This window comes from Haemorhous mexicanus, chromosome 5, assembly GCF_027477595.1.
Source record: "Haemorhous mexicanus isolate bHaeMex1 chromosome 5, bHaeMex1.pri, whole genome shotgun sequence".
Taxonomy (NCBI): domain Eukaryota; kingdom Metazoa; phylum Chordata; class Aves; order Passeriformes; family Fringillidae; genus Haemorhous; species Haemorhous mexicanus.
The window spans coordinates 61,200,596-61,450,387 of NC_082345.1; the positions used below are offsets into that span (position 1 = coordinate 61,200,596).

Below are 249,792 nucleotides of genomic sequence, written 5' to 3' on the forward strand. Positions count from 1 at the left end.
GTAAGTGAGAAACTTTCATTACCTCTTCTTTTTAGAAGGTGCCCCAGGGTAACTTTATGATGCTTGTATTATCCCCAGTCATCTGTTCTGTCTATGCTGGATAAGTTCTGCACCTTTCAGGCTGGTTCCGAGGGCGAGGCGGGGAACCAGAAGCGCGGTTTGTGCTCAGGAGCTGCTCTCGCTGCTCCACATTCCCTCTGCAGCACGGACAGACAGCAGGACAGGGCTCTCCTTTGCTTCCAGTTAGGTTTTGGCTAGCTGAGGCAGAGCAGTTCCCTGGAGAGTGGCTTTTCTGTCCTTGGAGCTGTTCAGCCCTGCTCTGAACTGACCAGCCAGCAGAGCTGTGGAGCTCTCACCTGGGGCTCACCTGGGCCGGGGCTGCGGCATTTCCAGCTCAGGAGGGACTGGGGAGAGACTGAGCCAGCTGAGCCACAGCCACAGCCAGGACTTGCTGAGCTTGCCATCTCTTCAGAACAGCGAGGGGTTTTACTGTTTAATATTATTCATTTCTTATGCTTGTGAATGCTTTGCTTGTTACATAAACAGGTTTTTTCCACTTTTCTCCAAGGAAATATTTTTCCCAAATCATTTGAGGGAGGGGGTGCTTGAATTTGCTTTCTAGAGGGACCCCATTCAGAGGCTTCTCCCCAAATTTGCCCTAAACCAAGACAGAAGGGTTTTGCATCCTGATAAAAATAGTATTTGTTTTCCTAAAATGGCTTCATACACATTATTTATTCGACTGTGAAATAAACATTCATCTTCAAAAATAAAGAACTAATTAGTTTGGGGCAGTTGCCAGATATCAGCAGCATACTTTCCAGAGCCACAGTCGCAAGAATTCTATGAAAATTATTCCACTATTTAGGTAACCATAGCACAGTTGTCTTCAAATTATTCTGCAAAAAAGATATTGGCTTGCTGCCAACACAGACAGCATTTGTCCCAGCTGAGAAAGTAACTTCATAAACACTTCAATATTTTTTTTCTGGTGGTAAAAATAAAGGAAACAAACCACCAAAGAATTCTAAAACGAATTTAAAGAAAAATTAAATGGCCAATTTTAAAACTATCACATGGATTTAAATTCTGAATGTGCTTCAGAGATAAACACAAAACTCCTTGAAATAAGAAAAATATTTTTATTTGAATAGTGATTCCCTGTTTCATATTTATATGTTTAATTTAAAATTTAACTATAGACACACAAAAATTAAACTAGCTAGTTCAGTAGCTTTTAGAATGGTAAATTACCTTTACTTTGCATGATTAAGAGAAGGATTAGAATGATTCTTAAACATATTGTATTTTAACCAACTTAGGCCAAATTCATCCTTAAAGAAACTCAGCAGAACTGAAATGATCAATGAACTAATTAACCCTCAGTACAAATTAATATTACACTTTAAATATTAACTTCAGGTCCTTAATTATTTACAGTTTTGGTGTATCTTTTCCATAGTCATATAAGTAGCATATCTATGTGGGGATATATAGTAATTTTTTAAGAAGTTTGATTGCAAGATATATTTTGAGTCTAGTTTTTGTGTCTCTCAAGACGTATTATAAACTTCTGAAAGGGAAAGGCACTAAAAAATCTTTTACTGTTAAAAGTGTCTACTTTTTGAAAGCTTTTTGGGAAAATATTATGCAGTTTTTGGCATTTATCTATATAAAGAACAAACTTGGGCTCCTAACCCAGGGATGAACTCCCTACACATAATTGCTAAATCTACATAATACTACACTACATTATTGCTACATGTAGCACTAATCCTAACACTCAGTTCAGTTTTAGTCTTACAGCATACCTAAATCCAAGAACCAGTCCTAATTCAATACAGAATAAAATCCTCTGCTACTGGTACCTGGTAGAAGCAGACTCCTAAGCATTCTCCTAAGTGCCACTTAGATCCCAAGAGCTGCATCATGCACTGTAGGTCAGAAAAGGATCACGCTCAGCTATAGTGAGAACTCAGCTGCTTTTTGCATCTCCATCAGTAATCTTGAGTTTTCCCTCTGCAAGACTAACCTTTGTTTTGGCTTGGCATTGGCTGAGAAGGCACTCACTGCAGAAGCTTGGTATGGCAAGGAAAGCTTAGGATCATGCTTCAAAACCTACTTTATCACCCATTTTCAAACTGAAAGCATGTTTTACCTAGTATTCTATGATTCTAACATCTCTAGACTTAACAGTCCTTCCAGGTAGAAAATCCTAATTATGAAAATTAGTTAATTCTTCATTATTATCTAAAGATTCATTTTTATCCAGCTTTTAAAAATCACTAGCTTTCATTTTACTTATTGCTGTAGATATTTGTCAAACTATAAATCTTACATGTGCCTTACAATACATCATGAGGCCACCTTGGCACGGCAGCTAACTTAGCAGGGAAAGCACTGTTTCACATTATCCAAAGCAAGGAAACCTGCTGGTTTTTATCAAAGAATGGTGGGATCATTGGAGTTCAAAGTGACCTCCAAGTTTCACCTAATCCTCCTGCTCTGAGCACGGCCATTGCCAAAGCTCTGAGCATGGCTCTTATCAAAGGAAGGACAAGTTGCTTAGGGTCTTGTTCAGCTGAGGTTTAAAACTCCCTAAGGCTGGGGTTTTGCAGCTTCTCCAGGCGGCCCTTCCCAACATCTAAACACTTACAAAAAATCGCCCTCTATCCAGTTAGGTTTTTCTTTGCTGCAGCTTGTGACTGTTGCCTTTTGTCCTTTCTGTTGTGCACCTCCAAGGCAGAGCACTCCCAGGTGTCATCAGAGCTCCACTCAGGTTACAGACAGCAGCAGTTACTCTCCTCATCCTTCTCACCTCCAGGCTACACAAGGAGAGTTCTCTCTGCTCCTCTTGCTCATTATGATCTAATCATCAGCTCCCTAATCATTCTAATGATCTTGCACTTATGTGTCTCTGCAGTTGAAGGTCTTTATACCAGTGGTCCCAGTGCAGTTCAAAGATGTGACCTGGGGGGAAAACATCCCTGGTAGCTGGCTCTGCTACCACAGCCCTGAGTGTTGTGGTGCCTGGGGTGATCTCTGCTCATTCATGTTCAGTTTGTTGTCTGCCCAGGGCTTTGCTGCAGAGCTGCTGTCCAGCCCCTCAGACCCCCTCCTCTAACCCTGTCTGGGGGCACCCACACCAAGTGCAGGCCTGGGCACCTGGAACCCACAGTGAATCCTGCATTGAACCCCACAATGCTCCTGGCATTGTTGGCCTGACACAGGAGCCTTTCTCAGCACAGCAAATTAATGAGATAAAATCTTTATTGCTTATTGTCTCAAACCTGATCAGGGTTTTTTTTTTGTGTCTGATGATGGCTTTTCACAGCATAACATAATGTGGTAAAGCAATAAACATCAGTTTACAAAAGTTGGCTCAATTTGTTTTTTTAAAATAAACCATTGATTTTTGTTTCTTTCAGAAATCATAGGCAGAATGTAGTGCAGGTCTTAATATCATCCTTGGCACAGCTTCCCAAACAGTCTGTGAACTTGACATAGTAAAAGGCTCTCAGGATGCAGAAGCCAAGCCATAACCATCTTCTGCACCATTGACTCATGTCCTCCCCACAGCCTTTGGTGTTCCTAAAAAGCAGATACAGCACGAGAATCTATTTTTGCATTACTATTCGAAACTTATATATTTCACTACACAGTGAATCTTTGCACTTTACATTTACCTCACTCTTTATATTGTCTGAAACTGAATTTCTAATATTACCATTATAGTTTATGTTTGTAAAGCTCTCTTTAAATATGCTGTTCCTTTTATAGCTGCTTTCCAAAATAAGCTTCTTACAGACATTTGCTATCTAAATCTAATTAATAAAAGTAAATATTGTTTGTAGTAAAGAAGAAAAATAGGGTGAGAAATGCAAATACTAACACATATCACTTCTCCATCAAAGGCTTTTTCCCACAGTATTCTTTCTGAGAAATTGCATCTGTAATGCAAATGACAAATAGTTGATATACAAAAAAATAGATGATATACAGCTTTATTTAACTCTCTTTTTTTTTAATGTTTAAAACATTTGTAAATGCCCCTTCCTCTTTGCAGAGAAAGGCCTTTGAAACATAAGTATCTCATTTTAGAGCTGCAGAATTGTTCAGATTTTAACTACTCATGTCCCCTTTCATTTTTGATGTCAGTGAAATGCATATACTTTATTTACAGTCCCGTAGAGAGAAATACTTTCATAATCTGTTTGCCATATTGAGGAATAAATCAGATATGTAAAAAAGGTCTTACAATGAAAAGGGACAGCTTCAATTGCATAAGCAACATTATTGTTGCAGACTTTAAAATTGTAGAAGTTATCTAAAAATATGGAACTATGACTACAGAAAAAAATACTATCTTTTCAAAACTACTTGCTTAGAATAAAGTTAAAAATTAATAGGAGTAAATTATGATGTAATGATTTTTTATGTTGCCACTGCTCCATACCAGTGTTATTACATAAAAGTGAATTCTGAGAACAATGTTGCATTCAAAATCACGTTATGGACAGGAAAGAGAACACCTTTTATGGAAGCCAAGAATTTATTATCAGTCCAATGAAAATCTCAATTCCAATTACAATACAATAGACAGTTGTTAAGATTTGTCTAGTCACAGTAATACTTCCTGCTGCAGTACAAATTATCTGATCAATTCAGAATGACATTAGTAATGGAGTCAAAACTGTTGTACAAAACCTTCCTAGTATCTAGCTCTGCTCTTGGGCTCTGCTCTTGGGTGCTCCCGTGGACTTTCCTGTTTGGTCCTGTGTTTGATGGCATCAGCACTGCTTGAGAAAAAGAGGGCTGCTGCAAGCCATCAGCACCTCATGCCCTTTGCCAGGGCAGCTGTGCTGCTCATGCTGGAGTTCTTCTTTGCTGAAAGGAGGTGTATGATGTTGATGGTTTCTTCCTCCCTGCTATGAGAACCTTCACTTGGGGCAGCTTTTCAAGACTGGTCCTGCAAGCCCCTGCCTCATTTCCCTGCAAGTCCATTTTACATCCGAATTTACTTTGTATGGTGAACTTTGCTCTTCCAGCCCTTTTGGCTTCATCCAGCTCTCAAACTGCAGTTCCTTACCAACCACAGGTGACTTCTTTTCAGCGCTGGGGTGCCCAGCAGAGGGACATCCCAAGCACTCTCTTTTCACCCTCTGCTCTCACACTTGGCATCCTGTACTCCCTTTTGCAGTGTCTCTGCTATCACACTGTGACAATGCCCCTCTGCACTGCACCGTTCTGTGAGGGTCACAAATACATAATTTACACATAATAACTACCTGCTACTACTGTCTGGAGAAAAATTCTAATTATGTCTCTTTTTCAGGTGTTGGTGAGTATGTATGCCCTATTTAAGAATTGCGAACTTCTAACATCAGCTTTGAAATTCTTCTTAAAGGATTCTTAAAATCTGATAATTTGGACAGTTCAAGATGTAACTTGTAGGGACTTTGGTACTTCTGGACTCAGGACTTCAAATTCTGTTCTGACCAAAGTAATGCAATAAATGTGAAACAACTAAATCACAGCAGAGAGTTGAAGAATAGCTGGCACACAGTTGTTATTAATAGTTCTCTGAATTCCCTTTGTGCTCTGCACTGTCTTGACACTGGAATTGTTCCTGCCTCAAAGAGATTAAATTAGGCTAAGGTTCAACATGTGGATTTTAAAGATAACTTCAGAGGATGGGTAACAGAGAGCACACAGAAAACAAATAATGCTGGATAATTACTTCTATTGATAAAATCTGTGAATGGAGACAATGCAATGCAATGATTTTACTAAAGGATTTGATTTAATTTCTTGCCAAATGATGTGTTGATTAAAAATTAGCACTATACAAAATGAATGCTGCACATGCTAAAAAGAATATGATTCAGAAAGTAATTCTAGAGAGCATCTATAATGGATGGATCAGGATCAGTTCTATTCAGCGTATTTATCCTCTTCTGGGAAACTTCACAGATGAAATATAATGGAGACCATTATAAGGAAAAGAAGTAGATTGATCAAGTGATTGGAATTTCATGGTAAACTGGGTTCCCTGGAATAATGATGCAGTGTAGTTCAATGCAAACACATTCCTATAAGATGCAAAGATATGGATCATTCACTTAATATACAAAGTCCTGTTTGAGAGAGCAGCATGTTGAATGCAAAATTGGCGACAAGATGGATAGCAGCTTTAAACAGTTTATAGTGCTGTAGAACAGGAGATGAGGTGTGGCCTTAGGAAATACAGAACAGGAGTCTGAATGTCACAGGAGAATTAAATAATTGCACATAAACCAGGAAAAAATTTTCCCCATTAGCAAACAATATTTTGTACACATGAGTTTAAACAATAAAAACTTTTAAGAGATTGGCTGCAAGACAATTTAGAGCAAGAAAAACTACCCTTCCTCAGAACATACTGGCCACCGTCCGCTCCTCTTTTAATCATCTCCCTTTTCATCATACAATCCGCCGAGTCAGGAATCGAACTGCTGTCCCAAAAGACAGAGTGGGTGGTGCTGCATCAGGTTACCGTGTCACCTCTCTGTGTTGGTTAGGAGAAGCCAGAAAGGCCCCTGTGCTCTGAGCTGAAGTTTGGAACTGTGCTTGCACCCGCTGGCCGCTGGGCTGGCTCGCAGCTGCCCCTGCCAGCTGTGCTCCCTGCCAGCTGTGCTCCCTGCCAGCTGTCTCCTCTGCCAGCTGTTTGCTGCCTGCGGGCTGCTGGGCACTCTCCGCTGCAGGCTGCTCGCGTGCTTTGCTGGATGATTTCACTTGGGGTGTTCCAGCTCTTAGGGCAGGTCAGTGATGCGCAGGAATGTGCTAAAGTCATTGCCACAGAAAATGAGTCCCCAGATACTATCTCTTAAAGATAAATTCAGTCACTCCTGGGGATTATTTTTGTCAACTCTTCCTACTTCAGCAATTTGCTGTAGATTTGTAGGATTGTCCAGGATTTCCCCATCCCTATACCTTAGCAGATTTTAAGACAAATGTTGTCAATATTACAAAATACCTATGAAATGTAAATGTGTTAAAGCCTGACATGTTGTCAGTTGAAGTCAGTAGTTCCCACTGCTCCACAGGTACCCAGAGTGGGTGTGCCCTACACCACAGCCTGCAACTCCCAAGGAAGGCCCACTGGCCCCTGAGCAGCTTACCTGAGCAGAAATAAAGCCTAGAAGTTGATGCATCCCAGTACTTGCATGTAACAGAACAAACAGCAACAACATGTCTGTAAAAGTAATGCTTCAGATTGTGGTGGGGTTTTGAGGCTTGGGGTTTTTTTGGTGGACTCTCACTCTGTAAGGAATTGTTTTCTTTCCTTGTTTTTCTTACAGCTTCAGCTACACAGTTTGAAGATCCAACTTTTCCTGTCTGTAGCATTTGCTGCAGTACTGAAACAACAGGAAAAGAGCAAACTTGTTAGGCAGCATCAGTAAGACTGATCACTTGCCTATTTTTGGCTGGTTGTCAGAGCAAGATTAAGGAACCAGTTATCCCACAAGCTAAACTTTAATGGCACCCTGCAGTGCTACTATAGATCACTTAGCTGAGCCACCAGTTAGATGGTCATTGCTGTCATACATACTGGATGTAAATATTTCCCAAATTTAATGCTTAAACTATTAGCTTTGCTCTTCACTTATTCTTCAGAAAAAATTTAAAAACTCCATTTCAAAGAAAATTAAAAAAACAGAGACAACTCTAAAACTAGTCTCAGGGATTGTGTGGTAGGTTCCCTCAGGCTAAAAGAACCACAGTTTGAATGGGAAGGAGGAAAAGCTCTAAAACTTCTGTGACCAGCTATGCTATTCTGAGCAGTGCTAATAGGAAAACCATAGCTCATTTTCATGTTTCCTAAGTCCACATGCACAATTATTGTGTCCCTTCCTATCTGTTGACAAAACCTTTACAAGTTATAGTGTGAGTAGCATAAACTGCTTCATCCTTGTGACTGGTCTTGCAGTGTTTCAGTTAACATTAGATGTCTGCAGCACAATATATGTTTCATGCTCAAGGACAGTTTATGGAAAATGTGGGTTTCTCACCTGCTGTACAGACTGGCTTGCCTGGGGCCTTCTGGGCATCAATTCCTTGGAAACAAAGGACCATCTCAAGAAAGAGCCCTCCCTCCTATACTTTTTTGCAGACTCGTCTAGGGCAAGAAATTCACAGTGAGATTTGCTATTCAGTTCCAATATGCTGCCTGATGACCTGAATAGCTGCAATTTAGAATCAGTTGAAACTCCTTGGATGGAAATCTTCTTTTCTGGTATTAAAGTCTACAGAGTAGGTGTGCATGTGGGGATAGGTGCTCAGGCTCCTGCTGGGATCAGTGAGAGCTAGCAAATGCTAGCAGTGGAATCCAGGCTGGGCTAGACCCAGCCAGGTGTAGGAGCTCCACCTGCTTCAGTGGGGGTGATGCCCTCTGGGGGTGCCTTTGTCTGCACTGGTGGCAAGGGGCACCCCCACTCATGTCCAAGTCTGGGCTGCAGATACTACATTCAAACAGGAAGAATCTCACTCCATCTCTTTTATTTCCTGTGCTCAGTAAGTCCAAAGAAAGCAGAGCACATAGCAATAATCCCGTAGCAATTTATAGTCATAAATGCTATGTACGTATATATGGCTATAAAACAAACAGTATTAACAAAAGGAACTGTAATAGGCTTGACTTGTTAAACATATGCAAGGATGGGTTGCATAGGAACTAACACATAAAACTCATTGTAATTGTGTCAGTTATAATAGCAACTACAGGGAATATAAATTTCATACTCTCTAAATTAGAGTCTTCTGTTTTCTAGAGGTGGAAAAGAAGAAACCATGAAGAAAACATTTGCAGTTTAGGGGTGGATTGTGAGATCTACATATAATAAGATAATTATTGCTTTTTAAGGTTCAGCAGAAGATATGCTTATTAAGCTTAATAATGGCTCTATTAAAAACACAAAGCCAAATAATCAACAGTTGTCCTGCCTCAAAAGAGTAACAATTAAAGGGTGTGATGATCTGGAGCAGTAAAAGGAATAACAGCAAAGTAGACAAAAGTGAGGGAGAAACCACTCTGCTTGGAAACTGAGTATTGCAGAACAAAAGGCTATTAAAGAATATTTGAAGTAACCATAATGCTTACAGTAGAGACTATTTGCCTAGTCAGTGAGTATCATTAAACAAAAACTGGAGTCACATTTAAAAGCATACTGTTTTTTTCATAAAGCAACATTTCAGCAGCTGCTGATCTGACCTCTGCACCTCAAAACAAAATATCACAACAGTATTATAGATGTAACATTAGGAGTTAGAGAGTTGATTCATTGTCCCATAAAAATTAGCAGTAGCAGGCTAAACTGATAATGCAGAAAGAGGAGCACTAGGAGTATTTTAACATTCTGCTGGTTGTGCTGGGTTCATATTGTCCTTCCAGATTTTAGACTGAAAGTTTTTCAAATTTCTGTTAGGAATGGGGTTTTGCAGGGGAAAAAAACACAGCATGTATCCTCCCTGCTGTGTAAGGATTAGCTCAAACAAAAAAAAAAAAGCCCAAATTTATCTAATTGTTCTTTTTTCATTTCTTTCTGTTCTTTCAAAAGTTTTATTAATCTTTAGTGAATGCTTCAAACAGTTTTCAGACAATTTAGCCAAGCTGCTGGGCTTGATTTGACCTAACTTAGAAAGAATAGGACCAAACTAGTGGCAAAGACCAGGTGCTGAAGTACCAACAGCAACCCCCTGCCCTTTATGGGTGATTTACTTCCATACAGCATGAATGCTCCTTGATGGCTGGGGTGCATTCCATGCTGTCTTAGAGAGCCTGTTCTAGTTTAGCTCATGTGCAAAAAGACACTTCATGTGCCCCTAGACCCAAGTGCAGTAAGGGCAGACAGCTGGGAGCTTCACTTCAAAGGCTTGCTCTTTGAACTTAAATGCTGTCACAGGAGCACCTTTGTCATATCCACTACTTGCAGAAAAGTCAGTAGGAATTCTATGCACCACCCAAAATATGAAATTGAGTCTTCATATAAATCAAAACCAAGAATGTATACAAATATTTTATCTAACAGTAGTTTCATAATCTCCTATAAAATCTTTAATAAAACATCCTGTTATTCCATATTTATTGCCAGCTTGACATGAACATTTAATGTGCAAGTCTATTTTATTAATATATAAATAGCTACTTCTTCAAAACAGAATTTAAATGGGTATCTGCAAGTGATCCAGAGAGAAAGAAAGAAAGAAAGAAAGAAAGAAAGAAAGAAAGAAAGAAAGAAAGAAAGAAAGAAAGAAAGAAAGAAAGGACTTGTAACACATACAAAAATACTATTGTCTGGTAAATATACACAGAAGAAGAACATCATCCATGTACAAAAGAACTCTTGAAGACATAACAGTCATCTGCAAATTGTTGCTTCATGGTTTGGAACTTCCCTTAGGTGCTGAAAGGCAGGAAGTGTCTGTGTCAGACAGGCAAACAGACTCTTGGCATCACACTGGAAGCACTGCTTTAACTCCCATTGCTTTCCAGCTGCCTGTAGATTCCAGACATTTTAAGTTAGAGTTTCTCAAACATGTTCTCCTTTTCTAGTCTCAAAGCCTCTATGATCACATGAAACAAATTAAGAAATAATGAAATGCTGCATAGTTTGTGCACTATATTATTTTCTTTTATGTGTTACTAAGAGAATTGTTTCTTTTCTGCCATTAAGTACAGTACTTCCAGCTGCTTGATCTAAAAACACATCAATGTTATGAAACTGTTCTTTTGTCTTTTCCAGCTTGGCTCAGAACAGCTTTCTCATCAGACTTTGCCCGTGGAAGGAAAAAGAGAGGAACATTGCTTGTATCTTCAAAATTATTGTGTGAAGTTTTATATATATATTTATTTATAAATATATATATATGTACATATGCATATATATAGATCGTGTAATTGCCGTGCTTTTTATCTCAGCTTTCTCAGATTTATTCTACAGAAAGCATAATCAGGTGGTGAAAAAAACTGATCAACACCCTTTCAAAAAGCAGAGAAAAGTGTTTCTTTCCATTTTGCTTCCTCTGAATTCATATTAAAATTTCTATATTTATATGGGCCTAATTTTTTTTTTTTTTTTTTTTTTTTTAATACTAGGAGCTTAGAGACCTTTTATGAATGATTGAAAAGCAATTGTGGCATCATGGTCTACCAAAGAAGTACTACAAATCTATGATCTCAACTCTTGATACAGAGGGAAAATGCTCCAAAATGGCATTATTACTGCTTGGAGAAAATATTGGGACAAAGATTTAAAGAAAAAGGATCAGACAGACCTAAATTGGGCAGCCATGGTAGAACTGAGAAGAACTTCATCATCTACCATCATCTATTTACAAAGAGAAGATCTGGAGAAGGCAACTAGCAACTGAGAGAGTATTTCTCACAACAGTTTTAGTAATGGTTATTCAACCCCAGATGTCCTGTTAAGTAAACATCTCACTTGGCAGACACAATGTAGCCTAATCATTCCTGACCATGAAATATCAACTTAGAGTGATCTCTCTGGGGACAGCATGAAGAAACATCAGGGCCCAACAACAGAAAGGGTAAAATTTTGAGCAGCTTGCCTGATGTGAGCAACCTTCCAGATGTGAGTTCCAGCAGTATCCCAAAGCACCAAGCTCTGCTCTGCTTTGCAATCTTGTTTGATAAGTGAGAAATAGATTGTATTTCACAGCACTTTTCCAGCTAAGAGGCCGGTCCTTTGTTCTCCAGATAATCCCTGTGTCTGCAGGAGTTTGAGATCAGCAGCACATTTAATTTCTACACACCCTCATTATCTCCCCTCCAAACGTGTGTTTATGTGGGAGAGAGGGAGGGAAAAGGCAGAAGGGAGCAGCGTAGTCCTGAGCTATTGGCAAGAGACTGGAGTGATTTTTCTGTGTCCCACAAGCTCTGGGCTTTGGTCTCACCAAAACAGAAGGTGGGGCTGCTATCGAGTGCTTGCGAAATTGCATGAACCAAGAAGGAGTGGATAGAGCAGAAAACTTAGCAGGAAACTTTGCTTTGCAAATAGCACCCCAAAATGGTTTTAGTACATCCCTGAAGCTCCATTATATTTGAGCACAAGCTACAACTGCAACAACCTTGCAGGCAAAGTTCAGTGAACAGAAAGGACACACAACTCTCATTACTTTTGGATTTTTTTCCTTCTGAGTGGTGAAACTGCAAAAACCTACAGAATCCCTTCTGGGTCACCCAGAAAAGCCTCACCCCCTGTCTCAGGCCTGGAACTTCTCAGAATAGCTCCAGGGCTCCACTCCTGCTACCCATGCACCTCCCTCTGCCTCTGTACTCTCTGGGCTTCTCCAGCTGACTGCACTGCTCCCAGGAAAGGGCATTTTCCTGCCCTTCCTCCTTCATGGCTTTCACTGTGCCCTGAGCAGCCAGGACACTGCACAGGAGTGTTTGGGGACCTCCAGCCTTGCTATGTGGAACTGTGCTGTCTCCCTAAAATTCACAGGGCTTGCTCATTTCACTGAGTGACCAACAGGAGAAGACACTGCACTTTTTCTTTTTCTTTGAGATACTTGTAGGATGACTTCTTGGTTGCCATGGGGCAGTGGCTGCCATCTGGGGCATGACCTGGGAGCATTGCTAAAGCTTATATAAGCAACACTGCATCTGGGCTAGTTTTAATCCCTATAGTTTGTTAGTCCCTAGAGAGAGATCCCATGTTTGTTGGCACATCCTCTGGCAGCTCTATTTCCCTCTTGGGAAGGGAATGTGCCCCACAAGAGAAAGCCCTGGCAGTCTCCTTCCCTCTGAGCCCAGCTGGTTCATCTCACCTTCATTTCATAATCCTCCACCACAGGATTTGCATTTTATGCATTTGCAGTGAGCACAGTGGCAAGTCTCCAGCCAAGGTCTCTGTGTCACTGCTGAGGCTCCAGACACCTGCCCCGTGGATCCAGGAGCAGGGGAGCCAAGGTGCCACTTCCCAGCCCAGGCTGTGGATCCTGGTGGGTCCCTGCCCTGGGGGGCATCCCAGGAGAGGCTACATTCTGGCTTGCATGATGGGGCTGATGTCTGACTGTTCCTGTATCCACCCCTGGTCACCAGACCACAGGGGAAACTGGCATTCATTGATGTCACACTCACCTTGCTGTGTCACACCAGCAGATGTGTGGGTTTTGTCCCCAGGCAAGGGGTGAGGGTCAGGAGCAGGGTCACTGCTCCTCAGAGCCAGGCACCAGCTCTGCTGTGGGAGATCTGTTGTCTACTTCATGCACACTCTAGACCCAGTGATATTTTTCATCTTTGTTGCAGACCTGTGGCCAATATGAGTGGCAAATAGTCCCTACATGAGAATGGCAATGAATTGCTTTAATTTTCAGGCAGATTCAAGTTCCACCTGCTGACAGGAAAAATTAATTACCAAACCTTCATAACAAGTTATTCAAATGTATTCAAAATATATTACATACCAGTATTTACCAAAAAATCTGATAATATCAATGATATTTTATAATCTTTGCAGCTATGTGGAGACCTCCAAAAGCATTGACTTGTCACAGAAATCTCCATATGTTTTGCAAAAAACCTACAAAATGTCCTTTCATTATTCATAATCATGAACCCAAGAGAGACTGCTGTGATCACTTGGCATGACACTGGCTGGGGATACAGTTCCAAAAAACTCCTGAATTACTGAGCAAGAACATATCTTTTAGAAAAGCATCCACTTCTCTTTTAAAAATTTCTACTGCAGGAGAATTCACCACAGTTCTTGAAAAGCTATTCCAACAATTAAAATATCAGTGTTTGAATTTGTCTAATTTTTTTTTAGCAGACACCAAATCTTACCTTTGCCAATCTCAAGAGCTTCTGCCATGGCATTTCTGCCCCCATAGGTACACTGAGACTCTCATGGGACTGAGCCTTCTCCTGGCCATTGGAGACAGGCTGAGCTCCACAGTGCATTCACAAGAAAATGCTTTTGTTTTGCAGCCTTTCGGACATTGTTGTGGCTTTACTTTGTGGCAAGCTTATTTATTTCAGTATATTCCACATATCTCTGACACCAGAATGGGACAGAGTGTTCCAACATGATGGTACCAGTATGACAAACAGATGAGTTATAGCATCTCTGCCTTTCCTTGTCTCTGTTTGTCAGTTTGCTCTATCTCCTTTTTGATTAAATCTTTTATTGGGAGCTCATGCTCAGGTCCAACAAGCTCCCACTTCTCCTCCTGTGTCTCCTTTGCTGTAGCAGAGTCACATCTTCTTTTGTCTCTTCTTCATTCCAAGACATGCAGTATTTCATCAGGCCATATCAGAACAGATTTTTTATGTCTGGCTTACTGAGCACAGCAGAGCCCTCTGTGCATGTCCTCTTCATTTAATTTGTTCTACTTCAGCCAGTGTAGCTGATTCAGGCTACCACCATCTTTTCATGTTACACAAAAAAAACGTTAAATCAACATAAGCCTTTTGCAAGAGTGGACAGTGGGGATCCTTTGAGATTAAATCTCAAATCATCCATTTTAGATTAAAAAAAATAAAGTGTACATGGAGTAGTATGGAGGATGTTTATTTTTCCTTTCTCTGCAGAAGAAAAGCCTAATGACATATTCTTAGGGGTCAGTGTACCTTGGCTGGAGAATTTCTGTGTTCTCTCTAAGGCTTTGTAAGGCAGAAGCATAGAATCACCAGGGTTTTGAAATGCAAAGTAAGATTTTTCCCTTTACATTTCAACTCCTTCAGATTCTGAGGAACTCAGCTGGTGGGTTTTATGGGTAACAAAGGCAGGATGGAGAAAGCAGCTGACTACGAATGCTTTTAAATCCAAGCCTGAGAAGTTCTCACTCCACTGAAAAGCTGTAATAAATATAATCCACCCCAACACTCGGGGAAGTTCATTCTTTCATCCAATCTAACCTTAAAAAACAGAAAAATATTTGTCTGTAGATTCTTGGGTTCACCTCATACCACTTCTAACAGGTGATCACTACTTTTTGTTGAAGTTGTTATCCTTTTTACAAGAAGAAAACAGAAATTTTTGGAATGGGAAGGAACAAGCAGTGTAACCAGAACTTCAAAAAAGTATAAATGATCCAAAATTACACCTGCACCTCAATGCTCAGAGAGGATAAATAGCCAGATACACACACATGGCCACACAAACTCCAGTTTTCTTTGATGTCCCTATTACAAATGCTGACCAAGGGCTGTCTTGCTTACATTTATGAAATAAATATTTGAAATCAGAGCCCAAGGCAGATGTATTACTGACTAGTGATTTCCTGTTGCATTCACTGCAGCTACAAGGCACCAAATAACAAGAAAGGAATAAAATCCAGGTTGTAATACAAGCATGAACAGCACATTGATGCTGGTAGGAGTGAAAATACACTTTCTGCACTTATTTTATTAAGATATATCTGCAAGTGCCAGCTTAGTTACTGATTTCATAGCGAACTTGTGAGCACTGGCTGATTCCACATGTTTATCCAGCAAAGCACTCTTTACAGAAGTGACATCTCCAACATCTCCATTGCTCTACAGCCACATCTCCAGTTTCCACACCAGTCTCCTTTTTCACCATTTGTCAGCAAATTCACCCCCTCCCCTCTCCCAGTCCTGCTTTTTCCCACACTGTAAGGCAGATTAGAGAGAAACCCACTGAACCAAAAAGAGCCCTGCTCACAAACCAACCAATTTCTGTTCCCCAGTCCAGGCCAGGGTGTTTACAAATTTGCTTTCTCTAATACAGTGGTGTCTTGCTCACTCTCTTTGCTGTTTTGCCATGGTGAGGAAGTAACATCCTCATATTTGAAGGAAAACTGAGAGCAGGTACCTCTTTGATGCCATTGCTGCAAAGACACACAAAGAAGGGGCTGGATTCTGCACAGACTGGTCTGCTTTATGGGTCCCCATCCATCCCACATTGTCAAGCCATGAAGCAGTTTTCTCTCTGTGTGTTGGCAATGTGCTCAGGATGAGCAGGCACGGGGCTCTCACAGGCAGCACGAGAGGATGACTGGCAGTGTGGCCAAGGCCAAGACAATGTCTGTGGCCAGCAGCCTCCGGACCAGCACCTCCTGTGCCTCTGGAGCCCCTGCTGGTTGCCCTGCTCTGGGATCACTAGTGCAGAGCCATGGCACACAGTGCAAGACACATCCTCTGGGCCTCTGCTGTTCCTCAGGTTTGTGCAGCAAGCACTGCCCTGTCTGGCTGCCTGCTGGTGTCTGCTCCAACAGAGGTCCTCCTCCTTTCCTCTGTCCCAAGGACACAGCTCTCACAAACCCTGCTAGCATCATTCCTATGCACAAGGACCTTCATTAGCAGAGTCCACGGACTCAAGAGTGGCACATTTTTCAAGTGTTTATTTCATCAAGGACTGTAGTCACGTGCTGTATTCTACAGCAGTGAAGATGGTCAGTTCATCTGTCACCTTGAATCCTCCTTCATCCCACTGCCCATATTCTGCACTTCCTCAGCCCTCTCACCATCTTCAGCTACACCTTTTCGTAGTATCTTATTTTCTCCAGCTTCTTCCCACAAAAAACCTGATGTGCAAGTTGCTTTCTCTGCACTGTGCAAAGCAAACATCTCTCACATCAGACCTTACTGCAAACAGCAAAGACTCTGCAGAGACACAAGACCCAGCCCATTTTGAGAAAGACATGCCCAGGCTGCAATTGCATTTCAGGATGGACAGAAAAAGTGAGTGATCACTATAGTTACATATCTTGTAGTCTGAGACAATGGGCTTTTTTTTAGATATGATTATATAATAATTAATATAATATTATACAAATATTTATTAGATTATATATAATATTGCACATTATATTAATGGCAGGTTATGTATTGGGCTATGGAAATTAATTAGTTGTTCCTTTTTTTTCCCTACCATAGCTTTGAAAAAAACCCAAACAGTGTATGCTGTGTAGAATATGGTCCCATTGAGAACATTTCCAAATATTATCTCCATTTGTGGTGAGACAGAATTTTCAGGATGATTTCTCCTATGCTATTTTGAACACACATCAGTTTATGGTAATACTCACTAACTACTATCAAAAATTTTATTTGAAGAATACTAAGTTACAAGTACAACATAAAAAAAAGATCAGTCATCAGTCACCAGGTTCATATGCAATGTTTTAATGACTAATTGTTTTTTTACATTAAAATCAAAGTGAGATAAATATCTGAGGGTGAAGGATGCTAAATTAAGTCAATGTGTTCTCGCCATTCTGGTATAACTTAATGTTGAGGTCCTTAGTAAGTGGAGCAGAAATCTGCAAAACCAGTTTCTGTGGAAAAAAGAGACACAAAATAATGAATTATATTAATGTAAAAAAAACCCCAAAACAATTCAAAACAGAGATTAAGAAGTGAAACTTGAGTTTAGACCTTCATGATTTCCTTAATGTATCTGGTAGGTGAGACTAACTTGATGGCAGTATGCATCTTCCTACTGCTGTATCAAATTCAACATCCCTTTTAGAAATTCAGGAATGGTTTAAAATTAATTAATGACATGAATTAAATATTAAATTGTAAATACCATATCTGTCCTGCTCTCTCCTGTTCAGTGTTAAATTTAATGTATTTTGGGCTACTCACATAATTTCCATTTTTAGTACTTCACCAGTTTTAACTTTAGGTTTCTGAATTAATCATGTCTTAAAGTGCACAATATCCATTCACACCTCTTTGCCAGCCCACAAATTTGTGTTAACATTAACAGTCTGTGCTTACTTAAATCACTTCTTCAAAGTATCTAATATTTTCATCTTTCATCACAAACAGTTCTCTACCACTTCTTAGTGAGTTGGAAATCCATTTCTTGAATAATTTGCCTTTTCTTCAAATGCAGGGAAAAATCCAGACAAAAGTACAGCAAACCCATCCAAACACCAATCTGAAAATTCCCAGGCAGCCAGAGAGGCTACTCCAGACTGCAAAACTGCATGGACACTGGGAGCTATGGATATTGGGAGCCTCTGCACTTCCCAGCAGAGCATGCAAGTGTGATAAAAAGAACCTTCCCTACGCCCACTGTCAGCACAAGCCTGGCCAACAGATGAACCCTTCTAACATCCCTGCTGCAGTCACTGTACAATTCCTTAAGGCATTAGACTCAAGAGGAAAAAACAGATAACAGACTCCTAATAATAGGAAGATTCTGTGATATTGCAAATGTCACATCGGGTAGCGCTGCATGAATCAGAGAGAAAGAAGTGGCTTATTACTAAGCAACCTGTTTCTATTTATATACAAATAAATATGGCTCAATAAGCACTTTAACACTGCTATTAGGTAAATTTGCTTTCTGTAAACCAAAACCAATATGGCAGAAGTTACTTTCTACTGCAGCCCTTTAAACAGTGGGGTCTCTGCTTGTAAAACTATTATACAAAATGTAATCTCGCTAAGCCTGTAAGAAAGTGGCAAATTTGCCCTTTGCATTTTATTTTTTAAATTACATGAATAAGTATTTAAGATCTAAACCCAAGCTGCTGCTAGTGCTCTTTTTTTAATCTATTTTTTAAAATTTATTTATTAGAGGGTCAAATGTGAGAGGAATATAGGTAGTGACATTGTAATTTCTGGACAGGGATGGTGGAAGAGGTTTGATTAAATCTCTCAGAATTCCTCTCAGAGAGGAATATATTTAGCTGGTGTAGAAAATTTAACTTTTTTGTAGTTTTGGATCCCTACAACATCAGCTTGGTGGGTTTTTTTCCTGCAGCATTAGAAGTAGATCTTAAGTCACCAAGATGATATTTTGCTCTTAAATTTTAAATTATATTTTTGAGACAAGCTTATTAGTCTTTTAAAATCATCTTTGTATGTGAGGCTGTTAGTCTGTAGTTATCTTCTGGATATCTGTAATTGGTACCTTCAAGCAGTCTCAGTGGAATGTTTTCTTTACCCTGCCACATTTATGTTGTTCTCAGCTTGTTTAGGGGCTGTTAAACAATTTCTTCCCTTGAGGCAATACTGATTATGTTTATTTATGACATTGTCTCTAAAAGTGAGATTTTTACAATTCTCCAAGGCAGAAATTTATTCTCAGCAATTTTGTTCCTTTACAGATTCCTTCAATAAAATAAATGGTAGTACCAGGTATGTAAAATGGGGATCACTCTTTGGTTACAAATGAAACTTAAGCCCTAAGCCAAGTGGGTAGGGTAACATAAAGTGTGACATCCACTACTTGTTGCCTCAGTTATCTTTCACTGCAGGATGATTTAGCGGCGTTTTGCAGTGCTAACACCAGGAGTTCTCTAGATGCAACCAGTGCTGAGATGTGAGTACACATCTCATACAGACTGTGAATGAGCACTTCAGCTTGGTGGCTGGTGACAGATATGGGACAAGTGGCCAGAGGAAAGGAAGCAAAAGGTTTTGGTCCTTTTGTCTATACTGCTGTGCAAAAGAAAACTGGGACCACAGAGGCTGCTGCTGCTTAGGGTTTATTAGGGGTGTTCAGTCCATCCCCTCTGGAATGTCCCCACGTTAGTGCCAGAGGAGCACTGCACAAGCAAATCATGCATTTTGTTCTGAAACACTGAGACTTGGCACTTTAAGATGCTGAAATTATACCTCTTTGGAAGACAGGGAGATGCTCCTTAGAGCCAATGACACTGGAATAATTTTTGGACACCAAGTAATCGTGAGAAAAAATCCAGAACACTTCTTTTCAGCAGCAGATAAAAAACTTGGACAAGTTTTCTCATTTTGTCAGAATTATAAGAATGCCCATAAAACTGCTAACTGTGTTCTCAGCTCATGGACCTGTATCTTCTTTCCAGTATTTCAGCAGTTTAAAAATTTGTGTAAGTGGCAGACATTAGGTAAAAGAGAGTGCAGATGCATAAGCAAAAATTAAAGTTTCCTAAAAGAGCTCTTGCTTTTGCTTTTTTTTCCCCTCTCCTGAATGTCAGACTGTTGTATCAAGAATGGGCGTCTGGTTATATTTCAAAATGTAAGGGGGTGTGGATGAGAAACAGTTCCTATCCTTCACTGACTTCATCTCTCTTCACTGTTCTCCCTAAGTTTTTCCTTAACCTCTCAGTTCAGGTCTTACCCCACTCATGTCATAAGACAGAGCATCTCCACGGATGGATCTTCCATTCAGAGACACAGCCTGAGGTCTCAGTTTCAGGCCAAGAATGGTAATTTTGTTGTACTTCAGAGTGTCAGCTCCACGGTAGCCGTCTTTAACTATTTCTGTCTTCAGGCTTCCCTGGAAAAATCCACAGAGAAAACTTTAGGACCACGATGGCTTTTTAGAAGGTTTCACCCTTGTCTCTAACATACACAATATCTTCCAATGTAGACATTGAAGTCACAAAGGAAAAAACAACAGTCACATTAATTTGTACATAAGAAAGGCTTCATGTATGATTATAAACTAAGAAAGTAAATCACATTTACAGCATTAATTGGATTATGAATAGGAAAACATGTCTGAGAATACATGCTTTTCTACTTTTAATCAATGTGCATTTTGTTCTTGTACCCATTACAGAGTACAGTGGCATATGCAAAGCCAAAATCCAGATAGAGAGATTCAGTTAGGGACCTTAAGACAGATTTAACTAACATCCAAAACTAGCTGCTTTAACACATTAGTATCTTCCACAAACATCTAGCAGCTGCTAGATGTTTTGCCCCTATTTTATGTACCACATCTGCTAGAAATCCCTGTTATATATGTTCCAGCTTTAAGGAGACTAAAGGAACATTTTATGTCCACAGAGCTTTGTTTGATGTACTTTTTGTTTACTATATATCCCATATTTGGTGGTGTACCAAGAGGACATACAAAGTCATTAAGCTAATTCATTTGGGTCACTAGTGACAGTAATTTCCCATACATGCAATGAAGAGGAATCATTGCATTTGTTATGTGATCAAAGTTGTTGAGGAAATAAAGATGAATTACACTGCTCAGGAAATGATGGATGCCTGTGCAATCATGACTTCTTAAAAATATGCCAAGGAGAAACCCATGATGGAACCTTTTGCATAAATTAGCTTATGTTATTTCCGTAGTGCATTGTAGGAGGGGAGCAGGAGCTAGATGACAGTACTTGTAACTTAGGGCTGTGCTTAGACTGCTTATTTCAGGCATCCACACTAAAATAAGTGCTAAGCCCCAGCACACTGATTTAAACTGCCTAAATAAGAAATGTTGGCTATTATTTAGCAAATGGGGAGAGGCCTGCAAAAGCCTCCAGAGAATTTTTTAGGGTTCCTATTACATGTGGTGTCTTACTCCCTGTGGCATTGCTCCAGCACAGAGGGAGGCTCAGTTTAGAGAGAGCACCTCCCTGTGGTGTTTTACTGCTGTCTCAGGTGTGGCTAAGCAGGACAGCCAACTCAGGTGGCCACACAGACCCAGGAAGCACAATGTAATGCTGAACTCAGCTCTCAAGCTCAGAGGCCCAAGACAGGACTCTTCAGCAGACACCATTCTCCCTGACCAAGGTCTAGAACTGGAGGTTTTGGGGAAACAGAATCACAGAATATACTGACTTGGAAAGGACTCATCAGGATCATGGAGTCCAACTCCCTGCCCTGCACAGGGCAATAAGATGGTCTGGATGGATGTGACCCGCTCCTCCCCAGGCATCTGACAGTTAAAGCAATTGCCCAGGAAGGTCCCTACTTCCTATTTGAGGCAGTCATGGATATCACTCAAAACCCCATAAATGCAGAGCAACATGAAGCCCTTGATCTGATGCCAGGAGCTAGGGTTTCATGACCCAAAAGGGTCATGAGTTTTCTTCTTACCATGTAGCTCTGATCCTATCAACTTTTTTTCCCCCCCTACATTTTCATCCTGAATAGTGGACCAGTTTTAGGAGAAACTTCCTTTCAGGCTGTCCAGTCTCACTGAGTGAGATAAATATCTGAGGGCTTAATGCTTAATGCATCCTTTCAAAAGCTTCCTTTTTATTGGACAACCCTTCCATCACCATCCCTTTAGTACAGTGTGGACCCACCTGGAACAGGCTGAGCATACCTGCCCTGTCTGCCCCCCTTGGGGATCAGGACCTCCCTGGTCATCCCTGAAGCAGAGTGGATCTTATACAGGTGGATCAAGTATTTTTCTAGCCTGGTGGGCTTCATGTAAGGGGACACTTTGACTTAGGTCACTTAGTCACTATGCATATTGGAGGGGATATGTCAAGGGAACTAAAATGCCAACTGCAGTGAGACAGCACCACAGAGCAGGAGCTTGAATCATTCTCTGAGAATTAAGTGTCTGCCCTAGTCTTGAATTCCTTTTTACAGTTTTGAGTTGTTTAAATGAAAATATAAATTAAAGGGTCCAATCCTGTAGCTGTTACTTTTGCAACACCCCATGCTGGGTTCAGAGTAAGTGCTGTGATGTCAGACATTACCAGCAAATCTCTCAGGGAACAAAACTTGAGTGTTCTCCTAAAAAGAGGTGTGATTAAATTATTCTTCCACATTTTTAAAGAATATAGAAATGTGCAACAAATACTAAGACCTTCATACATTTCTCATACTTCAAATTGCTATTTGAGATTGACTGTTTTCTTTATAAACACATAATAAGAACTTGACATTAAAGATTACTGGAATGTAGATAGGGAATTCAGTCATGGATTTACAGGCAGAAGTCAAATATGAGAAAGGAGAAATGGAAGTGCCAGAGAAGCAACAATCTAATTTGCACAGTTCAAAATTTAATATAAAACTGGATATTGTTTTTCTGTAGCCTTACTGCAATAAATTGCTATACACAGACTACACAAAACCAAAGTGATTTTTGTTCCTTTTTGCTATTTAAATACCCTTCTTTTCTGAAAAAAAAAAAGATTTTTTTTTTCTTAGTAAATCAAGAACAAAACAAGTTAAAATTAAATTTGAAGTCTACCCATGTGGTGTTAGTGCCAAGAAAACATCTCATGAACATACTAGGCTACATAATAAAGCTCATTGGCTTACCCTGGATTGCTCTTGCTCCTGGAAGACAGATCTTCTAAGGGCAATATCACAATAGGGATTAACACGATTTTATTGTTTTGACTATTTTCTCTATATTATTTTGGGACTTTTAGGATTACATGGCATGAAAATCACCTAATCATTTAGGTTGAAAAATACCTTTAAAGCTATCAAGTTCAACTATTAAGCCAGCACTGCCAAGTCCACCAGTAAACCATGTCCCTAAGGGCCACATTTACACATCTTTTAATTACCTCTAGGGATGGTGATTTCACCACTTCTCTGAGCAGGCTGTTCCCGGGCTTGATAATTCTTTCTGTGAAGAAACTTTTCCTAATATCGAATCTAATCCTCCCCTGGTGTAACCTGAGGCCTCTGGTCCTATCACTTATTCCTTGGAAGAAGAGACTGACCCCCATCTGGCTCACCCTTCTTTCTCACAGTTGTGGATAGCAACAAGGTCTCCCCTGAGCCTCCTTTACTCCAGGCCAAACACCCCCAGCTCCCTCAGCTGCTCCTCATATGACTTGCACTCCAGACCCTCCACCAGCTTCAGTGCCCTTCTCTGAACACAGGATCTGAAGTGTGGCCTCACCAGTGACAAGTACAGAGTTACAGTCATTGCCCCAGCACTGTATATTTCTGATACAAGCCAGGATGCCCTTGGCCTTCTTGGCCTCTTGGGCACATGCTGGCTCATGTTCAGAAGGCTGGGGACCAAACCATGCCATAGTCTACATACAATATTCTATTTATTACCAAATGCTAGAATTGCAGATGAAATAAGAACTGTAGAGACAGGTAATTGAAGTAGCTTTTTTTACAATAACTCCCACAACTTACTACCACACACTTAATGAGCTTATGGTAGACATATTTGACAGTATTTTACTCGATTGAAGCCGTGACTGTTGGGCTTTTCTGTAGGTCTTTCTCAGGACATGTCTGCACAGAATTGAGCGCTGTGTGAAAGGCATCAGTGCACTGATCCTGAGCTAATCTGTTCCTGTGCTGCACAGAGCATCTGATCAGCACAGTGGGTTGCCAGAAGCATGCTGGATCTCTCCATAGGACACCCACCGTGGGAGCAGTATTTGTGATGTCAGACAAGGAAATGTAAGCTAAAGAATTGAGACTACATAATTCTCTGCACCACAAAACAAAAACAACAAGTGATCTGACGTTAAAAGGTTGCTGGAATATCCTGAAGAGAGGAATCTAGCTTTCTCCCACCTGCCAGACTGAAAGTCTCTAGGTGGAACACAAGAGAAAGGTCCCCTGTCCCCAGAAGCTGCAACTAAGGGAAAAAAAAAAGTTGAAAATGTGGGGGTTTTCAGATTTGTATTGCAGCAGGGACATTAATGACATGTGATATGATACTCAACGAAGCAGACATAAAACTTCAGGATCATAGTTGGTCTGTTTTGTAGCTAGCTGGAAATGAAAGCATTAGGTAGCTTACCTGGCTTATAGACTGAGCTAGAAGATAAAGATCAGCACCTTACAATGGCTACACTAAAATACAGCTACGTATATGTAAGTAGGTATCTTGCATGTTGCCACTTACTTCGCTGAATGTGTATTTAGCCAAGAAGTAGTTCTCATTTTCAATAGTGTCTGTCAAAATACAAAGCAAGGAGGATTGATATCAAAACAGGCAGCAAAATCCATAAGCAGTTCACATTACTGCAGCAAGTGGCAAAGGTCAGGCTAAGATGATTTGTGTGCTATTTAATCTCTTCCTCTAGTCTTAGGCTGATCTCAGGAGAACACAATGTGAGAGACTGCCCTCTCTAGCAGATCAGCTGCTCCCAGTGTCACACATTTCTCATATCAAAGCACTGACTTCAACAGTAATCAGCTTTTCACCTTCACAAAATCACAGAGTAAGATGACTTAGAAAGGACCCTCAAGGACGATCAAGTCCAACTCCTGGCCCTGCACAGCACCATCTGCAAGAGTCACACCAAGTACCTGAAAGCATAGCCCAAACACTTCTAGAACTGCGTCAGGTTGGTCCTGTGACTGCTTTCCTGGGGAACCTGTTCCAGTGCCCAACCACCCTCTGGGGGAAGAAATCTTTTCTGATACCCAAAATCAACCTCCCCTGACACAACTTCAGGCCACTCCCTCAGGTCATGTCACTGGTCGCTACAGAGAAGAGATCAGTGCTTGCCCCTCCTCTGACCCTCATGAGGAAGTTGTAACTGGACTGAGGTGTACCCTCAGCCTCCTCCAGACTGGACAGACCAAATGACCTCAGCCACTCCTCATACGGCTTCTCCTCAAGGTCCTTCACCATCATTGTTGCCCTCCCTTAGATGCTCTCTAATAGTCCTTTTCTAAAATGAGGTGCCCAAAACAGCCCCCAGCACTTGAGATGAGGCCGCCCCATTGCAGAGCAGAGCTCTCTCAATCCCCTCTCTTGCCCAGCTGGTGATGGTGTTCCTGATGCCCCCAGGACACAGGGGGCCCTCCTGGCTGCCAGGGCACTGCTGACAAAGGTTCAACTTTCATTGACCTTTCTACTGCTCATTCTGGGGTCAGTTCTCTGGCTACTTCTAGCAGGAGCCAGTGCCATTATGCTGCTGAATGGTGGCCTGAGGAGAGCCCTGTATGCAGGTACTGCTTCACAGTAGGGGACCAGGCTTACCAATGGAATCACCATCATCCCAGAAGAGAGATCCAGAAGCTTGTCCTTGTTCATCCAGGGCAATAATGAGTCCAAATGGGTTCAGGCGGCTGTTGACAAACATGTTGAGAAGTGTCAGTAGAAACCTGTGGGCACTGTCCCTTCCAAGCAACTTAACAAAAACTTCTCAACACAACTCCAATTTTAAGGTTACAAAAAAGGTCATGACAGAAGAATGACAACAGTGTTCACCAAAAGGACTCTAGAAGCGATGGAAAAATCTTTGCCTTGCCTTGTCCTTCTGACATATAGATTTCCCATGTTTTGAGTGCTCATGTGGACAAGCTCCCCCTCCTTTTGTGGCCTCAATGTACAATAACTCAATGGTCTGGGAGTCAACTGGTAACCAGTACTGCCTTACTATGGATGCTGCACAGTGCTGTCCCCTCTCTTTCCTACTCAGATTAGCTTCTGAGCATGGTTCAGATTTGAGACAAGTATATTATCCATTGGCACGGGGAAATATTTTTCCTGAAGAAAGATTTGAGCTTTTCCACCTTGGTTACAGCATTTGATAAATTCACCCAAGAAGAATTTTGTTTTTCCCCTTGCATACATTTACTCTGAACGATTGACAGCAGGTCAGTGTGGCAGTAAGAGGTGCAAAAGCTTTTCTGAGCATAATCACAGAGCCAGAAGTAGGCGTCAGCTGTGCTAACAGTGACGTGGGTCATCTCTGAGGTGATTTCTCCTAATGAAATGGAGCGAATACTGGTATAAAAATACTGTACTTATCACTTGGGATGGCAGCTGGGAGCTGCAGATAGTCTCTCTTCTGTACTTTCTTTTGATTGCTTTTTTGACTGTCTGTGGGTCTGACCCACACCGTGGCTGTTGGTGACAAACACAGGTGACGTTACCTCTCAGTAGTGGTTGTGGCTGGTGCTTGCTGTGGCAGAATGTACCCTCCACGGATGTACAGAGGGATCTTGTTCAGTGGGGCAGACACAGTAACATAGCTCTTCTTCCAGGCACTTGGCACTTTAAGACCCTACCACAAAAATTAATGCAGTTAGAAAAATGCCAATCCAGACAGTATACATACTGAAAAAGAGAGCAAGGGGTAAATTTTCATTTCAGTTACGTCAGTGGCAAAAGCAAACTAAAATAGAGATTTCAGGAGTGTTATTCTAGTTTCCTTTTTAACATGAAAGAGGATCTAGCCTCTGCAGTTATCCATATGCCTGAGATAGAAGCATCATGACTGCAAGACAGCAAATGGTCTTTAAAAATGGTATCATTATTCCATATGCTGTTACACTCATCAAGACACTGAGCAAAAAGAAAAAAAAACTTTTGCTTCCTCTTTTTATACATACGGAGAGTGTCACAATTCAGTTTAAGGTAAATGATTCATAGTCATTTGGGAATGTAAACTGTAGATTTTCTTCTCTTCTAAGAACAATTCTTCCCTTTTCAAAAAGTAATTGCAGCATTCAGAGAGTGAAATTTGTGTGTGTGTAGACAACCAGCATTAAGTTCTCTGCATCATCCTTTTCTGGTTTAATGCTTCAAAACCTCAAAAAAAGACTTATGTACAGAGAAAATAACAGGAAGGCTTTGCTCTTGCCCTCTGTAAATGATAATTATGACTTATGGAAAGTACCCAACTTTGGTTTGGATAAGCACCATGTGCATGACAGGTAAGTGCCAAATACTGGGAGGTGGGCAAGGTCAGGGGCAGGCACAGAGGCAGGGCAGGGGACAAAGGCCACTGTCCCTGTGCCCAGACCAGCAAGGGCACTCAGAGAGCACCATGAGGAGAGCTGAATTAAATGCTGGACTTTGTAGTATCACAGTCTCATGAAAAGAGTAAAAGGAAAGGATTGGATGGACATCCATCTGAGGACACCAGCCGAATGTTGAAAACGACCAAACTGTTTTTAAAAAAAAGTCTGCATTTCCTCTGAGAGCAGTTCTGCCCTGCCTGCTCCTCTGCCAGGGACACTCAGGAGACTTAACAACAGCCTGATGAACCTGGGCTCACATTTCTGAAAGCTCTTAGCATCAGCTTAACTGCTCCCATTGAAGCCAAGCTGGGCTTAGCCTGCAAATTGCAGCAGAGCACTTCTGGAGATGTGGTCCTGGGGATGGTGTTGGACTGGCATGTCCCACAGAGCAGATTGTTCTGCAGCTCTTGGTAGCATCTTCCAGAGGGGTGCCTCACCTTGAGCTCCAAATATGCCTTCTGTCAAAAGTGATGCATGTGCGAAAGTACATGCACAGGAGGGCATGTGTCATGCTCTCAGGAGTGTGGCTTAGGTTTCTGCCTCTGCCTCTGTGCATGGAAGTGTATCAGAATGAGAATTAAAAGTGGGGGGCAAAGAAAAAAATCCTGGCATTTTCATGCCTTCTCTTGAAAATTCTGTTTGCCGTGTCTTAGAGCTTTACATGGCAAAAAAAGAAAACAAAATGTTACTGAAATCTGTGTCATTTACTCTCCCAGCTAACCTGATGCAGACTTTTTTTTCTCTAGTATTTTTATCTACAGATGCTGAGGTAAAAATACCATTGAAGATTGCTAAAAGTAATTTTGCTGGAATTGTACTGTTTTAAATTACTAGAAAAAAAAAAGTAAGAAAATTAATCTTAAAAATACATACGGTATAGTAGTCGAACCACTGTGCTTCAGGGAAGTATACAGTCACAGATCTTGCTCCCTGTAATTGTTATAAAGAGATTAGTCTTTTTTCTTTTTTTATTTCTAATATTACATTAGCTTTATTATATTTGTGCATGGAGAGATGTATGCTGAATATTCTAATAACATCAAATTTTGAATATTATGGCTGATTTATTGTCATAGCAGTGGACTAGTGCTGGCTAATCTATAATACTAAACAGACGAGCCCATCCTATTTGGGGGGTTTTACTGCCATAGCCTGGGATGAGTCAATGTTACATGATTATTTTATTCTAGTACATAGCTCTACGTCTTGCAAATATAATTGGCCTAGGTGCGCTCCTCCAACATCTGAGCAGCCCTAGTGATGGCTGTGGCAGCCTTTCCAAGACAGGGCTTCACATCTGAAGTGGGAGGGCACCACTGCTCAGTGCTCCTTGCACCATTTCTGCCCCAGAAACAGGCAGAGAATGAGCTCTAGCACACAGAGGATGCAGATCCTTCTCTTCTTGTAAACAATTAAAAGTTGCAGATAAGTAATAATAAATAATAAATGTTTTGCTAATTGCACAATTACTGTACTTCATTTTGCAGCATGTGTTGTGTCAGATCGCTGCAGGAATGTAATCATGCTAAAGGCACTTTGTATTAATAACTCCAGGAACAGTTGGGATCAAAACATACTTCCATTTTTGTTACAAGTTGCTTATTCTCACAAACAGATTAATTTTTACTATCAGTGTAGATGTCTGTCCCTTTGCAGAATTATGGATTAGCCCCAAGGACTACTCCAGGAATCTTGTGGAGCAAGAAAAATAAAGGTGGAAGACGAGAGTTAAGGCAAAGTTACCATTTCATATTTTAGGGATTTTAGGTGTATGAAAAACCCTACAAAGGCAAGATGCTCCCCTCTCCATCTCATCTCTGCAATATTATGACAACCCTGGATATTCTGGTCCACAGAAAAGTGTGTAACCATCCTCTGAGTCATGATGATTTCAGAGCCAGGTAGGATTGGGCTTTGAGCAACTTGGCCTAGTGGGAGGTGTCCCTGCCCATGGCAGGGGGGGTTGGAACCAGATGATCTTTAAGGTCCCTTTCAACCCAAACTATTCTATGACTCCATGATTCCGTGAGCCTCACCTTCATGACTCCCTAAAAAACAAACCAGTGTGCAAGGCAGTTCTCCATTCTAATTTTTTTTTTCATGTCTCACTTGCTCTCATCCTAGGACTCAAGGAGTGAAGGTAAGTCATCCCTGACTCATCTTCTCTACACAAGCAGATGCCAAGCTGCAGTTTGACACAGTCACTGCTGGCCTGCACAGCCACAGTGAGGGGCTTACAGCTCACCTCTGCCCTTGCCCTGCCAACTGGCACAGCCCTGGCTGCCAGCTATCACACTGCAAGTCCCTGCAATGTGCTGCCTTCAAAGTTCTGCTTCCCTCATCACAGCACAGGCAGCCTTCCTTTTGGGTTGCAGTTCTTCAAAAAACATCAGGAACTCCTTATCTAGACCTCCTATCATTTCATATATCCTTATAATGTCCCCTTTTATTCAATTCTTTGCAGGAAGCCTCCCCTGGCTTGTCCCTTCCTCCTCATAGGAAACTTTTTTTCCCCATCCTTTATCATCCTGCTGGTCTGAGACCCTGTGAAATCTTCTTTCTATTCTTCAGCTATTAGAAACCTGTGGGAGTTTGAAGATAAAGGACTGATGAATGAAGTGCCTCAGTGGGGTCAGAATGGTTTTAGAATGTAATTTATATTAAACTCACAGAGACAAAAGGTTGGTTAAAAAACAAGGTAACAGCGTCCTGTTTAAACGTTTGATCATCAGCAACATCTAGAAATACGTCAGCAATTCTGGCAGCATGTGGATTGCAAACAGCACTAGGATACATCCCATGCAGATACTTAGACCTGCTCAGACATACCTCTCTTGCGCTGCCAGCAGTCAGTGGTGGGCAAGGAGAGAAACACACCCGTGCTCCAGCCAAGCAGGGAGAGCCATGTGCCCAGCACAGCAGAGGAAAATGCTGCTTTTTAAAACCTGTCCTGTTAGCAGCTTACATTATCATTATCGTTTCCATAATGACTGCCTTTGCCTGTGGTGCTGGGAAACTCCTACCACAGCCCCTGAGAGCTGCAGTTCCAAAACACTGTGGGTGAGCGGTAATATGGAAACCAGTTTGCTTTCATATCTGTGTGTTTCCTCCTAGCTCGACAATTACTGCTCTGTGTGTGTCCTTGGAGACTGCTGCCAGCACAATAACAGGAGCACGTGAGGGGCAGCATCCAGCCTCTTTACATCCTTTCCTCACTTGGAGTAAAAGGGAAAGGCTGTGCCCTCACTTTCATCCTCCCACTTCAAGTACTGAGAAGCTCTGTACTGCCTGTGCTGCTCAGAAATGTGTTCTGAAGCTTTGACAGAGGAGAGTAGAAAGGGATGGATATGAGCAAACATGCTCTGAATGTCATCCAATGCCCTAAGCACCACTCGGTTCTTTTATTCCAGTATGATGGCATTTTTAATTACAGTACTTGCCTCTTCAAGAACAGGAGCAATCATAAAGGCAGATCCCCAAAGGAAGGCAGTATCTATTCCATGAGTCTCCTGATCAGAGGTAAATCTGTTTTGAAAGTTAAATACACAATGTTAATTCATATTTGTTAGATTTTGCCAAATATTTTGATATTACTCACTGTGACAAGAAATCTGCTTCCTCAAAGCATCCTTCAACACAGCCAAATATTTTTCCTGATTGAGGGAATGCCAAAATCTGGACAGAGATTCAGATTTTCAGTAGTACCTACCATCCCAGAGCAGACCAGAATCCTCACAAAATGATGAAGCTGATTTTTTTCAGAACAGCAACAGTGGGAAAACAACTCACTTCTGTTCAGTGGGCTGAGACTTCATTGTGGGAGCCAATGAGCAGGACAGGGGCCAGGCCCAGGAGAGGGTACACACAGGACTCTAGGGTCTGAAGCATTTGTGAAAATCCTTGGATTTGGCCTCACAGATTTACATTTGAAATTGTTTGCATGACAAACACAGAGCAATACTCATACATATTGTATATTTTAGCTGCCTCTCCTGAATGAATGGAAAACCTATGGAATTCAGTCCACTTTATTCAATGCTCTAAAATTGTTTAGGATTCTGATCATGTTCTCCAGAATGCTCACAGTCCTGTTTGCCTGGTGTCACTTGCCTTCTCTTGGGAAGAGATCTCTATTCCACCGTGCATCAGCTAATGAAAATATTAAATAGCACCTGGCAAAGAAGAGAGATCCCTCCCAACTCAGGAACCTCCTTTCCTCCAGCATAAAATCCTTGAGAATTTAAACAGGTTTTCAATCATCTCTAATACTCTTCCTGAGGAAATAATAAATGGATCCTAGTTCTTATAAGAACATCACATACACAAAAAATCCATATCTCAAATACTCCAAAAATCAAAGTACCTTGTACCTCCTGACTTCTGTATTCCTCTGCCCCTCCAACAGCCTTGCTGCCTTGTCAGAGATGGTAATGGCTCTGGTTTTTGTGCATTTTTGACAAATTCACACTGGCTATTGCACATTTACACATTATTTTCTAAGGATATATAAACTCCTTGTTTAGAAATTCCTTTACTGTGTCTGTTTCATGGGCTTTGCAGCTGCCCCTGTCTAAAGCCAGGTCTCTGTTGAACACTGGATGGAGCAGAGTGGCTCAGTGTCAGTGCCCTGCTCCACACCCTGCCTGCTCGGGGCAAAGGCACACACTGCACCCAGCCCAGGCTTACAGAAATCTCCCCAAATAAGCAGAGATAACTTGGCAATAAAAATACACCTATTGAGTGCTCAGTTTCTAAAATATTGAAAATTTAGGGGAGTACATGGAACTTAAGAAAAAATGTTCTTGAAGGTGTACCTTTGGCTCAGCTTGAAAGAAACCTCAATTTGTTCAGAGTTTCTTTTTCTGTCCAGAACAGTAGCTCTTTTAGACACCTTAATCTTGGTCATTATTGCATTGTGACATAATACTTTTAAATGTTTAAATCAGATTATGGTTTTTGATAAATTACCTTGCCCTAAAGTTTTTGAAATATAAAACATGAGTTTTTCTTGTCACTCTCAATAGGTCCTCTGTATTTTCAATTTGACTGTAATAAAATTGTAATAGTAATAAAATACATTTTGTTGTGGGAGATTGCAGGACAAAAAGCTGATCAAGAAATTATGAATAAAGAAGAATCAATCGTATTTGTACATGGAAAAAAGATTTTCACCCTTTAACTCAGCACAATTTTCTCTTGCAATTACAGCAACCACTAGCACAAATTCAGCAAACAAATGAACTTTCCTATTTTGAAACTAAAAGCCATTAAAGCACGCATCTATGAAAGGTCTTTAATTCCATCTACTGCTTCCTCTGGTTAGATGCTGGCCTCTTTTCTGTCATATTTCCCCCTGGTTAGCCATTAAACATATCTTTCCCTTCCACTAATGGATTACCACCTCACAGTCTTTTTTGGACACCTGAGGTATCAATGCCTCTGCTTTATGGAGTGAAAGCCTCTGAGGCACCAAATACACTTAAAAGAATCTACTGGGATTTTGTTTGTGTTTATTACTTGAAACGAGCCCCTAAATGTTCCAAATGGAATGAAATGTCCATATGAAACAGCTATTGCTTGGAGACTCCCTGCCTGGGTACAGCTGTTTTCATGGTGAGGACTCTGAACTCATAAGAACTTCACTAATGCAGTAGTTTTTTAGTTTTTCTTTGTATTTTTCACAAGTAAGAAGCAAGGTTGATGTAAACCTCCATCATCCATATACTGAAAATTCTGTTTCAGTTCTCTTCCTCAAAACCCCACATTTCTCCTGTTAGCATCTGGGTCACTTTTTCTGCTTGGGCAGACCTCTAGTACTAAACCACTTAATATTACTTAGAAATAGTAAGAAACACACATTAAGTAATAGCAGTGAATAACAGTAACCAGAATTAACTAGTAGTAGTAAGAAATACTTTTAACCCATTTTAGGATCTAGCTATGGCAACATTAACAAGTGGTAGGGCTAGGATGCCAGCAGGGGCACTGGGGAGGGAAACATCTGATGCCTACCCTACTTACATGCATTTGAGAGGTTCTATTTCCTAGTAATCCAGTAAAGTCTGGTCCTGCTGACTAAGCTCCCATCAGTGTCTGTAGTGAACCTCTCAGCCCAGTTTCATCTGAAAAAAGCCTCTGCTGGTACATCTGAGACTGCTCTACAATTCTAATCAAAGCAAATTTGGAAATTTGCCAATGTGGACATGGCCCACATAGACTACAGGTATGCTGGTAATGATCAGAAAAGCAGCTTTAATGACACTACAGCAATTCTGTATTAGAAGAGATTAGCTAATATTAATGCCAGAATTAACTTGGGCATTTCCAATATTAACACAAACATTATATTAAACCATGTATTAAAAAAGACCAAAAGTAAACACTTTAAATAGCATATCGTTGATTGTAAGTTATGAGTACCTATAAAATTCTCCCTTATTTTATCCAGTAAAGTGACATTGCCAAGTAGAAAGAGGAAGGATACTGCTTTTAAAATTTATCAGTTAAACATTATGCTGAGTAAGCAAAACAGATTTTGTGCATATCCTTTCCATACTTGAATGGTCTGCACTTTAATGTAACCTCAGTTTAATTTGCAAAAAATGCCTTACCCTTTAACCAGACTGTTTTTAAGCTAAAAGGGAAAAAAAAAAAAAGAACATTATACAGTCTAAGACATAGCCTGCCAATGAAATGAAATTGTGATAGAGCTTCAGGCTTTCATATGTATTGTTTGCACTCCTTTTGCTCTAGTCTTTGCATAAAGCATTCTGCAGTAGAAAATTAACCAGAAGCAAGTATAAAACTGATTAGAAGATCAGGACAGAATCCTCAGTGGGATTCCTGCTTCTTCCAAAAAAAAAAAAAATTAGTTGTTCCAAAAATGTGAGTTTAATTTTCAAAGGGGCTTTTCAGTCTGCATTTATTAATCTCAGTTTTGCACCTGCTTCTACACTCAAACATCTCTATCTCTGTTTTCTCTGTGCAGTTTGTGGACACAGATGTGGGTTTCATAGATAGCATGCAGATCCAAGTGCTAAATTGGGAAAGAATCCCAAATGCTATGGATCATTGGACTCTCTGTAAGAGGCCTTTCAGCATTCTGGATCAGAATACAGCTTTCATTGATTTCATTCAAAAACAGAAAATTCAGGTATGTGACTCTCATTTTTGAGATAAAAAAGAACTATATATTTGCCTAAGACTAAAAATTTTTAGAATTCTTCTTTCTTAAGTTTGTCTTTTTCACCCCACTGGAAACAAATACAGGTTACATATTAATGGAAATTAGGTGCATATACTAAGAGTTATCTATGTGCATATAATTGGATTGATTTAACTGTTCAACTGATCTTTTAAAAGAAAGGATGCAATAATAATACTGTGGCTATTCTCCTAAGGATATCAACCATTACATACACAAAAGCTCAACTACTTTGTGAGCAAATGAGAATGAAAAAGAGACTCCAAACTCACTCGTGCATCAGTGACCGCGCCACCGTGCCTCCGTGAACGTGAGACTCGTAGAACAGGGTGTATAAGTATGGCAGCAGAGAGTATCTGATCCGAAGAGTGGCACGAGATATTTTAGCAAAATCATCTCCAAACACGGCTGGGTCTTGTTCCTGTTCAGGAAAAGCTTAGATTTTTACTGAGCATTGAAACCAACTCAGCAGAGAAGCTGTGTGCAGCATAAGGAGAGCTATGGCTGGCCTGATGCTATGGAAGCAAGTGTTTAAATAAGAGAGAGCACTTATTTGCAAACTGCAAGATATATTAAGAACAACATCCATTATTCCCAAACTAACATTTGTACAAAATTCTTAACTTGAAAAATTCTAGTGAGTTCTCAAAGATCAGGCCCCACCACAATGTATGTGAGCCCTCTGCAACCACCCCTAACCTTGTGAGGAAACGGAAGCTGGGCTCCATGCCTGTGCTCAGCAACAGACACCTGGCATCTAGAAATTAATTTATCCTGGCGATACAAGCCCTCTCAGACAAAGGAGATGAAACACATGAAAAAGGGAAGACTGATAATCTGCAGATCAAAGTCAAAAGCATAATTACATTGGCCACAAATTTAAAGGCAAGTCTAGGTAAAAGAGTAAACTCATAACCCTGCTGAAGCCAACAGGTGACCAAAGTCACTGTGCATGGTACAGAAAACATTTCATCCATTCAAGAAGCTGTATTTCTCCTCTCGTGTGCCCCATTTTAGGATGCCTTGAGTGGCAGTACACCCACACATCAGCAGTGACCCTGTCAAGCCATCAATGCTCTCCTGTGAGACAGGGCATGCACTGGGTGCCACCATCAAGGGGGCAGGTTGGAGCAGCCTGTCTGTATTCATTGGCTGGTTTTGGTCCTACTCCAACACAACCTTGACTCTCTTCTGGGATGGCAGGCAGAGCACACAGCCAAGGGCAGTGCTGATATGGGAAAGAGCTACATCTCCTTTAATTCCTCCTGTCAACCTCTCCAGTGCCAAACAGCCAGCTTTCAAATCAATGGCTCCCTTTCTCCTTCATGAAATCTTTCCAGAGTACTCAATTTTCTCATTAAAGCTGAAGACTATATGATGAATTCCAAGGATAATGAAATGCAAAAGTAACAAAGCTTTTTATATTATCTAGTGCTTTTCAGACAAGAAAAATATTAATTAAACTGTTTGAAATACCCAATGAATTAGGCAAAGTGGGTATTTAAGATTTTATTTTAACACTAACCTAATGTTAATTAAATTCAATATTTAAGTAAAATTTCACCATTATTATGTTTATATCAGAATTACTCACTGAGAATACTCCCTGCTGACTCTGAGCTCCAGAGCATCCATCTATTATTTCAAAAATTGCACTATATTTTTACCAGTGTTCTGACACTGTACAAACACTGATTAATTTCAAAAAAAAACAGTCAGACTTCTTAGGTGATGCTGAGTCACCCAAAATGCCTGTTCATTTCTTTCTGTAAACACAATATTTTAAATGGATTTAAGTAATCCAATAAAACCAAATATATCTCTCAGTTGCAGCACCCATCATAGAGACCCATTGCTCTATTCTTGTTTATTAAATTGTACATATGAGATTGATATCTACTCACCCAGGTCAGACTCTCAGACTCTGTTTGCATGCTCAAAGGGCCAAGCAACCATATAAATATATATATACATATATATATATATATATATATATATATATATATATACACACTTCTAACTTTAGTGGAGAGGCAAATGGAAAATATTTCTCAACATCCACAGCTAATGCCTCACAGACATTTCTTCTCCTAAAAAGAAATACCTCAGGGATCTACAGGCTAATTCCTGACCCTCTTAATGATAGTACTATGGTTTATTATTCCTGCATTTGCCCAATTGTTGAACATCCATAATACTTTCATGCAGAGACAAAGGTCTCCCTGGGAGTGTAAATGTTGCAGTATTTTGATGATGCAACTTTCAAGAAATTGAAGGTTAGCAAATAACCTGAGCTCCAGCATTGCACAGATAAGTTTACAGAAGGAAAAAACCCCAAACATTTCTTGAACAAGCAGAACCATTTCATCATGACCACAGAGAAACACAGAATAATTACAAAGGCTGCAAGACCTTCAAAATTCATAGCTAGAAATGACCTGATACTTCCTTCTGTTTGCAACAAGTCTTTAAAGGACTTTTATGGTGTTGAAACCAGGGCGTGGATCTGGACTAAGGCTGCACTTTTTCATTCATCTCATGGGCTCATTAGCCTTTTCTGGTCTTGGTTGCCACTTGGCTGATAATGATGTCACTACTGGTGCCTTTCCTTGGAATTCTCACATGTTTGTAAATTGCTTTTAAACAGCAAGCATGGTGTATAATGATCTCTCTCCCCTCCCTGCAATACCTACTGTAATCACAGAAGTATTGACACAAAAATTGCAGCAATCAAGGGAGTAGGAAGATATCCCAAAACTCACTGGCTCTTAAATAAAACCTGGGCTTCAGTAGGTAAAAATGAAACAGATTAATTTTATCAACAGCATGAGAAGACCAGTGTTTCTATGTTATCTTTACATTATGGATGGGAAAAATTTACATTTCACTGTTTAATTCCTGCTCTCAGCACAGCACTCCTTTTCACCTACTGCTCCAGTTTACCCAAGAATGGCAGGTTAATTTTGGAGAAAGCAACACAAATCACTGTCCACAAAACCATAGGCTACACCTTTATGTAACTTTGTTTACTTACCATGTTTCCCTCTGAATTGTGATTTCTGGAAAATGGATAGAAAGAGCCAAGCTGCATCCAGCGCAGGCAGAGTTCGTAGGTAGTGTTGTAGTTAAACCCACAGATATCAGCACCAATCTACGGAAAAATTAAATTGTGTTTGCGATTGTGACTGAGGCCCACAAATGAGAGACTACAGAAATGCGCTAATAAAAATAATTTTTGGAAAGAAATCCCATTTTCTAATTACTTTATAAGAATGCTCTATAATGATACAAATTTTTCTGTGACTGAGGTTATACCGTCTCCTAGAGCGCTAAGCTCACTGTGGAAAATCTGACTTGTATTTCGATAATTCTACAAATTCTCCATCCCAGCTTGCAAACCCAGAAATACATAAAGGAGCCCTAATCATAATACGAAGTCATAGAGTACATAATACAAAGAGATTGGTTTTGGATGGCATACATTAAGTAAGTCCAAATCTTGCAGTGCTCTTTTTGTTTCCCTTCAGCAGCCAAGACTGACATTTAGCCTTTTAATCTGCAGTTCCTTAGGCTGTGGGGGCTGTTACTGCTGGCCATCTCAAGTGGCTAGTTTCAGAAAACATTTGAGTTAATTTGAAGTGATACTGTGTATAAGCCCTCTAGCACCTGCCTAGAGGATGCCAGACTTACATAGGGAATGCCAAAGAGGTTGAATTCCAGGATTCCAATGATCGAGCGGCGCAGGTCCTTCCACAGAGAGAAATTGTCACCGAGCCAGTGAGCGCCGTACTTGCCACTGCCAACGAACGTGGACCGACTCAAGACAAACGCCCGCTTTCCAGTAGCCTGCTGGACCACACTGCAAAGAAATGCAACAAGATCATCAAAAACAGGAATGGAAACCAAAACATCTTCAAATCAACCTGAGCATTCAGGCACAATTTCATCTGAAAGGGTATTGTTCATGAAACAATTATTATTGTGATCCTTACTCACTTGAAAATGTGGCTGCAAAACTGCAAATAAAAGGAAGATTTACACAGTGGCCAAAACAAAACAAACAAACAAAAAACCTATCTGATTCAGAAAACAATTTGTCTCAGGTACTTTTAATCTTCCTAAATAATAATTTGTATTTAATTTATTCTCAAGCAGTGTCTCAAAATGAAAATTCCAATAATAATTTCCTTTCTATAATAGTATATTTAATTAAGTGTCCAATGAGTTCCTAAAAAATAATATATTTTTGTACTTTTTTCAACACAGGATTTATTTAGAGATTTGTGTTGGTAAATAAAGTTCCAATTCCCAGGAATTAAATCATAAAAAACCCCAACAAAACACAAAACCAAAAAGCCTAAACCACACAAAAATATCAAAAGTATATCTAAACATCTTATAAAAAATAAATAATCAATATAGAAAACAAACCTGTAATCATTCAAAATGCTACCTCATCCTTGTAGTATTTTTTCTGGTTTCCTGTCTTTTTTGATATATGAGGTTTCATTACAGAGTTAGTGGTACAATGAATTTATCTTTGCATTTAGAAAATAATTTTGCTGTATCACCAAAAAATCAAGGGAATGTGCCTTACAAACAAATCTATTACAAAATTCCTCAGAATAGGATATTCTTTGTACATAATTGTAAATTGCAGCATTTTATATTGCAGGAACTCAAATTCACCTCCTCTTTAATATGATTTGGGCAACACAATTTAGATTCTCTGGGAAATTCTAGCATGAAATATTAATCATGTCATTCACCATCTACTTCTTTCTCCCTTCTCTTAATGAGATTTCATCAAGAGTTCTTTCACCTGTATTCATCATGGCCCAGTGTTTGCTCTTGGGTCTGTAATGGGACAGAGACTTTAAAGTGCTTCAACACTTGCTTCTGAAGCAAAAAAAAACCCAGCAGCTTTCATGGAAGAAAGCTGAATGCATTAACCTTAGGGGCCATATGCAGCAAGAGGTGCAGCTCTTGAACCGTGGGGGACCTGCTGGTTCTGGTTTGCAGGTGCACTGGTGGGCCAATAACCGCACAAGACTCTGTGTGCTTCGTGTAAATGTTATTTTGGAGCTTTTCATGGATGTCTTGAGCAGGAGTGCTCTCCTCCGGCTGTCTTGGGCTCCATTTGCAAATACAGGTGCTAATGAGGGCAATATCAGATCAACTCAACTATGAGCCAGAGCTGCAAAAACAATTTGTAACAGTAATTTATTGAATAATTTCAGTCTTTCACAAACCATTGCAGAGCAGGTCCTAATGCTGTCAAATGCATTTGTTGATTTAAATTATTTACAGAATATCATGTGCAAATAACACTTGGCATTAAGCTAGGCACAAACTGATGGCTGCTAGTTTATGTATTCAAATTTAAACCATTTGACATAGGCCAGATGACACATATCCTATTCCCTGTCTGCCTTACAATAATTCTTAGAATTGTTTTTTTTATACGATTATGGAATTGCCATTCATTTTCATCCAATATCTTGCAATTGATGCTGGGTGCTAAATATTTCTGTCAGTAATTTCATTTAATATATTCTTTGTGAAGAGTGAATGCAGAAAGGATATGCAACCAGCCTTAAAAGGAAATGTATTTGAGAAACCCAAATGAGTATGTACAAAAAATACTTCAGCAAAATCTCCAAGCTTTGCAGCAAAATCAACCTCTACATATACTTTTTGTGGTCTTTTCCACATTTGGCCGAGCAAAATAAGTTTGTTGGGAAGATTTCTTTGAAGACTGGGGAATAGGGGCCCAAAAACCATGGTAAGAAGTCCAGGGTTCAAGGGCTTCCTGTTCTTTCTCTCAAAAGCAGAACTGTGCTTCAGCCAGGCCCAGAAAGAGCTGGCAAACTACTTCTGTTTTTTCTCAGGGCTTCCCTTGCCCTAGACTTGGCATATAAAATACAAATACATCAACACCAGAATTAAGCTCACTTAACCATGTCCTCTGTATGCTATCAGAATCCAGCTTCTGAAGATGAGTGCTAAATGCTGAAACAGGCCACACGTGGACCCCTGCTTTGGCTCTTCTATTGTGGTATGAAATTTCCCAGTGTTTTAGCTCAATCCCTGCCAGAAAAGGCATGACCAGCCCATTTCATTTCACCCTAGCTTTCCACGGCAACAGTCTGCCTGTGTAAGCTGGCTTTGAGTGCTTCCCAGCTGCAAAATGAGTTTTACAGTAGCTGACAGCAACTGTGCTGCAATGCAGCTCTAACCTCCTGAACCAAATGAGCCCCAAGCCAATCTGCAAAACACTGCCTGCCAGGAACCACAGGCAGCTCCAGAAGCAGCCAGGGGACCTGTAGAGTTTGGATTCTCCACTGACAGAGACAGAAGCTCATCTACCACAAATAGTGAAGGGACAGATAAATACCCCTGACACCACACAAGGCTGCTTCTGCTGCCAATGCTCCTGAGAAGCTCTAACAGAGCACAGGAGCATCTTCCTCTAGATATACAAAAGCAGTAAAGTTAGGCCTTACACATACATCCCAATTTAGCTGAGGAACATAAAATTAGAAAGGATTCTGTTCCTTTTTCCAAGGTTCTTTTTTCTTGAAACTTCTTACTAAAAGGCAAACAATGAAACAAGACATGGATCTGTTTCTTATTAAATACTATTACAGATTTTCCAGGTAACGTCAGCGACTTTTAAAATGCATTTTAATCACCTGGAATCTGATTAGAAATATTTAGAAAACTTACTTGAAAGTTGGTTCTGTCTGGGACCAGCCAAAGAGAGAGTGTGTGTTGTAGTGGTCTCCAAGGTAAGTCTTAGAGTCAGGACACAGTGTCTTTTCCGCCAGGGAACGATCAGAGATGGCTGAGAATGATACAAACCACTGTAAAATCATATACATCACAATTCTAGTCTCTTCCCACTTCTACACATTTAGGGGTGAAAACACCAAAATATTTGGGAAGAGGAAAAGCTGAAGGGCTGGGCCTGCACTGATTTGAGGTTAGCACATAGCCACAAATGCTTGTTTGCAGACAGGCACATGTCCTTGGAGAGGGGAGGGGACTGAATAAACACTGATAATTAATTTCAAGTTCTATGTACAATAATTCAAAGTATCTGTACAGGTGTCATGTATTCAGTAAGTAATAGAAAGAAAATTTCTGTTTTGCTGAATTAAGAATACATTATTTTACACAATGACAATTGTTAGTTAACAGTAAAAATATTGCACAGATGCTGCCTGGTCTTTGATCCCATATCAAAGAGATGTTGGCAAAGCCCATTTGGGAAAAAAAAATTTCCATACTCTTCAGGTAACCACTGTGAAAATGCCTCATGAAGTTCAGCAGGACTTGGGCAGGTCAGATGTTTATGTTCACATTTGCTGGGAATTAGGTTTATTTCCTTTTGTTCCTTTTCACTTAGGGAATTTTTTTCCCATAAGCTGCTAGGAAACACTAATGACTGGGTACCTAAGAAAAACCTAAAAAAAAGAAGTGGCCAAGCTCAGGGGTGGAGGGCATCTGGTTGCACTTCTCTTATCTGGGAGTTTCTCTCTGAGGAGGGAGATACTGCAGGAATTGGTCAGGTAAAGGACGGACCTGGGGCAGCTGCTGGCGCTCTTTCAGCTTCGGAGGAGAACGGCTGGAGCTGCTGCTTGGGGAAGGGAATTGGCTGCTGCTGCCAGAGCCCAGCACAGAGCTGCTGCTTCTGTGAAGGTGTGAGTGTCTGCTCTTGAGAGCAGCCACTGAACTGGGACCTTATTAACACCCACCTCACCAAGAGAGGGACCTATCTCCATCTGTCCAGGATCCTGAGCTCACCTCTCCTTGCCCTGCTGGGAGCTGGGCAGCTGCTGCTCTACCCCCACTGCTTCTTCAGCACTGCTCTGAGTTTTTGCTGCACTCATTCCCTGCTTGCTGAGACATCTTGCCAGTCCAGCTTGCTGCTTCCGAGAGTCCTGCTGGGGCACTGGGACCGGCTGCCCCAGGGTTTGTGGAGCGAAGCCTCTCCTCCATCCCTCCCTGTCTGGGCCCAGCCGCCATTACCGTGTGCTCCCGAGCCCGCTCCACAGCGCCCCCTGCAGCCGCGGGGGAATCACCGCACCTGCCCTGCCGGCTGGGAGCCAGCAGCGCCCCTGCTGGCCGTGCCCGGAACTGCACCAGAGGGAAAGGGCCGTGGCCGAAAGGCGGGGACTGGGTTCCTGGCTCGGTTTATTATTAATGCTGCAGCTGCTGTTGTCTTGTTGGCCTTGTTATATATATTAGTAAAAAAACTGTTATTCCTATTCCCACATCTTTGCCTGAGAGCCCCTTAATTTCAAAATTATAATAATTTGAAAGGAAGGAGTTTACATTTTCCTTAAGGGAGGCTCCTGCCTTAAATAGCAGACACCTGTCTTTCAAACCAAGACAACGTTATATTTATTTTTAGAGATGGAGTTGCAAATATTGTAAAATTCTCTGAAAATAAAAAAGAAAGGGAATTCTCAAAAATTCTTTTTTTTCCTGCTTAATTAGGTGCATGCACTATTGTAAATATTTCTCCATGAACAAACAATCTCCCTGCCTAATCACACTTCCTGTATGCTTGCAGTTCATTATCACGATTTCTCTGCACCTGAAACCCCATTAGCCTCTCAGCCCTGCTGTGCCACCACAGCTACAATCCTTGTGTTTGGATCTTTAGACACAAAGACTCCACTGTTGGTGATCTACATTAGAAAAAACTTAATTTATAGGCAATTTCCAAGTAACTTTGACCGATACGTCTTTGAAGAAGACACTGTTTCTGAGGAAAGTCACACCTAATGTCCCAGTGGTTCTTGATTATTAGCCCTATAAATTTAAGGTGGGATAGGAGAGAAAATGCTACCACACGAATCATAGGTTTGTGCTTCATTCTTATTCTGAATATTTTGTATTCTGCCTCAGTAATACTGATTATTTTACAATTGCATATTAATCTTCAGTATAAAGTGTTTTATAGAAAATTGATTTGGAGGACATCTGGCTTAAACCAGAAGTTCAAACCATGTAATCATGATTATAAAATTTAGATAAGGAGGTTGAAGGTTACACTGACAGAAAGCCTGAGGCTCTGAGACTGGGACTTGCACAGATGAAATCACCTAAGACAATAGTGAGCTCCCAAAACTCTGCTAACCCCAGGAAGGTGCTAATGTCTTACTGGACTAAACAGCTTAGGGCACCTCTCATAGCTACATAAGTCAAGGGCTTGGACAGCTAAGAACAGGCACCTATTCTATAAAGTGAAATAGAAAAGAAAGCCCTTAAACACTGGTTTAAAATAGGTTCCCTACATGTTGGGATGTAATTCCTAGGTCTCCTGGCTGCAGAAGAAGACCAATAGCAGGGAAGTCTGTGGGAAGAGAGAGCAGCCTTCTGGTACCTGAACACAACCCACAAGAAACCTGGAAGGGACTTTTTAAAAGGGCATGGAGTGATAGGACAGAGGGTAATGGTTTCAAGAGAATAGGTTTATGTTAGACACAAGGAAGAAATTATTTCCTGTGAGAGTAGTGAAACACTGAAACGGGCTGCCCAGAGAAGCTGTGGATGCCCCATACTTGGGAGTGTTCAAGGCCAGGATGGATAGGGTTTTGAGAAACCTGGCCTGGTGTCCCTGCCCATGCTAGGGGGGCTGGAACAAGATGGGTTTGAGGGTCCCTTCTAACACAAACCCATCTACAATTCCATGATATCATTCTAACACTGCTAGTCACAAGCAGAAGCAGGGGCATATGTGCATGAGTCAGGTCAGAGAAACTGGGCTCAAAACACTCCTGTCTTCAGTATCTCTGTGTCCTTACGTGGCATGGAGGCCTCTAGGCCTGAGTCCCTCCTAGTGGCTCAGACGTCAATGCTAATCTTCACAAAGCTCAGCTGCACGACTCACAAGCCACTGTATGGGCTCATCTCTGTCCTCTATTTGTGATGTAAAGGAGCTCTGCTCTTTTGGCCAGTTTACCCAGTGTCTCACATCTCTTATGCAGCTCTGAAGGCTGACATAAAATGAAGGTAATTGAAGGCAAAGGGGGAAATTCTCATCAGTTCCTGGGCTTTGGTCAAGACCCACGGGGTAAATATGCAGTGGTTACCCCACAAAGAGAGCAAACACCAAAATCATCATTAAACGCGCTCCTGCTTTTAAAAGTTTTCAATCTCTTTCTAATTTTTTGTCATCTTTTTGTTATGTTTATGTTTCTCTTATATTCAAAGTTAAAAAACAAAAAAAAAATTGCCATTTAATAAAGAAAATTTAGAATTCTCATGAGAGTACAAAAGCCTGAAGGGGAAAAGGGGACATTTCCAGTACTCCACTGCCAATACTCCAACCCTCATGTATCAGCTTCCTACTGCATATTAACATTGCTCAGGCAGCTGGGCTTTCCTGGGGAAATGTTGGCTGGATTAACTGCCACACCACTGGCAATAATCATAGGTACTCATGGCCTCCTGGGGAAGAATGAGCATATCATTAACTCAGCTACTGGAAGAGACTTTCCCATTCCTGTAAGTTTCCCATAGGCTTAGACATTTTAAAACTTATTTTTAGCCCATTACTAGTAACACAGTGAAAATTTCTTTCCAAAGAGAAAGGAAATATATTGAACTAAGGCACCATCTCCCTTGTCATAGTTTGTGAGAAGGCAGAGACTGCCCACCTCTGGGACTAGCAGTGGCAAGGGTTACTTCATAAGTCTGTAGCTGAGTTACAGTATATAGGGATCTTGCCCTTTTTCTGATATGGACCAGTTACTCAGAGAATGGCAGGAAAGGTCATTTTTCTAGTCCTGTTATGAGGCAGAACCCTGGACTGAGGAAAGTGATTGTTTTTGATACTCCATGAAAGCTGAGCCACTGGAGTCTTGAACAAATATGTAATTGAACATTAAGAACAGGCAGGAAAATATGGAAAATCATAGAATGGAATTTTTTTCTCCCCTAAAATATAGCCTATCCAGGTTTAAAACAAAACAAACAAGAAAACAAAAAAGAAAAACCAAACAAAACCCCCCACAATGAAATGACAATATTAATATTATAATATAATATTATTAATATAATCAATATAATTAATATAATATAGAAATAAAAATATAATATTAATAAATAATTCATGGCAATGAAGTTATACTATTATACTTACTAGGAATGAAAGGAGGGTTATTGATTTCAGTGTCAGCACATCCAGGTATCTGGCCTCTCATGAAATTGGATGGTTCGTTCATATCCTTTAAAGAGAGCAAGACACATGAAAAATCTTCATTTTCTTTTTTTTAAAGAAGGAAGGGCAGATATAATGAGACATACAATCCAGATGCCATCGTAGTCAAGGACATCCTTGAACTCCAGACACAACTGGGTCCACCATTCCACTGTCCTGGGGTTGGTGTAGTCAGGAAACACAGAATCTCCAGGAGGCCAGGCCTAGGGGTTAGAAACGTAAATCCTGGTTATTTCCCCATTTCTATTACGCTGCTGCTTTATTGTTTTGAAGCAGAACTAGACAAAATGCATCACAAAATTTAAAAACCCACCTGCCCAACAGCAGGAGTCACACCATCAGAGTTGTTCACCCACACTCCCATTTCCTGGCCGAGTTCATAAGGTCTGTAAGTGCCTGGCTCCTCATCCTTGGTTATGAAAGGGTCCTAAAAAGAACAATCACTTCCTTTATTGAAATCCCAGAGGTAACAATTAATCTCTTCCATTTTATATTTTAGAAAAATTTAGATTATGTTTTCTTAATGCTGATCGCAAAAATATTGGAAGAAAACAGCATTAAAATTTAATAAGAGTTGAGCGCACATAATTTAGAAAAAGTCATTAGAGAATATGTCACGAGTATTTCTTGTGTAAGGCAAAAGCAATGTGAAATTACTAAATACCCTCATGGATTTTTTTTTTATGAGACTTTCTATGTTCAAATTATTTTAAGACAGGCACTAGATTTTTACTCTCCCCCCCCACCAAGGTCTCTGCTGTGACTGTGTGCTATGCTGGACATTCCCACACTTGAGCACCTCTGGGTTTCCCCCAAGGCAATAAGTATTCCAGCTGCCTCAGCACCAACAGCTCACTGATGGAATAACTAAAACTTTTCAAGGGGCTTGAAGCTGGGCACATCCAACCTCAAAAGGGCCCCATTAGCCCTCCATTCCAAACCAATGTTGGACAAGGATGTTTTATGCCAGTCTGATGCAGAGACCCCAATTCTTACCTGCCTGTGGGGCCTTACACCCCTGCTCTCCCCAGGCATCAAGAGCACAGCATTTTACACCCCACAGCTTGTCCTTCCCGCCTCTTCCCACTGCTTGGGGTGGTCACCACCTCCCACTGCTGCCCCTGATATTGACACCAACAACTTCTCTGCCTCAGGATGACCACCAGTAGCCACCAAGCTGATACAAAGAGAGCCTGATCAGCTCCTGGGGAGGATAGAGGCCCACACACCATGCTGGAAATAATAAAATTAGGAATACTTTGAGATGCAAGTTAATGAAGAGGTATTTTGCAACTCTGCCCAGCATTCAGCTGCAAGCAAAAGGAGGTAAGTGCACTTTGCAATACATCCCTAATTGGAAGCAACTATCTGCTTTGTGTTTTTTAGAACACATAAAGACTGCAGCTATTTTAGAAGGGAATTCTTTACTTTCTCCTTAGAAAATCTTACTTCCTCAGATTCTGCTTTAGGCAAAACCTTTCAGTTATGAAACACAATGGAGAAAAACACCATTGAAACAATTCTTCCATTCATTTGTAGCTTGTGCAATAATTTCAGTGAACTTTAATCAAAATGTGATAGAAGTATAACTAATAAATGTCTTAAAAAGAAAAAAATATCAGAACCCAAATGGTAAATTGCTTTAAAGGCTTGTTTTAAATCTCATTTAAATACCTGAATTAACTGCCTGATTTACTTGTGAGCCCTCTGATAAGCACAGCCGTGGTGAGGAAAGTATATTCTTCCATGCCTCAACAACAAAAGCTACAGCTAAATCCCTACATTATGTCTGAAATTTTGTTTAACTTTACTTAGCTCTAGTGTCACCTCCATATGGACTATAAGTGCCCATTACATTTTTAACTTGTTCAATAGTCCAACTTTGCAAAAGAAAAAACCGTCCATCTGCAATAATTATCTTATAATTGTGGTAAAGATGTCTCTCAAGGGACATGAAGGCTAGAAGAAGTCATCTTAATTAGCTACTCCTAATGCAAACTTATGGTTTCCTTCAGCTGAAAGGTTGTTCCAGAGCATAAATCTAATACATTATGCAGGTTTAGTATTGCCCTAAAGAAAACAAAAGCTCTCCGTGCCTGCAAGGGTTGTTTTTGGGAAAGAGTTTCATGCCTGTTAAATCTTCACTCATCATTTTAGCATTTTTGGGAAGAAGTGCTGAGCATCCTTAACTCCAGCTGACTGCCTGAAGACCTGTGAGCCCCCAGCACATACCCAGACTGATGCACGTCCACCTGCGGCCCCACCCCAAATATATATTTTGATGCACATCCATAAAAACTCATCTCTGGAAATTTTTGGCTCTATAGCTCACACAACTGGACTTAAAAATGTTAAAGATATCGAGCATTATTCTGAATCATGAGCATGTTGCTCTTGGCTTTCAAGTATTTAGTCACTTATGTCATTCCTAGCTGTTTCTATTTTTAGTGTGACTTAATAGACAGTATACAAGGTCTTTCATCGAAGATCCTCTTTAGTAAAAATGTTTATAATTTTTCAATGTACTCATTGTTACTTAGAACTTCTTTGTTTCTAAAGAATATATTTGTTCTGAAACAGCTGAAACATGCACAATTATTTAGTGCAATGATAATGACCAGGTGCTGGCATGCAAAGTCACAATTTCCCCTAAACAGAGGCAGCCTCTAAAAGAGATTAGGAGAGAGAAGTGCTGAAGGGCTGCACTTAGAGGCTCCAGCAATGGAGCCATGCTACTCTCAAGGTGACCATAGTCACAGAGGGCTCTCAGCACTGGGTGCAAGCATGGGGAGCAGACCTCCTGCTGGTAAGGCACCAGCAAGCACAGTGATGGTGGCACAACTGAGTTCAGGGTGTCATCCTCAGGCAGGTTGCCAGTGTCAGTACTGCTGGCTGTACTGACAGGATCTGTGCTTTGCTTGAGATCAAAGTGGTCTTGAGATGAGATGGATGGAATCCATTCCCTAAATCCATTTACTACAGGTTTTCCATGACACTAATTGGCTGCAGTCAGAGCCCATTTCCTGAAATCATCATTGAGGGAGGCAACAATCTGCTGTATTTGGGGAACATACCCATTACTGTCACTACCCAAGGGGAACCTAAAAAGAAAATTGTTTTTTCAGTATCGAACTGGATTACACTTGCCTTGATTGCACCCACCGTCACTTGGGAATGAAACCCTTCACAGTGGTCCAGCTCCCAACTCAACTTAGGGGAATACTTTACATCACTAAAGAATGCTAACAGACAGATTTTGACAGAGATATCAGCAGCTCTAATAAAGTGAAAATAGAAAACTTCAGTACCAGTGCAACCTATACTTCTCATTAACTTTTAAACAATGAAGGACAGACTGGCTCAGCTTTTGTTCTTTTTTCACAAGCTTGGCTAAAGAACTAGAGCAGAAGCCAGGCCTTGGTTACAGGTTATTGGAAGGATGAAAGAAAGGCTTCCTATCTTGATTCCCATTAGCTCATTGCATGAATTAAGTGTTGCTATGTTCTTTGCATCTGTCTAACAGCTCAATTTATACAGCAACACCTCCCTGCACTGCTGCAGAATGTGCCATCTGAGAAACTGAAAGGGCTTTAAAAATGTTGAAGTTAAACTCATAAGGAAGAAGATACTGTAGCTCAGCCACTAAACCATGACTGCTTGCCTGTAGCTTCATACCCAGTAGCAAGTGCAAAACGACTGGAGACATCCCAACAGTGATGAAAAAGACTACCATGTATTTACTGAAAGGCAAGAGTAAATAGGAATACCTACCCCAAACTCCTGGTATTTTGCTCCTATATTACTGTTTTGCAAATTATTTTGAGATAAACCAATAAATAGACATGTGGTATTTAATGTTACAGCTCTAAGAAATTAGATCATTTTTAGAGCAGTATTGAGGTTACAGAGAGCCTAAAGTGCCTAACAGTTAGAAAGAGCAATCAGTCCTGACAGCACATGTGCTCACTACTGCTTAGTTATTTACAATGATGTATCCATTTAATTTGGGTCTATTTTTGTCTTAAAGTTTCTCTCCATCAAAGTGACTTAGTAGTCTGTTACTATTTAAACTGTGCCTTGAACCTTCACTGATGAAAACTGATTTCACTGCTGCACCCCCGAGCTTCTTAGAATGAAACCTTCAGGGGAAGGCGTCTTTAGGGACAAATGGCTAGCAAGCAGCATTCACTGTATATATACTGCTGTATGCAAGCAGCAATCACTGTATGTATGCTGCTGTTTCCATTATCAATATGAAACTGATCGCCTGGGCTGCATGGTTTTAAGAGTCCTAGTAGTAAATGAAATTAAAGTATACCAAAGAAAGATTAGGCAAATAATAAAAGGTATGTTTAAAGAAACTATCAAAAAACTCACAGTTAAAAAGAAAACACTGATATAGCTATCTGTGGTGCTGACTAGTCCATCATCCTCAGTCTTGTTTTAAACTTCACAACAAACTGTGAGGAAAAAATAAGGACAGGAAGAAGGCACTTCTGCCTTAATCTATCTATTTAAAAAGATAATATGATTTTTAGACAAGGAAAATGCAGTAGCTCTTGCTTCACTCCAGATATACCAGCACAAGTGAAAGAGCAACTGTATCAAAATTCAGGACTCTGATGTTCAGTCTCTCTCCACAAGCCTTTGACAGGCCCCCCCAGAGCAAGAAGAGGATCAAGGCCCTTATTTAAAAAGGACTGGTTTCACTTAAGAGTCCAAACATTAGTGACCTGTCCATCATGATTCAGTTGGATTAACTGAATCCTAGTCTCTTTAAAAGCATGAGCCATCAATATAATTGCAGGTAAATGTATTTGATTAACCTAGCAGAGAAAGGCTGAGGGAGAATACACTTATTTGAATCAGTGTATCAAGAAAGAAAATAGAAGGGTGAGAGACTGGCAGTTGGAGGTAAAGACAAATAAGTAGTATCCAGATGAAAGATATAAACTTACCACTTAGGTAGAAAACAGATTACAATCTACAGTTATAGCAAAAAGTGCTGAGAGGAACCCTGTGGGATTGTCTCCTCCTCCTCACCCTGTGGCCGCAGGTCAGCTCAGCCATGCCTGAGCCATGCCTGATCCATCTGCTGGGTCTGTTCACAGCACCCACCTGGGGAGGGACCCTGGCCCCAGCAGCTGTCTGTTGCTCAGCTCACCTTGCAGACAGGCAGCTTTACCCTAACGTTTGCCTTGAATCTGTCCTGCTGCAATTTAAAATGCTTTTCCTCTTATCCTGCACCTAGTGGTTATAGAGAACAAATTGCAGGCTGCTCTGGGGAGTGCAGCCCTCCTACTGCTAAGCTGCTGGGGGACACTGGAGAGCAAGATCTTGTGAAATTGTCAAAGGATTTGATTTAATTTCCTAACTTATTTTCATCTTCACATAAATTTCTATTAAATTGGTCTCCAGTTTCCTTGCCACCATTGGTGCTCACTTAACTATTGTAACAGAGTCATTTTGGCACAAGGACACGCACAGGGAAGTGCTGGAGAGAAACAGCAAATTTTGTTGGAAAAATTTACTGGGGAAGATAGAAAACTCCAATTTTCACTTGTATCCAAACAAATTCATTTGTCCATATGCCAATTTTGGTTAGAGGTTCAACATATATTTTCCACAAGTTTGCATACAAGTGATTATCTCTGACATTCACTTATGTTTAGATAAAAAGTAAGTACAAAAAAACATGAATTGCAGTTAGTATATTCTAGAGTGATTAGGAATAGAAATTTTTTCCACTATTCAGCTATTTTGGTATGTGCATTAAATTAATTTGTTCGTTTCAGGGAAAAAATTGCATGAAAGCAATGTCAACTCAGAGGCAAAATTTCTCATAACTGAGTGGGGAAAAAGTTAGAGAGAATTAATGTTTTGGTATAGAGATGATACTGGAAGAGAGACACCGAATAAAGACAACACTTCTGAAAATTAAATCTGTGAGAACTTTTTCTTCAGCTCTTCTCAACATATGAGAAAATGGAAAATCTAACATGTGTTAGCACCTAGGTACTGCTATGAAGACTATTCTGGGAATAGTTCTTATAAAAGAAGAAATAATTAGCAACATCATCAATTTACCAGAATCACAATATTGCGCTTTCCGTTCTTCTTCATCTCCTTCATGAACTCTGGCAGACCAGCAAAATTCACTTTATCATAGGTAAAGTCCAGGCGACGCTCCATGTAGTCAATATCATAATGTTGGACATCCTAAACATTTTTCAAGTAAAAAATTACATTATTACTTCATCCAGCTCTGGAATTCTCAGACAGGGAAGACATGGATCTGTTGGAGCAAGTCTAGAAGAGGGCCACAAAAATGATCAGAGGGGCTGGAGCACCTCTGCTATGAGGACAGGCTGTTCAGCCTGGAGAAGGGAAGGCCCCAGGGAGTACTTACTGAAGCCTTTAAATACCTAGAAGGGGCTTATGGGAAAGCTGGAGTCAGACTTTTTTGTAGGGTCTGTAGCAATAGGACAAGGAGTGATGGCCGTAAACTAAAGGAGGGTACATTCAGACTAGATATAAGGAAGGAATTTTTTACTACCAATGAGGTGGTTGCACAGGTAGATGGTGAATGCCCCATCCCTAGAAACATTCAATATTAAGTTGGATGGGACTCTGAGCAACCTGATTTAGCTGAGGATGCTCCTGTTCATTGCAGAGAGATTGGATTAGATGGCCTTTAATGGTCTCTTCCAACTCCAACTATTCTATGATTCTATGACTGAAGTATTTGATACAGAAATCAGAATGCATGCAATGGTATTTCTAAAAGGCAACTAATGTATGTAATGAAATCTAAGAGACTGTAATTGTAATCCTAGCAGTAGACTACAAGAAAACATAGAAGCCCTAGTTTAGCAACTATTTTGCAGTGATCTGCATCAGAAGTTTGGTTTTCATTATTTGTTTTTAAAATGCTAGCACCTCATACTGCCTAACAGCAAATCCACACCAAAATCACCTGCTGTGCAGCCAAGAGCAGCACTTAAACATCATGTTCACAGCCCACTTTAAATGTTCTTTTAAGCATTATGAAGATATTACACGCAAACCCACTACATAAGATTATGAATGTCCTTTTATTCTACAATTCTCTTTGTAAGATAATTACTTTTCCTCCATTATAATTTTATTCACTTCAGAGTGTTAGCACACACAGTGAAAGATTCATACTTACATATGGGATGTCATAGTGCTTCATGCGATCCACAGTTTCCTTGAGAACATCAAGGCTGTTATAGCCCCAGCGGGAGAGCTGGAATCCCAGAGACCAGTAGGCTGGCATGTGTGGGCGTCCAATGGCCTGCAGCAGGAGTGAGGAACACAGAAACACAAGGGTGAGAGGAAAAGAAGTTACTCTGAAACACCAGGAGAGGCTTACAGATCACTTAAAGCACAAAGGGCAGGGCACAGGCATCACACCCCCATTAAATACCCTTTCCTTTCTCCGAGTGGCTCTTGGCACAGCATGCTTGGCACTTCTCCTGGTGGATCCTTGTCCTTCAGAGAGACTCCAACAACACCAGCACTGAGCATCATTTCTAAGGACACCCCGGTGGAAAACACAGTGTATAAAAGCCAGGCTAATGTTAAACGTGGTCTCAGCCTCTGCACAGCAGCATCTGCCCTCACTTACAGGGCACATGCCAGCAGAAATCCAGTGTGGAGCCTCATGCCACCCGATCCACAAAAAGTCCACAAACCCCTTGGTCAACAGAAGGCAAATCTCCAACCACACACAGCAACATAGGCTTTGCAAACTTCTCTTGCCACATCCAGCTGAACTAACTTATCAAGAGTCTGATCTTTATTTGAGCTCTCTGAAGTTTTATCATATTTACACACCAATCTGATGAAACTTAGTTACTTATGGCTGACTACTGTTATTGCTGCCCCACATCCTTGTGTTGCCAGGCACTGACAACCCTCTTCAAGGCCAGATTTACTGTTTGGTCCCAAAATTCTCAACTGAAACACAAGGTAATGAGTTAAATATGATTTTATAAATATTTGATTTCCACTGTCTGAATGTAATCCATCTGTAAATGGCATGAGGAAACTCAATTGAGAGCACAGGGAAGCAAGGCATCCTGCTCTGCTTCCCCTGGTGAGAGCTGCTGTGGTAACCTGTGATGAGCAGTGGGCAATTACAATGTGTCTGTTCTACAAATAAGCTGAAATCTGGCTTTGTCTCATTAGTACACACCAACGTTTTCTGGGGCACATCTCCTGAAATCTTTACTTCAGTTAAATCCAATGAAATTAACCCTTGTTTTGTATTTCAAACACCTTTGCAGGCAATACATGAAAATCTAGTAGCTCGTAGGCACCCATGAGTCATTAATCAGCTGCAGCTATTGTCCCCCTTTGGCTAAATAATGGTTCCTCCCTTATTTCCTTGTGGATCTCCACAGTTAGGTAATTATGCTGAAAAGTGACAAACAACAAAACTTGCATATTGGCAGCTAAACCCCATCTACTTCAAATAAATAAAACAAGGCACTTCTGGCAGTCTGGATCTATTGCATTGCTAAGCTCTCTGGAGATGCATTGCATGAAGGCACACCTTCCTATGGGATTTTCTCTAGGAGGAGTCTGACCCGGGAAAGCAAGGCTGAGCTGGAAATTGCTCTAAAATACATCACATCTTAGAGCATCAGTACACGGATGTACAAAGTGCATCAGACAGAAAACCACATGTGGGAGAGAAGCAGAGAAAAGATGAGGATGCTTTTAATGCCCCTGAGCTGGGAAACACACAGGGTAAATTGCTTCCAAACAAGAAATGCTCAGAACACACAGACAAACATTACAAATTTGGTTACAGTGTGCTTTCACTTGTTGGGATGCTGCTGTTTCACACAAGCAGAAACATAAGTAGGCCATAACCACTGGTGAGGTTAATGCTTTGGGTGTCACCAGGAGGGATGCTCCAGCTGATCAGCACAGTTGCTCCATACACCTGCTGCTTGTCCTGTCCCACCAGACTTAACTTTCCTGATCCTCCTCAACACCTACTTCTCCTCCAATTCAGCTGGAGGCTGGGGTATTCAGAAGTGAGAGCAGCTCTCAGCAGCATGTTCCTGCCACAGAGGCACTCAGCTTCCACTGCACGGTGCTGTGCCCTCGCCAGGGCAGGCCCTGAACAAAGGTTGTGCCTACCATGTAGGGGGAGGGCAGAGATGCCATAACTACCCTGGTGCTACCCCATCACCTGGCACATGTCATCAGTTTTTTTCCCAGGATGTCTTGACACATCTGATCACCCAGACCTTCTTTCAAGCTCTGCTGGGGTTTTCCGTGGAGAGCTGAATGGGGTGTGATGGCTCAGGACAATCTCCCAGACACCCTGTGAGCCAGCACCAAGGTGTCCAATACAGCATGGCAACCTCAGGGCAAGAAGTCTTCTCTTCTGGCACATCCACACTCACCATGTTAAGGATAAATTCATCTGAGGAAGCAGCAGAGCTTGTTTTAGACTAGAAAAGGCTGCAGGATGAGCTTTGTGAACCCACCATTTTGTGCTCCTAAAGCAGATGCATATTTTGCCCTTGCTTTCTCTACTGGAAACAGAGAATGACCTCTACAAACAGGGTTAAAAAAACAGACCAAAACAAAAGAACTCCCTAATGAAATAAAATGCTTTGTGCACAGGCTTCTCATCTTGGACAAGAGAAATAGGGAAAACTGGCTGATAAATATTAATCCTGCAGCTCAATGCAGAGCCCTGTGCCCTGGCAGGATGTCTGCATGGCATCTGCTGCCTCTTCCCAAGCAGGCTGGGAAACGGGAAAGGGGGAACCAGCCTGGGCAGAGCCAGTGGGAATTGCTGAGCAGCTCTGCTGTGGGTCCTGTGATACCCCGGGTCACTCCTGCCTGAGGAGAACAGTCGGGGACATTGCCAACACAATGCATTTCAAGAGTTGGATGAGGACTGGCTTCTTCCCCCATGTCCTATCAAGCATGCAGGTGGAGAGCAGTAGGGCTGGAGATGGAGCTGTGGCCACTGGTGTGTCAGTCAGAGCCCTTAAAAAGGGCACTGGGGTTTGCTGGGGTTCACCTGCTCACCTTATGGGATGGTGCTGTGTCGTTCTGGACCCCAGAGTGAGACAGTCTTTTGTGACAGCATCCCTTGAGGAGTTTGGGATTACAGCTGAACCAACAGAAAAACATCTACCTTGCAAGGAAGATATTAAGCTTTTAAAGCAATCAGTTCTCTAGGTTCACCAGGCTGGTGCATCTATGGTGAGCTTAATTGAAACCAGCAGAACATTTGAAGAGGAAGGATGAAAACAGGGCAGCTGGGAAAACAAATGTTCTTTTTTCTAATTATGCTGTGGACTCTCTCTAATGGATCCCCCTGAAGCTTCCTGATAAAGTAACTGACATATGGTACCCACTCACAGATGGATCAGCAGAGGCAGGAATGTAATTTTGCAAACCTGAAGACTCAAGTTGGATTTGATATATATTTAGGATCTAGTTAATTCATACAGATTGCATTCTGCATACAAATGATCAGAAAGTGCAGCAGCCAGAGAAAGCCTGCTTGGCAAAACTGACTCCCATAGAATCAGAAAAGGTAGATGGGGTATGGCAGGGGAACTGAGGGAGGTAAACATACAAACAGCAAACATATGGAGTATCCAAAATGAAGGGGAAAAAAAAGCGCAAAGATATGGTAGTGCAGAACCAGTAAAAACAAAAGATCCTATTTTCTCTTCCAGAATTCTTCCTGCACTTGCTTCTTAAATAACTCCTGGTGTTTAATAAATTCACTGTTAGTTTTTGCATGTTTACATAACTTAGCATTATGTGTATTTTTTTTCCACTTCTTTCAGAGCCACTTGAGAGCTGATGTATTGAGGTGGTACCCTGGAAGCATTTTCTGGTAAGAAAGTTCAGTGGAAACAAGTATATCTAAAAGATAAAATCTGTGTCTGGGGAGCGAGTGATCTGTATTCATTCTCCCTGTGTTGGATTATTGGACAAATAATGTTATTAATATGAGCATCAATGATATGTATTAGGTTATAAATTCTATAGAGTAAATCAGGATCCCGTTCTGTTAACACTATGACCAAAGACACTGATGAGAGAGACAGCTGCAGAGTTATGCCTATATATCACAGAGGCTGGAGAGAGGTACACTTTCCTGTGCTCACAAAGGAGCTGAGAGTTCCTGCAATGCAGATTGCTAATCTTACACCCTAATTAGCCACACAAAATGATTTCTGAAGCTTGATATTTGCTTCAACTCCCTTTCTTCAAAGAGGAGTTATAGGAGGAAACTGTAAAACCCAAGTGGGCTAATGCTCTGGGTTTAGTGTTTCTGTACAGCTAAATACACAATGGCTAAATTCCACAGGTGCTCCTATGGCCCACATATCTGTATCCAGCTCATCTGCTATGACTAAGGCAAGCAGCTGAGTGCTGTGGGCACCCAGGCAGTTAGAGGGTAACCTTCACTCAAACCCTGTTAACAGAAGCGAAGCTTTGATTTAGGAGAGCAAAAAGAAAGGCCCTGCAGCTGCTGAACCATAAAGAAGATGCTCACAACCTCAGAATATAAAAAATTTAAGGATTTTCAATACCAATGTCTTCAAATCTTGGTTTTTGCTGCACAAAACAATTACCAGCTGTTTATTCCTTCTTGGGGAATTCAGCTCCAAGACTCTCACTGAACCATCTGTGATAAGATCTAGGTACTAGCAGGTTCCCCATGTTACCCCTCCAATAGGAGAGTGGACTAGAGACCTCTGAGGTCCCTTACACCTGTAACTAGCCCACAGTTCTGGAAGGAGGAAGCAAATCAGCAATTTTCTCTCCAAACAGAATCAGGAGACTTACAGTATGCTCACTTACAGCTTGTTATTGGATAATTTGTGATAAAATAACAAATTCATGGCCTTTACCCAAGAGCTATTAAATATCTGTTTTTTAAACCCTAACATTCCTGAGAATCTTGTTATGCAACTCACACACTGCTGTGCACTGTTGGTCTGTTCTGGAAGGCCATCAGTGGTCTTGGCAATGTTGGCCTGGTATTAGGTGTGACTGCAGAGCCTCAGCCAGGCTCAGGTCAGTGCCTGAACTCTTTAGCTTGTTACTGCTTTTTCTCACCCTCCTGCAAATGGAGGTGTTTGCTGTTAAAAGTGAGATTTGTGTTACATAACTGTTCTGCACACTAGACCTCTTCTGCAGTAGGAGGAAAATGTGATCACTGTCACATAGAGAGAGCTGTACAGGACAATCTTAGATGTCTTAGATGTCACACAGCTGGGCTCAGGGACAGGAGGGAGCAGAAGAATCGGGCTGGAGGCTGCTCCTTCCCATGGGACCATGTCCAGCACATACCCTATAGCTGCTGCCACTGCTGTAGCATTCAGGTGCCACTGGCAGTATGCATCCTACAGCTCACCTCTGCTCCATGCAGCACACAGCAGAGGAACAGAGGTACCAGCATTCACCCTCTGCTCCCTTCTCACACCTTGCCTCACTCTTGGAGCCCATTTAAAGCAGATTATCCTTAGCCAGGCTGGCATCCAGGGCCACCACAGCTTTTGCTGTTACCTGTCCTCACTCCAAGGATGCAGAGAGACTGGTGATTCTGCCAGGGCATCTGCAATAAACCCTGATCACCACACAGAGAGCCAAGAGCCCTGCTCTTGGCATAGCCTGGACCCAGCAGCTCTGGCCAAAAGCCTGTGGTCCACCCTGGGTGCTGGTGACAGCCTGGAGAGGTGTGTGGGGAAATCTTGCATACACCAGAGGCAAAATATAGAGCTTTGTTACAAAGCTGTCCTAACTCACTGGTTTGGAAGGAGCCACATAAAAGCACAGAGCAGAGCTAAGCTCCAAAACCTCTCACAGAAACAAGCCTAGCAGGGGCAGAGAGGAGGATCAGATACTGAAGTGGCACTGTAGGCAACGGCACAAAACATTTGAGAAAGGTGTAAAGCACTTTGCTCTGGAAACAGCTCCCTTGTTCTCTCCAGCTGTGCACCCGCTGGCACCTGGCCATCCGGCCACACCAGTGGGGCCATCCCAGAGAGATAAAATGAGTGGTCCCTGCAAAAAGCAGTGACTGGGGCAGACTTGCTCAGGAGGGAGGCAGGTGCTATTTCACTGAGAAGCTCTGCAGCAGTGCAACCTGGTCCCACCAGGGGCCCCTGCAGCCAGGAGCTCCCAAAACACCAATTCACAGAGGAGACCCATGCAAACAGCTCAGAGCTGAGCCATGCTGCTCAGCACTGCCTTGCAGACATCAGTCACAATCCTCCTTTCTACCCCTTTTCTTTCCCTACAGCATGGCAATGACTGCACAGGGAAAATCCTCTCAGTGTGACAGAAAAGACAATTGAAAAATAAAGTCTTTTCTGTCTCCTTCACCTTCCCACATATCTTGTACATAAAAGCCAAATTATTACCCTAGAGACTAATAATATGGTAATTGTAACATTTTTGACCTTGGAATTTCAGGATGTTTACTGAAGAAGTTATTATTTCACATTGAAATTACTAACATGCATTCTTTAAGATTCCCTAGAGAGTTGAGCACAAGCTCAGAGAATACAGAACAGGATTTTTTTGTCCTGGCATGTGACATGTCTCATTAGGAGACGCCCACTGCTCTCCTTTACCTTGTTTTCTTTGCTCCAGCTCCATTTCCAGAGACAGGGGTGGAAAGTGAGCTGCCACTACCCATCAGCTGGAGAGTGAGAACTCTCTCATTTTATTTTCAGACGCTGACCACCTGCTAAGCCACAGAAATGCTGCCTTCAAACACCAGCAAAAGACTTTGAAAAGGAACAGGCGTGGCTCTAATTTCCATAGCACTGCTGCACTAACTCCCTTGAAATGGGGATCAAAGCTCCAGCCTGGGGGGGAGTTGTTTTACTTTTTTCCCCTTCTTTCCCCCTTTCTTCCCTGCCCCCCCCCCCCCCAGTTTTATTACCCACGTGTAAAATCCCAGCTTGCTTGCTGCTCTGTGGCACTGGCATCAGAGATAGTGCGTGCTGGTTTGGGCTGGGATACAGTTAATTTTCTTTAGAGTAACTGGAATGGGCTGTGTTTTGGACTTGTGCTGAAAATAGTGATGATAATTCAGGGATATATTTGCTTTTGCTGAGCAGTGCTTATACAGAGTCAAGGCCTTCTTTGCCCCATAGTCCACACCACCAGTGAGGAGGCTGGGGGTAGACAAGGAGCTGGGAGGAGGCACAGGTAGGACAGCAGAGCCCAGCTGGCCCAAGGGATATTCCATATCAAATGGCTTCATGCTCAGCACATAAATATGGGGGGAGAGGAAGGGGGAGCTGGATATTCAGAGTGATGGCATTTGTCTTTCCCAGTAACAGTCACATGTTCAGCCATTCCCCCGATTCCTGGGGGTGTCTAAACACCCTCCAGCTCCTGGGAACTGGTGAATGAAAGCCTTGTTTTGCTTTGCTCATGTGCACAGTTTTGCTTTACCCATTAAACTGTCTTTATCTCAACCCACAAATTTTCTCACTTTTACCCTTTGGATTTTCTCCCCCAACCCACTGGGGGGGCGTGAGCGAGTGGCTGTGTGGGGCTGAGCTGCCAGCTGGGGTTAAACCATGGCAGACAACGGGTGGGGATGATGTGCAGAGGGAGCTGGAAATCCCCAAGCAACAGAGCTCCTTCTCCAGGACATGGAGGAGTACCATCAGCCTCCCACCTCTCTGGGAGGCAGCACCTGAACCTCTCCTTGGAAAAGGAAGGTCAAGCAGAGCCCACCCCAGAGAAGCTCCAGCCTTCCCAAAACAGCAGCATGAGCAAGTCTTATCCCTTCCTTCAAACCAGAACCCAGAAACACTTTCCTTCTGGGTTAAATCCTCCTTTTTCCCTTGCCCTAAACCACAGTACTGCTGTTCCCATACAGGCACTTTAAAAGAAGGCAAGCATAGGATATGGAGGCTTTAAAAAGCCAAGAAAGACAAAATGTTTGCTGAAGATCAGAGCTCAGGCCCCTCTGAGGGGTGGCATGGGGAAAGGCAGAGCACATGCACATCTTGCTGTGAGTTCTGAGTGCCTGGCTCTGGGATATCCCACCCTGCTCAGTCTTCCTCAGGGAAGGATAATTGCAGCCTAATACTCAGGGTCTGCACAGTGACCCCCCTCCTCCTCACAGTAAAATCCTTACTCCAGCTTTGCTCCACACTCTTCAGGCTCGGCACTGATTTCCTTACACATACAGCTTGCATCTGAGATTGCAATTTTCTGTGGAAATGCATCATTGCCTTTCAGTTCAAGCATCCATTCAGTTGAAGCATCATTTGGTGACCAGGAAAAACACTATTTGCTACTTTTTTCTGCACAGTCCTCACTAAACAAGAATTGCATGTACACTTCCAAATCAGCCATTGGCATGTGTACTCTCAGTTCTCTGGAAAACACTGGGCAATTGGATAGCAAGTAGTTACACTCTGTGAGACAGCAGTAAATGCAGTGTTATACATCCATGCTCTCCAATGCAATTATATGGCTTTTCATTAGTAAAAACCAGCCTGATGGCTCCAAAATCAGCAAGCAATTCCACTGGCAAATAAAGGCTTGAAGACTTCAAAGTCCATTCAATATCTCTGAAATCCAGCATACGTAAAGTTCCCAAACACTCCCATCTGTGCTCTGCCTAGTTTGTTTACTTGGCCTGCAGTGTCAAAATGCAGTCATGTCATAGAACAAAGAGTATAAAACTGTGATGGCTCAGAGAGGAGTAAGCTTAGACAGATACCTTTCTAATCATTGCATCCCTTTAGTGCACTCCTGCATCCCATCCTGACATATTGCAGGAGAGGCTGGAGATGTGCACTGATCAGCCAGCCTGCCTGTGACACTCAGACAGACTGTTGACAGATGCTCGAGCATACGCCAGCTTTCCCATGGATCTGAAGCTGCAGCTTTGTACAAATGGATCAGGACAAAGCTCTGTCTGCACTACCCACTGATACTACCAGATAATGACAGGACTGTGTTACAAGGCACTGCTCCATGTGCCAGATGCACTTTTCTACTGACCTCAGTGTACTGCTGAACCACGTTCTCAGGAGTTGGTCCCATGAAGAGATAGAAGTCGAGGATCCCTCCAATAGTGCGGAAAGTTAAAGATGGGTTTGGAGACAGAGTAACATCTAAAAGGGAAAAAAAAGGCCCTCAGCACAAACCAACTCTGCACTGTACATAGGAACAAGTCAAGAATGCATCAGGGGAGGTTGAGACTCAACATCAGAAGGCATTTCTTTACTGAGGGTGGGTAAATGCTAGAACAGGCTTCCTAGAGATGTTGTTGATGCCCCGAGCCTGTCAGTGTATAAGAGGCATTTGGACAATGCCTTAACAACATGTTTAGCTTTTCATCAGCCTTGAAGTGCTCAGGCAGTTGTACTAGAAGTATGTTTTATGTTCCTTCCAACTGAAATATTCTATTCTATCCTACCCATCCTAGGTGTGTACACCCTGGGCTCTTCTGTGGATGAGCAAACAGGACCTGAAGGTAGGCAGGCCCAGTGTTTCTGTAATCTCTGCTTTCAGATTGGCATAGTGCAGCAATAAATCACAGAAACCCATACAGAGTAGATTGCATAGATCCATTTGTGTCAGTTTCATATTTATACTAAGGATCAACAAGTTGTGTTTAGGGTTCCTCTATGCTATTTTAATCTTGTTGAAAGCCATTGTCTGCCAGGGGAAACTGATTTTATAGACTAAGTGAAGATTCCCCTTTTCTGAAATTATACCACTAGATTAATGCAGTAAGGTGACCATGGCAACATACAAAACTATTCTCCAAAGACAGAATATAGAATTAACCTAAACTGATTTGATTTTGTTATGCCAATCTCAGAGGAAATTTCTTCCACCTTATTCTTTCCCTCTATTTGCATCTATTTTCATAAAAAAGTTAAGAATGTATTTTCCCTGAAAATGCCCAAATTCCTTGTTAAAAATTAATTCTACTGAAATACCTTTGAAAAATCTTTGAAAAATCTATTAGTCCTGGAAGCTTAGTTAGCTGCACAGTCACTCATATTTGTATGACATTGAAAAAGAAGTCAGTAAAACAGTATTTTATACTTGATAATCTATCATATTTCTACATGCAGCCCATATAGGGAATCCATATATCTTTTTACCTTGTGCATTGGAGTTCAGAAGGAGAACACCGTGGGCATTGGAGTCTGGTTCTACACACATGTAGAAAGGGTGAACTCCATAGAGGTTGGCAAATGACTGAAACATAATACATGAAGTATGACTTGACTTTGCTATTTTTCATAGCTTTTGTCAGGTAAATACATATGCACAGACAAGGAAATAAATTCATTCATAGTTAGAGACTTATTTTGAAATGTGGAGGACTTTTTCATCTAAATTGGTGAAGTCAAATTGACTTAAAAGAGGGGGTTTTTTTCTGCCTTATCACAATGGAATTTTTTAGTCTTTCCCAGTTAAACCTTTGATATTCTGCTAAACCCTTCAAAATGGCATGAGTAAGAATCACTTTTCTAGTTAAAACAGACTCATCAACCACTGACTCCAGTTCAGCCAAACATCTAATGAGTCCTGCTGGAGTCCAGCTTGTTTGGATGAACAGAGATCGATCCAAGCACTAAATGCAAAGCTCTCTTGAACCAGGATCTTGGCACATTTTTTCTTGAAAACAGCACTGTGAGAAAGGTTCTGATAAAAGGTTTCAAAGTTCCCTCAAAACATCCATGGCTTAGTCTTTAATTAAAACTGATGATACCTGCGAAGCTTGTGACATGCCATGCTTGTGACCTCCTTTTGGTGACACGAGCTAGGACAAAGTGTTTCAGAGTGAATTACCGTTGGTGCCTGGTCCCTGGAGTACATGCCATAGGTGACGAAGTTCATGTTGTGCTTGAAGGTCGGGTGCTCATGTTCACCAAACCCATACACGGAAGTGGATGGCACAGTGGTGGTGATCTGAAGGAACTGGTTGGAGAAAAACAGATCAACCAGGGGACTGTCCCACCTGTGACAAACAGAGGGAGACATGATTAGTTTGTTTCTCTTTGGAAGGTATTATTTTAAGTTCATGTCTGGCTATTTATACTTTTTATGTCTTTTGGAGAATAACTGTATTAAAAATTCATTAAATTCTATGCATGCGTCTAAAGTGCTTAACCTAACACATTAAATTCATCTTGCAATGGCTGAAGATATCTCATCTACTTATGCAAAAAAAATGCATCAATATAATTTTTGAAAAGAGCAACTAAAAGAGAAGACAGACTATAAATCTATTATCAAAATAAGTGGTTGCTTATGCTATTTCTATGACAACCAACGTGAAAGGCTAAAAATTGTTATTACACAGTGGAGTTCAGAATACTTAATGAGAACAACAGACATTTTATCAGCTTTTTTTAATGTTTTGCTGTATCAGGACCCAAATACCCCCAACTTCATGCAGGTGCCTAAAATAGAGGTATCGTTTTCTCCAGACTCTGCTTGAACAAGATTTTTTTTATTGTGATGACTCTCTCCTGCTTCTCTCACCAGCTTAATGCATTTATTTCTATTGAATCATCTGTGGACACAGGCTCACATTTTAATTAGGTGCTATATTCTGTTTCCTATCTCTAGAGCTATAATGAGCTGCAAGTTAGATGGGGGAGAACATAGTCAAGCTGTGGAGAAGTGTTTTGTTAATGGTCATGTGTATGCCATGAGTAGCTCATTTAGATAGCACCCTCTCGAGCCTTGTTTAACCATGAATTTGTTACAGCTAATTAAAATAAATGAGCCCAAGCCATAGAGCACAGAAGTGGCATAACTCTCCTTTCAATGTTCTTCCGTCAATGATTTTGACAAAATTAAATGGCTGATCAAATTGACTGGTAAATCACAGAAATGGGAGATGGATTGTGTTAGTGGCGAGCAGCTCTACCCTCATGAGAAGAGCACTCTGGCGAGTGGCCTGCCCCCTGTGCCACCAGCACCCCTTCCTGGGGACAAGTCCCTGCTCCTGGGAGGACTGGGAGGACTGGGAGGGCACCACTGCTCCCACCACACTGGTGGCTGCAAGGGTGGCTGCTCTTGGGGATGCTTAAGGCACTACCTTGTCTCTCCATGCAAAACTCAGGCACAAAATATCCCTAAATTTTCCTAGACAAATCCAAAGACACACACAGGTACTAAAGGGTCTGTGTGTTTTTTTTAAAGTCTATTTGTCCTTTCCTACAAGCAGAAGAAGTAAGAATTTGTATATAACTCTTGATTTGGTTTTTTTACCAGCAGGAACCCCTCCCTCCCTCCCTCCCTCCTTTCCATCATCTCCACCTACATGCAGTACTGAATAAAACTATTTTCTTTTAGGAGGGGTATGCATGCAAAACATCCCTGAGAATTAGATCCAGTCCTTGACAAATAAAGGCCTTTCTGCAAGAAGCAGTAGCTGTACAGGAACAGAGATGGGCTCCTGCCCAGAGGAAAACTGTCACACAGCTCTGCTCAGTGCCAAGACAGGAAGGGTCACTGCTCTGAGCAGACCAGAGGGATAAGAAAACCTCAAACTATGCCAGAGGGGAAATGCTTTCAAAAAGTTTGAATATCTGTCCTAAGTCATTGAGCTCTCCCCATGATGTCTGTTCAGAGGACATGAGGCTTTGTATATTTGTGGTACCCACATTATAGCATGGACATTTCCTATCATGAGAACTCTTAGTGTTACCATGGCATTAAAGTATTACTTCATTAAAGTATTACTTCAGCTCAGCGAGTTCCCTTCCTGACCAGGAGGGTCACTGGGGTGGTGCAAATGACAACCCTAGGAACAAGCCTTCTGCCCCACCATATCTTTTCATGTTGTGGAGAAACTGGTTTATGACTCATGCATTCCTTCAGGCAACTCTACCTCTGCAAGACATTGCCATAACAGTGCCCTGCTCTGCACCCCTCCATGGCTCAGCTCCCTGGAGGCTGCCACCCCCACCAGCACAGCTCCCCATCCGCCTTGTCTTTCCCTAGACCTCCACATGCCAGCATAGCTATGCACTAAATATAGCACTAACCATGACATTAAAAGGCTGGTAATGACTTTCTTTTTTTCTGGGCATCCTTATGTCATCTCCATCTGAAGGAAAGCATGAACAGGTTTTCCCCTGGCACTATTCTCTGCCTTCATTCCAAGCAGCTTCCTGAGTCCTTGTGCTCTCCAGCACACCATGGTAGCTGTTGTGCTACTTTATGAGTTTGCTCATGTAGTGTTGGCAAGGAGCAATCACTTAAAGGAAAAAAAATATGCCATTCCTTAAAACCTTGGATATAATAAAAGAAAATGTCATATTTCTCCCACCTTCCCTTCTGCTGGTTTAAAGTAGATAGGAGGAACAAAACAGGAGGGAGCATAAAATGAGATCATATTTGCAGGAATTTGTGTAGTTCTCCTCCAAGAGTCCTATGAACCATAAAACCACTGTGATGGACAACAGAAGGGGTCTTAAAAATGTAAAATCACAGCTGAACAGTTGCTCACTGTCAAAAATGCAACCCCTGCTAGAAGTTAGACAAGGCAAAGTCTGTGAGGACAAGAACCCTTCTTTTTGCACAAGAGGTAATAGCTGCAGTCACATTTACTGCTGAATGTCTTAAGCTGTTAGTGTGTCTGTGGTAGGAGCACTCCTGCCTATGGAAATTCAAACCAGCTTCCCCACACATCTGCCTGTCCCATTGTCTTTGAACAGTCAGCTGTTGCCTGTCCAAGGAGTCTGATTGATAAAAGCTGCTCTTTTCTTCCATACACAGAGCACTACACTAAAAAGTAAACCTCTCTAATTTTTAACTTCTCATCAGAAAAAAAAAATTACTCAGATTGAAAAGGTCTCTGTAAAAATTAACATTTTTGGCCAGCAAGGGAACTAGTCTCACACCAGCAGTGAAGCCACTGGCTATCAGGATGAAACATAACCGGAGTGGACCAAGGAAGCAGTATTAAAGGAAGGTGAGTAGGCAGATATATAAAACATCCTGCTCATGTTGAAGGTGTAGTTCATGACTAACATTGTCACAATGTTTGAGGGGGATGACTAAAAGGCTCTACAAGATGGTTTTCAGGAGTGCAGTCATCAGTCCTTTGTAATACGAACTGGACAAGATGATTTACCTCTCTGAACAACTACCTTGTTGAGGTTTTTTGGAGGCCAATGGCTGCAGTGTGTGCAGTGGCTCAAAGCACTGATTCACCTGCCGAGAGCAACCAGCTGGTGGCACTTCTAAAGGTGGTCTTACAAAACCTCCTGAATGAGGAGACTTGGGGCACAGATATGATACATCATCAGGACAGGCATTGTGCATTGTCTGGACATTCAAAAATAATTTTAAGTTGGGAGAGGCTTGGTCTTTTGTTACCCCTTCCTGTTGCAATGAATCCTGGAGAATTGAGCTCATTATTTGAAGTTGTAAACAACTGATCCACTCAGTCACTTGGAGAAAACGTCCTCTATAACATCTGCTTTTCTTGGCCTCCACACCACCCCATATATTACCTGTGTGCAAATTTAGTTGTAACTTCCCACAGCTATCCAAAACGGGAGTCTAAGCCTCCTGGCAAAGCTTGGGCACACCCTTCCAGAGAGCCTGGGCTACCATAGTATGCACAGGCTGCCCATAAAGTGCTTTAGCTTAGGGAGTGAGGAGTACACACCCTATTTTCAAATGAACCTCAAATATACTGATTGACTCAACACACTGGAGCTGCTGAGGAGCATCACCTAAGGAGCCCAGATCTCAGATTGCTAAAAATACTTCCACTGACTGCTGGTTTTGGCTGGAGTTAACCTTCTTCATAGTAGCTGGTAGGGGCGATGTTTTGGAATTGCACTGGAAGCTACTGATAATTCAGGGATGTTTTAATTACTGCTGAGTAAGAGAGCACAACACGGTTCAGCTGTTCCTTACATGGCCCCACCCACAAGGAGGCTGCGAGTGCAAAAGTAACAGGGAGGGGACACAGCTGGGATAGTTGGCCTTGAGGGATATCCCACACTATATGTTTCATGCCGAGCATTAAACCTAGCAGGAAGGTTGGTTGGGAGACTGCTAATCAGGGACTCTAAGGTGTCAGTCAGATGGTGGTGAGTAATTGTTGTCATTTGCATCACTTTTCTTTCTTGGGTTTTATTTTTCTCTTGGTTATTTTCCTTTTAATTACATTATTATTATTATTATTGTTGTTGTTGTTGTTGTTGCTGCTACTACTCCTATTTTTTTTTTTCTGTTATTAAACTGTTCTTGTCTCAACCCGTGAGTTTTCTCACTTTTACCTTTCTGATTCTCTCTGTCTTTCAGTCAGGAGTGTGGAAGCATCTGTGTGGTGCTTGGCAGCTGGCTGGGGTTAAACCATAACACTGTTTCACAACAGCTGTATTCCTCATTAGCTGTAAGTCTTGGGATACCACTGGAGTGCAGAAGGTCCAAGACTGAATTTTTATATGTTTATCTTACTTTAAAGGTGATTTGTCAAGTAGGTGGAGAAAATCAGCAACAGTAATCAACAGATTTTCCACAAACATTACATTCATTAAAAAAAGAAGTGTAGATTATATTTACAGTTATTGACACATTTCTGCTTTACTTTTACTGTATTGTTGTGATATCACGAAATGTCCTATAATTCACTGGATATACAATGCCTAATTTTTTGCTCTGAAAAACACTTGGTATGTGATATACCTACAATATTTCTTGCCTAGGTAACATAAATCTTAATGATTAGAAGACTAAAATAATGGCTCTTACAAATTAGGAACAAACCCATTCTATCCATGATGCATACAATTTCCTCCCCTTGCTTTCAGCAAAACTGCAGTTATGACAATAGCATTATAAATCATTCTAATAGCCTTGCCTATGTAAAACACCTTCGTGGTAAGTGGTGTCTGTGCTAAAAATAAAAGAAGGCAGCTGAACTCTACAGCAGCCTTTTGGAAAATAGGGAAAATCTTGATTAGGTTTTGGGTTTTTGTGCAGTATATTCCCAAGTGCAATAGCAAACAAGGTATTCCAAATGCTTAATAGAAAGTAGTCCCTATCTGGCTTGCAAAAAAAATGTTCTGCCTTCCATTATTTGTGTGACATCATGAAGGAAAAGTCAGGTATTAAAGTGGAGAATCAAATCACTAGTCCATCCCTCTGCAGCCTGTCTCCAGCAATGGCCTAGGCCAGATATCACAAAGGAAGGCATAAGATGTCACTCAGAGCCAGTCTTGCAATAATCTGCTTATGGGGGAAGTTTCTGGCTGTTTTCATAGAATTAACTGATGTTGTGAAGCATGGAGACAGAAGTATTTGGGGGTTTTATTTTCCTACAGATGATTTTTTTATTATGCCTGAATGTGCATCCTGCTAGGCCTCCTGTGCCAGTGCTGCCCTGGGGCAATGAGTCCCACAGAGTAATCACACACTGCAAAACAAGCATGTGTTTGTTATTTATCACTGTCTTAAAGCACACAGTTCCCAGCCTTTTACTCTCTGTTCTTGAGAAAATCTACACTTTCTTGGAGCCTTCATGCTCTCAGTTGATACTACCTCCTCCAGTGCTTGCTGCTGTTAGTGGGGCAGGAGCAGCAAGGAGAAGAGCCCTTACCTGAGTGTATGTGCCACACAACTACTCACAGGCTGTTTAGCTTGCTCACCTGCCTTATTACAACACAGTATTTTTTCTCCTGCTTTTACTAATGTAGGGTCCTGGCACACGATAGGACAGTTTCCCATAAGAGCTGCAAGATCAACCAGGATATCCTAAGCAAAGATTTACTACACTAAAGCCAATCTCTTGATAACATTTTTCCACGGACCACACCAATTTTGCCAAAACAAGTGTTTTCCAATCATGATGGGAGTAAAAAGAAGTCTCCACTGCAGTCTCCACTGTTCAACAATGACGGTAGCTTGGGAGCTTCTCCTCTGGGACAGGAGATTCATGCACTAGCCCCTGTCCCTCGTGGTTCAAAACTGTGACTTCCAGCCTTAAATCTGATGCAGGTTTTTCTTGTGGAAAACAGAAAGCACCTGACTTCTGGATAGGAGCAGAAGCTTTGCTGTGTCTCATCTGATCCTCTTGGCATCTCCCTAGGGAATGTGTGGACATGGCATCTCTTTACCCCCATGGCTTTGGATAGCTACTGGCACAGAAAAGGACCTTCCCTGGCTAGTGGCAAAACAGCAGGAGCATTGGAGAGGGAGAAAAGCAGAGCAGAAGGAGGCAGGATGGGATGGGACAGAGAACAGGACAGCAGTGGATGAGAAGGAGAAAAGTAAGAGGGAGTAAGCCAAGAGGCATTGCTGCGAGGACAAAGGGAGGCAGCCCAAGAGCTCCTGGTCCCAGCAGCCCCCAGCAGTGTCTGGATCATCTCCCTACATGACTCTGTCTAATTTTCACCCCATGCAGGCAACGCAGCAGCTGTCAACTGATTAGCTTGGAGCAAGCTGAAAATGTAGCAGGACTTGGCCTTTTATTCTTGCTCCTGGCTCTGCTTGAGGTTTGCAATCAGCTGTTAATGTCTCTCCCCTCACACAGTTTATTCCTTTCCCCTGTTATTGTGATTACATGGAGCCCTGAGTTTGTCCTGCCCTCCTTGGGTAGCTCAGCTACGTCTCCCTGCATGCAGCGAGTGTGAGAAATGCCCTTAAAGCACACTCAAAGCCTCCTCTGCCTCTCCCCTGCAGCATTTCTAATGTGGAATGAAATCATTCCTCACAAGGAGGGGGCTTTGTGCACAGGAGTGCCAGAGTGGGGATGGGGTTTTCTATCAAGCAGACGGACAGGAGCCTGACATCCCACTGCTTCCCAGCGCAACGACACGGATGGCAGGACAGACTGCAGCCTGGAAAGGAGGGTAGGGAAATACAGGTGTGGGCTTTGAAACAGCAACCCAAACCTACACTATGTTTCTGCTTGGGACAGGCTGCTTCCTTCCCAGGTGGACTGTCAGCTGTGCCGGAGCATGCTGGGCATCATGAGGGAATTTAGGCTTTCTTGTGGGGTAGGTCATCCAGAAGCGTGGCTCTGCTAGCAAGGGATAAGAAGCATAAGGAAAAGCAGATTTCTGAGGATCTGGAATTGCTTTACTATGGGAAAGTTTTCCTCAGAGATATTTAAAAGGTCCAGGAGAGAACACTGACATGGTTTGTTGCAGACACAAGTAATTATCCACACCCACCTGGGGAGTGCAACTGCAGCACCTGTTGAAGAGGTTTTACTTGCCCACATCGGCTGTTCTGAGCAGTGTTTGTGTACATATGGAAATCAACAATTGACTCAGCAGTTCATTGAGGCAGTAAGGCCATGGCTGTTCACATCTTAACATAGGAGGGTAAAGTCCCTCCAGGTGTCAGGCACTTGCCTGTTTCTCAGGGACACTCTCCCACACAGCCTGCCCTAACCTGGCCCAAACACCACCACCTGTGCAGCTTGGTGCCTGGGTGCCATGGAGCAGCTGCTCCCACTTCTGGAGGGAACCCAAAGGAAAAGATTTGGTTTTTAGTATTCAAACCTGCCTTTGGGCAGGTTGAACTAACATGAAAATCTACTTAACCTGCCAGATGCCACCAGTGCACCCCTGGACCCAGACAGTCAAGTGCAGCCACTGATGGGAATGCTCCTATAATGTTGATTGCTGAGAGCTCATCCTTCCCAGTAAAGTAAATGCAGCCAACCATAGATTTTAGGCCAGGATATATAAACTGCTTTCCTGTTTTGAAAGATTCCATCTGCACAGCTCTTTTGGTAGCTAAGGAGATTGCAAATCCCTCTTAGACAGGCTGTGGAGCTATCTCTGAGCACCTGCATTTCCTCACTCTGACAGGATGGACAGGCAAACAAATGAAGGGGAAGCATTTTTGCTCCTCTCACAAGGAATACAACTAAACTAAACATCATTCAGCTGTGAGAGAAATGGCTCCCTGACAGGATCCTTTAGACTACAGTACTGGCTCTGCCATTTCTCATGAAACAAAAATTCCCAGGAATATACAATTTCCCTTTTTTGTACATAAAATCCTGTGTCTCTGCTGGTGACAATATTTTGGGAGCAGCCTTGCCACTGCTTGCAGAATAGAAGTCCATTATTTGTGCATTATATTCACCCACAATTTCCTCTTTTTGTGCTTAGCTGGGTTTCAGGAGCATTCCTTTACCTGCCTGGAGGCAGTGCACAATTTCCCACAGGGATGCTGGAGAGCAGAGCATCACTGCTGCTGCTGTGCCAGTGCTGCAAACCAAGGCTGCCCTCTGCCTCCCTGGGCTCTGCAGCACAGCACGGCTGCACCCACACCTCTGCCGCTGCTGGGCAATGCAGGAGGCTTCCCCAGGCCCACTGAATGTGCCCTCCTGGCAGCCTGCTCAGTGGGGACCGATTTGTGTTCCTCTGCCTGTCACCAGAGCTGTGCCTTTGGCAGACCCTGCTCCATGGCAGGCCCCTCCCCTTTGCTGGGACATCTCCAGCTTGATCAACCCAGGCTAAAGCCTTGGGGTCTGGGTGAAGGTGAGAAGGGCTGAATGAGAATGTGCCATGAGCTAAGCACTTGTTATGCATTCACCCCTTCCATCAGCATTCTAATTAAAAAGCCTTTACAGGAAGAAGAAGAAAACTGGACCTTTAACAAAAGCCCACTGTTTACACAGAGCTGTTAAGTCTAATGAGAAATTAAATTATTTTTGTTATCAGAGTAATACATAATACATTCATTTAAAATGGCCTGCATAAATAAAACTTTACAGAATTGACTGTCACATGTATAAAGAGATGCCAGGAGACTGTAGTTCAAAAGGATGGTCAGCTCATTAAAAACCCAGCATCATGGTTCCATCTGCAGACCATTCTAGAGGCTGTATTGTCTTATTTGCATCACTCAAGTTAAGCCATCCTTAAATTGCTCACTTCTGCATTCCCAAAAGCAGCTGGCAGTAATGCACCTTGATTGGGACTCTCTTTCTAAGTAGCATTATGCACTAGAGATGTGTTGATGGAAGCCAAGGAAAAGTGAATTTATGATACCTGGTGACATTTGTTAGTCAGAGAAGCTTTTGCTGAAGTTAAACTTACAGTACGAGCTTGAGAAAACAAATGGTATTTTTGCAGAGGGACAAACTAGAATCAGTGCCATTCACTGACAACAGTGGAAATTAGAGGCTTACAGCCTCCATTGCTTTGAGCTTCCTAGACCTGCCTGCTGGAGAGTGTCAGGAGATCAGGCACTTAGTTCCTGACACCTCCAGTTTCAGAAATCCTAGCTCAGTGCTTTGATGAGTTGAGTTTACCAGCATCCCAAGCCATGAAATTGTAGCCTCAGAAGTTTTTGACTTACTGAATAAACTTTTATACATGCACATAGATAATTGTCTGTTATACAGGCACATACCCCTATTAATAATGAAAGTCCTTCAGGGACAAGGCATAAATCTGCATTTACACCACATCTTCTGACCCCTTGTCCCACAGACCCAAGTAAGAGGGTGCAAGGAAAGAGTGCTCACCCCATCACACCTAACTTATTAAGCAATATGAATCATGTGTAGTACTCACAGCACGGTGCCAGTGCTTTTCCTCTTGATCGTGAAGTGTGTGGAATCATCAGAGAACTCCACCTCATAGTTGGCTTCTTCAGCAGTAACCCCGGGGCCACTGATCTTGAGCGGGACTTCAAACCGCTGTGCGTTGGGGTCGTAGAGCTAAAGCGAGGTGAGCAGGGGGCAGGTCAGCTCACTCCTTAGCATGCAGTGCTTTGGTTAAATGATTCCAACCCCCCAAATACTCACCCTGAACCGAAGCCTGTCCTTGGTCTGGAACTCCACTTCCAAGACGATCGGGGAAATGTCACTTCCAAAGAGGGACAAGGCCTGGCGCTTGGTCAGCGTGACTCTGCAGTGGAAACACATGCTGGTGCCCACCACGAGAGATCACTGGCTGAGATCACCCTCGGGCAGGCCAGGGGAACCACCCGGCTACTCTGTGTCAGCTCTTTAAAAATAAATCATTGACTTAGTGAGAGAAATAATCCCTGAGGTCAGTTTAGGCCCTCCTTGATGTTAATGGATAAAACAGAGGCCACCAAAGAAAGGAGACCTCGTGGTTTCCTGGGGCACAGCTCCCAGGGTGGGAGGGACCACTCTGTGTCTGCACCTGCACATGGTTTCCTCACTTGAGATGTGGTGAGAGCACAAGGCCCAATTCTATGGCACATGCACAGGGAAAGGTGTCCCTTTCCCTCCTTGTCACATGGGTATTGGAGCAGCTGGGGGAATGTTTTCGGCGAGCGTGCCCGGGGCGGCAGCGGTGGCCGTGGGGCAGTGCCGGCCTGCAGCGCCCGAGGAGCGACACGCACTCACCTCCAGCCCGTGCCGGTCTGCTCGGCGTTCCCCCTGCGGGAGTAGCCGTAGGGACTGTTCTCAGGGAAGAAGCACCAGGGAGCGTTGGGCACATCGCTGGAGCACCAGGTGCAGCCCCGCGCCTCGCAGGCCTCCCGGGAAGCGCCGGGCTGCGGGTGGCAGTCAATGCGCTTTTGCACCGCGATGGCGCCGGAGCACTGCGCGTCCTGCTCCGAGCCCAGGCACCCGCCTAGGGCTGCGAGGGAAAAGCCGTCAGAGCCGCAGAGAACCGCGTTAAAAACCCCACAGCACCGCAAACTTCAGTCATTCTTTGTTTTGGATGTGCTTTCTCCCCATATTAGGGCTAGTACCCATTATCCCTTGGACTGACAGCCGAGCAGCTGTCTGCTCATAACGGAGCAAGAGCAGCAACCACTTTCTTTTACAAGGCGAGGCAGTGGCTCTGCATTATTCTGCACTCAGAGCTGCCTGTGCTCAGCTGAAGCACGACTTGCTTGAAATACTCATAGAAAGTTAAATAGCAGGGTAATGAAGCTGCTGGTGAGGCGTGAGAGCAACACTACGGGCTGGCAGTACAGGAGGGAGTCTTCAATTAGGACTGCTACCAATATTGAAATGTTACGTTTTCTTTATAATTATGTTATCCACAGATGTTTTCTATCTATAGAGATGCAAATATGTGACAAGCAGCATGCACTTATATTATATAAATAGAAAAATAGTGAGTATATGTTCACATTTGGTTTCTTTTCTGTATCATATGAATACATGTATCTACATAGTATTAGTAGTTCATGTTAATACAGGTATGGTTATGAGTAAAGGGAAGATGCCAGCAGTAAAAGAAAAGGCATATATTAGTCATTCACAGAATCATCATGAAAAAAAAACTGTTAGTAAGGTGTTAAATTTTCAAATTTTCCCTTTTTTACAGCTGCAAGTGAATCCCTCTGGTTCAGAGCCTCCGAAGAGCAGGGGGACCACAAGACCAGCTCCCTGCTGTGCTGACAAACTGGTGTTGGTAAATATTCTCAGAGAGAGCAGGCATATCACAGGCAGCATACTTATTCTGAAGTTAATTTATGTCATTTTAGTCATTACAGCAATATTCCAAGATTAAATCTACTTGAACGGTAATTGCCCTTTTCTACAAAATGACTAATACCTCTGCTTTTGGGTGGTTTTTTTTTTTCCATGTGGACTGTTGTGTACTTGAAAGCCTAAAACATGATTGCTGATGCAGTTGGGGTTTCTCCACAGAAAGAATTCTGCAAGCAGATGTGCACAAGCAGTAATTATGTACACTAGGAAAATTCACAGAATGAAATAGTAGATTTTTGCTAGAGAATGCCATCATGCTGCAATGCCAGAGTTGATTTTCAAGTGGGGGATATGAACACAGAAAAGCAGGAGTGCCACCTACATTTTTTTTGAGAAAACTCTTGTGCCCCTTTTAGACAGGAACATCTGACACTCAGGTCTGATGCTCCCAGGCTGCTCAACAGAGCTCGTTGCTTGCTGCCACAGTGCCTCATTATCATCTTCTAGAGACTGGAATTAACAGGAATTATCTGGCTGTTAACCTTCACCAGCTGCTGGCCAGGCAGGATTGGTTTCCACCTCTGTTTTCTAGGGCAGAGAGTCAGGTCCCACAGGCTGACTGCTCTCTGTCCAACATTTACCTCTCATGATGCATCACACAGAAAAGCTATAAATTCTTACCCTCTTTTTCATCCAAAGCATAATAGGAATATGAGCATCCTTCTGCAATCCTGCAATTATTTCTTATTGGAGCACAAAATAAACAAAAGCCATCACATTTCATTTTGATCTGGGGTGTCTTTTCTAGTGAGAGTCAAATGCAACATTGGTGTTTTCATTGCTTAAATCAAGAAGAGTACGACTGAACAGACTACAGCAGATTATTAATGTGGTGTCATTTTACACAGGATAGGTTTGTGGGAGACTTTTGTGAACTGATTTGTATTGTAAAATACTTTCAAAATACTTCTTATGAATGAGATTGCGAATGAATAAGCTAGTTCAAAGGGAAAAAACATTCCCGCAGCAGGAGCCAAGAATTTTCTTCCATTTTTTCTCCCATTAATGCAAAGCTTACATTTTCCAGCAAATTTTAAAAGCAAAGACTTGCAGGTGTGAGCAGCTGAATTAAGCTGCAACCTTGTTCATCCCTTGCTCCTGGATTTACTTCTATTGTAGTACAAATGTGATAGCAGCAAGTGGGAAGATACAATTTTTCTTCCCTACTTTTAAAAATAATTTAAAACCCATAATTTTCACTGTATTTACAGCCCATGTCTGTAAACATACAAAGAAGACGAAATCCAAACAAGCAGTTGAATATATAGCAATAGCTATGGCTACTGGCTGCTTTTCCATGATAATTTCCATGGGAACAGAAGCTAAAGCAAGGCAGTTGGAAGCATATAGGTGAAAAATAATCCTCATTGATTTTTAAAAACCTTCACTGTAATTTTGAAAAATTAGATTAAAATTAACGCATAAGGAAGGAATTGAAGTATTACCACACGGTTTTTCATTTGGTAGCAGTAGTATTTACATTTTAGGTTCATCTGTACATTTCAAAGGCATTTTCTGCAGAGGTTCCATCCTCCAGCAACAAAATAATATGTATTCTCCCTTTACTATGTTCTGGACCAAATTAACCTCTGGTATGCTGGAGTAAAAATCACAGAAAAAAAAACTAACAAAGCAATATGTAACTTTCAGGAGCTGAATGATCCCACTTTTGACTATGCTGGTGCCCAAGTGCTGAGTACACTGTAGGACTGGGGCATATTTCTAAACAAGTCAGCTCTGCTGTCCTCCCACAGTCAGCTCAGGTGCAGTCAGTGCCATGCCTGTTCTCTCCTTTTCCATGGAAAACAGTAATTTCTCTTAACAGCTCTTCTATCGTTGGGACATTTATATTTTGCTTATGAAGCCTAGGACAAAATACAAATGTGGTGTATTTACCTGCAAGCACAACAGCCAAGAAACACAAGCTCCTCATCCTTGCCATGGTTGAAGGAGGACTTCTGCAGGCAGTCTGAAGCCTTTTATACAAGGCAGGGGCACGATAAGCACTTGTTCTGATACACAATCAGAAACATTGCAAATATGTTCTTAGAATTCATATCTTTAATGAGATTATTTGTTACACATGACCTTGACTGTATCTAAGCAGATAAGGTGAGATACAGTCTAATTTTTCCGCACACTTTGTTCCAAACTTCTGAATTCCATCTTTGAGAGGAAAATGTGATTTTTCTATGACTTCTTAGAAAATTAATTTTTCAGAGACCACCTTTGGTTTTTTTTTGACACAAACATGTTCAGACAGTGGGAGTCCACTGCTTACCTTTTTCTTATTTCATATTATCTTTTGTCACATATATGGCTTTACAGCACAGATGAAGTTTGGAGAAAAAACAAATGGTCAAAGAATTCTCCATTAAAACAAGACAGTGATACTGTGACCTTTACAAAATGACACTTTTCTTCCAATTACTTGATGGCAAGAACTTTCAGAGCAAAAGTGTGAAAGCTTTTTTCTATGGTAAGACCTGGTTTAGGTCTTTCTGGAATAAAAAAAAAACCTAAATATTTTTTATGAATACATTAAGTAACATTAGTGCCTATCAGGAGATAAGCCAGACAAAATACGTGCACTGCCAGGCATCAGTGGAGAGGAACATCTGCAGCTGCATCTGCAGGTCAGGGCCACACAGCCCCATGTGTGCGTCAGAGTCGAGCAGCTGGACAGAGGCAGGCTTTTCCCAGGGCTGCAAGGGCTTTTGTCCTGCAGTTGCAAAACACAATATTCACATGAACTTGCACACACAGCCATGAGTGTCCAGCCCCAAAACCAGGGGTCACCAAGCTGTTTGTATCATTTGTGTAGCTTGGCACAACACCTACTGGGCCAAGAGGAATGGGGACCCTCCACCAGGCACAAAAAGCCTCTCATGTGAGTCTCATGTATGTAAATCCACTCTCCACTGGAATTTGCTCAAGGTTGTCACATAGTCCCAAACCATTTGTGTACCATAGTGTTTGTCTATCATGCTTTTTAGCTACCCTTTGAGTAGCTAAAAAGCATAATAGACAAACACTAAGTGGTAGTGCTGCTGCTTATTTTAACTGATATATACATTGCTTTTTAACAATATATATCATTCATCACCCATCTCTATCAAAACTTGGAATACATTGGTAACCTCAAATTTCCAGCAGTATTTTCATCTCCTTTCAAGCTGAGCAGTGAAGCAAGTCATTCCTCCAAGATGAGTAAGAGGCATCAGCATTTTTCCTTGTTTGACAGGCCATATGCAATAAGGTAAGGAAGGTGTCATCTTGTAGGAGCAAGAGTCACCTGCTTCATTTTATGTCTGCACTGTACTAAGTGTGAGGGAATCCCCCTAGGGTTCCTAACTACTATAAAAACACAAATAATGGCCAAGGAGAACACAGATATGGGATACGATGGTGTGATATATGTTATGGAATAATTCGTGCCTGTGTAAAATATACAAGAAATAAGTTGTGCTTGTACAAAAAATTCTTAAAGATTTAAAACCATGAGCTGCAGCCGGAGAAAGAGATTGCTTCACAAATTGTGAAATCACAGACAGCAGTGAAGAGAAAAAAACCTAATCAGCAAAGAAAAGACGTGGCTCCATGTGGAGATGGGCCCTTTCCTGGGACAGTCCAGAGACACTCAAGTGATGAATACCCGATAAGTATCTATGATCAAGATTGTCAGAGTTGTCAAGGGTGTGCATCCCAATGCCAGGTTCCCGTAACTCGTAACTCGACAATCAGCATTCATCACTTCCCAGAAACGGTTTTGTCCAGCCCAGCACAGAGAAAAGGAAACTACATGAATATGTGAAGTGACAAGAAGAATAGGAGAAACTCTGCCCCAGGGGGAAAAATCATATAAAACCAGTCCGGCAGAGAGAGCATTGGTGAAGAGAGGGGATCCGAAGCGGTAGAGTTCGGATCAGGGTTCATGCAGTGCCGATCCCAGGCTCGACGCTGTCCCTTTGTGGCTATCGGAGACCGAATCTTGGTCGCAAAATAAAAACCTTTTTTATTGATTATTGATTTGGCTTTATTATTTATTAATTATAACAATCTTGGTGACCCCGACGTGATCCGATTTAGTGGTCCAAGGACCCCCTTCTCCTTTTAGGAGGCGCCCCGCTGATTTCAACGGCCTGACGGGGTTGGGAAGCCCCATGGAACCAATCGGATCTCAAACTAAATTTAAGCCAGAGCCACAATCAAAGAGGGGGTAAAAACTGGCCCAGAGCTCTCAGGGAACTCAGACAGACCAAGGGGAAGGGTCTTCGGAGCCGCGGTGCCGCTTTTTTTCATCATAAAATTCTACGTGCACAAAGAGCCCATGTGGGAAAAGGAACCGTGAGTATCACATGGTTGAGTGGAGAGTGGTCAAGTGCGTGTGTGAGATGTGATCTTATCACGAGGCGAGTGTGGACCCCAAGATTGCAGTTCCACTCTCCCGTGAGGGAAGTGGTTGGTCAAGGGGGAAGCGGACATAATGCGGTAAAACTCATTTCACGCGTAAAGCCCGAAACTCGGGAAGTTCGGAGGTCGACCACAAGGAAGATCAAAAGAGAAGGTCCATTCTCTGGTGTTTGGGAACAGGTAAACCTTTTTGATCCAGGATTTGGTAAATCCAGGAAGGGAAGAATAGGAGAAGTTATAGAGAGCTGATTACCAGCCAAAAAACCCACAGATTGGTTCGCTGTGAGGCTGCTAGTCTGGTAATACTGAACAAAGATTAGGCATAAATATGTTTCCGGTTAAAATTTAGGATTCCTTTTTGGAACTCAGTGCAGAGTTACAGTAAGGAGACACTAGCAAAATAGTTTGTTGTATTTCTAAAAAAGATGGGACAGAGAAAAAGTAAAGCTCAGGGAAAAACCCAGAAGAAACCTATGAAGGAACGAGAAAACGGTTTACCCGAGATTCCGAGAGACAGCCTGTTGGGGTGGATGTTAGAACATTGGGAGGATTGTCCCGGAAGGAGAAGGAGATCTAAGGAGAAAATAATTCGTTATTGTGTAGAAATATGGGGAGATAAGGAAATTAAAAAACATCTAATCTGGCCTGTGTTTGGCACCTCTGAAAGATGGACTTGCCAAGCTTTAAATAATTATGTGGACGGCAAGAATTCGCAGGATAAAGAGGAAAGAGACTATGCCAGAGTATGGGAATATGCTAGGACAGGGTTATTCCCAGTGAAAACTCACAAAGGTGCCATGACCCAGAGCAAAGCATGGGAACTTTTAGATAACCTCCCGCCCCCATATCTCACTTCAGTCCATGCAAGCTCAGGCCCCTTTGCCCGTACCCACAGGAACAGGTACCAACCCACACAAGCCCAGGTACCCCTGTTTTTCTTACAGCCCCCAGAAGTCCCACCCTTACAAGGGCAGGCTTCTGTGTTGCAGTATCCACAGGATTATTCCCAGGCCCCACCCCCACGTCCGCCGCCAGAAAAAAAAAAGCAAACCCTTTCCACCAGGGAAACCAGTTCTCCCCCAGCCAGTAGGAGACGGCCTAAAATAAAGAAGGTAAATACTGATGATAGTGAGAATGAGGAAGATAAGCACAATCTCCTCTCTTTAAGAGAGGTGCCAACCGCTCCGGGAATTATTGGATATGTAAACATACCGATTAATACTGGGGACGTAAGAGCCTTTAAGAAAGAAATGGGAAGGCTGATGGATGATCCGTTGGGGGTAGCAGATAGACTGGATGAATTTCTAGGAACAAGGAATGAGAAATGATAAGGCAAGCCAGGATACGGACTGGGAATGTAGAAACCCCCAGGGAGTGCGAGGAGAACAGAAATGGCCCAGCCAGAGACCGGGGTGGGGTGCTCAGACAGAGGAAGGTAGATGGAAAATGATAGAACTAAGGAATATGGTAATACAGAGTGTATGGGAGGTGGTACCAAGGGGGCAGAACATTAGCAAAGTATTCAGGGAATTCCAGGGGAGGGATGAAATGCCCACCGAATGGTTAGAAAGGCTGAGAAGAAGTCTCCAGATATATTCAGGGACAGACCCTAATTCCCCAGTCAGGGAGACCCTGTTTTGTTGTGAAGTTGTAGGAAGATATACAGAGGAAACTTGAGAAAATAGAAAACTGGCAGGAGAAAGGATTGCAGGAATTACTTAGAGAGGCACAGAAGATTTATATGAGGAGGGATGAAGAAAAGCAGAAGGCACAAACAGAAGTGTTAGTAGCAGCGGTTAGGGAAGCACAGAAATAGGACCGTGCCCAAGACCCTGTAAAACCAACACAGAACCACCAATCTTAGAGGAGACAGAACCTCTCCCAGAAGAAGAACTCAGTCAGAAAGATATCCTGGAGTGCTTTTATTGCAAGAAGAAAGGGCATTTTAAGAGAGAGTGCAAAAAGAGGATGAAAGATGAAAAAAATCTTCCAGGAAGATTAGAGGTGTCAGGGGCTTTTTAATTTAGGGTTCAGGACATCCAGAGAGCCCTTGATAAAGCTGAAGATAGGACCCCAAAAACAGGAACTGATATTCTCAGTAGATTGGGGAGCTGAGCTGAGTACTGTTCAGCCATTGCCACCAGGGTGCACTGAAAGCAAAGATACCATGGTGGTAATCGGGGCAAAAGGGGAACCCTTCAAAGCTCCTGTTGTTAAAGATGTAGAAATAGAATCAGAAGCTAGGTTTTGCTTAGGGAATATACTACTGGTCGAAGAAGCAGATTATAATCTGCTAGGGAGAGACTTGATGGTAGCTCTGGAAATAAGTCTGATTGTTCAAGAATCCCAATATGTGGTAAATTTATATAGATTAACCACAGAGGATGAGGATAAAATAGATCCTAAAGTCTGGCATAACCCAAGGGGAAGCTGGAAGGCTAGAAATTGAGCCAATCCGTATTGAAATTGAAAGACCAGAAAATCCAATTAGAATCAAGCAATACCCCATTCCTATGGAAGGAAGGAGAGGATTGAAACCGGTGATAGATGAGCTGGTAAAAAGGGGGACTTTGGAACCTTGCATGTCTAGGCATAACACTCCTATCTTGGCAGTACAAAAGACTGATGGTAGTTATAGGTTAGTACAAGATCTTAGGGCTGTGAATAAGAGGACTAAAACTCTATTTCCTACAGTCAAATCCTTACACCTTATTGAATATTATCTCTCCTGAAGATACCTGGTATAGTGCAATAGACTTGAAAGATGCTTTTTGGACTTGTCCCTTAGCTGAAAATAGCCGGGACTATTTTGCTTTTCAGTGGGAAGACCCAGAGATAAACAGAAAGCAGCAATTCAGGTGGACATCTTTGCCTCAGGGGTTTGTAGATTCACCAAATCTGTTTAGTCAGGCTCTTGAACAATTATTAAGTCAATTTGTGCCAATAGAAAGGACTAAATTATTACAATATGTGGATGACCTATTGGTAGCTGGTCCAAAAGAGGAAGATGTAAGAGCAAGTACCATAGCATTACTAAATTTCTTAGGAGATAAAGGATTAAAGGTTTCAGAGTCAAAACTACAGTTTACTGAGCCCGAAGTTAAATATCTGGGACATTGGTTGTCAAAAGGAAAAAAGAAGTTAGACCCTGAAAGAGTAGCAGGAATTGTTGCTTTACCCTCCCCACGGACAAAAAGAGAAATTAGACAGCTATTGGGACTTCTAGGGTATTGCAGACAATGGATTGAGGGCTACAGTGAAAAGGTAAAATTCCTGTATGAGAAACTCACTACTGATGGGTTAAAATGGACAGAACAAGATGAGGAGGGATTCAAAGCATTAAAGAAACACTTATGGCAGCTCCAGTATTGAGCCTTCCCAATGTAAAAAGGCCATTTCAGCTCTTTGTGGATGTTAGTAGTCATACTGCCCATGGAATATTAACATAGGATTGGGAAGGAACCAAGAAACCAGTGGGGTGTGTGTCAAAACTTTTGGACCCTGTGAGCAGGGGGGGGCCCATTTGTTTACAAGCAATTGTGGCAGTAGCACTGTTAGTAGAAGAAGCTAAGAAAGTAACTTTTGGGGCTCCGTTGGTAGTTCATACTCCTCATAGCATAAGAAGTACATCACAACAGCAAGCAGACAAATGGCTCACAGATGCTAGACTCTTGAAGTAGGAGGCTATATTGATCCACTCACATGATTTGGAATTATGGACAACTACTGCACAAAATCCAGCTCAATTTCTGTTTGGGGAAGCCTTAGGGAAGCCTACTTATGATTGTGCCGAGGTGCTGGAACTGCAGACAAAAATAAGGCCGGATTTGGAGGAGGAAGAATTAGAAGAAGGAGAAAAATGGTTTGTGGATGGGGTCAGTGAGAGTTATAGAGGGGAAAAGAAAGTCAGGTTATGCGATTGTGAACGGCAAGATGGGAGAAGTAGTAGAGTCAGGACCTCTGAGTGCTAGTTGGTCACCTCGGGCGTGTGAATTGTATGCAGTATTAAGAGCCTTAAGAGAATTAAAGGAAAGAAAGGAACAATTTTTACAGATTCAAAATATACATTTGGGGTAGTCCATACTTTCGGAAAAATTTGGGAGGAAAGAGGACTAATTAATACCTGAGGACGAGGTTTGGTTCATGGGGAAATAATAAAACAAATCTTAGAAACTATCAGGGAGCCAGAGGCGATTTTGATCATACCCATGAAAGGACACCAAGCAGGAATACAGTTTCAAACTCGAGGAAATAATTTGGCAGACAAGGAAGCTAAAAGTGCAGCTTTATTGAAGGTAAGTATTCCGAAGTCAAGGAGAGTGAGACCTGGGAATATCCCCCGTATCCTTCCCAAAAGGAAATTGAAGGATATGAGAAAACAGGGGGAAGGTTAGAGGAAGGTAAGTGGAGATTGCCAGACGGGAGAGAACTACTATCTAAGGACCGTACCAGAAAAATTTTGAGGAGATTACATCAGCAGACTCACTGTGGGGCCCAGGCCCTTGCAGAAGGATTTCTGAGATTCTTCAGGTGTAAGGGGATTTATGAATCGGCCAAGCAGGAGGTGCAAGGATGCATGATCTGCCGGAAGATCAGTTGGGCCAGGGCACGACAGGCTGTATTGGGAAGCCGTCCAGTAGCATACCATCCTTTTGAAAGGATCCAGGTAGATTTTACTGAATTGCCCAAAGTAGGGAGGTATAAATTTATATTGGTAATAGTCGATAAATTAACTCATTTGGGTAGAGGACTTTCCAAGCTCTAGGGCTACAGCTCAGACAGTGTCAAAAGTACTACTAGAAGAAATTGTGCCCCAAAATGGAATAATAAATTACATAGATTCGGATCAAGGGACACATTTCACCTCAAAAATCATTAAACAACTAGAAGAGGCTTTGGGAGTCCAGTGGGAATACCATACCCCGTGGCATCCTCAAAGCTCAGGACAGGTTGAAAGAATGAATCAGACATTAAAGGCCCAATTATCAAAACTAATACTAGAAACTAAGATGTCCTGGTTAAAATGTCTCTCCTTAGCTTTACTAAACATCAGGACCATGCCTCACTCTAAGACAGGGGTATCACCTTTTGAGATGTTTTACAGAATGCCTTATGAACATGGGATGCCAGTAGGACACCCTAGGATAGAAGATGAACAAATACAACCCTATCTAATAGCAATAGATAAAAATCTACAGGAATTGCAAAAGCACGGGATAGTAACACAGAGCACTTCCTTGGGGTTTGCCATACATAAAATACAACCAGGAGATAAAGTACTTATAAAAGCCTGGAGGGAAGTCCCCCTCACCCCTCACTGGGAAGGTCCTTTTCTTGTCCTTTTAACCACAGACACAGCAACTCGAACAGCGGAGAAAGGCTGGACACATGCACCTCGGGTGAAAAAGGTCAAACACTGGGAAGAGACACCTGAGTGGAAAGTTACCTCTTCCCCTGGAGACTTAAAGATAAATTGGACTGGCCCAGTAAATGACCAAGAGGGATCGGGTAAGTTGTATAGTGACTGGTTGTGAATGCTATCCATTCCTCTATTTTAAGTGCGAATATTGTAATGAGATTTGGGTCACAGACTGTAAGAGAGGATATAGGCCTAAGGGCTTGTGACCAAGGTGTATAGAGGATGAACAGTATCTGACTAGCCATATCTTAGAACCCGCTACTGATTTGGGCACAACAGAGTTGGATTCCCCAGAGTGGTATCAGTTGTTTAAAAACGGGATAGGGGAAAAATTGGATTCAAAAGCGCAAGTCCCAACAGTCGAGTGCCGGAGGTTGAATAAAGTGCCCTGCAGAGCAAATGCGGTCAAGCTATCAAGGTGGGGCACCTTTAAAAGGCGGTGTGCGGCTCGGTCCAGGTATGGAACCCTGGAAGAATATTCTTGCTGCTGAGAAGATGGTTTACCTCGCCACTGGTAGCAACCCAGGGGGCATAGGCAAGGGCAGAGGAGTACACCTAAGGGGAATCCTGATGGGCCTGAGCCTAGACTAGTTGTTCTAGTTTGCAGAACAACTCGTCTGCAGAAATTGAGTCAAATTCCCAAAGCGTCTAAAATAATGAAATTAGGAGGAGAAGTAAACAGTGAGGTGGCAGAAGCCATGGCTAAATTTGAGGAACAGGTAAAAGAAGATGGGATTGTTTATAGAATATACCAGGAAATACCACAAGGAGAATGGGATAAAAATGGGGAGTCCGAAGAGGACAAAGGGGGTCCCTTTCTCCTCCTAAAAACACTGAACAAATAGGTTATAGAAACTGGAGTAGTTATACAGATTTAGCAAATCTTGCAATTAGTTGAAAAGTATAAAAATTGTAGAAAAGAGCACGAATTAATGTGTCTATGCAGAAGGGGAGGGATTGTGATATATGTTATGGAATAATTCGTGCCTGTGTAAAATATACATGAAATAAGTTGTGCTTGTACGAAACATTCTTAAACATTTAAAACCACAAGCCGCAGCCAGGAAAGAGATTGCTTCACAAATTGTGAAATCATAGACGGCAGCAAAGAGAAAAAAAAACCTAATCAGCAAAGAAAAGACGTGGCTCCATGTGGAGATGGGCCCTTTCCTGGGACAGTCCAGAGACACTCAAGTGATGAATACCCGATAAGTATCTATGATCAAGATTGTCGGAGTTGTCAAGGGTGTGCATCCCAATGCCAGGTTCCCGTAACTCGACAATCAGTATTCATCACTTCCCAGAAACGGTTTTGTCCAGCCCAGCACAGAGAAAAGGAAACTACATGAATATGTGAAGTGACAAGAAGAATAGGAGAAACTCTGCCCCAGGGGGAAAAATCATATAAAACCAGTCCAGCAGAGACAGCATTGGTGAAGAGAGGGGATCCGAAGCGGTAGAGTTCGGATCAGGGTTCATGCAGTGCCGATCCCAGGCTCGACGCTGTCCCTTTGTGGCTATTGGAGACCAAATCTTGGTTGCAAAATAAAAACCTTTTTTACTGATTATTGATTTGGCTTTATTATTTATTACTTATAACAATGGGATATATGGGCTAAGGTGCTCACCAAGCTACTCTACTGAACTGTATAAAACTGTGGGTTTAAACTCAACACCTTTGCAAAGGAAGTGAATTTTTTATAAGGAAGTATGATGGACAAGGCAAAAAAGCAGTTCACATTCACATCTTTATTTGTTACTACACAAGCTATAATTTACAGACTGATATTTTCTGAAAAATAAAAACAAAACAACCAAAAAAACCTCAATATCCAAACACTTTGTCTGAGTCTACATAAAATTTTTTAATTTGCAGAATTTACAAATTAATATTCAGAGCAGTTGGGTAAATTATACATCCTCCCTCAATATCCAGGTTCCAAGAGCTTTAAAAGTCATACAGGCACAAGTTAAGATATTTTCTTTATACAACCATCTATTTACATAGCTTTTCCCAATAAACGTGGTTCAGTTCTCAAAGTAACTGCCAAGGTTTGCAAAACAGTGTATTTAAAATACATTTAGCAGCATATAAAATTAGATAAAAAGGAAAGACAATTTGCTTAAAAAAAAAAGAAAATGTGAGATGATAGAAACAAATCCGTAAGAAAAATAGATTAAGATATATTTATCATGACATTATGAACATCTAGTCATTGCAGAACACAGGCAAAACACAAATAAAACATAGCCATTTGTGGGCATTTGAGTTCTAGTCCTGAGCACAGAGTATACACAGCTGCACAACTTTGGTCAACACAGATTATATGCTATCAACACACAAATCATATGGCATTTGCTGTTAGCAGGATACAGCCATGTCAGGTAGATGTATCGTTAACAGCTTCTTCCCATCTATTATTCACTCCACTTTCCTAACAACAGTGTAAGTGACCTTTAAAATCTTCAAACTGCCTCTCATAATCAAAGGCTTATTCCTGGAACACATTCCTTCCCCTCTTACCCTAAAATGCAAAACAGCTGATCATACTTGTGAGTGAAATACAGCAGAGCACTTTTGTTATATATTTCAGGTTATAATTTTGAGATGGTCATTAGAGAAGACTGAATTCCAGTTAATTTAAACTGCAAGTATTACATATGCACACAAATTCAGCCATAATATATAGAGATACATGTGACTGTTGAGACTCAAGCATGTTACCAAGAGGTTATTAAATACAGTACATATTTTAAGGACAGCAGGTCTAGTGGAAGAGTTCACACATTTTCAGTCCATTCCAGTCATCAGTGTTTAACTACTAGACATACAGCAAACTGCATAGAGTGCACCTCAAACTGATCAACTTATTCCTTTATCCCCTGTAATTTCAATTACTGGCAAGATCTTCATTTGCATCTCCTGTATCTGAGATCTGTCCATCAATTACATTTCGAGCTTTCCAGATCCTCACAGTGCGGTCACTGAAAACCAAAACAAAGCAGCATTAGAGCACTGTGATTACACTGGGGAGGGAGAGAGGGCCAAGGGGGGGCTGGGGACACTTCCTTAAAAGCTTGAGTGTCTTATTCAGAAAGGTATTGTTGGCAAAATACCAGCTCTTTAATGGACATGCAAGGGTTATTCCATCTCCAGGAGACTTTGTAATTTAACATGTACAACACTGAAGATTCCCTAACCTTATCACAGCACTGGCTATGACCTTTAGCCATCCAAGAATGTATAAAGACTTTATGCCTAAGGAAAGAGGTGTCAGTCTATCATAAGAAAAAGTAAAATAAAGCACAAAACCACAAGACAATATGAAGTCCTAACTCTCCAACAAAAATACCCAACAAACCCAAACCCATTTGCAAGGTGCTAGATAGCACATACCAGTGAGCTGGTGCTTAGAAGCCCAGACTGTAGTTATGTACTTTTGGAAAAAAAAAAAAAAAATCACTATTTACACAATTTTAAAGTATATGTAAATAAAATATCATATAAAATGTGTTACAAAACTCTGTTATAATTTAGCAGTAAAATAAAAGAGTTAGTCTTGTTAAATAGCAATTTATTCCATGAAAGGGAAATTATGAATTTCTCATAAACATTAGCTTGAGTGACTAGCCAACACTGGTTCATATATTCCTCACAAACCCCTCAAAAGAAACCAGCAGGCAGAGCAGACTTTATGACAGTTAAAAGTATTTTCTGACTTGTGCCTTCATTTCACTGTAAATTGTTAGAGACCATATAAATTTTTCAGACCTTAAGCCCACTGCTAGAAATACCAAAAGACCAAATTTTTTTTTTTATGACAAAAAAAAGAATTAATTTCAGATGCATGTATGTTCTAAATGGATTAATAATTTTTAGGCAAAGAGAGACAGAAGCTTTGGCTTCTCTACCCCTACCTATAAGTGCTTAAATATAAAACTTGACCACCAAATATGAAAACCTGGCAACTTTGAAATCCTGCTATGAGTCAGAAAGACCTGCTTGTAATCCTGAAGGCCAGAAGCTTCCACAATTGGCACAAGAACGTAACACATCAGCTTTCACAGCTCCTGAGCTCAGACTACACCACAAAGGAGCTCTGTTGCCATCTCCTGCATATTCTCCATAATAAGGTACTTTTCTTGGTCAATTCCCCTGAGGTTTCAGGTCCTCAATTTGCTCACTTTTACTGAGCAAACAAATATTCAAATCAAGGTGTTTACAGGACAGTAGGATTGCTTGCAAAGCTTCTGCTGTATGCCAGCACTTAAAAACAAACCAAGCACAAACCAACAGCCATGTGCCATGGCTTTTAGGAGAATCTGCACACGTAAGGAATGAGCCTTACTAGGAAATAGTCCAGCTTTAGAGACAAGCTTATGAAGTTCTCAAGTACTTCCAAATTATCCCTGCCATCCTGTAGATCAGTGGTCTCCAAACTTGTTTTGATCATGCACCCCTACCACTAAATTTTTTTTTAAGCCCACACTGCTGTGTATATTTATTAATTATATACACATACCACTGAGTTCTACTCATTTATTCCAGCACCCCACTGGGTCATGTTGTGCATCCTCTGGGGTGCAAGCACCCCACTTTAGGGATGGCTGTGATAGATATTAGCACTGAGGGGCATGGACTGGACAAGGTCTCCTGATGCTTTCTATGAAGTGAGTTACACCTGTCCTAAACACATGTGCATGGACAGAATTCTAGCAGGGGACACAGAAAAGAAAGATTCATGGAGAAGAACTCACTCTGCTGCTGTAAAAATCTGGCTGGAGTTGGTGCAGATGGCATTTATAGGGCTGTCATGTCCCTTCATCTCCCCAATGGGTGCAAAGGTATCCACGTTCCAGAGCTTGAGGGTGCCGCCCCTGCAGCCGCTGAGCAGAACCGGCACCCCGGGCACCAGGCCAAGGGCACAAACCCAGTCCTTATGAGCATTAGGAACTTGCTGAAAGAGAGAAGGCAAACAAGTCTCACAGGGCTGCAAAAAACTCCAGAGGAACAAGCACCGAAGTGGAAAAATCCCAAGCTGTAAGCCTGATTCCTTGTCCTGCAGCAGTTTTGCTATGTGGCTCTGGGTGGCTTCTGTACCTTTAGAGCAAGGAGAGTGCTAACTTCCAAGAGTGTTTCTTTTTGTGAAATAATACTGCAAAGCAAGAAGAAAATCTAATATGCACAATTGACCTAACGTGGAACAGAAATCAGTTTAGGATAATACAAAGTCTACATGCTTTCTAATGCATATTTGAATGCATTTTTGAACATATGGTCTCTGTATATGTTTCAAGTCTCTATAACTGCTATAAAACACATCAAAAGAAAATCCAAAATACTGCACAAAAATACACCAGGAAGACAGAAGCTGTGTTTACCTTCTTTCTTTCCTCTTTTCCCACTACACGTTATAAATTGATTTTGTCATGTTGCACTTCACAAAAACACTTTAATTCTTTCTTGAGGAAGGGCACTAGCATTTTAGTTCTCATTCAGAAAGCAGAATGCTGCACAGACCAGCTGACAACCACATCCTTTTGTTGTTCTCATATTTATTTGAACATATTATTGTTCTCACAAACAAATACACAGGGAAAAATAATAATATGGGGAAATAATAGCCAAAATTTGCTGTCTTTTGAATGTGGCTTTTCTCTAGGTCAGCTTGGTAAGAATTGCCTTGCTGCTTTGCTCATAATGGAGTACATTCAGATTTCTAGGATCACCTTGGTGTTTCATTTATAACATACACAGCTACCACAGCACTGGTAGTTTGATTCTGCAGCAGTTCATGAAACTGGGAGTGGCAGGAGGGTGGGGTGGTCGTGGTTCTTATAAATCCCAATTTTGTGACTTGGGATGTGCAACACCAAGTGAAGTAGATGATCTCCAAATTCTTTTGAATAGCATGCTTGTTAAGGGATTTTCAGCAATTACAGAGGATCAAACCTGGTCAACATGTGTATGCCAAACCAGAACCTCTCATGCAACATTAGCATTTCTGCTGTGAAGCAGCTTGGCTCTGTTTCAGGTTTTGGTTGCTGGGTAGATTAATAAGAGCAGCTGTTCAGTCTGCAACCTTGGAGGTTTTGAAAACTCAGCTGGGCAAGGCCTTGAGAAACGAGACCTAACTACAAAGTTGGCCTTGCTTGGACCAGCGGGACAACTTTACATTGTGTGACCTTGAGTGGGCCCTTCCACTCTGAATTATCACACGATTAGCAAAGCAACAGTATTTCTCATTCCCTGTAAAAGACAATAAATAAAGATTATTTCTATTCTGTCAAATGCTTCAGTCTCACCTCCTTGAAAAACTTACAGCATTTTATAGAAATAAAAAGAAAGAAGGAAGTGTGAGATGATTCCTATCAAGTTCTAATTTTCAAACCAACAAACAGGGGAAGGCAAAGTAGAGAAATTATGACCACATAACAAAAGTAAAGCGAGGAAAGTGATATAACTAGTGCAATTTACAATCTTATTCACCCCTCATCCTGTACTCTTTCTGATGTTAAATTAATTGCAGTAGCAAAATGCATAATATTTAAATGAGCCTCAAATGCAAGAGTGAAGACACTCCTTAAAACTTTAATGGAGTCACTCTGAGAATACAAAATCTTTCCAGTGCCTGTGATTTTGGTACAAGCTACTTAGCACATTTTTCTGGACAGACAGATGTGAGGGCAGACGTACCAATATGGGCAAGTGAAGATTTTCTGTAAGATGCTAAATTTATGAATCCTTCTTTTAACTGGGAAGTCTTCGTAGTATTCCGAAAAGGAACTGGCACTGAACTGGATGATTTTGAATGAAGGTCAAGAAAGTTTATATATTTACAGAATACTAAGTATGCCCACATAGAAATTTTCTTTTTAAAGTAGCCAGTCCATTATTTTCTCATGTCCCAATACTTTAAAATTTTATTTGTTTCCTTGCTATCAGTCTGCATATTAAATGCATGCTCTTCCTTTCCCTAAAAATTCCTGCAAAAACAGCACTCTCTTCTGTTTTTCTGCCTTTTTCTGGTATTTGTTTTTCTGCCTTCCAGTTCTCGCTCAGTCTCAAGTTAAATAATCACAACTATACCTCAAGAACCTCTCATAAGACCTAGAAGAACAGATCATCTTATAGCAGGTAGGCAAAAAGCAAAATTCTTCATGCCAAAAAAAATTGCAGTTTCCCTGGATTTGAGGTCCTTTTACACCCACTCCCTTTTTTTCCTTTTTACATAAGGAAAAACATACAGCAAATGTGTTCTGACAGCAAGTGTTATTATGAGTGTGCTGTATACACAACATAACACCTGCACTGTATAAGGAGATGATCTAAGGTCCAAGACTGGGTGGAGTGAGATAGGCTGTAAAACCTCTTCACAAGAAAATATTCCGTAGCCTGATCTAAAGTACTGTTTCTCATTAATGAGTTCCCAATCCAAAATTTACCAACTTGTCAAAGACAAGTATCCAATGATTCCAGTCACAGATGAGGCAACTGCTGCTTTTATTCTGAAGCATTAAAACAACCCCCACGTACTCAGAGCTAAAACAGGATAACCACTTCATCAGAATTTCCTGATGCTACATGCACAGAAGAGAAAAGCAACTGCATGTAAAGATCAAGTACATTATTGATTTCTTTCTTAGTCAGTGCTCTATGCCTTCCCTATTAAAAGCACAAGTGTCTATGTGAATAGTCATTGTATGAGCCTGAAAACATTTATACAGCCTGAAAACAGTTCTACAGCGTGACTGTCACAGCAGCTGCATGATTTTTTGCATTACCTGAAGAAGGTCTTTTTGAGACAAATCCCATTTCTTAATTCCATTATCTCTTGAGCCACTAAAAAGGTTATCTCCCATAATAGCAAGTGCTTCAATGCCATCATAATGAGGAGGTTCAAAATTGTGTGTAGGACTCACGCTTCCAAGAGCCCCTTCAGTCACATCAAACATCTAAAATAAATAATAAAATGTTATATGAAATTTTCTGCCATCTAACCTGCTTGAAAGTCATGCAGCAAATAACTTTAGGGAAAAAATTTATTACAGTCTTATTACAGGCCACAGTATCAGGATGTATATTTGACAGAATTTATCTACCAGAACCACTCCTTTCTCCTCTTCCACCTCTTGACTGACTTCAGAGAAGACTTATCTGGGAAGAATACTACTACTTGAATATCATATACACAGCAGCTTCACAGGAAGGGCCCATATATACCCTGTGTGGTGGGCTAGAGAAACAAAGCTCATGAGTGAGTTTGGGAAACATAACTCACTCTGGGAGAATTGCAAGGTAAGTAGCTTCAGAAAGAGGCATTAATATGTTTTTCTGGACAAGTTGTTTTGGTTAGGGTTACATACTATTACACGCTGATACTTTTCATGTATTAAGACACACCTCTCTCCTTGTCTGTGCTCCAAGAATGGGGTGTTAAAACAAACTCTTTATGAAAGGTTGCTTTAACAATTTAAGCCATAATCAATCCCATCAGGTCTTTGTTTCCAGAGCTGCAGTGTAAGCAATTCTGATTCATTTTGCATTGTAGGGAACCAGAACTCACCCAGTGAGACTGAGCTGAAAGAACAGATGAGCTGTAACTTTTTAAACCACCAGCTCTGTTTCACAAGCAAATGTCAAACTTTATCCTCTATTATTTGCTCTTTATTGGCCTTTTAGAATGAATAAGCTTGACAGTAGAAAAAGGAGAGCTTGGTAGTATAAAATAATACCTTGTGAGCTAAAGGTATTTTAAAATAACTTACCGCATTCAATTAACATGCATCAGTTCCAATTGTAACAAAAAATTCAGTGATAAACCAGAAAAATCAGGTACCTAGAGATGACTAATATTACTGACTCAGTAGACAAGACAGTAGTTTCCTGTGACATGACAGTATCTGTCACCAAGCCTAGTAGCCCAACAGACCTACCCATGCAGAGAACCACAGATTGTTAAGGGGTTAAAATGGACCTTAAAGATCATGTAGTCCCAACCCCTCTTTGGTAGTAGGGACACCTCCCCCTATACCAGGCTGCTCAAGGCCTTATCCAGCCTGGCTTTGAATAGAGCCAGCACTGGGGCATCCACAACCTCATTGGGCAACCTGTTTCAGTATCTCACCACCTTCACAGTGAAGAATTTCATGTTAATATCATAACCTGTATTTCCCCTTTTTCCATCTGTGCCCATTACTCCTTGTTCTGTCAGTATAGTTCCTGATGAGGAATCCTTCTCTGGCTTCCCTGTAAGCCCCCTTCTGATACTGGAAAGTTATGAGGTCCCCACATAACCCTCTCTTTTCCGAGCTGAATGGAAGCATTGAGAATTTGCAGACAGCTGCACATACAGATCATTTATACTAGCCAAAGTGGCCTGACAATTCTGGAGGCATTCACTTTGGAGAACACACACTACTCTGAAGCACTCAGAAATGGCTGAAATATCCCCTGGACATTGTAGTGGTGTAAGTCAAGAGCCAGGCAGACTTAGGAGGATTTATGTAGCCTGGTCACAGAAAGGAAGCACAAGAAGGACAGATAAACTTCTCTGCCTGTTGACAGCTTTGTTTTCCAAAAGCCCTCCCACCTCCAGCTCATAGCATGACAAACGTGCATTACATGATGCCACCCTGTTGTTCCCACTGAGGTCCTTCCCTCATTACTGTGCCAGGATGGCAGCTCATAACTACACCAATATTCTGAACTGTGCAGAGAAGTAATTCTCAGAGTGTCTGCCTCTGTCTCTCCATTGCCTAAGAATCCCCTGGCCTCTAACCAAAGGGACACTGCTGACAGGATTCAAATCCACTGCCCAAACTGCCCAACTATGCACCAACCTCTCAGGCAGTTTTCTGCATTTGGCACAGTGCACAGCCAAGTGTCCAAGAATTGCAGAATAATATGAAAAAGGAAAGCCTAGCTCAGTGAGAAAGCTCACGCAGATTCTGGATCCTGCCCCACCCCCAGCTGTGTTCATACACTTTTTCCAGTGTGTGAGAAGAACAGAACAAAGGGTATCCCCTCATAACAAGCTAGGGCTTTTTGCCCATTCTCTTTGGCCTCATGCATCACACATTCTTTGCAGTGTGAGGGTCCCCTTTCCAGATGATATACAATTCATTAAGTCTGGTGATTTGGGTGTAGCACTGAGAAACAGGAGCTTGTGGGTTCAAACAGGCACTGGCTGAGGTGAGCAACAAAAAAACAAAAGACAAAAAAATAACCCCCTCCTCCCAAAAAACAGATTCCATATCCTTGAGTGAATTAATCACAATTCCAAGAAACAGAAAAGTATATTGTCCACCTTGGCTGAGAAGTGCTGACCTGGCTGTCTTCCCCACTTCAGAACACAGGCAGCACTTCACAAAGAGCCTGGGCTAAATTGTGGACTCCCTTATGTGAGGAACACACAGGGTGTCTCTGCTAAACAATTAGGTCTGCACTCCAAAACAGAGGCACTGACTTAAGATAAAGAGCTAAATGTTAGCTAAAAGTAGGTGTTATGAATATTTCTCCAAGACTTTGTACACCTGATACCCAATTTAATGGGGATTAAAAAAACCCTAAACTGGAGACAACCATGCATCCATCTTCCTTGGTGAAACAAAAAAGGCACTGAAGTGGTAAGTATTATGACTGAATATTATTCACAACCCATGACTGGTGAAATAATTTTCATCTTGGCTATCATATTCTGAATGTGCAGATGTAAGCCACTTCTGCTGAAGCCTGCATCCCATGCTGATGTTCCAAGTTAAAATAGGCAAATACTAGTGGTTTACCTTTATATAATGATCCTTTGAACCAGTGATAATAAGGTCTTGTCCATTGGAGATCTGATCAACAGTAAGGCACATAACAGGACCCTGGTGACCAGTTAGCTTTCCTGTAGACTGAAATCTTTAAGGATAAGAGAAGGAATGAGGATTTGTTAATTTTTCATATATCCAATACAGTCCATAGCACAGCTTCTTACAGAATGGATTGTTTCATTTTCCCTATGTCTTCAGTACTATCCTCTTGTTTACCTATACTCTATTGTTCATATCCATGGATAAATATTAAATTTACATTAAATACAACAAAACCCCTCTACTTATGAAAAATAGGAATTAAAACATTTTAAAGTAAAGATGAATCAGTCCTCTCGTAAGTATTTTCTGTATTTTGAATGCACTCTTTAGGAGCAGGTTCTGTTTGGAAAAGTGTAATTATAGTGTAGCTATCATAACCCCATATTATATTTCATTACTTCCACTGGCTTCCATCATCTCATCAACAATTACTAGTCAGGATTCCCATCCTCACCTTACAAAAGTGCGTTTTGTAGTGCCTGTCAAACAAAACCTTGTGTTTTTCCAGTCATTTTTACTGAAATGATTCACCACAACCTTTACACATGAGAAAATCATTATCTCAGTAACCACCACAGATGGCTAGCTGATCTGTAACTGATACCATATTTTGCCCAGGTGTGGACACTACCATAGAGAAGAAACACTACACTGCCTGTTTCATATGCACAACTTTGCTGCCTATGCACATGCAACCACCTAAAGAACATTCTCTTTGGCTGGTGTTCAGTACCTTTTCAGGTCCCACATCCTCACTGAGTTTCCAGCAGCTGCATAGAGGAATGTGCCAGTTGGATTTAGTGCAATTTGATTGATCTGGTTCTCTCCAGCTGGGATAGCAACTGTTCTGTTAGTACTTCCTGAACACACATCAGCAGGCATAGCTTGGCCTGAAGACCTGAGTACAGAGGAGAAAAAGGAAAAAAAAAAAAAGAAAACCCCCAAATTCTACAGTTAGTTTGCCATACTTTGCATACTCTCTATAAACAAACCTATTTCACTGAGCAAAAAAGGCTATAAGCCAATTATGAATTCTGAACACCTGATAAAACTCAAATCGTTGTGTGTTCCCATTACTGGTGCCCCATACTAACTTAGCCTGAACATGTAAAGAAACATCCCCAACAGTGTACTTATATTTCACTGTACTGCAATACTGAACTACATTTAATAAAATGTATCTAGAACTAAGACTCATTTGTATGCTTGGCATCTGAGGTTCAGCATACTCACGTCAACGTCCGAATGCACTTGGCAGAATCTCTGATGTCCCACACCTTGATATAGGAGGTTGAAACTGTGAAGACCAGGCTTGTGTAGTTGCAATATTTAATAGAAACCACATTATTTGGGTGACCCCCTAAAGACATAATCTCTTGTCCAGTTACCAGATTCCAGACTTTACAGGTACGATCTAAATAAAGATAAACAGAAATGGGAAAAATATTAACAAAATAAAAGAAACCCTACAAATTCTCATGCTTTTCCTGAACTCCATTAATTAAAAAAAAAGTACACACATTTATTTGCACGTATACATTTTCCTCCATTTCTGTAGACACCACAAAAAACCAGCAAAATTAAGTAGTTCTTAAAAAATACACACAGGCATCCATCTATCATTATCAAAACTAAGCAAGGTTAATTATTAAATGTGCTTTCAAGATCTGCATATTAGCCCCAGAAGCATTTTAAAAGGATCAAAATCTCAAGGGAAGTGAAAATGCAGACAGTTTAGGGGCTGTAAAGTGTGGATGATGATAGATAAAGAGAATAATCCAATTTTTAATTCAAAAATTCATTATCAAAAACATAGTTCAGGATGAGTTTTGAGACTTAGCACGGCCGAGTTCTGACTGCCACAACACAACTACAAATGGACCCAAACTCTTCAGTGTTTTGGGAGCCTCTGAAAATCCCAGCAAAGAGTGCTTTAGTCACTGTTTTGATTCCATAGCAAAGGAGTTTAAATACTGCAACCTTTTATGCGTTAAAATCCCAAATGCATGGAAGTTTTCAAGATATCTGCAACACTGTTGGCAAGAACAGGAAACTCTCCTTGCTGCAGCATGTCTGTATCCCTCCAGGTATTTTAGACATACATTTATACTGAAATAAGTATATGGGGAGGATGAAGAGAAAGCTTCATGTACACACTCTGGTTATGATAGCGTGAAGGTAAATATAGCAAGACCTGTCTGCCACTTTAAAACACCAACCACCAAGATCACAGATCTACTATGCACATGAGAGCTTACTGGCATTTCTGAATTTGTCTGCAAGTATTATCTGATGTCAGTGAGCCGAGGCTTTCTGCTTCAGCAACAATTTCCAAAAGATTTAATTTTATTTAATTAAGCAACTGTCTACACCCTTGAGTAAAAGAATACTTAAGAAGCTAGGATATGACTTCCAAAAGGTAAATATTTGCAACATCTGCAAACATCCATTAAAAAAACAAACAAACTACCAAACCTTTAGAATATAAATCTAGATGTAAAATAAAATTTTAAAACATGCCCTTTTTTCCTTCACACAGCCACAAAATTCAAAATCTCAACAGAAACAAACTAAGTATTATTTACAAAATCTAAATCAATGTCCTTTTTTGCAACTGTATATGCTTGTACAAATGTTGAAATGTAGGCTTAAAACCTGCAAGATCAAAAGTTTGCACACTCAAAGTGTGTGATTTGGTATTTTTAACAGCCAGCTAGTAGAATAGCCACAGAAACCATAACTGAATAATAGCAGTGGAAGACCTGCATCTGATGGGGTTGTCAACTATGCTAATAACTGGGATAAAAGGGATGTCCTGAAATTTCAAGGTTTATTCATTACATGAACTAGTGAAAAGGAGTCTCCCCCTCAACAGGTGTTAATTTCTTCCCAGCCATTCTAATTCCTCTTAGCTTTGATACTTTCAGAAAAAAAGAGTCTGCCATAGCTTCAGCTGCACAAGAATATAACAAGTCCTTTACATTAAACTAGGTGTTTGTGAAAGGAAACCATTGAGCTCTGGTGGCCTCTGGTGGTATCTTTAAGCCAAACTGAGCAATGATACTGGAAATTCAGTAAAGACAGGAGGAAAATATTTTCTTCCAAATACTGCTTCTATCAGTTTGAGAAGTTTATAGAGTGACTGCACTACCCAGTAAGGAACTTAGAGGCTACTGAAATTCCAGGCCCTCCCACAACTGCCATACAGTTCTTATAACAACAAAGGACAGGCAACGAGATGCACAGAGGAAGCAGAAGACACCCTCAGATGAAGAAGATACTTCAAAGAACCAACTATGGCATGAAGGGTATTCAAACTCTGTGCAGTAGGTCCAAGCATGTGCAGTTCCCATCTCCACCCTTACCCTGAAGCTATTTGCACTGCATGTCATGTGTGTACCTGCTACCATGACTGCTTCCATCATATCATTCAACAAATGTTAATGTTACTGCTTTTTGTGGTTTTCCACTACAAACAAGCAGCCAAATACTACACACTGGAGTTAGAAACCCATAGATAATTACTGTAAATCCCTCTTCAGCTTATGTTGAAAAATGGACCCTTAGAATTTTCCACTGTATTTACAACACTAAGCACAAATTGAGAATTTCACAACCCCAAGTTGTCAAAGGAACCTCTGTAGGCAGCAGAGGTGCAAAGAGCTTGCCCAACCTTTAGATCCAGTGAAGAGAAGATCATCAGTTGCATCAACACAGAGCACAGCCTTGGTATGCCCCTCAGCTGTATAGATACACTGAAGCGGGGAGGATCGGATGCCTTTGGAAGCAGGAAATGGGTTAATTATCCCCCTAAAGAAAAAAAAGGAATGTGAGTTGGGCATAGTAATAGACACAGATAAAGCTAATTTACTTGCATGTAGGGAAAAAAAATCCTAGTGTTCTTAGATGTGAGGGCAGAACAGCTGAATGCCTTTCATAAACTATGTCAGGACTTTTACTGTTTAGCCTCAACACCCACCAAGTCTGGCCTAGCAGTTAAAGGAAATCACATACAAAACCAAACAAATGAAAAGACAACGAGATGCTAAATGCTGGGTACATGGCAAAGTCTTCACAATGCTGAACAAACCACGACACACAAGCTTCTGTATGCCCAAGATCAACCATCTAAACAGCACAATCTGAAAAATGGAGCAAATGTAATGTGCACTGCCAATTCCAAACTCAGCATGCATTTCACATCATCTGATTCCTATGGGCAGACCCAGAGAACTGCTGGTAACTCCTGTGCCTGAAGAAGGTTCTCAGTGCACCCTGTACCCAACAACATGCTCATGCTCAAATGGCCAAAAGGGAGGATGACTGGAATGCTGACACCCCAGAGCAATCTTCCTGGGCACTTTCAGCTAATTCTGTGGTAATGCCAAAAGACTAACTTGCCTGAAATAAACACCTCACAACTCTTTACCAAACAAAAATCACTAGCAGTCTAAAATCCCATGCATACAATTGCACACACACAGACCCCTTTATTTCTGTGAAGTGTAGAAAATCCCCAAGGTAATGCCCAAAACATGCAACACAGCTGTGACCTGGCCAGCTTGCAGTTAAGACTCACTGTCATGCTCTTTTGGGAATCACACACATAACTGTGATGAAAAGGAACTAATCATAGCCCTATCTCAACAAACCAAAACAGAAAACCAAAACAGAAAACCAAAACAGAAAACCAAAACAGAAAACCAAAACAGAAAACCAAAACAGAAAACCAAAACAGAAAACCAAAACAGAAAACCAAAACAGAAAACCAAAACAGAAAACCAAAACAGAAAACCAAAACAGAAAACCAAAACAGAAAACCAAAACAGAAGGTATCAGATGCACCAGGAAAATGTAAAAAAATCGTAATATTGTCCAGAAGTTTGCTATAAAAAGGAAAAAGTCCTTTATGATACAAGCTAGCTTTGTGACAACTGGTTACTTTATCTAGTACATTAAAATTATGATTTTAAACATTTTTTACAGTTCAGGACATCTTCACTCATATAATTCATTACTACCTTCTTTAGATTTTACTAGTATTAATAGTGTCTTAAATTGTGTAAGATTATCTTCTTAATTTTGGAAAGGCTTTCACCTTTCATCTGCACTATTTTATGTTTTCAAGAAAACAGGAACAATTTTATTTTTAATTAATTTAGGTCTCTATGCTATTGTTTTCTAGCATCATACTAAACTAACATGATTTTCTCTGTAGTATTCCCTAGTGGATCATGCTGCCTCCGAACTGAGTTATTCCTCCTGCTGTTCTCACCCATTAACTTCCATGACAATTCCTGTAAAATACACGTCCTGGAGCTATTTATCACCTAAATGCAGTGTTCTAAAATCTACAGACAAAAAAACCACTACAACTGCTACAATGACCAGGCAAAGCCCCATTATATTGTTAGCAATTATCTGATTGCCCTTCTCTAGATAAACTAATTTTTCATTGAGTACCAAAATCCTAACCCACAGGGACACAAGTGGCAACATTTCTCTCATCTCTTAAGCCACTGAGCATTCTCTGAGAAAGAAGTAATAAAAAACCACTCATTTTTATTTACACTAGGATTTCATTTTTAGTGATCAAAGCATACAATGGAAAAAGAAAAACAAAAATAAGGAGAGAAGTAAATAAAACTTAAGAAAATGTCTACTCCTATTTTTTTTTTAAGAAAACAAAGAGAGAAACAATGTATCTAAGGAAATGTTTACACCATACTTCAGTTATAATTAAAATATCTGACATGCTCAACAATGATAAAAGAATACCCTAAAAAAGGAGAGGGGGAGACATGCTTGACCCAAATCTCAGATATTTCATGTTCTAGCAAAAGCAAGAGAAACAATGCACAGGTATCAGGAAAAATCATGCAGCAAAATGAAATGCCTTAAGAACTGGAATAACTTTGATGAGAGATGTCAAGAAAACAGAAAAGAGAAAGAGAGAGTACCTTTGTACCTCCGAGAGAGAGGAATCACTTTCATCAGACCTACAATCAACAGTGGTGGAATTGTGAGGAGAAAGAATATAGGTATCAGCAAAGGAAAGCCTCCATATGAGTAGAACACACAACAGCATGGCCAACTCAGAAAAGCAATGCAAATCCACAAATATTATGCAGCATTGCTCAAGGTATACCTCAAACTCATGATGATGTGGGGGTTAGGGGGGAAAGAGTAATTATCTTTAAATATCATTCTCAGCAGAAAGTTACAGTAGACTGTTTCAGCTCCAGAAGATGAGTAACAGCAGCTGAGCCATTTCTTATTTCCCCAACATTTTCTTAGAGAAGTAAAGGCAAAAAATTAAAAGGAGAAGATAGATGCACAAGTTAACCTCCACAGGATAGTGCTTGTTGAGAATATCAAAAGAAAAAAATACTCTGAACATCAATGCCTGCTAAGTGTAGAAGATACATGCAAAATATTAGTCATAGAGATATAAATGTTAAATATGATAACTCACTCAAATAAATACAGTGATTTGCAAGCCATGCTAAGTTCAAAATCCTTCCCCTCTCATTTGGAAAAATGTTTAAAAATAAAAACCAGGACCACATACAAGACAATATTTCCCCAAAATATGATGATTTTCAGTACATCTTAAGATGTCCTTCATTTTCAACTCAAACAGATTCAGCAGTTTCTATTTGACTTCAAAGTCAGCTCAGAGAAAATGAAAAGGGTTTGGTGGGAGTTAGCAATAAGAAAGGTAAGCTAAGATAAAGAAGTCACAAGCACAGTTACTGAAAGCCTTGCAAGCCACTGCGTGGTATGTGGTGGCTGTAGACCTCTGAAAAAACCCCATTTTATTCAAAAAAATAGTGTAAGCAGACAAAAGCAATTTCTTATCTCGCTAGAGCTACAAATAAAGCTACATTTTAAATCTGAATTGTAGTTCATAAGCACTGCATGGTATCTGTATCAGTACTGAAACCTGTAATAGAGATTTTAGTCAAGTAAAGTCCACTGCCATTTGGTGTAAGGTTTCTAAACAGATGCCTAAGGTGAGAAACATCTGTTCTACTTCTTCTAAACAAGACATGAATATCATCCACTCCTGCAGATCACCTCCTAAAGTCAGTCTGTTCAATAATTTGGATAATCTCTAACAACTGTGTTCTAGCCATTTCTGTGTCCCATCCTCTGAGGTGCCGTTGTGAGAGCACTCTGAGCAACACTGGAGCAACTGAGTAACTGCCAAAAGCACTATTTCCTAAATTATCACCTAAAATCTATTTTTGAGTGTAAACACACACACAAATACACAAACATCTAAGAATTCTACCATTTTCTATTTTGGGTTTAAGACTACAAATACCAGACATATCCTAGAAAACAGGAAACAAGGTTCAGCAGGAAATTTCTCTTCTCAAATTTTTACAGTGGTTCCATGGTAGTTTAAAATATTTCCTTTGAAAACTACACAAAAACATGAGAAATATCTCCTCCTGTTTTGCAGAAGGGCAAAATTTCTACCAGACACTACACTGAAAACTTGGGCACACTCTGCATTTCCCTGGTTGGGGGCTGAGGCTTCCCTTTGTGACTTACTTATCCTGCTGAACTGATGTGTTTCCCTGAGAAACAGTAAGACGACTAAAAACATTCATTTCATTACGGGGCCGGCTTGGTGGGGAAGTAGGAGGTGACAGACTAGCCTCTGGGGCTCCAGAATCTGAGCTACAAAAAAAAAAGAACATCTTCTTTAACAGGTTATGAATGGTTAGAAAAGTTAAATGCAACATGCCTCAAACGTTAGATGCTCTTTAGCAAATAATTAAGATTGTAATACAGATATTTCTCAGAGAAGGCAAAAAGCTTAAGGCTGCAGAGTGCAAGATGGCACAACGTTCAAAGATTAAGTGGTAAAAGTGGAAGCTACAGGCAAGAAAACACACATGTAAAACAAAGAAATCCTTATAAATTGAAGGCTCTTAGAGACATTGATGACTTTGATTTAAAAAAAAAAAAGTAATTTGCAAATGCTCCAAAGGACATTTTCTCAGGGCTCTGCCCCTGAGTTATTTTGTACAGAAAAACAACCTGGAAAAAACCCCAAACAACCAGGCATAAGCTGAGCAATGAATATCAACACTGTCAACAATACAAACTGTCCTGGAAGAAAAGAAATAGAAAAACACAGATTTATTTTTCAAGAAATTTCAAATTACATCAGAGGAAATAAATTTAAAATAGTCTTACAGTTTTTGTTCTTTTGTCTTTGTCTTTTCCATTGTTTTCTCGTAGGTTTTTCTCTTTGCTAAAGGTGAAGGCTCAGGTATCTTCTTCTCTGGAAGAGATGGTTGCCTCGAACTAAAACAAGAGCAATCATTATCTCACTCTAAGGCCCTTCACAGAATATTACCTGTTCTCTCAGTGTGGTTTCACACTTTAGAACATACTTAATCTATTATTGTCTCTCTTGAATTTAAGGATTATAAACTTGTTCTCACACTTGAATATAAAAATATACCAAGTCAATAATGTTCAAAGATGATTAACATACAGTGTCAGATACTGAATAGTTAAAGGAGATTTACTAATTCAATAATAAAAGAGACTCACTAAAAGAAATAAAGTGGAGTATGCATCCAAATTAAGATCATGGAAGTTCTTAAATTTCAAATTCCACATTTGCATCTACAGTCAGCCATTTACAGACATGAAGAATAGAGAAATCACAATGATTCTTATACACAAATGAAACTTTGCAGTAACATATTCATTTTAATTAGGAAGTGAAAAGAGGTACTTCCCATTGGCAATCTATTATAACATGGTTTCTCTTTGTCCCCCACTTTCCTTCCCCCTTGCTCTTCATCCCTCATTTGTCTCTCCAGTTCTTGCTCTGAAACAATTCCAATTTACAGTCACTGTGGTCTTTCTCCCAACCTTTTATTCTCCATTAAAATTAGCAAGAATATCAAGAGGACAGTATTAAAGCTGACACCCAAATGTTTTCATTTCACCACAGTCAGACAAAAGAAAAAAGAAAGGAATCTGAGTGGCCTCCATTCATCTGAAATTCCATTTCTCACTAGTTGAGAAAAAGCAGTATTTGTTTTGGTTTTTTTCTATTTCTTTGCATTTAGAAGGATTTTTTTCTATGAATATGAAACGCTCATTAAAAGCAAGAAAGCAGAGATTCTGAAAGTGTTTTTGCTCCACGCAACTCCATTAATCAGGTAAATCTCATTTGGCAGGCCACCTGCCTGACATGGTTATGACCATCAATCTCAGAGCCCTACAGGTTCTGAACATGCACAGCTCTACATGTTTCCCTTAAGAGGAAGTCTGTGCTACATAAAATCCACCTGGAGACTGGAATGCAGAATAACATGATTTCACATGGACAGCACAACCACAAACAGCTACTTGATTCAAGTAGATGAGACAGTCTCAGGTGATCACAAACCCTAACTGGAATGTGAGGGACCTGTAGGACCAAGTGCCAAGAGCTGCATGTCAACCCTAGAGCTCCCCGGGGTCTTCAAGAGACAGGATCAGGAGGACAAGTGATAACCTGCCTGGTTTTGCACAGAAGCCTAGCAACTAAGTCATAAAAAAAGGGGAGAAAGTGTGTCCAGTTCCCTCAAGGCCAGAGCACTCATTTCTATGTAGGGCTCCCTTACCTCTAGGCATACTGTGCAAAGGACACCAAAAAAGGTGGAACAGGACACACTCCCTTCCCTCTCTTTATGCTGGACCAGTATGCATTTAGGAATGCAAAAATCCTGAGGTCACAAGGCAAATTCTATGAATCAGGCTGACAGGTCTTCAAGCAAGGATTACAAATAGGCTGTAGTGCCTGCTGCCAGGGTTGCTTACATGTTTACTGAGAAGCTGCTCCATTAAATAAACCAAACCAGAAACTGGAACCCAAGCTCCTCTGCCTCACACTGGCATCCTTGCATACTCAGAGACAGAGGCAACTTTCACTTGCTCTCTTCTCTACCTGCCCTTTGAGTCTTCCATCTTTGACTCCACAGAGAAACATCCTCAGCAGAGAGTGTAAATAGCATCATAATTTTCTGAATTCTTTTTGAAAGCCTGGGAATGCAGGTATTATAAAAATACAGCTATCTTTCTGGAATGAACTTCCTAAGCCCAGGGGTAAAAACCAGGTGCATGATGGCAATGACCTAACAGAAAAGGAACAGGACAGATACCTACTTCCAGGTCTCCAGAGCCCATTTACATTTGCCAGACATCTGAAAAGAGCTGACAAGTCCTACAGAAGACAACTATGTTCTGAAAAAGCTGCTGTAGATGAGTTGAGTATATCAAAGGACAGCAGCACTAACCAACTTTGTAAACAGAACTCCAGTTAAATTAGCTGTTGGCCATATGTATTTAGGTGCCTCCCTAAGTAACAGAATCACACAATGGTCTGGATTGCAAGGGACTTCATAGATCACCTAGTTCAAAACCCCTTCTCTTAGGCGGGAACACATCCCACTAGACCAGGCTGCTCTAAGCTCCACCCAACCTGGCCTTGAACACTTCCAGGAATGGAGCATCCACAGCTCCTCTAGGTAACCTGTTCCAGTGTTTGACTCACACAGAAATGGATTTCTTCCAATATCTCATGTACACCTACAATCTTTCAGTTTGAAGCCATTACCCGTTAACCTACCAACACTTGCCCTTGTAACAAATCCCTCTCCAAGGACCATGGAATCACCAGAAACCTTAGAAAACTGAGGAGGTTCCAGAGTGGAGCAGTTTGTGCATATGCAGATACCTGAATTTGCACCCAAACATATAATTAATTTCTGTCTCTTTGAGAATCTATAGTTTGGATTACTGGCCTCTACATTCCTGAATGTTGCTTAAGTAAGTGGCACAAGGGAGAAAACATTTATTGCAGGTAAAGTCAAAATCTCCTCCTGAATAATATATTTTTTTACAAAAGGTATGCTGGCACCAGAGGCCCATAAGGGAAGGCCAGATGGGTCACAAAGACAAGCTTTCTTCAACTATGACCAGAAAAACCAGCAAGAGTTCTATTTTGAAAAAACATACACACTTGCAGTGAGAAGGTCACTGTAGATTGATTGTGGGAATTTTTGATCACTTATCTACTGAAACATGATCAATAACAATTCAATACGTGAGGCCTACTGCTGACTGAATTGACTTTTTGACAGTATCTAACTCTCAAAGTCTTGCAGAACACAGTTTTGGGAAAATCCTTGTTTGCCTTTTTGCTGGCTCACTTTCATAAACGGATACATTCTAGAAGATGGAGTGAGGCAAAAGTTGGTATTACCTGAGTCTTGGATGTCAGGTCATAACACTTGATGTTTTAGATCTTGAAGCTTCAAAAGTCTCTACTCATCTCACGCTAACTGCTGAAACAAGTGGGTTTTCTCCACCTATGCTCACCCTCAAGAGCATTCTTTCCGAGCAGATTCTATTTGCACTGAAGCCATCAGCATGGGTTAATAATTGCTGTCAGCAGTGTTTTACTGTTCACAATTGCCACTTCAAGCACATGCCAGAAATATATAGTAAAAAATACAAATTGCAAATGTACATTAGGTAGAGACTGCTGTAAAAATATTATGCAAATAGGACAGATGAATATTAAAAGATGCTTAACTCTAGAACCTGTAATGTGAAGATAGCTACGGGACACTGATTTCCACATCACTGAATGTGGGAAGTGCATCGAATTTACACATGAGCTTATGCAACACAGGAGCTAGCACCTAAAAAGCCAAGAAAAGGGTCTCTAGCAGTGAATGGCCAATAACCAGCAGTGATATTGGCAGATATAAAATGAATTGAAAGAGCAAGTGAAAATAAAAAAAGAGTGTGTGTGAGAGACATCTGCTGGTCCCAAAGTAAAAAGACAAAAATATTTTTAGTTCTGTTTAGAATCAAGAGATACTTTCAGTTAGTAAAACTGTTCTGCAGGTAAGTGCAACCTACAAACAGAAAGGATTTTTGAGGATTCATAATATCTAACATTTTCCTTTCAACTTTTTACTTGAATACTCTATTTTGCTGCACAGACTTCTTCATTTTATGCGTGGTCCATACACGACAACACACAGAAAGATTTTTCCTAATAATAAGGACCATATACAAATACCATGACAAAATTTTTGGGTTGTGTTTTGTTGTTTTGTTGTTTGTTTTTTTTAAATCTCTCTGCTGTTCTAATCAGATTGTCACTACCTCCCTAGAATGTGCATTTCCCATAGCACTAATACAGCAAACTATACAAGGTATTAGAAGGGTGTTCCCCTCTACATAGAACACAGTTACAATAACAAAGCAGCTTAACAGAATTTTACATCTTCAATAAGAACCACAGAACCTACAAGACTGCATTTATACTTTCTAGAGTGGTGATGGTAGAAAGGAAAGAGCTTTGTCAGTATTATTTAGTAAGCTTCAAGTATATCAACCTCATTTGTAAAGTTAAAATAACGGATTACAAGAAATTGGCAACATGCATTTTTTAAAAGCAAAGGATAATTAGTACAGCATGGCCAAACTTACATGCTGCCTATCTTAGAAGGTGGGGGTATAAACTCTCTGTCCCTAGCAGAAGCATCGTGTGTGTCAGCAGCCGCCCCACTTCCTTGGGTCTCTGCGGCCGGCGCGGCAGAGGCGCCGGGGGCAGAGTCGGCGGCGCTGCTCTCGGAGCCCGGGTCGCTGCTGGCTGCGTACAGCAGCTCCATCTGCGTGGTGGTCCTGCGGCGGGCCTGCAGACAGACAACAACCAAACTGCCACTTCAGCCTGCAAAGGTGTGTGCCAAGAGTCCCACACTCAACTCAGCACTAGCTGGCAATTAGCATCCCCCTCAAACACTTGGCAACTGCCTTCGGAAACTGAATCAAGAAGCTCGTCTCTGCTTTTGGGCAATGATTTTAGCGGAGGCAATTCAAATTCAATGGCATGAAATACTGATTTGACAACTGGATTCCAAGGATATCCTTTCAACCAGCTGCCTACCAATACTACATCAGTACAATATTACTCACCTACAGTTTATCCAAACGAAATGTTATAAAGCAGAGAGGAATAAAGCAAAGTGTCAATTTAAATACCTACAATTATACTGGTGTGACTTCTAACATCAAGGCTTCTTCTCATATACAAACTCTGCTTCTTCCTTAGTTTAAGTCACCTCAGAAGTCCACATTAAAATTCATTCAGCATTTCAAAAATTTGAAAACAACAGAAAAACTCTCAAAGGAGCTAAGCTTTGTGCAACACAGTAATTTGTAAAAAATGGATCATACATGTTAGGTGTCATTTTACAGTGAAATTAAGATCTATTCCTCAGGGGAAAAAAGACTAATAGGGAAGATAATGATCCAGTCTGAAAAGAGCCATTATAAAAATTATATGCTTACTTCATTGCGTTTTCAGACCAAACTCAGTTAAACAGCCCAAAAAGCTGCACACCAAGGAATGTTACCAAATAATTCAACAGCCAACACAGATGGTGTCTTCCAAAGCCAACTGCAGTTGGAAAAGTGGAGGCTAAGCTTCTCTTTACTTGGCAAACTTTTTTGTACCTTTCCAGTTCCCATTGCCATTAATATTAAACTGTAGTCAGCCTAGATACAGTCCTCCATTGTCAACTGTAATTATGATCTTGGAGGTCAAACCTTTGTGTCATAAACTTCAAGATTTCTATGACAAATTGCAAACAATAAGCAAGTTCACAGTTGCCACTGGCAATAGCATTGAACTGTAGCCTACTAATACTTATCTGCAAAACTACACCAGCTTGGAGTGCAAGTAACTGGAAGAATACATCTCTTTCTGGAATTCTAATAACTTAACCCCAAAATACTGAAGAAGTTCTTTTAATCATTGCTTCTTAGAGTGAAGTGTGAACACAAAATCATATTGCACACAAATCATATGTAAAGTACATCCGTTCACCTTTTGCACGTCTTCATTCATTGAAGTCTCTTGGGCAAAGCAAGAGCATTCTCCAGAAGGTATCTTTAAATTATGAATTATCATAGAATCACTTAAAAAACATAGAAGAATTATCATCATCATCATTGTACATCCTACCTTGCTTTTGGGCTTCACTTCACCACAAAGCTTCAAGAGATCTGAAGATAATGAACTAAAAGAAAAATTGCATCACAGTTAGAAAGTCATACTTTTTGCAGATTTGCAGGTGTGTATTTTTATTTTATTCTTCTTTCTATTGAAATTGTGGGCAAAGTGTAATGAAACAATGTTAGAGATACTTTCTAAAGGATACATGATTCTGCATTACAAAAGGAGGAAATTACAGTAATTTTACTAGAATCAGTAGTAACAAAGATTTCCTCACCTTCCTTCTGTTCCAGGACTATGCAATGGGGCATCCTCATCAGTACTATCTTCCACATTTTCTAGAAAATTTCCAGAAGAATAACATTAGTCTGTCCCTCTATAACAGGATGTGAAGGCTTTAAGTGCTGTACAAAGCAACTCAGACAATGTTGAATGTAGATGAACAGAGTACAAAAGATAGGGATTTTCAAAACATGACCATTTTCTATGCAGCGCCCACTGAATTTTCCTGACACCTAAAGTAATTCTTTTCATACAATCTAAATACATCATATCTAGGCACAGTGTGCCTAACATGCTCCTCTGCCTACTGTAGCAGAGCAACAGAGATGATAGAAAAACAGAAATTCCAGAAGGGAATCTGCAAGAGAGCAGATAAAGCAAAGAAAATCTGCAAGACATGGAAGATATGGGATGTAAATCAATGGACGATAAGAATGTCTCTTTCTCCTTTTTTTTTTCATCTTCTTGCTCCAAGACCCAATCAGCCTGGCTATAATGAAAAAGAAAATTATGTTTTTAAGTAGCTAGTGAGCTGAGGCTCAGCCTCCTCTGATACAGAATGCCACCAAGCATTTGAGCTGACAAGAAGCAAGCACTTTAAAAGGAATCCTTATATACTAATAAAAGAGGATGATGCTACCACTTAGTACTTTAGAATGGCTTCCTAAATAGACATTAATTTCTAAAGGAAACTGCTCAGTAGAAATGTTCCTGAAGCAAAAATGGGTACACAAACCTGTCCACAGAAGACAAAACCAGCATGCATGCCACACGCTAACACTGTCAGACATCCAATTAACACATCTGCATGCAAATGGTGCAAAACATGAAGCTGACACAATGACTCAAGGGCACGTGTACAATCAGTTCCAAACTGCTGGGAAAGCAAATCCCCTGAATTGTGTTATTCTAATAATACATTTTAGGCACAGACCAAGGACATAGGTAAGACATTTTTGCAAGCAAAGTCCCTTTTTTTTGAACATACTCATGAAATATTAAGGATTAAATAACCTTGTAATGACATTCCATTACACCTCCTCTCTACTAGAAGAGACAGAGTGTCTTTATTTAATTTCTGTCAAAAAGCAGATATCATTTGCAATGCATAGAATAAGTATATTTGTAACCCATATTAAGACAGGTTTGTCCATGTATATGTCTTTAAGTTCATGCTTTGGAGAAAGGGAGGAAGGATATGCAGCTTTCAGCTGAATTTTGAGAAGGAATGGAAAAAAGAGAAGGAAAATACTGCCTTTTGTGTATGCTGCATCTAAACATGTTCCCTGAAAAAGTTAAAACCATCAACCTAGAACCAACACCAACAATGCACTTTAGAGTTACCTAACTGCTTAATTAATTTTAATGATGTAATCTTAATTATCAGAAATACAACAATATTCTAAAAAAAGCAGGGTCACAGGAACAGCACTCTGAATTTTCAGGTTTCTTTTTGTTCCATCATGGATTTGAGGCCAGATTAACATATTTCAATACTTATTTTTATTATTGTCATTAGGGTTGTTATTATTGCTATTATTATGATATGCTTTCTGCAAAAGTGGGGATTTAGAGTACTGCTCCTTTCAGTAAGACAAAAGCAGCACCCCTAAAATAAATGCATTTTAAAAAAATATAGGATTCCTATTAGAATTATGCTACTTCATCCACTACTCATAAAGAAATTGTGATCTTTTTTACAGATAACTAAGTAGAAAGTGTGGAATGACCACAAAAGGTGGTATTTTATTTGTAGGCTCACTCTCATGTGACCTGATGAGTTTCTTCAGTTTGCTTGCAATTCAACACAGGAGACTGCCCAAAGCCCCAGGATAGAAACCAGTGCACAGAATCAACAAATAGGTAGAAAGAGCAAGATTCTGCGAGAGTGAGAAGAGATGAAAGGAGAAATGAAGTTAGTAAAGACAGTAATGTTTGCAGGGATAGCTGCTAGCAAACCACTGCTTGTAGAACAGGTGGAGAATTTTCTGATTATTCATCTTCATCCTCATGCAGTGGCAGCTGGATGGCACCAGAACACAGCCATACACCAGAGCACAGTTCACCCAGAGGAAATGACATTTTACCACCTGCACATAGATGGTTGTGACTCCCAAACATGAATGTCCATACATCACAGGTGGAAAGTAAAAGCAGCTTCCACAACTCCTCAGAGAGAAGCAACATTCAAAACTCAATTTCATGGTCATTTTAACTCTTCACAAGAGCAGAGGGGACAGTGAATGGCAGCTGGTTCATCCACCAAGGTGGATGTGCACTGAAAGTCCATTCAAGTCAAATCCTGAGCCTGTGATGTACTTTTCTGGAGACTGAAACTTCTTGTCTACAGCTGAATACAAGTGCATAACTACACTGGGGAATGTTCAAGCTTTTCTGAGCCAAGTGTATTCAAATAGCTAAGAACTTCTGAAGATGGTGGATCTGAAAGCAGGCATCAAGAAGGCAAATCACAAAGACTATGGAAGTGCAATCCCTTTGCTTGGGCTCTCTGTGCTCTACCACCGAGATGTCAGGCATCCTGGTGAGACTGATCTCAGGGTCTGCTGCCACCCACACTTCTTCCTGCAGGAGCTGTGTCAGGCCCTGCACCAACAGCGTCCCTGCCAACCAGCCAGCAATCCCAGCAGCAAAGCCTCACTACAGTGGTGTCTGAACTCCCTGCAGCTAAAAGGTTTGGTCACTAGTCCTCCACAAAACACAGACTGCCAACAGTCTTGGACCTCAGTTAGTGCAGCATATTCAGCTGCATTTCCTTCCTTTAAAGTGTTAGCAGAGTCCTGAGTGGCTTAGGTACTCTAAAAGCCTCAGGTCATGCTTGCAAAGTGTTAAAAAGCTTCTTTAATGAGATAACACTCTATGAAAAATTTGATTACAGAGCTACTGTTTCAATACATTTAGCAAGTAGCTTTTTTTTTTTTTTTTGCTTGAGATGTTGTTAATAAGTAAAAGCCTGTCCAGAACTAAAGAAAATGCAATGCTGTCAGGAGAAACAATGCTCCAACAGGAGTGAACATGCACACACATTAAAGGCCTGTTCTAGACACACTATGATGCTACAAACCACTGAGGTTCCTGAATAAATAACTGGCTGCATGCAGCTAGATCCCCAGACACAGATCTTCAGGTGTCACCTGACAGGAAGCTGGCCAAGTTCTCACCATCTCTACATTATGATCTATGCACTTCCACATAGTTTTGTGCTTTGAAGTGCTGTGCAAACTAGCACAAGACAGCAAAATGTGATTAAAAGTAGCACAAGACAACACAAAAGGAATTATCACTGGTAACAGGATTATTTTTCTCAAGTTCCAAATATAGCCAATTCTTTGGAGGGAAAAAAAATAAGCTTAATTCATTTGGGAATAACTCTAAAGCAACAGCAACAGAGATTTATCTCAAAATCAGTGAAGTCAGTAACTTAAACCCACGTGAAAAAGTGGGATATAATCCTGCATTCTGTACAATACTTACATTACAAAATGAGCTATTTGCAAAAGGTTAAAAATGACCTGCAAATTAAGAATTGCCTTTTTTTTTTCAAACCTAAAATGATAAGCAGAATTTCTCACAACAGTAGTATATCCCAAAATAGTTCTATGTAGTCTGAACATACTTTGGGCTCGCAAGCACCAAGTTATAAATTTGAAATACAGCTCTGCTTACTGTCTTCACTTTTAACTACCACAAGGTCTATTACCACGAGAGCTAGGGGTGGCTTCAGAAAGGAAGAAATGCTCTTTAAGCTCGTGATAATGAGTACATGTACAGAATAGTTCATGCAAATTTCACACACTCACAAATTCTAAGATGCATCAGTTAGTGAACATGAATGAATTAGTAACTCATGCAGCTGTACAGTACACAGAAAGCTAAACATACTTACCCAGTGGTATGCTATCTAGGTCTGTGTAAATACAGCAACAAGGAAAAAAAAGCAACATTCCAATCAAAACATATCCATTTATAAAAAGAAATAAAACAAAAGTACCCAAATGTATTCTAAATTTTTCTTAGTATCATCTCATGAGAAGTAGAATAGATGCCGTAACGACATAAAATGCCAATCCAAAATCCCTAGCATATGATGACTGAACAGGATTGAATTTTTGAGCTTCCCATTCAGAAGTTAAAACAATTCCAGATTGTAAAAATAACAAGCAGATTATTTGAATTTTAAAAAATCTCAATAATAAGAAAACTTTGTTTCATACATTTCACTGCTGAGAGGGTCTACTTAAAAATGTCGTACATGCATGTCAATTGTGAAGTATAAGATGTTACAATACAGCATCTATTCAGAAAAGAAATAGTCTAGAATGCCCAGTACAGCATGCAAAAAAGGCAAACATGACATGCAGCTGACTATTCAGAAAACAAGATGAAAAAACTACCTTGCAAAGCATGACCCAGAAAAGCATCAAGTTCAGGATTTAATTCGGCTTTTTCTTTTAGCATATGAAAGAGCAGTTGGTTTTGAGTAGCACTAGTAATTTCTGTCTGCTTAAGGCGTCCCTCAAGAACTTTGATCTGAGCTTCTTTCTGAGCTGCTTGGAGACCCTAAGAGAAAGAAAGATGACAAATGCTTTATCACAACCTTTGTTTTACAAAATGAAAATTGTCAAAATTTTTTTAAAACTACAAACACAAACAATGTGTACATTGAAGCTGCCTTCTCACATCCTGAAGATCTGGTGTCAACAAAGGGTCTTTTTCTTTCCTTCACCTTTTAAAGAGACTCATTAAGCATTCCTTTAACTTGCATTCCTCAGACTGCCTTGCAAATATGCATCTAGTGGCTAAATGGGACATGACTCCCAAGTGCAAATCAGAGTCTTTGCATTTTTTTAAGAGTAGCAAGCATCTGAAAGATCAACACCTCCACTTTTCCCAAATAACTACTTTTTAAAAAATTATTACTTATGGCACTCTACGACAAGGAACAGGGGGAGGTGAAAGTGGGACAAGGTGGGACACAGAACTGTAATCTTTCCTACCCAATCGCTCAGTGAATTTTCAGCTCCTAATGAAAGATCTTATGGCCTAACTTCCCTAGATCCATGGATTTGTGGGAATTTTTTAGTTGGAGAAAATACAGCCAAAGAAATTTATGGAACGGTTTCCAAATAGATTTCCAAATTCCAAAAGAAACAGTATGGAAAAATGAAGGTACAACACATCTTCTCAAAGGCTTGCAGGGCAACAGCAGACTTTGAGTGCTAGTGCTGGAGTAACAAGTGCAACCCTATGAATTTACACACTACATTTAGATTGAACTAAAGTTACATATCAACAGACACATTCTGCAGGTGAAAACAAACAACAGAAGAGACAGAAGCATGACCAATTTTGCAAAAAAAAAATCTCTTCAGCTTTTCTATGTGATAATTACTAAACAAAAAGATGATATAATCCTTTACATAATGGAGCTTTTTATCATAATAAAGAGAAATTGTTAACAACGCGAATCAGAGGCACTTTTCTCACATTACCTCTGTTGCAAGATCCATTCAAACACATCCAAGGGCTGAAAAAATATTAGAAGATTGAAATTTCCAGAAGCCAATGTGATTGTGGGAATTTTCTTTACTTTTTTTTTTCCCCACAAACTTTTTGGATTAACTGCATAGTGACAAATCAAAAATGCAAAAGAAACTCCAGAGAACTGGTCAGGAGGCTTACCCAAAGACAGTTTCAGTATCATTGAAATCTTCCACTGGACACAATGAGACAGAAAGAAAAGCAGCAACAAGAGCACATGATACATATGTGCACAGGGTTATAAGCTGCCAAATACTTATTTTGAAAATATCAGAGTAAAAATATTTCCCCAACACCTTCAGAAGAATCCCTGTGGCTCTACTCAGACTGAAGTATGTCATGCATCAACACATACCTAAACTTTTTGAGGTTCATATTTGTACAAAGGTGGCTGAGCCAGTCTTTTAAAGAAAAAGTTCTCAAGCTCTCTTTAGGAGTTTGTTGAAAAACACAGAGATTTATTTGATTACAAACAGGTAGTGCTCTTGTAAGAACAACATCAGCTAATTAATACAGTGAAGAAGGCTCTACTGGGGGTTGAGAGACAGGCAGTAAGTTGAAGAGGACAACAGATCTCAAGGGCCTTGACACTGAGAATCAGCATGACTCAGTAATGTTGACCAGCTTTGCTTTGTTTAACACCCATAAGTCATGTCTTTATGTCAGCACAACAAATCTGCCCCTGGCACATGCCACAGTCCTGGCACACACATACTTCACTTAACACATTACCTTATTGATACCCATCATAAGGAAGTGATCAAGCAAATATCGAGCTTCTGTCAAAGTGCAAGCATTAATCACTGCTGTTACATCCAAGGTCTCTCCTTCTTCCTATGTGTACAAGAATAAGCCCGGTCAGATTGTGAAGTCCCAAGAATTATAATAAGTTATTACCAGCAAAATAGAAAGCATCAGCTTTGACATTTAAATGCAGTGCAATCTTAACTTGCATTACACTGTTGACACTAAAATTCAGGTATCTATTGTAGAAGTCTTCATCTCAAATTTCACATAAAAGTTTTCACCAATTTTCACTTCCTGGCTCAATAATTACACAGACAAACCAAAACTAATTTCTTAATGAGAACATTTTCAGTGCTAACACAGTTGTGTTTTCTTGTCCTCATTCTACCATTTTTGCAATAATATTTGACCTACCTTTGCTTCTTCCATTTGCATGATGTTTGCTTGGCAGTCAGAAATGCTGTCGTTGATGTAGTCTATATTTGCAGTTACTGATTCCATCTCCTCATTTATGTTTTGGACATTTCTATCTGCTTCACTGCCACCCCCACCTTTGATGAGCTTCTCCCTTTTCTTTGAAAGCTTATCTCTTCTTTTTGTGAGTTCTTCACGTTGCTATTTTCCACAAAGACATAATATTACAGAAAAAGGAATTAGTAAGCCCTTAGAACACTGAAGTGCCTTTTTGTTTTCCTTTGTTTGCCATAGTTTAACTAACATCACGATTTCTATGGGAAAAAGTTACACAGGGGAATACAGTAATCTATTTGCACATGATGCCATAAATGTGCTTCTTAGTTCTTACTAAGCACAGCAATCCCATTGTTCAAACGTTTACTGGAGCCAAAAGTGTCTTCACTGACTACAGTAGGTTCCACCCACTTTGCCAATGCTGCCGTAACAGCAATTAATTGACAGCAAACACACTTGCAGTGCTCCCCATTTAATACAATGATACAGCCAACAGTGCACAGCAGATCACCCACCGTAAGCAGCCTGTTCATATCTGCCTCCATGTTGGAAATAGTCATCCTCTGCATAATAATATCAGTCACTCTGCGTTCCAGCAGCTGCCACTTCATCCTGGCTGCCTTCGAGGAGTAAACCCTGCTCGTCACTGCTTTCCGCTGGTACTTCCTTCTGTGACACGTTCAAGAGAAATACACAGCTAAGTCTGGAGTAGTCCAGTGACAAATTCGCATGTGGAAATGATCAGGCTGGAATATTTTTCACAAACAACTTAAAAATGTCATGCAGAAGTTGTTTTAGGTTTCCAAAGCACCAAACAGCTGCCATTACCCAGCCCTGGACTCTACTGCACTCTAAGATGCTGCAGTTGAAAAACAGGTTTCAAACACTGCAGCATCTTTCATGACACACTGTTGAGTTCAAATGCCACGTAGGTGTTGTTCCCTATTTAATAAGGAGATCTGCTTCAAATCACAATGGAAAAGCACAAATAAACCTGATACACTGGGCTGCATTTTCCAACAAGTTTCTCCATGAACTTAAGACTGCTGGCATTGGACCACCAAGGTAATTTCTCTTGAAGAGCAGATTTAAAAACCCTTAAGATTTCAAAATCTAGTTTATGTGACTTGCCATTTAATGCCATTTTATATTATGATATTATTGTCTTAAACCCAGAACACTAAAACTGCATTTGATAATGGTAAACGGCACATTTTACGAGCATTACATGATAACAGTTTGACAACTAACAGCTCCTGCTACAGCACCTGCGAGAAAGTCCACACAAATTTTAGTTCTTGTAAGAGAGTCCTAACAAGTTTTAACCCTTACCCTGTTCCATTTGTTGCAGTTACAGATAATGCTTGAACCCTTGCGACAGGAATTCTCATCTTCTGCTGTGCTGCTGTTCTGGAGCCATCATGCTCTCCTGACAGACTAGAACTTGCTTCCTGCATGGAATGCTCAGGCAGGCTCAGCTTTCGACTCACTTTTCCTGCCACCTTATCAGACAGAGGCCTGACTTGCCGACGAAGGGCTGTGACCTGAAACACAGTGCAAAGACACGAGTTACTCTCCCCAAACTGAGCTCTAAGTTACAGCAATACAACATCACTCTATTTTCAAAGATGCATTGCTGTTTCACCACAGTACCTCTTCAGTTTTGCGACGTAAGATAACTTCTTGGTTTCTTTTCTGAGCTTCCAGAAGCTTGAGCTGATGCTGTGAGAAAAGAGAAGTAGACCACAATATTTTTCCATTCTTTCTTTCTCACAAGGACTGCATTGCATAAACAAAAAAAGAGACCTCTACACATTAATACAAATCTGCAAAATTGCTGTGACATGAAGACTCAAGTCATGATTGTTTCTTGATCTTCCTAGTGCAGAACAAAACCAAATGTTTCACTGTATCAATTCTATCAAAACCAATAATTCCATGCAAGCAAGGTGGTAGCAACAACTTTGTGAAGATTCACTAATCACTAATTCACTGATAACATTGATATACATACTCAATAAGCACAACAGGACATAGAAGACTTATCACCTGAAGCTAGGAACTGTGTTTGCATGGAAGTCAAACCAAATTTTGTGCATTTTCATGGTGAAAATATACAGGTACACGCCTGCCTCAGTGAATGCATATGCACAGTGTGTGCCTGCAAGCAGAGGCCCATCATAATGACATGTGCTTACTCCAAATGAAAGTTCTTTATCTGTCAAATCACCTCTCGTTTGCGCTGCTCCTTTTTAAGCTGTGCAATCTCTCTATTTCTCCTGGATTCGGTCATTCTAGCTTTCTCCTGCTCTTCTTTCATTTGTTTCATCAAGCGAACCTGTCAAGAGGTCATCACTTAGAAAAGCTGTTCACACTCAAGTGCTGCTCCCTGCCCCCATCCACAGAAAGTTCTCTTCAAATTGCCATTTTCCACTATATTACATGCTTTTAGCCATTTATGTCTTCCATCTAATGTCGTCTTCACTCAGTGCTGAATTACAGCTAATAAGCTGTGCATGCTTATGAATGTCTGATACCCTAATTTCTGTTCATTAAACCTAAAAGCTGCCCATCTCCCCCAGGAACAGCCTGATGCTTGCATTTCTTCTATTTTCAGACTTTCAAGCAGATAACAGCAAGAACAGAGTTATCAGATAGATGGATGCACAGGAGATTTCAGTAAACATTCATTGTGCAACACTCCATTTACTGAAATATACCTTGGTTTTCTTCATCTCTGTCACCTCCTGCTGCAGTTTCTTCAGCTGCTTTTCATATTGAGACTGATTTTTAAGCAAACGCGCATGTTCCTTTTGCGCTGTTTGAAGTCTCTGCAGTTCTTTATTCATGGCTTGGAGCTTCTTTTCATATTCTGACTTGATTTTTTTTGCCTTTTCTTCTGAATAGGTCTCTACAGAACCTAGAGTAAAAGGGAATTCTTAATCTGCTTTTGTTCAGGGTACTTTTAGTTTTCCAGCCACAGCAGATAACTACCTCCTCTGCTCTAGCACTGCTATAGCATTGCTCTGCAATACCTTTAAAACAACCTAATTTCTCTCTGGTTCCTGCCACCTGCACTGCTCTGAACTTTCCACCATGTATGCATTCTGGGATGAGATCAACTATTAACACTTTCCTCTGACTTCTTTGTAACAAATCTGAGCACCTGAAAGCACAAATACACACATTCACACATACGTGCACAGGAGTATAACAACACTCCTAAAAGCCACCAAGCCTAGTATTCCTCTTCAACACTGATCAACAGGGAAGGCCTAAGGAATAAGGGAACAGCAAAAGCTTAGACAGGGTATAACCATAAAGCATATATATGCTTAAAAAAGAAAAACAAACAAAATTCCACAGCACTCCCAAAGCGCAGTTATTTGTGGCTAGGGACTCTGGAGTCATAGGTAGTTTGTCATCTCAATATTATTAACATATTCAAAAAGGTTTGGTCAGTAAGCACCTCTGAAACATGTGTTTCACTGATCCTTGTTCTTATTCTCATGCAAATAAAAAGAAAGTGGGGAGAAAGGAACACGGAAAAACTTTTAATCAGGAACTATCTCCAGGATTATGAGAGCTCTTAGAAAGCTGAAAATGCTTATTCAACCAAATCAAATACCTGTCAGCAGCAATACATTTCAAAAAGTTCTTCTCTCAACTCTGATAGAAACTAGAATGATTAAAGAATCATTCACTGCCATTATGGGTACAAACCATACTTCTGTCTTCTGCAATTTCTCATCAAATTTGAAAAAGAAAATGAGAGAAGTAGAAAATGGTTCAACTTCAACAGCTTATACAAGATCAATGATTTTGTACTTCTTACCCAAGTTTTGAAGAACCTGATCTCTTTCAAGCTGAGTGTCTCGAATTTTATGTTGTAGCATCATTAGTTTCTCTTCATACTGTTTTTTCAGTGTTTGCAACCTTCGCTGGCTGTTTTCTAGCTCATCTATCAGTTTCTGCTTAATGGCTATTTCACAGGTGATATTTGCCAAGTCAGCTTGATAATTTTCTAAAACAGAAAGATTTCTGTTAAGGTAAAGCAAGGACTACGTGAACACAAGATAATCCTTGCAATCTTAGGGTCACTGTAAATACATATTGTACACAGGAGGATTCCACACAAATCACAATGAACCTGGCCTCTGGTCAATTTCAAAACCCATACAGGGATGCTAGATCAACTGTGTATTACATGTTTTAGCACCATAACCAAAAAAATAACTCACAGAACGTACTCTTCACAGAGAACTACACACAGACAGTTGACAGCACACTTTCTTGCCTACCAAGACCTGAGGTTTGACAGATATTTGCAAAACTCTACAGAATATTGCACTGACATCACCTTTTTCATCAGAGTCAGAATCTGATTCATCTGAGCTTTCAACAACTTCCATATCATCTTCATCCTCATCATCTTCCTCTTCTTCATCATCATGATCACTGACTTCCTGAATTTCCTCCTACAAAACATACAGAGATTAAAGCACCCCCACAGTTTCCATTCCTCAATCATTTTTGACTGTCACTGAAGCTATAGTATTCACCTAGCTCATTCATAATTTTCTTTCTAAAACCTTATAAATCTTTAAACAATAATGAACAAATAAGCCAAACACTTATCAATACTTACTCCCTCCAATTCATTATTCTCTCTCTCAGAAGTGCCTTTTTCATCTCTTTTCTCCTGCTCGTTGTCTGTGTTATCCTCCTTAACACTAGTAAAAGAGGCAGACACAAATTATTCACAAACTGAAATGGCAATTGTTTCCCATCCCCCAAAACAGTAAGTTGTAATTCCAAATAAAGATGAAAAACTAAGTGTAGTTAGAAAAATGTACAGGTGTTGGGCATGGGTAAAACACAACTTCCAAACTTCTGTAGATAATAAAATAATGCCTCATTACTCTTAATCTTGGTTTGCAAGGTGATAGTAATGATTAGCACATTGTTCCAGCATACTGCACAGCTGGGACAATCAGAATACACATCTCCATGTACAACAGCAGTACTCATTTTGCATGGAAGTTGCAGTGTACCCAGAGTAGCTTTTCCAAAACAATAAAAGAACCTTGTGAGCAAGTACAACGTACATCACAGGTATTCCTACACTTTCAAGCTGTAACAGAGCCTACTCTACTCAGAATAGTCTTAACGTTTATGTATAAACCTTAAATAATATCCTAATTTATTGTACTATAACCACTCTTTTGATTAGTTATCTACTTTGACATAAAGGGAATGCTCAAAACAGTCACTGATACAACTATAAAAAGGGTTTACAGCAAGGGTTTTTTTTGTTTTGTTCTAAATGTCTGGTGTATTACCCAGTAGGGCAAGTTTTAACATTTTTAAGTGCACATTTAAGACATCACATGCAAATATAAAACAAAAAATCAATGGCACTCTGCAAATTGTCACAGACCAGGTATCTCTAGTGTTACATATACAAAATCCAAAATTCCAATGAATTGGAAGTTGTGACAGAATAGAGCTAGACACCATAGGGGTACTAATGAAAAAATGTGGTTAGGACAGCAAAGTGTGGAATCCACCTCAACTAACATCTGCTGCATAAAAGTTTGACAAGTTCTGCTGTCACTGATCAGGCACAGAAACTAGAAATGCACATCTTCCTCCACTGATACCAAGAGGAGCTCAGATTCAAGATCAAACTCTTGGGCAAATCCAATACTCAGTGCAGGGACAAGAAATATACAGTAGATTTGAGACACTATGATTTGGTAAGTGACACTTTTAAAACAGAGCTCGAATCTAAAAAGTGCCTGTTGAGTAGCACAGTGCTGTGTACATGTGATTTTCTGTTGTATTATGATATCTTTTTAATCTGTTCAATGCTAACTGATTCCCTTCTGCCCCACTCATTACCAGTTATGAGCTGACCAAGCACAAAGCAGAAAGGTTTTGCTTGGATCATCTCAATCCATGCAGCAGCTGGGGATGCTGTAATTTTAAAATCTAACCAGATTTGTACACAAAAAAATGCCTAACAGGGAACACTGTGTCACACAATCTCATTTCCACAGATTCTCATCTCCCTCAAACTAGAACATATTCTATGTTGGTAATTAAGCCTAAAAGATAATGGATCTTAGCTCCAATCCTTGTGCAAATTGAGGCAAACCCCCAGTTTCCTTTTCACTCAGTACAGAACTAACCACTACAGAGAATTTGTTCTGCCTAACAAAGGGGAGAGACAGGAAGGAGGAGAGCCAGCAGCTCTCTGAGGTAGAACTATACTGCTTAATGTGTATGGTCTGTGGATTCACATCATCTGCATCAATTCAGTGGGTAGGTTTTTTGGATCAAAGTAGACAGCAGAAAAATAAAAACTCCTTTAGTTTCACTTTTAATCATAATATAGTTCTCTTTTTAGAGCACTCAGCTTAACTGCTCTCTGTGAAGGGCTATTCATCTACTGGTTTGGCTGAAACAGAATGGGAGGAATGACCAAGGTTTTCATCACATGCTTTCAGAAACCAAAGCAGCAGACTTCACTGAGGTGTGATGGTCCAAGACACTCTTGATCTCACATGCCAAAATTAATATTGTCATATACTGCCTGCTAGGCATTTCATACTATATGTGCTACTGCACCTTCCTCCTGCCTTTCATTTCTCTTAGGCCATGCAAGAAAGAAAATAATTAATTCAACAGGAATTCCCAAAGGCCACCTCCACACAAAAGCTTGCTCAACCCTCTAACTCCAGAGTCAACCTCAATTCCACAACAAAGGTTTCTTCCAGTTAAAACACTGACTGAAAGTGAAAACCCAGGAAAGAATTCCTAAAATTAACTACTCCTGAAGTACCTATGAATCCGCCCAACTTCTTTTCATGTATGACAACCAGTTAATTGAAATGACAGGTAATTAAAAACCTGGGAAATATTCCAACCTTCTTTCTTCTTGACTGCTTTCCTCAAGTTTCTGTAGCCTTCAAAAGCACGAAGTACAGTATTGGAAGGCCAAGCCAATGAAGGACAAACCAGACAGTGAAAAGCAAAAGTGATAAGAAGGTAAAAAAATGATATATATGAGCTTGCGGAGTTTAAAATGAAATTTTAAAAGATACCATCAAGAGACAACAAGTAGTAAAAAGGCAATACATCCTGGACAGTTGGAAAGTAAACAGAAAACAAAAAAGAAGCATGTGTAGGTTAACTAATTTGCCACTGATAACAAGTAAATTCAAGTTACACTAAGGAAGAAATTTCAGACAATATATTTAACTTTGCAAATTATTTCTAATAATGGATTAAGAAAATATCTCAAATCTAGAAAAAGCTTTCTCCTCTTTCTCCACTTAAAACTGGCTGGTAAAATACTGAAAATTGTAAATACTCCCACTGACCCAAAGTTACATATTCTCAGGAACATATAAGGAAAAAAACAATGCATTAGTTTTATATATGCTGATAACATATTGTAATAAGAAAAATTTTAAATTATTAACTTATCAATATTCTAAATAATATATTCTGAATATAATTAATACAAAAAAATCTTCAAAGTGCATTCATGTTTTTGTTTGGGTTTTGTTGTGTGTTTTAAATAAAATGCAGAAAACTGCAGCTTATTTTTCTGGGATTCAGAAAGTGAATAATTTCTTGTTATTCTTTAAAAAATTAACAAAAAACATGCACCAGAAGCAATGAGATGGACAAAATGTTAGTATTTCTGCCTGCACTTTTTCCTCTTGAATAAATGTGGATTTATCAGTAAAAAAAGTCTGCATGACATATGTAAGCATAGAGATGGCTTAAAATTCATCAGCTACTGAAATTCCTCATTTCCCACTATGACAAAGTTTCAAGCAAGAGCTTTTGCTGCCTTTTCACCTTATACTGCCTACCACCTTCCTTTGGTATCAGCTAGGAGCTAGCAAGCTGAACCCCACGTAACTTTCATCACTAATTTAGTTTAATTAAGGTTAGGGCAGTCAAAAGAAAACAGTCAGAAATGGTTACCAGGTATGTAAAAGTCTGATTAACAAACTGAAAGGAATGTGAAAGATTTCCTCAGGGGCTTCTAGTGGGTAAGTCTCATTAAGTCACACTGTGGGATACTCCAATCAGTAGGCAAAATATTATTGCTGTGTAAACTGTTTCCAATAAACTTCATGACAGGTGCTTATTAAGGCTACAGATATTGAACACTACACACCTGCTGCTCATTCAGAACCTTGCTCTTAGACCTTCAGGCTACCTCACAACAATTTAAATAAGTTGTATGTATTTAAAATTATGCACCTTTTGTCATACTGACCCATACCCAGGAAACAAAAGACCAAGAAAGGCAGCAGGAGGGGCAGAACTAGTAGCTAGGCTTACCAATCCCATTTTACTAGAAAAATGCTAGTTAGACAACTTGAAAGGAAGGGCAACACTAACAAGAAATAGTAGAGTAAATGGAACTAAGTGCCTACAGAAGACAGAATTATAACAAAGAATCCCCATCAAACTGCATAGCAAAGTGTCTTGTGTATTGCATTAATGTCCACACTGCCAATTCCTGGACTTTCAATAGAACAAAATTCACAGTGATACAGCCTTACACAGACTTTTCACTAACTGGATAGAAACGCTCTGCAGATAGCAAGAATGACAATGGATCATCCCTCCAATTCTAACTCTTCTCAGCATCTAAGGAATTTTCCTCCCCACACATGCACCCCAGAAATTTCTATTCATTACAAAGCAGTCTGCAGATAGGCCAGCAGAAAAATTCAAACCTTAGCAGCACTTTGAAGAGCATGACCCCATTTTATAGAACACAAGGCCTACTTTAAGATGGAGCCATCAAGAGGCCTCTTTCAACTTTCATTTTGCTATAGCTCTCTAATTCTATAATGCTAGGATTCAAAACTGATCTCAAAAATAATTTATGGTAAACAGTCCCTATTTGCACATCAGACTACTTGGCCGTCCCATCACAATATTATTATCTTGGTGTGAGAAAGCATGACTGGCTTTCAAAAAAACAAGACAAAAACAAACCATAAAAACACAACCTAACAACTGAGGCTCTATCTAAGCATGTAGTTAAATGCATGTTTGATTTTAAAATGTGTTAAAAGATACAAAATCAAATCTTTGACTTGTTCCTGCATTTACAGTAAAAGGACATACTGAAGTGCTTGGCTGAAGAGAGGACAGAACATTCTACTGATTTTATTTAATACTTCCATCTTACCCTCAAGTTTCTACAAAAATGAGATAAAATCTATCACAACCCCCATAAAAGCCTTAGAGCTTCCTGAAAGATGATATGCAAAGAATCTAGTTGTACTTAAAATGACTGTTCTCTAAAAGCATCAGACATCTGTGTGGTGAACAGATTTATAGATACAGGATCTAAAATTAAAGATATGACTGATCATCATCTACTTTATACTTTGACTATTTCAAGCTTAAACTGTTACAGCTTTACTCTGAACTTGCAGAAGTCTGAAGGACCATTATTAAAAAGAGTAACAGATTAGAAGCACGGAAAATTTCACCTAAAACTGAGAGACTTCTAATGGATGCAAAGTCTCTGAGTACACAAAGCCTTGCTGTGCTAAATGCTATCTGAACAGGCATTTATGTCAATTTCCATGAGGATTTTAGTAGATGAGAAGTTGGACAGCAAAAAAATCCAGCAAAGCATGATGCTGCAGAGAGTTAGGAAACCTCAAATTAAAAAACATTCATAGAAGCAAAAGATAAAGCAAAATAAGCCATTTCAACAGCTACCAAAGAATCCCCAGCTATTCAGAGTATCTTTTCTTCAGAAAGCTGTTTCAGTTTTGACATAGAGTTGAAAAGAATTTAACATTTTTTTTCAAAACTTCTGTTAAATTTCAGGTGCATTTTAGAAGAAATTTTTAAAAACAACAAGATTTAGAGGGAGCACCTGTGCTTTTATCATTGTGCATAATTACACAGAAAAGTTCATTACAAAGGAGACAAATACTGCACACTTCACTGGAAGAAAAGATGCAAAAGAAAAACTGTAACTTCAGCATGTAAAAGGGTTTCAAGGAACAGCAGTTTAGGGTTCAAACCCACACAAAAAGCCTTTTTAAGTTTCAGTAATTAAAAAAAATAGGCCTTTTTCCTAAGAAAGAGAAAACAAATAGCATTATAATTCATACACCACCTCTTTTTCTTTTTCCTTTCTTTTTTTTTCAGCTTTTCTAGATCTTTCTTGGCTATATCTAGAATTTCCATTGTCTCCTTCTCTGAGGAAAGCATAGAAGCAGAAAATGCTGATGGTCCACCAAAGTACGTGGCTCTTGATGAGGCTCTTGACAAGTTGCGTCGAAGATTTTCATTCACTGCTTCACTTTCTAATAATTTTGCTCTTAATAAAAAACAAGGAAGAATTGTAGACCATGAATTACAACTATTGCTAGTACATCAATGTAGTAAATTTCTTTAAAATACCATTTTAGACAATGATTATATATACTGTACATATAACCTTGACAGAATACATGAAAATGCGTCTGTATGAACATAAACAAAAATATATACATATACACACAGATACATAGCTGAACATGCTTTATGAATATAGATAGTATAGGAAAGCTACACAAAAGCTCTAATGTAAACTGAGGATAGGCTAGATAATTTTTTGCATGGTATACATCCAAGATATAGAGAAAGAAAAATATCTAACATATTTAAGAGTTCTTGAATTTTAAAAGGAAGTATTTTTAAAAAAATATTTTTAAACAAGTAATTTCTCAGTGCTGTCATTTTTATACAAGGTTATAAAGTTGTAAAAGGATTGCTCTAAGTTTTATTGTCCTTGGTGCAACAATATTAAGTTATTACCATAATTTAGGCAACATCTTACTCTCATTTCTATTGTCAGTTTGAACCCTAACATTTTACATGTTTGTGTCCAAGAGCAACACCAGATGGTCTTAGAAGCTGAAGGACCACTCTCCTAAAGTAATCCCTCCACAGGAAAACAGCTGAAGTATTGCTAACACTTCTATCATTTTTTTAAATTAAAATTGTCCAAATACATATAATGCAAATACCTGAGATCTTCTATTTCCTTGATATAGTTATGAATCATGTTGCTAATTTCTTCATTTCCTTCCCCTTTGAAAGACAGAGGGAAAAGGGGAATGAGGGAAGGGAAACACTGAGAAAGGGTGGTAACAGTATAAACATCTGAATATAGCTACTAGGCACAAGGTACCAGCAAAGGGAAACAGTCACATGGGCTACACATGTCAGTCTTATTTGTAAAATAGCTTTCCTTCTTAAACTGAGTTACATTTTTTGTTCCTCTCTCATGTGATCATCATATGCAACTTGTTTTCCATACTAGCACATGTTAACAACGCTTCAATTAAAATTACTTATCTGGAGTTTAATTTGGAGTCAAATTAACTTGGTCTGGTTGTTAAACCACCACAGGGGCTAAGCATACAAATAATTCCTATACAAAAATATTATTTCATGTTTCCTCTTGTTCACATTTCTAAGTGGATGGTCAAATCAGAGTACCAAACTATTTGTATTATTAAAAAAAGACTCCAGAAACAGAAGAAATAATCACATGGGGCCTATCCCTGCCAAAGGAGGTCCTACATTGCTAATAAAAAGGCATCATTTTATTTCAAGGGATCAGTGAGGCAAGGACATACAATCAATTTAAGTTCATGAATTTATAAAGCAGTTTATGCTCATTCACAGCGTACCTGTCCTGGCTAGCACTTGGTTGGCCTGATCACTCATGAGCTGCGTTATTCTGGCTCTAAGAGCATCAATGGTCTCTTGCATTGCTTTAATTCTAACACGCAGGTTGTTGTTTTCTGTTTGCAGCATTGCATTCTCATGGAACATGTCATTGATGCTTTCAACACCTTCTTCATCTATAATCCTTTTACCCTTCAAGAAAGTAAAAATATTTTATTACTAGTCAAGGCTTACCTACACTTAAAAAAATTCTAAGTCAGTAAATGTAATCCACAGATGACTTAGAATTCTAAGCACACACTCACAGCACAATCTCTCAAAGAGTTTAAAACAACGATAAAGGGATAGTTTTCAAAAGACTGATGTCTGGGCCAACACCTTAGCATCTGGGTTTTGTGTAATTCCACTTTAGGCTGAAATACAAGTTCTTGAAGAGGTTAAAAAATAAGAAGATAACTCTTTATCAAATCAGAATACTAGGTCAAGAAGAGCAAAAGGTGATCCTGTTCAGTGATGACCTTTATTGCTCAGAACACTGAATAAAATTCAGGAAGAAACAGGCACGAGTATTTGCCTTTTATACTTGAGACTGGATTTTTAAAACAAACTGTTTTAGCCATCTAGGAAGTTTTCAAAAGCAATACACAGTAACCATACACATTCACTTATGCATCAATCTAAGTTGTGGTTTGGTCATTTTTGATTTGGAAGCGACTTTCTCATTGCCTTTCAAAAAGCAAACAGCATGCCATCATGTAAATCCCACTGACATTTGCAGACATCTCTTTTTTGGCAATACAATCGACATTTTCCAAAAACACCTGGTAATCACTGGAATTAAGTGTTGTTTATGTCAGGGCTGCTTTTCCAATGTTTTTAGTGTATGAAGTGGAAATAGTCAACAGGGGGGACAAAACCCCTGTGGAATCATAAGCATTTTAAAGTAGAAGAAATCCTAAGAGGACAAACTTACGGTTTTGTATTCCATGAGTTCCATCTGTAGCCGTGCAATCTCACTGCGCAAAGCATTTATTTGTTGACTGGCCCTATCCTGATTGACCATCACCTTGTTCTTGATGTTCCGTGCCCGGTTGGCGTACTTTAACGTGTTCAAAGTTTCCATGAAGTCTCGATCTGAAGGGCTCACACACGCTATCATGAGCGTTTGACTGGAAGCCAGAAACACAGGTCAGCATTATGGAGAAAAAGAGCAGAGAGAAGCTAACAGGTCCTCAGGCACAAGGTGAAACAAGAGTAGCAACTTTACAGTATTTGTGAAAATATTCCTGCATCTAGCTCACTCCAAACCGTGAACCACAAAGGTCAGCAGGTCTTATATCTCCTTAGCATAGAATAGGAGATTCTAGATCATTACTTGTTCTATACATGAAACTGTAAAGCTAATAATGGGTGTTTCCAGAAACTTTTCTCAAACATTTACCTAAACATACATAAACTGAGATTACAGAATTTATAGTCAACCTAAATTCCTGGACAGTGATTTGGATCATGCAGCTGTCAGGACTCAACTGCAATTCCTGAGCTGCTTACCTCCTTCATCTGATAGATGCCCAAATGCTCATCTTACCTGTCCATACATGTCTAATGTGCCTGTTCTCTACCTCAGGTTCTGAACTGGCTGAGTTCTCCACTGTAAGTTACCTCCTGTTCACCAACAGAAGCCCAAAACTAGGGCTTACCCTTAGCACTCTGTGTCTATAACTGTATTTGCACCACATTTCATAACACCACTGCTTAGAGCAACTTTCTGCAACAAAAAGCAGCAGGACCGGAGCTCTGGGCCCAAGAGGGCTATGAACAACCATGCTTCTTTCAGCTTCCTACAACATCCCCTAGCCATCCCATCACGGGATATTGTTGCAGGGCAAGAACACATTCCAAGCTCTCAAGGAAAGATAAAGCAGATAGACCAGCAGGAATCAGTAGGACAAATGCAGAAAAAAAAAACCAAAACAATTTTCACTCCAACCAAGTGCTTCCATCATTCAACAGGTTCCTTCCCTCAGTCCCTGGAGCACACTCATTTCACACCAGGTAAGAACAGCCTAGAAGGTGAGAACCAGAATTCCAGCTGCAGATCACTCTGAAGGTGCATACATTGCCTAAACTCTCGACAGAAAGGGCAAAACACCTGCATTTGAAGGATTGAGTACACTCCTGCAAGTTTTAAAGGAATTGGCTACCCCATTGCATGTCACAACTTGGATAGTTAGGTTAGGAAGAGTGAACTGTCTCTGGGGCAAAGGAGCATTATCTGCACCAGGCAGGCTGGATTCTGATCTTCACTTTCTTTAATTTCTCACTAAGACAAACAAATGAATCCCTGCAACACACTGTGAGGTGAACAATTCACCATACACACTGGGAAACTAAGCTAGAAAGAGTAACTAGCCTGGGGCTACACAAAAATTCACTTTCAGCAACTCTTACTCAGTTCTCACCCATATCTTTGTGTCAGCTCTCCAAACTACTTTAGTCCTCAAAATAAGGCCATGCAAGATTAGGAACAATTTTTTTAATTTTGACATTGAGAATGGATTTATTTTTCTAAATCTCAGAGGACCGGTTCTGCCTTGTGTTCAACTTGAAAACTGAACAACTTGAACTCCAGTTTTCTATCTAAATTGTAAAATGGACTAGGGTTTGACACTATTCTGCTTCCTTTACGTCACCATTTCTTTAAATTGCTGCCCCTGCTCCTGAAGTTAGGAAGGTTTTCATTTTTCATATTATACATGATAACATTCCTTTTAAAACACCAATGCTCCATATTTTTATTTGAATAATTCAAGAAACATTACTATTTAAGTGCTGCTTAAGAACTGCTACAGCATTATACTTAAAATAAGGATTATTGTGAGAATAGTACAGTGATATGTTTTCATCACTGTTAACTCAGGATTTACTACAACCTAATCCAAATTATTACTAGTAAATTTCTCTAAGTATTTATTAAGAGAGAAACAATAATGTGGACAGTTATACCTAGAGTGGAAGTTGGAGGGCTACAGAAAAGGCATAAAGAAATCTAAATCTGATTGTCCAGAAGAAAAAACCGCACTATTTGTTAAAATTTAGCTTTACCACACATTTTGACTGCCAAAGCCCAGACAAAAAACCATTAAAATGTGAGGATTTTATAAATAAATATATATGAAAAACATCTTCCTTAACAGCAACGTGCTGTTTTGAGATGTCTCAGCATGTATGTCACATAAAAAAAACTGGGGGAAGGAAGGCATCCACACAATTCTCATCAATCAGAAAAAAACCAGAAAGAATACATACAAGTAGCAGTAAAACATTCTCGGGCAGCATTTGCTATCTGTACATTTGTGCTGGTTTTGGCTGGGATATAGCTCATTTTCTTCACAGCAGCTGTTCTGGATTTGTGCTGGAAACACCTGCTATGGACCCGTGATGCAGCTATGCTTGAGCTGCTGCTGAGCAGGGCTCACACAGAGCCAGGGCCTTTTCTGCTCCTCAGGCTGCCCCACCAGCAGGTGCACAAGGGCTTGGCAGGGGACACAGCCAGGACAGCTGAGCCCACTTGACCCAAGGGATACTCCATCCCATAGGGAACCGTGCTCAGCATACGAATTTGGGGCAATAGATGAAAGGGGGGATATTCAGTGACAGCATTTGTCTTCCCAAGTCACCCTAAGGCGTGATGGAGCCGTGCTTTCCTGGGAATGGCTGAACACCTGCCAGCCCATGGGAAATGAATGATTTCCTTTGCTTTGCTTGCACATGCGACTTTTGCTTTAGCTAACCAAGTGTCCTTATGTCAAACCCTGACTTCTCTCCCCTGTGATTCTCTCCCGGGGGCAGGGAGGGAGGGTCTGTGCGGGGCTCGGCTGCCATCACACACTAAATAAACTCTGGGATTGCTCCTGAAGAACCCGGGGGGAGCCGTGGAGCTGTCAGACGCCAAGATATTTTAGAGACAAAGTATTTCTACACAAGGCCAATTTTAGAATTTTTTTTTTTAAAAACAAAAAACCATGCTCAGTAGCTGGTGTATTTGATAAAAAATTTAACGAAGTGCTTTTTGCATTCATTTACAGAAAGAGCTTAGCACAGCTATGCTGTTAGATTTCTGATGATTTGTCTGTAATTCTTGAGTTCCTTTCTCCCTTTTGCACTTTCGAAAGTTTCTAGCCCTTACATCACTTGTTTTTTCTGGCTCTCCTTTCCCTCACACTGCAGTGCTTCAACTTGTTACTAAAGGTCTCTCTCGGAAGGGGATCACAACAGTTTGAGAATTTTCTTCCACTTCTCCCTACTCCTTTGGGTAAAAACTTCCCACTCTCCCAGACACAGGAGCCAGGCATATTGGATCACAAAGAAGAAGAGTACTACCTTACTAAAATATACTCAGCTTTGGTTCCTCTTATATTTGTACATGTTAGCATTAAAAATACAAAATCTGTATTTTAATAAATTTGTTAATGTTTTCTTATATAAAGCTTCCAGAGGTCAAAGCTTCCCTTCACTGTATGTTCAGAATGCATACAAATGGATTCATACGAACCCTGGTGAAAGGCCACTTTGTTTTTATTAGGCTGCAATCCAGCACCAGGTAACTGAACAGATGCATCATAGGCTGAGATATATAATCTCTAAAAAGATGGAAGCGACTGTGGGTGGTAAACTGACGCCAAGCTCCTGTGCATGGCAGTCAGAGCAAACAATTCACTGACATTTAAAAAACAAAGCAACAACAACAACAAAAAAAAACTTCTAAGGGAGAAACTCATCACAGCTTTAAAATATGCTGTAAACAAAATCTACCATTTGTACTACCTACAATCTACAGATATTTTCATGGGAAGAATTTGCCTGAAAATGGTAACTTCTTAGTAACCTGAAGCTTCAAATCTAGTAAAATAACAATAGCACTGAAAAAAGCAACACAAAAATCCTCTTTAAAATGTTTCCCTTCCATTGATGACAATTATTTGCATGTCAACTTATTTCCAGAATCTTCCTCCAACAAGACTTTTATTGTCATTTAATGTTCATTTTACTTTCTGCAGATTATGTTCTCATTCATGCTCATTCACAATGAAATACATAAAATGTTCCAATTTTCATACCTGTTTCCCCCAAGAGAGTCTTGAAGTAGCCTTGTGAGCTTTGAATCTCTGTATGGTACATGAGTTGCCTTCTTGCTTTTATCTCCCAATGCACTAATTACATTGCCAAGTGCCAGCTATAAAACACCAAATCACGTAATACACAAGTCAGAATCAGCTTCTGTGTAGTTTTATATTAAAACACCTATAAACTGGAGTCAGCATATTGTGAGAAAACTAGTATACTCATGACAGTTAGCATAAAAGTCTTTCCAAAGATTTCTGTATTTTACATTTAGAAAGTTTTGTGTTATCAACAGTGCATTGGATGACTTAACAGTCTGGTACCTGGAAGTGCCAAAGTGCTTAGCGCAATTCATATGCACTATTAGTATCTCATGTCAGTCACAAACTAAAGTTAGTACTACTTAATCTAACAAATATTTGCTTTGGATGACAAAATTGATCTCTACCTTTAACAGTAGCTATAATTTCTTTAAAATTAATTTCATCTGTTTTATGCTACATTTAGAATAAAATATGGGGCATTTATATAAAGGAAAAAACCCAGAATTTAGTATCTCTACACTTAAAAAGCAAGAAATATCTGAAAATTATTTAGGCATTTAAGACTTGAAATTAAAGGCTTGTAGTCCATGGCTATCCTGTTCCATTACTAAAAGGATCTAATGCATGTTTATAAACAACCAAACATTTGGCTGTGAAATTATTTTTTTTGGAACCACACACACTTCAGTCAAACTGAAGGATTCTGCTTTAGGTGGCGCCCTGTACTGCAAGTTCTTGCTTTGGAAATGCTGCAGCTGCCAGCAGCAGATGAAGAACTGCACACACCCTTCTTGCTTTGAAGGATTTAAAGCACTTTCAATCTGTTCTACAAAACTGAGGGCTGGACTTCACTGTAAATAAAAGCTTTGTGATCTTATATTAGTTACATCACACTGATTTTCAGCTTCATGCACTTTATGTGCTCTTTGTTAGGACACAACTATGTCATCTAGATCCCCCCAATCCTGCTGGCTTTGTGCTTATGTCAATGATGAAATTGAAATGAATATTCTCTCTCTTCCATATAATATAACCAGAAGAGCTACAGAAAATAACCAATGTCATGATGGCAAGAGAATCATTGAGAAAATTCTAATTGAACAATACCCCAGAAAACTGGTACTGCACAATAGCCCAGAAAAAACGAGATATTTTTCACATATAGAACAAACATGTACTTTTGTGTCTTTTTTAAAAGAGTTGCACAGAGCCTCCACATAGCCATGGTACACAAAACAAAGACATGAAACTACAATCTCCACTGATAATCACCAGCTCTACTTTTCAGTGCAGTTCAGCATTAACAAAATAATTTAATACAATCAATTTAAAAATGACTTAATTTAATACAGTTAATTAAAAAATAGCCAGCACACAGACAAAAAAACTTAAGCTATAAGCTATAAATTTCATTTCTAAGTGTTTTGCCTGGGTTTGTTTTACATTATATTGTAGAGTTGTATAGTCTTACTAGTCCACAGTTGATGGAAATGCCTTCCTTTGCCCTTTCTCCTGTAGCTCCTGTTCGCTTTAACCTTTCAGATCCCGCCAGATCAACAAAATGAAACTTGGCAGTAAGAGTTTCATATTCATTCATCTCAGAAGACTCAGATATTATCCTGTTATCAGTGGCATTATCCTGAAGCAAAGAAGAACCCACAAGGCTTGGTGAGATCTTTCACATTAACATTTGCAAGGTTCAATTATTTATAACAATTATTTACAAAACTACCTCTTTACTATGACCATCTCCTTATTCTTTATTTTATAACAGTATTTTGAAACATAATATCTCCATTTTAATCATATGTACTAACACATCACTCTTGAAGACCTAGTTCTAGATGCATGTGATTACAAATTACTATAAGTACAAGCTACCATTGCTTCTTGATGAAGAAGTAAGAGGAAACATCTATTAAAATATACAAGTCTCCAGCAAGGTCAGCAACAAATTTCTATCTCTCGTAAAATGCACTCTTGAACCAACTGTCAAAGGAAACTGATTAAAAAAAAAAACAAAACAACTTTAATTTCATTATTACCCCACAAAATCACCAGAACCAGCTAGTTTATAAACCTGCCAAATAGCTGAAAGATATTTTGATTTTATACCTCTCTAAACCCCATCACCAGTCTCCCTGTGGGATGATTCTTCAACTTACATTAGGAATTATTGTTGGAAACCATTTCTCCTAGCAGTCAGTATTCCACTAGCCCTTCTGACTTCCCCAGAAAATAAGAACAGCAGAGGGAACAAGGGAAAATTAAGAGGTTCCTTCCTCCCTTCCACCTTCCTCCCTCAGGTAATGACTGGCACTTGCTGCAAGCCTCTATCAGTGCAGAGAGTCTGCCCAGGAACACACTGCCCTGGGGCAGGTACCACAGCTTCAGCCTCTTTCCTCTTCACATCCCAAATCACAGCAGGAAAATTATCCTTTTTCATTAGACAATCCCAAACTTTTTTTCTGTCAATTAGTTTCGTTCTACCATTCACGGTAGACTTTTATTTTACTACAAGTGTAGTAACACAATTAGAAAAGTCTTGAAATCACTCACTTCTTGACCTTACTGGTAAGACACCCTTTGCAGGGCAATTATACTAATTTGGCACGGTGTCAGATAATAAGCATATATCAAGTGTATACTGGATTCATAACAAACTCTCACAGCCCAAACTACAAGCTTTATGAGGAATTTCTAATCACATTAAGCAGGGAAAACCCAGAAAAACCTTAAAAAACAAAAAAAACCCAAACCAACAAACCCAAACCTAATGAAAAAGCCAAACACAGACCCTCAGGTATTCTGTGGTGACCTTTATGTCCTTGGCCAGCCAGCCTAAGGCTCCCTTTGCTACCACAAGGGGTAATGCAGGTCTCTGCAGACCAAACCCTCCTGATGGTAGTTAAATATTTCATGCATCCTTTTGTAGCAGTAACAGAAGAGAATGGGAACTGTGCCACTTCCACAAGACCAGGAATCATTATTTCTGTTATTTTGATGTTTACACTCTGGGGGCCACACTCTTCTTCCCAGCCCTCAGTCATGATTAATGCATCCCTTCACTCTCCCTCATTTAGCAAGGGAAATGCACATCCAGAAACTTCCCAGAAGCACGGCTGGTGTGCAGAGAGCCCCAGGAGCCTGTCTGAGCACTGCAGCCCTGGCTGCCTGCCAGCCCTGGGCACGGGCCACCGCGCACACAGGGGGCACGGCCACGGCTGTCACCCAAGAAGGACAAACTGCGTTGCCCTAGTAACAAAGGGCTCCCAAAACTGTTGTCTACAGAAACCTGAGCTACATCTCTCCTGGCCACCCAATAATAGCTTGTATTAATTTAGATTCCAGGAGCGTTCAGAGGACAGTGTCAGGTCTATCCTCTACTCTCCTAAACAATACAGGGAAAGAAGAGGGTGTGGTCTTAAAAAATTAAGGATTTAGAAATGCCCAGCTCCACAGTCAGATTATCTTGTGCATATCTCCCGAGAAAAGCTGAAACAAAACAGTTTGACATAAGACAGAAGATGGCTACCTCTTCCTCTGACATAAGCCTCTGTAAAAACACAGGCAGAGCCAGCCAACAGTCCCCTGGGGCAGCTCAGCTGGCAGGGAAGGCTGCAAGTGCACCAGCATAGGGGGACTGCTGTGACAACAGCCTGCAGGAAACAGGCCCCCAGAGGACTTCTCACTCTCCAGCAGACAGTTTGCAACAAAAATTTCCAAGCAGACAGTGTCACCACACAGTGACTGAAGTGCCCTGTGTGGGCTTGCAGTGTGATGCCAATCCCTCCCAAGTGAAGACAGCTGACCACACCACCAAATCCACAGCTTCAGCACGGAAAGCAGAAAGAAGTGTTTTTAGCAGGTGTATAAAGTGGGTCTACATACCACAAAGGACCAGGAAAGAGCACTCATCTTGCCTGTAAATGATTATTTGGAGCATTAAAAAATAAAAGCAACCTCCCAAAAAGCACTGAAAATCCAATTCACTGTTCCACACACTTAAAAATGTGATAATTATGGGTGGGATGCTAGCCAGATAGTATGCAATATTTAAAAATTATATGCAAAAGACTTTTAGAATATTCAAATTAAATCCCCGTGAAGGTACTGTAGTTTTCGGTAATGTTTATTTCATTAACGTGGAAGGGGAGAACTCTCCCCTTCAAAAGATACACCTAACAGCAGCTAACAGCTGAACAGTCACACACAGAACATTTTACAGAACAATCCCATGTTCATTCATAGTCTGAACTTCAGTTGCATAGATTTAACAAAATACCTGCACCCCGAATATACAGCTATTTAAAATATATACACTGAGCTGCAGAATTTAATGCTTTTCTACTTGCATCTTATCGGATATCAAGAATTAATCTGAAATATCCAAGCAGTTTCAGTTAGCTGACTGCAAGTTTAAACCCACTAACTTCTAAGATACTTAAATGTGCTTTACCAATTAAAGACAAATTATATTTTAACTTTCTCACTTGTGTATGTCGCAACAAAATACAGAAGAAAACACTAGGGGAGAATAGGTAGGTTCCTGTAAGAGTCTGCAATTTATGGCTGCCTCTGGCTAGAGGATAGTTACATGTGCACAGATTAAATCAAATTATTACAATGCTTAGCAAATTCATCAAGCATTATGATGACTACAGCATCCTTACTAAGTCCAATTCAAATAGCAGTGGCTGCCAAAACTATCCCCATTTTGAAAAACGGCTACCAAAGAGAAGTTTGCCAACAGCAAAGGTACGTACGGCGTTAAAGGCGGGACAGACTCTGGTCTGACACAAGTGTATGGTGAAGATAGCGTGCGACCGCGAGCTCTGAACGTTCATCTGAGTGCTGGCAGTGGTTCGAGACAAAGCTCCCAGCTTCAAGCACTGCATCATCTAGAAAACAGGCAACAAGTACACTGCATCCCTTGCTGGTTAAAGGAAAAATGTTTTATGTCTAAAATTTCTCTTTGCTATGCATTCAGTTCCTATATGCAAAAAAAAGGACAAAGATCCCTAAATAAGCAAACTAAAACTACTTTTTGTGATTTCTGTAAAATACTTAAATCTCCATATTCCTCTCTTTACTGTACCCCAGTAGTAACATACCTACCTTCATTCACCTGTACAAAAAAAAAGTACAATAACATTTGTATTCAGATTTGCAGTGTTCCTGAACAGCAGTTTATTTCACATCACCCAAATGCAAAGCTTTCCTCTCAATGTATATAATAAAGATTTGGGAGATCAGATTTACACACACGCCGAAATTCTCCCAGCAGAACTATACTATGAACAAAAACCTGTTCCTAGCTTTACATGAAAGTGATATTAACTTAGTATCAAATATGTCAGATTTAAGGCTAAAAAGAATTAAGAAAATGAAAATTTTAGTTAGCTGTTACACTTAAATTGCCCAGGAGACAGATATAAGCTAGCATGACCTCTATTTTTAAACAGTCATCAAAGCATACAGACATTTTTAGAATCTACTTGGCATGTCACAGTGTAATTTATTTCTAGTTATCACCTCAGATTCTCCATTCACAGTTCGGGTTGTAACGCCCACTGTATAAATTCCTCCTGCTGAATCTTCATGTATTTTAATATTTGACTTTTTATTCTTTGCATCAATATCACGTGTGGTATCAAACAGATCAAGAATTTCTTCATTGTAAAGCTGAGGAGAAGAAAAAGACAAAAAACATATCATTTTCAGAAGGAATTCCTCCAATGACAAATCTGTGCATTGCACATACCAAAAGTTGTAAAAATCCAAATGTCTCAGCTCCCAAAAGATGTGAAACATCCAAATTTACAAGGATAATAGGTGACAGAGCAGCTGCAAATTAAGTGACCTGCACAACTTCCTATGATGCCACCCAAAGATGAGGTAAATTCCTTCACATTGCCAGATCTGAGATAAAATTCTTTGGTGGGACCAAGGAGGAGGAGGAATTTGGTGCCAGCAGAACAAGAGCAGTTTCTGTTGCAGGTACCTGCTGTCTTCAGATTTAACCTTGGGCTTTTCTTTTGTGGATTCAGCTGGCTGCACCCTGCTCCAAACACTTCCAACTCACCCCACTTGCTCCCCCTGCCATTGCACCTTTCCTCATCTCCTCTCTCACACCTTCATATTTCTATGGCTCTCATTTAGATAAATTCTTCCTGGGCAGGAATGAATTTGACATAGAATAATAGTTTTTGTGTAAGCTGCCTCTTAAAGACACCAAGCATCAGTCCAAAAATACTATGTCATGGCTTCTTGAGCAGGGCTTTTGTACTTCATAAGAATATCCTCAACTTTATGAGGTGTTTAGATTGAACTGAAGATATCAGGGGGGAAAAACCAGGCAACCCACCCAGAAAAAATACTATCCCACTGAATTGCATGGCTGAAGTCTCTGCCTGTGTACCCTGGAACATATCAAGTGTCTCTAATTTAGTTATACTAATTCATGTCAGCAAAGCTCAGCCAGGACTAATTCAATTCCTGATCAAAATCCCTAGGCAACAGTCAAAGAACTAGCACAACAGATCTGTATTCACACAAGGTACTTTCTCATAGAACTGAAAGTAAGTGACTTTCTCCTCTCAACAGCAAAAAGTCATCCCTGAGAAGAAAAACTCAGTGTTTATGAATGTGATGCTTTTAATCATTTAAATAGTAAAAAAGGAATTATATTTAATTACTAGGCATAGATAGTCTATGTAGGAATCTTCTTACTAATGTTTTACCTTCATAAATTCAAACAAACTGATGCCACAATTTGGCAGATCCTGATAACACACCTACAATTGGATGGTGCTGCATTTGTCTGTCTTTTGAAACAGCAGGAAAGCAAGGAGTTAAGGGAGGCAGACTGCAGCCAACTAAAGAAAGGCAAGAAAGTAGCAAACAGAAGTCACTGTTCCCAACAGTTATCCAGCTGTAAGACTTCAAAGTTGTTCCAAAAATACAATCTTGCTTCAACTTGCTCAACGACTAAATTATTGTTTATGAAGTCCAGCTCTAATGGTAGACAGGATGGGAGGAAGAGGATACTTTTTGACACAAGAATAGTGTATAATATCAAACTAATCAGAAAAAGTTCCTTCTGGGAAAGCCTTAGTAAAAGAAAAAAAATCTACCAACTAAAATGACTTTTTTTTTTTAAGGGAGAAATTATTATATACATCATTCAACTGTTCTCTAAATACATAAACAAGACAGGTTTCAGTATGTACAGTTCAGCTGAAATACATTGCAATGGCTGCAATTCTTTATACCATTCTCACTGTAATATTTAATCACTGCCCTGTATTTTGGGACTCAGTCACATTTGTAATGTTATGTCAAAAAACACAATAAATCCAGAAACCACACTGGTTACTGCTCCTTATGCTACTCATGTTGCAGCTGCCTAAGCAAGGCTGCAGCTCCCTGGTGCACAGAGCAGAGCATTCCCACAGCACATGCTCAAGCCAACTCTCTAGGCAAATATTAGCCAGAGCAACAAAAGGTTCTGCATAAGGGTAACAACCTGGACTGATACAAAACTAATGCCAGCTTGTTAATGACTAAAGGACTTGGGTTTATTGCTCCTGAAGTAAAAGAACAGCTTTTCTCATGGGTAATATTGAAGCGGGGGTTTCTGCCCCCAAGTAGATAAAGTTGTACATACTGAAGTAAGCAAAGCAAATTTACACCTGCTCTTCCTAAAAGAGATTCTGCCTCTCTGTGCGCCTGAAGTATTGGATTTTTGCAGGTTGGCAGTAAATGTAAATACGTTACACCCAAATCAATCAACTTAAAGAACAGTTCCACAGCCAGGAGACACAGCATGAACCCTACAAGGCATAAAGCAACAGCTGCTGCAGGTCAGAAAGATCACAGATGTTATGGCCCCTTACCAGTAACTGTGTCTACAAGAAAGTACAAGGGGAGCAGTTTTGCCACAGTACTGACCAGGGTTTTTTTTTCTTTCCTCTGAGTCTAAGAAAGAAGGGAACAGTGACACTGAAGCCCAATCCTAAACCAGTGGGAATTGCAGAAAGAAGTATTTTCGTGCTAGGTTTCTTCATTGGTGAGAGAAAGTCTTCTGAACAGATTTTGAAAGCTAAAGAAATCTATGGCAAAGTGACAAAAGCAGGCAAAGCATGGTCACTACTCAAAGCTACAAAATACAATTAGGGGAGCTTACATAATTTCTTGTTTTAAAGTTTTGTCAAGAATTACCAACAGGCAAAAGCAACAGGCCCTACAATCAGACAGGGATAAATGATGACAAACAAATATTTCTATACTTCAAAATAATACTGTGAAGGGAAGTAGTAAAATAATTGGAGTAAGAAAAAAAAAAAGACTTTTTCATAAGTTGAAGAGCTGAAGCAAATCCCATAAATTTTCCTTTTGAAATCTTGTATATTAATTCAAAACATCTTGGGAGAAAAGAAAATTTAAAAGAAGCAACCAGAAAAAAAAAATTTAATTGGTTTTCTAAAAAAAAAAAAACAAAAAAAAAACAAACCACAAAACCAAAACCAACCAACCAAAAAACTACCAAAAAATTCACATAAAGTTACATCCACAGATGTGGACCATATTTACCTCTAAGAACTGTGCATTCACTTTAAAATCTGGGGGTGGAAGTCCTTGCTTAATAGCACCTTGTTTTTTTTCTTCAATACATCTGAAAAGGTGCTTAACAGCACGTGATATAATGCCTTGCTCCTCTTCTGTTATGTTGACATCAAATCCAGTGCCCATGGTGTATGTTTTGCCAGCACCTGTCTAATTTGAAAAAGGAGTAGTCACTAGAACATGTTAATAGTACCAAATCATCACAGAAATACAGTTTGTGCACACTGATGTTCACATCAACCTGCCATCTTTACAATATTAACACACACAACTACAGGTCACTTGGAAAAATGGATTAACAGCAGAATTTGGACAAACTCTGTCTATCCAGAGATCACACATACAAGAAGGCAAAGAGCAGCTCAATCTTTCATAACCCTTCCCCTAGAAACTTTCCCTACCCAGTTCACATCAGCCTTGAGCTACCTCCTCTAGGTCAAAAGATGAGTTAATGTTTCCAACCAAGGCTGTTAATTGAAACATGTATTTTGAAGGTAAAAGCAGCATTTGCAAGTCTTTACTGAAGTAGATCAAATGACTCCCTTAATGAAGATGTCTGAATATGTCAGGTATTATATTCCCATTGTTCTCACTTTATACTAAAGAATACAAGCTCTATCTTCACTAGGAAGATAATCTAATTAAATGTGAAGTCCAATAGAAGTCAAGGTAGTGTAGTGTTTTCACTTAATTAGTGGGTCAAGTCTAAGACAAAGATAGGATCACACAGCTGAACATAATCTGCTAAACTGGATCTGCAAACTGCTTTGTTTGACTAGGAATAGACTTCACCTGGCTAACTTGAGATGCAGCACCTAACAGAGGTGAAACTCAGCATCCAAGACCACATTTTATGCAATCAATTTGCAAAGGAATATTCAGAAGACAGCAACACACTGTCTACATTGTGCTCAGCTTCGAGTGTGCCCAGTCTACTAAGAGGGTGTGTTCCTGATGAAAAGTTCTGACTTTGGAATCTGATCTCTACATTTTGCCCACAAGCAAACAATGTGGCCTGAAGTTCTCCAGCATCTATTTTTAAAAAGCTCCTCTTCCCAAAAGTCTCTAAAAATGCAGTGGGTTGAAAAGTTGCTCAGAAAAGAATCTCAGTACAACCTATCTCTATAGTTCAAGTGAGTAGGTCAATGATTTGTATTGCTGCATTGATGTGAATTCAGGAATTATATGGACTGATACTATTTTCAGTATTACTATTAAATTCAGATCTGTGGCCCATATATATTCTGTGTTTCAACTGCCAGTCTAAACAGAATTTATGTAAACTCAACACTCTCCTAGAAAATAAACCCAAGATGCTAAAACCAGATTCATTCAGAAATTTAAGACAAAATCAGTTTCAAAACACTGTTTATTCCAAAATAAACACTTTAAAATAAAATTGTGAAGCTTACCTGGCCATAAGCAAAGACAGTGGCATTATAGCCTTCAAAGCAACCTTCAATCAGCTTTTCTATGCACTGTACATAGATCTCTTCTTGCTGTGAGTCAATGTTAAAAACATAATCAAAAGTGAAGGCCTTATCTTTTCCCAAGAACACTTGAGGTTCACCAGGAGTGACAGATGTACAAATATGGCATCCTTCAATCTTCTCTTTGGCTAACTGGGGTCTAATTCTGTTTAGGAAGAGATAAAAAGAACTATTAGAAATTCTCATCATCAAAAAGAGGAGTACACAATATAAATAAGGGATCTGAGAATTCCTTAATGACTGAGAAGTGAGAATTTTTCTTCACCAAACCAGAAGGTTTTTGGTTGTCTGAGCCACAGTACTGACTGTATCAGAACCCCAGCCTTAAAAGTGCTTATGCTAATGACACCATCTTTTCTGAAGGTTCACCTACTTCAGGCTGATGACCTGCCTGGAACTCCGAATGTTTCTGTATGTTTATTATGCATTACTGAAGAGTCACTTGTCTATGTTGTTTCAGACTTGGAAATCAAGCTTTCCAGTTTTATCAAACTTCTGCTTGATGCTTTCATTGTAAAAATAGTAATTTTACTTTTTTTACAAGCAAGTTAAATGTGAAAAAAAATATAGGAGAGTTTAAATAGCAATTTGGGAGCAAGGTCCCACCAACACCTAGCTCAGCTGGTTAGAGCCTGGTGCTAGTGATGCCAAGATTGTGGGTTCAGTTCCTGTATGGGCCATTCACTCCAGAGTTGGACTTCAATGTCCTTATGGGTCCTTACTAACAGAATATTCTGTGATATCATCTTAAATGAAAGCCTCCTTGCTGCAAGAGCAAAGACAGCAAGGAAAAGGCTAAATTGCTTCTTTCCTTTTATCAGAAAAGGAACTTGTACAGCCAGACACTTCTGTGAAATGTTTGGTTTCAGTGAAGTATACCTTCAGACAACAGAAAAAGAACAATATTTAACAAGTTCTAAAGGTAAGAGTGTCTCATTCCTCATTATTCCCCTCTAAGGCAAATTTCAGCTTTTATTTCAGTTTGTTCAGTTTCTTGTTTTAAAAAATAACTTGTAGAATATAGCTTGAACTTCTTATATTCTATCATTTTATTGATTCCTCTGCATTCTTAACACTCTCGCAGCCTCATCAAAATAGAATTCATGTACTGGCCTCACAGCTAATAATGACTGCAGAAGCTTGTGATTCCATGGGTTTAATGATTAACTATCAAGAAGAAAAACTCTGGCCCACTTAACACACCGTTCTAGCTGTAAGTAACTAATAATTTGCTTACAAAGCTACCTTTTTAAAAAGCAATTTCCAAGTTCCCAAAGCAGCACCAAAAAACCAACCCAAACCAAACCCAAACACACAAAACCCACACCAAAACACGTGCAGTGTACAGCTTAAAAGATGTGACAAAGAAGGCTAATAGGAATGATAAAAAGGTGCAGTACAGCAACACACAAGCACAAACATGGAATATTTTATACAGATCTTCCACTTATATAAAGATCCAGTGTGGCTACCTTCAGTTACACAGTGTCAAAGATCTGCAGGCACAGAGCATACTTAAAGGCACACATTCATCTCATATTCCAGGTTGTAAGGGCCACATTAAAGCTCTGTTTAGAGTAGCTGTGCTGCCTTGAAGCAAATTCCCCAACCTTTTCAGGTCTCACATGTTGGTTCGGATCACAGAGCAGTTTCGGCGTGCACAATTTACACCCCCTTCAGAGGAAACTAAGCCAAAAGCTCGACTCCAAACACACAAAACTTGTTCCAAATTCTAATGGGAGCATAAGGGCCCAAAGATACCTGCTGATCAACTGGGACTGTGCCAACACCTGCTGATACAGAGAGAGCTTGCCTCTAACAACTGAGTGGACTGCTAGAGACTAATTATGCACATGTTAGATGAAGTTTGAAATATCCTGCTTGAAAAAAAAAGATTAAAAAAAAATCTCACAGAGCATGATGTATCTCCTCTTTATTGCAGATTCTGAATTTTTCATTGAGGGATGTGCACTGCTGTCAAGAGAATTTTTCAGATTTTTCATTCTGAGGGTTTCATTATATCCCACATGACACTGGAGATTAACCTTAATTTATCTATCTGTAAGGTTTGTGCACATTAATTCCAGTACAGAAACTTCATTAATGATCAGGAGGTACCACCCTTGTCAGCTTACCCTCTAGTGTCAAGTGAAAATTAAGTAAACCTTTGAAAAATATCATTAAAGAAAAGATTATAAGTTGTGCAAAATAGGCATAAATATTCTACAACTAGTATTTGCATTTAAGGACACAAAGTGTATAATATAGGTCAAATTTTCTCTCTAACAACATCATAAGGAGTTTTTTTTTTTCTCAAATGAAACAAGAATGCTAAAAGTAATACAGGATTTACATAACTCCTTCAATAACAACCAACTTGATTCACTTGTACGTGTGCTGACTGAACACAGACTCTGATAAATATGAACAGAAGCTTGTAACACGTTTACTTCCTTCTAAATTAAGGAAATTTTGGTAATAAAATAGCTTTTATTTCTAGGTAGAGAAAGTCTTCAAAGTCTTCAAAGAAAAATTAATCATATGCCTTTTCTAAAAGCATTCTACCCAACTGGAAGGTCGAGCAAATAAAACACTTCAGCTTGCTGTCTAAAACAATAGTTAGACAATGCCTACTCAGTAGGTTATTCTGCTGCCTTCTCCTACTGCCGTGAAGTCAGTCAGAGGGCAAGCTCCTTTTTCAGACTAAGCACTCTTATTCTTTCACTAATCCAGTGCACCAGTACAGAGGCCATTAATTGTCCTTACAAGAATGATCTCTGAGGGCTCCTAGAGGTCCAGAGGCATGTCTCATTGCCTTCCAGAGCAAAAAACCCTGGGAAGATCCCTTCTAGAAATCTAGATGGAAAACACATTTTCATCATCAAGCAAGCTTTAGTGGATCCCAAAAACATAACTTGTCCCCAGTTCCAAAAAGGCTTTTAGCAACAACTTGCAGAATGAAGCTGACAAGTTTTTTTAAGATGTTTTTTCTTCATATGTTTTTATTCTACACTTGAAAGAAAATTAATTTTCTACACTGATGAACTGACACAATTATGACAGGTGCCGAATAAATTTCTCCTTTCTACTACTAAGTAAAGGCCGACTGACCATGAAAAGGAACAGCATGCCTAAAATATCAATGATTTGCATGATAGTTATTGTTACAGTGATGACAGGACTGTAAAGCGAGCAGTTTCGATGTCGCCCAGCAGAGACTTCCCACGAGAATCCTCCTGGCCAGGTCCTGCCTGCAGCCAGGCAGCTCCTCCCAGAGCTCTGCTGCTCCACAGCAAGCTGTTCACATCAGCCCAGCACAACCAGCCCACAGCTGAGCTGAGGGGCATCTGTGTCACTGCTAGCAGCTCCTTACCAGCTCAGCCACTTCCCCTGGTTGTAACACATCACCCAGAGATCCAGCAGTGATGATGGTGTCCTTCCTCCCTAACTCACCACTAAATCTGAAGGCAGTGCTAGGAGAAAAAGCAGCATTTCACCAGCACTTAGGCAACACAAAGGAAAAACAAAGCAAGTCTCGCCACAGCAGGGAAGCTTCATGCCAAAAACAGATTCCCTTCTCATTCTGTCACTGGTCTTACACAATGTCCCACTCTGCTATGGAGTTGAGAGGTAGCAGAGACAGATCATGACTGCATCAGGTTTGAATGACATCTTCCCCCCAGAAGAGACCCAGAAGAGATGTGCAGACAAGAAACCTTCATCACCCAGCCTGAGGTCTCCTCAAGGGATACTTCATGCTCTGAAGTCTACACAGCTCTCTTGCTAAGCTTGCCATTAAGCTAATGTGATGTCCTCAATGAATAAGCAAGAGATTGCTCCCCTTCCACCTGATTTCTGGCCACTTACAAACAATGTGAGTGCATCACCCAAACCTCAAGACTCTCAGTCTTACTATTTGCACTGAATGTGTGGTCCAGCAAACAGAAGTCCTCATACAAGTCAGATTCAGTTCCAGCACCGCCTATAGGAAAATCTCCTTCTTCTCCATCCCACACATGAATTGAGAAGGTGATTTTTCCTTTCTGCTTACAGTCAAACATTTTCCACTCTCACATCCTAATGTGGTCACTTCTGGCAGCAAAGCGGGCAGCGCCCACACTTTAAAAATGTGGAAGAGTTCATTCTGGTCATCTCTCCTTGCCCAGCCTGTGGTCTGGCAGTCTGCCACTGAGATTGTTTCTCCAGGGCCAATTTGACTTCACCCATTTTGTCTTCTACATGGCCCTACCCCACCTGTTTTTCAGGCTGCTCTCTTAATTGCAGACAATTGGGCGTTTTCTACCAATTTCCAATCACATCTCCTTAGATGTGGCAACTTCCCAAACAACATTTTGCTCTCCATCCTTCCCTCTGCTCCTCTCCAAAGCATGAACACACCCAATTCTTGTTTACGTGTACTTTGCAGCACCTCCAGGCCACACACATGAAACTTAATCCCCTAAATCTCTCCTGCCTCAGCACACTGGGACAAGCTGTCAAATTAGGGAGTGCTAAACCAGCCAGTGGTTGCACAGTAATGCACTGCATTGTACTGGAACTAATCCCTCAGAAAAGAGCAGGGGCACAATGCCTCTGCTAAAAGTATTGCCAGCTAGAACAGGCTCAGATAATACAGTTCAGGGACTACAGTCACCATCAGACCAATACCCTGTGTTATGCAAGACATCAGACTTGACAGAATTGATTCCTGTTTAAATTAGATAGTATCATAATATCTCTTTGAAAAGCATCCTAAATTTACTTCTAGGGATGAAAAATTGTCCTAGTGATCTAAATATAAATACATATTAATTACATAAATAACCACATGCATTTTTAAGGAAGTATATATATATATACACACACACACATCCCTTTTCACTTCTAAATACTTTAACCTCTCTGCCTCTTTATTTAAAAACCTCTCCATTATTTAATTTTACCCAAGCAATCTCTAACCATCTATGATCACGTCACCCCTTAATCTTATTTCATATACTAAACAAGACCAGAGATTTTTTAAATTTGCATCTCCATGAGAAGAACTGTAAGCTCTAACAAAGGGTAATAACCAAAGTGTTTACCATATGCCTTCTCAGCACCTCTAACAGCAGTAAACACACAAGAACTTCTATGACTGATCTAAAAAGGGCAAAGAATCAAATTATTCTTGTTTTACAGAAAGCAAAGCAGAAAAAAATAATCATAGGTTAATCTTTCAGACTGCAATGACTATCCAGAAGCTGTGTGTTGAAAAGAAAAGATTACTCTGAAGCCCCATGTAAAGCTCTTTTTCAATAAAAAGGCTCTGTGGGGCAAGGGCTGTTTTCACCTTGCTCAGAAAAGCATAAATTCAAACCACGTGCTATGCTGAGCAGGAAACAAGTCAGCCTGTAAACCCAAGGCTCTCCAATACTTCTCTTACTACACTAAGCCTATTAAATTTTACACAATTAATTTTCACATATGGGTATATGAAACATTAAATCCAGAAACAGCTAATGAAATACTTAGTGAAGCGTACCAGGCAATACAAACTAGGAAACAGACAAAACTGCCCAAAACCAGAAGAAAACAGCTTCCAACTCTTACTTCAGCATCAGAATTCCCTCACCTTCCTACTCCCTTAAATTTACACTCACCAAATCACTCCCATTAAATTCACTTCAGAGCAAGCAGGGAGCAAAGAAAGCTAAGCAGGTTTCATCTCAAAGACACCTGATACTTAGGCTTGCATAAACTTTTCTGTATTTTCGCTTGCACACACTGGAATCTTGCTCTGATTAGCAACACTTTCAAATGAGACCACAATGAATGCACTCATCTCAACTACACCTCTCAAAGAGCTTTAGGGATACAAAAAGATCTGGCATATGAGAAACTCCAGGTTTATCTCCTGTTAACACAGCAAAAAGGGTGCAGGAACAAATATTTAGGCTTGTACCAGCAACTGTCACCTACAGAGAGTTTCTGAATAGTGGCTTCACTAATGGTATAACTCCCTAGTAATGGTATCAATCACTGGTATTACATGTACTGGTACCAAGATGGAAAAATGGACATGCAATTACAGATTACAGTGACCACATGAGACATGGCTCAGCAGCTGAGTCACCCAGCCCATGGCTAAGTCCTTCCCCCTGCCATGGGTCAGCTCCCACCCCAGGAAGCTGCTTCACCCTGTGCCAGGGGCCCAGGCACACAGCAGCCACCCAGCCAGGGTGAGCAGCACTGCCCCGCCGTGACTGCAGCTCCATCGCTCTTACCTAACATTTGGGCACTGCTCCCATCCCTGCTCCTCTAAAGCTGCCGCCGTCCAGAATGAGCCCAGGGCTGCCAGCAGCTGTGTGCCCCGGTGTTCTCAGCCCAAACTTACACCTCCTGGCAAGCACAAGTGAGGCTGATGTTTTGCACATGCACTAACACTTACCTGCTTGATGTCCCTGAAAACTTCTTGGTGTCTAAAGGCATTTCGAAACAATGGCAACTGTACAACTGACAATACCAGAAATAAAACCTCCTGAAACAGTCTAGGATATTTTAAAAAAATGCAGTAAGGACTGTGACAAAAGCTTAAGCAGGACCTACATGGTCCAGATTTTACTCCAAAGTCCTATTAAGATACTGATAAAAAGGTATTAACATCCCTTCAAACCACGTGTAGCCATTAAATATGATGATTAAGCCTAAACTTAAAACACTCAGCAACAAAATTACCAAATGGGCTCTGAGGTATGACATTTTCAACAGCTAACTGTAATGCAAGCCAAAAAAAATTCTATTCAAAAACATCTGCAGAAAATATTTTGTTCCAGTGCTGCAAACTGTCACTTCCAGTTTGCATTTAATGAGAAAGCAATACATGGAAAACCAGAATGAAATTAAATTAAGGAAATATACCACTGCCATAATTAGATTTGTCCAGTTCTCTCATATGCTCAAACTCTACCTCCTCAATAATATTTTTTTATTTTTACACACAAATTAAATTTCATGAAACAATTACCCTTTTCAGTAGCTTGGGTCTGGTCAGCTCCCATACCCATTAGCTGGGGATGACATTGGCAGTGCCAGGCTGAGGCAGTTCCCCAGGCTGCTGCTTGCCTTGGTGCCTGAAGAGCCATACAACAGCTGTATCTCCAGGCAGCCACCACAGCCAGGACACAGCTCAGCAGTGTGATTTCAGATTAATTCTTGTGCAATTCTGTAACAGCCAAGCAGGCTGTGCAACACAGATGGCATCCCCAGACTGGCAGGCACAGCCCCCCACTTTTGCTAGGAAAAGAAAATGCAGAGAGGAAGCACCCAGGCTTGCTCTCACGCAATTCCTACTGCTCTGCATGCTCCCTTCCTCACACCACCCCCACAGGAGGGCTAGCAGATCCTCCAGAAGACCTCCAGCATCTTTCTTGATAACATGAATGCACGCATTCACACAAACCTTCTTTGTGCAGTTTTATCGTGAACTAATTTACTCTCTAGCGAGCAAAGAAATCCACAACTTTTAAGAAACATTTGGCTTTTAAGAGAGAGAAGGGAGAACTGTATTGCAGGGTTTGTACTGGCCTGGGTTATTTCTAGTTCAAGACAAGGTCATCTCTGATGAAAAAGTTGCACTACCATAAGCTTCCATATGCCTGCCAAGCCCAGGACTGGCACACCTCCAGATCCAAATGCAGTTTGAGTAAAGCCAAACAGAAGTGCCTTTTCCAAAGGCAAACAGGTTTGTTTTAATTGTTCTATTGTGCTACTTGCCTCAGTTTTCTTAAGATCTATTGTTATATGTGTCACCCTCTCAGAAGTGACACATATAGGAGTAGGAGAAGGTAGGAGAGAGATAACAACACAATATTGTAGATAAAATGAGAGCTAAGCAAATGCAGCAAAGTATAACTTATGAACTAAGACTTGAAGTATTTATGGTTTATGAGCAAGAAATGAAAGGAGGAGTTAGACCTTCCTAAAAGTGAAACTCTAAATTAATTTCATACCATACTGGAATGCAGACATGCCTGTATCATGCAAAGAAGTGGCAGAATAGAGACCTCGGGCACAGCAACCAGGGGTCAAACGTGCTTTGGTGCTGAAAGGGTCAAATGCACTCTGGAGCTGAAAGGGACCACAATCACCTGATCTCCACGGAGCTGATTAGCCCCAAGCAACTGCCCTTCCCCATCAGGGAGCATGAACAAGTCCTTCTCCAGAGTAAGAAGCAAAAGTAGGTATTTCTGCTGCACAAGGAAACACAGCACCCAGCTGCACTCCAGTGTGACTGGCATTAGCTCCAGCTCTGGTCACCATGCTGTGTGGAACATGTGGACATACACTGAAATAAACAGGTCACTCACTAGTTACCTCTCCTCTAAGGATTAACTCTGAAAATATAATCCCTGAGAATCCTTATCACCTTTAAATAAGAGGGGAAAAAGGAACTCCAGAAGGCAATAAGTCATTTCAGTTTTTATTTGAGAGGCAGCTTTCAGTCTTAGAAAGCCCTGTATACACTTTCAGCTTTTTGTCTGTTTACACTGCACTTGTGGACATCTCCCACAGTTGGCAGAGACATCCCAAATACTTGGTTCAGACACGAACAACAGGTTACCCCAGGTGGTCTGGGAACCTAACATTTCCAAAAGGTAGATCAGAAATCAAAGAAATATCTTCTGAACCAACAAAAGAAATACACAATCAAATGAAACTGCCACCAAAACATTTACTCAGGGAAGCAGAGCCATCTGTGGCTGTGGATGTGGATGGCTGCTCCTAATCACTAAAACTGTAGTTTACCAGAGGGTTCAACCAGTCTGCAATTGGATGGCTGTGCTCCACATGCATTTATATATCAGGTCTAATATCCACAAAGCAAATTAAGGACAATACTGCCTTTAAATTGCATATTAAATCTGTCCCTCTTACAATGACTGCACTTGATTCTTGTAAATTAAAGGTTTCTATTAAAAAATACATTTTAGCTTTTATGACTATAAACATCATGCACAGAAGTATGAAACACCATCTTCATTTCACTGGTGGTGAAATCAATCAATTACATATCCATCACTAGCACTTACAATAATGAAGACTAGTACAGATTACTATTATGAAAATTTGATGGTAATAGTACCTGATGATTACAACATTTAAAAACACAGAGGTCACAAATTCAAGAGAAAAGGGAAAATAAAGGTTTTTTGGTGTGTCCCCAGATCAGTGTCTACAACTATGACCCTCATGGATACAGGAGTCCAATTAAGCCAGCAAGTATATCCTTCTGAGGGTAAGGATTCATGAAGAAAGCAACTACAGACAAAAGAAAGAGAATGACACCCTATATTGCTTTTGCAAATTATGGAGGTTTTTTCCCTCCAAAATATAGCTTTAGCATGAAACTCAGCAGCCTCACCATCCCTGCTCTGGGGCTCACAGCTGTGAGGAGTGGCTGTCACTGCCTGGGTAAAGCTCACCAGAGCCTGGTACTAATTATGTAACAAGGGCAGCAGCAGCAGGAAAAGGAATACACTTCCTGTAGCAACTTTGTGCAGCATGACTGAATGCTTAACAGAGCTTACATGTGCAAAACAAATACCATTATAAGTAAATTCAGATGGAAAAAAAATTAAAAAAAAAAAAATTAAAGAAGCCTTTCTGAAGAATCCATAGCCCAGCAGCCTGGTATTCCTGAGCCAGGATAACAAGTGCTGCCAGGACCTTAGAGACACTTTGCTTCCAGAGATGTTAGTGTCAGAATTCAGCTGACAAAGTAATGTACTGTCAAAAGTAAGGTGGTGAATATAGGGTACCCAACCACCCAAACCACTGTAGTCACTGCTGCCTTACCAAGCTACAGAATAATGTTTATTTAGCTCTAACCGGAAAAGGGGGAAAGAATTAAAAATGAAACAAAACAAAAACCTAAACAAAGCCAAAAAAATCCAACAACAAACATCCACAACATCATCCAACAAGACTAAACCACAAAACCCACTAAACCACTGTCTTTGGATGTCTTGAGTAAATCCAAACCTAAATTCAGTCACATTTATAACTCAGGGATTTTGAGATAATTTAGATACCTCTTGTATGCCAGGAACCAATCAGCCCAACATATACAAATACACTAAACCTCTAAAAAGTACATCAGTCAACAAAAATGTGGTTGGTGTCAACTCTTTTTAGAAAGCACACTTGTAACTGATGTTTAACTACCAGAGTCAAACTTTACTAAAAGCACAATTTTGTGAGACAGCTGGTTTCAAAAACATTGCCAGCAGCATCATGACATCAGCAAATGACCCAAAAATGCCCACATAAAGGCACAGAAATGACAGTGGATTTCTGGTTCATAAGTTGAAAATTCCATCTTGCAGGGCAGTAACATTATTTTTGCACACCCTCATATACAAAAAAGATTTATCTGCAAAGTCAAATAAAGAACTTAAAAATTCAATTATTTAATGCAATTAAGTGAAATATTTTAAGAATAAGAACATGCATTCAGGAACCTCCTCACATTACAACTAACCCTTGATTTCTTAAAAGCATTGATAAGTACCACAAACATATTCAGAAATAAGCAAGGGGAAAAAAAGTGTTTATTCACAATAGAAAAATAATTTTTTTGAATAGAGCAAAGAACTGATGTAATGCAAAGCTATCCATAAGACCAGAAAATTGTCAATCATGCCAAAACTAGGCTTCCTTCAATTTCTTGCTCTTCAGTAAAATGTATGTTTGTTCTAGAAGTTCACTACTTCTTCCAAGCAGCCTAGTTTTTAAAAATAGGTACTCTGTTATTTTTAAACAAAGTTATAAGGTTTGCTCTGTCTGAGCAAAGAACTCTTAATTGCCTCCCTTACCCAGATTTCCCTCTCCTTTTTAAACACCCACACATATTCACTTATGCTCTTACAGCTACAGCACACGAATCACAACATCTTCATGGCAAGATTACTGTAGCTCTGAAAATTGTTTTCATCTTTTCCCCTCCATACAGAAACACTGCCTTCCCAGTTGTATACCCTCAAGTTTAGGGCAGTTGGTTGCTTCACACCTCTGAGCCACAAGTCCAATAATTACATTTCACCAACTCAAAACAAACACAGAGTTACCAACATACCTATAGGTAAAGCTACAAGCCACTTCACAAGAAATTACAGTTAAATAATAAAACTAAAGAACAGGAGGGTCAGGTCAGTTTAAAAAAAAAATTACAAGTTGTCATTAATCATTACAGAAATGACTGCTTAGCTAACACTAATAAAATAAACCAGAGACTTCACAATGGGACAAGACAGCTAAAAACAGAGCTGTAATAATCTGTGCTGAATAGTGCCTTCACACTGTTAACTTTCAAAGCAACATTCCTGGAACAAAAACCACTGTATGACTTTTCTGCCACGCCTTCCAAAAAAAAAAAAAAAAAAAAATCAACACAAAAAACCATGTTGTATCCATAACACCCGATACACCAAGTTCCAAAGCAAACTGCAGAAAATTTCTTCATATTTGTTGACTGTTTCTAATGAACAGAAGTTGCTCTGTTCCAAAACAGAAGGTAGACTGTTCAAGCAGTGACTGAAAGCTCTGAGCTGGTAAATCCTAACTCAGGAGTAAGGAAAAATAACTCGCTTTATTTAGTGCTGTCTGTTTTCAAACTTGCAAAACAGAAAGAAACAATGTTATCCACCTTCTCCAGTCAAGCTGCTTCAGCTACATGTGGTTTTATGTCCGAATGTCAATGCTTAAATTTAATTATTTTCTTTTTATCTATTCATTCTATTTTTCAAGGCTGCAAAATCATTCAAATCAGCAGCAATAGCATCAAACAGAGATTTTTCCATCCTTCTCGTCCTATGCAATGACACTGTATTAAGCTGCATTCTAAATTTGACTACCTTGATGCTCTTTCTTGGCTTGAAACATTTGGTTAAAATCAGGACAACACAGGAAACTATGCTAAAAGTCCAGTAGGCAGCATTTTCCCTACACTGAGCCATGCTTCAAGCAGATTGCTCAGTACAAAGCTGGATGCTCTCTTTCTGAGAGCATTCCAGGCACAAACTGACGCATTATGAAGCATTTCATAAATAGAAACTGTCAATCCCCAAACTCTCCCCCACCCTTCCTCAATCCCCACCAAAGCTGGGAAGTCTGCAAGTCTCTTGGTACTCATTCTAAACAACACTCTCCATGAAGTTTCACCCAGGTGCAAAACTTGGGTTATCTACAGGCCATAATCCTTTGTTCAGCTAAATGCAGGCTGACTTTCAGATGTGGTGGAGAGGGGACAGGGAAAAAATTTTAGCAAGAGAGTATTTCACATTTATATGGAATACTGGTGGAAGGCTGAAATAACTGGAGCTTAAGTAACAAAAGAAGTCAAAAGAATGGGATTTATCACAGTTGACTGGTGAAGTAAGTTAGGAGTTGGTACTGCTCTATCAGGGCCTCATTCAACATCCTCTGTGCAAGAAATCCACTGGAATCTGGAGCCTCACAGTAAAGCTAGTTTCACACAAAAATTCCCATCCCAAAGCTAGAAGAAAGAAGGGTCTCCTCTGCAACAACACTTGTGCTTAGGGCTGGGCTGCTGCCATTTCACATGCTCAGCCTTTCATTGAGCTCAGAAGGGCTTACAGGACACTATATAAATAGTGACTACAATATCCAATATATCACTGGAGATTTTAAGCTAAGAGAAAGGGAAAGAGAATGCTTTGCTACCTCATCAGAAAAGCATGGCCTGGTTTCATATTCTTCACTTTGGATAATAGACAGAAAAGCCTGTGTGATTTTGTAACTGTTTAGCTTCCACACTAGGGCAGGTAGGAGCTCCTTGTTGCCTAGGCTAAACAAGTTCAGTGTGGAAATCACTGTGGAAATACAGCCATTCTCCTGGTTTAATTGCTACTGGCACGCAGACCTTGCTGCATTAGCAAGCTTACAGTTTGGAACTACCACTGGTATTAATACTGGTACATTTCACCAAAATAATAGCTCCAGGACAGAGCACATCCAGGAAACAAGTGCACCCTGGTCACGCAGCACAATGTAAACTGCAGGAGACTCATGGCATACACTCTGAATAAAGTTTATAAAGAACAAATTACTTCCTTGCTTCTTATAGCTGCTTTAGACAACCATTATCTAAGCTGGCCTAACAGCAAGGCTAAGCACTTTCTGCTTCATGTCCTAGCTGTAGGCTTAATTTTTCATTACAGCTCAGGTTCACTGATAAGATTACAAATCCAACCACAAATCCAAAACTCTTAATGCAAAGTCACTTCACAAAACAAACAAAACCAACAACCACTAAAAAAAAATCATGCAGCAGGGTAGCTCACACAAATTGAAAGCAACTATCTCCATTTTACATCACGGGCCAGGGAGGCTCTGACTCCATTTCTGGAACAGTTCTCTGCTGTGTGCAGCTGCTGGCCTGGGCACTGCCCTGCCAGTCTCCCTCAGCTTCAATGCACACAAAGCAGCAACACCTGATCCTGGGATCATTCCTGTCTGCTGAATGCTTGGCCACAGCTCCTTGGGGACATAAGGTAAAGTCTGCCCTGACAAGCTGCTTCAAGGTCAAAGCCCATTTCTTTTGCCTTGACTCAATTAAATCAGCTCTTCTTGGCAACTAATACTTCTAAATCAGGCATTTCCCAGCTGCTCTCAGAAATCATCAATGCAAATCACTTGTGGTTTGTCTGCATCAGAGTTCAGAGTCCCTCACACAGTGGAGGTAGCACAGATGCTTTCAAATTAAGTACTCATATATTAACTGTTTCAAATTGCCTTAGAAATTCAAGTTTATGGTAACTGTCTCGCTGTAGTCCTGATCTGTAAAGCAACTGAGATGGTTACAGACCTGCCACAAAATTTGTGACCAAGCATCTCATTCCTCCAAGCCCTTAACATCAGACAACAGAGGAGCTTCTTTGGCTTAAACGAGACCCAAGAGGACAGTGCACAAAGGGAGTGCTCACAAGGCTTTCCAGGAGCTAAGAAGGAACTTCACCAAGAAATGGAAAACTGAGTTCATACAAAATGGTGTGGAAATGGCATACTGGGAGTGCCTCAAGGCCAGGGAGGGTATTACACTGAGGCTTATAGAAAGCTTTCACAAGGGGTCACACATTTATTAAAAGCTACAGACAGATATATCTCTATAATAATCCATAACTTTACAGCTGTTTCAGGTAGTTTTCCTCACCAGCACCATGAAGCCAGAAGACTGGATATTAGCACAAGCTGCAAACTCTGCATTGCCAACTGCTGTGAATCAGGCAGCAGCCTCCCACACCTCTGACTTCCACTCCATGGCTGCACTCAGCTTCAACCACTTACCACTCCTGCTTTTACAGCAAAAAGGGAAAGAGGGAAAAGGGAAAAAATCATTCCACAGTAACAAAGCTCTAGTGTTTTGGGCAACCTTGTTTCCACTTAAAAATTTTTTTCTTAGTACTACTGACAACATTGGAAGGATGGAGAAAAGAGGTAAAAGGCCATTTACTCCAGCATATGCTATGGTACCAGATATTTAGAAAGAAAAATGGAATACTTAGACAAATCTTGTTAAGGTAACTGGTGTTTTACAGACATTGTCAGCAAGTATTAAAAAAGTCTAAGGTGGGGGGGGGGGGGTCAACAGATCAATACTTTTTCCCCTGGAATGTACAGGTTTCTCCAAAACAGGTACTTAAATTTTTTTCTAAGACAGTCTACTTTTAAAATTTGTGTCAAAGAGAGAAAACTCCATGCTGTCTAAAATTTTAATATTTTGCTACATCATGCTCTCCAAACTGCTAATTGTATGTTTTAAGGGATTTCACCACCGAATCTGAAGAAAGGCTAAGGGAAGAAAGATAGCAAAGAAGGCTCTTACAGCTTTTAAAAAGTTTTTTAAATAAAATACTGTCAGGACTGGGTTTTTATGAAGTTTTTTGCTATTGTTTGTGAAGATTTTTTTTTTAGAAACATGACAGCTAAGCAGATAGCATGACCTTAAGATCCTCCTAGGAAAGTTTGTTTTCTCCCTGGTTTCAACTATAGACTTTGACTGCCCATGCCTTATCACTTGACTTTTGTTTACACAGAAATACAGAACTCTGTCATCAAATGAAGTGCAACTGTAATGCAGCCCTTACGTAAGCTCAATCACATGAATAATTAGCAAGGCATAGAAAACTACAAATAGCTTATTTCCCAACTCTACTTACCATTAGAGTTAACCATTTCTAGACCACTGAACCAAGGATCAGTGGCTGAAGAATAGGAACAAGATAAAGTGAAACTGTGAGAAAGATTCAGGACAGGAAGCAGGATTACCTATCACAAATGAAAGGAGAGGATTTCTTTGACTTGGCATTTGAGGTCATGACTGGTTTTACTTCAAATACAATCTTGTTTTTAACAGAACACAAAATTAGATTCTCAATCAAATCCAGTTGACCAGGGTTACACAATATGTCATTAAGTGTCAGAATGGACAAAAAATTTATACAATCTTTTCTATCTTTCCTATACTGCTATCCTCATCTGAAGGTATCACAGAGTTTTCAGTTCAGAGAAACAAGACTGCAGCCCTCTGTTCCCTGGCAGCCATTCCAATGCACTAAGTTGTTTATCCCTGATCTGCATCCACAGTGCTGGCAGAGTGCTGGCAGAGGGGTCTTGCAACAGCAGCAAAAATGGAGCAACACAAAGACTCAGCAGCTGAAAAATAGCCCAACAGTGACACTCCACCTCAAACTTGCTGACAAAGCAGAAACTACTTCCGTACCTCTAGCAATTCTTGCAGGGGCTTTAAAAAAAAAAAAAAAAAAAAATTCCCACCACAATGAAATCTGATACATGCAGTCCTTTGTTACCTACCTTAGCTATCAATTTAAACTAACTAGACCAAGACTCAAGTGCGAAAAAATGGGCACAAAATAGCTTTTCCTTTTGAAAATGAAAAGCCCTACACCCCACAAGAGAGCCCCTTGTGTAATCTGTAGCTCTCCTCTAATTTTTGTATCAGTCACAAGGACCCTGAACTGAGCAAGTCAAGTATACAATAGCACATAACAAGGATATCCAGAAAGACTTATGCATTTGATGAAACAATTTCTGGCTGTCTTTGAACCTTTCAGACTTCACAATGAAACTGGAAAGTCCATGGCTCTACACTATCTTGGCATCCTTATCTAGCTGTGGAGGACTAAAGGGAGAGCTTTGAATGTCCATTTCTTTTGGAAACAAAACTTCTCAGCTATTTCCAAAGTAACTGAACACATACCATACCCCTGTGCTCCAATCATACCTAGATCAGTAAGCAATAGGAGTCTCCTCAGCACTGAATGAACACAGAAGACAGGCTCAATGTAACTCCAACACCACAGCTGGCCCTATAAACAGCAGTGGACCTCCAACTTTGTATCTTAACCCAGTACTGAAGAAAAATACCTAAAACAAGTCACACAGATGATTTAATTATTTCCAGTCTTGGAAGTGAAGAGGCCAGATTAGCTCAGCCTGGCACACAGAAGCAAGGACCCAGAAAAGGGCTACGGCAGCACCCATCCTGACACACAGGAGTGTATCCAGAGGATTCCCAGTACTGGTAACAGCTGCAGCAGAGACAGACCCCTTGAACACAAAAGTATCTCCTACATTTTATTTCTTTATTATCAGAACAGAAAAGTAACATGATGCCAATTCAAGTTACTTGTGAGCAAAGGAGAGGACCTCATACACATTTGCTGTGCTGGAGTGACCACCCTCCTCTACATCAAGGAGATGGCAAGAGGACAGCAACTACCATTACAGCAGTGCAGCACACAAGCATTCTGTCCCACTGGATATTCCCTGGACAGACATGCAGTCCTGAATAAAGGAAGTCTTAAGGTGAAAACTGAATGTATAAATTAAAGAATTCACATATTAAAGGAGCAGTTTCATCATATCTGGTGAAATTTGGAAGTCAGTAGCATTTCCTAGCTACAGTCTGAGAAATCAAAAGCATATAAATTCAAGAGACACAGGTATGAGCTTTGAAGCATTTTATTCAGTCTACCAATACATTCCTGTTTTAAACAGATTGAACTTCAACCAGACAGCTCTTACACATACTAGGCAGATATCCAGCAATACAAACCAAGCTGAAGTGAACTTTGCCCAGCACTCCACATGCATTTTATGAATATACAAATCTAAATAAATAAATCAAGTGAAAAAATCTGTTCTACATTTGCAAGACAAAAACTGATAATGCACAAATTAAAAATAATTTCCAAAGAGTCATAAGAAACCACTTCAAGGTAGTCAATGCTTTGGGTTGTATTCACAACAATATCACATGCTTCATGGGATAAATCACTGACTATTGTACACATTTCTTTCTGCCATACAGAAGATACTGTCTGAACAAGCCAGAAGAACTGAAAGAATGAAACATGAACTGTCTCAGGACAGGGAAAGAGATTATTCTATAAGATGGCTGAGAAGAGCATATCTGAAAAGCCAAGAAACATTAAACAACGATGGAGGGTAATTATTCCCATCAGTCAGCTCAGTCAAAAAAATGAGTAAGCTTAAACTGTGGCAGAGAAAAGGCAGACAGGTGAGCACCACACATTCCTGCTGGGAAAAAAAGACTGTTAGCCCAACCTGAATCACACTCCAAATGCCTTCACAGCTGCAATATCACATTTACCATGAAACAGTCTTCAAAACAGGTAGGGGTAGGTCATATGAGGAGAATTAATAGACTTTACACAGAAAGAGTACAGCAACCCTGCAAACAACAAAAGCCTCCAGTACTTCACCCTGTGTATGCTTACAGTACATTATCTCCTAATAGCAGCCCTGTCACCAGGACCAGTGAATGACTGTCAGTCCCCCAGATCCGATCTACCATATTCAGAACTCATCTGGAGAAGAGGCTGGACCCCCTTTGCTGAAGGTGTCCTCCACATGTCACCTTTCCAACAGATCATAGGCACAGAGCTCTTCAGGATCTTCTTGGCTTCCAGGCCTTGTCTCCTCTCTGTCAGTGCAGAGGAGAGGATTACAGAGACAAAAGGCCCAAGCTCCTTTCTGAGGTTCACATTGGGAAGACAAGAGGCACTGGTCACAAAACAAAGCAAGAGATTTCCCAGCTCAGCATTAGGAAGAACTCTGGCCATCAAAAATTGGAACAGTCAAGTACTGATTGCCCAGAGACACTGGTGAATTGATCTCAGAGGTTTTTCCTAGACCTAACTTTTGACAGAGCCTTGCAAAACCTCACCTGAATTTAGTTTTGACACTGCTTTGAGGGGCAGGCTAGATCAGATGACCTCCTGAGGTCCCTTCAAACTTGGACTAATCTAGGCTTACCCTTCCAAATCAGTAAGGCTTTACTGTTCATGTGGACATTGTCACACCTCTGTGAACACATTCTGACATTTGAATGGGATCATTCAATTGTACTGAATTCAGGTCCTGGCACCCCACATGCAGCTTCACAGAATTACAGGCAATTGGGGTGGAAAAAACCCTGGGAATGTCAGAGTTCATTCACCCACTCAGCCTTTCTGGGCCAAAGTATTAATTAATTAACCAATTAATTAATTCAACATTTAATTAAATATTTAATTTAAATATTAACCAATTAATCCAAAATCTTCCTGGCAGTTACCAGTCTGAACTGTTTTGAAGAGTTTCCTGTAGGGACAATTTCACATCTCCATAGACAAAGCACAGGTTTATTTCCCTCCCTGTTCAGTCCACAATATTCATCCTTACAATGGACAAGTATCTTCTCCTCTCTTTTACTTTTCTTACTGAAATTTAAATCTACTACATTTTATCGACTTCACCTTGAGCATAAAGAACATTTTATTCCCTTCCATTCCATACTTGACTCTTGGTATTTTAGGACATGACCCTTACAAATCTTCACTCCTCGCATCCCACATGGAACCAGACATGTTTTCTAGACAAAGAGCCCTTTCCTGCCTCTTTTCAATTCCTCTTAGCCAGTCCACATTTTTTGTGAGCAGCAGGATCCAGAACCTACCACTAGACACCAGCAGCATTGAACAAAAAATGGATTTCTTTGCACCTTCATAAAGACTCCAGGTTCTACATACACTGAGTTTCTTCTTTTGCTACACTGCAACACTGCTGTTCCATGCTCATGAATAATGTGCACATTCCTCAAACATTTGCCTAGAGCAGCAGCAGAGAGTGCATCAGCCCTTTGTTTTAAATCAAGTATCTCCCAAGATGTAGGTCAACAACATTCTGTGCAAGTTCCCTCTTCCACTCCGCACGGTGAGAGCTGGAAATCCACAGGAGCATGGGCCAGCCCCGTTCTCGGGGGGCACAAGCACACAACAAAGCACTTTCATTTCAAAATCTCAGCTGCACAATGTTTCTGGGAGGTTCCTTCCAACCTTGACAAGCCTATGACTCCTCTTCAGGGCCTACCAGGGCTACACTTGTTGATATTTAGAGAACAATGAGAAGTCCATCTGCTCCTACAAGCTTCGCAAACAACAACAACGAAATAGATCTACAGCAACATTTTAAAATGCAGAGCCAAGACAGCGGGTTGACTGGCCAATGTAGATCACTTTGAAGACTGTGTGAGGAAGACAAAGAAAGAAAGAGAGCCAACAAAAAAAAAAAAAACAAGGCATGCACAAAACAAAAAAAAATGAAACAGTGAATCAAACAAATATTAAAAAACCTCACAGACACACCGCCCAAGAGCAAATTCAATTCAGCCCCAATTCAAACAAAACCCTTTTGGGAGTACAAAAAAGAAAAAAAGAACATTAATTATACTAATGTTTAACTGTCAAATAGTTTACTTGCAAATACCAATTCAGCCCTCTCATCTCATTTTTAGAGCTTACTGAACACCAATCCACTTCTGCTGAACTCAGAGTTCTGCTTGTAAAGATCAGAATGGCAATTTTATTGTTCCTGAGTGATGGGCTGACTGATCAGATTAGACAGAAGCATAAGCTGCACTCTAAGTGATACAGATTGAACAGGTGGCCTTCTCTCTGATCTTCAGCCTCTTCAAACACTTACAAGTAGAATCCTTCTCATTTCAATCACCTCTAGAAAATATGCACTTACATACTTAGCCATCCTTAGCCCAACACAAAAATATTTTTCTGGTCTTTAATGCATTTCAAATAGCTTGCTCCTAAACACATCAGTCATTCCCAAATATACCAGTAATTCACATGCATGATATAATTTTAACTTAAAAAATACAGATATTTAGATGGTATCAACATCTGTAGCCTACAAAGTAATATGTATGGATAATAATTTTAAGGAAAAATTCAAAGGCTTTACATTACAGAGAGAGTCTAAAAATTATTTCACATGAACTTAAAGATTAGACTTCAAAAAGAATGCATTTGAGAGTAGGGAGTGAAATAAACCTTACCTGGGCAACTTATGCAGAGTGACAACTAAAGCAATATATTTTTTACTTAGGAGGTAAAAAAAAAAAAAAAAGAGTAGTCAGCTACTTCCTCCAGATCAAAGTGTCTGGCACAGGCATAATTTTTTTTTTTTCTCTTCACAGAAATGAGCAAAGAGGAGAGGGAGAAACAAAGCCATATATAGAATTTTTAACAGTAAGACTTTTCATAGAAGGTAATGACAAACTCAGGTGTTTCAGCAGAGTTGGTTTTCTCACGATATTACATCATGTATTATTTATATCCTAAGTGCTTACTTTGAAGCTACGTCTTTGGCCTGAGGATCTTATGACATAATTCTAAGATGACAATAAACAAAGTGCCAAGGGAGCATGGGGAAAGGAAAGCAGGAAAAGAACATTTTAAAAAAGACAGATATTACTACCTACACTCATACCCCTCTTATATTCTCGTACAGGTGGAGATGGGAACACAGGGATGGTGTCCTATGACAGAATCAAGCACAAAATAAGACAGAGGCACTGCTGCAGTTGGTAAATCAATACCACAGAGAGTGATTAGCAACTCTAGGACCTTGGGATAATGAGCTACTCAGAATGACACAAAAGGTCTCTGGACTCATCTCTCAATTAGTCCCATGCTTAAGGAAAAAAATGTCCAACAAAATGAATGCTAAGGATTACTGACCAAGTTAATTAGGGAAGTATTTTGAATAAAATATACACACACACATCTGAAGTGAAGTTTACCTTTCTATCACTTTATTCCAAGAAGTCTCACACACAACATGGTACCAAATACTTAAAGGAACTCAGATATGCCACTTTCTACATTTTATGCAATATTAGATGTTTTACTGTGCATGAGAAATTTCCTAGCAAACCTGCTAGTGGCCCCAAAATTATACAAGACTGTATTTCACCATTTGCAATGTATTTCTAGAGGATAAACTCTTCTTTTGTACTTTCTCCTGTTATCGATGATTTGCACAACTTCTTAGACACCATTGCTAACCAATCCTGTATTTAATATAGTTTCTTGACTGACATTAGTACTTCACAGCTTTGCCGCTTCCCAGCTTAATATATCACCTTAAATTTGTTTTAGCAGTATTAAACAAAGGATAACTAACATAGTTACTAATGGAAAGAAAAAAAGCAGCTCATTAAAAATGCACAGCTTAAAGATCATAACCAAGAGGTTGGAGAACTGACTCAAGATGTGGAATACCTTTTTTCAAGGCCCCAGATGAGTTTATACCCAGAAAACAGAGAAACATGTTTGATCAAACTCTTCCACTATCAAAAGAGAACACTGCAGAAAAGATAAAGTGTCAGACTTTGAGATGTCTCACAAAAGGACATTTTCTCTCTAGTCCTGCTATCAATAACATTCCATGTGTTCAGCTCTGGTAGTTGAACTGGTAATGCTACAGCATGCTGCAGTCCTTCAACTCTCACTCACCTTGAAAATACTGCTTTACTCATGCTTTTACAGGATCAGTTATGCTGAACATAAAGGAAAATAAGTATCCTTCACAGCTACAGTATCCAAGAGGAAGCATTTCAAGAAACCTGGAGTACTCCAGAGCTACTATGGAAAGATTACATTAAATCTAAAATGTCCTGCAAAGACACAGTTATTTGCTAACCAACTGAACTATGCAGAGTTCCTACAGCAGCATAAATGCAAGAGCCAACAGTGAAACACTAAATTACCTAGACAACAAATCCTTTAGTCCATTTTTAAACTCAACAATGGAAGCACACTGTTCAATTTGAATGCATATAAATTGCTGTGTATAGTAGACCAACCACAACCTTTTACTAAGGTCTTGTTGCCCTCAGCTTTCTGTGTTGAAACTCCAGAGCAAACAGGCTCAAGGGATAAGTCATGCATTTTTGTAAGGCAGACTTAAAGATGTAAAGATGCTTAAAGGGGGCACTGTCCCAACCAGAATTTGACAGCTGATTTAAAGAAAAAAAAATTATTTACACAGAAAAATAATTATTCCAGCAGTGGCCAACTCCATCAAACCTGCTGAGGATACTACTAGACTAAAGGAACAGATGGTACTTGCTCCTCACTCTTTATTTCCATTCAGATTCTATTCAGGAAATATTTCATGCTAATCAACCATAAGATCTGAATCAGCAGGTTTTCACATTTTAGAACACATTTTGAATGTTTTGTTTCTCTATGCAACAAACTCACTGTGACATTAACCTTTTCTTTTCAATATTCTCCATTTGTATCTTGTTGCTATAAAACACATCAAACAAGACCATTTTTGAAAAATAAGTGTTTCTCCCCTTACACTGAAGCAGATATATTTCATAAGAGAAAAGTGGAAATTAACACAGAACTAAAAAAAAAAAAAACAAACAAGGAAGAATAGGAAAAAAATGAAAATGAAAAAGAATTTAAAACTATTCAAGAGAAAAGAAAGAGAGCATAATAAAAAAGCACAGCTCACGTAGTTACTCTTGCTAGACTTGTTCAGATTTGGTTTGATTTCTAATTAAACTTTCTTGTTCACAGTTCAAATGACACTTCTTGAAAGTGTTTTACATGGAAATAATATTAGCACAACAAAAAATTCTCTAGCCACCACAGATATTTAGTATTCTGCTGTATTTTCCTGTAAAATAAAAAAAGCACCTAAAGTTGCTTGATTTCAGCAGCAGCAGTCAGGCAACCTAACATGAAAGCAGGAATTCCAACAGCCACCTCTGAGTGGGCAGCAAGGGCAATCTATAAAAGGCTTAAAGCAAATCAAGGGAAAGCAGAGGGAGGGAGCAGGACTCTCTTGATCCCATGCACAAGGGTCATTCAAGTACTACAGAAGAATTTACAGATGTCACACAGTAAACCTGAAAATGTGAAGCCCGGAGTTCAGTAATAAAGGAATGTCTAGGCCAACAGATCATAAGTAGTAAAGAAAACACCATTAAATGGAAATTAGTGGCTAACTTGATGGTTCTTAAAAACAAAGTAAACTCCTAAGTCTTCTACAAACTTTGGGAAGTGACAAGTTAAAAATATAATTCATCCAAAAGCATGAGCAGACTGCTGAGGTACACCAACCACTGCTATTTCTTCTTCCTAAACTCAAGATACCCATCTTTTGGCAAGGAATACATGGCATTAAGGGAAAGGTCCAAGAAGGATTTCTTTCCCCTCCATCCAAGAATGAGTCTGTGTTTACAAGACAAGTGGTGAAAAGGGAAGTTTATTTCCTAGAAAGCAAGATCACAGAATTAAGACTGCCCCAAGCAATATCAGTAACGGGTGATCGAGTCAGATATTATGAAATCAGAATTAATTCAGCAGCAGATGGTGCCGTGTCTTTTCTTCAGCTAAAATGCAAAACATACCAACGGGGTAAAGTTTCAGAGAAGGACAAGGGGATGTTTGTGTAAGTCAGAGAGCAAAGAAAAACATCAAAACTAACAAAAAGATATGAAACAGGAGCTTTCCATTAACAGATTCCATGTAGAAGAGTTATTTCCCAACAGCTTGCTATTTAATGCTGCTGATAATTTCTCTTTTATCATATGGGGCATTCTTCTATACTTATAGACTGCTGAACTTCATCAAGATCATATTTTCCCCCCAAAAAAACCTTAACAGCTGATTACAGATGGGAAATAATTACTGTCTATTAAAATAAAAAGTTTGGTCCTTTCCAAGGAACCAATGGATAGTACTGTAGTCTATTGCTGTTGCTTATCTAGTTACAGAATGATTTATGAGAATGCTTAGCACTGTATGGGAAGCATGAAATTAGTATCTCCAGAGCTTATAATATATACCACAGCATACATGTCCATTCATCTAACATCTGAGGATCTATTCATGGTGAGAAGCTTAAACATAACTGTAACTGCTTGCACAACAGCAGCCCAAGAAAGAAAATCAATCTCAGCTGCCATCAAAGTGCTTCAAAATACACTTGTCTAAAAAGGACAGGTTCCTTTCACTCTGTTCCTTCTTTCCTAGTGTATCTAACAATAGCTGGACCTAGCACAGAGGAAAACAGCCTCACTATAAAAGCTTAAAAAGAAATTGCTTTAAAAGAAGAATGCAAAAATGTGAAAAGGTAGAGGGAGGTATGGCAACAAACAGCAGATTCCATATGGGGAGGAAAAAAGCCCACACAAACTAGTGAAGTAGGAAAAAAACCCTGCACAGGACAACCAGCTGATCACACAGTTCAACAACGGGGGGGTATGAAAAGAATCCCATACCAAAGCTTTGCAATGGATGAACATATTCTACTTGTGTAATCAAAAGTCAACACTGTATCCTAATGCCATGCCACAGTAAGCTTTAGTTGTAAAAATCTCTAATCTCCACTAAACTGAATTAATAACCAATGTGCTTTTCCAGCATACTTCATCTCCCTTTTGGAAAGCCAGAACCAGAAGCCATGTGGTTTTAATTCATCAGCTGCACTTATTACTTCTACTGTTACTAAAAACATTTATCTGTAGATCCATTACATTTTGCACACAGTTTCCATACTTGGCAAACAAATCAACATTTCACTTTTGTGAAGCAGTGTCACAACCTGTTGCAGACACCCAGGGTAGGTTTGAAAAAGAAATTTTTTAGACATCTCAAGGCAGAAGTGGGTGCCCAAATCCCAGAGCCCCTCTACACACATTAGGAGGAATGCAGCAAGACTCATATTCTTCACTTGAGGGATGAAACAAAGCAGATTGTCAATCACAGCAGATGAAGCAGCACCAGTGAGGCAGTTTTACCAAAGCAGGGAAGAAGGGAGATACACACAGGCACATCTAGGACGATGAGAAGTGGAAACTCTAAGTACTCTGTTCTTTACAGATATTAAACATGCCTGATTATAAAACACCATCCCCTGAAACTTCTTTGTGTTCTGCCCATTAACACAGTTTCAACTGGGCTCCATCTTTCACGAGAAAATGCCCAATGCCAAAGCTCTTCAGCTTCACCAACTGGTACTTCATGTTCTTTTACTGTCCACTCCCCTGAGGTGTCACCCAAACATGTCAGGGTGACCATCTTTTCTTGACTACTGGTCAGCTTGTACAGCAATTCATCTTTTAACACTGTACTTATTTTCTTCTTCTGTTTTAATACAGCACCTCTAACAAATCAACACTGAAGCTTATCATCTATACATCTAGGGCCTCCACTGACTGCCAGTGGATCAAGGCCATCTTTCACCTTTGAAGGGCTAGAAGAAAGACATTTCATTCAATGCTCTGCATTGTTATTTGGATCCTGTTATGGAGAAGACATAACAGACACCCTTCCATGCTTTATTAGGTACAGTCCTCCATACAAGACTTCTGGTTAGACCTATCCAAACATTATTGTTCTCCAAAGTTCTTTTGTTTCACATGTATCCAAAAATGCAAAGGACTGAAATGCAACTTTGATTTCTTAGACCACCACTGCTAGAACATCCTAAAATGGCCCCAAGCCACATGGAGCAAGGACAGGCACTAACTGTTGGAGCCATTTCAATGCCTGTGACCCAGCTCAGGTCTGGTTGGTAACAGGGTAAAAGTAACTGCACACTTCTTGGGTGACCCCATTCAGCCCCTTGCACGGGTCACACAACAGACCTAGACCACTGGCTGTTCAGGATCCAAGGTGAAAACTTCATCTACCCAACACACCACAAGCCTACACACTGTATTTTGCTGGTGGACACCACTGAAGTGGCAAGTGACAAGACATAGAAACTATTATCTACATCCTTTTGTGAACTTGAAACAGTTGCCTATGATGTTGATAACATTTCACAGCCTTCTAATCAAAAGTTAGTCTTCATATGCTGAAAAGACACTTAAAAAAGCAAGACAAATTTTAGACCTACAAAAATGATAGTTTTTCACATTTAAAAGAAAGTTCTCTACTCAGATGACTGTCTTCTATCACGGGGGCTCTCTGACCTTATGTGAAAGCAGACACTACACACAGCCACACAGAGAGCAAAGCTCTTTGCCAAAGTTGCACACCATCATCCACCAAGTCCACAAGTCTTTCAGTGGTGGGTGACTAGAGAAAAATCTTTTCTTAATTGGGGAACTTCACAGTAGTTACTGGATTATCTGCCAAACTATTTGAGCTCCGGTTTAGTGAAGCATGAAAGCTTCACTAAACCGGAGCTCATCAGTCACAAACCCATGATTACACTGAAGAAAATGGGGAGCAATTAGCATACAAGATGATAGCTTAAAGCTGGTGCTAATTGGAGAGAATGAAGTATTTTTCATTCCTGTTGGATACAATTAGGTGAGACAACCAGGTTCTGGAAAAACAATTTGCTTAACAATTTCAGTGATGTCTACTCTGTAACCTATGTTTAAAGTCTAAGCAAATTCATGCCTTTGCAGTGTATCTTGCAACCACGGGGGCTGCAAACTAAAAGCCAGTCCAGCTGTAGAGAGAGCCTTGCTCAGAAACATACATACAAAACACAACGAGTAATTCATCACAACTGTGGAGATCATTACTGAACTGTGCTCAAGTTGCCAAAAAGAGCTGAAGAGCAAAACCAACAAGGAAACAGAATGTAATGCTCATAATGCACGGTACAGCATGGCACCAATACACACTGAGATGCAAAATCGGTTGAATTATAGGACTGCACAAAATACACGATCAGAAATAAAAGAAAACCATCTACAAAGAGCTACTGGTGCAAAACCAATTATTGTGCATGCTTTTGTTCATGAATACCAAACACAGAGTGGAAAATCTCGTACATGAATAGTTAATTTGCCAAAACGAAGAAGGCAGACAAGAGGAAAAATGCAATCCTTCATTATTAGTGAACTGCACTCAGGCACAAAATGTTAGTTAGACAACTACACTGCAGAAATATACCTTAGAACATTAGGGATTTGTTGTCAAAAACTACATTTGGGTGACTTTAATTTACTTCTACAAATTCTTTACCAAATATTATTCCTAATCTACTTACCATACACCTACAATTATAAATGGATCTTCACCAGTAGGTTTTTTATTTAATTCCAAGCTGCAACAAACGTCTGCATTTGTAAATGAACTTCTACATCACTATTTCTTTTGGCTCAGAACATATTTAATATTTTCTTCAAATGAGAGAGCAGTCTGTAAACCTGTAACACACCCTGTTTTTAGGATCACACCTATCTCATATTTTCCTTTTTAAAAATACAGCCTAATTACGCTTTAGACTAGTACCTCCCTGAACACTATGTGAAAAATGCTTCAACAGATAGCACTCACAAAAGCATCTCTTCCAACAGAAAATGCTGCTGCAATCAGACTTTAATGAACAACTGCAGCATACACACCACGTTATCAGGCAGGGGTGGTGCTTCTCTGTTTACTGAAAATGTTATTGCACCGTTCCCCCTACTCCATGTCTCAACAAAGGCACGCAGTAACATTGCTTACTTCTGCATCCTTCAGAGAAAACAAAACAAACCTAAGAAATCACCCTCTACGTCTTCCTGAACAACCCTTGAATTCTCTAATGCAAGATGGTCCAAGGACCCACTGAGACAAACAGACCTTCCCATAAGGTCTGATTTCTCGTGTTGTAATACTCCAAGTGTGCCAGCATAAAGAAACTTCTTAAAAGTAAAGAAATAAATCGACAGTATCACAATTAAACCCCAAACACTGACGTATCATAAACAGACATAGATATATGCACATATACATGTATTTCTCCTCATGCTTCAATCATGTAAAGACATCTTGAAAACTGAAGCATCCACGGGCTAAACTGGAAGCTCTTCAAACAATAAAATAGTATTTTCACGTAGAAAACCGAGAAGAGCCAAGAGCTCAATGATGAATAGCAGATTTTTATCTCTGATTAAAGAGCAATTTGAATTAACTGATGTTATAAAATTATTTAAGCTCCCCTCCCATCATGACTTCTACATACACCTAATTCCTATGTATGCGAGCAGCCCCATGGGAGTCCATCCCTCTGCTATGTGAGGTTAGACACCGCGGGATAAAAGCCTTTATCCTTCTATAAATACCAGCGTGCCGGGATCCACTCTCCTAAAGCTCCGTGATGCAAACAGCATCGCCACAGTCCAAGGGCTGCTCTGCTTCCATGAGTAAGCACTAGCAGCACCGGGCTATAATTAGTTGGAGTATTTTTAGGGTCACTGCTCAAAATTAGAGAGAAATGACTGAGAAAGACCTCAGAACGGTGGGGGCTTTCCCCTCTCCTTTGGCTATTTCCTACTGCTGTGCGGAAAAAGAGGCTCCGCAGGGGCCGAGGGGAGGCGACCCCCTCTCTGCAGGGAAGATGTGCCGGGCTGCCGTCCCCGGCCGGGTGGGCGCTGGGAGCGCGCCGCGGCCCCGGGCCCGCAGCAGCGCCGCTTACCTGACCGCCACCCGCACCGAGCTCTCGTCCGGGCCGGCCGACATGGTGCCAAGGGCGAGGGGCGGCCGCAGCCGGGCCGGGAGCTCCGCCGGGCCGCGGAGGAGGTGGGGGCACTGCTGCGGCTCCCCCCTCACCTCCTCCTCCTGCTCCGCCACCTCCTCTCTCCAGCCATTTTAGGTGACTGAATGAATAGGTAGGAGCCGCGGCAGTGCAGGGCGGTTCGCACCGCTCCTCCTCCTCCTCCTCCTCCCCCCACCGCCTGCCCGCCCCGCTCCGGCCCGGCCCCTCCAGCGCCTGGGCAGGGAGCGCTGTCAGTCAGCCACCGGCGGACCGAGCCACGGCCCCGGTCACCGGCCCCCGCCCCGCCGGGTCCGGCGCCTCCGCCCGCGGCAGCCGCAGTGCGTCAGCGGCCCCGCCCCGGGCAGCCGCCAGCGCGGGCAGACGGCGGCTGTGCGGGCACCGCGCTCCCGACACACACACCCAGACACACACACAGGCCCGCAGACACAGACACCGCCTTCTCCGCATGCCCCCTTCACACGCACCCGCACCCCCTGACGCGCCGTGTCTCCACGCACACCTGTTCGTATGTGAGTACACGCTCCTCGCCTTTGCCTTTCCACAGCACACACCCGGTGCTCGCACAGCTCGCCCGTGAAGGCTCGGCACACTCGCCCTGCCCGTGCGCCGAGCGCTGGCAGCTGTGGGCGCTCACGGCGCCGTGGAGGTGCCCGGCCACTCGTGCCTCTGGCCCTGGCTCGCAGGGGCACACGCGTGGCGCTGCCCGCCTGCTGCAGCGCTGGCACGCACAGCTCGTCCCCACGCACCTCTGCACTCACGCTAACAACACGCTCGGCTCTTGCACACGCAATGCACAAGGGCACGCAGCTTCCGAGGCCTCCCTCCCGGGAAAGAGGGGCTCATCCCGCTGTCTGGGCTCGGTCGTTTGCCCTTGCACGTTTTTCCCTTTCGCAGGCAGGAATGAGATGTCCTCATTCCTCTTCTGACCCTGTGTGGTCCTCGCGACCCTCGTGCCGGCGGGAGCACACAGTTGTCCCACCTCTCTGGGGTACTGGCAGGTTTGTTTGCCGAAGCTGCTCCAGCCAGGCATCTCTGTTCTCACTTCGCTAATGAAATGCCTGGCTTTGAGCTGGAAACTGAGTGGGTGGATGACACTAATTTTTGATGCAAATCGTATCCCTGCCAGGAAAGAAGCCTGATTATTTTGCCCAAAACAATTCACATTCCTAAGGAAGATTTTCCATCAGAATAGGCCCGGGTTTGAATTCTTAATGATATGCTAAAAACCTTGCAGTTCTAGTTGTTTTGCTTCTGATAGTGAAGGTTGATCACGCCCAGGCCCCAGCCTTTGTCAAAGATGTGCAGGTGAGGTCTCCCAGCTGGCTGGGGCCTGTAGCCACAGCTCTGAATCATTCAAAAGTCTCCTTCTCAGCAGGAATCCACTGTGTTATTGTTGCTCTGCATGTTTCTCATAGTTATTTTCTCTAACTTTTCTATTTTTCTTTACTTACACTGAAATTAGATTGTTTCTAGAAAATAACCCACCTGGAAGTTGCTATACACAATGATGGTCTCCTTTCTTCTGAATTACACAGCACCAGCATTCAAATCCCCAAGAGCATTTGAAAATAGGGGGAACTTAAGCTACATACCATATTGCTGAGGTAAACTGAGATAATATTTATCCAAAAGGCAGAAAAATGGAGACACAGATAGTTCAGTATGAAATCATTGAGGTAATCTGGTACAGGCAGAACAAAGACTAGATTTCCCTGGGTTTCTCAGCTCATTATTCTGTATTTGATGCCGTAGGTCAGATGCCTTGTTTCTCCTTTTGCCATGATATTTTATGGGATGGGCAAGATAGCAGATAAAGAAAAAGCTCCTACAGGTGAATTGTGTTGGCATTCATACCAAACAGCTTCAAAATGAAAGTGATAGGAGTTTCATAGTTCAGGGCGTTTCCATCTAGATGGGACTGAACACTCATGACTGTGTCATGCATCTGTGGATATTGCACTGAGCTCTTTAAAAATACCTGCAGCTCACCCACAGTGAGTGGAATCCTGTGGCCTAATTAGGTTCTGACAATTTATGTGCACCAGATTTACAAATCCAAATCTTATCCAGAAGTATCCAATGCATTTTTTTCAGCTGGCACAGTTACAAGGTTAATGTAATAAACATAATCAACACAAATGTATACCTGGGCACAGCATTTATTTCACATAGCATGTTTGCTGTCCAGCAAAGCTCATCCGCGTCATATTGCCCATGCCTGTAAAATCCTGCTAAATCAGTGTCTCTGGTGTGCCATGTGAGCTGTGCTGAAAACCGAGCAGGGTGTAGCAGCTGCAGGATGCTCAGACTCAAAATTATACTCTAGACCTTTCCAGGACTATTTCTTTTTTGGCTGTTGTGTGGCTATTAGACATTTGCTTCAGCTTGATTTTATCTAGCTCTCTATCTTCTATACTGAAAAAGACATTAGCAGATTAAAATCTGGCAGAAGTTCTCCTGAGCTTAATGTCATGTATATAAATGGATTGGTATCCACAGATTTCAGACCTTAATGACACAGTTTTTTATCCACATTGGTATTAAAATTTTTGGTGGTATAGTAAAATTATTTTATTCTAAGTTATGGTTATTTCAGTCCTACAATATTACACACATATTTTCTATCTTGGATATTTCACTCCAATTCCAGACTCTTCTGCAATTAATCTAGCAAGTGACATTTAGCTTCTTACCATGTTTGATGCAAATTGCCTGATTTGTGTCCATTCAGATGTAAAGTAGGAAAAAGACATAGGTCCTATTTCTGTGCAGAATTTTTCCATTTGTTCCCTATTTCCAGAAAACATACAACCCTTCTGTCAAAATAGGCTTTTATTTTTTCTCAACTTGTCCAATGTAAACAATCACAGTGCTATACTGTTAACTTCGCTGCACCAGGAAACCTGAATCAAATCTGCTTTTCATTTCTTATAATGCAAATGACCTGCACCCTCCAGCATCCTATTCATCTCCTTGAAGGAGTAACTTGAATAATATTAAGGGCACAATATCTCCCTTTTTTATTGTTTAAATAGGTAGCTAAATTGCCAGTGTCTAGTTTATATAAAGCTGTATAGGCTAGATGATAGCATTTACAGATTTGTCCAATCTCACAGCTGATGAATGAGGCTTTCCTAAAATTCCCCTCCCCTCGTGGCTACAGCACTACAGGTACCAAACGCCTCTGGTCACTCCCTGAGCAGCTGCAGACAGATGGGGGACAAACTTCAGGGCTGGGGAGGAGGGAGGGAGTTTACAGCTCTGGTCCCTGCTCGGTGCTTGGAGGAGGACTGCTGGGAACACCCCTCGTCCTTCCCTGGCAGCCGTCCCGGTGACGGCTGTCTCACTTTCACTGCCTCCATTCCCCTGCCACATGACTCAGCGCCATGAGCTTCATTCACTGGGCAACCAAACAAAAACCTGTGCTCTGCCTGACACACACACAGCACACCCTGCACAGATGGTCAAACTGCCCACAGAGGTCCTGTAAGCCGCGGAAGCTGCCTAAAATCACTGAGCTGCACACAACTTGAATGAGCCAAGCAGACCCCGCTTAGGGGTCAGAGCCCTGTGCTTTGACCTGGGTATGTTTGCAGACAAGTTGTATCAGCTGTGCCTGTGCTGCACCAGCTGGGTTTGAAATTATCTAATTGAAATAGACCGCTTCCATTTTTTAAACTGCTAACTTACTGGTGCTAAATAAGCCAATTTAATCAAAGATTTGGCTTGTTAATTGCTTATTTATTTGACCTGTTGAACGTTTCATTCAATTTGAAGAGGAGGTTCTGTTAAGCAGTGGAAGTGACTTGGTTTCATTGAGACAGGCAATAATATATAAATCACTGATTTCTGATTAATCTGTGTCAGATAGATTAATTGCACCATGACTGGTAGAAGGCTTCAAGAAAAATCCTTAGGTTTTGTCAAGTCAAATATTAGGTTTTGTCAAGTTAAGCACCTGACCTGGGCATTTCCCCACCACTATGGAAGGCAGAGATTCTTTCAGATACAGAGAGTGGAACACGAAATATTCAAGTGCTATAAAAGAACAATATTGAAGGACGTTACATCTCATCATCTGCATACTTTGTGCTGCTTTATTAAACTCACACACACAAAATAATCAGCTATATATCATCTCATTAGTGACTATTGTTTTCTTGAATGTATATACTAAATAAACTCTTCTTTGCCACATACAAGCCACAATTTATTCCATGGTTTTTAACAAACCATGAAACCTAAACATTAGGCAAATAGAATATAATGTATAAATTAAAATGAGCAAAATTTATATTATATTCATTCATACAATCATTTGAAAAATGGGAATATTTGGGCTCATATAAGCGTCCACAGATTTTGTCTCAGCTTTTTGCTTGTCCATGTCTGTCTATGAACTGGGTGACCCAATAATTCCTTGTATTCCAGTATCTTTTGAAGCAGGAAAGGTAACTGAACTCCTATGCAACTGTGTTTCATGAGCTGTTGCTGATGGAAATTATGTCAGCAACATTCACGCATCAGCAATAATCACTCCATTTTCTCTCATAAACACTAAACTCTTCAACATTAATGTATACAGTGCTTCCAGCTTTCTACTTGGCAAAGTGAAACTTCTGTATGTATTTTCTGCTTGATGCCTTGGGCTTACATGAATCTTAGGCTTTCCCTTAGTAATCTTTTGAGAGATCTCCACTACGAACAAAACTAAACTTCTAAAAACTGTTACAATTTAATTTTTAAGGACTTTCTGAAAGTAGTCTTTTCTTCTCTGACTGGCTTTTCATTTTAAACTGCAGGTCTTGGAAAGCAGTCAAGTCTATAAAAGACATTTAAAATACCTTCCATTTTCTTCCCATCACTCACTAAGACTTTTGGTTAAATAACAATGAGTAAAGAAAAGTGTTAAGCCGCTCTTAACTGGCAGGCTAAAATATGCAACAGGGGAGCCTTTGCTTCCAATAACTGTGGAGAAGAAAGCAAGCTGCAAACTTGGCTTGTGACAGGATGGGGGGAAGTAATATCAAAGTTGAGAAGGAAAAAAGGAGTGCAAGGTGATGTTTATGTAATCAGAATAACAGCAGATAAGGAAAGGAAACAGACTGGTTTGGTACAGATGTCTGTGGAGAGAAGAAGGTAGAGAAACCAGAAAGGACAGGGTGGAGAAGGAAGAGGGATTTCTGGAATCAAAGCCAAGCAATGGCTCTGCAGGGTTATTTCTGGAGCTGATCAGCATAAGAGGAAAAGCAGCATGAGGCACCTCTGAAGTGAGAAGAAAGGAGGTTGGTGTTTTCCATCCACCCTCCAGAAAATGAATGAACTCTACAGGAGAAAATACAATGAAAAGAAACATATGATAAAGGATCATATCTGGAGCTGAGCAGAGGATTCAGTGGGAATAGAACCACTACACTTGATGATGAAAGAAAGTATTTCATTGTGTACTTATTCTTTTTACTCATAAAAATTTTATTGTGTTACTGCTTTGTTAACAACAATGTAGTTATCATTTCCTTGGCCCCTGGCAGGCCAGAGTGGTTGTCTTATATAACAAAAATGTGGTTTTGACTTATTTATCTTTCTTCTGGGCCTAAGGAATGCTGTAATATATAATACTATAATTGCTGTCTATACTAAGATGGTCATATAAGGATCATATATATTTTGATATAAACATGTGTATTGTATTATATCCCATGTAGCACAAAACCACATTAGATCCCCATTGAACCAGTACTGCCAGACTAGAAGAAAACACATGAAAAAAAAAACAGAGCTAAAACATGTCTCTGTAGCAAACCTCCACTGTGTGATCTTAAACAGATTCATGATTCAAATCAGTGGATATCACTAAGAATGAATATGCCTTTTATGTCACTGTGTTTTGAGGATTTGTTGGTTAACTGAAGGTCGGGATCACCTGTTCTGTAGTAAAATCTTGCAAGTTCACCCTGGCAACTGGATGTTATTAAGGTATTAATAACTTCAGGTATTAAAGGAAGAATCTAAATACTGGAGATGAGTGAAAAAAAATACCAGAAAGTAGTCTTTATGATAATGTAATTTAGTTCAATCATTTATGATAATACTATTAAAATCTAGCACAGTATGAAGAATAAAATAAGTGTTAGCAGGACAAGACTTTACTGGGTCTTTGGGTTGTTAAATATCTCCCAAGGTTAGCCAGGTCCTGCAGTTTTTTGCAAGGGACTTAATCCTGTGGGTCAGAATCTTGTGCTTCTAAACCTGGTCCTTGGGCCTGGCTCACCAATGCTTTGAGATAAGCCCAACATGATCAGGATAGCTGAATGCTATGCTGCCTTCATGTCGCTGCAAAAGACTACAGAGTGGGAACAGTGTAGAGCAGTAACAGTGTAAAGTAGTAAAGTAGCCAGCTACTTTATAGATCTTAACCAAATCCTGTACAGCTCTTTCCTTCTCCTAGACAGAAACTGAGGCAAGAAGGACACGTGAATTGCAGATGCCTGTAGAAGAGATGGTTGTCAAAAACAATATTACAGCTGATTTGCCTGTGCAAACACTATTAGACCACACCTTAACAAGATGAATTATTAATAAAAAAGCTGCACGGGAAATTAATTTCTGCTGCCTCTCACCAAAACCAGTTGTTCAGACTTGAATGTGTCACAGTTGCACAACGTAAGTTTTGCCTTAAGGACACAGTTACCCAACATGATGGATTTTTCATGATGTCCTTCCTAACAGTATCCTCATCCTTCCTCTGTCCTTCCAATTTCCCTCTTCATCACCATGATATCAATTTTTGGTTCAGCTTTCTAGAAGGTGCAGAATGATGGGAGTCCTGTGTTTGTATGGTGAGCACAGCATTAGCAGTCCCAGGCTGGGCAGCATCCTCTGTGCAGCCTTGCCAATCTGCCCTGGATAAAATAGGGAAAAAAAAAATTACATATTTAAATGACAGGCATCAAACCCTAGCACATGGATGGAATCAATGTTAAGTTACCCATCTCTGGTAAAATATCCAGGTGAAAGTAGTTCCAATGAGACTGGGAAATTTTCTGTTTCCCTTCAGAACCTGCTGATGACTACTAGCAGAGGTTACTTGCTGGCCAGTTCTATTATTACACTGTGTAAACATCTTATCCTGCTGTACTGTGTTCCAGACTCCCTCCCACTTCTCTGTTCACAATTGATGGAGTGCCTAAGACCTGGATGATGAGTTCTTCGGCTTAGAACTTGTACAATTTTTTACAAAATCCCATTTCCTAGTTAGCATCCTTAGGCATTACCACAATAAAACCAATAAATAGTAATAACAAAAAAAGAAGGATGGAAGGTGGGTGAAGACATGACTAATTACTTAAACAATACTTGGACCACAAGCCACAGGCAACATAGGAGCTTGGGGAAGAGCAAGTGGGTGGAGAGTTACCTGAACAACAGAGGGTTGGGCAGGTAAAGAATAGATATTGCAAGACAAAACTGAGAGTTTTTATTTTGATAGCATCATGGAATTTATAAATTAAGGGATGACAGCTGTAGATTAAGCATGGCACAAGTTGCTTTACTCTCTCTCTCTGTGCAGCCTGGCTTGGCACTGTCACACAGAAAAAAGCTAGTTGAAATGGTGATATAACAAGCTGGGAGATGTGAGAAGCAGAAGTTCCCAAACCAGGTTGGCAGAAGGACCACGTGCTGTACCATGGCAGCTGCAGCACCAAACCTTGCCTCCCCTTCCCATGAGGAAGGCCGTGCTTCCCTCTCAGGGCTGGGCTTACACTTGGGTGGAGGAGAGGCATGCACTTATCCAGGTAGTGTTGGGTTAAACAACAACTCCTCACCTTTCCCTGGAAAATGCAAGAAACTGAGCCTTGTTTGCCTTAATATTTATTTTCATTTATTTTCATACCACTCACTGTGTGTATGTCGCTTGGAAACACTTAGGCCAAAAGATGATACAACAGTGACAGACTGAACTTTATTTAAATTTATATTTGTGGATTGGGAGCATAGATGTAGTTGCTCCTGAAATGAAGGAGCACTTCTTTGCACAGTGGGTAATGAACTTCTGGAATTCATTGCCACAGGAGGTTGGGAAAGCAGGCTATTAGCAGGCATAAAAAGGGATTAGAAAAGATTTGTGAACAATGCCTCTATTAACAGATAATAAAAGGAACAGGCAGTTCCAATGTCCGTGGGCTTAGGAGACTGGACCAGAGGAAGAGGCCAGGTACACATGCTCTCCCTGAAAAGCATCTCCTATGATCTGAGGCTATGCAATCTGGATCTGCCTTGGCCATCTCTGTTAATGTTGTGCTGGGAGTGTGGGGCACTCTCCAGGCTCTGCTGGGGCCTTCAAAACCTGTGGCTCACCAGGGCAGATGGCCAGCACCCATGCAGCTACCCCAGGGCCATCACAGGCACTGGGCAGCAACAGCACCCGCAGAACATTTCTTAATGCTCTGATGGGTTAAGCCCTAAGTGGTGCTGCTCTCAAAGAGGGCCAGAAACCAGCGTGGTGGAGTTGAAAAGGAGTTATAAAGAACAAAAAGGAACTGGCTTTAACAAATCATTCACTGGGGATCAGGAAAATACAGATGGAGGGAGACATAAAATTCTGTTAATACACTACAAGTTTGATAATTGTTTGGGATAGCACCAAAGGAATTCACTCTCCAAAAAGTGAATAAAAACAAGTATTCCTTTATTTCAAGGGACCCACTAAAAGGAAGAGTGAAATCAAACTAGACATGACTTTTCAGCTGTCTCTTTTTTCCAGCAGAATGCTCTAAGTCTAGTTTATTCTGCTCATACCATTTCTGAGTACTTCTACTGCCCTTTTCTGGATTCTTCCAATTCTGTTACCTCCTGCCTGAAATCAGGGCAGTATACTGAAACTACTCTCCATGTTAGGCTGCACCATGGATTCTTACCCTAGCACAAGGAGGTTCTCTGTTTTTCTTATTTTGTTTGCAAGTCCTGAGGCTGTGTTTGTCTGATTGACCAGCACTGAGCTGGCATTTGTTATTCACCATCTAATATCTTCTTCCTCTATGGTAATAGGGAAATCTTTTTTTGTTTTGTTTTCCCTGTAAAATGAAAGACCATTTTCTCTTCTGTCTTTGTGCTCTGAATTTCATTTACCACTTTTTATCACTGAGTCATTCTGGTTTAGGAGATTATTCTAGATATTTTCATAACTATTGAAGTTATTATCTCATTGTCTGGCTTTCCATGGAAAATGTAGATCTTAGCAAATATTCTTCTGAGGCTCAGATAATCAAAACATTGAAGAAATTAGGGCTGTTTTAGAAAAATGTGAGGAATGAGGAAGACCTGTAATATGCGATAGACTGGTACAAGGGAAAATACTTAAATTAGCTCTGTGTGTGTGTGTGTATATCCCTGGTTACACAATAGCCATGGAGCACATAACCAAAGAACAGAAATACCTGGAGGGAATGAGCAAAGAAGACTTACAGAGGAGCAGACTGTGATTGAGAATACAGAAGGAGGATCTCAGGAATGAAGTTCATTACAGTCATCTATGTACATATCCAAGAAAATCTCTTTGGGAAAGTAAGAAATGCATCACTGCTGGGACACTGTAAATGCCACTGGCAGAAAAGGACCAAGAGCAGCAGCAGTGTCCATTCAGAAATTACTGTGACCTTATTTGTATCTCTAGGCCCATGGACAATGGCTAATCAACACAAGAAAGAATTCTGGTTTGCTTTATGCTTTTTCTTCTTTCTGTTTTCTGTTCTTTGAATGAAGTCCTACTTTAACAAGTGTGGCAGTGTAATGAAAAAAAGTTCCTCACAAATATTGAATAGTCATATAGCAGAGAAAAGAGCACCACCTAGTGCTAAGTGCTGTTTCTTGATGCTGAGGTGTCTCCGTGCACTCTTATCTTCTGGATGTCTTGATTTTGGTGTTTTCCTGCAGTTTACCCATCCAGAGAAGATGTAATCCTTGGCATCGAGGAGTATCCAGGCTGTTGATAAGAGCAGCTGGTTCATCAAGAGCTCAACATCTCTCAGAGTTTTGTGCACACTAAGGTAATGCCCTAGGCACCTAGTTAACCTAATTGTGGTTATTTGTCTGATTCATTCGGGCTGGATTCTATTGCCCTTACTCACCCAATGGAGTTTTGTGCTCCACAGATAAGTCTCTCTGCTTTCACTCTAGTGAAAATTAGTCAACACTTATGGGACAGGCTTCAGATAGCAGAAGACCAATCTTCTAATGCTTGCACTTATAAAGACAAGGATTCATTGCATTTACAGTCTGATCTTACACTCTCATCAAATTTTCTAGCTTTTCTTGGTTATGTGAAAGTTGGACTATTGTTTGTTTGTTTGACTGTTGTGTTTTTTCCTGTTTGATTGGGGGTTGTTTGTTTTTAAAATATCCAGATCTTGAGAAAAACCATTGTTTTACATGAAAGTTGCTTTCATTATCATAATGATAGATCATATGCAACTTTTTAAGCATTTATAATTAAGACTGGTAATTGTTTGTTTCCTGCTGATTATCAATCCACATTATGTTAGTGTTGTTATTTTTGGTCTTCAAAGCCTTCTACTTTGTATCAGAGCATTGAATTTTCTGTCATAATGTAATTAAAATTTCAAAAGAAGACCAAAAGCAGGTAAATCAACTTAGAATGATTCTGCATCAGCTATCATTATGTATTATTTAAATAGCTCCAGACTTGAAGATACATGTAGCATTGGTTATATGAGTTAATTTATATATAGGTGTCCATAGTAAAATGCAATTTAAATGTCTTATTCCATTAAAATTTGTGATCTTCACTGACAGTTATGGCCAGATTAAAGTTCTCTAATAATGAAGTTATTTCTTTCCTTGAAATTACTGAGCATTCACTACTGTTTTAACAGGAAGATGATGAAACTCAGCTATTCAAACTCCTTCCACATCTTCTGATTTGCAAAGCATAGTTTAGCCCACAGAGCTTTTTATTTCTGTCCTTTATAGTCCTACATTTTTATCCTATCTGGCAAACTTCACCAAGTGCAGTCTTCACCAGAAAAGAAATGCTCTGTGACACCCAGAGCTCTTTCTGCCATATTGTGTCTATAGTCTCACTGTTGCAAATATTGCCACCTACTAATGATCATTTCTTCTTTTAATTTCTAAAATACCAGGTGATTAATTTGGATGTTTTTATTTATAGGAATGTTTTGTTGTTTTGTGGGTTTTTTTGTAGTTTATAGGATTTTGGTTTGTTCTTACATGGTTTTGTCCTTTACCAAGAGAAAATGGCAGAATTTGTCTGTGTGAGTATGTGTGTGTGTGTGTATACATATATAAATAATACTTTGGAAAGGGTTGGGATTTTGCATCTTTTCTATAGTAAAAACTGTGGGGAGCATGGGAGAGTCTGTGGGGAGTATCTCATTGCACGTGGGTTTAAGTCTGTCACCACACTCAGCAACAGAACATCTATTCATGGCTATACAACTGGCACAGTAATTAACTAATTAGCAGGGACTAATTGATAAAAATACAGCTACAGTGAATTAAATAGCCTGTGCACTTCTAACTAGGAGAGTTATGAATTCATACTTTTTCTCCTCAGGAAACTAACAAACTCCTGAGAAATGAAACCAAAGCAAAATTATACATTGCTATGAGTGAAGCAAGAGCAATAAGAGACTCTGGCAACTGCATAAGTTGAGGTTTTTGGCCCCATGCAAGGCGAGTGTGCAGCCCCACATTAACGATGGGCAGTAGCAGTTAAGATCCCTGCTGTCACCAAGGGCCTGCTGCTCTGCCCTCCCCAGTCTGGCACCTTGGCTTTTTCTTGTAGAGGAGGCAGAGGTCACCAATCCTACCCTTCAAACTGAGTGGTGCTGGACTCCCTTTACACCAGTGCAGGGAGAGGGCAAGCCCTGCTCCTCTGTGCCTGGGAGCTGTTCAAGCCTCCTTCCCCTGTTTGTTCCCCAGGGTCTAGGGAAGGAAAAAAGTATACCTGTGTTAATGCCAACTTGGGAGAGTTAGTTATTCCCTAGAGACTGCTTTCTTTTCTCACACAGCATGCCCACTGTCAGGAAAGTTTGGCAGGGGTGAGGCTAGTTGCAAGCAAGAAGCCACAGTCCCACCACTCTGCTGTGATGATAGCCTTTGCAGGAGCAAACTAGTGGCATCTATTTAAAAATTGTTACAGACCAAAGATTTTTTTTTTTTCCCAGACTGTCTATTTGTTCCCAGTTCTGGTTTTGTTCTGTGTTTTCAGCGAGCATATAATTACCATGAATTATATAGCAGAACAGGGTGTGTATAAGGCACACCTTGAACAAGCAGGTTCTCATTGGCTTGAGCAATGGCTTGAGAGGTGTTGTTTCCCAAGCACAGCTTGCAAACCCACGGTCTGGGAGGCTTCTGCTGAAAACTGTTTTGTTTTAAGGCTTTAAAAAGTGACATATCATACCTCCTGCAATGTCAGGGCAATCTGTAGCTCTTGGATTAACTAACCATAGCCTCTCCTTATAGCAAACATAGAAACATTAAAGATCACAGACTAAAATTATGTTAAAGCAGATACAGATACTGACTGTCAATCATTTTTAGCAGATGTCGAATAAATCCTTCTTTATATGTTTGGGCAGGGTAAACTAAACATCTTGCAGATTTCATCACCGTATTTCAGTTTAGTCCTAAGATTATCCATAGAATGGTTTGGTTTTGAAGGGACTTTATAGATCATCTCATTCCAACCCTCCTGCTGTGGGCAGGGACACTTTCCACTAGATCAGGTTTCTCAGGGCCCCATCCAACCTGGCCTTGAACACATCCAGGGCACCAAGATGAGACTGACTAATCTGTAGTTCCTAACATCTTTCTTTCTTCCTTTTCTAAAAATGAGGGTTATGTTTCCCCTTTTTAGTCAGTGGTAACTTCACTGGACCACCACAACTTCTCAAATATGATGTATATTGGATTACCCACTCCCTCCACCTCAGGACTCACAGATGACTCTCATCAGGTTCCATGACCTTATGCACCTTCAGGTTCCTTAGATGGTCTGAAAGCTGATCTTCTCCATCAGTGGGCAGTTCTTCATTCTCCCAGTCCTGCTGACTTCCTCTTTGCATCACTCCTAAGTTTGGAGGAAGTGACCTTTGAATATGAGCCACCTTTCTCAGGCTTCTCTTCCCTCCAGGATTTTCTCCCATGGCACTCTATCAAGCAGAACCCTGAATAGGCCAAAATCTGCTCTGAAGTCCAGGGTACTGAGCTTGCAGTGCACCCTGAGCACCACCCTGAAGATCTCAAACTCCACCACTTCATGGTCACTGCAGCCCAGGCTGCCCTGGAGATTCACATTCCCCACCAGATCCTACTTATTGGTGAGAACAAAGTCCAGCACAGAACCTCTCCTTGTTGGCTGCCCTGTCCTTGGAGGAGTTACCATCAATGCATTCCAGGCATCTCCTGGATTGCTTGTGCTCTGCTCTGTTGTCCTTCCAGCAGATATTGGGGTGGATGAAGTTCCCCATGAACACCAGGAGTTCTGAATGTGAGAGCACCCACAGAGGACCTCATGTGCTTCCTGGGCTGGCAGCAGGAGCAGACCCCCCTACAATGTCCCCTGTCATCCCTTTAATCCTGACCCACAGGCTCCCAGCTGGCTCCTCTTTCCCCCAGACTTTGCTCCATGCCCTCCAGCTGGTCACTGCCATGAGGGCAACACCCCCAATCTCTCCTGCCTGTCCTTCCTAAAGAGCTCTGTCCTTCCATGGCAGCACTCCAGGCCCAGCAGCCATGCCAGGACAGGAGATCACAGCCCTGCAGGTGTGTGCCCCTCTCTGCCTCCTCCTGCTGATCCCCTGTGCTGTGTGTGCTTGCACAGGGGCAGTGAAGCTGGGCCCAGTGAAACCAGCTCTGGCTGGAGTGTCAGGAATTCCTTTGTGCTGCCCTTCAGGTGCTCTCCTGCTGACCTGTGATTCCACTTCAGTGTCTGGGCATCTCTTGCTTTCCCTGGCATCAAATTGGTAGGACTGGAAGGGACCAGTCCTCACCAGAGCTTTCCCTCCCCTGGCACCTTTACTTTAAAGCTTTCTTCACCAGCTGGGCAAGCCCTTGACCAAAGATGCTCTTCCCTTTCTCTGGCAGACGGACACCATCAGTAGTCCAGGTTTCTCAGAGTGGCACCCATGGCACAAGCAGCCAACCCCTGGCTGTGGGCCCAGTTCTGTGACTATTGGTTGAGTCACCAGGTTCAACTGGCCCTTTCAAACCCCTTCCCTTTGACCAGGAGAATTGATGAAAAAATAACTGCTCCCCAGAGCCCCTCAGTCTCCCTGCTCTGAAGTCCTTCTTGATACCTCTTGTTACAGCCTTAACTTGATTCCCCTGTTACTCAGTCTGTTACAGAAGCCTTTCATGAAGGCATCCTGAAGGCTTCAACATGCAAGGTGATTTTAAAAACTATCAGAAACTAAAGATAAGAGCAAATCCTTGTCAGACAAGCACACAGATAGAAGGAGCTCACCTGCCTGAACATCAGTGCTGCTGCTCCAGTCAAAAGAAGAGGTAACTGATTATCATTATAGGCACAGGACAAATACATAGGAAATATTTGTTGATATTCATCTTCCTGCTTACTTTTTTTCTGTGTAGATCTGCTCAGTCTAATTCCTCAGTTAGGTTGATACAGCAGCAATTCAGAATTTTTTTCTGGGAACTTGTTATGGATACCTTCCATGCTCCTCACTGACAATGTAAAATGCAATAAACCCAAGCTGCTACCTGAGTGGTGGTCAGCTCAGGTGCTAGATGGGGACAGGACACAAAGAAGCCTTATTACAGAGTTTGTCAGTATTACAGAGTTTTTCCACACTAGTCCCTTTCACAGAGTTAAGGTTCTTAGACTAAAGACCCAAAGACAGTCTTTGTGTATTTCTCTATTTACCTGGTGAAACACATTTTGCTGCTTGACAAACTGTGGGACAAAGTTCTACCTCACTTCTTTTTGCTCAAGCATGAAGTGCATGATGTAAATGCAGGCCTGTGAAATGTGTACATGACATCCCTGTCACAAGATACCCTCAGTCCAAGACCCCCAGTGACGCTCACAGGAGACCAAAGTTTTCCTGTGTCCTTGGTGAGGTGCTCCTTGGTTGTGCAGCAGATGAGTGGTGCTGGTAGCCTGTCCTTTGCCATGTGATTGCCAATAATAATAACCAATAAATAACCTCTTCACGTAGCAAAGTCCAAGCCACATTGTGAATAACTGGGCTTACAGTAAGCTATCCCTATGGGCAAATTTTTATATAATTGTCCACTATGAGTACACGTTCACACAGCTTCCAAATTAAGCTTTCAAATTAAGCTAAACCACTCAGACATGTGGCAGCTCATTCACCTTCTCAAGACCCACAGAAAGCTTGGTCAGAATTTGAGTTAAAACCAAAGGAACTGATGTAATGCTACTTTTAAGAGACAATTCCTGCCTCCCCTTGTCTAGGCAGCGATGTGTGCAGCCATGTCATTAGAAAGGCAGAATTTGTCCCTAACGCCTTTGTGCTGCCTTTTTCCTCTAAACCCTAAGTTAGGAGGCAGCAAGACTAATCAATGAGTTGTCCTTAAGGCCTGTAAGCCCAGAATCCTTCTACATAATAATGCAACTCAATATTCATCACTATCTAATTTGCCATTCAGTCTTCAGCATAACTGCATGTATTTCTCCAGAATGCTCAATAAAACATTCTTAATTATAAAGGCTTTCCTGTATATTTTCTAATTCAACTACTACTTACAGCATTTCTTTTTAACCTATGGGTCATGTTCTTTGAAATGAATCTGAACTTTAAACTCTTACTGTCATCAGCCACCTGCTGATATTCTATTACCCAACAAGTTTTTGTGTAGAAAATACCATGATTTATGTACTATAATACAACCCTCTATTTAGTTACACATAAAATCTTACGAAATCTTTTCTGGGAAGACGGAAATTTTCCTGGCTCTACTCAGTTTAAAGGTATACACATAAAATAAAAAATAAAATAATCTTGTTTTGTTATATGGCATAAAGACAAAGTTGTTTTTTAAATTTTGTAGTTGGGCTATATCTTGTCATGTTTTCTTGTCATTAAGAGTTTCAAAGATGTAATGTTTTTTGTACAGGCCAAACTCCTGCACACTCATAGTTATGCAAGAGTAAAATCTTTCCAGATTAATAGGAAAGTATCCAGCACTCATATTCACAAAGAAAATATGAAAACTCAGGTCAGCTTCATATTGAAGGCTTGCAGGTTAGAAATATTAAGATAACAGCAATCCAATATTTGCTGTTTTCTAAAAATATCACTATTATTAAGAAAAACTGCTCGAGGTGTGGCATTAGCAAACATGAAACCTTGCTCCATTTTTTCTTCATGAAAGTATCAGAAGTGTTTGAACTCTGCATTGGAAACAGATTGTGCAAGCCCTCCCCAGCACGTAGAACCTAGTTTTGAAGCATGAAGAAACAGGTTTGGAATCAGCAGGGAAATGGTACTGAAATATCTCTAGGTAAGAACAGGCAGGGAAACATTTCATCGTGTTCTGTAACTCACAGGTCCAGCTGTTTGTGGCACGTGCAGCAGCACTCGTAAGGAAACCTTTTTCCCACAGGCATTTACACAATCCATGTGGCATGCCATGAGAGTCATATCAAGGCAGCATCTGCTGGATGCAGAGGAAGAACTATGCAGAAAAGACAAAAGCACCATAGAACTTTGCCCACATATTTCCCAGGCTGCAGTGAGCAGCAGGTTAGAAACATTCCAATCTTGCCATCGTGTTCAGGACACAATTGATAATCACCAGGAAACACACCTAAAGATATGCATGGGTGTAATCTGTGCTGGCAACGTGGAGTGGTGCTGCATCCGCACAAGGCGCATCAACATAAAGCTCTCATAAATCTTGATTACAGTGGAAATAAAGAGTAGTTTCACATCCATGTGGGCTGGCTGGCAATCCACCAACAGCCTTCATGCACTGCTTTCTGTCCTACCCACACAACAGTCGCCAGTTCAGCTGTTCTCCTACTCTGGAGTCCCCTCCTCTGGGCGATGAGGAGCTGGCTGCTGTGGGTATTCGTGTCAGCTCATGCCACACACAAAGCACTAGGTGGCCCTTGCAGTCTGTCCCTGTGCCCCACACACTCTTCATGTTTATCACTGAACCCAGTGGGTGGCCTGGGACAAGTGTCTTCCAGCACAACAGGAGGGTGCTGGGCATGCTGGTGCTCAGACAGAGAAAGCATAGCATGCCAGAAAGGCATTGCCGTGGTCATGGCTGGATGTGGCCAGAGGTTCCCAAAGGCAGCTGGGGGTTCCATAAGGACCAGGTGTTCAAAGAAGTTCTACCAATGGGCTAAAAAAGAAGCATTAAAATTTTCTTTGGCCCATACAATACTGGCTGAAGAGGTTGAAGGGAGCCTGGCTCTAATAATTCACTAAAGGTGGGCAGCAGCTCCCCTAGCTGTGGGCAGGCTTTTCTGGAGTGGGAATGAGGGCTCTCTGCTGTGGAGAGTGGTTTTCCAGCTGCTCCACCTAACCCTGTCAGCTGGTGAGGGATGGGTCCCTGGCTGGCAGTCCCACCCCACTGCTCTGGCTGGGGAGCGGCTCCTTCATCTCATTCTTGGTTGACTTCATGGCAGCCCTTGCACAATCCCTGGAACCACTGCCAGGCATCTCTGTTATGTGAACACCCTCGGAGCTCTTATGTACGCAGTTTGAAACAGACTTCAAAGATGTGCTGCTTCCAGTCTTCAAAAGAAAGCTCTACTGCCCCAGAGGGGAGCATTCCCTGGCTTCCCTCTTGCCCAGCTTTCCCTTTCCTCCACCACACTGCTGGCTTTTTGCTCCACTGAAGAGCAGCTGCCCTTGCAGCCTCCGAGCCCTTAACCTCACCCCATCAGTGTGAGACAGGGGCAATGATTCCTCCTTCCCCAGGCACAGGGCCTGGGCAGAGCAGCAGGGTGCACTGGAAGGTGCCCTCGTCCAGGAGCCCTGCAGGACACCCTGGGATTGCTGCTGGCCTCAGCCCCACTCCTGCTCTGGGGCCAGAAGGACATGGTGTTTGGGGAAGCCAGGCTGGCCCCTCTGCTTCCAGAAAAGCACAAATGCTTAAGCTGGAACAGATGAGAGGAACTAATCTGTTTTCTCAACAAAGCCAATTCTCACCCTTTTTATCACAAATCTCCTAAGAGCTGGGCTTCACCCTGCCCTGGGAATTCCAGTTCTGTGGAGGTAAACAAAAGAAAAATAGAAACAATTTTAATTTATTTAAAAAAAAAAATAGGAACTTAATTTTAGTTTCACAGCCAGAGAATAAAGCCTGAAAATATGAACCAGAGGTAAGGCCGAATGCAAAGCAGTGCTGTGGGTGAGTGTGCTCGGTAGGTACTGCCTGTGCTGTGTCGCAGCTCCCTGTTCTGGGACCTTCACCAGCACCTCCTCTTGAGAAAGACATACCAGGGTGTAAACAGTTGTGCTCAAAACTCCATGAATAAACAGAAGCACAAGAGGAAAAAACCTAAAATTCCAAAATTTCCAATTTCCAAAATACATGACCTCCCCTTATTTCACCTTGGAAGGACAGAGTTGGGAGCATGTCCCTCTGTCTCTTGTCTTCAAACTCTGTGGTCTGTCAACAGACAGAGCCAGTGACTTCTGCAGTGGAAACCTGTCTGAAAGGGAGCTCTGACAGTCTCAGATCTGCTCTCCCTGGAAGCTTTTCTGGGCTAACCTCCTCTAAGTGCAGGAGGGACCCACCATCTGCCTGCTGGATCAGAGGAAGAGTGTATGAGATTTAATTAAGATGATTTTGCCCTCCAGTCAGGCTGTTTAAAAATTAATTTTAGTTCTCCTACCTCTTCCATTAAATTTATAAGCTAGAGGGAGCAATGTACCCTGAAGTATTGATTCTGCCTCTCAGATGGCAGTGATCTACATTCATGGGTGCTCAGCCCAGGACTGTTGCTGTCCTACCACTCTGCAGACTGGAGGAATGATCAAGGTGCTGGTTTGGATTAGAGGCAGAGTTTGACATTAATCCTTTACTTTCTTTAAATGCACCATGATTCATTATCTCAGGCAGGATCCCATATCAGGTGCATTAGGAAAGCTTTGTGAGAGACAAGCTGAGGTTGTTTGATCAAAGCTATGCCCTAGGCAACATGAGAGTTCTTCCCAGCCTACTGCAGGTGGTTTCTGTACAGGCAGACAGCACCAGTTTGAGTGCTGGAATTGACTGGAAGGAAACTTCAATGTATTTTGTTTTTTTCCCAGTTTTTTCCCCCCTCAGCTTATCAGTCATGTCTGCCCTACTAAACACAGAGTAACTAAAGGCCAAATTCAATTCATCTTTGATTTGCACCTGCAAATCTTACATCATCCTCACTGCAGGCTTCCTAAGTGTGGCAGATGAGTATCCAGCTAGGAAGATGTCAGCCTGGAAGAGATGAAGTCATGAAACTCTTGGGAAATGCCATGATTACTGAGCCTTGTCCATAGCATGCTGCTCCAATTAATGTAGTGTGCAAACAGTGGGGAAAAGAATTAGGAAGGAATTTAGGATTTGTGAATAATTTTGACTTCAAATCTCACCAATTAAATATGCAGTGTATTGCATAGTCAGTCACTCCCAAGACCAACTAAGCACCTGAAAATTATATTAATATAAAACAAAACTGTTAAGTGCCTTCACAGTGTTAGGGGCCATGAATACAGTCACTATTTTAAGTGTTATGCCTGAAAGTAATGACAATTTCTTAGACCACTAATGGCAAAAGGAGCTGCACATGTCATCACTGGAACTCACTCACTATCAATAATCTTTTCAGGAAATTACTGCAACGGAAGCAAGCCTAGATTGGGAGCAAACCTTGGCAGTGCTATGCTGATAGGAGTCTGCAAACTCAGCAGTAACGTGGCCTCTTTCAAGTTCCTCTCTAATAATCTAATCAGTGTCATTAAGGAAAGCTTTTCAGAACAGCTGAGTGACTGCTGACTGGTGACTCTGAGCTTCATGGTTCAAACATTTGCTTTGTTTAGTTTCCCTGACATGCTCTGTGTTTCACCAGCAACAAATTTGGCTCCACTGCTCAACACGGTGCTCAACTCAGCATCATGTTTCATTCCTGAAAGCAGCCCACGAGACTGGAGCTCTAGCAGCACTTTCCAAACAGCATTCCTGAGGCTTAGCATTACATGTGGAACAGGAAACCTGAAAAAGAGACAATACACAAAAGCTTGGGTATTTGTGCCTGAATCTGGTGCTCAGTCAGCAGCAGCACCATCTGGTTGAGCTAAAGAAGCAAGACAGAAGATGAAGAAGATGAATAGTCCCAGGTCTGGAGTATTCTTGAATGCTCCTGGAGTGCATTTCTGGTGAAACACAGCCTGAAAGCTCCCCATGGCTCGCAGCAGAGTTCTTACCTGAGCCACTGTGGGTGAGGACTCATCTTCAAGTACAACAAAGTAAATAGTTTCTGCTCATGCACGGCTGGTTCTTCAGGAGAGTGTGTAGCCGTGCCTCTTCTGCCTCTACCCACAAGAAATCAAAAAAAAAAAGCCCTTGAATAGATTGTGGCAATCAGGTAGGATTAAAGCACAAGCCCAGATAGATTGTAGCCAGTCTAAGACCTGTTTGGGCCGGTGGGTGCAGACAGCATGCTGGCCATGCTCTGGGCTGGTGTGGCAGGAGCCTGCTCTGCTCTGGAGGCAGCCCAGCACTGCATTTCATGCAGCCCAGCACTGCATTTCATGCAGCCCAGCATGGTGTTCTGCCTGGCACTGGGTAAGGCAGGGCAGCTCCAGAGGGAAGAAGTGAGTGCCTTTCAGGGTGGGCAATGCTGACTAAAATGTGCTTTCATGGGTGCTGGGGAGGGGCAGCTCAGGTCTGTCTGTACTTGCTCCCAGCAAATGCTGGAAAAGAGCAGGAGAGACTTGTCCTTCATGGCTCCAGGTCTTCAGTCCTTTCCTCCCAAGCTCACAGCAGCTCTCTGAGCAGCAGAGCTCAGCAGGGTGGCTGTGTTGTCCATGAAAGCCCAGATTGCTGCATCCTCCTGACTCCAGCAGCAGGGCAGTTCCCACTTTCCTGCTGGCCAGGAGGGACCGGTTTGGCACCACTTAACACAAGCCATAGATGCCATCAAACAACACCCTGTGCCAAACAGGCACCTTCTGCTGGAGCACCCCAGCACCCATCGAAGTAAAACCTGTCCTGGCTTCATCAGAGTCTGAATGTGTCTACTTCCAGCTTCTGCATCTCATTTATGTCCCTTGCAGCAGCATGAGGCTCTGAATTAGCAAAGTAAACACACATCTTGAAGCACAGCTTTAAACAAACTGAACCAAAACGCTTTGAACATGGCCTTGCACTCACAGCAGACTAGGCAGGTATTAAGTGATACAGCCTTAAGCTATGTCCTAGGTAAGAACATGATTTGGGCCCATCTGGTTCATCTCTAGGATGCCCTTGAGAGCTCCAAACTCCCCTGGAAATTTGGACAGACAAAATAGGAGTGAAAGTCAAGAGAGTGAGATTTTTAGGAAGTGATCTCTTTTTGGAGGGGAAGGGATAGGAAAGTTTGGGGCCCATGCCAGTGCAGTAAGCTCTGTTTTCCCCTCTGCACTCAGAGGGGCAGAGGAGCACCTTGGTGGTGCCCCAGCTCTCACCAAAACAGCTCCATCCTTGCCCAGTGTCAGAGCAGGGGAGAGGATCTCAGGAAATTGACAGTACCGCATCAGATCAATTATGGGAACACCTATCAGGCTCATTTTTTAGAAACAGATACTTTTTAATACCTTTAAAACTGATGTTGGCACTGGTTGGTTTTTTGTTGGTGTTTTTTTTTTCCTGGCTGTTAATTAAATCCTCTGCCAGACAGAAGCAGTTTTCAGCCCGTGACTTGAAAGAGGAATTGAACCTCCCTTCAGAAGTCCCTGGAAAGAAGTCCTTGCAAAGGAAGTGCAATCATTCTCCCAGGCTGGATTACCTTGCCTCCACTTTCATCTTGGTGTGAAATACATTATTCACTCTTTTTTTCACCCATAATAATTTAAGCAAGAGTCTAATAAACAGAGTCCTTATCCTCTGATGCTCAGCAATGAGCCACATGGCACATACATAAGGGAACATTGGCAATTAGACAGGAGTTGAATTCTCTGTAACATGATTACAGCACAAAAATAGGCCAGCAAGAGACTGCAACAGCACCTCCTTGTATGCTCATTTTGCACTAGAAAAGATATGGCAATTTTCAGAATTTTCCTTCTGTGGCTGCCATTTCATATTGCTTATAAAGGGATTTTGGTTGAAGAGCAGAGCTCAAACAAGGCATGTTGTTATTTAAGAACAGATTCTATTTATGGGTTACCTAGAAATACTCCAAAGGACACTATAAAAGGCAATTGTGTGTTTCTTCTGAAAACTGAGGGCTAGGATTAAAAGAGTATTATTTGTTTTTCACAAGTATGAGCTGTGTAAGTTTTAAATCAACCTGGCTTTGCAGGCATAAAGTGATGCTGGGAAGTGTTTGCTCAGTGCGGGAGTGTCCTCTTACTGTGAGTGTACATCTAGCAGAACCCAGCTTTACCACTACCAGCTGCTGCACCTTAGTACCTTGCTTTAGTACCTTGCCAGCTGCTGCATTTTAGTTGTGCAGACATTACTCCCTGAGTCTTTTCCTCAAAGTGTTTGGATCTATAAGAAAAGCAGATGTATTAGACAGGACCCATCACCTCACTCCCTCTCTTCCAGCACTTGCCATCAAAGGCGCTGCCCCCGGATGTCTCAGTGCTGCATCCATCCCAGCAGGGACAGAAAATGGGACAAAAGAGTGGGAAGGAAGACTCAGTGCATATAATAAAGATAGAGATCTCCAAACACACCAGCACAGCAAACACCAACTGATAAAGGAGGATCTCATAAACTTGATGTGTTTATAGCACACTGTGGCTACAATAGAAGAGAACATTTTAACTGAGAACAAGAATGTTGGAATTACTGAATGCATTTTTTTTGGTTGCTTTAGATATTAAATAGATTGGTTAAATTAAAAATTAAATAGATTGCTCTGAATATTTCAATGTGATATTATTAAAGATAAGAATAATTTATAATTCCCAAAGACTCAGGTCTTTATGAAATTATGAATCTGATCTATTTGAAATGAAACTCTAAAATCCAACAAATATGAACTCTCTTTCAAAGACATTTCAATCTGAATGACTTTTATGATAATTTTTTTTTTTCATGCTAGAGTTGATCAATAAATGAGTGGGTTTGAGTTTTTGCTTGTGTTATCCAAGAAATGCTGTGTCAAGAGACATCTTGTCTTTGCATTTTTGATGACAACAAAAGAAAAGTAATGTACTATTGCACAATTACTTTATTTCCAAGACAGGTTTCATTATTCTCCTTTTCTAACATCTGGCTCCTCCCATGGACTCTCCTGGACTGTTTTTTTTCCCCAGAGCTCATCCCAGCCTGTGTTTACTGGGAGCCCAGCCCCAGGACCCAGCTGGCTCCTCAGCCCTGCATCAGCCACCATCACAGTCTCTTTCTCCTTTTTTTAATTACCTGTTTAAAACCAGATTGTTCAGACACATCAGACTTGCCCTGAGTCAGTGCAATATTTTTGAAAAGTCAATGTTATGCTCTCAGAGATGATATCACATTAGGTTAAAGACACTAATTTAAAAAATACAAAGCAGGTGCAGCAGAATGAGCTATAATCATAAATAAGCCATACAGAGACAGTGTTAAGATGTTCTTCCAGATTTTTCCCACCTAATAGAAAATTTCACCTGTGGGAACTCTTTGAACATCTTTGCTCTGAATATTTCCTGAGTCCTTTTAGCTCCTATGATGCAAGTCTTGCTGTTCCCTCTCTTCTGGGGATACCTAACCCTTGAGAGGCTCAGGACTTTGACACTTCACATTAAACACATGACACCAGGGCTCCTGATCAGAAAGCAGGAATGCTCTCCAAGGAGTGGACACCAAAGCATTTCTTGTCAAAAAAGGTGAAACTGAAGTGCAACCTCAGCTTTCAGCTCACCTTCTCCACTACCATGGCGCCTAGTGTGATGCACCAGCCCCAGCCTGGTCCTACAGCCTGCCCAGAGACCCCCAGATATGGATTTCTCATTGCTCATGTCCTGGACTTCACTCTCGGCCAGTGCTCTCCCTCTGAGTGGGTGCAGTGGCTGCAAGGGAGGCACAGGGGACTGGACTCCAGTCATCTATAAGAATCTGGTTCTCAAATGACCACCATCTCCACTGGCTCTCCAACTGCATAATCCAGGTCCTCACCGTCCCCTGCCACACAGCTGGAAAGGGGCTGGACACAAGCCAGCTCTGTGTCAAGGCTGCTAAGGAGCCAACCATTGCCCTCACACTCCCTAAGAAAAACTCACTCCTCTGCTAGGCCATTGTGAGCTCTTGCTTGTTGATTATTTGTGGCACTGATGCTCTGGCATAACTGTGTCTTACAAAAACTCTAACAACCTTTGGGAGTGATGCTGCTGAGGCACCCAATGCTGCACTGCTGACACGGTCCTCTGGCTCACTGCTTGGTGGAAAAGCCCCAGCAAGGGGTGGCAGCTCTTGTCACCTTCCTGTCATCAATCAGGCACACACCGAAGCGGATGGCATGAAAAATGAGAAACCTCAGAGCAGCCTTTGATGCCTGCCTGACCTAGGAATGAAATACTTGTTTTAACTTGAAAATGCACAGCATCCACCCCAGCCTTCCTGCTCCATCACAGAAACAAGGGTTGGGAAAGGACTCCCAGAGCACATGCAGGCAGGTCCTGACTGCTTTGTGAATGACTCATAAGGAACACTGTAAACTGAAAGTAAATGCAACATGTTTTATTTGAGATTGGAATAAATTACAACTGTAAAGCATATTTTATTGCTTTATAAATTGTCTGCTCTTAAAAGGCATTAATATCAAACATAAACAAAACAAAGACACATTTGATTAACAGTTCAGTTCTCCTAAGCTTCATGAACAGCTCAGTAGGGGGATTTCTTTATATGATTGGCTCAGAAATTTGACTTTGACATGCATTATCACCATTCATAAGTTTGAGTGGACTGTAGATGTGTTCATTTGCTTTAAGATATAATTTTCTCTAAAATATCCCATTTAATACCCAGTCCTTCATTCCCTACTCAAATACAAATGCCACTGCTTTTGAAAAATTCCTTTGAAATATACGTGGGGTTTTCTGTCCCCGCAGAAGGAGGACTTCCAAGTCCAAACCAGGAATGAGTCTGACCCCAAAACTAAGTAAAAAACAAAGTCCTTCCAGGTTAAAATAGTGAAATCCCACACACAAAAATTGTGCCCTTTCATTCTGAACATTCTTGCAAAAACACTCTGCATTATCTGAACACACTGACATAGAGAACACATATTTTTTTACAGATACTACCTGCCTGAGGCAGGTATGAATTTTGCTCATCACCTGTGCTCTTCTAGGTGCAAACAGACCCAGGCAATCCAGTCTGCCCTGAGCCCAGGGGAGTGAGAGGGTGCTCACAGGGCTGGGTGTGCTCAGCACTGGGCACTACCCAGCCCTTAATGCACAGACACCATGACAGGGTCTGGCTAGCTCCAGATAGATATGACAGGCAGAAAGGAGGCCATAAAGCCACTTCCTTAGCTTCCTGGGGAGCCACAGCTCCTCAACACCAAAAAGGGAATGAACATTCATTAGCAGCTCTCATTGCACCACAAGAAAGCTTCCACCAAGGGATCCTATCCCCCTCTGACCTTCTTGCACGGCCAGGGCCATGTGCTCCCAAGGCTCTGGCTCCAGAACAGGGTCTCCATGAGCCATTCCTGAGCAGGGAGCATGCACCTCTGCTAGGCTGGGCCCAAAGCAGCACAAAATGAGCCGGACTATGCCCTGTAAATCTCTCCAGAAACAGAAACAGAGACTCCAGTCTCAACTAGCCCTTGGAATAACACAGAAAGTTTGCAGAAAATACTGCCAGGGCAGCTTCCCTTCCTGCCACAAAACTAACTTGAAATATAATGAGGCCCTAGTAGAGAAATTCCTTCTAAAACCAGCTAGGTATCACTCAGAAAGCTCCTGTTTAGAGAAGTGATTCTTCTCATAGCAGCCTCTAATGTTTTTGCCATGCCTACAGGAGCACAAATAGCTGAGTGAGATGCTAGAGTATTTTACACCATACAGCTGAATGGGAATGGTTGTCTATTATTGGATCCAAAAAAATGTTGAACTTCAAAGAAAATACTATTAGATTGATCTGGGTTTGATTTCAGTTTTCATCAAAATTTCATAACATTAAAGTTCATAACATCAAAATTTCAGTAACATATATAAATTGTGTATGTTTTATGCATAATCTCATTTAAAAAAAAACCTTTTTTTAAAATTCTTCTACTAAACATGGTTTCCTCAGAAGAGATTTGCTTTGTGCCATGAGGGACATCCAGCTTTGATCTCTGTAAGGCATACAGCAGATTTCAGGTGCTGCCCTTAATGGCTCCCAGCAAGTCAAACACTGGCAGAGCTTTGGTGGGATATCTGGAGCTGTGCCAAACTGGGCCAATTCTTCAGCACCTTTCACTATCCCATTCATTCAGGGAATGGATTACCCTGGTTTAGTTCCCAGCCACATGTTAAAGTGCTTAATGGAGAGGTGGAGAGCAGCAATGCCCCTTCCTCTACCTCAGGTCCTGGCTTGGGAAAGGCTTGTGGAAAGGTGGCTTTGAGGCTGCCTTGTGCTAGCAGGATGCACTGCAGCTGAGACAAGGGCATGTGCATGGTGTGCACTGATTCATCTCATCTTAGAGAAACATCAATCAGAAACCTGCAAGCTTTTTCACTCATCAGTCACCTCTGTTATGCTCACTGAGAACAGATTCTTGGCTGACTTCTTTTTTTCCTTAGCAGTTATAAATTTTGCTTTGAAGACGAGAAAGGGGAAAGCTCACCTTCAGGGAGAGGGACAAGCACAGACATTTACAAATTAAAATGCATACACATGTCAGCCACCCCAGCAGTGACCTCCATCTGCGCTTTACGACACAACATCTTATTATCTTGAACCTTAATTTTTCAGCCCTTTCAAAGGTTCCTAGGAGCACTCCTTTCTATATCAGTGAGATGTCTCAGGGAGCTCTACAGAAAAAAACTAATGAAAGGAACCAACTGTTGTCACCAGGGTAAATTACAGGGTTACATTCAAGCTACGGACACTGGAGGGAGCAGACTTGCTCCATTTTCTGGTGCAAATGCCATACCAAGCAGCGAGCTGAGCACACTGAGAAGGAATATGGGCTAATGGTTAGTGCACTGGACTGGGATTTGGGAGATGGAGGTAATTCACCTTCCTCTTTTTCTTGAAGCAATCAGAAAAAAAGAAACAGGTTATATTAGCGTTAGGGTGCTCAAACATTTCCAGCTCAGCAAATGCTCCTAAAATATTTGTCCTCTCCAAACAGCTCTTAGCAGTTTATGCACTGCCTCTCTCAAACTAAGAACAAAAGACAGAAATCTTCTAAGGAATCACACACTTCTAGGGAAAAATTAAAAAAAAACCCAACAAACTTCAGGATTGCTACATCTTGGCTAAGGCTCATTTGCCCATCTGCAAAGGTTCTTTCCCCTCCTGATCTTCACTCCTGAGCTGCCCCTTCGCCATGCACTTGCAGTCAGAGAGAACAAGACCTCCAAAATACATTCACATCTTTATTTCTAATTCTCCAGCTTCTGCATTCAGCAAGGCACTCAGGCCAGCACTGTCTCAGGCAGTTCTGTTAAAGCACCTTCTGACTGACTGGGGATATGAACTGAAAAGCTGATGGGACAACCAGTGGGTGCATCTGAAAGCAAGGCTGTTAACCAGTGCATTTGCTCACAGGGAGGACAATGTTCAGCCACTCCACCAAAATATGGCAGGTATATTCATTAGTGGTTACCAAATGCTCTAACATTTCACAGACCTTTATAAGTGCTGAGCATTTAATTTGGCAGGACAGCCATGCCTGAGAATTCAGCATATTGTTAGAAACTGCCATTTCCTTCTCCTACAGTCCTTCCCACCACAAAGTGTCTCATGGAACAAACAAGTGTCTATACTGTGATTATGCCAATGGAGGAACTGGGTCAGACATGGATGCCAGCTGGACTGGACCCAAAAAGAAGATGAATGATTTAGTCAAGCCAAAACTAAGTCACTTGATGCCAGGCCCAGTGCTCCATCCACACCACCAGAGGTTACCGAGTAAGGGACATAAATAATCCCCTGAAGGAACTGATGTATCATGAAGGGCAAAGAGCCTCTGAAGCTATGTGTAATGGCATAAAGCGCAAGTATATTACATGTTTAGCTCTCTCCCTGCTTCTCTGTCATGAGGGCAGTGGGTTGCTCGGACAGTTGTCTTCTGGTCAGCCTACTACATTATTTCCTATGGAAAGGCATGTATACTATTCAGCAGTAGAACAGAAATCTTGTTTTACATGGGCTGGGAGAATGTTTCTTATACCCAAATGAGATTTTTGCATGCATTTGCATGCTCACCCAGACAGTGCCCCTGCTGTGCTCCATGCCTGAGTGTCATGCCCGGTTGCTCTGCGTAGCAGGCATGTCATACGCACACAGTGACCTGGTACAAGAGCACATTCTGTAGGCCAAGTCTCAGGCAAAAATTCACCTATAAAGCCTAAGAGTGTTGGTCATTTCTTGCAGTGAATTGGGCTTTCACTAGGAATTAACATAAGCTTTAATGACTAATCTTATACTCTGTGCACTTGCTAATTTTCTTTTCACAGTTCAACCACTTTCCTCCCTAATACTAAAACACTGAAGTCTTACATAGCGTTCAGAGCATTATTTTCTGCTGGCTGTGTTTTGCTATGCTCTAAGCCTCTGTCACAATGCATGCAAAGGATAACGGCTGAATTTGTAATGCTTTTAACTAAAAAAATACTTTTAAAAACATAAACCATAAATTATTTATTCTTCTTCGTCCATTGTTTTAAGCACTGAATCTTCTCCCAGGATTTTACACAGTTCATTGAGTCTCTGCTGCATTTTAGGAATTCCTGCAAGCTGGGATTCCAGTCTCTGTTTTTCCTCACTCAATGACAAACGGATAGCGGTGTCCAACTGCTCGAAACGCCAGCCGCCTTGTCCATCAAACTGCAGCAAGTGAGTGTGGTACTTCCTGCAGCAGAAATTGAAACATTAGTCATGGCTCAGGGAACAGATGGTTCCTTCTTGCATGCAAATTTGGATGTATGGGTCTCTTTTCAAAGGTGCCACTAAGGAATTTGAGCTGTCCAGTTCTGGATCACTCAGCAGGACTCTTTTTTCAATGACTTGTCACGCCAGGACACTCTTTCATAAGGGATTTGGGTATTTCAAAGCCTGTCACCAGGACTGCCCCAGGCCAATAGTGAAATTCAGTGGGTGCCAGCTGGAAGCAACAACACTGGTGTGAGCTCCCAGCAGGGGCAATCATTGCCTCTGCAGCCCACAGGGCCAGGCTCTGAGCCCCTCACCTGCAGGGATGCTGGCAGGAGTGGGCAGCAGGGCCATGGAAGGTCCACCCATCACCTGCTGTCCCACTGCCTCTTTCTTAGACACACTGGGGCTACAGTTGCCTTCACTACAACTTTATCAGATGCCTTTTTCCCCAGGAGCTACAACAGCAGCATCAGACAAGGTTCATTTCTCCCTCAGGAATTCTAGTCCCAGTTCCTAAAATTTACTTCCCTTTCTGATAGATGTCTTATCTCCTTAGCAGCAAATACAGTGAGGCAGGCATGATGCACCTGATCCTACTGATAAAACTCAAGTTTGTTCAAATTACACCTCAGTTTGTTCCCCTGTGTCTTATAAGGTTGGCTAAAGGTAAGTTTATTCCTAAAACATGGTTCAGTTTGCAAGGGGACAAAATAAAAAAGTCTGTATAGGAGTCACAGATCTTTCAATGAGTATCAGGGTGTGTGCACTGAAAATATTCAAAGGTGTACACGTGGAGTTTGTCAGGACCTGACAAAACATTTTTCAGGAGGTGCCAGAGGAAGGGCACAGAGTTCCCTCAGAGCTGCCGGTGTGACTGTGTAATTTACCACTATAAATTATAGAAGGTAAAATGCACCATAAAACACTGACTGTAAATCTCATCCAGGGAATGTGAGAGTTTTAATAAACTCAATGACTTATGACATGGGACTGAAAAGAGACTCATCTCCAGACTAATATTCACCACTTTTTGCATATTATCCTTTGTGATATCAAATGCTTAACCCATCCTTCTATTTTTCCACCACCAAACTCCCAAAACATCAAGAAGCTAAATGCTGCAGATAGAGGATACAACTGATAAAAAACCAGACATAGCATTCCTATGGAAGAAGGAAGAATGGTTTAACCACTTGCCATGTTTCCCACCTTCTCCCTGCACTGGTAAACTCCCCCAGGACACCTCATGGATCTAGTCAGCTTTACAGAATAATCTGGTGATACCTGTTGTGGCTGTGGCATAGACTAATTAATTACCTCTTAGACATCTGCATATTAATAACTGAAACACATTAGAAAAATAAGAGGGAAGAATAAATACCTTTCAAAAAATGAAAAAAATCCATGTTAAATTAATTTACATCACTATTGTTGTAGACAACTTATCTTAGAAACTGCAGTAAATATTGACTAAACAACTGCCTCAGTAAAAAGGCCAATCCACTGCTGGTCAGAGAGTTAAAAGCAAGGACCATGATAAAGCCCTGAATATACTTACCAAAGAGAAGGTCTGTGTGTTATGGAAAGCAGGGATATCCCAGCAGCTTTTGCAGCTTGGAATATCTTTCCTTCGACATCAATGCTTACAGCACTCGTACATTCATCCAGCAATGCGTATTTCGGCCTTTTAAAAGCAGATAAAGAACATTACTCTTCTAGGTTTTGGACAGTACTCCCATGTACAAGGTTAATTGAAAGAACAACAGGAAGTAGAGAGCTATTTTTGCCAGACAGCTGTCTCTTATTTACAGCTGGAAGCTGGCTAGAAACAACATGAAGTTTCCATGCATTATTCAGGTGAAAAGACAACTTCCAGGAAAAATTGGGTTTATTTCCTGTTCCATCTGAGTACACAGTGATCTAACTTCTATGTCCTAGTCTGACCTAGATTTATTTTGTACTCATCAAGTTATGCAGTAGCTAAAGCCAACTTGAAGCTTACTATCCACTGCTTTGTAAGGACTGGGCTGCCTTTATGTGCTTGCAGTCTCCAAAATCAAAAAAGGTGAAGGAGCTTGGCTTTCAAACTCCAAGAGCTTCTTGCAACAGTCCATCACACTTCGGCAACACTTGTAAGAGGGAAGATGCTTGTGTCTGAGATGTTACAGAAAGAAATATCTGAAAAGGGTAATGCTATGTTGCCAAAAGCAAAGCTTAAGAAGCATTATCCAAACCAAAGACAGAGCTTGAATGAATAAACAACAGGATTTATGCAGGTCCTATGCTAGACAGTGTTGCATATTGCATGCAGATTATAGTCTACTACTGCTCAAACTGCAACAGGATCTGCAAAGCTCTTTCTCATTTTCAAATGCTTCTTAAGGAATGAATCCTAACACTTACTTGTGGTAAAACATCCGGGCCATGCCCATTCTTTGTTTTTCTCCTCCTGATAAGACATCTTTCCAATCCATGATAGCATCCCAGCCTTTTAAAAAAAATGCAAACAAAATGAGTCAGGACAATATAAGTTTATGTAAGAAATGCAGCTTCACTTGCAGCACCTCTGCAATCTGTAACCAGAATCATAAAGAGCATTTCAACTGCAGAAGAGACAGCTCAGACTACTGAATCACATCTCCTGAAATACCTCAATGCCTATCCACTGGCAATCAACTGGAAAAATGTCCTTATATCATGACAAATTTGAAAGTGGAATTTAGACTTTTTGGTCATACAGATATTGTCAAAAAACTTTACTTACCATCTCTTTGAAAAAAACTCTTTGACCTGTATATAACTAGTAATTTTATTCTGTCATACTTGTTTCATGGAAAAATTCTCTATTTTTTCTTGAAAGGTATGAGAGAAAATTTAAACGCAAAGTAAAATAAATAAAGTGTAAAAAATAAAGAGCAGTGTCAGACTGCACTCACTACTATAGGCAAAGAAAACTGTCAGCAAACCCAACAGAAACACAGCTGCAGACAAAGGGATGTATCCATGAGCACAGACAGGCAGCAAAACTGAAGATAGGCAGGAGAATCTTTTATAAAAATTTCCTAACACCTTGTATTTAAAAATTGCCCACAACTGCTATAACATGGGGTATCCTTATTAATATTCTGCATAGTCTCTAACTGATTTATTTCTTTATCACTTTCAGGTATGTGCAACAGAAGCATGAGGCATTTTATCTGTGATCTTGCAGCAGATTAGTGTTCTGTGAGTACTTGGGCATGATTAATTCCTCCTACAGCAAAAAATAAAGTAACAAATTGCCTTACTGAAAATAAGTTTTCAGTCAAACAATCCAGATAGATAGAGTAGCAAAATAGATGAGTTTTCAAAAAGAACAGTGTGGATGTGGCAAAAAAATCTGATAAGACATTTTTCTCAACAGATCATCTATTCATGAGGCAAGCAGCTGAAGTGAGGCTGAGAGGAAGAGAACATTTTTTCAGATCAGCCCCAGAAATACTGTAACTAAAAAGTTAAAAACACAGTCAAAAGCCCTTTTCTGCCACTGCCAAACTTAAAATAAGTACTTGCCAGAAAAGACTATAAATAGGACAAAGCAAGGAGGGCGGGCTGTTTTATTTCTGATACCTGAACAAATATGAGACAATGGGGCTTGTGAAGGTGCAGGAGGCTTGGTACTGCTCTGCCTGTGCTTGGTGCTATACCAGGGCTTGGCAGGACTGAACAAAACATCAGTGAAACATCTGATGGGGGGCTGCGTGAACAAAACCAGTAATTGATAATGACAGAGACTAAATTTCAAGATTTTGCTCTACATAAAATTAGAAAATATAATGTAATGATTTTTAAAGAAATATTTATAAAGTTAGATTCAAAAAACAGGCATATGCAAGAAAGACAGCACCTTTAGTAATCCTATAGTTTTTCCCAATTTTCCTTCCATTCTTGTTTAAGGATGCCAGTGGGTACCCTCCCAGGAGCACATAAAGTGCTTTCTCTCAGCAGGCTCCCAACAAAGATGGAGCTGTGCAGTGATTAACTGAATTACCATTTGGATTTACTCTGGTAAAGGGAACAGGCTGCAATTGCTGAGTAGTCCTGGGACCTCACAGAGAGCTGGAGTGCTCTTCCACCAACACCCAGAGCTTGCAAAAAGCACTGTAAAACACCTGGAGCACTCCCTTTTGGCATAGGGCTCTGGCAAGGAATGGGAATGGTTCTTCACAAAAGCCATAGAAACAACTATGCTTCTAAAAAAATATTCAAGGTGCTGCTTATGTTCTGTTATTTTTAAGCTGAGAATACAGACAAGCTACAGGACCTGGATCTGAACTGGGGTGTGGGTTGGTGTGCATGTGTGCACATGTGCCTGGGGGAGCAGTGCCTGTGTTCATATAGTTTCTTCCTGATCAGCTGGTTTATAAAGGCTTATTAAAAGACAAAAAGGGAATGAAGTTCAAAAAAAAGCATCCTCTTGTCAGCAAAATAATTATATTATTTACTCTAAAGGTGTAAGATTTAACCTTCATTTACCAGGATACAATGGTCATCTCTGTGGTTACTTCAATTTACATTATAACTGAGTATGACATGTGCATCTTGTCTCTTCCTGCCTAGCACCCTCCCTGAACTCTCCTATTTTCCACTTGGAATGCCTCGAACAACAGATAAGGAAGTGTGCAATTTTATATTATCCCTTTAAAAAACTCTTTTCTAATGTCTAAATAATTTCATCTGAACACTTAGGCATTGTAACTCACACTGAACTGACTCCCCTCTGCCTGTGAACAATAGTGCACCTACTTGTCTCCTGTTTCTTCCTGCTGACATGGCACAGGTCAGTGAAGGTACTTAAGTATTCTGGAAATAACAGCCAAGTCAGTGGCTTAGGTCACCCATAACTACATCGACTTCAGAAATGAAGATATGAAATGGCTCACCCATGAATGCAGCACAAATATCCCAGTAAGTGCAATCACAATCCTGGCTTTCAGAGTCCAAATTCCTAGCCCACCTTCTTGTTATGACTTTTGCAGCCAGTAAGACAAAGAGCATGTTTAATGTGCTGGGCCACAGTAACAGCAGCAGAAATACATACAGCTGCCTGCAAAAACTAGTGATAGCCTCAGGATAGCAGCATTTCATTTTCTTGCACGGCTTCTTTTATAATTCCTTTAATCTCAATTTTCTGAAGGAAAATGAAAGCTGTATTTGGCAAAACCCAAATGGGTTACTCCTGGGATCCACAGCCCTCTGCATCCTTCATCCTTGTGAATCCTTGCATTTTCATGCAAGAATGAGCATTCAGCTGCCATGAAAAGATAAGCTTAAAGATGAGCCTAAAAGTTCCTTTTTCAGATCTACATTCCAAAGCACCTTATCAGACATGGACTGAAGGACATAAGAAAGGCTAACACAGCAGATCACAGCCAGAGAGTCCACCCCTGCAGAGCTTTCGGGCATGGAAGCCTTTTTCACTGTTTATGTAAAGAGAGCCCAATGTTGTGCAGGATGGATATGCAATGTCAACCCTGAGCTGAGCAAGGAACAAAGAGACCATGGACTGCATGAGCCCCAGCTCAGTATGACACTGCAGGGATTTGTGTCTCTGGATTTCAGAGCCACTGGAAAAGCTGGCAGAGCTCTCTGGAGTTCCTGCTGGTACCAGTAACCAAAGAAAATCCAGGGCTAAAGAGATCAGGTGAAATAGCCTCAGAGAGAGGAAATGGGCTTGTCCGTCTGTTTATACATGGCCTAGCACAAAAGCTCCCTGGACAACACCCAAAGATATGACAAATGCACAAAATAATGAGGAATAATTATAATCTGGGGTGCTGAGAAACCATGAACAGGTTGAACTTGCTCAGTAATGTCATCAGCCCCAACCGGACAGGCCCAGTCACGCGTGCACGGCGCAGCTCCACAGCCTCATGGCTCCTCTGGTGTGACAGGCTGTCAGCAGCCTAGGGCTGCCTCTCCACTGACACCTGTTAAATATTCACACATTTTCAAAGCAGGTCAGAAGGAACTACTTTATGTGTATGTACTGCATATCTGCATGCTTTTAGCCCCCATTTCTGGACATGCTTTTTCACTACACACGCTGAATACAACCTTCATTTCGTATGAAATTATGGCTCTGGTAGAGCTGACAACTTTACAGGTGTTGATGGGGGCACCTTACAGATAATAAAAAGGTAAGAAACAAAACAGCATTTGTCTAATATCCAGGTGGTGAGAAAAACATTAGTGTGGGCCTCAGTGGAAAGGGAGCTCTGCCTCCAGCAGCAAGGGGGGCTACTGCCAGCAGTCACTGCACTGGGTTCTTCGAGGGCTTGGGCTCAGGAGCATCCAGAACAGTGGTGCTGGGGAGGGGGATTGTTGTTTCGGTGGATTTGATGTATTCTGTTTATACTGACTGAAAAATGTTTCATGAGGGTAACACAGAAGCTAAATGCCAAATTGGGCTATTTATTTTACTTCCTTCTAACTGGATGTCCCAGATTGCAGGCAAGATGTATTCTATTTGCCATCTGTATGGCAGTTGTCTTTTGTCAAGTGGGCAGTTTTCCTTATCTCTTCCACAATCACTCCTCCCTCTGGGGAGACATCTGCTGATAACAGGCTATTGAATGTCACTGCATGCCTGATAAGAACTACAGCATCCCATTGGCAGATGCTCCACCCATAGGGAGGAGCCAAGCATTCCTACCTGGATATAATCTGGAGATTCTGGAATACCAGCACAGCTTCTCCACTGGATTTCCCAGAGGAACAACAGCTGCCTCTTCCACTGGATCTTCAGAGGAAGACTACACTCTTTCTACAGGATCCCTGCTCCAACAGAACCACACCTGACACTCCAGGAGGACTGCAGCCACATTTTCAATTGGACTGCTACCAACACCCTGACCAACAGGGTGTCAGGCTGAGTTCTGACTCTGTCAGTGTTGTTTTGGTTTACTGCATGGTTTATTTTATCTTTTTATTTTCTTCCCTAATAAAGAACTGCTATTCCTGCTCCCAAATTTTTTTCCTGAGAGACCCTTAATTTAAAATTTATAGCAATTTGGAGGGAGGGGGTTTACATTTTCCATTTCAGGGGAGGCTCCTGCCTTCCTTAGCAGACACCTGTCTGTTGAAACCAAGACACTGGGTCAAACCTTAATGCTAGAAAAAGAGGAATTTCTGTCCAGCAACAGAAATTCTGGCAGCAACAGAAATTCTGGAAATTCTGGCAGCAACAGAAACAACATCAGACACAATACCTTGGATGTGGTGTTCCTTGTGCAGTTGCAATGTGGAAGTAATTCAGCTAAAAACAATAACGTCATGCACAAATAATGCACAACGTCAAGTACAAATAATTTGAGTCAAAGTTGTGCACCTCTGGCTTAATCTGGTGTTTTCATAACTGCCCACAAGGAGCAGAACACCAAACTGCAAAGTATCAGATTATACACACATGACATTTGTGATCAGTTAAAGCACAAGAGGTTTATATGAGATTTTTCACTATTTCAGAAAAAAAATCTTCAATTTTTAATAAAAATATTTTTAGTTTAAAAATACAATTTTAAACAAAAAAATAAAATAAAAACTGGAGTTAAAAATATTAGTCTACGTATAAACAAAAACTTTCTACTGCTCACTTTCAGCAAGTATTTCTGTCTTGCTGGTTCAAAAAACCCCAGAACACAAGTCTTTATCCCAGACCAGGGCAGCTTTAAAAGATATCTAAGCATGTCAAATCCATGTAACATGTCAAATCATATGTCACAGATTTCCTCTCTGCTCCTACCTTGGCACTTGTCTCCTGTAAATGCCCAAGAAGAAAAGGGAACAAGTAAGTATATTATGGTCCTAAAAACTTCCTGGTATGTGCTAATCTCTCTCCCTGTTTTCTGGCTTTGCCCGCTTCTGTCGCTTTATTTCACAAAGCTTCTAAGACACATTTTTTCCCAAGATTTGTTTGTGCAAAGTTCTGCACAGTCTGCCCTTATCCTGAGCATCAATACAGCCCCAGCAAACATTAACAGTGTCCTCCAGCCTTTGTAATAGATTGTGTCTGTTGTGCATGTGCAGTCAGACAGGCAGAAGAGCAAGAACAGGGTCAGCAATAAATACTTTCATAGGCATGGAAAGCAGCACGAGGCAGATCCAAACCTGGGGTTTCAGTGACTGTAGCCAGACTGTAGCCATCTTGGACATGGGGCACAGTGACTGCCCCATCAGCAGTTACACACTCCAGCTACAGGGTCAGAAACCACAACCATGTGCACTCACAGACTGCTGGAGGGGTGGCTTTGGCCAAGGTCCTCGTGTTAGGCAGTCCAACCACAAGTACCAGCACACTGTAAATGCACACACTCCACAGTGACTTCTTACCACTGGCAGTTTAACTGCTCCTCCTATTCCAGCTGCCCATCCCAACATTCCTGCTTGTTCTGCAATCTGAGCACCTCACTCAGTGAAGTAAATGACTCAGGAATACTAACAGGAATAGTTGTAGTGTCAGTGTAGGAAGGAGAGGCCTTCTCTACAATTGTTCTGGTCACTGCGCTTAGCTCTGCCTACTTTTTCTTGTGTTATAGGATCAGATTTGAATAACATGAATCAGAATAATGGCAGATTCTTATTTTCTATTGCAACAGTCGTTATTACATTCTTATTCTTATTACATTACAAAGAAGCATTAACCCATGATGGAGAAATATCTTTAGATATGCAATTGCTGTTGTAAATGATTACTGCTTCCCACTCTAAAATGTGCAGAAAAGACTCTGAAGTATCTACACATACTTTAGGAAAAAAAGACAGCTTCTGCCTCTTTACAGAACAACAGGCTGCCATCCAGGAATGGGAATTTAGACATTGTCTTTGGATTCCCAGTGGCTGAAGCACTACTCTGTGTTGTCAGAACAATCCTGAGACTCACCAAGCACACACAAGGCAAAGTACCTGATCAAAACCAGCACTGACAGCTGGCAGAGAAAGGCAGGGTACATTCAGCACACCCCCTTAAAGGGGTCTGAAGATCCTTTTTCTTCTCTCTAAATGTTACCAACTTTGTCCTATGTCTGTTTTAAAAGCATAATGATGGGGAGGAAATTGAAATTAAAGATTAGTGTCTGACAGGAACAAAATGATAAAAATTATTGCTGTGCTTGGGGAGAAAAAAGCCATGAAATGCTCCAGTTCCTGAGATACAAAAGAAGACTTTAGCATCTTGACATTTATAGTGCCAGTATATCTATACACACTGTCCCCAACTCTGAGCACAAACAATGCTGAGAACACATGGCAACTGAAACAGCAAGCAGTAGATGGCAACATTCTACTGCCAGCCAGCGTTTCTTGGTTATTTTTAACTTGCTTTTTAACTTGCTCACTCTGGTGGGGTGGTCTCAGATACCCCTTTTCAAGGCACATAGTTCTGCTGATCCCACAAACTAGGGAGGTGAAAGCAGATCTGACTCTCTCATTCACATGCTTTCAACTTGATGGAGACATTACAATGTTTTAAGATACAATGTTTTAAGACAGTTTTTATGAAACTCAAGGAAGGTAAGTGATCCCACAATACCAGGAAAAGACTGGCCATCACAAGACAGTGAGGATCTTCAGCTTGGGCATGGATTTACTAAGAAGGGGAGGAGCACTCAGCTCTTCTCCCTCTGTTAACATCAGGAATGACAACCATGTGTCTGTGTAGCTCCCACAACCACAAAGGTCTGAATCCAGTTTTGCCAGTTCAGTTAGTAAAGGTCAGTCACACTAAAACACACATGCAAGGAATGGATTCTGTCAAGTTTTTAGCAAAAATATGCAGTTTACCTCCTTCTCTTTGAACTATGTGGTACAGATGAACCATATGCAGAATTGACTCCAGATCTTCATCTTGGTAGCCTTTCTCATGCATGTCTTCCACTGAGTCTGGATAGATGACTTGATCCCGTAGTGTTCCAATGGACATGTAGGGCCTGAGGAACAATACAGGGGAACAGGTAATCTGAGGATGGCTTCAGGTGAGCACATCTGGCTGATGCTCTATGAACAGGGTATAAGGCTTTAAACATTACACTGCTAAAACTGGATTTATCCTGTGGGTGCACTGTGGGTGAACATTTTTCTAAACTTACCTTAGGGACAATGTATTGTTTCCATAACAGTTGATTATACGGTAACAACAAGGGTAGTGTTAGCATGGAAACACAATGATAAATTAGGCAGAATAAATACCCACTTCATAACCCATTTGGAATGGTTTCACTTGGAATCAGCAGAGCTATCCTGTATTCAAGGTTTGGTACTCTTAGGAGATTTAGAAATTGATTTAAACACACACATGTTAAAATCAAGTTGTAACAAAAACATTGCAGCTCTAACTGGTAAAGAATTCCACGGTAGAGCAGGAGACACACAAGTCAGACAAGAGAGCACTGAAAACCTTTGCACTGAAACCCTTCTTTCTCTATTATTCTGAAGTGCAGAATTTGAATTGGGCATAACTTAGCTGGCTCTAGAAGCCAGCGTACCACCTCTGAATTGCAAAGCAGCACACAGTAAATGGGCTGGTCACCTTAAACCTCCTAGCACCAGCCTCCCTTTGCCAAGTACAAGGCTATGTGGTATGTGAAGCAGCTTCTTAATCACCATATTTCCAGACCAGGTAATATCATCTGTCTTACTCAAACAAGTTGTCTCCAGTTTGAAGCCAGGGTCCCCAGTCATGGCTGGGGAATGGCTATGGCCAATTGCCACAATGTCATGAGCCTCTGGTACTGCCCAGGACCCCAAAATCCTCCTAGTCTCAAAACAACAAAACTGAAAGAATAGTTTCACAGCTCTCTTAAAGATATCAAGCCATTCAGGTTAAGACAGCAAAGGCAACCTAAGACACATGTACTTGACCATTTCCTTTGCTGGTCTAAGGATTTCTTGTGAAGGGCAAATATTCATCCTGTCTCACAGGCACTGCTGATAGCTCTTGGAAACTGGAAACACCACAGGAACAGTCTGTGGAATTTTGAGTTTGAAAGGGAAAGTCAGAGCCAAAGAACAGTCAGGCTCCAGACTCTGTCCTGCTTTCTCTGCCAAGTGTTCCACAACTCCCTCTGGGTTCATCTGCTAAAACAATACTAGTCTTATTAAAGCTGTAGTGCCAGGGGATGATGATAGAGAGCAGTTAAAACTGGGCCAGCAATGAGGAGGCTTCCAGGCAGCTTGCTCTTGCCACCAAGAACTGCTTTCAACAACTTCACAGTGTGTTAAAATGTAGTCAGTTTTCTTCCCTAAAAAGCTCTGGACCCACATGGTGGGAAGGTCTCAGCCATGCAGAGGCTTTGCCTGGCAGAGATGTGTAACACCTCAGCAGATTTCTTCCCTTCCCTTGGAGGTGTCTGCAGAAGCATGGATCTATCCATTGTTATTCTGAGAATCCCTAAAATACACCATAGAGTAATGTGAAGGAACTCACAGTGCAACAAATAAAGGATTACAGAACTAAAGCTGCCATATAAACTAAAATTCACATGCAAGCTGGCATCAGCTGCATTGGTTTTTAGTGCTGCAAACATCCACGGTGAACTGTCTGTACCCGCCTGTGGTTAAACTACTTTCACCACCAACTGGGTGAGGATGGGAGGGGATCTGAACTCTTTGCAAATATTTGGTCATCTCTGTGTTGTGGCAAGCGCCCAGATGGAGCAAAACCAGAACCACAAGTCAAATACAAGCACTGCTTGCTCCTCTTTGCTCATTGTTCTACTCTCTGCTTATTGTGGCAATAGTAGTGCTCTGGGCCACTGCACGAACACTAGCTCCAAGTGCAGTGAGCCATTTACATTAATTGTGATATTGCAAAATCTCAACTCTAAACATTAAGTAACTTCATGAAGTAATGAGCTATTACATATCCAAAATGCTCTCCATCTAAAATCCCAAAGGGCTTGACTTCTTGCATGTGTAGAAATTACTTCACTTGCTCCAGACTGCTGCCACCTCTGGGACAGAAGAGCAACTCCACCTGGGCTCAGAAAGGTTTAAATCAGAGGGTAATGCTGTGTAATTTAGGTGAAGCTGCAGGTAGGGGCAAGGAGGACAGAATCACCTATCATATAATTTGTCTGCGGTTTAATACCTCACTCTTGTGAAGTATGATCCTGTAATGACTAGGAGCTCTGAGATTTAACCTATGGCAAAACAGGGAAAGTGATGCTCAAACAAACTGTGCCAGGACACTGGGTGCCATGCACTGTGCCAGGACACTTGGTGCCATGCTGTTCACTGAGTCACCAGCACTGCTTCCTGGCACAGCTGCATTTTCCTTCTGGCCTCACAGCTAAACACACCACTACTACCAAGCATGCCTCTCCCCACCTAGTTTGTAAAAATTACATAAAAGTCCAGCTTGCAGGGGAGTAACAAACCCCATCAATTACTAACTAGCAGAAAATAAGAATAGCTTACAAGGAAACTACTGTTAAGAGGCAGGAATCATGTGTCCAAAGAGAGAGTTACTGGAAAAAGCCTAATTATATATTATAGCAGTCAGAATCCTCAACTGGAAGGAGGGAGACTTTAGTACCAGTCTTTTTTTCCCCAATGCTCTCTAAGATAAAACCCAGTAACTATCCTAACCCTTCAGTAGCATTGTAAAAACATTTAAAAGAGGTTCTATCTCATTTAGGTGCCTGCTCTCAGGAGAGATTCATGGGTTTAACATTTAGCTCTGTTTGCCCCTTAAGCTGCAGGAAGTGGCAGAAGATCAGCCATACACTTATACACAGAGATTCCTATAGGTTAACTCTAGGTGGCTCCCTTTACCTACTACACAGATATTATGGACCATTTTCCAAAAGCTCAAACATCTGGGCGATCCTCCCATATTTGAATTTTCTATCATCTTGCTTGTCAAGATCATCATTTTACAAGCTGCTATACTTTGTCTGGAATCACCTCAGCAAAACTCCAGTTATTGCAATGCTCCTGGTTTAGATTAATAGTAAAAATTCCAGTTTCACCAACAGCAAATCTTGATCAAGAGTGATCAACAAGAAACAAAAGGCTCCACTAATTAAAGTAACTGAATTCTTAACTCTTCAATGGCATTAATAAAATAAACAGAAAAAAAAAGATGGCACCACCACTACAAATTTGAGAAAATTAAAGGTCTTGAATGAACATGAATTAAGTTCTTTTTAAGTAGTGTTGTATCCACTGCTCTTGAACAGAAGGTGCTATCATCAAAGAGTTAAAAAATAATAAATAATACTTATCAAAATTTAAAAACCACACAGGCTGTTTGTTTATCGCACTGTGTCTAGTTCAAGGGATTTTAGGGCCAGCTAAAGTTTCAGTAACTGTTCTAAATATATAAATAATTTATCTGTCTTTAAACTACCCTACCCTGAACTTTGCTCTCCTCTCATACAGAACTGGCCACAAACATCCTCTAAATATTTCAGATAGATCAGTTACCTATTGGAAAACCCTTCCAGAGTACTAAAGACCATAATGCCAAGGAATATAGCTGACAGGAGATGAAATGCACAGTATGAAAGGCTAAATTCTTAGTGCATATAATTAGAATCTGGTATCAAAGGCTGAAAAAAAAAATCACATTAATCACTCTGTGGTTTGTTTGCTTGTTTGTTTTTCTTTTGCAACAAAACTGTGCACATTTCTACAAGAAAACAATGTAGGAGCAAAGTGCTATTCATACTCAGGTATCATCTCATCTCATCTCATGATTTTTTACTATTACCTACATCATAGACAGAATATTACCAGAACTGGTCAGATGGCAAAAAATGTTTAACGTGAGCAATTCACATAATTATTCAGTTCAGTCTGTATCTTGTGATAGGCAGAAAACACACAAAACCACACATACAATTAAAATCAAACCATAAACAATTTCTACAAAATTTTAGCAGCCAATGCATTTTGAAATAATTATACCACCTGCAAGGAATCAATCAAGTGAAGAGGAAATACTCTCCTTTTCTTAAACTACCTCTGGCAGTACTGATGATAAAAGGATTATCTGGATGGATGATCATGAAGATCAATGAACTGAAGAACAATGAGCTGTTCTGGACAAGGTTCTAGCCTGCCAGTCCCACCAGGCATACTCCAGCCTAAGAGGTTTAGGCTGAGTTTTATCACAGCAGTGTAACACAACGAGCAAGGCAGTTTCCCTCTTCTAGAATGATCCCAAATTATTCACAGTTTTGTAGATGAGAAGTGACACCTTTTTTTCACAGGGAAGAAGAAGTGTAGACAAAGTCTCTAGGGCAAAGGCTAGTTTTGCTCTGGGTCTCTACAGTGCTTAGTTGCCCATGCCACAACTTCTTCCACACATTGTGATATCAATACCCAAGTATTCACAGAGCAATAGTGTGCCTGCAGTGAAACACCTGCCAACAAGTGAGAAGCCACACGCTGCACTGACTTCCTTCTCTTACTTGCTGTGAAACACTGCATTACACAGGACAGAACAAGACAGAACAGAGACACACCATATATATGGATACATGGAACATTACTATAGACATTTTATAACCATTATTGATATGTGACATGGCTCTTCAAGGGAGCTGTAGTAATAAGCAGAAACTGAGATGGATAGGGTATAATTAATGCAAGATATTAGGCAAATAACCAAGCCTGGAAAAGTCTTCCCTCTTGGGAAAGCCACAATCCCAACTAAGCTATGTAGGTGCACACATGATGAACTGAAGAAAAAAATCCCACCTGCTACATTATCCCATGAGACCATGACACAATTAATGACTAAAGAACAATAAAGTGAAAACCCAGTGTTGTGAGGACTATTCTGCATTGTCAGCAGAAAAGACTTATCTAACCTAGAAGTTACTCACGTAAGCCTGAGTTAGTTACCCCTGGCCCTCTCTGTAGTCAGTGGTGTCCTCTAGGGAACTGGTCCTAGGACATAGGCCAAGCAGCTGCAGTGAGCCCAGCTGGAAGACTGTTGTGCATTATGGAGTTAGTGATCTGTGGAACAGTTGCCTTGAGTGGCCACGGGCCTGTGCTATACTTTGCTGCACTGTGCTGGGTTGTGCTGCACATACAGCTTGGCCTTCAGGCCTGTTCTGCACTGCACTCCTGGCTGCAGGATAAACTTTGTCAGCTAATCTTCACAGAGGAGCCTGCAAGCAGCTCCCCCCTGGCACCAGCAATAACACTGCTGGCTTGTCCTTGTCTTTATCTTGAAGTGAAGCAGCATGCTCTCATGGTAACATCATTTGGTCTGACAGTGGAAGTGACAAATGGCATTGTTTACTTCTAGGAAAATCCTACCAGAATGCTCAAGACCATAGTGCCAAAGAACCTTAGCACAGATGGGCCCAAGTGTAGCACATGCTGTGCTATGACTAGAGGTCTGCCTGATGCTGCACAGTGCTGGGCTCCTGGCATCTGATGGGATTCGTGTACCACAGAACTGATGATGGGACTGGAGCATCTCTCCTATGAGGAAAGAGACCTGGGAGAAGTCTCAAGGGGATCTTATCAACTTAAATACCTGAAGGGAGGATGCAAAGAGGACAGAGCTGGGCTCTTCTTGCTGGTGTCAAGTGACAGAATGAGAGCTAATGGGCACAAACTGAAACAGGAGATGACAAATGAGCATCTAGAAACAATTTTTCACTGTGAGGACGATCAAGCACTGAAGCAAGCTTCCCAGAGGCTGGGGAGTCTCCATCCTTGGAGATACTCAGAAGCCATCTGGACATGGTCTTGGGCAAACAGGTTTAGCCTGCAGGCAGTCAAACACAGAACTAGAACCAATGAAATGTGTCAGAGTGAGCAGACCATGGAGAAGCTGGAAGAAAGCTGAATGACCTTGGAGCTGGGTTACAGTTCTGGGAGTTCTGGAGCCTGAGAAACAGGGGTAGGCAAATGGCAAAGTCTAGAGGAACATGGGAAGAATTACTACCTTCACTTCATGAAGGAGGTGTTGGCTATGTCTACTACCTGGATTTTTAAAAGCATAGGGCACCATAATGGAGTTTCTGACTGAAAACTACAGTAGGAAGGAGAAGAAAGGACTTATTCCCAGGGAAGTTGATACCAGTTGTTATTAGAGCTTTCAGCTGTCCTTCCCTTACAAAAAGCCAGCATCCTTTTAGTCTTTTCATATGAAGCTTTTTATGTCAAGCAGATTTCATAGTTTATGTTTCCCAGAGCTTCCCATTGTTATGTAACCAAATTGATTCTCATTACCTGATATGCATAAGGCATTTGAAGCGTGCTTTATGATGCTCCTGGGTAAAATATTATTAAAATAGCAAACAGTTGCCATTCAGTTCATCTGTCACAGATCCTTTGTTGCACAGTTTCAGGGTAGGTGCATTAAGCTGGAGGTAACTGCTCAAGTTGGACAAAATTTAGGGAGCTTAGTGCAGAAACGAGGTCATGTAAATCTAACCACCATATTACTCCCTAACATGCAACACTGTCTGTACCACTGCTAAGCTACACAGAGTTCTCAGTTAACCTCTAGGTGAATTTATTCCCCTGGCACTGCTACCAAAACTAAATTTTGAAGGCAAAAGAAGTTGTGGATACCCCATTCCTCTAAATGTTCAAGGCCAGGCTGGACAGGCCTTTGCACCTGGTCTAGTGGAAGGGAAGGTGTCCCTGCCCATGGCAGGGGGTTGGAACTGGATGGTCTTAAAGGCCCCTTTTAACCCAAGGCACGCTATGATTCTGTGAGTTGCTTGTATCAGCAAAATGAAACTAACAGATTAAACAGACTGTCATTGTTTTGCAGGATAGATTCTACAAAAACCAGCCGTGTATTCAGTTCTTACAATCTATTAATGGCTTTGTAATTATAAAATGTTTGTCAAGCTTAACCTGACTATGTACTTAAAAAAAGTTCAAAGCTTATTTTTTCTAGCTTTTAAATGAAGTGTCATAAACAGTCTGGCACATAGATAGATGACTGGAGTAGAAGTTGAGTATGTATCAACACATCTCAATTCCTCACCTACATTTGGTCTTCTTGGTATCTCCCAGAGCCACAACTTGGTCCAGACATGCCCCAGTCTGAAGGCACTGAGGGACCAAAACCCTGGAGAATGCTGAAGTCCTTCACAAACATCAGTTTAGCAGTAGCCCTTAAATGTTGGATTTACATAAATCCATTTTAAACCTAAGGTAAGCCCCAATGCAGCGAGTTGACTATATACTTCAGTCTGGAATTTATGCAACACTTTCCTTAATAACAAAAAATACCTGAAAGCTGTGCTTTAATCAGCTGAGTCCTGTGTCTGGGCAGTAGAGAAGACACCTGGCATGGCTTGAGGGGGAGTAGCAGTTAATCCACAAAACCACTTCCCGCCTCTGACTATCAGTGTTGGTGGATTTTGTACAGCGTCCTACCAAGAGGTTCTGCCATTACTTGCGAGCAGTCAGCACACAGACCTAATAACAAACATTCAAACTTTGCAGCTCTGAGTGAGACTTCAATGGAAATGGAAAGGTTTCACAGAGATCCTGGCAGGTAAAGCTTCCACCAACCTACAGGGCAGCAAGGCAAGAACTTTTCTGTTCTAGATGAGGCAAGATGGAACTATCATCAATCAGGAAGAATAAGTGCAAGCATTTCTACAGAAATGACAAAAAGATGAAATGGAAGAAGCTATGCCCTTGCCAAGGAGAGTGCCTGACAGCCCTCTCAGATGCCCGGCCACAGTTTCTAACAAACAGCAGAACTGAGGCAAGCTGTCTGGAACTAATTAATCTCAAAAGAAGAAAAATAAGATATAAAGTAGCAGGCAATCTTTAAACCATAACTATAGCAAAATAGTATGCAAACTATTGCCCATAGTATGAAGTCTGTTGTGTTATGGTTTTTGTTAATGCTTATCTATCAAAAACCTTTTTCTCCTCTATCAGATAAGGGGTGAACTTTGGAAATAAACACATTGGAAAGGACCATCATGAACTTGATAACGGCAAGTCCACAGACAGATCCAGTGTGCCAGGGAGCAGGTATCTGTACAGCATGACATGAACTGATGGCAAAGCATCGAAGGAACAAGTCAATGTGGGGATGCACTATCAGCAAAATGCTGAAGGGCAATGACAATCACTGGTGCAGTGTTGGCATGTGCAGAGTACAGCTTCAATCCACCTGACTCAACTGAAAAGATCATAGTTAAAGACAGAGCAGTATTTGCTGACAGCAAATTAGGATGTGCAAAATACAACACAGGGCAGAAACATCTGAGCAACTCTACACAAGATGAGGCACCAGAACTCATAGAGGTATATTTGCACAGCACTTCATTCATTCTCCAGCAGACCACTAACAAGAAAGTAGTCTGATACAGAAAAATCATATAGATACATACTCCATTTGCACAAACTTCTGTATGTCATGTAGGGTATCTGAAAGTGAAACACAGCAGTTTTGAAGAAGAACTTCAAGAACTGTTTCAGGATATGGGTGGCCACTACTAACTACTTCATGCTTAAAACAACATTTGAGTTGCACTATAATATTTGAATTTTCATGTGATTATAATGTAAAATTTATTTTATCACTTTATTATTTACATCACTTAGAACTGAAACATTCTTGCTTCATTCATCCACATGATGAATATCCTTGGACTACCTGAGGCAAATCACATCAGACATTTGGATTACTCAATAGAGGTAAGGAGAGGAAAAATATCTCTGTGGCTGATGTAATTTTGTTTTGTATCCAAAGATATTTTTAGAATAAGAAGGAAAAATGCCAGACAGGAAAAGACTTGTCAACAAACCCCAAATAAAATACCAGAAATAGAGCAGACGTATGTAAAACCAAACAGCTTAGGAGAGCCAGATAAACCTTTAAACTGTTCTATTCCAGACTGTCCTAGCATTATTAAGAAGGCAGCAAGACATAGGTATATAAATTTTAAATGACAAAGAACAAACAACATTTGATACTAGTTTATCTTCAGTTGCCACCCTTTTAGCATTTGATAACCCTGGTGTTGAAAGAAAGAAATGTTAGAGATCTACTTGAATGACCAATAGCAAGAGAGAGAGAATAAAGAATTGGACATTGCTGTGACTGCAGAGAAAGTGGGTAGGTCTTCTACTAGAATGGCACACAGAATAACAAAGAAACCATGCATGCTACTGGAGAAACACACCTCTCACAAAAATAACCAAATTACAGTAAAAGCAAGCTGGAGAGAAAGAACAGCGACAATGGATGAGGAGAAAGAAGTACAATGTATTACTCCAGGCTCTATGGGAACCAGTCCTCAAGAAAGAGAAAATGCTGATGGACATTTTAGATATGTGCTGTGCTAGGAAGACTCTAGAGTCATGATCAAAGGTTATGGAACTAACAGAGACTGCATGAGACATTCCTCCATGCAAATAAGACAATATGACACACCAAGCAGAAAATTATTAACAATTTGAATCAATAACTCAGTGGTAACTAGAGCTTTACTACAAGTTATGGTGCAGAGATATTGAGGAATATTCCTGTGCTGTTGTCAATGTAACCTGCCAGTATCTAGCTGTGCAATTTTGCTGGCATTTAAACCAAACTAAGGAAATGAGAGCCAACATATGTAGAATCTGTTTCCTTAGAATTGAAAAAGTTGAGACTTTTAGCTGGAGAGCAAGAAAGGCTGGAGTAAATGCTAGGAGGATCTGCCTGCTACAGCACTCTAATTCCATGAAGATGGAGTGAAGAGTCTCTTCCCAAGTTTAAGACCATGAAGAGTCTTCTCACAAGTATAAGACCAACAGAGTAGAAGCAGGGCACAGTCTGGAACAATAGGTTGTGAAAGGCTAATTCCCAAAGTGCTTCAGGTACATCTTGTGTTGCTCTCTACAACTCCCTGAAAGGTGGTTGCAGTCAGGTGGGGGTTGGTCTCTTTCTCCAGGCAGCAATTGAGAGAATGAGATGACACATTCTTAAGCTGAGCCAAGGGAAATAAATATAGGCTGGATATTAGGAAAAGTTTTTTTATGGAAAGAGTGATAAAGTACTAGAATTGTCTGCCCGGCGATGTGGTAGAGCCACCATCCCTGGATGTGTTTAAAAAAAGACTGGATGTGGCACTTGGTGCCATGGTTTAGTTGAGGTTATGGCATGGGTTGGACTCAATTTTAAAAGTGTCTTCCAACCTAATGATTCTGTGTGTGGCATGTCTTCAGCATCAGTACTCATGTGACCCACTACATACTTTTATTAATTATTTATTATTTAAAATGATGTTTCTGGATTCTGATTTGAACCATGGTTCCTCACCAACTAGAGTGACACGTGTTTATTTTTTCATTCATGCTACATTCTTGGCCAAGATTCAAAGAAGAATGCAAAGAGGTGGTTAACACAAACGAATTTTACTTTGCAAAAGAGGGACAGAGAGAAGTAGAAGAAGGGGTAAATACACACACTCTGCCCGTTACTGAGTCTCCTATGAGATCTGACAACTTGTTGAGGTGTGACCAGTTCCTAGCTCTGAAACAAGCTGCTTCAGGCACCAAATGATGCTTAAAGGCTCTTCAAGCATCCATCTCTTCTGTCCGCCCTCCCTTCTGCCCACTCTCCTCTTGGACAGGCCTGTCAGGGACAGTGGCAGAGCCCCTGAAATTCCTGGGCTTTTCTCACCTTGCCCCCAGTTTGTCCCATCAGCATCCACCAGAACAGTGACTGATTATAGATCAATTCTGCAAGGCCTAGTCCTATATAAGGGAAGAAAAAAAACCCTCACAATGATTCACAGCAAAAGATAAAACAGTATTATAATTATGTTAAGTAATCTAAAAACCCAAAAAGACAGGAATTCTTAAGGTTCTGTTTTAAAGCTTACAAACCACTAAGTAATGCTAACTATTAAATGCCTGCAGTGTGAAAATTTGGAGAACACAGTAAGATAATTCATATTTTAATAAATCAGTTTTGTATGTAGCTTTTGAACTTGAAAAAGACACATGATTTCCCACACATTTCTGGAACATTAAAAAACAGAAATGAAAAAATAATCTTTTCAGTGAGCTCCTATTTACTGTGGAGTATTCTGTTACTCAGTAATCACTGCATTCTCCACCATTTATGCGTGCAGATGAGGTTTCACACACTTGACTCAAAAAGGGCTGATGCAGAATTAAACTCAGCCACAGGAATGCCAATGCTTCAATGGCAACTGTATCCACTAATGGAAAGCTCTTAGACCAGAGATGTAATGTATATAGCCAAACAAAGGGATGTCATCCTAACTTACCACTCTGATGGACATCTACCAATTGAAGAGTTTTCTGCTGTACCACAGTTTCACCTACCCAGCAAACAAAACAGTGAGGTAGGCTGATGCCAGGTTGATCCTATCCTACCACCTCCCAGATCCTATCAGTCTGAAACATTTTCCGGAACACTTTCCAGATTGACAGGAACAATTTTCCCTAAGGTTATGATGAAATACAAACATGATGAAATGTAGGCAGGGCACTCTATTCTTCAGTCTAGAATTTAAAGAATTGTGCCTAACAAAAATAAACAAACAGAAGGTAACCCTGATAAAGCAGCAATTTGCACAGGATTAATAAATAAAATGGTTGCACCAGCAGGACCTTACAAAACATACCTCTTTAATTTGGGGACAGTTTACAAACCAGTACACAAATTCTAAATGTATACTAGAGCCAGGGACAGACAAAAAGCCCCAAGTGAATGTGTGATGTACTTAGGCCACAAATAAAAGAACTGTTAAAACACTCACAGGTAGATTACAGAAAGAAGAGAAAAAAAAAAAAAAAAAAAAAAAAAAAAAAAAAAAAAAAAGCCTGGACCATGTAAGGCAATCCCCACAAAAGCACTTAAACTCCAGCAGATCTGTTGCAAACCTTGTCCCAAAATAAACTTCAATTTAAGAAGTTCTTAGTATCTCTGATATTCATCCAAGACTCTGTATGCCCAAAGAACAAATACACTGGGCAAAAAAGCAATCTGAGATCCTCAAGGACAGCCAAACAAACTGCTGTCCTTTATCAACCCCTTCAGCCACATTCACTGAAAATCCCTACAATATTCAGTCTTGGTCCCTGTCCAAATACGAGACACTGACAGGCCACACTTCTGATTGTACAAAACGCACTCTGACACAGCTGAATTGTTCTCCAGAGCAGACTTCAGAATCTTCAGCCACAGTCAAGGTGCAGCACTTTGGCAGAAGAGCTCTCTCTGTCACTCCTTGTTGCCCCATTTACCCACACACTGCTCTGTCCCTTGGGAAGGGAAGCACAGAGCTCATGAAGAGCCACAGAGCTGAGCTAAGGCAGTGTCCCTTGGATGCAGCAAGGGCATCCTTCCCGTTGGGGATCCTACTAGGATGGACTGCATATGCCAATCCCTACACTGCATATCCCCAGTCCTACAGCTTTGGCCACAGAGGACTTCAAACACATTGGGTGAATTCTGACTAAAACTTTTTGAAATGTTTCATAAAAGATGTCTGCTGGACAAACTCTTCCAGCACTGCAAAGTTAGGGGAAGCAGCTAACAAAGAACCATGTTTATGGAAATGAAAACCCAGCAGATGTGATGCAATCCCCTCAACCAGCACCTTGGCAAATTTGCCTGAATGCAACATGAGTCTATTTGCTTTCACAGGATAAAGGGAACATAAGTAAAGGGAAAGGGCTGTAAGCAAGCCAGCCACAGATGTTGATCTGAGTAGGGGCTGAGATCACACAGAGGAAGGAAGTGGCTGAAGATTTTCTTCAAGAAAAAAAATTCAGATTAACTTTTGTTCTGAGCAAACCAGTTTTAAGAAGATTCTGCACAATGGGTATTCTGAAATAATGTTTAGAAAAACATTTAATAAAGTATATTGCTTCAAACTCCTGAATAAAAGTCCTGAGTGAATCAGAAAAATTATAATGGCTAGCAATAAATTATACAGATATTTGAAGAAATCACAGAGCAGTGTTCTTTGCTAGCTTCACTTGCAGCAAGGAAAATCTACTGATCAGTTCAGCATATTCCATTCATCTTAATTTCTTGTACTTTTTAAGCAAGGCTACAAACTGTTATCACAAATACTTCTTTTGCCATGGGAAGAAATGAACTACAGGAAGCAAAGATTCAGTGTTTGACTTTGCTTTTGCAAAACAACATAGTTAGAGGTCTCTAAGGAGATATTCTAGAACCAATTGCATAAGAGTATATACTGAGAGTCCAACAGCAGGTCAGAGTACAAAGAAAGGACAACAAAGCCAAGCTTCCATTAGTGAAATGAGCACATATTATGAAAAAGGCAATCTGCAGTTACTGTTGGACTGGATTGTGGTCTTGCAGTGTGAAAGTTAAGTTTTGGTTACTTTGACACTCAAGAATCAAACCACTCTCACTTGCTTTGATCCTTGGTTTTAGAAGAAATCAGATTTGAGATACACTAGGTCTATTTCAAATTTCTTTCAGACTCCAGTTCCCATGATCCAAATTACCCAGAACTACAGCCATCTGAGGAACACAGGCTCCAACACAAGTGTATGTGAGCCCTTTTCAATTACTAATGATGTTGTATCACCAATGAGAAAAAAATCTCTTCTTATAAACATACTTCACATACCTGAGGTTGTGCTTACCACCTTTTAACTTGGATGTTAGAAAAGATTAGAAAAGCGAGAAGAAGGGTCAAAATTCATGTAACCAGGTAAGAGGCACCACCTTCAGCAAGACACATACCTTTGTGGTATATAAAACATGTGTTGTGGAGGGGGCTTGTAGAGAACTCCTCCATACACAGGCCACAAACCACTTAAAATTCTGAAGAGAGAACTTTTTCCACAGCCATTGGGTCCAGTGATTAAAAGATTCATCCCCTCCTCGACCTGCAAAGGGGATGCAAAGATATTACTACACAGTGTATGTGGTACAAGAGATTCTAAGACTCCTAAGAGGGGTTACATAAGCATTTATATAAAATTATCAACCAATTTCATTGATTAGTGGCATGTATTCATGCAACTGTTCTGGAAGCAGTGGCATTAGATAAAATATGTAGGCTAAGATAATGAAAGTCATTTCCTTCATATCTGAGTATCTCTATAACTAATGTTTACAGTAGTATATGGTGGTAATATTTATAGTAATATAGTATGATATACACGTAATGTAATAGGTAATATGATTATATTACAGCATGAATACATCACAGTCAGAATCAATTGTTCTAATGCAGATTAGGTCCAAAGGTGTTAACAATGTTTCAAACAGTATTGTGCCTATCTGTGATATTAACTGCGGGTATGGGAGGCCAATCAACTGATTTGGAAAATTTATTTCACGCTGCCATTTCCCACTTAACTGCCTATGTTAACTTGGCTGTGATGAAAAGTGATTTTTTTTTTACTCATTTGCTTATTACCCTGTGTATATATGAGTGTATATTAAAGCATAATCACAATGTTATTATCTACGTTTTACAGAAATATACTGACTTCTGTATTTTCTTTGTTTCTGTCTCTTGAGACAAATGAATAAATAGAAATGTCTGCTTGATTTCATAAGATTGTAATTTCACAATTCTGAAATTCCTACACTGAAGTTGTCATGTGTTTTGCCATAGCTGGGACCATTTTCTCCTAGTTCCTAATTCAGAGGAAAAGGAAAATCCTGCTTTAGCTAAATTAAAAGATCTGTTGGAATTGTTAAGTTTATTTCTGATAACTTCCACTCTTTTTAAAAAGAACAATATCTGCACTGGAACATCAGATCAGGATACATCTGGGAGTAATTCAGTAAAGGTCACTCATTAAAATTGTGAGCAGGTACCAAGAGGTGTCTGGAATAGGTTTTTAAAAACAATACAAGTTCTGGCTGAGTAAATGCTCCCCAACTGGACTTGTGAACTATGCTGTCAGCTATTAGTCAGTACTGCTCTTTGTGGTGATCAGGAAAAACTACAGGTTTGATTTTTTCACTGTTGCTGTGGCCTCAGACTTTTAAAGAAGCCTTTGTGAGTAAAGCACCCCAATTTGACTGAATTTAACTAAAGGTGGATGCATGCTGTCATATGCACCTTTGAAAATCTCAGGTCAGTTTTTCACCTGGCAACAGCAACAGAAATCCTCCCTTTTCTTTCTCTGAGCAGGAAAAACTCCATATGTCTGCCTCTATTGAGCTACTATGCCTACCTTTCTGGACTTCCCCTTTTATCCATATGCTCCTCCAAGTACTTAACATAAGGTATATGAATTCTGTGCTGTTTATGTTAATGTGATGGCAACAATCAGAAGATTCTTGCATATCATCTTACTTTGAAGTTTAGCCTGGAAACCACCACATCGCCATTCGGAGTAATTATAGGAACATTTTCACAAATAATTCCTTGATCAACATCAATTACTTTCCCTAGAAAGAAAAAAAACCCAAGAATTAGAGTTTGTGAAACCCACCATTAAGTAATCAGTTGTGACAGCCTCTGTGCACAACTGAGTATATTTTCAAGTAAGGACTGGTGTTTGAGACAGCTCTTTTATGTGCTCCAGGTTCCCCTATTGAAAAATCTAGATAATAAATCTTAGCTAGTCCAAAAGACACTGTCAACAGTAGCCAAGAATGTGCAATGAAGCCTAAATTTGACCCCAAACACAAAGCACAGTATGCATCATACATATGTGATGCACTATAAAGATGTGTTCATTTACATTCTACTTGCAGTTTCTGTATTCTGCTTTAAATAGCTGTTTAATATCAAGCAGTAAAAAAGTTCAAGAACAGCCTTAGCCACAGGCAAACCAGTTAACCTTCTTTGAGGATTTAATTAGGAATCACTACCAGCTCTGAAAGCTGGAGCACCTTTCAGTCTCCTCCAGCAACGAGAGCAAAGGAGAAAACATTCAATGGCTTGTTTCCATCTCTTTTTGATGCCACAGACACTGTCTTGTAAGTATTTGCAGAAACTCATAAAATATTTCAGTCAGGTAGACACACTGGCATTTGGATTTCTGGCAAATTAAATATACAATCTCTACTGGACAACCAGATACTCTGTAATACAAGGACTTTGATATTAACTGCCCTGGAAAGAGTAAAACAGTGAAACTAACTTCTCAGTCACCTGTTAATGGTCTTATCCAACAGAACCCAAACAGTTGGATTCCTAGAAAAATATTAGCCATTACCTATATGGACAAGATGCAAAGGAAAGACATTTCTCTTTGTATTAGAAAGCTGTTTATTTATAACATAAACTAATCTGAACAAAGAAAAATGTAACAAAGACCAAGTTAGTTAGTTAATTATAGAAAGCTCTGACAGCATTTTCTTCACTTAAGTTTAGTCTTACATTCCTCCTTTAGAGGCTCTTTGTTCAACTGATTTCAACTTTGCCAAACTATAACAACCTGGGCAGAAATTTTTATGCCATGTATCAGTCCAAGTGTTCTTTTTTCATAAGATAAATTTTACTTACAACAGCATGAGATTATGGGGAAAAAATGTTTTTCTGTTAAAAAGAAATTACTTTGATACTGGAGACACTGTAATTAAAATAAATCTATGATAAAATATAGTTAGCTAATAAGAATTAAGTAAACCTAATTCTCATTTCCTAATCCTAATTTCACAGTATTTGATTGCAACTTTAGCATGCTTTTAAAGTATATTTATGTGTAATCAGAAATAAAATTTGACAGTATTTGAACAAGATGTACAAAATTCTGTTTAATTTTTTAAATTATGAATTATTGAATATGCTATAAGGCAATATTGTTATCTGTAAAATATTATTATTATTTTCATATTGTCACACCTACTGACAACAGTAAATGCAAGGCACAAAACAGACACTGCTTAGTTACAAAGACTTATACTGGATGATTCAAAAAGAAATAGGTATTATGTGTTCAAAGAGCCATTGGGGAAGCAGAATATTAAGATTTTTCTTCCCTAACAACGCGGGCACACACAGGTATGTGAGCACGTGCACTTCTATACACAAACAATCCACTCTTAAGGGATTTCTGAAGTATTGCAACCAAAAGAAAGGAGGAAAACCAGCATTACAATAGCACTTATCATAAAAAATGTGGAGCCTGTGGCCTAGATTCATCTGGCCTAAATTCTTCTTAAATCCTTGTGCACAGTGCTTGGTCTTGGCTAGCTGCCTCTGAGAGCTACAACTACACAAGAGCAAGTGCTTGTCACCATGGCTTAGAAGAATTCAGACTGGATGAAAAGTGACTGTAGGGGAATGAAATCTTGGGAAAAGGTTGCAAAGAGAAGTGGGATTAAATATAGTAGACCTAAAGGGAACACAAAGAGCACACTTGCATATCTGAACTGTATTTGGTTTTGGCTGCAAACACAGCTATCTAAAAAGTGCCCCCAAATTACTTCATTGCTCCAGGAACTACAAACCTTTTCTCATGTACAAGGCAACATGCAACAGTTATAAAATGCCATTTCTTTAAACATCAGCCAAGCACTACCAAGATCTATAAAATTAAGACATCAGCTATTTCCATACCTATCAACCATGCTGCATCACACTTTGCTATAATGAACCTCGTCAGAGGAGCTTTGAGAAATATGAGCTGAAGGGCAGCACTGTTGAAACTGCTGCAAGAAGTTATTTCACAAAGAGCCCTTTGGGGCCTATAACTCTACTGAGGCTTAACTTTTCAAAAGCTAAAGGCTTTTCAACACCACAGAGGGCACCAGCAGAAATGCAATGTTGGGAAAATGAGGAAAAACCCATTGCAAAAGCTGCCTTTGAGTACCTCAGAGAGAAGCTGGATGCAAGAGGCAGAGAGAGGTGGCACAGTAAGGAGTGGACGTACACAGAAAATGCTCCAGGGAGGGTGGAGACAGAAAGACAGTGGCACCAGAAAGACAGAGGATAGAGTCAGGAGGGAAAAAATATATATGATCATTTGGGAGGTGAGGAGATGGGTAAAGTTATCATTTTCAGTTGAAGATTCCCACTAAATTTTGAAAAAAATGAACCCAGGCTGATCTTTAATCATGGAAAACATAGTATTTTTGGGGAAAACTACAGAACTGATCTGTCTTTTTTCTTCCTACCTCAAACAAAATAATGTGATGTCTGAAGATAAAAATGTTAGTCTCAGCTTTCTGAAAAAAAATGAATGGTCTGAGGAAAACAGGCACTGTCAGTGTAAGAATACTACAATCAACATCACATATAATAGTATAGTTAAAATGCCTTTTCATTGAAAGTTTTTACAGAAAACATTTGAGCCATTTTGTGTATTAGAAAAGCACACCATAAGGACAGAGTTATAAGAAAGCAGGGGGTTAAAATGAAAGGCAACATGATCTCTGGGGCATTAAGGCTGAGAGGCTGATTAGTTATGGAAAAAAAACCTCTGTTCACCTCCTGTCCCACTGCTCCATGCCTTCCCCACCACCCCTGGGAAATTCATACAAATATGAATTAATTACCTTTGATTTCTAAGGGCCCATCAGTGTGTACCTCTGCCTTATTTTCACTCCTGCTGTTGTCTGCAGACCCTTGAATAACAGCAGTTCTTTTGTAGATGCCTCTCTTCACCTCGTCAAAGACTGAAAACATGTTGTAGACACGGGCAGTGTAGCCTGCTAGCTCAGTGACCTGAGAAACAACAAACGCCTCATTACAGTTCCACAAATTCTACAAATTAAATGCTTGGCCAAGGATCAACATGAACAACAATGTTGATCATCACCCATTGATTTCCCATTGAAATGCTGTGCTAACCCATATGCCACCTGTAGCTCCTACCAATCAGCACACAGGACAGCTGAGTTAAGCCCATGTAAACTATGATAACCCTAATAAATGAGGAGGTTGTAGAGACTGCTGATTTCTGTAGTCTTCGATGAACAGAGAACAGCTACTAACATATCTGAAAACAAAGAGGCTGGTACACAAGAAAAAAACAAAGTTTCTGCATTTTCCAGCAAAAATAGAAGCCCACAGAAGTGAGAAAAAAAATGGCATCTGGAATTACTTATGTTTACTTGCTTGTACTCCTGAAACCTCCTGTGGGAGAAGTGTGCTTTTCTGTGTAAAAGAGGCAGCATCAGGGCACTCTAACCTAAAATACAGTACAAACCAGAAATGAGTCTTCTGTCAACTGCCTGCTAAATCTGACACCTTAGAATAGATCTGGGCATTTTTAAGATGGTGAGGTCTCCTTAAAAGGGCTTTCTTCTTTTTTTTTTTTTTTGGTCCATTTGTCACAATTTTCACCTGGTGAAGACAGAAACAACAGATATCTGGACCTTGTAACTTCATATTCATGGGCTATTTAAGAGCTCCCAAAGAACTGCCTCCATCTGCTGGTAGTAAAGAATTAAGCCAAGGCCTTTTATTTTAAATGTATTATTCGATGGTTTTATTATAAAGGATATATTTTTATATAAAATGAGGAGAGGACAAGAAAATTAGGTCAAGATTATAAAATCCTTGGCTTGCTGAGGTTAAATACCCCATGACTGAGTTCACCCACTATTGTGTACCTAATTCTAAGATTATTTGAAATAACTGGAAATAGTTCCATAATTCTCCTGTAAGTTTCACTATTTGTGCCTGACTCAGAAGTGAGTGCTAGCTCTGGCCACATGGCTATCATTTCACCAGGATGATGGAGAGAATCCTGCATGTGATAAATGAAACTTGTACCAGCTGTGCCCCAGGAGAACCATAACATGTAGTAAGCTTCTATACCATGACTGTAGAAACTTACTTTGTTCAAACACTAAATACCACCACCTAAACTATTGACTGCAAAGAAAAGTTAAGCCCACCTCATTTGCACAGTGAATTACACTGACTTGAAAGAGGCTGCCTTGGTGGAAGAGGTGGGCAAGAACTGGAAGTGCACTACCACTTGACATGGGTTGAAGTACACTGTGCTTTGGAAATTGCCTGAATCACAAAATGGGAATGACAATGTGGTTGAAGTACTTGAAGAGAAGCATAAATGTAAAATTAAGATGGAAATTCGTAGAACTGCTCTTCGGTCTTATGCTGTCTCAATTAGTATCTTAGCATGTTATAAACAAAGTGAGCTTGTTCAGTTCCTCTCCTATTTTGTGGGTACTTTTTTTGCCAAAAAAATAAAACCAGAGTTTTTCTAAGTCCTCATGTACATTATATAAATTACTTAAATGCTGAAAACAAAACACATATTACATCAATGTATGATAGGTTATCTGGCAGTATCTTGACAGCAGAGATCGAGGGGAACAGCTAAAAGAGAATAGGTTAAAAATCACAGCCCACTAGAGGACTTCTGAAAACAGCACAGACACTGGCTTTGTCAAATCTGTATCTGAAGGTGCCAAACAACCCCTCCTCTGACAGTTTACAAGGCTATGGTTGTCATGGCTGGATTCCAAATAACAGAATCCATAGTCTTTGATTAGCTGCCTAGCTAATGCATTCCTCCTTGCACTGCACTGGGAAAAGGGGCTCCCAACAAAGGGATGAGCAAACACCAATTCAAATATGAAGAACAAACATTCAGAAGGAAATGTTGAGATTAACAGCACTGACTCACTCTTCTGTGGCTAAACAGCTGGCATTTAAAGAAATCCACAGGAGAGACAACAGATTTAAGCATAGCTCTACTGGAGTTTGAGTAAGGACCTGAAACATCTCTGATCTTCAAGATTATTAACATTCAGTACTTTTAGAATACTTGTACTCCCAAAGTGAACTTTTTCCTGCTAAAATTTCTCTATTTTGAAAAATTATTTACAATTTAACACTCTCACAAGATACTGAAAACAGCCTTACAGTTTAAGTGGCCCAGAAATAAGTATTCAATTCTCCTTGTTTTTCATACAGAAACAGGTTGCCCAATGAGGTGGAGGTACCCCATCTCTGGAAATATTTAAGGTCAGGCTGCATGGGACTCTGAGCAATCCAATAATAGTCAAAGATGTTCCTGCTCAAGGCATGGCAGGGGTTGGACCAGAAGACCTTTAAAGACTCTTACAATTAAACTATTTTATGCTTTTGTGACAGTTCCAACAGAAGAGTCCCAGTACACTGAAGGCAGACAGCCCAAATTCAGGTCTGTGCTCCAAACAGAAGAGAAATTTGAACCTTTATCACTGACATTCCAGGAACTTCTATGATGACACCTGAACACAAGCATTAAAAATGACATCTACATGTTGCACCATACAGGCAACTGTGCACTTTAGACTCTATGTCAACTGAACCCTGAAGATCAAACTACCAGTTCAAATATCTCCATGGATTTAGTTGCAACAGAATTTGCCTTTAAAAACTGCACTCCTTTTTTTTTTTAATATTTTATATTAAATGTAAATTTTTTTCTTTTTTCCCTCTTCTGTTTCATGCATGCAGGATGTTCAGTACCTCTTTGTATGAAGACATAATCCTTTCAATAGCATCTGCTCCAGAGATCAGCAAGTTTCGTGATGTAGTAAAAGCTTCTGTTCTTTCACTAACCATTGCCTGTTTCTGCCCATCTTCCAATTCTGAATGTAAAAAAAAAATTTTGTTAAAATAGTCTGCTGATAATTATCTCTACAAACTAAATTATTATTGCAATGTGAGCTATTATAGAGCAGGCTTTTTCTTTTTTTAAGAAAAAGTTAACTCTATGAAGACAACCTTTCAAAAAGAATTAGTGAATGTAATTACCATAGCTTGGTCAAAAAGAATAAGTGAGAGCATATGGAATTCATCTTGTTAGACAAAACATCCTGTAATTTTATCTATTTATCTATATGGATCATTTCCTTTTAATATATCATCCTACAACATAAATTTTTCAAAATATGAAACAAGTGAAACCTGAGCAATGATCTGAAACAGATTTTGAACTTAATTTTTAACATTTTTGTGATTATTAATTTTCAACCTTACTTATTTACTGACTTCATGTAGAAGCAACCATTCACATTTGTGTACATCTGGCAACACTATTATATTTCTGTAAGAAAGCAATAAACTCTCTTGGTATCAAAGGCATGGTTTCAATAGGATAATTCTCCCTCACAATGAAGCTTCCCTCTTCATCTGACCTCAGAACAAAGTTGTGAGGCTTTATTTATGACACTGCATCCTGTTAACAAGAATATTTGTGCTCCGAAGAAAGGACTTGTCTCATAAGGATGTCAGCAGCATTAGGCAAGGAGAAAACAGCAGCAGAATTTATAGAAGATACATGAAAACTAAGTATATTTAACATATCTACATATACCATTTTGCTACCATGGGTCCCATAGATTCAAGTTGCAAGGTTCGTTTCCTGAAGGAAACAAGATTTTTAAAAAAGTGCCTGACTATTCTGAGGCTAAATGTTGTTTCAGTGTTTAAAACTGCAACTACAAATCACTGGTGTAGTAAACCAGTGGTATAGCAAACCACTTTTAAAAATTTCCCACATAAAAGATTTACAATAAAAGATCTAAAGGGTTTTCTGCATCACCTAACTATATATGCATCTCCATAAATTGCTTAAATCTTATGCAGAATGGGATCAAGATATTCTTTTTTTCCTAAAGTTTGTAAAGTTTTTTTTAAGCTTCTGTTTGAAACTAAGCTGATGCTAGGAATTGTGCTAGGCAGGGTAATAGGCGGATCCACTGTGGCAACTCCTGTACTAGCAATTGCTATCCATGTTTCCACAGTGCTCATGATCAAGAAAATCTAGGAGAAATTCCTTGCAGGTGTAATGCAACCATAAATTTCATGGGCTAAGTCAAGAAATGCAAGAGTAGAGCAAACAGCATCTTATTACTCGCACTTCCCTGACAAATCAGATTCTAGAAAGCTGGTGTCTCTAATCTACAGTCAGTACCAAAGCCAGATGTATCTTTCTGTCTTTATTAGTTAATTCTAAATGTTATTCTGTTTTCATATACACATCCATAAAGGTATTCCTACATAACTAGATCACTGAAATAGACTGCATCACTGTAAAATACACTGGAATAATTATTTAACATAAAATTATTTAATTATATATTAATATATTATGAATTATAGGTTAATTATTTATTATTATTTAATTATTATTACAGAGAAGTGCACTGGAATAATTATTTAATATAATTAAATTGAATTAATTATTTCACTGAAATATAAATGAAAAACTTTTAAAAATTGTTACATCATAATTTTTCATATGTGTGTGTATATATATATATATATATATACACACACACACACACACAGAACGTCTATGTTATTTTTGGGCTTAATTATGTTTTCTCACTTCAGTTCTACATCAGCACACTGTCAACTAGTTGTATGCAATCTTGCTGAGACACAATGAGAGACATGCTTTTAAAAAAAATATAAAAAGCTCTTGCAAAGGAGAGATTACAAAATTCTTACTAATGTGGCTCTCACTTCAGAAAGTTATTTTCACTCCAAGAAGTGAATAGAGAGAATTCAGTTAATTCATTAGTAAAAGAGGATTTGAAATTTGTTTACTTCTGACACAACCAATTTTTGCTGATCTTGTTGGGATTATAGCACATGGAGCCCGTGCTATACAGAACCACCACAATTAAATCATCTAGGAATCAGGCATGGTTTAACTGCTTTGATGCAGCATTCCTCCTTCATGTAAATGCAATATTTACTGATGGCTGCTTCCAGCACCCAGGCCAGCTCATCTAGCAAGAGCAAGGATCTCTACAAGCCACTGCATCAGTCAGATTAGGGGTATTTAAAAAATTGAAATTATACAGGATTTATAAACATTTCAAAGGCCCAAAAGACAAGCTCTTCTATTATATAACCCACCAATATAATTTTTCTTGAACTTTTTGTCCATAACATTTTTCATATGGCTGGCCTCCTGTGTTTGAAGGTGTCAAATTTTAACAGACAGATTGTCTCTGTTTCATACAGAACCTAAAATTTCCATTTTCCTTTATTAAATTGATAGTCACACTTATTTTATAAACAAAAATAAATGTTCACTGTGTCTAGAGAAATCAAAGTCTTCAAAAAATAGTCACTCTCCATAAACTGAGACACAACATTTGGAATATGAATTGTTTAAAACAAAAAGAATGAGAAATGTTATCAAAAAAAATCTTCTCTTTGCCACCTAAACTCTTCACTGAAATATATAACACAATTTTAAAATTTCAGTCAGAAATATCACTGTCAAAGAAGGTTCTTTTTTCTTCTTACTGAATAATTATTGGTTTACTTTTTCTTTCTCTTCCCTGAAGAAGTGTACAAAATTTGTGGCTTTACACCAGTAGTCTCAAGTCTCGCCATGGTTCCAGTTTTGTACATACAAAAAATCCATGACCTCTTCCTTCAGATGTGAACAAACTTGTGTGTGATTTGCAAAAAGCACTGTTTTCCCAAGCAGGTAAAGGGCAATTTCAGGTGTGCTTGATTCTTTGAATACTTGCAATATCTCACACTGGTCTTGACAGTGCTGCCAGTACTATGTTTGTGAACCACCATTATGGTAAGCCCCAGGACTCAATAATAAACCCCATGTTTTAGTAGTTTAGGTTGCTGGTAGCAAATAGAATTCTGCTTTACAACGTGAGCCACTGCTGCATCTTTGTTCTCTCTCACATTTGAAATGTATTTAACAAAAGAACAAACATGAGTAACAGGAATGTTATTTAGTTTAGCATGAGTACAAGTCCTTTTCTATGCTCTAATACCAAGGAGATATTTACAACATGTGGTTAAATGCTCCTTTTCTTGACTGTACTCATTCCCATCTTAGCAGAAAGACCCTTATCACTTTTTCTGTTGTGCTGATAACCTTCACTGTGAGGAGAAATGCCTTTGTACAGCCTCTTCAGTTTGGAACAAGACATCCTGATATTTTTGAAGCTGTTCCCAGGATGCCAGCCAGGGCGCTGATGTAGTGCCCTCCTAAGGCACGTGATGGGCAGCAGCTCAGGGAGCTGAGCACCCAGCCCTGCACGGGCACAACTTTTGAGCGAGACAGCAAAACCACGTGGGCACTGCACAAAGCCATCCTACAGCTCACACCAAGCTTCTCCACTTGGACAGTCCTGATTTGAGATATAACTTCTATGAAAGAAACAGAACTACTGCACAGAAAATAATTCACTCATTCCTAACTCAAAGTACACAAACTAGAACTGATCCTTCTGAAGACTTTATAGGATTCATATTATAGGAATCCTATGACATTTGTAAAAAATTCTAATTGTGCATGAGGAAGCCTTTTAAACTAAATTCACCAACAGCTCTCCTTAATACCTTTCTTTTTGCTCTCTCCTGTTTTCTTTTCTTTTTTTTTTTTTATTTAATAGCATCTGCAGTAACAACACTATTTGAACATCATTTCACTTCCAGGAAAATGGTGATAGGATGTGAAAAATGATACCATCCTAGCCTGGAATCTGAATTTTACCTTCCCTTTTCCCAGGGAGTCAGGGTAAATCAGCAGTTTCCAATAGGTCAACAATAAGAGAAAAATTACCTATAATTACCTGTAATTACACTATGGTTTATGGAAGGATAAGATAAGCACTCTATTAAAGTTCATAGTATCATTTTGCAAAAGGAGATACTGTAAAAATCAGCTTGCCATTCCAACAGTGACTAATGAAAAGGGAGACTGCAATAATCATTACAATCTTGTGTGATACCAGGATCCTCTAAGTTCTGACTTCGTACTATTTATCATACACACACAGTTGGATCATTTGCTCAGCTGGCTTGCTATGCTTGCAAGTCATACATAAGATACAGATGTTGTAAGAAAGTCTGTGAAAAATAAACCAATGTGAACGCACTCAAGGGAACTACAGTCTTTTGGGTACATAACTTTAAAGAAACATTTAGAAATTAGATGTTAAAAAAGATGTTATTACCACCATCTGCAAATCCCGTTGCGGTGATGATGGGCACAGCGACCATGATCATACCACAGCTACTCCAGACATACTTCATCAGGAACTGCTCTATCATGATGTACCATAAACGCTTGGACAAAATGAGATTCATTTGATCTGTCAAATCCTTGTAGCTTTTTTGCAGTTGTTTCAATTCTACCTATGGTTAAAATAATAAAATAATTTATACCAGGAAACAAAGATGGACATGTAGTACAAGATACGTTCACATGTGTAGAAGAAATAATCGGGTACCCAGAGTTGTCACTTCTGAATCACATCTGCCATGTGGTACTTTACACTCACTGTGCTGCAGTCCCACAGCAAAAGTGCATAGCTTTATGGAAGTCAGTGGACCTGGTTCTTGTTTACACCACTGTCCCTTGACAGAACACTGGCAGGTTTTCAACTCTTTTAAGATCTCTACTACATACAAGGACAACACAGCAGTCACAACAGTTCATTCCAACAACCAAAATAAGATTGATTTCATGTCCTTTTAATAAAGTTGCAGCTGTAGAGTTTCACAGCAACTGAAAATTATGTTGGAAAGCATTTGGGAATCAATTATCTTCAGTGACTTATAGCTGCAAAGTTGATTCCTGAAACGCTGCTTGTTTTTGCAAACAGTCTGGGGAAGGAGAGAATTATCCCAGGAGGTTTAAGAAGTCAAAGACAGTTGCAAGTCAGTATGTATTCAGTTCAAGCCCGTATACGTGGGAATTGAGAAAATGTATAATTTAGCTACACTTAAAACACTATTACAGGCAGCTTTTGAGAATGATTGTGTCTACAAAAATAAACCATTTATGTTATATAATCATTGCTTGAACTGAAAGAGTAATACTTCAGGCTGGTTTCCAGCTTTCATTTTCACCATGCATGAAACAACTTTTTTCCCAATCATGTTTGAAAGATATTACAGCCAAAATTTACTTCTAATAAAAATATTAAGAGTCCCTTAATAAGATGGCTTTAAAACAAGCTACTAGTTTATGTAACTGTGATTGCAGAAGTACAGTACTTAGGCTATTTTAAGACTGGTGACTACATCTTTGCTTGGCTATGTGAAACAGTGTCAAAGGTTGTAGTGTGCTCTGAGGCCATCAGAGAGTTTCCCCCTAGACTTTCTGGTGTGCCATGGTTGCTATTTCTGCTGAATTAAATATGGTGGTTCATACCAAAGTCTGGAAAAGTTAATCAGAACGGACTGGGTGGGGAAAACACAGCAAAGTAGATTAGTTTTCTAGATAAGCATAAGATCCATCTGCAAAACCACAACACTGTCAGAGTTCAAGGGAACTGTGATCTGCTCCCCCCAGACACTGCTTGTGAGACGGCATTTCCTAAGAAATGGGAAGTGTCAAGCTGTAAACAAGTTTAAACGTAAGAGGGACCCAAAATGCTCAAGAAGGGCATCAGGGGAAGCATGGGTCCACTCCGGCACTGCAGGAGCTACCTTAGTGCTTCCAATTTCTCTCCTCCTTACCTTGTGCCCTCGGTAAAAGGCAATCTCTTCCACGTTGGCAATGATGCGTGAATGTATGAAGCGCAGATAGCCCTTCCTGTGAGCCTCCTCAGCCACCAGTTTGCCAAACTTGGGCGAGCAGGCTTTGAGCACGCGGGCCGTGGCATAGACGACGAGACCAGCCAGGACTGTGGGCCCGAGGGGGCTGGCCCCCCGGGACCGTGCTGTGCGGATGAGGGTGTAGGAGGTGAGCACAACATCCAGGATGGGCTTGGTGAGGTTGGAGTAGAGATGCGCCACGGACTGTGAGAACATCATAATGTCCTCGGTGAGGGACTGGTCAGGGTTGGCCAGCCGCCCGTCCATGCTGATCACTTTGTAGTAAGTTTGGTTGGCAAAGTAGGTCTCATAGGCGTGATCCACCAAGCGCGTGCGGAAGGCGAGGGCCAGCTTGCACTCCAGGTACCGTATGGTGCTGTTCACGAAAGTTGCTGGGATTGCAATCATCAGCCACTTGATTAACTTGAAGACAAAACTCCTGGGCTTTTTCTCCACAATGCTCTTCACAATTTTTCCATCGAGGGCGGCCACATAGATGGAGAGGAAGGTCCTGGATACAAGAGCAAACGAGTGGAGACAGAGCAAGCCCAGCTCGGCACTCACCAGCTTCGGGAAGAACAGTTTGCGGAGTTCCAGCAGCTGCTTGAAGAATTCCGCGTCCACGGCCGGAGAGGCTCTGCCCCCGCTGCCGGCGTGGAGCGGGGCCGCCCGGCCCGTCTCATCGTGCGCGCCGCCTCTGCCGCTCGCCCGCTTCACACGCCCGCGGATGATGGGGTAGAGGATTTTGAGCCCGTACGCCGCGGCCAGCAGGCACGCAGCCTTCTTCGCGGCGCCCGCCCTGCTCCACTGCACCCGCCGGGCTGCCGCATACAGCATGTGGGCCATCCTGCCCGCCTCGCCGCCGCTACGTGCCGCTCCTAGCGCGGGTGGCTCATGCTCGCTGGAAAGGCCGGTCCCGCCGGGTCTTCATCGGGGCGCTGGGCCCGGCCCGCCGCCGGCCGCCCTGCCGTGACAGATGCCGAGTGAGCGCTGCCTCCCAGGGGGGATGGTGCCTTCAAAGCGCGGCGCGTTGCACAACGCAGCCCCGCGCGGCGCAGCCCGCCCCGCCGACCACCATTGGCTGCGCCACGCGGGGCGGCACCGGCAGCGGCCCGTCCGCTCAGCGCCGCCGCCCCGGCCACAACCGCTATCGCTCGGGGCGTGGCTGCGGCGGTGGCGGTGGCGGCAGCAGCAGCACCGGTCTCCCGGCGGCCGGCTCCGGGTTCACGGCGGGTCTCCCGGCGCTCGGCTCCGGCCGCACCGTTGATTTCCCGGCGGTCGGCGGGTCCGCGGAGCCCGGCCCTGCTGCGCGCCGGCTCGCCCCAGGCTGCGGCCGGCCCTTTCCTTCCGCCTGCCCTGCGGAGCAGGCTCCGCCTCCGGCCGCGGCATCGCCAGCGGCGCGGGGGGAGCGGGACGGGGGGCGGCAGCGCCGGAGAGAGCTCGGGTCCCGTGCCAGTCCTGGCAGGATGGGGAGCGCGTCACCCCCGGCACTCCCCGAGCCTCCCCAGGATGGGGGGGCTGTAACGCCGGCCCGCGGTGGGGGTGCGCTCGGTGCGGGAGTGCCGCGGCAGAGGGCGGCGCCGCCGACCCGGTGGCCTCGGGCAGCCCCGGGTCGGAAATCGGCCCGGCGGCCGTGGGAGGGAGCCGGGCAGCTCGGCGTCTCCGGGGTAGCGCCTGCACATTGCGCGTAATTGATTTCCTGTCCTCTGGCCGAAAGGAAACCGGTATTGTGCGCTGACAGCGTTATTAGCCCAAAATAACCCCGACCGAGTCGCACGGCCCCTGCAGTAACACCCGGCCAATTTCACACAAAGAAAGCCATAGTAAAGGCAATTGTCTTGCTGCTTTATTTTTCTGTTTTCTTAATTACTTATTTCTACTGCTTCACTTGTTTGGAAAAGGTACTGAAATTGCTGGGCGAGGATCAGAGTACTTACATACTCTGGTACTTTTACACTTTGAAACTATAGTACTAAGGTAACTGTGTAAGATAGTATATGATAAAACATTAGTTTAGAATGTGTATATAAAAGTGTGTTTTTAAAATGTGATACTAGGCGTTTATAGCAGTGGTAAAGAGCCCGGTTTTTCCCTAAACATGGGCAGTGAGGCTACCTGCCTCACAGTAATTCAGCAAATACTGTGTTAAATAAGTCACATTACTGTTATAAAACAACCCCTCATTGAACAGAGTGCAGTGATGATGTTTAGACAAGCTTCAGGATGAATGAATGATAAAATTGATTTAAGAACAAGTGAGGTTTGCTTTTAAAAATCAGACACCACTTATCAAAACATCCAGGTGCCTTTTATGAAGTCCCATAAGCCAAGACCAGCAGGACAAGAAGGAAGCAAGGAAGATCTATTTCTCATTTCTTCCTAGGCGGCTGCAAAAATTCAGCCCATAGTAGTCTGGACAGTTAGGTAGAGAGTATATGGGGTAATCTTTAAGTATATTATGTTTTTGCCAGTGAGCATGGACCAAAGATCTGGACACAGACCCCTTCTAGCTTTTTTCCTAAATGCACAACTCAAGATAAAGCTAGGAAAATGTCAAAATCTGACCTAGTGTGGTACAGGAGACATTCGATTAGTAGGTAAGTCTGATTTCACTGCAGATTATTTTGTCAGTAAAATAGATTGTTCAGTGCACAAAGATACAAGATACCCTGGCTAAGAACTTGTTTTGCTTATTCCTTCTTATTTTTTTAAATCATGCTCTCCAGTGGATACTTCCCTTACTGGCTTGTGTGTAGCACAGCATACTCTTAGATTTTGCCAAACCACAGCTATTTGCAATATTCCATTACTCTAGCATTTTCTTAACAAGGGGAAAGTTCACAGATCTCTTTCAGTTCTGCGTATCTGCTGACCTTTCACTTCTCAGGATCCTGGATGACTGAAACTTCTGGTGATTTGGTGGTTAGTGCAGACATACACCCCACATTCAGATCTGTGGGAACATTTAAGTGAAGCAAATCTAACCACACAGTGTTTCAGTCACTAAAAAGAATGTATTTCCTTCTTTTGAAAGGATGAAGAAAAGACTGAACTGTTGTTTTAAATACCCCCTTTCTTCTGTTCTTGCTGTCTCGAGAGTTTTGCTCTACCACAATCCTGCTCAGTAATCCATGCACAAACTCCTCTTTGTGAAGCATGGCCTTAGGTGTTAGATTTTTTTTTTTTCTTTTTACTGCTGAAGGCAGGAATTTTACTACATTTAGTCATAATAACTCTTCCCAATATTACTGGAAAAATAACAGCCAAAACTGCAGTAATATTGGTGCAGTGTTCTGTGCTCTGTAGTCTCCACATTTTCTACTGACTTTATTATAAACTTCTGGAGATATGTGTAATCAAGTAAGTTTGAGTAACTGAAGCTGTGCGATTGAAGGGATGTTAATATTAGATCCAGACTATTTGGGGGTTTATCCTTTCTTAAGGAGAAACTAATTTTTTAGTGTCAAGTGATTGGTTTTTAATCATATGGTTAGTTTTCATCAAATGCATTAAAATAAGTTGTGTGCATTTTTTAAATATAGGAACCAGTAACTGAGGAGAAAGAATATATGGCAGCAATAAGTATCAGGGTGAGTAAAGTCCATGAATATTTGTATATGCAGGAACTAGAGTGTAATCATGACAGCTGATGCCTCTTTTTTATCTTCTGTTTTGTGCCCACACCAGCACTTCATCCTTGCACAACTTTGTGGTTGTGATGAAGGTTAGTGGAATTGGAACCTTTAGGCTATTATGCAAGAGATAATCATAATCAATTATTACTCAATGATCATTTTTTCTACCATTTGATTTAGTGTTTGAAAAAATGGTATGCAATTTTTTAAGCAAAAGACCATTTATCTGATGTCTTATATAATCCTAACAGAGGGTCCAATAGCTGGAACATCAGTCTGCAGTAAACTGACATTTCCTTGCTGCTTATGGAGTTATCCACTGTGCCATAAGGACATAAAAAAATTTTTTTTAAAGTACTGAAAAATAGGTATACATTCTGTGTTTTGAATCATTGCTATTTAGGACCTCTAAGACTTAGATGTGTGTAGGTCATGCATTCAGTACATAGTGGTTTTCATGTGGATCAGTGTATGTGAAACACGTAACATGAATCCACACAGTGCTTGTTTTCAATTACTAGTAGTGAACCGTAAATAATATCCAAAATATGATGTACTGCAATATGGTAATGTTGCAATTTTTTTCCTTTTTCTTTCTTTCTTTCAATATGTTTTTTTCTTTAATTTTGAGCTGTATGTTTGCATAGTGGTGTGGGAATAGTAAGATTTCATTTGAGTCAGATTCAACAGAGTATGAATACAGAAGCCTTATTATTCAAGTAAATACCTTTCTCTGAAGTACTTCCAAACTTTCTATTTACTTTAATGTCATCACTTACATAAGTACAGAAATACACCCACAGAATTAGTTTGCAACATCAGGGCACACCAATGGCAAATTTGATGTTTTTATCAGAAAAGGGTGATAAGATACCCTGACCTTTGATTTCAAATTTGTGTCAGCAGAAATTATCTGTTTATTTAGTCTGGTTTAGAGAAGCTATTGGCTATATTCATATACCTCAGTAGAATATCCAGACACTAAATCCTTTAGGTGTAAATCCTTAGATCTAAGACAAGCAAGAGCTTCAGTTTTAATGACATGGATGTGGAAGCTTGTTGAAGAAGTGTCAGTGTGGTGAGACTGGCCTGATCCTACCAAGCAGTAGATTCCAACTCTTTTGGTTCTAATGAGGCTGTAGGGGTACCCAGACTAGGCAGACCTATGTCATGTTAAGAGAAGAGAGAGGAAACAGGAAGATGCTATTCTCTTGCTTGGCTCCTGAGTGTAAGCATCACAGAGATGGTGTGAATGGGGTGCATTCCTGCACCAGAAGTCCTTTTTCCCTTACGCTGTCTTTAGGGAGGTACGCACTTGCTGCTGTAAATTTGAAGTCTGCATGACTTGTAGGTTCTAATAATTTACCCATAAGGGATTCGGGTAATCTCTCTGACAGGACAGTCAATAGCAGATTGATCACTAACAGTTCTGACTTCTGAGAACAGTAGTATTCTAGAGAGAATACAGCTCTAGAAAGAAATATAAACAAGTTGTTTTCCCTTTACAGAGTGAGAGGGAGAGGGAAATAAGCAAGGGTAGAGGTCAATGTCAGCTGCTTCAGGCATGGTAAACTGTCAAGTGATGTTCTCAGACAAGGAATTTCACTTTTATTATTTAGGCTTTAGTACCTAAGCCTTTAATATCTAGATTTCTCTTTCTTGTAAACTTATTCCATACAGATAATTCAGCTGAACCAGGATGTGTCTCTTATGCCTTCAAAAGTCTCAAATACATTATGTATGTTTTTCAGGTTTTGCTTTAAATCTGTAAAGGTTTCTATTTTTAGATCATCTAAAGAAAATTCTGATGCTACCTTATTAAATCTTTTCTCAAGTGCATTGTAAACTCTTTAAACAAGCTACATGCTGAGTGCAAGAGTACAGGCATAAGTGGTAAAATCATGTAGCTGGTGTCAGTTAATAATGGTGATACTGGCACTTCCCACAGCAGAGTCAGTGTTCTCTGTAAAAGTGAAGGCAGGAATAAATCCAGAGAACCCATTCTTTTACTCCTGCACCCCAAACATGGGATCTGCTGCCATCCTTTTGTCAAGCTTCAAGAATTTATTTGAGGGTTTGCAGCTGGTATGACAACAAAACGATAATCTACTGCAGTTTACTTATTAACTCTTATTTGGGAAACTTCTAAATATTAAAAATAAGTAAACAGGCCAGTGCTTCACCCAGCACAGTATTTTGTCTCTAGCAATCACTCTAAGCAGATGCCCAACAGAGAAAAAAATTGCCATTTAATGTGATGCTGCAGCTTCACCCAACCTCTGGCCATTTTAAGCTGTGAGAATTTTTGTGAGACTGGGAGGTTTTGCTATTAAACATTCCTTACAATGACTCTTAAAATTACTTGTTCAGTTTCTCTTAAAATCTTCCAAACTCTTATGTAAATAGAAACATCTGACAAGCCATTCTTCAGATTTACCATTTCATATGTGAAGAAACACTTCTTTCTGGTTAATTTGACCCTGGCTCCCACAAGCTCCGCTTTATGTCCACCTGTGCCTGTTCTGGAAGAGGCATTCAGCAACACAGCTTACTCTTGCTCACTCTCTTCCCGTCCCCCCTCACCCCACAACTTTCCCATACCACTCCATATCAGTCCTCAGTGCTTGAGTGCTTGAAAACAAGAACTAAATATTCTCTTCCCTCCCCTTTGCATTTTATTCAATGGCAGGACCTTCCCTATTATTTCACAACTTCTTTATTTTCTTAAAACCTTCAGTAACAGATGTTGTCAACGGCCTCAATTAAATCCATCAAGACAGCAGTAATCACTCTTTTCTACATGTGTTCTACAGAAGCTTCCATCTGTAGAAGCTCCACTGGCTTTCCACATGCTGGCCTATATTATAATTCCTGCTATTTTTTTTGTGCAGAAGTGAGCTTTCCAGATTGACACAAAATTCTTATTTTTTAAATTGTGTCATATTTGCTACCCTCTGGTCTCCAAGATGACTCCAAATTCAAGTGGTCCTTTCCCCAGTGCTGCATTACAGAACTCTTCGTTGAATACCATTTAGTCCTGGTGCTTTGCTAGTCTTCATTCTGCCTTGGTAAAGTCATTTTGACCTCATCTGCTGTTACTTTCACTTTGGACAGATCCTCACTGAGTTCCCCAGGAAAGATTCTTGCATAAAATTCGCTCCCGTTTCCTCATCAATGAATAGTGATGAAAAAAGCCTAACATTTCTTTTCCATAACATCCATGCCTCTTCTGAGTGCTCGTGATGTTCCTTGGCCATTGATTGTCCCTTTAGGCTTTCTAGAAAGATTTTGCTCCTAGTTGATGTGAAGAAAAATTATTTAGTAGTTTGGTTACTTTGTCTAGTTGTTTCCCATTTTTTTCTGGTCTGTTGTAATTGTATTTGTATTTTTCTCTGAGTTTGTGTTCCCCTCTGTTATTTTCTTTTGGCTATGGTTCAGACCGTCTCTTTAAGTCAAGTCTGGTATCCCTCAGCTTTTTCCTAACACTTTGTATGGATTTAATTCTCTTAGCTCTCTCTCCTAATTTGCTTTTGTCACTGTTCCCTAACTGGAGTTTGGCACATCTACAGAGGATGCTTTGGTTAATATCTATAGAAATACTATTTTTGTAAAGTGAGGTTTATCAGCATAAAACTGTAATAGACGTCGTGCACTGCTCTCCATCAAGCCAAGGATAGCACTTTGTCTTGAGAGTTCATTTTGTAAAAAATTACCTCCTCCAAATAATACCACCTAAGAATGGCATCTGCTTCATATAGCAATGTGTCAACCTACTGTTGTCAGTGGCACTCTCCTGGCTGGTGGTTTGCCACGTGGATCCAACCCCATGTTCTTCCCAGCTGGGCATTGAATTTTGACCTAGGTAGATTAGGTGCTTCTCTCTGAACTCTGGCCAGTTTGCTGTGTTTGGAAACTACTTAGCCTCTCTATAGTCTTCTGTCTCTCCACCCTTTAAAGGTGAATAGGGGAAGGACTTTTTATGAAATTAATTGAAAGAGAGATCTGTATTTCAAGAGGAACTACTTTTAAAAGGGGAAACTTTGTTTTTAAATAAAACTTTGTCTTCTGTTTTGAACTTCCTCAGACTCTGTCATGATTTTGCAATATCACAGCTATCTTTTAAAAAATACTCTTTAGGGCAAAACCATCAACCAGGTTACTATAAAACACCACAAGATCAGTGTTGCTTTATTTCTCCATAAGCTGATCTCTCAAGGAAGAGAATGGCATGGAGTATAGAAGAAGGCCATGGAAGGCCTGGAAGAAGGCCATGCAACTCTGTAAACAAAGTTTAAGCACTGCATTTGCCAAAGAAAATCTTCCACTTGGAACAGAGTCAGGCTTTTTTAAGTCATGCATTCCTAGCATTAGATAATTAGGTCAGTATTTCAGGATCTAAGTAAGTGTATCCTGGTATTTTAAAATGCCAGAAATTCTCACCCTGGATAGAGATGGGAAAGCATTTTGGTTTCCCTACATCTTTTATGCAGTTTTCTACAAATGGATTTAATTACCTAATGGTGGATATCAAGATCAAACAAAAAATCAAAGGTAAAGTATGTTAAATTAACATTAAAAAAAAATCAGAAATGTTGTAAAATATTTTAACGTAACTGTGGGAGTCACCATTTTGGGTTTGTTTGGGGTTTTTACTTAACATTCATCTCTTTAGTAATTCCTTCCTTTATAATGAGCATTAGATTAGGACACTTGCTGGAAAGGGGGAGATTCATTAAGAAACATGGGAACTCTTTGCAGTTAGTTCTAAGAAATTTCTTGGAAACACACCTTCTCTCTGTTTCTCGCTGTCTCTGGTGGGTATGATTTTACACAAGCAGTATCTGTTCACTCAAGGGAATGTGTTTAGGGAAAGAAGCATCTTCAAACCCTCAGGGTACAATAATGCTGCAGACAGAGTTGGCACACACTTTGAATTCACAGTTTCATTGTCTAAATTAGCTGCTTCCTCTCTGGGTGTGTTGGGACATAGAGTAGGGGCCTAACTTAAATGCTCAAGTCACCCATCAGAAGACTTCCCTCTCTCTTATTTGAGTATTCAGGAGTTCTGTACGGACCTACTCAAAGCTGGGTGCCAAAAGTTACACAGTCAACACATCAAGAGCAGCCTCCCTGGAGAAATGCTTTCTTAGACTGCTTTGGGCTGCTTTGATATGTCTCTTATATCTAGAGCTGATCTGATAATGAAGAAGCATGTCAGAGAGGAACATTCAGGTGCTGAAGGTTGGAAAACTGTTCTGAAGAAGATCCTGTGTAATACTTTCTTAATGAAGGAACATGAGATATAGTTATTCTGAAGAGTAGCTATAAAAGTTAAGAAAAAGGGAAATCTTTAAACTTCAGTCTTTGACAAATAGAGGAAGCCTCTTAGTTCTGTCTTATTTCACTTCCCAGAGAATCAGCTAAGCTCTATGAAACTCACTCTCATGACCTTTTAAAAATTAATAATTATATCATACAACTCTTTGAAATTATGCCATAATTCAGAAATTCAGATTAATTATTTCAAACTTTTAAAATGTTGACAGTCAAGGCAAAATATGCAAACACTGGAAATATAATCATATTCATCTCAGGTATTATTTCATTTTTTACTTTGCCCTCCTCAAAAAAGAACTGATGTTTTATTTTATGACTGTTTGAAAGGTCATTAGCTTTATTTTCAAGAAATAATTTGAGGAGGAGAAGATTTATTATGTTGAAAAATAAATGACTGAAGCTGCGATGTAACTTCTCCTGGATAACTACCAGATAAAATAAGTCAAAAATAAAGAAAATCCCACTTTTTTTCCTTTCAATCTAGACAATACTGTGAAAAAGTAAGAGTAAGGGTGATATAGAAAATATCATATATTAAAAAAACAAATGTAAAAGGGATTTGATTATGTTATACATGAAACTACATCTTAGACATAGTATTAGCAAGTTCAACATTTACACTAGATAGAATTGAAAGTAAAAATTATCATTTGAAATTAAGAAATTAAATAAATGTTCAATCTGTTGTCTGTCATATTAGCTGTTGAGCCTCATAAACTTAAAATATGGATATAATTTATCATGAAGATTTTAATCTAGTGTTGTTATTAGAAACAATTGTGCATACTTATCAGATTCTATGAACAGCCTAGGCAAATTAAAAGTATTAGAAAGAAAAACATCTTGGCTAATTTTTAATTTTAGACTCCCACTATCTACTCTGAACTCTCTTCCCATTGTTGTACTAATGCTAATCAAACTTTGGTACCCTGAAAAATGTTAGGCTAAAGATAACTCAGGAGAGAAACACCACAGGAAAACATTCGTGTAGCATTTTGATGATTGTTTTGTAAATGAGTGCCTTCACTTGCTGAGATGATGG

The 249,792-nt window shown here is 40.7% G+C and overlaps 3 protein-coding genes and 1 long non-coding RNA gene across 13 annotated transcripts; 1 reads left to right on the plus strand and 3 right to left on the minus strand.

The window, feature by feature from the left end:
• Positions 1-17,136: 17,136 nt before the first annotated feature.
• On the minus strand, positions 17,137-77,326 carry LOC132327774 (sucrase-isomaltase, intestinal-like). The gene is made up of 23 exons (XM_059847313.1): positions 77,237-77,326; positions 74,240-74,474; positions 73,670-73,772; positions 73,437-73,582; positions 63,715-63,883; positions 63,021-63,117; positions 61,906-62,018; positions 53,039-53,164; positions 51,934-52,065; positions 46,160-46,273; positions 45,933-46,049; positions 45,769-45,853; positions 41,340-41,457; positions 38,301-38,469; positions 37,645-37,761; positions 34,883-35,031; positions 30,847-30,931; positions 28,280-28,336; positions 26,537-26,667; positions 25,638-25,726; positions 24,552-24,601; positions 20,088-20,246; positions 17,137-17,304 (listed from the first exon to the last, which is right to left on the minus strand). The coding sequence occupies exons 1-23, from the start codon at positions 77,280-77,282 to the stop codon at positions 17,221-17,223; spliced, it is 2,691 nt and encodes an 896-aa protein (XP_059703296.1). The 5' UTR covers positions 77,283-77,326; the 3' UTR covers positions 17,137-17,220.
• A 9,575-nt stretch (positions 77,327-86,901) lies between these two features.
• Positions 86,902-173,935, minus strand: KIF21A (kinesin family member 21A). 9 transcript variants are annotated; one of them, XM_059847321.1, is made up of 37 exons: positions 172,997-173,197; positions 144,092-144,314; positions 142,647-142,829; positions 139,587-139,736; positions 138,818-138,952; positions 135,523-135,690; positions 134,004-134,119; positions 129,857-130,052; positions 128,886-129,075; positions 128,217-128,280; positions 127,322-127,525; positions 124,077-124,115; positions 121,793-121,877; positions 121,505-121,622; positions 120,980-121,168; positions 119,865-120,064; positions 119,375-119,482; positions 118,798-118,866; positions 118,477-118,688; positions 117,660-117,813; positions 117,088-117,288; positions 116,659-116,760; positions 114,780-114,945; positions 114,272-114,292; positions 110,363-110,423; positions 110,095-110,149; positions 108,558-108,763; positions 104,247-104,357; positions 103,596-103,724; positions 101,993-102,031; positions 99,706-99,842; positions 97,266-97,446; positions 96,766-96,930; positions 95,961-96,078; positions 92,958-93,128; positions 89,931-90,130; positions 86,902-88,157 (listed from the first exon to the last, which is right to left on the minus strand). In XM_059847321.1, the coding sequence occupies exons 1-37, from the start codon at positions 173,038-173,040 to the stop codon at positions 88,064-88,066; spliced, it is 5,004 nt and encodes a 1,667-aa protein (XP_059703304.1). In that variant the 5' UTR covers positions 173,041-173,197; the 3' UTR covers positions 86,902-88,063. The 9 variants fall into 9 exon arrangements, with proteins under 9 accessions (XP_059703304.1, XP_059703303.1, XP_059703301.1 ...); XM_059847320.1 differs by lacking the exons at positions 101,993-102,031; positions 172,997-173,197 and adding an exon at positions 173,824-173,935; XM_059847318.1 differs by lacking the exon at positions 103,596-103,724.
• LOC132327778 (uncharacterized) lies at positions 173,414-209,340 on the plus strand. Its single transcript, XR_009486614.1, has 2 exons — positions 173,414-183,123; positions 205,497-209,340. It is a non-coding gene; the product is annotated as an uncharacterized LOC132327778 (long non-coding RNA).
• ABCD2 (ATP binding cassette subfamily D member 2) lies at positions 197,951-240,767 on the minus strand. Of its 2 annotated transcripts, none has more exons than XM_059847325.1 (10): positions 239,701-240,767; positions 238,194-238,371; positions 233,710-233,831; positions 230,778-230,946; positions 227,626-227,720; positions 226,053-226,198; positions 212,150-212,295; positions 204,734-204,818; positions 203,889-204,014; positions 197,951-202,307 (listed from the first exon to the last, which is right to left on the minus strand). In XM_059847325.1, the coding sequence occupies exons 1-10, from the start codon at positions 240,622-240,624 to the stop codon at positions 202,097-202,099; spliced, it is 2,202 nt and encodes a 733-aa protein (XP_059703308.1). In that variant the 5' UTR covers positions 240,625-240,767; the 3' UTR covers positions 197,951-202,096. The 2 variants fall into 2 exon arrangements, with proteins under 2 accessions (XP_059703308.1, XP_059703306.1); XM_059847323.1 differs by having other exon boundaries at positions 238,191-238,371.
• Between the last annotated feature and the right edge of the window lie 9,025 nt (positions 240,768-249,792).

What these genes read in the sequence shown, in the direction of transcription:
- LOC132327774 (XM_059847313.1), bottom strand. Translation starts at nt 77,282, where the DNA reads ATGGCAAGGATGAGGAGCTTGTGTTTCTTGGCTGTTGTGCTTGCAG. An exon ending in TCTGAACTCCAATGCACAAG is followed by an intron (nt 62,019 to 63,020) that starts GTAAAAAGATAT and finishes TTTCCCTTTTAG; the next exon opens with ATGTTACTCTGTCTCCAAAC. An exon ending in GCGCGGTCACTGATGCACGA is followed by an intron (nt 30,932 to 34,882) that starts GTGAGTTTGGAG and finishes CTTTCAAAACAG; the next exon opens with ATTTACCTCTGATCAGGAGA.
- KIF21A (XM_059847321.1), bottom strand. Translation starts at nt 173,040, where the DNA reads ATGTCGGCCGGCCCGGACGAGAGCTCGGTGCGGGTGGCGGTCAG. An exon ending in TTATGATGGGTATCAATAAG is followed by an intron (nt 114,946 to 116,658) that starts GTAATGTGTTAA and finishes TCTTTCTCTTAG; the next exon opens with GGTCTCCAAGCAGCTCAGAA. An exon ending in AAGTGAAGCCCAAAAGCAAG is followed by an intron (nt 108,764 to 110,094) that starts GTAGGATGTACA and finishes GTCTGTCTGCAG; the next exon opens with GCCCGCCGCAGGACCACCAC.
- ABCD2 (XM_059847323.1), bottom strand. Translation starts at nt 240,624, where the DNA reads ATGGCCCACATGCTGTATGCGGCAGCCCGGCGGGTGCAGTGGAGCAGG. An exon ending in TTTCCAGGCTAAACTTCAAA is followed by an intron (nt 226,199 to 227,625) that starts GTAAGATGATAT and finishes TCCCCTTTGCAG; the next exon opens with GTCGAGGAGGGGATGAATCT. An exon ending in ACACACAGACCTTCTCTTTG is followed by an intron (nt 202,308 to 203,888) that starts GTAAGTATATTC and finishes TTTCTGCTGCAG; the next exon opens with GAAGTACCACACTCACTTGC.